Source organism: Ostrinia furnacalis, unplaced genomic scaffold (assembly GCF_004193835.3).
Source record: "Ostrinia furnacalis isolate ACB-3 unplaced genomic scaffold, ASM419383v2 OfSCF2824, whole genome shotgun sequence".
Taxonomy (NCBI): domain Eukaryota; kingdom Metazoa; phylum Arthropoda; class Insecta; order Lepidoptera; family Crambidae; genus Ostrinia; species Ostrinia furnacalis.
In genome coordinates this window covers 1-224,139 of record NW_021133063.1, presented here as the reverse complement: position 1 = coordinate 224,139, position 224,139 = coordinate 1, and the positions used below count along the sequence as shown (strand labels likewise).

At 37.0% G+C, this 224,139-nt stretch overlaps 11 protein-coding genes and 18 non-coding genes across 42 annotated transcripts; 19 read left to right on the top strand and 10 right to left on the bottom strand.

Annotated features, from left to right (window-relative positions):
* The first annotated feature begins 3,035 nt into the window (after positions 1 to 3,035).
* On the top strand, positions 3,036 to 3,107 carry TRNAP-UGG (transfer RNA proline (anticodon UGG)). The gene has a single exon. It is a non-coding gene; the product is annotated as a tRNA-Pro (tRNA).
* Positions 3,108 to 7,438: 4,331 nt separating this feature from the next.
* On the bottom strand, positions 7,439 to 7,510 carry TRNAP-UGG (transfer RNA proline (anticodon UGG)). The gene has a single exon. It is a non-coding gene; the product is annotated as a tRNA-Pro (tRNA).
* Positions 7,511 to 8,168: 658 nt separating this feature from the next.
* TRNAP-UGG (transfer RNA proline (anticodon UGG)) lies at positions 8,169 to 8,240 on the top strand. The gene has a single exon. It is a non-coding gene; the product is annotated as a tRNA-Pro (tRNA).
* Positions 8,241 to 9,027: 787 nt separating this feature from the next.
* On the top strand, positions 9,028 to 9,099 carry TRNAP-UGG (transfer RNA proline (anticodon UGG)). The gene has a single exon. It is a non-coding gene; the product is annotated as a tRNA-Pro (tRNA).
* Positions 9,100 to 9,697: 598 nt separating this feature from the next.
* Positions 9,698 to 9,769, bottom strand: TRNAP-UGG (transfer RNA proline (anticodon UGG)). The gene has a single exon. It is a non-coding gene; the product is annotated as a tRNA-Pro (tRNA).
* A 115-nt stretch (positions 9,770 to 9,884) lies between these two features.
* On the top strand, positions 9,885 to 9,956 carry TRNAP-UGG (transfer RNA proline (anticodon UGG)). Its single transcript has one exon. It is a non-coding gene; the product is annotated as a tRNA-Pro (tRNA).
* A 517-nt stretch (positions 9,957 to 10,473) lies between these two features.
* On the top strand, positions 10,474 to 10,545 carry TRNAP-UGG (transfer RNA proline (anticodon UGG)). Its single transcript has one exon. It is a non-coding gene; the product is annotated as a tRNA-Pro (tRNA).
* A 787-nt stretch (positions 10,546 to 11,332) lies between these two features.
* Positions 11,333 to 11,404, top strand: TRNAP-UGG (transfer RNA proline (anticodon UGG)). Its single transcript has one exon. It is a non-coding gene; the product is annotated as a tRNA-Pro (tRNA).
* Positions 11,405 to 12,497: 1,093 nt separating this feature from the next.
* On the bottom strand, positions 12,498 to 12,569 carry TRNAP-UGG (transfer RNA proline (anticodon UGG)). Its single transcript has one exon. It is a non-coding gene; the product is annotated as a tRNA-Pro (tRNA).
* Positions 12,570 to 13,120: 551 nt separating this feature from the next.
* Positions 13,121 to 13,192, bottom strand: TRNAP-UGG (transfer RNA proline (anticodon UGG)). Its single transcript has one exon. It is a non-coding gene; the product is annotated as a tRNA-Pro (tRNA).
* A 162-nt stretch (positions 13,193 to 13,354) lies between these two features.
* On the top strand, positions 13,355 to 13,426 carry TRNAP-UGG (transfer RNA proline (anticodon UGG)). Its single transcript has one exon. It is a non-coding gene; the product is annotated as a tRNA-Pro (tRNA).
* A 442-nt stretch (positions 13,427 to 13,868) lies between these two features.
* TRNAP-UGG (transfer RNA proline (anticodon UGG)) lies at positions 13,869 to 13,940 on the bottom strand. The gene has a single exon. It is a non-coding gene; the product is annotated as a tRNA-Pro (tRNA).
* A 142-nt stretch (positions 13,941 to 14,082) lies between these two features.
* On the top strand, positions 14,083 to 14,154 carry TRNAP-UGG (transfer RNA proline (anticodon UGG)). The gene has a single exon. It is a non-coding gene; the product is annotated as a tRNA-Pro (tRNA).
* Positions 14,155 to 14,613: 459 nt separating this feature from the next.
* On the top strand, positions 14,614 to 14,685 carry TRNAP-UGG (transfer RNA proline (anticodon UGG)). Its single transcript has one exon. It is a non-coding gene; the product is annotated as a tRNA-Pro (tRNA).
* Positions 14,686 to 19,971: 5,286 nt separating this feature from the next.
* On the bottom strand, positions 19,972 to 20,043 carry TRNAP-UGG (transfer RNA proline (anticodon UGG)). Its single transcript has one exon. It is a non-coding gene; the product is annotated as a tRNA-Pro (tRNA).
* A 604-nt stretch (positions 20,044 to 20,647) lies between these two features.
* TRNAP-UGG (transfer RNA proline (anticodon UGG)) lies at positions 20,648 to 20,719 on the top strand. The gene has a single exon. It is a non-coding gene; the product is annotated as a tRNA-Pro (tRNA).
* A 21,321-nt stretch (positions 20,720 to 42,040) lies between these two features.
* On the top strand, positions 42,041 to 44,470 carry LOC114356517 (uncharacterized). The gene is made up of 3 exons (XM_028309742.1): positions 42,041 to 42,086; positions 43,209 to 43,476; positions 44,205 to 44,470. Exons 1-3 carry the CDS (start codon positions 42,071 to 42,073, stop codon positions 44,281 to 44,283), a joined length of 363 nt encoding a protein of 120 aa, XP_028165543.1. The 5' UTR covers positions 42,041 to 42,070; the 3' UTR covers positions 44,284 to 44,470.
* Positions 44,471 to 49,755: 5,285 nt separating this feature from the next.
* Positions 49,756 to 51,939, top strand: LOC114356514 (leech-derived tryptase inhibitor C-like). The gene is made up of 3 exons (XM_028309734.1): positions 49,756 to 49,823; positions 50,171 to 50,285; positions 51,846 to 51,939. Exons 1-3 carry the CDS (start codon positions 49,808 to 49,810, stop codon positions 51,937 to 51,939), a joined length of 225 nt encoding a protein of 74 aa, XP_028165535.1. The 5' UTR covers positions 49,756 to 49,807.
* A 7,980-nt stretch (positions 51,940 to 59,919) lies between these two features.
* On the top strand, positions 59,920 to 61,582 carry LOC114356521 (leech-derived tryptase inhibitor C-like). Its single transcript, XM_028309746.1, has 3 exons — positions 59,920 to 59,941; positions 60,659 to 60,806; positions 61,505 to 61,582. Exons 1-3 carry the CDS (start codon positions 59,920 to 59,922, stop codon positions 61,572 to 61,574), a joined length of 240 nt encoding a protein of 79 aa, XP_028165547.1. The 3' UTR covers positions 61,575 to 61,582.
* Positions 61,583 to 62,539: 957 nt separating this feature from the next.
* LOC114356520 (leech-derived tryptase inhibitor C-like) lies at positions 62,540 to 64,413 on the top strand. 2 transcript variants are annotated; one of them, XM_028309745.1, is made up of 3 exons: positions 62,540 to 62,607; positions 62,937 to 63,051; positions 64,311 to 64,413. In XM_028309745.1, exons 1-3 carry the CDS (start codon positions 62,592 to 62,594, stop codon positions 64,381 to 64,383), a joined length of 204 nt encoding a protein of 67 aa, XP_028165546.1. In that variant the 5' UTR covers positions 62,540 to 62,591; the 3' UTR covers positions 64,384 to 64,413. The 2 variants fall into 2 exon arrangements, with proteins under 2 accessions (XP_028165546.1, XP_028165545.1); XM_028309744.1 differs by having other exon boundaries at positions 62,937 to 63,106.
* Positions 64,414 to 66,775: 2,362 nt separating this feature from the next.
* LOC114356516 (bdellin B-3-like) lies at positions 66,776 to 68,840 on the top strand. The gene is made up of 3 exons (XM_028309741.1): positions 66,776 to 66,806; positions 67,090 to 67,207; positions 68,404 to 68,840. Exons 1-3 carry the CDS (start codon positions 66,788 to 66,790, stop codon positions 68,486 to 68,488), a joined length of 222 nt encoding a protein of 73 aa, XP_028165542.1. The 5' UTR covers positions 66,776 to 66,787; the 3' UTR covers positions 68,489 to 68,840.
* A 5,660-nt stretch (positions 68,841 to 74,500) lies between these two features.
* Rchy1 (Ring finger and CHY zinc finger domain containing 1) lies at positions 74,501 to 90,920 on the top strand. 2 transcript variants are annotated; one of them, XM_028309723.1, is made up of 8 exons: positions 74,501 to 74,958; positions 75,380 to 75,541; positions 82,434 to 82,592; positions 84,836 to 85,018; positions 86,038 to 86,133; positions 86,695 to 86,780; positions 89,559 to 89,770; positions 90,553 to 90,920. In XM_028309723.1, the coding sequence occupies exons 1-7, from the start codon at positions 74,851 to 74,853 to the stop codon at positions 89,719 to 89,721; spliced, it is 957 nt and encodes a 318-aa protein (XP_028165524.1). In that variant the 5' UTR covers positions 74,501 to 74,850; the 3' UTR covers positions 89,722 to 89,770; positions 90,553 to 90,920. The 2 variants fall into 2 exon arrangements, with proteins under 2 accessions (XP_028165524.1, XP_028165525.1); XM_028309724.1 differs by lacking the exon at positions 90,553 to 90,920 and having other exon boundaries at positions 89,559 to 89,779.
* A 7,662-nt stretch (positions 90,921 to 98,582) lies between these two features.
* Positions 98,583 to 103,439, bottom strand: LOC114356518 (ceramide-1-phosphate transfer protein). Its single transcript, XM_028309743.1, has 4 exons — positions 103,254 to 103,439; positions 102,970 to 103,181; positions 102,596 to 102,771; positions 98,583 to 99,932 (listed from the first exon to the last, which is right to left on the bottom strand). Exons 1-4 carry the CDS (start codon positions 103,370 to 103,372, stop codon positions 99,804 to 99,806), a joined length of 636 nt encoding a protein of 211 aa, XP_028165544.1. The 5' UTR covers positions 103,373 to 103,439; the 3' UTR covers positions 98,583 to 99,803.
* Positions 103,440 to 103,639: 200 nt separating this feature from the next.
* On the top strand, positions 103,640 to 131,629 carry key (NF-kappa-B essential modulator kenny). Of its 6 annotated transcripts, none has more exons than XM_028309735.1 (15): positions 103,640 to 103,765; positions 105,270 to 105,481; positions 109,171 to 109,413; positions 110,571 to 110,768; positions 111,851 to 111,961; positions 112,649 to 112,750; positions 113,159 to 113,287; positions 114,197 to 114,298; positions 114,923 to 115,080; positions 116,613 to 116,762; positions 117,190 to 117,280; positions 117,923 to 118,068; positions 120,502 to 120,613; positions 121,671 to 121,877; positions 130,420 to 131,629. In XM_028309735.1, exons 2-15 carry the CDS (start codon positions 105,284 to 105,286, stop codon positions 130,528 to 130,530), a joined length of 2,058 nt encoding a protein of 685 aa, XP_028165536.1. In that variant the 5' UTR covers positions 103,640 to 103,765; positions 105,270 to 105,283; the 3' UTR covers positions 130,531 to 131,629. The 6 variants fall into 6 exon arrangements, with proteins under 6 accessions (XP_028165536.1, XP_028165539.1, XP_028165537.1 ...); XM_028309738.1 differs by lacking the exon at positions 103,640 to 103,765 and adding an exon at positions 103,930 to 103,948; XM_028309736.1 differs by lacking the exon at positions 103,640 to 103,765 and adding an exon at positions 104,103 to 104,251.
* Positions 131,630 to 137,352: 5,723 nt separating this feature from the next.
* Positions 137,353 to 207,891, bottom strand: ITP (ion transport peptide). Of its 6 annotated transcripts, none has more exons than XM_028309732.1 (4): positions 207,352 to 207,891; positions 140,852 to 141,075; positions 140,496 to 140,616; positions 137,353 to 139,048 (listed from the first exon to the last, which is right to left on the bottom strand). In XM_028309732.1, exons 2-3 carry the CDS (start codon positions 141,073 to 141,075, stop codon positions 140,496 to 140,498), a joined length of 345 nt encoding a protein of 114 aa, XP_028165533.1. In that variant the 5' UTR covers positions 207,352 to 207,891; the 3' UTR covers positions 137,353 to 139,048. The 6 variants fall into 6 exon arrangements, with proteins under 6 accessions (XP_028165533.1, XP_028165531.1, XP_028165529.1 ...); XM_028309730.1 differs by lacking the exon at positions 207,352 to 207,891 and adding an exon at positions 202,584 to 203,280; XM_028309728.1 differs by lacking the exon at positions 207,352 to 207,891 and adding an exon at positions 202,407 to 202,570.
* LOC114356511 (peroxisomal leader peptide-processing protease) lies at positions 201,626 to 221,724 on the top strand. 2 transcript variants are annotated; one of them, XM_028309725.1, is made up of 12 exons: positions 201,626 to 201,855; positions 209,996 to 210,171; positions 210,661 to 210,841; positions 211,338 to 211,501; positions 215,434 to 215,537; positions 215,914 to 216,041; positions 216,509 to 216,675; positions 218,504 to 218,610; positions 219,493 to 219,661; positions 220,223 to 220,364; positions 220,787 to 220,953; positions 221,438 to 221,724. In XM_028309725.1, the coding sequence occupies exons 2-12, from the start codon at positions 210,003 to 210,005 to the stop codon at positions 221,521 to 221,523; spliced, it is 1,584 nt and encodes a 527-aa protein (XP_028165526.1). In that variant the 5' UTR covers positions 201,626 to 201,855; positions 209,996 to 210,002; the 3' UTR covers positions 221,524 to 221,724. The 2 variants fall into 2 exon arrangements, with proteins under 2 accessions (XP_028165526.1, XP_028165527.1); XM_028309726.1 differs by lacking the exon at positions 201,626 to 201,855 and adding an exon at positions 206,040 to 206,104.
* On the top strand, positions 206,261 to 206,350 carry TRNAY-GUA (transfer RNA tyrosine (anticodon GUA)). Its single transcript is given in 2 exon segments — positions 206,261 to 206,297; positions 206,315 to 206,350. It is a non-coding gene; the product is annotated as a tRNA-Tyr (tRNA).
* TRNAV-CAC (transfer RNA valine (anticodon CAC)) lies at positions 206,800 to 206,872 on the bottom strand. Its single transcript has one exon. It is a non-coding gene; the product is annotated as a tRNA-Val (tRNA).
* Positions 212,045 to 215,152, bottom strand: LOC114356512 (NADH dehydrogenase [ubiquinone] 1 alpha subcomplex subunit 11). Its single transcript, XM_028309727.1, has 5 exons — positions 214,885 to 215,152; positions 214,311 to 214,414; positions 213,873 to 213,982; positions 213,197 to 213,403; positions 212,045 to 212,133 (listed from the first exon to the last, which is right to left on the bottom strand). Exons 1-5 carry the CDS (start codon positions 214,966 to 214,968, stop codon positions 212,099 to 212,101), a joined length of 540 nt encoding a protein of 179 aa, XP_028165528.1. The 5' UTR covers positions 214,969 to 215,152; the 3' UTR covers positions 212,045 to 212,098.
* Positions 221,725 to 224,139: the final 2,415 nt, after the last annotated feature.

Genomic DNA, 224,139 nt, shown 5'->3' with positions numbered 1-224,139 from the left:
GGCTGGTGCGTTGTGGTCACAGTTCTAACCTAACCTAAACCAATAATTATGAATAGGACCGATTCGTTTCTGGAACTTGACTGAATGACTGGAGCGGGACTCTGGCTTCGCTCATTCGGCTGGTGCGTTGTGGTCACAGTTCTAACCTAACCTAAACCAATAATTATGAATAGTAGGACCGATTCGTTTCTGGAACTTGACTGAATGACTGGAGCGGGACTCAAGTATACGTGCTAACGCCAACAAACTTGAACTTTATATATCGTCAAAGAAAGAAATCTAAACAAAAAAGATATGACTTTGAATAATAGTGTAAAATATGGTTATATTTAGAAAATCTAGGAGAACAAATAAAAGTATAATAGATGTTTATTGCTAATGACATTATGAAGTTGAATGATTCGGAATTATGAACATTAGAGACAGAGTAGTTAGGAATTGTGATCGTTAGGATGAAAAATTTTAGGAAGAACATTTTCGGACTTCCAATTTTCGGAGTTGAAAATTTAGGTGAACTTTGGCGCACCCGGTATCTGGACCTGGTGGTATGGCAGTTCTGTTTGAGCTGTGTTTAGGCTTGTACATTCGTAATGCGGATTATACGAATCACGGTGACGCGGCACAGTCGAGTAATCAGTGGTAATGATCAACTATTTCACTGCTTATACAAATGCTTTGAAAGCTAAGTGTATCCCAGTCAAAAGACATGACCTAATTACTACGTAATATCATATAAATTGGTACCTACATAAGACGAACGAATGTCATTTTATTTTTATTTTATTTTATTTTATTTTATTTATCGGCCGTTTGGTGTAGTGGTTCAGAGCGGACTACCATGCCGAGAGGTCCCGGGTTCGATTCCCGGCCGGGCAGAAATTGAAATGATGAATTTTAATTTCTGTGACGGGTCTGGGTGTTACTATGTANTAGGTATATTGGGTGGAATTTTGTATAACCTGAAAGGAAAGTACTCCTAATACTGTAGATACAAAATTTTACTCAAAAAAATCATTCCTTTATTTTTTAAAAGAAATGGAACTGCATTCAAAGTTTTCCAAAATTTTGCTTCGCACACCTGGGAATCGGCCCAACTAAAATCTGTTAGAAATTACACCCTGCATTTTTATTGCATCGATCGTTAGGGTTAAATATAAGGATGAAATCTCTCTAACAAACTTGAGAAATAAAATGAAAGGAAAACCATGATTTTTTACAGAAAATTGTATGGTGGTTAATTTTCGAAAAAAAAATGGAAATCTTTGAATGCAGTTCTCTTTCTTTTCAAAAATAAAGGAATGTTTTCTTTGAGTAAAATTTTCTCTCTACAGTATTAAGAGTACTTCCCCTCCAGGTGGCATTACAAAATTCCACCCTGTATAGAGTGGATAAAACGTGCATTTACAGGAATGATAACACCCACTTATTATTCTTACGACGTGTACGTGTCTGCGGCACGTTGTTGCAAAAACTCTGCAATAAGAGACGGTTTTGTTTTAAAGTTTTCCTTATGGAGGTGCTTGTAGCTTTGTAAGGGAGTGATGGGATTAACGCCCGTATTGACAAATATTAAACTGTGGACGCACAGAGTGACACACGAACCAATCACAGAGCTCTATTCAACGCTGTGCGTTCAATTTGTTGCTTCACTTAAGCAAGCAAGTGAATACGGACGTAAGCAACATAATTATTGTGTTAAGCAACCGTTGTGTATCTAAGTGGATGACCGTTACAAACAAAATGAGTATATTAATTAAACCATCCTTGGTTTTATTGTATACTCTGTTTCGACCGCTAGTTCGTTTTAAGCAAAATGATGTCCACTGCTGGACAAAGGCTTTCCCACTACGTTCGGTCCTTTAATTCATACCTTCACCAGATCGTCAGTATACCTAGTAAGAGGCCAGCCCTCATTACATCTTCCGGCCCGTGGTTGCTAGTAAAGAACTTTGACGAGTATATTTATTTATTTATAGAAACCAACAGCGATACATGAGCATATTCTGTTTAGGGATAAGGAATTACTTCATATAGTATCGATAAATCTGTAGTAAGACCCCACTACATTCTCAAAATAATATCCTTAATGGAAAGTATTTTCCCGCCCACGAAGATGTGTACTCAGCTAGTAATTTACAAAAAGAACATCTCCGTAAGCTTAACATAATCTTCAGTATTTTTTCAGTAAAATTTCCCAGGTTTTTTCCTCACAAAACTAGCAACTCCAGCTCCCTTGTCGGCTCTTTAGCTATTCCTCCGGGAACTCCCAAATCTTGGATACAACCCAAGTCTCGTGTTCGAGAACACGTTTTAAAAGCCAACAAAGTATGTAGAATTCTGTAAAGTTGCCGGGTTTTGATCTGGTATTTTATTTTGGAGTTCATTTAAAAAGGATTCTGTTTTCTTTTTAACAAGGGTTGCTTTTATTTTATTTAAAGGGTCAAAGGAACGTGGGTGAATATAAGGGATTATGTTCTTAACCTATTTTACTATTTTTAGCAGATATTTCCTTAAAAGTAGGCGATACCTTCCGAAAATTCCCGTAAACAGAAAAGAAGTAGGTACGAGTACTTATACTCGTATACTTTGAAAACAATTTGGAAGCCAAATATCACCCCTTTACATAATTTTTCCGGGAAAATGTGGGAAAATTTGCTTATTTTTGGATCACAAACATCGAAATTGATTCACTCACTTGTATAGCAAACGTAGCAACATGACATAGACAGTTACCTTTGGTATTGATTACGTTTGCTTTGTATGTAGGCATTATTTTTTTTGTGTTTCGACAGCTGGAGGTAAGATATCCAGTTCCTCTGTAGTTGAGGATTTTGGGTGAAGCTCTTTTTCACCTACAGCTTGATCTACTTTCAATAACTGAAGACATACTAAGAGCGTTGTGGTTAAAAAATGACCACTTTGAATAATTATATTTACCAAATTATAGCACGCAATGAACAACTGTTTCAGTATGGTGATGTTTAAACAGGTGTAATTGAAGATTATGTTGAATTCAGAAGCGATGGTGTTCAAGCGGCTCGTTGGTCTAGTGGTATGATACTCGCTTTGGGTGTGAGTGGTCCCGGGTTCAAATCCCGGGCGGGCCCTGTTTTGCTTCAACTATTTTTAAGATAGGAGAGTAAGGTATATCCAATAAGATCAAATTAGCAAATTGAAGGAAGAAAATAATTGTTAGGTTAAAGGGACTAACTTTTTCCGTCTGTTAATCTACATTGCGTCGTTCATATTATTATGCTCATATTCTATGTCAAAAATTACAAGTTTACAGGAGAGTAAAAAAACAGCGTACGGGAAAAAAATCTTTCAAGACACCAAAATGTTTTTTAACTAATGTTTCCTAAGCAGTTTGTTCTTTTTATTATAAATATAAAAGTCTCCATGAATAATTTATATTTTGTTAGATTTTTTTTTGAATTTTTTGTCATTGAACAAATTGCAATATAAACGACGATTGGTTATATGGTATATTTAAGGATATTTTCTTTTGGTTAGATATTTTGTACACAGATATCGTCAGCGTCAAATAGTTAGTAAAAAGAAGCTTAATTTCGCAACACGTCTTTGTTACAATTGGAATAAGGTGGTGTTGTCAATTTTTTGGCCACTGGGTGTCACGAACTACGCCCGTATTCACAAACGATACTTACTTAAGTGAAGCAGAAAATCGAACGCACAGCGTTGAATAGAGCTTTGTGATTGGTTTATTTGTCACCCTGTGCGTCCACGCGCACTGTGAGACCTCATAGTAATGTTTGTGAATACGGGCGTGACGCCCGTATTCACAATACAAGACTGACTATACTAATAAGAGATCTTTTAGAATATGTTAAGTTTCGAGGAAATTAAGTTTTAGACATTCTAATAAAGAGACAAAAACACTAAGCGCTCGTACGCGGTATGACTACAGAAACTTCTGGAATTTCAGCCAGCACTAATTGCAGCGTTGATTAAAAGTACGCAATTAAACGCTTGCTTTTATTGTATCTGGTCTAATGTGTTGTAACAACTGGGGTTAACATTTGTATCTCTTTTTAGACAATCTGGTTGATTCATTCACGTGAATCTTGTTGATTCAAAAGTGTGAATTTAATTCGAAGTGGACTAAAGTGAAAACTTTGAAGACGCATATCGAGAAATCAGAAATTAATCAAGGAATTGTCATGAGTTTTTAGCTGCTTGCTATGATAATCATCAAGTCATTTAGAAAAACATGACTCTCTTCAATTTACGAGAGGCAAATGGAAAAGGCCTGTACTGCCCACACTGGCCCGACGGCTTGGGGAGGCTAATGCCCGTTTTCACCATCAATTCCTAATTTATAAGTGACCTCTATGGTAACAAATAACAAGAGTTTTGTTGTCATAGGGGTCTGTAAAAATTAGGGATTGATGTTGAGAACGGGCATAAGTCTCTTTTTAAATAAAAGTCCATTTCTAGCTCTGAAGTAAAAATTCATTAGAAGTCCAGAAATCTACCAAAAAGGCAAAATCTACCTCTAAAATAAAAGCTGCAGACAACGCGAGCTAAGCGCGATTCAGAACTACTCACAATTTAATTTGGGCGAGAAAATAAAGTCACAACCATGACGCTTCATAGCGCTTGAGATAAAGGAATTTCGTGGAGCTCCAACATTTTGATCCTGACGACATTTTTCAGCTGAATTTCAAGCTCGTTGATGTTTGTGGGTAAAACGTTTGATATTTGCCGAGGAGAATATTATACGTGGAACATACGTAGTAGGTACTTAATATTTTTTCGTTAGCGTCGAATCTTTGTCGATATTTCTTTAAAATTGTGTGTTTAGCGCAGGAAGTATTTAATGTTGTGACAGAATTTTTGGTTACAGATTCGTTCGTTCGTTCGTTTCAGCCAAATGACGTCCACTGCTGGACAAAGGCCTCCTCCAAGGTTTTCCACAATGCACGGTCCTGCGTTGCCCGCATCCAGGCTCTTCCCGCGACCTTTACCAGATCGTCGGTCCACCTAGTAGGAGGCCTGCCCACGCTACGTCTTCCAGTAGGTTACAGATTATATGTATTTTTTTTTGGTAAATTAAAATCTAACTGAAGCAACGATTGCATAGTCGAACGGTGAAGGAGTTGGACTAGCCGACTCATGATCAGAGGAACGCGGGTTCGACCCCCGCCACCACCGCTCGACTATTAAGGCTTAGTTGCACCACATGTCTTTGAACGTAACTATAACGATAACCGGTGCTTTTTGTATAGATTTTGACAGATATTCGACGTTTGTCTAAGTTAAAGTAAGATGGTGCAACCCAGTCTTTAAAAATTAGAGCTTGAAAAATTATTGATCTTTATTAAAAACGATTCCTGAAAGATTGTAGGTAGATAATGAGTGAATCTACTTATCATTAGTGGACTGTGGGAGCTAGATAAGCGTAGTACAAGAGACATTACAGGCAGTGTTGCTAGTCGACAAATTAGGCCATAAATTAACAAACACAATTACTCGAGTCTGGCTCGATTAAAGACTAAACCACAGCCCGGATGAAACGGCCAGAACAGTTCGATCATACAGAAAAAAAAAGGCCAGATATCTCCTAATTACTGATTTATTTATTTAGGACAACCAACAAGACAGACACAAGTACAGGCAAAGGAGTTTACATACATATTCGATTCGATCATACAAGGAAATCTCGAGGATAGAGTATTGCATTGCACGCTCCATCACTTTTAGGGGGCCTGGACTCTGGAGGCTTTTAAGCTACTATGTTTCAGTTCCGTATGGGATCACAGGTAATATACACGGATCTAAGACCTAGTGACATCGGCGGTATTTTGGATAAGAAAATATCTCGAAGCTTCGCGATCGCTGCCGAGCTGAGTTGAGAATGATTGACCTCTTTCTCGATGTTAGATGTAGATCTAACATGTATGAAAGTTAATATGTGGGCTAACCGAGTATGTAGATACTGGACCATTTATTCCAGATATAAGTACCAACGTAATTGTCAACAGTATCGAGTGTAGTTCCCAACCTTCAGATGAGAGGGTGTGATGTGGACATTTTATTTTGGCATACTTATTTTTCGTCTTGTCCGTCCGTGTTCATTTTAAGAAAATATGACGTTTGGAAAACAGCCAAATGTACTGGTATCTGGACCTGGTGGTATGGCGGTTCTGTTTAAGCTGTGTTTAGGCTTGTACATTCGTAATGCGGATTATACGAATCACGGTGACGCGGCCCAGTCGAGTAATCAGTGGTAATGATGCTTTGGAAGCTAAGTGTATCACAGTCAAAAGACATGACCTAATTACTACGTAATGTCATATAAATTGGTACATAAGACGAACGAATTTCATAAGGCGTCATTAGCCGAACGGTGAAGGCGAAGGACTGGCCGACTCCAAGGAACACGAGTTCGAACCCAACCCCAGTTCGACTATTGTAGAGAACCCACTCGTAAAGCTTATTAGTACTTATTAGCTTACCATGAGGGGTAGGCTGGACTTTTCTTTCAATACGTAACCCTCCTTTTGACGCAGTTGGGTAAAGAAGAGGCATTATTTAACAGTTAATCCTAAAACTGACCAAAACATTTTAACAGCTGAAAAACTCAATGAAATACAACAACTGTTCACAATTTAGTAACTTGATTTGATTTCAACAAACTTGCCGCGCTTAAATCGCTTTTCGAAGTTAACTATTCTCTGGAGGCACGATTCCGTTCAGAAATATAACTTTGCTTGGGCAGAGTTTGAAATCAATTGAATTCAAAGTGAAATGGGACGTCTGGGGAGTTTGTTGTACTGGCGACATGATTATGTTTTTAAAGGGGTTCGTTTGCTTGTCAATTAGTTAAAAGTTAAACTTATTTGCCACTCTTTTTGTGGATGTCGTGAAGGTGGCCTATGGACATAATTATGCGAACATCAGGCCTCCTTAACCTATCGACCTATCTTGGCAGTACAGGGAGTGTGGCTTAATCCAATGCCTCTGATAAATTACACAGGGCTTTTACATTAGAGATTAAAGTGAACTGAAGAACCTTCATTGTTATCAAACAAAAAACTACAAAGGCTGAGTTGCACCACCTAACTTTAACAGTAACTATAACGATAACCGGTGTTTTTTGGATGGAGTTTGACAGACTTTTGATATTTGTCAAAGTTAAAGTAAGATGGTGTAACCCAGCCTTAGAAGACAAAGAATTTTGGCCAAGACTGTCTCTCAGCGATGCTCCCTACACGACACGCAAGACAATTTAGAAAAGATCGTTATGTTTCCGATTTTGAATTCAATATCGGATCCATCGTGCCACTATTGAAATGAATCATATTTATTAATCAAAAAATCGTTGTACATTATAATTTCAAAAAAGTAACTGCAAAAGTTGAGGTTCACTTGATGATGAGTAAACCACAGAGATAAGAGAATCTGGCAAAAAGAAGGGCCCGTCCGGGATTTGAACCCGGGACCACTCACACCCAAAGCGAGTATCATACCACTAGACCAACGAGCCGCTTGCAAATGGTCTTTTATACAACCACCAGAAGGTTTAACGTGTTTTAGAAACACTTGAATAAATAGTCAAGCACTTTATACTGAAACGTTAATTGAAATTATTTTTTCAGATTGCTGCCCAATCGAGAAAAAAATGAAGAAAGTGATGGTAACATTAATCTATCAATTCAACCCAGGGTTTGCTATAACCACTGAGCTAACTGAGCTATCAGTAATGAACAAGTCAGTCAGATTTAAAAACGGTTTTTCAGATCACTGCCCAATCGAGATGGTGAAATGAAGAAAATTATTATAGGATCTTCACTTGTTCATTAACTAACCATTGAGCTACTGAGCTAATGGAGTAAGAATGCTAGTTCGCCACAGTAAAAATACTCAAGAATTAGGGAGATAAGTAGTGTTTCAATATTTGAAAATTAATAAAGTAGTTATTATTGATGGGCCAAAACNAACATCATCATCATGTCACGTCATTGTGATTTCCACTGGAGGAGGACGACCCTTTCTTATTTACTGATGTCAAAAGGAAGGATTTGACCTACATTTCCCAATGGAAAACCAATTATTCATATAAATCGAACTACTAGGTTATTGTGTATTCAAGTGTAGTGAAACTGTAATGGTTCTGGTAGTGAAATAAAATGTACCATGTAAGCGGCTCGTTGGTCTAGTGGTATGATACTCGCTTTGGGTGTGAGTGGTCCCGGGTTCAAATCCCGGACGGGCCCTGTTTTTGGATAAAGTGAACAAACTTAATTAAGGCTCAAAGTACAAACATCCGACGTATCCCCACGATATTTCTTCCTTTTTATTATAATTCTTTTTAATCGCAGGAAAACGAGGAATTAAATACAGTTAGTGACGTTCAACGTATTAGAAGAGCTTTTTTTTCCATACACTTCACTTGACACTTGATGGCAATGGGCAGGGCACTTAGTACGCAGAACTGACGGCCGATGGGGCAGAAAGGTTCTGGAATGGAGGCCGCGTACCGGAAAACGCAGCGAGGGACGTCCACCTACAAGGTGGACCGACGACATCGTAAAGGTAGCAGGGAAGCGCTGGACGCAGGCTGCTACCAATCGATCAACATGGAAAGCATTGGGGGAGGCCTATGTTCAGCAGTGGACGTCCTATGGCTGAAATGATGATGATGATGATGATGATGACTTGATTGCATACAATCAGGATGCAAGTTTTATGTTTGCGGGCCTTGTAAACGGAAAAGTTACTTTGATTTTAGTGACTATTCTGGTTTGCTTTGAATCGGACTATTATTCAAAACTTGCAGAGAATCATCATAATCATCATCAACATCATCATCATGTCATGTCATTGTGATTTCCACCGGAGGAGGACGACCCTTTCTTATTAACTGAAGTCAAAAGGAAGGATTTGAACTACATTTCCCAACGGAAAACCAATTCATACCAATCGAACTACTAGGTTATTGTGTATTCAAGTGTGTTGAAAATGTAATGGTTCTGGTAGTGAAATAAAATGTACCATGTAAGCGGCTCGTTGGTCTAGTGGTATGATACTCGCTTTGGGTGTGAGTGGTCCCGGGTTCAAATCCCGGACGGGCCCTGTTTTTGGAAAAAGCCATTGAACAATGTGGTTTAGTCATTCGTAATGTATAAACTTTGTCCAAAATATCGCCCCACATTATTCTTAAGAGTCAGTACATTCTGATGAAAATATTACTGTTGCTATTTCTATTTTTATTTTCAAGTAACAAGGTTTTATACTGTTTTTCTTTAACTCATTAAATTCACTGAGTAGTACAGATAGTATACTTAAAATAAGATAAAAATGACTGAGTTTGTTGCGGCGCTTTTTCTCAGCACTTGCCAAATGTTAATCTCAAAGCGCTGGTAGGGCAATGAGATTATAAGACATGTAGAAGCTCCATATGAGCTTTTTTTAATTTAATTTTTATTTTAATTTAATATTTGACGATTTGTAGCACTATTTAATAGTCCATGTAAATAAAAAGAAATTTTGACTTTGACTTTAAAACCTTTATCACAAGGTTTCAAGCTTAAACAAGATTCACTCCCTAAGACCAAACCAAGTCTGGTAAATCCATTTTGATTCACCTACATTTCTTATCCCATTGTAATATTTGTTTGAGCAATCTATTTCACGGAGTTCGCTCCTGCTTTGTATTCATGAGATCCTTATAGGGCCCGTCCGGGATTTGAACCCGGGACCACTCACACCCAAAGCGAGTATCATACCACTAGACCAACGAGCCGCTTGTAGACGGTCTTTTATAAAACCACCAGAAGTTTTAACGTGTTTTAGAAAACAACATTATGGCAGTTTAGCAACATTGTAATGGATTGTTTTTAGGCAACTTAACGCCATGCGGCTCGTTGGTCTAGTGGTATGATACTCGCTTTGGGTGTGAGTGGTCCCGGGTTCAAATCCCGGACGGGCCCTATTTTTAGATAAAGTGAACAAACTTAATTAAGGCTCAATATACTAACATCCGACGTATCCCCCACGATATTTCTTCCTTTTTATTCTAATTCCTTTCTTTCGCAGGAAAACGTGGAATTAAATACATTTAGCGACGTTCAACGTAATTAAGAAAAGCTTTTGCCTTTTTTTATTCCATACACTTGTTTGCACAAAAGATTGCAAGTTTCATCTTTGCGGGCCTTTTAAAAGGAAAAAGTTACTTTGATTTTAGTGACTATTCTGGTTTGCTTTGCATTGGACTATTATTCAAGACTTGCAGAGAATCATCAACATCATCATCATGTCACGTCATTGTGATTTCCACTGGAGGAGGACGACCCTTTCTTATTTACTGATGTCAAAAGGAAGGATTTGACCTACATTTCCCAATGGAAAACCAATTATTCATATAAATCGAACTACTAGGTTATTGTGTATTCAAGTGTAGTGAAACTGTAATGGTTCTGGTAGTGAAATAAAATGTACCATGTAAGCGGCTCGTTGGTCTAGTGGTATGATACTCGCTTTGGGTGTGAGTGGTCCCGGGTTCAAATCCCGGACGGGCCCTGTTTTTGGATAAAGTGAACAAACTTAATTAAGGCTCAAAGTACAAACATCCGACGTATCCCCACGATATTTCTTCCTTTTTATTATAATTCTTTTTAATCGCAGGAAAACGAGGAATTAAATACAGTTAGTGACGTTCAACGTATTAGAAGAGCTTTTTTTTCCATACACTTCACTTGACACTTGATGGCAATGGGCAGGGCACTTAGTACGCAGAACTGACGGCCGATGGGGCAGAAAGGTTCTGGAATGGAGGCCGCGTACCGGAAAACGCAGCGAGGGACGTCCACCTACAAGGTGGACCGACGACATCGTAAAGGTAGCAGGGAAGCGCTGGACGCAGGCTGCTACCAATCGATCAACATGGAAAGCATTGGGGGAGGCCTATGTTCAGCAGTGGACGTCCTATGGCTGAAATGATGATGATGATGATGATGATGACTTGATTGCATACAATCAGGATGCAAGTTTTATGTTTGCGGGCCTTGTAAACGGAAAAGTTACTTTGATTTTAGTGACTATTCTGGTTTGCTTTGAATCGGACTATTATTCAAAACTTGCAGAGAATCATCATAATCATCATCAACATCATCATCATGTCATGTCATTGTGATTTCCACCGGAGGAGGACGACCCTTTCTTATTAACTGAAGTCAAAAGGAAGGATTTGAACTACATTTCCCAACGGAAAACCAATTCATACCAATCGAACTACTAGGTTATTGTGTATTCAAGTGTGTTGAAAATGTAATGGTTCTGGTAGTGAAATAAAATGTACCATGTAAGCGGCTCGTTGGTCTAGTGGTATGATACTCGCTTTGGGTGTGAGTGGTCCCGGGTTCAAATCCCGGACGGGCCCTGTTTTTGGAAAAAGCCATTGAACAATGTGGTTTAGTCATTCGTAATGTATAAACTTTGTCCAAAATATCGCCCCACATTATTCTTAAGAGTCAGTACATTCTGATGAAAATATTACTGTTGCTATTTCTATTTTTATTTTCAAGTAACAAGGTTTTATACTGTTTTTCTTTAACTCATTAAATTCACTGAGTAGTACAGATAGTATACTTAAAATAAGATAAAAATGACTGAGTTTGTTGCGGCGCTACTTCTCAGCACTTGCCAAATGTTAATCTCAAAGCGCTGGTAGGGCAATGAGATTATAAGACATGTAGAGGCTCCATATGAGCTTTTTTTTAATTTAATTTTTATTTTAATTTAATATTTGACGATTTGTAGCACTATTTAATAGTCCATGTAAATAAAAAGAAATTTGTGACTTTGACTTTGAAACCTTTATCACAAGGTTTCAAGTTTAAACAAGATTTACTCCCTAAGACCAAACCAAGTCTGGTAAATCCATTTTGATTCACCTCCATTTCTTATCCCATTGTAATATTTGTTTGAGCAATCTATTTCACGGAGTTCGCTCCTGCTTTGTATTCATGAGATCCTTATGTTTAGTAATAATGTACTTATTTGTGTTGTAACCGAATGAATAACGTTATGGGGATGTTTGGATTGCTCTGTTTAAGTTACGTTAGGCTTTGATATTGAAGTTTATATTTTGAAAAGAAGTTGAATTTTATATCACCGATAGTTCAAATTGGCAATGCTTGTAGGTGGCTGTGGGAAAGTTTCGAAAGAACATGATGGGCTGAAATGCAGTATGGGTAAGCTTCCCACTCAGTGGACCGATGACCTGGAAGTAATTTTTCAGAACAGTAAACGTAAGCAAATGAGCGTGAAATTTTAATTATATTTGGTGGTATCCCTCTATGGACTAACCGGGGCTAAAAATTAGAGTTAGGAAAATGTATAGAAACGTTTCTAAATAGTAAATAGTTTTTTTTTACTTATATAAAAACTCATAAAACTCATTTATTTCTGTAAATAAGCTTAAAAAAAGCACTTTTACTATGACCATTATAAAGTCGTTTACTCCAAAAACAGGGCCCGTCCGGGATTTGAACCCGGGACCACTCACACCCAAAGCGAGTATCATACCACTAGACCAACGAGCCGCTTGTATGAACCTTTTTAGAGCACCACCAGTAATTTCAACTAATTTCAACAACATTTGAATAAATAAAGAAAATCTTATATTCATTGGTNTTGAATTTGAAAATTTCGAAAAGAAGTTGAATCACCTATAGTTCAATTGGTGGGCGGGAGTTTGCATCGTGCGGTCCACACAGCTTATGACCGCAGTCTGGGAGGAACACTATCTGTGATCGCGATCCTCATTAGTGAGGGACCGAGGAAGAAGAAGAAGAATAGTTCAATTGGCAATGCTTGTAGGTGGCTGTGGGAAAGTTTCGAAAGAACATGATAGACTGAAAGATGCAGTGTGGGTAAGCTTCCCACTCAGTGGACCGATGACCTGGAAGTAATTTTTCAGAATAGTAAACGTAAACGAATGAGCGTGACATTTATGTACCTATTTGGTGGTATCGAAATGGTGGTATCAATAAAAATTAAGGTAAAGAAAACGTATACAAACGTTTTGAACATACTAAATAGTTTTTTTTTTTACTTTTGTGATCTTTTAACAAAGCCGTTTACTCCAAAAACAGGGCCCGTCCGGGATTTGAACCCGGGACCACTCACACCCAAAGCGAGTATCATACCACTAGACCAACGAGCCGCTTGAGAAGTAATTTTTACAAAACCACTAGTAGCTTCTATTAATTTTGACACCACTTGAAAAAACAAAAAAATTACAAACTGGAGTCTACTAGTCTATTATACCAAGTGTTTAAAAATTAGCCTAAACTACTGTTGGTGTCACGAAAACGACAACACAAGCGGCTCGTTGGTCTAGTGGTATGATACTCGCTTTGGGTGTGAGTGGTCCCGGGTTCAAATCCCGGACGGGCCCTATTTTTGGAAGAAGCGGCAAACAAAAGACATAAAAGACTCAATGAACGTGTTTTGTCTTCCGGCGAACAATGACATATTATTATGTTTTGACTTTTTATCATTTTATTTTTACTCACTCACATCTGGAGTAATTCCTTATTTCATTGATCTCCACTGTTTTATCAAAGGCACAAAGAGAATATTATGTTTAAAGTTACATTTTCCAGACGGGTTAGGGAGGCCGGATTTCAGTTGTGTAGTACCGAAAGATTAGAATAGGAATTAATTAAATATTACTTGTTACTTTTCCCATGGATATTGTAAAATTAAGGCAAAGTAACGGACTAAAAATTAATTTATTACGAAAAAATATTGAACACATAAAGTTCAGATTAACTTCATCATCATTAGTTAGCCTGTTACAGACGGACTGCATTATTATGGTAAGTTATGCCAAAACAGGGCCCGTCCGGGATTTGAACCCGGGACCACTCACACCCAAAGCGAGTATCATACCACTAGACCAACGAGCCGCATGGCAATAAGTTGCCTAAAAACAATCCATTACAATGCTGCTATAATGTTACCAATGAATATAAGATTTTCTTTATTTATTCAAATGTTGTTGAAATTAGTTGAAATTACTGGTGGTGCTCTAAAAAGATTCATACAAGCGGCTCGTTGGTCTAGTGGTATGATACTCGCTTTGGGTGTGAGTGGTCCCGGGTTCAAATCCCGGACGGGCCCTTCTTTTTGCGTTATTTATCTCTCTAATTCCTGGGCTACACACACCGCGCTTGTGATGCGTTTAGTCAAATATTCGCGTATAGTTCGGTGCTTTTTTGCGCAGTTATAGTCGCAAGTCTTCGCTCAGCTGTCACCCGAATGTTATCGCTATGTGTGTGGCCCCACTTTAATTGCCTGAATTGTGGCGAACTGTCATGTTTTCATAAACAATGTAAATGGTGCTCTGCTCAATTATGGTAAGAGCAGTCGGCTGAAAAGAACGAGTTGAATGCTAGTTCAGATTCCATACGAGATATTATGAGACAGTTCATTTCTTCATTCAAAACTACTTGATGAGAAGCCGTTTGAAAGTTAAAATTTTACCCATCAATGCCTACGTAACGTATATGGTTGTTTATTCAAGTGTTTCAAAACTTAGTTTCAACTACTCATGGTTGTATTCACAACCTGTTTACAAGCGGCTCGTTGGTCTAGTGGTATGATACTCGCTTTGGGTGTGAGTGGTCCCGGGTTCAAATCCCGGACGGGCCCTGTTTTGGTTCTCACAGCTACCAATCATGATTCGTATGTAAGTTTAGTATCCGTTACTTATTAAGTTTCTTCCGCCACAACTCTTCTCAGGTTTGTAGTTCCGAAGTGGTAGTAGGGCAAGTTAAGACATCAACTGTACTGTGGCAATACTACAATACGTTTACACTGCGGCACCATCGAGCTACGCGGATCGCTCGCTTATCATGTCGGATAGCCTACTGATGGAAGCCACGTAAAGTAGGTAGTGTAAATAGGTATTTTTCTTTGACTAACTAAAGTTCAGGTTCGTTTTAATTTTTTTTCGAAGTCAATTCTTTTACTGATTCGTGATCAGAATAAGCTACTTAATCAAATCCTTAAATATGGCGAGGATTGAAACCAACAGCCTGTATATTGCCTTGAAAATGTCCTATAATAAAGATTTTTTGAATTATTCGCCAGATTAGCCCTCTCTTTTTCATACTAAGTACCGTGATTTATCCTGATTTATTGCTAGTTTAGATTAAAGCTAAAGTACTATTCATACATTCAGGCCAAACTTGGTGCCAAGCTTAGATGTTATCAGTTCCACAAATACATAGTTTGTAGTAGCAGCGTGAATAAGACCCTGGCTCCATAGCCAAGAGCTTGGCTTGGTCACGCTTGACATTTTAACCTTAGTAATAATACTGTGTACTACCGTAAACGAACTAAAGTCGCTGACATAGCCCGACGGATTAGCAAGCTGAAGTGGCAATGGGCAGGGCACATAGTACGCAGAACTGACGGCCGATGGGGCAGCAAAGTTCTGGAATGGAGGCCGCGTACCGGAAAACGCAGCGTGGGACGTCCACCTACAAGGTGGACCGAGAACATCGTAAAGGTAGCTGGGAAGCGCTGGATGCAGGCCGCTACCAATCGATCAACGTGGAAAGCATTAGAGGAGGCCGTTCAGCAGTGGACGTCCTATGGCTGAAATGAAGATGATGATTAATAATACTGCTGGAAAATCGATTGCTAGTTTTTCTTTTTTTGAGGCAAAATGTTTTCAAATATCTCCTGCCACATATCCACATATCCCGTTTGCCTCCTGTCACATAAAAAAAATCTTGGATGGTAAAGATGATGAAAATATTTTTTGTTAATTGATCTTGATATGACTGCTGGGGCAGCAAAGTTCTCGTAGACGAGTGGACATAGTGTGGCAGGATCCCCACTAGATGGACCGATGATCTGGTGAGGGTCGCGGGAGATGCTTGTATGCGGGCGCCGCGCAGGACCGGTCATTGTGGAAATCCTTAGGAGAGGTCTTTCTTTAGTGGACGTCATTTGGCTCAAACGAACGATCTTGATATTGATCGGGACATTATAATATGCATTTCGAAACACAGGACAATATTGTTTTATCGCAATGGATTACGAAAACTGTGAAAAATGCGCAACGGAGCTTCTTAATAAACACTGCGCCATTTATGGTGTTAATTTAGTTATAGCAATTCTAAAACTATTTTTTACCCGTTTTCACCATCAATCCTTAATTTGTTAAGTGACCCCTAACCCTATGGTAACACATGACAGGAATTTTGTTATCATAGGGGTCACTTAAAAGTTAGGGATTGATGGTGAAAACGGGAATTAGTTGACTATAGTGTATGAGTACCAGCGTGCCTAGTTATAGCAATACTAAAACTATTTCTTGTGTACTATAGCGTGTGAGTACCAGCGTACCTCTATGCTATATGGCTTGGCCCTTACAAACACATACAGCATGTAAATCTCAATGCATTAAGCGGATTGCTTCTGTGCTTCACGTTGTTAGTAAACTAGTTTGTTGTTTCAACAAAACGAGCTATTTTACTTTGTAATATTACTTTGAGACTGTAATATTTGCTATTGTAGAGTTACCTTTAACCTTCGGCAGGCAACACTTTTTTTGTATACGTAAAAGGCAACAGGGGTGACCAGTCACCCCACAAATATAATTTGAAATAAAATAGCTTTGTAATGAAAAATCAAACTTATTAATGATTAGATCTATTACTTTGTTTCATTATAAAACTAAAAATGCTTTCATTTAACAGTTTATATATTTTTAATAAATTAATTTTTGACATAAAACACAGTTAAAGCAAATACCTTTTCGATTTTCAGGGCATGAGGGTAGTTGACATTTTATACGAGATGTCATAACTTTTTTGTTCAGTTTTCTTTGACACAGCACTCACCTTGCCTGCTTCTATAACTTTGCTGAAGGTGCACCCTCAGGAGGTCCCTAGTTCATATTTAGAATGCCATGTGTAATTGCTCTATAATTCTCGCATCTCTTGCAAGAGTTACTATTTTCGTCGAGGTGTTTGACTTCAAGGTGATGAAACCAAGAAGACTAAACATGTATGTTCTTACATAGTAGCACATTTTGTTTGAATTGTGCTAGTAAAACGTCATCGTCGTAACAATTTTCGCTATTGGAAATAAAGTATTCCTCCTCCGACTGAACTGAGATTATAGTCTTCAATTTTAGAAATCTTATTATCATCTAAGCAGCGTTTATCATAGGAATTGACATCAGCAAGTCCATGAAAGTATTTTTCGATTTGATCATCCGAAAACAAAGCCATTTTTACTCCAAAACCAACCATTTACTTTAGCAACACGAAAAAATAAAGTATACGTAAAAGGCAACAGGGGTGATGAGTCACCCCAGCAGTGTCAAAATATCAAAAACATGAACCTAACGTGATATATTGACGTATGCGACTGATAGCTCTCCCTCCAATTAGAGAATAGACCAAACGACAGAAAGACACAACAACTGCAACTAAACGTATCAAGACTTTTTTGAACTAGTGGGGTGACTGGTCACCCCTGTTGCCTTCCGAAGGTTAATTATTTAAACTCCAGTAAAATCTATATTTAAATAGTTTCTTTCTAACACAGTGGTGACTGAGTTTGTTTATTTATTTATTTATTTATTTTTGGGAAACATACAGTCACAATATAATTTAACTTAGGTGCAGTAAGACAACACGTAAACCAATTAAGTTTCCACAGTTAACTATACACATAAAGTTGGGCAAACCATTATTTTCTTATGGAAATTATAAACATACATAAAAAAAGTAAATAAAGTGACAAAGAAAAATTATCGACTATTATTAATAAAGGAGCGAACTGCAAACACCACCTGACGCACGCAATTTAGTTGCCACAAAACAATTATTGCGGCGCTTCTTCTCAGCACTTACCAAATGTTGGTCTTGAAGCGCTGGTAGGGTAAAAAGATTATTTTATTAACTAAGTAGGTACATAGATATTACAATATTTAACTTGTGTGCCGTTGTCGGTACGTTAGGTACAAAAAAAAACAAATGAATACTTCAACCCTTGAATTTTGGTCCCTCGTTCCAAACAAATGACTGTGGTATCATCATCATCAACAGCCCTTTACAGTCCACTGCTGGACTATGAGCCTCCTCCACTATGGTGGAGGGATTTGCCATACTGTGGTATAGTTAGGACAAAAAGGTGACGTTTTCTAAAGTTCAAAATTAACATCGACACTCACAATTTTTTGTTGCCTGTACCTACGGAAGTAGGAATGTTAAACTGTTTTATTACAAAATGAAAAAGCTTACATGAAGCTTACAGAAATAAAATGCTGCAATTTAATAAAGCTTTTACGCTTTAAAATATGAAAATTTAATTTGGAAACGCTGTATGTTTCAAATTATGATGATATGAATGTTAGTGATTCATAAACAGCGTATTACGTAAACGAAGCACATATTTTTCATGCCGGAATTCCATTTGGTAGAGTGTGGGTTAATTGTTATTTTGTTGTAACTCATAAAATGTTTACGGAACTAATGCAATATAGCTAGTGCTCGTAGCACCGTAAGAAAGCTTTAAAGAAAGGCTTTTATTTTGCTTATTTGCCAGCCTTAAGTAAATACACATTACTAATTAAATAAGTAGCTTTTGACCGCGTAATTTTTTTTTCTCACAGGCAAATATTATCAAATGCGTCCCTGTTTCAATATCTGGGATGAAAACTATCCTATGTCCTGTCCTGGGACTCAAACTATCTCTATACATGTTCCACCTTATAATATTCCTGCCATTCAAACATTGTCATCCATAATATTTCCATATTCAAACGAAGCATTTACCATCTGCATTGCGCCGCCCAGGATGTGAGGCTGTGGCGAACGGAACCGGAAGGAGGTAACCGAGCGTCGAAGCCTCTCTTACTTATGTATGGTAATGGATAGGTACCTGCGCTTCTGTGAGCTACACAGGCTGTGATATTCAATGTCAATTTTCTACTACTCCATTGTTAGTGTGAGATTGAAGGATATTTGACACAATTTTATTCTGAAGAGTAGTTAGGCTAACTATAACCATAACCAGTGTTTTTTAAGGAGTTTGATAGACTTTTCACGTTTGTCAAAGTTAAAGATGGTGGAATCCAACCTTCGTCTTTGTAACTAATATTTGAACATTGTGTCTTGACGTGATTGGTTTACAAAAATGATACGTTTCACGCTTTCATCAGACAGGGATCTCTGTGTATTTTTTATTCGTCAATCATTTTGACTTAAGTTTTTTACTCCTTTGTGTGCTTTATTAACTTCATTATACAGTGGAGCTTTTAAAAATAATGAACATTCGTTTTCGACTGATTCAAAAAACTTCCAAACCACATAAGGAATTGTTTTAGAGTGACTCCAGTTTTTGTCTTGATATTGACAGTTCTGTGTTACGATAAAAAGTACCTAACTTACAAAATAATTTATTATACCAACTATTACTTATTCTGTGATTATACCCTCCGGTGTTGGGAGGGCCAGCAATATGTGTTCAAACAGACGCATCGGGGTCGGAAGCGTGGGTTCCGGAGTGACAGAGCCTCACGGCTGCATTGCAGATACAGTTAAATTGTTATTGCTACTATAATAATGTGGATATGTACGTTTAAGGGTGACTTTTAACCGCCAGTATAATTCCAAAATACTGAACTGTCCTATGTATGACATTGACAGTGGGGCGCCACCGTCAATACCGGATCGCTGGTTCCGATTTTTGCCATGTTGGAAACATGGTTGGAAACCATAATTATAGTTGAACGATGGTAGCGCCGCCCTGTCATTGAGTTTGGTGGGACAGTTCTGCGTGGGTCATCTATAAAAGTAAGTATTGAAAGAAAAATGTTTTAAAAATAATGAAATCACAATGATAAAAATCAGGTAGCATTCGATGAGGAACCTGAAGTTTACACAATTTCAATTTCTGTTTGTAACAAAAACAGGGCCCGTCCGGGATTTGAACCCGGGACCACTCACACCCAAAGCGAGTATCATACCACTAGACCAACGAGCCGCTTGTAAGTACCTTTTCAGAGCACCACCAGTAGTTTTGAATAGTTTAAAAACACTTGAATAAACAGTCAGATTTAGATTTTTAGCTTAGAATGCTCATGTTTTACTTTAGTGTGAACTTCTCCTCCTATGTTCTTCTGATTAATTTCGTTGCGGATCCAATGATATATAAACGTTCCCCCGCGCAATGGTTGGGTTTTTATTGGCGGTCAAGCTGTAGATCCCACTTACACAGCCTAGGAGTTGCAGCGGTGGGAACGAGAGGTGGGAATAGTCTTTTTTTTACTATTAACTTTCATGGTCTCAATTAGGAACCAGGCCGGAGTAAATATATATAAACTCTAAGTGGTCACATAAGACCACGGTACTTAGAGCTACCCAACAGCAACTGTTGGCGAAATTTTCGGACATTGTGTATAAAGAATGCTTTAAAACATCGGTAAAATGATATAATAAATAAAATGTGTTGGGCATTTTAAATGCTAGCAAAGGCAAGTAATTATGTTCACCATTTTTATTTTTAATCGAAACGGTTGTATGTTTAATCAAGTGTTTATAAAATTAGTCGAAAATACTGGTGGTGCTCCAAAAAGTTTTACACAAGCGGCTCGTTGGTCTAGTGGTATGATACTCGCTTTGGGTGTGAGTGGTCCCGGGTTCAAATCCCGGACGGGCCCTTTTTTTGTTTAAAAAGCATAAAGATCAATTATTACCTCCAGCAATACATGAACATTTGGTATTTACAACTCGATATTAATTGTGTCCAACTTTTCATTATTTTTATTTAATAACTAGCGGTCGCCCGCGACTTCGTACGCGTGGATCCCGTTTTACCCCCTTTTCCCGAATTTTCTTTGCTATAAACCTCACGGAGCCCGAGACCTTTCCAACGAATGCAAAACCATGGAAATCGGTTCGTGCGTTCTGGAGTTATAGCGTCAGGGAGGAAAACCCGACTTATTTTTATATAGTAGATGTAATTTTATTTCATCTGGGCTAAGGTCACCCTCTGACGTCCCTTAACACCCTTAAAGCGCTTTCACATTTAGGCGATTTAGCAGCGCGACAAACGCGCGACAGACGTGCTGCCGAGAATTTCAAACAAGTGACAGCGGATGCATGCATTATAAAAACATTATAAAAACGCCGCGTTACTAACGCCCTAATGTGAAAGCGCTCGCGATAATTTCTCTACTATTTATGGGGTCTGTATTCCATTAAAATAGAATTACAAACTTATTGTTTACTAGCGGCCGCTCGCGACTTCGTACGCGTGGATCCCGTTTTACCCCCTTAGGAGTCGAATTTTGCAAAATCCCGACTTAGTGAGCACCTACGTTCTAATAGGAACCCCCGTGCAAAATTTGAGACTAGTGCCCGTTTTCACCATCAATCCCTAATTTTTAAGTGACCCCTATAACAACAAATTTCATATTATGTGTTACCATAGGGGCCACTTAAAATTTAGGGGTTGATGGTGAAAACGGGCATATGAGTCACTGGTAGTTTCTGAGATTAGATTCCGTCTGCTCGTTTGCCTCCTGTCACATAAAAAAAAATTCGTGATGAGTGAGTGAGTCAGTCAGTGACCTAAAATTATATGTATTTATTGTCCGTGGTGCAATGGAGGGAAGTCGAACCTTAATTTCGAACTTCTCCTATGTTCTTCTGATTAAATTTCGTTGCGGGTCCAATGACAGTTTAACTTTCTCCCGGGACAAACTTGACCTTCATTGGTTGGGTTTTTATGGCGGTCAAACTGTAGATCCTGGCTACACAGGCGTTGCAGTGGTGGGAACGAGAGGTGGGAATAGTCCCGTTTTTTACCTTAAAACAGACTACACACGAAGACATTTCACTCGTTGTAATATTACTCGTTTATCCATCGAAAACCATTTTAATTTATTCTTACTAAAGATCGTTCGGACAATTTCAATCGCCGTTATATTAAACTGGATTTAACCCCTCGATGCTCACGTCAGCCTGTCGGCGTTTAACTCAGCCCGGTTGTCGTGTCAGCAAACTGCGTGTGTTGTGTTAGCAGGGTTTGTTGCTGCGGGGCGGATATTAACACCGTTTTCAACTTCAACTTGTCCGTGTTTCTATGCGGTCTCAGATGGGTTAAATAACAAGGAATTCTCTTATTAATGGGTAGGTTCTTCCCTCAGAAGGGATTTTCATAAAATATAGAATAGGTACTACTTTTTATGCAATTGTTAACAAAAACTAAGTAGTTTAAACTATGTTTTAAGATCAAAATGAACGGACTTTTTTTCCGAAAAAAAGTTGAGTGTTTTAAAGAAAATTCGAATACGAACATTATTTTTCATGGCTGACTAACCATACGCGCTCGCAGAAGAAAACTGTGAATGTAAATTCATTCCCTTAAAATTCAATTAGGTATCACACGAAAACTAAGTCATTAGTGGCCAAAAAGTTGAAAACACAACCATATTCCAATTTTTATTGTAACAAAGACGTGTTGCGAACTTTTTGGCTGCTTTTGGTGTCACAAACTATTTGACGCTGACTGTATAAATAAGTGCACTCTTTGTACAGACGAAGATGACGATTGCCATAAAATAAGATGTTTGTCTTGAAGCGCTGGTAGGGCCCAAAAGATAAGGAGACTGTTAAGGAGGCTACCTTTTTAGGGTTCCGTAGCCAAATGGCAAAAAACGGAACCCTTATAGATTCGTCATGTCTGTCTGTCTGTCTGTCTGTCCGTCCGTCTGTCCGTCCGTATGTCATAGCCATTTTTTTCCGAAACTATAAGAGCTATACTGTTGAAACTTGTTTACTGTATTTTGACGTTCATAAGTGAATAAAATATTTTTGAATTTTGATTTTATAAAGTACGATTTTGCAGTAAAATTTTATAGTCCGATGTCCTGACTGTACCTACTCTTTACTGCACATCGACGTCAGATGCATGTCTGAACTGTGTCAGCAAACAGCGAGTGTTGTCTGTGACAACATCAACAGCAGCTGCCGTTTTAAACTGCATCCATAATGAGGCATTATGCTCCTAGCAATAAGAATCAAAGTCGTTCATCATTTAGAGAGATTGCTCCGGGCAGTTTTAATATGCGTGTGTTTTTATAGAAGAAAATGTTTGGTAAAATTTTTCTCTCGTGGTCGAAAATGACTGAGCAGTTTTCTAAGGCTGGGTTGCACCATCTTACTTTAAAGTTGACAAACGTCAAAAATCTGTCAAAATCTATGCAAAAAGCACCGGTTATCGTTATAGTTTATAGTTGTTCGTCACTTACCATCAGGTGAGATACAGGCCAAGAGCTTCCTCGTTGTGGATTTAAAAAAAAAATAGTTACGGTCAAAGTTAGGTGGTGCAATTCATAAAACTCATTTATTTTTGCAAATAGGCTTTTAAAAAGCACTTTTACACGTCCCAGTATTAACCCTACCACTGCTTCGGGACAATAAATGGGCCAGTGCTGAGAAGAAGCAGCGCAAGAAACTCAGTCACTATTCTATTAACTCAGCCTAAAACTATACTTAACATCAAATAAACCGCACCTTCCGCGATGTGAACTTTAAATATTTTCTTCTGATACAATCATGGTGCCCCAACAATATTGGTGTTATTTTAAAGCCCAATAAATACCCTTAAAGAAAAACACATTTAATTTCTAAATACATTATTAACATATATACCATAAATGTGACTTGAAAAAAGACCTCACTTTGGGCTCACCTCTGGAATCAACTAGACCAAATTTTATGGTTATAAAACCAAATAATGATCACACGTGTCTTCTTTAACAGATGGATTGTGATTAATCCCAACTTAACAGTTTTATAGCCATAAAAGTTGGCTCAAGCGTAACTACCTATTTTCTGAAGAAGTGAGTCTTTATCCTTCTAAAAACACATTTTTGGGGTAAATAAAAACCTTTTCTTTAATGAATAGAAGTTTAGAAGTGGGTGAGGTGCGATTTATTTGATGTCGAGTGTAGTATTTTGCTATGGGTGAAATAGAAGGAAGGAAAGATCGGACAAATTAATGACGAATAAAAAATAAGTGTTTCATCATAAAAGGCATTTTGTACTTATATTTGTCAATCTACTCGTCCGTATCAACCTTGGTGTATTTCAGCTTGAAAAAGAAAAAGCGAACTAAGTTTACATTGCAGAATTTCATGGCAAAAATAAACATATCCTGCAAGATTTACCACACAAAACATAGCTACCAAAACACACTTTTTGCCTCTTAAAATTAGCATTGCTAAATATATTGTACGATATCAGCAAAAAATTAGTATATAAACGACCCGCGACCACGTCCGTCAGTTGTTTCTTTAGTCAGTTGTTTCTTTAACAAAGTCTTGGCACTTGGCGCACTGCCAAGAGTTCCTTTAGCGGACATTACAATTTAGCACTTTGCAGGCCTCGTGAATAATTTACTGAGGACTTGTAGGCATATTCGTTAACAAGTTAGTAGCAGTTCAAAGGACATCAGGTTGTTTTTGAAAAATTGCAGGAGGTGTCATTATCTAACTAAACAGTTCTTAATACGGAAAATTAAATTATCGCGCGTATTCACAAAGATTACTATGGGGTCTCACAGTGCGCGTAGATGCACAGGGTGAAACACGAACCAATCACAGAGCTCTATTCAACGCTGTGCGTTCGATTTGCTGTTCTGTTTGTTAAGCTTAATAATTGCGAGCGTTTTATAGACGTTTTTTTTCGTGTGGTAAAAATTAAAGGATTATTGTGGTTTTCAACTCAGAAGCTTCGTCAATTTTTTTTTATGTTAAACCCCTTCTAATGTGACATGGTAGACATACCTACTTGTACCTAATGATATGGAATTTATTATGTACCTAATGAGAGCAAAAAACTGCGTTCGCAACTGACAGTACAAAATTCCAAAAGTATTGATTTTGATTTAATTTCAGACGCAAAAAGCCACGTCATATGCACCATGCGGAAAATGATCATTTTCCATCCATATTATTAACACGGTTAACGTAAAATTTAATTCTTCTGATTCTTCTAACGTACCATACTTCATTGTGAATCCGCCAGGGGCAAGTGTTAATGTCACTAGGTTTTACATCGACGTTAGTGTCAAGTTTTTTTTGAACATAAGTTAATTATTTGCCTCATTGTTAATTTTAATGAATTAAACATCCAAATTTTCTCAATACACTTTCTTCTTCAGGGTATGCTTATTCTAATGAATACATTTTATCTTCTTACTTATAGCCTGACCAGGAACATAAAAACCCTGGCATAGAGGCGCTTCAATTGCATTTGATAGTGCAACACTGGGTACAGTCGTACCTGTATTAAATTAATAGGCTAACTTTATGTATCAGGATTCAGGATTATAAGCTTATTTAATATTTTCATAAATTAACAAAAACGTATTATATTATAGGTAAACTGGTTTAAATAAATTAAATGAAACCATCAATCGAGCAAGTAGGATTTTATTATTATTCATCAATAATCAAATTCTGAACTTGAATATTTAACTACAATGTCTGCTCATGAGCGCTTCAAGCTCGGTACTTCTTTCCCAATTCCATAAAATTCAATACTTACAAAGTGACAAAAAACTTTAAAATAGGTAGTTGAAACAAACCACAGCTAATTTTCATAGTTGACTGTACTATACGATAAACATGTCAGTCAATTTGACAACCTTTGTCGGAAACATTATTCAATGAAAATATTGTCCGAACCCTTAGTATTTCTCTTCGACAAATACTTTAACACATTGTGAACCACTTTTTATCTTCTTACTTAGAAATAAATTTGTTGTAATATTAGTTCAAAGTTGTGCCTTCGCGAGTTACCTGGAAATCGGGCTTTCGAAATTCGCTGTTTTCGTAGGCAAAAATCCAATTTGAACGAGATTTTGTCAATAGACATTCCGTAAAAACGTATGATAATTACGATGATATAAGTCAAAAGAAGCTATAACAATAAATTATATGACTAAAATCATTTCGAAATCTGCCAAATTCTCGATTTCTGCATGAAAAATGTGACAACGCTCTTAAGTTGCCGATACAAACAAAAAAACAGAAATATTTGAATAATGGTGGTCGTGGTAATGTAAAATATCATAAGGGGTGTCAATATTCGAAGAATTTCGTAATTTATTCAAAAATCAAAATCAAAAAATATTTATTCAGTTTAGACCACAAGTGGCACTTATGAACGTCAATAGAAAATAATAAAAAAAGAAAAGGTAGCCCTTATGGGGCACTTTACATGTCTCCTTATCTTTTGGGCCCTACCAGCGCTTCGAGACAAACATATGGCAAGTGCTGAGAAGAAACGCCGGAACAAACTCAGTCACCACTTATTGCCAGGAATTATCTAACGGTAAGAATAGTCAAATTAAGTACATCAAATATGTGCAGACTGAACTGACCACGCATCCTTGTCATCAATATATGTAGTCTCGAACCTTGTAGTACCCTTTGGACATAAGGGTATTTTTTATATATAAGTCGGTATAGTTGATATAACAGGTGGATTTGATGAGTGCTGTTGACAACGTCACTCTTGTGGTGGAGTTTTGGGCTGACACTGTGTAGGTTTGTTGTCGACACGAAAAGAAGAAGAAGAATAACAGACACTACCTACAATAAACAATTAAAACAATGTTAATAACTTCACAATCCCGGTTTTTGTCCACTAAGAAAATTAAAGAGCGATTGATAAGGCCAAATAAAATTGTTCCCTGCCATTTATAATGTTGAAAATTTGATGTCATGTCAGCTGAACTGGGCTTTAAAGGGCTTGTCAATTTCATATCAGGCAGTGAAATAGTGAAAATAGTCTGTACATTGAATGAATAACNTACTCAACATCATACTAAGTTCACTTTACGAAACGTTCACAAGGGCGCAGTTGTAGTTTTCGTACTAAATCTTTTGATGGCGATTCGAACTCGAAAGTTTTTCGTGCTAGCCGTACTATAGTTGTTGCAATTCACGAAGGCGAGTGAGCTTCATGTGTGGTGGCTCGCTACTGTTCGTTTTTTTAAAGTTTTGATAGACATTCCACTATCGTTATGTGCATGTACACGTACACATACAAGTAATGCTCACTCGCCTTCGTGAGTTGCAAGAACTACTGGTAGAGTCAGCATTGTGGTGGTTGATTTGAGTTTCAGTGAGGAATTTCTTTACTACGCTCTACATTTGCTTCTCACAAGTTATAACATTATTAACTGACCATGCTTTGGTCCTTTTTCACCTTTTAGTTTTTCTGTTTCGTTCGTTTCAGCCAAATGACGTCCACTGCTGGACAAAGGCCTCCCCCAAGGTTTTCCACAATGAACGGTCCTGCGCTTTTCCTGTAGTTTTTCTGTTTAGTTATGGATAATTCACACACCTGAAAATAATATACCTAGTTAAAAACTGAAATACATCAAAGTTTAAAGGAGAAATATAGAAAGAAAGAAAGAAAGAAACATTTATTGCCATGGACATCACAGAAGACAAAAGATGTAAATAATAGAAAAAAAAGTAAATAAGACATAGGTGACATAAAATAAAACATACAATGAAAGTGAAAGTAAAACTGAGCAGTGCCACCCTGTCGCACAGCGATGTCCATCGCAATGGGACCCCACTCAGCATATGCCATGGCCCCCGGTGAGGGAGGCCACGACGCTGGTTTTCAGTGTGCCCCATGCCGAGTGGGAGTCACGGACACTAACCTATACTGCATAAAATATACATACATAAATAATAATAATAGTGCGCGTATAAATTTTAAGTGTAAGTACAGTATAATATTATTATAAAGAAAAGATGTAATAAGATATTATAAATAAAACGATAATATTTGAAAAACAAAACTGTGTGGGTGTACATAATAAATAAATTGTAATGTAATAAAGTGTTTGTGTATACAGTGATTGTGTGTGTCTAACTGTCGACGACCACAAAACCGTCACGTGCGATCGAACCATTTTGCGTGGTTGTGTCTATTCATAGCGTCAGGTAGGTGAATCAGATTGGCCCATAATCCTGAGCGCGTTAGTCGCATCGCCTACCCACAATAATTTCTAGGTTAATTGTTGCGTTTTGATACATATATTTTATGTCAGGTATATCTTTCCTTGACCAGTCCCCGAAGGCAGCGCCTGTTCACAGACATGACGTGTGAACCAGCCATCGCTTCACTCGACCATATTGTAGGGAATGTAGCGACCCGCCTCACACGCCACTACCCCAAAGACATTTTAGTGAGCATGACAAGTCCAAGATACCCTTCTGACTAAGTGCCAGATATAATTCATTTCATTAGATTCATTTTTGTGTTTAATTCTACTGGCCTAATAAATATTTATTCGTTTATAAACATTTTTGTGCCTGACTGTACATTTGATTAAAAATTGCTTCCAATCGAATTTAACTGACCGGGGGCGTCGACCACGGGTGCGTCGAAAACTGGGGGACTCGGCCCTGACCCAAAAAAATGTCTTAAAGCTACCTCACGTAACCTAAATAGGTACAAAGACATGAACTATAGCTATAAACATGAATACTGCACTCATCACACTACCATTTATTGTCCCTAGCAGGATTCGAATGTGCCATTACAACTAGCATTGTAATCCATGCCCTAACTAACTTTCAACCTTGCTTACTGGTAACATTAATGTATTTGCCAGGGTTTCAAAACAAAGATCAAAGGGCAAATTCTAACATCCCAAGCTAGGCTTCGTTAGAGCACTAATTAGCCTGCATTCTAGCCTTGCTTTTGTCTGAAAGAGACGGCAGACTTCCGCACACTCTGTCTCGCTCTAACTCTTTGTCATTGAGATGAATGGTTTCCATCAGCTAAATAAATACCTTTTGTGCTATTGTTTAGATGTATCTCAAAGGTGATTACTGAGAGCACTATTGGAGTATCTTAAAAAGGATTATGGTTTGAGGAAAACATGTTCTTTATAAGTAACATTGAAAGAGAAATATTTCATAACATAAACTCAGTTGGCACAAAACTATACTCGTATATTTATTATGTCTACTATTATAAGTAGAAATGATTTTTTACAACAGTAAAAATAACTGGACACAAAGAATAATATGGCTTGAAAACTCTACATTATTTAAAAAAATGAAATGTCTGTTTATCTAAGTTAATTAAGGTGTGTGTACCTGGATTAAATATTAATTTGGGAATCATAATTTGCATAATTATTGTTTTAACGTGTTACTTAAACCACAATTATTATTTTTATTTGAATTTCCTTTAACTAAGGAAAGGCAGCGCAAGACCGGTCGTTATAGAAAACCTTGGGGAAGGCCTTTGTCCAGCAGTGGACGTCAATTGGCTGAACGAACGAAGGTATTTTCAGAGATTTTTGGAAATGAAAAGTCCTGGATGATTTCATAATACCATGGTTAAAAATAATCATCCATACTTACTTACATTTTATCTTACTACCTGGGCTAAAAGAGGGTTATAATGTATTTTTCATGGGTTTCAGAAAATATCCTACTAATATTATAAATGCTAAAGTTTGGATGTCTGAATGTTTGTTACTCTTTCACGCAAAAACTACTGAACGGATTTTGATGAAACTTTACAGTAATAATAATAAATAATAAATACTCTTTATTGCACACCAGAAAAAAAACAGTATCATTGTTTATAACCCAGAATAACATAATATAGGCTATAATTAATGACGATCTGTGACAAACGAAATTCCACGCGGGTGAAGCCGCGGGCAAAAGCTAGTATTTAAATAAAAAGAACCTCATATCGATGNAAACATACATGTTGATGGTGAAAACGGGCATATGAGTCACTGGTAGTTTCTGAGATTAGATTCCGTCTGCTCGTTTGCCTCCTGTCACATAAAAAAAAATTCGTGATGAGTGAGTGAGTCAGTCAGTGACCTTAAAACCTTCCTATACCCGCGCGTTGGTCTCTCAGACCGACGAACTAATAATTCGGAGTTTTTTCAAAAAGTATTAACTCTATGACTTTGCGGTTTTTAGTAGCTTCATGATTTGTGGCCTGCCATTGTTTAGTGTTGTTCAATCGCTGCTGCCAAGTGTACGTGTGTCACTTTTTACTGTTATTCGGTCTGTGAGACCGACGCGGGTATACGTGTTTCTACTTCAGGTATGTTACTATTGTTTTATTTCACAATATTACTCAATAAAATGTATCGTCATATTTTAGTGGCGTTTCATATCAATTAAGTATTACTGTATTTTATTATTATTAATTTGTTTTAGCCATTTCTGTCGTCATAATGAACGAAGCAAGGATAAGGGCGCTGTTAGAATGTGAAGATTCGAACTCCAAATATGATGACCAGAGTGACAGTGATGAGGCTGTTTTGTTCTTTTATATTACTAAGGATACTTCCATTTATTATATTTTATAGTAATTTTTTAGGCTTCAAAAGAAAAAAAGTTTATTTTTGTTATTAAAGGCTGATGTAAAATTTTGTTGAAATTTTAAGTCTGATTTAAAGGCTGATTAAATCAAAATATCTATAAATATAAAATTTATTTTAATTTTTTTATGCAATTATAACCTTAACGTATAATTTAAAGAAAATTATAGTACAATACAGTACACAATTATACTATAAAACACGAGCTCAACTTTCGGTCTGAGAGACCGTGCGCGGGTATATGTGTAATGCTTTTTGGCGCGGGTATACGAAGGTTAAAACAGACTACACACGAAGAGATTTCACGGATGATATTACTCATATCAATCGAAAACCAATTTATTTTTATTCTTACTAAAGATCGTTCGGACAATTTCAATCGCCGTTATATTAAACTGGATTTAACCTCTCGATGCTCACGTCAGCCTGTCGGCGTTTAACTCAGCCCGGTTGTTGTGTCAGCAAACTGCGTGTGTTGTGTTAGCAGGGTTTGTTGCTGCGGGGCGGATATTAACACCGTTTTCAACTTCAACTTGTCCGTGTTTCTATGCGGTCGCAGATGGGTTAAATAACATGAAACTCTTGTTAAATGGGTACTCCCCTCAGAAGCGATGTTCATAAAATATAGAATAGGTACTACTTTTTATGCAATTGTTAACACTATGTTTTAAGTTCAAAATGAACGGATTTTTTCCGAAAAAAAAGAGTGTTTTAAAGAAAATTCGAACACGAACATTATTTTTCATGGCTGACTAACCATAGGTACGCACTGGTAGAAGAAAACAGTGAATGTAAATTCATTCCCTTAAAATTCAATTAGGTATCACACGAAAACTAAGTCATTAGTGGCCAAAAAGTTGAAAACACAACCATATTCCAATTTTTATTGTAACAAAGACGTGTTGCGAACTTTTTGGCTGCTTTTGGTGTCACAAACTATTTGACGCTGACTGTATAAAGAAGTGCACTCTTTGTACAGACGAAGATGACGATTGCCATAAAATAAGATGTTTGTCTTGAAGCGCTGGTAGGGCCCAAAAGATAAGGAGACTGTTAAGTGTCCCTTATGGGCTACCTTTTTTGGGTTCCGTAGCCAAATGGCAAAAAACGGAACCCTTATAGATTCGTCATGTCTGTCTGTCTGTCTGTCTGTCTGTCCGTCCGTCTGTCCGTCCGTCTGTCCGTCCGTATGTCATAGCCATTTTTTTCCGAAACTATAAGAGCTATACTGTTGAAACTTGTTTACTGTATTTTGACGTTCATAAGTGAATAAAATATTTTTGAATTTTGATTTTATAAAGTACGATTTTGCAGTAAAATTTTATAGTCCGATGTCCTGACTGTAAACTTTAGACTGCACATCGACGTCAGATCCATGTCTGAACTGTGTCAGCAAACAGCGAGTGTTGTCTGTGACAACATCAACAGCAGCTGCCGTTTTAAACTGCATCCATAATGAGGCATTATGCTTCTAGCAATAAGAAACAAAATCGTTTATCATGGCGAGCTTTAGAGAGACTGCTCCGGGCAGTTTTAATATGCGTGTGTTTTTATAGAAGAAAATGTTTGGTAAAATTTTTCTCTCGTGGTCGAAAATGACTGAGCAGTTTTCTAAGGCTGGGTTGCACCGTATTACTTTAACGTTGACAAACGTCAAAAATCTGTGAAACTCCATACAAAAAGCACCGGTTTTCGTTATAGTAACGGTCAAAGTTAGGTGGTGCAACTCAGTCCAAAATTGGTATAATATTATTGCTATGAGTGAAATACGAGTAGAAGGAAGGAAGGAAAGTTCGGACAAATGACGATTAAAAAAATAAGTGTTTCATCATAAAAGGATAGATTCTATTTGTCAATCTTACTCGTCCATATCAACGTTGGAATATTTCAGCTCAAAAAAAGAAAAACAAACTATGTTTACATTGCGGAATTTCATGGCAAAAATAAATATATTATTATCCTGTACATCCACACAAAACGTAGCTACCAAAACTCACTTTTTCCCTCTTAAAATTAGCATTGCTAAATATATTGTACGATATCAGCAAAAAATTAGTATATAAACGACCCGCGACCACGTCCGTCAGTTGTTTCTTTAGTCAGTTGTTTCTTTAACAAAGTCTTGGCACTTGGCGCACTGCCAAGAGCTCCTTAGCGGACATTACTCTACGATTTAGCACTTTGCAGGCCTCGTGAATAATTTACTGAGGACTTGTAGGCATATTCGTTAACAAGTTAGATGCAGTTGAAAGGACATCTGATTGAAGTTCGTTTTCTTCTAAATCTCTCTTACAAACATGATACATCAGATGAAAGGAAAACCATGAAATCTTAAATTATTTCAATTATGTTACAGTAAATTGTATGGTATGGTAGTGAAATGTCGAAAATTTTTCGAAAATCTTTGATTGCAGTTCTCTTTTTTCTCAAAAATAAAGGAATGTTTTCTTTCAGTAAAATTTTCTATCTACAGTATTAAGAGTACTTTCCCTCCAGGTGGCATTACAAAATTCCACCCTGTATACTATCTTTAATTCTATACTATAATATTACGAGGTTTTGCATCAACGTTAATACAAATGTTTTCTAACCATAGTTCGTTAAATATTTGCCTCATTGTTTATAAACCGTTATAGGAGATAGCAAAAACTACCTGAAATAAAGAAGTAAAACAAGGTATAACTTTATAAGCACGGTTTTGCGTCGAGTAAGAAAATTAAAGAGCGATTGAAAAGGCCTGACATTAAAATGATGTTCTCTGCCATTTACAATCTTGAAAATTTTATGAAACGTCAGCTGAACTGGGCTTTAAAGGGCTTGTCAATCTCATGCCTGGCAGTAATAAAACTTTAGCGTGTAAGTGAAAATAGAATTAAAATTAGGTTACTTAGATTATAAACTAAACTGCAGTGTGCCATCTATTAATCTTCCATTGATATCTGGTAAATAATGTCTAATAAGGTCGTTCAAAAATAACTTAGTCTTCAGATAAGCTTAAAATATAAAGGATTTCAAATTAATGTAATAATTAATTTCTCTTACTAGGAATGAGAAATTTAAGATCGGAAAAATGTGTTTTATTTTGGAAAAATATAAAATACAAAGACATTAACTATAGCTATAAATATGAATACTGCACTCATCACACTACCATTTGTCCCTAGCAGGATTCGAATGTGCAACAACTAGCATTAATCCATCCTCTAATTAAATTTCAACCTTGCTTACTAGTAACATTAATGTATTTGCCAGGGTTTCAAAACAAAGATCAAAGGGCAAATTCTACATCCCAAGCTAGGCTTCGTTAGAGCACTAATTAGCCTGCATTCTAGCCTTGCTTTTTGTCTGAAAGAGACGGCCGACTTCCGCACATTCTGTCTCGCTCTAACTCTTTGTCAGTGAGATGAATGGTTTCCATCAGCTAAATAAATACCTTTTGTGCTATTGTTTAGATGTATCTCAAAGGTGATTACTGAGAGCACTATTGGAATATCTTATAAAGGATTATGGTTTGAGGAAAACATATTCTTTATAAGTAACACTGAAAGAGAAATATTTCATAACATAAACTCAGTTTGCACAAAAAATCCTTTATTTGTCTGACATTTAAATGTAGAAATGAATCTTTACAACAGTAAAAATAACTGGACACAAAGAAAAATATCGCTCGAAAACTCTACATTAAATAAAAAATATGATGTCTGTTTGACTAAGTTAATTAGGGTGTGTGTACATTACATGGATTAAATATTTACTCGTATTTGGGAATCATAATTTGCATAATTATTGTTTTAACGTGTTACTTAAACCACGAAATTTGAATTTCCTGTGTCTAAGGAAAGGCAGCGCAAGACCGGTCGTTATAGAAAACCTTGGGGAAGGCCTTTGTCCAGCAATGGACGTCAATTGGCTGAACGAACGAAGGTATTTTCAGAAGTTTTTGAAAATGAAAAGTCCTAGATGATTCATAATGATCATCCATATTTACATTTATCTTACTACCTGGGCTAAAGGATAATGTATTTTTCATGGGTTTCAGAAAATATCATACTAATATTATAAATAAATGCGAAAATTTGGATGTCTGGATGTTTGGATGCCTGGATGTCTGAATGTTTGTTACTCTTTCACGCAAAAACTACTGAACGGATTTTGATGAAACTTTACAGTATTATTGTCTATAACCCAGAATAACAGGCTATAATTTATGACGATCTGTGACAAACGAAATTTCACGCGGGAGAAGCCGCGGGCAAAAGCTAGTATTTAAATAAAAAGAACCTCATATCGATTTAAAAACAACTTACAAGGAAAAACCCTGGAATATTTTTGTTAAATAACGTTATACAAAATATTTCCCTGAGTTCATAATAGCGGAACAGGATCCATATAATCCGGTCTTCAAACAAAACCCTGAGGACTCACGGGTGGGTGGATTCTTTATTTTATTCCTCATGCTCGGCTTCAAGGGTATTTGCTTCTTTGAGTATTAGGAAATATTACGTAGGTGTAAAAGTTGAGGAAAATTAACAAGTATTGTTTTAAGGAGATTTCATGCATATTTTATATTAAGATGACTAAGCCCATGTAAAAATAAAGTACATAATATGGCATTACTTGGATATTTATTTTTACCCAAGGTATTTCGTCTCAAAGTAGGCAAAACTNCTCAAACTAGGCAAAACTTGCCTAATCAAGGAATGGGTTCAAACGTAGCTTAAAACTTGTTTTTAATAGGTACTGATAAACATCAAGATAGTTCCAATTCTTATACAAACCTTCATGAAACAAATAAAAAAATAAAATTAAATGTATTTATTGCCTTCGAATCTAAATAATACAGGAAGCTAATGCCTGTTTTCACCATCAATCCCTAATTTTTAAGTGACCCCTATGGTAACAAATAACAGGAATTTTGTTTACATATAGGTCACTTAAAAATTAGGAATTGATGGTGAAAACGGACATAAGTCTTGCAATTGCTTAAGGTATACCGAAGGCATGATAATACTGTGCAGGAATCACTCTAAGAATCCACGCAATGTATTATCTATCATTCGTACTGATTGGCTGCTGCAACGTCAAAACATAGAAACGGAAAACGAAAAAAAAAAGTATTAAGCAGATAATCCACAATCTTTTAATCTGACCTACCCTGTAGTAAATGTCACAAAATATTCCCCATCTCCCCACTACTTACATAGAACCCCTGTCAGACAAATTAATCTTTTTTCACCCCTTCAACCCTCTAATACGACCTCGTTAGTAGTAGGGAATTGGGTTCTCTGGCTCACGGTCGTTCAACATAATCGGAGTTTTAGTTTTCAGTCTAAGTGAATCGTTCAACTATAGAGCGCTCTCGAGAGGCGCTTTACAGCGCCTCTTAAGCGCGCAACGAGTTGACTGATTCACCTAGACTGAAAACTAAAACTTCGATTATGTTGAACGACCGCGNAAGTTGACGCGGGCCGCCCCGCGCTCCCCTCCCGGCTCCTTGCTCGTATACAACTTCAGACGTATTATGTGCGCTGATGCGCCGATAGATGGCGTTAACAATAGGTTACAGGTTTACAAATAAAATTTTACTGCCTTCTATGAATTTTTAATTGGTCTCGGTTAAATTGAAGAGGATCATGCTCCTGTAGTAGAGACCAATGACCGGATGATGATGATGATGATGATAATGATGTACTATCTATAGGGTAATAGGAATAACATACTTCAAAAGTAACATAATTTGGAAATTAAATCATTTCTATGCTTAAACCATTGAACAATATTTACATGTTTTTAGGAAAAGAGATCTTAGAAATGTATCTAATTTGGTTTTGGCAAAAAAAATGGGTCCGTGGCCGAGTCCCCCAGTATTTGACGCACCCGTGGTGGACGCCCCCGATTTAAATAAATTTAATATCATATTTTTTTCGGCTTTTGCACTAAGTACAGTCAACGAAAAAAGTTTCACAAGCTAATTATTATACTAAACTATGCATGTTTGACGCTATTTATACAATCTGGGAGCAAAATTTTAACCCAAAACCAGCAGTAGTAAGAAACAAAAAACTTTTGTAGGAATTATTTTCAAAATCAAAATAAAAAAAAAATCAAAATTATCTTTATTTGTTTAGANGTAGGAAGTACACGCTATTTTGTGTTTACGTGTTTCAGACGATTAATTATGTTATTAAGGTTGCATATGTATGAGGGAGAAAATATTAGGTTTTTACGGAAGGTCAGTGTGAAACGGTTAATTTTGGGGCAGTAAGGAAATGTATTATACATTGGCCAAAAGAACAACCTACCTTTATGACGTCATTAAATATAATGGAGCATAGATTGTAATACACTGTGAATAATATACAGTAAGCTGAAATCTAAGTTAGAATTATAACCATTAAAAACCATGCAAAATACTCACAAATTTTCGCCATAATGGAGAGATACATCGAAGGCACCATTCATTTAGGTACTTACCTGAAATACAAATAAAAATTGATTAGAATAGGTACATAATAGGTACATCACGATAATAATGTTCTTCGTACACATTGAGATATAATGTACTACGTACTAGAGAAGACATGNCAAAGACAAATGTTTCCAGTAGGCGTGCTTCAAGTCTTCCGCGACATTTTGTTTCTGGGATAAAGCCTTTTTGTACATATTTTTAAAATATTGACCGCAGATAACTCACAATCTTTTAATCTGACCTAGTTACCCTGTATTAAAATGTCACAAAATATTCCCCATCTCCCCACTACTTACATAGAACCCGTGTCAGACAAATTAATCTTTTTTCACCCCTTCAACCCTCTAATACGACCTCGTTCGCTTACACACTAAAATTTGTACCCTAACCGTAATATATTGCAATCAGCCTATCTCAGCCTTTACAGCGAAAGCTGAATGCACGGTGTTGCCATAAATCAACCGAGTTTGTGTACATTCCACGTCAAAAATGTTTGAAAATAAAGATGGGGAGAGTAGCTAGTAGTAGAGTAGGAGGGCAGTTTTATGTATCCGAAAATGCTGGTAACATTTTTTTAAACAGTGTGTTGCAAATTTTGGCAGATGAAGGATTAAAAGGGCTTGGTTTGAAAATTTAAAAGCATTAATCCCGTCTTAGTGAGTACCTGCGTTCTAAAAGGAACCCCCATGCAAAATTTGAGACTCCTAGCACTTGTAGTTTCTGAGATTTCATGATGAGTGAGTCAGTCAGTGACCTTCGTTTTAAATAATTTATTATCGTAAGAAATATTAAACTCGTGTATTTTTTTTAGTCGCTCGTGTGCGTTCTGTTTCAACATACAAACAATGCCAGCTGCACAAATATAAATATTTCTTCATTATACTTGTATGAATTCAAGTACTCGTATAAGTAGGAAAACTGAAAATTTACCTTAGTTATTTCTACGTTGCTCAGCGTTGCTCGCGAAACTGCTCCAGGCGTTTCACTTTGTTCCTCTTTACAATAATCTCTTTTGTGAAATATTAAAATTCTTTATCATTAAGAGGACAATTAAAATATTTAGATTACAGCTAATGGGAATTCTTTTACATTAATGAAGAAAGTAGGTAACTTTTTTATTACCTTGGCCTATTTTGGCGATCTTATTTCAGTGTAATTGTACTCGTATTAGCCATGAATTTATACATCTAATTCTAAACTAATATTATAAATCTGAAGAGTTTGTTTATTTACTTGAACGCACTAATCTCAAAAACNTCAAAAAGTACAGGTCCGATTGAATAAAATATTTTTGTATTGAATAGCCCACTTATCAAGGAAGGCTTTAGGCTATATCACATCACCCCACAGCCAATAGGGGCGGAGCAGTAAAGAAAAATGTTCAAAAACGGGAAATTTTATTCAAGCTATTTTCACGCTTCGAAGTCGCGGGAACAGCTAGTTCATAATAACACATTGACCTTGCGTGATACAAAGTATTTTAGCATTTTTCTTTACACCAAGATGGCAACATTAAGTCTTAATACATCTGATAAGCCCATTTCATTACAATAATCCTTGCAGTGTTGCCATAATTTAATAGTTTGTTCTATAATTAGTTTGTATGTAGGAAGTACACGCTATTTTGTGTTTACGTGTTTCAGACGATTAATTATGTTATTAAGGTTGCATATGTATGAGGGAGAAAATATTAGGTTTTTACGNTTTTTACGAAAGGTCAGAGTGAAATGGTTAATTTTTGGAGCAGTAAGGAAATGTTTTATACATTCGCAAAAAGAACAACCTACTTTTATGGCGTCATTAAATATAATGGAGCGTAGATTGTAGATACACTGTGAATAATATACAGTAAGCTGAAATCTAAGTTAAGATTATAACCATTTAAAAACCATGCAATAATACTCACAAATTTTCACCATAATGGAGAGATACATCGGAGGCACCATTCATTTAGGTACTTACCTGAAATACAAATAAAAAGCGATTAGAATAGGTATATCATAATAATAATGTTCTCTTACAGAGTACAATATCGATGCGCATCGCATTTAATTTTGCCACTTAACTTTGTGAATAAATGAACTTATTTAAAGTCTATCTCTACATTAGTCCTTAAAAACATACAGGGTGTCTAGAAAATAGTTTTTCTAGCTGTCCTATCCGCTCGACCTATTCTACTAATGTTACAAAAGTGGAAGTTTATAAGAATGGATGGATGTTGTTACACTTTCACGCAAATAATACAGAACGGAATTTCATGATATTAAGTCCAGGAAAATGAAAAGATAGTTTTTATACCACTTTTTAAAATGGGAACAGATGCGCGAATAAGTTTTTCTGTGACAAGACCGAAATTTTATTCACGCGGGCGATGCCGCGGGCAAAAGTAGCCAATCTTTTCCCAAATAGCCCACCAAAAACGGCCGACGTGCACAAATGTGGGCCATCATTCATGACAACAGATTACAAAGTCCAAACATGGCCGAATGAGTGATAGAACAATTACACTTGACACTTCAAACATTTGTTTAAACAAAATGTTTAAGACATAGAGATCCTACCAAAACATTTTTATGTAAAATGTTGACAAGATATACCGTATGGCCTGTGAAAAAGTTATGAAATCTCATGTAGAGCCAAGCTTGTAACTGTACACGCCCTGACTCTACAACTTAGTGGAATTTTTGAGAAAAAAACAACATAGAGACCGTAATGCAGTCTAACGGCGCGGTAGCGGCGTCGTGTGCAGGAGCGCTTAGAGATACTTATTGCACAATTAATTAAATTAAACAAAACGATAAGGTCATAATTATGCTGATAATCTTTATTTATAATTATATTATTATTCAAATGAAATACTTTTATCTTAATCGTTAATAAGTATCTTTCAAACTGTAGGCTCACCTGAAACGGCTTAAATACTTATTATTTAATACCTTTATTTCCTTTCAATGTCTTTGTTCAACTCACTCAACTTGTTGAAGTTGAGTTTTTTGGTGTATTGAATACACAATGCAGGTCTCCCACTCCCATATTTTTTAGGGATAGTAGACATTAGTAGAGCTACCTCCCCTAGCAGTTTGTTCACCCATTCTGGGACACCCTGCATAAAGTGAAGACTCGCTGACTTCCTTAAAAAGACACCCTGTATAATGTAATGCTCCTTATCAAATCAACATCTTAATTTCATCAGAGTTTATTGAGCAATCTTACAAACAAAACAATGGACAATACAACACCTATTTTCTTTTATCCTTAACATTGATCCGTCATTTCGTATCTTCGNCTATACGTAGTAATATTACTTCAATGTTCGTACATACGTTCTTTCAGAGTACAATATCGATGCGCATCGAATTTAATTTTGCCACTTTACTTTGTGAATAAATGAGCTTATTTAAAGTCTATCTCTACATTAGTCCTTAAAAACATACAGGGTGTCTAGAAAATAGTTTTTCTAGCTGTCCTGTCCGCTCTAACTATTCTACTAATGTTACAAAAGTGGAAGTTTATAAGGATGGATGGATGTCACACTTTCACGCAAAAAATACAGAACGGATTTTGATGAAATTAAGTCCAGGAAAATGAAAAGATAGTTTTTATACCACTTTTTAAAATGGGGACAGATTTTCTGTGAAAAGACCGAAATTTTGTTCACGCGGGCGATGCCGCGGGCAAAAGTAGCCAATCTTTTCCCAAATAGCCCGCCAAAAACGGCCGTCGTGCACAAATGTGGGCCATCGTTCATGACAACAGATTACAAAGTCCAAACATGGCCGAATGAGTGATAGAACAATTACACTTGACACTTCAAACATTTGTTTAAACAAAATGTTTGAGACATAGAGATCCTACCAAAACATTTTTATGTAAAATGTTGACAAGATATACCGTATGGCCTGTGAAAAAGTTATGAAATCTCATGTAGAGCCAAGCTTGTAAGTCTTGTAACTGTACACGCCCTGACTCTACACCTTAGTGGAATTTTTGAGAAAATAATTGACTTTAAAAAAAAACCGACTTCAAATGCGTGTTGGTTCATAATCGGCGGAGATATTGCGTATAAAAAAGTTCATCCCCAATTTTCCACCCCTGGGGGTGAAATATTTTCTTCAATTTCGCATGAAACCACCCTTTTGATAATACTTATTCAACAAAAAAATAATCGTTCAAATTGATTTATAATCGGCGGAGATATTGCGTATAAAAAAGTTCATCCCCAATTTTCTACCCTTGGGGGTTGTTTTTTCTATTATTAAATTTAAATGGGACCACCCTTGAGGTATTACCTATATGCCGAAAAAATATTTGTTCAAATCGGTTCATAGTTTGCGGAGTTATCGCGTAACAAACATAGAAAAAAAAACATACGGGTCGAATTGTAACCTCCTCCTTTTTTGAAGTCGGTTGAAAACAACAACATAGAGACCGTAATGCAGTCTAAAATTATGCTGATAATCTTTATTTATAATTACACTAGCTGACCCGGCGAACTTCGTACCGCCTTAGCGTAGAGATTTTCTTAATATTTTTTTCCGTAAGAACCATCCTTGGACTTCCACAAACATTTAAAAAAAAGAATTATCGAAATCGGTTCAGCCGTTCACACGTGATGCCGTGACAACGCGAAACGGGTTTCATTTTTATATATATAGATATATTCAAATGAAACACTTTTATCTTAAACGTTAATAACTATCTTTCAAACTGTAGGCTCACCTGAAACGGCTTAAATACTTATTATATAATACCTTTACTTCCTTTCAATGTCTTTGTTCAACTCACTCAAAACTCAATACAGTGTATTGAGTTTTGAGTGAGTTTCAGTTTGTTCACCCATTCTGGGACACCCTGTATAAAGTGAAGTCAGCGACTTCCTTAAAAAGACACCCTGTATAATGTAATGCTCCTTATCAAATCAACATCTTAATTTCATCATAGTTTATTGAGCAATCTTACAAACAAAACAATGGACAATACAACACCTATTTTCTTTTATCCTTAACATTGATCCGTCATTTCGTATCTTCCAATAGAAAATTTATTATTGTCTAGGAAACGTAAGGTTTTCCTGTAAGTTCTAGTATAAAACTAGCTGTTACAGGAAATGTTTAATATTCTTTTAATAACACTTCAAAGTACAACATGAAATACTACTTGGGTGAGTAAAATAGTAAATAATATTGTTTACTTTTACATCTCTTCATTTAAAAAACCACTATAACCATAAACTTTTCATAATATCTACGAGTATTCGGACAAAAAAGTTTTAGAATAAAAAAAATATAGCCTTGAAGAAGCCCGGATTATAGTGTTTGGTAAAGAGCACAGGCAACGAATTCCAGCCCCTAGCTGTTCGCATTATGAAAGAGTTAGCGAGAAGATAATTTAAAATCCAGCTCCAAGTTTACACCGTAAAGAAGGCAATACTCGTGTAAACACAATTTAAAAATATTTGCACCTAATAAATTATATTCAGACACCGCCCCATTACACCGTTCCATCATCTTTCAACATAATAACATCCAAATAATTTGTCACTTTCCTGACACGTTCCTGTGCTAACATTTTCATAATACGGTTTTTGGCCTTGGTTTGATTCCCGCACAATATCCCAAACATTTTATATCTGCAATTATATACCCAGTAAAACCTTCAGCCTGAAAAAATCGAACTGCCTAAGGCGGGAATTGTACCCACGACCTTCCGCTTGCCGGGCGACTGCTCTTCCAACTGAGCTACTTAGACACTGGACGAACTCGTCGAAATTTTTCAAGTGTAATACGCTGTTACGGCCATCGTTTGTTTCATCAATGTTGGGTATACCTACATTCCTAAAATAACTAAATCCCTTCTTAAAATCATTGGAGGCGACATATTTTTCAGCAGTGAATGTACCTAAGTATGTTTGAAATACTGATTATTATTTATTTGCAAAGAAAATCCCATTTTTGTTTTTTTTTCATATCCCTGACGGATACCCACCATGGGTATCCGTATCCACAAGCTATTTTGGGATTACACACTCATAGCGTTGTGAAGAATTACCAGTGGTAGTGTTTTAATTAACGGTCGTTTGGACATTGGAAAGTTTAATATACCTACTTTAATTGGACATTGGCCTTTTAAGTGTCAAATGACAAAGTTTACCCTAATATTTATTTATTTATTTATACTTTTGCACAAAAATTGTACAGTGGCGGACTTAATGCCAGGTGGCATTCTCTGCCAGTCAACCACAGGTCGAGTTGTGAGACTAAGACTATTTAAGATTTTGTTCCAGTTCTTTCCATCTTCCTGGCTCTATCAGCCACGGCTGTCCAAGCGGTCGAAGAAGAAGAATCTCACGGAGAACCGGTCGACGATGCTGTGGTCGTCGAGCCAGAAATAGAAGACGCAGTCATCCGGGTCACCATCGTCGACCCGGTTGCTGACGAGGCCCTCGTGGAGGATACTGTGGACTGCTTGTACCAGAAACCGGACTGCGTCTGTCCGGAGGTCGAGGAGCCGGTCTGCGCGGCGAATAACTGCACTTACGGGAATGATTGCAAGTGAGTTGTTTCGTCATTCTTGGTTATCATTACCAGTGGGCCGAGTGTGAGTTTACAAATGAGCGCATTTAAAAATGTATGAAAATTGTAGTCTTTGAACGTTTCCCGTTAGGGGCTCTGTACAATCAGTCATACATTAAATGTCATTTTTTGACGCGCTCAGTGAGCGCGTTTATTAAAAACTCACACTTAGCCCTCTGGTCATTTATTGTCCACTCCAGGAGCACGACCCATATTAATTAGGATTTGTAGTTTAAAAAGCAACATTAGTCGAACGGTGAAGGTTGGACTGGCCGACTGAGCCGAGGAACGCGGGTTCGATCCCCGTTTCCACTAGACTATTGTGGTGAACCCACTCGTAACACAAGCGTATTTACCACGACGGGTTAACAAATTATCTTCTTAATATATTTTTTTAAATAAAATTAAAATAATTCCGGCCAACCAGGAAATCATAAGGGGAGGCCTATATTAAGCAGTGGACGTCCTGTGCATTTTTTTATGTGACAGGAGGCAAACGAGCAAATGGATAACCTGATGGTAAGTGATTACCGTCGCCTATAGACACCCTTATAATGATAATTTTCATGATGGTGATGACAAAAATCATTTTGACCTATAATTCCTACGCTTGTCAGACGCGTTTAGGAGTTCAGATGTTCGCATGTTTTGTCCCTTATTTACTCTTATTAATTATTGTATAAATTAATCATTACTGTTTGTTTTAGACGTCTCTGCGCCGACGCAGAATTCGCATACGACGGTGCTTGCCAGGAGGTCATTGACCATGAGGAGGTTGAAGAATGAAGTTGACCAGTACCTACACAATCTAGCCTTTTTTAACTATCTTACTTAGTGCATATGCTCCTAAATATTTTCTTTTGTTCTTTGAATGAAGTTTAATGAAGATTATCTTCAAATAACGCCCGTATTCACAAACATTACTATGAGGTCTCACAGGGCGCGTGAATGCACAGGGTGACACACGAACCAATCACAAAGCTCTAATCAATGCTGTGCGTTCGATTTGATGCTTCCCTTAAGCAATTACGGTTTGTGAATACGAGCGCGTTAGCCTCTTCTTAGACTAGGCGCAGACCATTGATTTTTCGTCGGCCGATAGTTTAGTCGGGCAGTTGATCAGTATGGGCATGTATGGAAGTGCGCACATTACACCGATTTCATTTGGCCGATTCTTCATACAATTTAAAATCGGGCACAACTATCGGCCAACTAAAAATTGATGGTTTGCACCTACTCTGAGAGATTTCCATAAAGTATGATATTGTGCCTTTTTTCTCCATGACGTGATGCCTGATGTACTTTTTACATCCTTGTCCTCCCTACGACCCTGTCTCTCTTTCTTTTGTTTTCTTGGACACTCGGTTACGTTCTTGACTCATTTGTCTTTTGTTACTCAGTATGTTGTCTGTCCTCTTCTACTTTAGTATTTTAATGCTATACGTCACTAATTATTATAGTTATTTATTTATTGTAAAGACTAAATGATATTAAATCAATCATATACACGATACAGTTTTTCTTTTTATCTCTAATTTTTCCTCCCCGCAAAGATAGTCACCGGAACCAGCAATCAACACGAATTTAAATCGTCAAACGTAAAATCCAGTTGGATTACATTATTATCATTCACTCAGTATGATTGACATTATTAATATAATTATACTTAATTCTTAAATGAGTGATTTACACTTTGACCCTTTTGTAAACTGTCCTTCATTGTTTTGTTTATAACATTTGTCTTCAATATTGTAATTTAAATTCCTTTCTTTGAGGTAAACCTTGTGAGAATTTACCAACGTGTGCAGATCACGGCGGCGATGGCGATGGCGATCACTGTGCGTGCGTAGATCGCTGCGACCAATGACAGGAAGCGTAGATGTGAACTCATCGCTACAAATTCATACACGGTATCTGATCGCCAAAACATCGCGCACGCAGGCTGCACGCGTTAGTTTGGCCGAACCTTAAGAGTAGTAGAATGATTTGCTATAACTTAGTGCAACTTGCACGAGTCTGGAAAATTATGAAACCCAAATAGTCAAATCTACCTTAGATTTGACACTAACTTTTACCAGCAGCTTCGTCTACAACGATCCGACGGTCAAAAAAAAGTCTTTGCATCTATGATATTGAAACTATTGAGAGTAAATACTCATACAACAGGTAGTAAACACCCGTATTCACAAACGATGCTTGCTTAAGTGATGCTTCACAAATGCAAATCGAACGCACAGCGTTGAATAGAGCTCTGTGATTGGTTCGTTCCTGTGCGTCCACGTGCACTGTGAGACCTCATAGTAATGTTTGTGAATACGGGCGATAGTTTTGTATGAGTATTTACTAACCCGATTGCGCCAGAAGGAGGGTCATTTTATAAGTACCTACTTCANGTATGATATTGTGCCTTTTTTCTCCATGACGTGATGCCTGATGTACTTTTTACATTCTTGTCCTCCCTACGACCCTGTCTCTCTTTCTTTTGTTTTCTCTCTCCACTCGGTTACGTTCTTCACTCATTTGTCTATTGTTCCTTATCATGTTTCCTGTTCTCTTCTACTTTAGTATGTTAATGCTATACGTCACTGATTATTATAGTTATTTATTTATTGTAAAGAATAAGTATGATATTAAATCAATCATAGAACGATATAGTTTGTTTTCTTATCTCTAATTTTCCACCCCGCAAAGATAGTCACCGGAACCAGCAATCAATACGTATTTAAATCGTCAAACGTAAAATCCAGTTGGATTAGATTATTATCATTCACTCAGTATTATTGACATTATTAATATAATTATACTTAATTCTTAAATGAGTGATTTACACTTTGACCCTTTTGTAAACTGTCCTTCATTGTTTTGTTTACAACATTTGTCTTCAATAAATGAATTACCAATCATTAAATTTTGTAATTTAAATTCCGTTCTTTGAGGTAAACCTTGTGAGAATTTACCAACGTGTGCAGATCACGGCGGCGATGGCGATGGCGATCACTGTGCGTGCGTAGATCGCTGCGACCCATGACAGGAAGCGTTGATGTGAACTCATCGCTACAAATTCATACACGGTATCTGATCGCCAAAACATCGCGCACGCAGGCTGCACGCGTTGGTTTGGCCGAACCTTAAGAATAGTAGATCATTGCTGTAACTTAAAAAATAGTCTGGAAAATTATGAAACCCAAATAGTTTTAAAGTTAGATTTGACACTAACTTTTACCAGCAGCTTCGACTGCAACGATCCGACGGTCAAAAAAAGTTTTTCATGCATCTATTATATTGAAACTTTTGAGAGTAAATACTCATACAATAATAAACACTCGTATTCACAAACGATGCTTGCTTAAGTGATGCTTCACAAATGCAAATCGAACGCACAGCGTTGAATACAGCTCTGTGATTGGTTCGTTCCTGTGCGTCCACGTGCACTGTGAGACCTCATAGTAATGTTTGTGAATACGGGCGATAGTTTTGTATGAGTATTTACGTACCCGATTGCGCCAGAAGGAGGGTTATTTTATAAGTACCTACTTCTNCTACTTCAGAAATATTTGCTTGAAATATCAATTAGCCGGTAAGATTTTTCACAGCATATCTAATTATTGATTGACAATTAGAAACGCGGCATAATAAAGTTGTAATTAAAATTCCAATTATGTTGTTTCATTTCACGAATTTTCACTTTACAAAGTTAGGTAAATTAAGTCTGTGAGTATATAACGCATAACGGAAATTATAAGGTAGATTGTTGTAGAGAGAGCAAAATGAAGGTCATATTAGGTGAGTATTGTCATCATTATACGAGTACTTATGTAAATATTACGGGACTATACCCACCTCTCGTTCCCACCGCTGCACCTCCTGTGTAGCGGATCTACAGCTTGACCGCCNTCATGCATCTGTAATACCTGCTGAAACTAAAATACTTAAATAACACCATAGTAAGCTACTTTAGAATAAGTATCACCTTGAAATATCAATTTGCCGGTAACATTTTTCACAGTATATCTGATGATTGACAATTTGAAACGCGTCGGAATAAAGTAGCACTTAAATTGAATTGTGTTATTTTATTTCATGAATTATATAATCAAATTAAGTCCATGAGTATATATCGCAGAGCGGAGATTAAAAGGTGGTAGATTGTTGTGGAGAGAGCAAAATGAAGGTCATATTAGGTGAGTTAATGTCATCTCTAGGTACGAGTAGGTACTACATACCTACATAAAATATAGGAATATTGTCGCCGTTCGATCTCACCGCTACAACTCCTGTATGCAAGAACCAGTATTCAGCTTGACCGCCAGCATCCAACAACTTCTGAAAACCCACTTCATCATCATCATCATTACAGCCATAGGACGTCCACTGCTGAACATAGGCCTACCCCAGTGATTTCCACAAAGGCCTGCATTCAGCACCTGGTAGCAGAAAATTTTTGTGAGTTCGTCGGTCTACCTTGGACGTCCTACGCTTTCCGATACTTGACCTCCACTCCAGAACCTTGCTACCCCATCGGCCGTCAGCTCTACATACTATGTGCCCTTTCCATTGCCACTTCAGCTTGCTAGTCCGTCGGGCTGTCAGGGACTTTAGTTCGTTTACGGATCTCCTCATTTCTGAAAACCAACTTACTGTCTTAGAAAGGTGAATATTCACCGTTTTCCAATTGGTGTAAAGCTGAAACCTATTTTTATATTGCAGCATTATCAATCTTGATGATAGCTGCAGCCATGGGCAACAGCAATGACCGCGAGTATTGCTACCGCAACGCAGTACACGTCTGCCCTTGCCACAAAATTTTGGATCCAGTTTGTGGAGTAAACGGCTGCACCTATCCGAATCCTTGCGAGTAAGTCACACACTTTACGGAAAAATATCCTAGAATATCGATGGGGCAACAAAGTTCTGCCGCAAAGGACGTAGGCCGCTAATAATCGATCAACGTGGAAAGCATTGGGGGCCTATGTTCAGCAGTGGACGTCCTATGGCTGAAATGATGATGATGATGATGAACAAAGTTCTGAAGTAGAGGCCGCGTACCAGAAAACGCAGCGTGGGACGTCCACCCACAAGGTAGACCGACAACATCATAAGAAGGCGCTGGACGCATGCAGGTCAATGTGGAAATAATTGGGGGAGGCTTATGTTCAGTGTTCCATGGCTGAAAACATGATGATGAATGATGATTCTAGAAGGACAAAGATGATAAATAGCCCAGTTTGCAGATTAAATAGCTCAAAGCCCTTTCCTTGTCAACCCCTCCAAGTAAGATCCCCTTCAAATATGCTTGAGTAAAAGTGGGTTGACCACAATAGTAGTCCGATACCAGAATCTTGGGCTATTTATCCGACTGCGCTAAAAGGAAGGTTATGTTTTTTATTGTTTAATAGTTACATTTTTGTTTATGTTGCAGGTTGAAATGTGCTAGAGTTAAAATGTGGCATGAAGGAGAATGTTTGACAAAAGATGCGAGTTTTCTGTAATAAAAAACATTAGGTACCTATGTATAAAATAAATGTTAAAACAAAAGTTAAACTGATTTTTTATTATTGTTCCCATCTGCTACTATTCCCTATACATACTTTAGAGACCTTAGAGAGAGGGAAAGAGATACACAGTCCTTGATACGTTCAGCTTAAATTATTTTGATAATTAATGATAACTTGAAGCCACGATAGCCGAAAGGTGAAGGGGTCGGACTGGCCGACTCGTGATCCGGGGAACGCGGGTTCGGTCCCCGCCGCCGCTCGACTATAATTGTGGTGAGCTCACTCGTGATACAGGCATATTTAGCTTAGTACGAGGGGCTAACGGGAGTTAACGGGAGTAAGAGTAATTTGTGTAATAACAAATTACTAATAATCATTAAAAAAAAATCTTTCAGACAATTTACCGTACTAAAATATAGACGTGGCATCAACCCAGAAAGGGATCGTAACCGTATCAACTCGAGGCGATAAGTATTATTTGTATGAAACCACTTCTGCAACGCACTTATTTCGCACCGTAACGTAAACGCCTCGCCTCGCAGTTGACAGCGCGCGAAAGACGATGACAGTTCGCTAAAGGCGATACGGTTTTGATCCCTTTCCGAGTTGATAAGTATGCTATGACCTTAAAATTTAGACTTGACTTTGAATTTATTTTAATACATAAAACCTCTTCGGTTGATTACCAACACCTGTGCCTATTTACTTTGTTGTACATTGTTCGTTGCTTTAATTACTTTTGCGGTACAAACAATGCTCGGCACTGTTTGTTTGTCTGTCGCAGAATATACTGGTTTTGTTTTTGTGCTGTTAATATGAGTTATTTTATTCGTGAGTATTTAAATTTTTATTACGCTTAGGCACGCCTGTTAAACTGTACTGTGATTATTAGATTCGTTCTTTAAACCTTATGTAAAATCTTGATTTATATTAGGTCCTTTACTTATGAAAATAGTGTTTTTTTTCTTCAATATTCATTAGTAGATGATTCCTTTCTTAATATAGATCAGTTTCTTCATTCTTTTTTTATTTGAAATTAGATTTCAATGATTTACTTTCACGCATAAAATGTTTAACTATTTTTTTTTTTCAATTAGGTACAGTTAAATCTTCAAAAACAGCTCGTCCATAGTGGCGTCCGTTTCCGTTACAAAAACAAAAATATTTTTGTTTTCTAGTTTTCCTCGCACTAATGCTGCTGCTCTGCCAGTCAAGTGCGAAAGTGTGCGACTGCCCGGATTACTTCAGATGCGCGTGCGCAACCAACGGGCTCACTTATCGGAACACTTGTGTGTACGTAACCAAATCATTATAATATTTTCAAAATATTAAGAAAAAGTTTTTACAGTTGTTTATTCATTGGAATTTTTTTTCTTTCTTAATATAAAATTATTGAAATTTGAAATTATTGACTTTATTGAATATTATTTAATTTTGACTTCGCTGTATTGACTTATAAAAACAGTCTAAGTAATTATATTTTTTACACGCCGAATATCGGTAAGACATGTTGATACTAACAAAACCTACTAACACCAAAAATATATTTCTGTATTGTCACACATGTTCTGATAAATAAAAATATCTTTATCTTTAAAAAAAATAAGTTGACGGTGTTAACCCATCAAATCCTAAGCGCTCGCCATAAAACCGCGTAAAAATTATTTCTATTGTGTCTCAAATTGCGGCTTGAAGGACTACAATGAACTTAGAGTCAACATCATTTGTGAAAGAAATAGGTAATCAAAGATATTTTAATTCGAAAATGTATCCACCTTCGACTATGTCTTTTCGGAACCATAAGGGTAGACTTATCTGCACATAACCCACGAAAAAGTAATTAAACAAACACTTAGTTATATTTTTTTCTACGTAATAACAGTAAAGTAATAATTGGACATTACGAGTATTTTCCCTTACCAAGAAAAAATTGTAAGTACAATGATCACGGAGTACCCAATCATAAGGTACCTATCATTCATTATTTGGTAGTTAATTTTTCCTGTTATTATTAAATAATCTCGATAAATTTTATCGAGTGGTTTTCCGTTAAGTATTTCTAGAATCTAAAACTCAGGAGAATCATGATAGATAGGTTTAGGTACTAGTCAGCAGTTAGTACGGCTAGCATGAAAAATTTTCGAGTTCAAATCGTTTGCGTACTCGAATCGACATCAAAAGATTTAGTAAGAAAACTACAACAGCGCCCTTGTGAACGTGTCGTAAAGTGAACTTAGTATAAGATGTGGTAGCACGAAACTTATTTTGAGAATCAATACTCAATACTCAATACTCAAATCTTTATTGCATTTCACGTTGTCGTCGTATCAAAATTGTCACGTTATCGTTTAATTCAAAGATTGAGTATCGAATTTTATCGAATACGCAAACGATTCGAAGACGAAAGTTGTTCATGCTGGAGGTACAGAACAAGAATATGTGACGAGAAACATTTTAGTTGTTTGTTATAAGTATTTATTCTATATGTAATATATAAAAGCGAAAGGTCACTGACTGACTCACTCATTCATCACGAAATTTCAGAAACTACAAGTGCTAGGAGTCTCAAATTTTGCATAGGGGTTGGTTCCTTTAGGTGCTCACTAAGATGGGATTTTCCAAAATTCAACCCCTAAGGGGGTAAAACGGGGTTCACGCGTACGAAGTCGCGGGCAGCCGCTAGTATTGTATATTTCTAATACTTTTCTAGTTCTGTATAGATTAAAACAAAATAAATCCAGATGTTTCCTCAAGTTGCTGCGGGAATCTGACGTTTATGTGATTTATACTGAAAGTTTGGCAATTTGTGTTTGTTTTCGTTTTGTTTGATGTTTTGTCCATTTTTCTTTGCAGAATGAGCTGTGCAGGCGCTACCTACTACCACGGCGGCACTTGCAGCGATCCAAATAATTACATTGATTGNATCATTATACGAGTACTTATGTAAATATTACGGGACTATACCCACCTCTCGTTCCCACCGCTGCACCTCCTGTGTAGCGGATCTACAGCTTGACCGCCAATAAAAACCCAACCAGTGAAGGTCAAGTTTGTCCCGGGGGAAAGTTTAACTGTCATTGGCCCCGCAACGAAATTAGTCAGAAGAACATAGGAGTTCGAAGTTATGGTATAGGAATATTGTCCCCGCTCGATCCCTCTGTAACTCCTGTTTGCAAGAACCAGGATATAGCTTGACCTTAGGCATCCAACTAAAGCTAAGACTTGGCCGCCATGTTTCATTAAAGATGCTCCCATAATTATGATAGTTCTTATCTAATACACTCAACATCAAATAAACCGCACCTTCCGCGACGCGAACTTTAAAGATTTTCTTCTGACACAATTATGGTACCCCAACAATATTGGTGTTATTTGAAAGCCCAATAAATATCCTTAAAGAAAAATACATTTAATTTCTAAATAAATGATTAACATATACCATAAATGTGACTTGAAAATAGACCTCACTTTGGGCTCGCCTCAGGGATCAATTAGACCAATTTTTATGGTTATAAAACCAAATAAAGATCTCACGTGTCCTCTTTAACAGATGGATAGCGATTAATCCCAAATTAACAGTTTTATAGTCATAAAAAATGGCTATAGCGTAAATACCTATTTTTTGAAGAAGTGACTCTGGATCCTTGTACAGACACATTTTTGGGGTAAAAACCTTTCCGTTAATGAAATGAAGTTTAGAACTAGGCTTTCAAATGGTACCAATGTTGGTGGGAAGTGGGGATGCATACGTTTGATAAGTGCTTGTCGCGGGAGGTGCGATTTATTTGATGCCGAGTGTAGTATAATAATTCGGAAAGTAGGTAACTAGTGTAGTGGCGACCACGAGCTGGAAGACATAGTGTGAGCAGACCTTGCACTAGGTGGACAGGCAATCTGGTGAAGGTCTGGAGAGCGTATCTTCACCTTAAAGGCCGGCAACCTGTAACGCCCCTGGGTCTGCGGGTGTCTATGGGCGACGGTAATCACTTACCATCAGGTGATCCGTCTGCTCGTTTGCCTTCTGTCACATAAAAAAAAGGTCGTGACGAGTACCTGGATGCGGGCAACTCGGGAGATCGTCGTGGAAATCCATGTTGAAGGCATCTGTCCACTCAGCAGTGGAAGTAATATAGCTGAAGAACGATCATTAGGACGCCGGGTCACAGATTTTTAGAAATTCTATTTCGAAGATTTTTTTGCCTACCCTCACTATTTTATTGCTCAAAACGAAATAGCCGAGAGGTGAATGGGTCGGACTGGCCGACTCGACATCCGAGGAACGCGGGTTCGAATCCCACCGCCGCTCGACTATTGTGGTGAGCCCACTCGTAACACAAGCTTATTTTGCTTAACACGAGGGGCTAACGGGACTTGCCAAAAAAAAATTATAGCTCCCTGCTTCGGCAGACACGTCAAGTCACCGTAATTTCCAAGTGGTGTAAAGCTGAACACTCTTATTTATATTACAGCATTAACAATACTGATGATAGCTTTAACTGTGGTGACTTCCCTGGGCAAAAATCCCGTTTGCAAACGCAAAAGAAGCTGCGTATGCCCCAAAAATCTGAGTCCAGTCTGTGGAGTAAATGGCTGCACCTATGGTAACCCCTGCTGGTAAGCACTTTATAGAAGAAGCCCAGTTGGCATATTAGATAGCTGACCGGCATTGGGCGGGGTAAAGCAAATTAGGCTGGGTTGTACCATCTTACTTTAATTTTGACGAACGTCAAAAATCTCTCAAACTCCATACAAAAACACCGGTTATCGTTATCGTTAAAGTTAGGTATTGCAACTCAGCCTAAAGATGTAATGGAGTTTTAAAATAGTTTCTCCTTGTTAACCCCACCGAGTATCAAATAGGTATGTATTCAGGCTGGAAAGGGAAAGTGACCTCACTTGATATTTCTAAACTATTGAAGGAAGATATCGAAAAAACTGGTAACTGATCCTGAAAATTCAGCAGGAGTTCTATCTCTATCAAACGGTATTAGTTATGGAAAACATTGGTTTCCGGCTTTACTTGCTGACGAGTGCCATGTGGATGTATTAGATTTATGGAAGCTGGAAACATTGAGTTTTCGGATATATCCAGTTTATAGGAAACTCGGAAAGGGATCAACATCGTATCGCCTTTCGAACCGAGACGAGGCGTTTACGTTACGGTGCGGATAAGTGTGCGTTGCAGTCGTTACGATCCGTTTCCGGGTTGATAAGTGTGCTTCGTCCTTATTTTGTAACCTATTATTGTTACCGTTTGATAGAGCTCGTGAAGCACTTTCAGGGTCAGTAAGCATTTTTCAAGATACAGGGTGTGGTTTTTTAAAACAACGCCAATACCAAGGGTGGTATAATTATATGCACGACAGTAATGCCAAAAAAATATTTTAAAAAACGATGGAAAAATCCATGAAATTAGGAAAATGGTATTATTATGCAGGGAAACTATCGGACAGTCTCCCCGTATTCCTGAGGCGGCGGTCGCATGTGGTCGGTGGTGTGGGGGCGGTAACAAGCGCCGTCTTGAAAGTTTTAGGAGACGTTTGAACAAGGTTTTTTACTAATAAAATAATAGTTAAAATTTTATTTATATTTATCTTGTAATTACTTTCATGTGTACTACTACCCCTGAGATGGGCTTTGTTTTACAAAACCACACTCTGTATAGTATAAGTGAGATCCCTTATCGTATAGAAGTAACTTCCTCACATCTAGAAGTTAGCCTGAGAACGACACTGTTGGGTTTTATTTCAATATTTTTTACAATTAAAAATATTACGTTTTGTTTTATTTCAGGTTAAAATGTGCTAGAGTTAAAATGTTGCACAAAGGATATTGTGGAGATCCCTATAATGACGATGATGATTATGAGTAACCACGGAAAACCTCGGCGCACTTGTTGGGATACCTATTTAGGTTTAAATGGATTGAAATAAAGAAGTCAATATGATTGAAAATCGAAGTATTATTATAAGAATTCCATTTATCTTTCCTTTTGATTTTTTTATTTATAAATAAAAATTCAACAGATACCTAATATTGTATGCTATTAAACTAATCTAGAAACTGTTCCAAATACACCGTGTTACTTTGCATTCTTGCCATATTCACAGAGATAAAAGTAGGNCATTATACGAGTACTTATGTAAATATTACGGGACTATACCCACCTCTCGTTCCCACCGCTGCAACTCCTGTGTAGCCAGGATCTACAGCTTGACCGCCATTAAAAACCCAACCAGTGAAAGTCAAGTTTGTCCCGGGGGAAAGTTAAACTGTCATTGGCCCGCAACGAAATTAGTCAGAAGAACATAGGGGTTCGAAGTTATGGTATAGGAATATTGTCCCAGTTCGATCCCTCTGTAACTCCTGTTTGCAAGAACCAGGATATAGCTTGACCTTAGGCATCCAACTAAAGCTAAGATTTGGCCGCCATGTTTCATTAAAGATGCTCCCATATTATTATGATAGATCTTATCTAATAGTATAATAATTCGGAAAGCAGGTAACTAAAGCCCGGTCCGTGAGCACGTAGAATTTTGTCCAATGACCCCTAGCTACCCATCCTTATCGCTCGCGCGTAATTATATTGCTGTCGCAAAATGTACGACTGGCACCCGCAGTGAGTGTGCGAGCGCGAGCTAGGGGTCATTGGACAAAATTCTACGTGCTCACGGACCTGACTATAGTGTAGTGGCGACCACGAGCCGGAAGACGTAGTGTGGGCAGACCTCACACTAGGTGGCCAGGCAATCTGGTGAAGGTCCGGACGGATACGACCTGCAAGCTTTCAAGAGGAGAGCGTATCTTCACCTTAAAGGCCGGCAACCTGTGACGCCCCTGGGTCTGCGGGTGTCTATGGGCGACGGTAATCACTTAACAACAGGTGGTCCGTCTGCTCGTTTGCCTCCTGTCACATAAAAAAAGGTCGTGACGAGCACCTGGATGCGGGCAACTCGGGAGGTTGTTGTGGAAATCCATGGGGAAGGCCTCTGTCCAGCATTAGAAGTAATATGGCTGAAGAACGATCATTAGGGCGCCGGGTCACAGTTTTTTAGAAATTCTATTTCGAGGATTTTTTAGCCTACTCTCACTATTTTATTGCTCAAAACGAAAATATATCACAGCCACGATAGCCGAGTGGTAAATGGGTCGGACTGGCCGACTCCGGATCCGAGGAACGCGGGTTCGAATCCCACCGCCGCTCGACTATTGTGGTGAGCCCACTCGTAACACAAGCTTATTTTGCTTAACACGAGGGGCTAACGGGACTTGCCAAAAAAAAATGTATAGCTCCCTGCTTCGGCAGACACGTCAAGTCACCGTAATTTCCAAGTGGTGTAAAGCTGAACACTCTTATTTATTACAGCATTAACAATACTGATGATAGCTTTTACTGTGGTGACTTCCCTGGGTAAAAATCCCGTTTGCAAACGCAAAAGAAGCTGCGTATGCCCCAAAAATCTGAGCCCAGTATGTGGAGTAAATGGCTGCACCTATGGTAACCCCTGCTGGTAAGCACTTTATAGAAGAAACCCAGTTGGCATATTAGATAGCTGACCGGCATTGGGCGGGGTAAAGCAAATTAGGCTGGGTTGCACCATCTTACTTTAACTTTGACGAACGTCAAAAATCTCTCAAACTCCATACAAAAACACCGGTTATCGTTAAAGTTAGGTGTTGCAACTCAGCCTAAAAATGTAATGGAGTAAGGTTTAAGGGTTAAGGTTAACCCCACCGAGTATCAAATAGGTATGTATTCAGGCTGGAAAGGGAAATTGATCTCACTCGATTATTTCTAAACTATTGAAGGAAGATATCGGAAAAACTGGTAACTGATCCTGAAAATGAAGCAAGAGCTCTAGCTCTATCAAACGGTATTAGTTATGGAAAACATAGGTTTTAGGCTTTACTTGCTGACAAGTGCCATGTGGATGTACTATATTTATGGAAGCTGGAAACATTGAATTTCCGGATATATCCTGTTTATAGGAAACTCGGAAAGGGATCAACATCGTATCGCCTTTCGAACAGAGGCGAGGCGTTTACGTTACGATTGGGATATGAGTGCGTTGCAGTCGTTACGGTCCGTTTCCGGGTTGATAAGTGTGCTTCGTCCTTATTCTGTAACCTATTATTGTTACCGTTTGATAGAGCTCGTGAAGCACTTTCAGGGTCAGTAAGCAGATTTTCGATATACAGGGTGTGGTTTTTTAAAACAACGCCCATCTCAGGGTTGGTAATATACACGACACAGATACCAAAAAAAAAACATGGAAAAGTCCATGAAATCAGAAAAATGGTATTATTACGCAGGCAAACTATCGGACAGTCTCCCAGCTCTCCCGGGGGCGGTTGCATGTGGTCGGTGGTGTGGGGGCGGTAACAAGCGCCGTCTTGAAAGTTTTAGGAGACGTTTGAACAAGGTTTTTTACTAATAAAATAATAGTTAACATTTTATTTATATTTTTCTTGTAATTACTTTCATGTGTACCATCCCTGAGATGGGCGTTGTTTTACAAAACCACACCCTGTATAGTATAAGTGAGATCACTTATCGCATCGAACTAACTTCCTCACATCTAGAAGTTAGCCTGAGGACAACACTGTTGGGATTATTTAAATATATTTTACAATTAAAAATATTACGTTTTGTTTTATTTCAGGTTAAAATGTGCTAGAGTTAAAATGTTGCACAAAGGATATTGTGGAGATCCCTATAATGACGATGATGATTATGAGTAACCACGGAATACCTCGGCGCACTTGTTGGGATACCTATTTAGGTTTAAATGGATTGAAATAAAGAAGTCAATATGAATGAAAATCGAAGTATTATTATAAGAATTCCATTTATCTTTCCTTTTGATTTTTATATTTATAAATAAAAATTCAACAGATACCTAATATTGTATGCTATTAAACTCATCTTCAAACTGTTCCAAATATAAATTACTAAAGTGCCAAAGAGCCAATCTTGAAACGCAGCAAAAGGACTGACTGTTCGTAAATTCAATGTTTATTAATATGTACAAAATTACCAAGTAGCGATACCAAGTATTTTGCCGTGGACTATTTCCTACACATAATGGCACATCAATCTAAACAACGAGGTATCTTAAGTTGTTTAAATAGTGGTATCTACACTAATATTATAAAGAGGAAAACTTTATTTGTTTGTTTGTTTGATTGTAATGAATAGGTAGGCTCAAAAACTACTGCACCGTTTTTAAAAATTCTTTCACCATTTGAAAGCTACATTATCCATGAGTAACATAGGCTAAATTTTATTTTGGAAAAAAATAGGATTTCGTAAAATATGTAGATAATGTAGTCCAAGCGCGCGAAGCCGCGTGCGGAAAGCTAGTTCTTCAATAAAAAGGATATGTAGTGTAGTGTGATGTGCTATCAGATGTAGGGAAGTGTGTCTATCACATACAAGGTATGCATTTAACACACTTAGGCTGGGTTGCACCATCTTATTTTAAATTTGACAAACGTCAAAAATCTGTCAAACTCCATACACACCGGTTATCGTTAAAGTTACGGTCAAAGTTAGGTGGTGCTACTAAGCCTTAGCGTAACAGCGTATGTTTGTAAAACTTAAAAAAATAATTTGATATACACGTCCAATATTAGAACTTAGAAGTTCAGAGGGGGCAGTAGTGAGAGAGCGCGCAGCCCTAGTTCAGAGAAACAGCGCAGCCCTAGTTCAGATAAACAGCGAGGCCCTAGTACAAATAAACAGCGCGGCCCTAACGCGTTGCTCTATTCTGCATGAATTTTAGCTATAAACTTTGCACACAAGCATATTATACATACACACTTAATTTGATAGACCCTTCTATACGTCCAGTTTTAGAAGTCTAAAGGGGGCGTTAGTGAGAAAGAGAGCGCGGCAGTAGTTCAGAGAGAAAATGTGGCGCTTGTTCAGAGAAACAGCGCGGCCATGATAGATTTAAGCCATGTATTCATTAGGCAACATTTGTTGATAAACACTGTTTATAAACTGTTCATAAACAATGTTTCATAATGTTTCATCATCTCTGTACACAGTTTATAAACAGTCCATAAACATAGGCGATGAAACATTGTTTATGATACATATTGCCGTGCTCCCCGCTATGAGTGGAGAGCAATTGTGGACGGCCAAGTTTCAGAAACCTGTGTTTATGGTAAACTTGTCTCACACTAGTCATAAACATTTATCAACAAATGTTGCCTAATGAATACATGGCTTTACACTTTGCTCTTTTCTACATGAGAATATCTATCTTTAAACTTCGTGCAGGTTATTTGAAAAATATGTAAGTACCCCAATGGTTTTAAATTAGGAAACCAATGGTCCGCAGGAGTTTTGGTCCGCAACGATTTAAAATTTCAAGAGTGATTAGACATTCCGCGTGTCATGAGAGAGTTTAAGCAGTAAGTTCTAGGATTATAGATTTTCTAAATAATTCCTTAAGTAATGCTTATTTTGGATAAACTTGAATTTTATTTACGAAATGGTAACTGCGAATAATGATAAAATTAAAGTGGTCCCTGGTCAAAAAAAAGGTTGGGAGCCACTGTTTTAAAGTTACACAATATTTTTTACACGTAGCTTCGCCTGCTAAGGAGGTATCTACGATCCGTCTGTCACAAATAAATTGTCTTTCGTGCATCTGTGATACCTGCTGAAACTAAAATACTTAAATAACACCATAGTTCTAGCTACTTTAGAATAAGTATCACCTTGAAATATCAATTTGCCGGTAAAATTTTTCACAGTATATCTGGTGATTGACAATTTGAAACGCGTCGGAATAAAGTAGCACTTAAATTGAATTGTGTTATTTTATTTCATGAATTTATATAATCAAATTAAGTCCATGAGTATATATCGCAGAACGGAGATTAAAAGGTGGTAGATTGTTGTGGAGAGAGCAAAATGAAGGTCATATTATTATTAGGTGAGTTAATGTCGTGTCCAGGTACGAGTACCACATACCTACATAAAATATAGGAATATTGTCGCCGTTCGATCCCACCGCTACAACTCCTGTTTGCAAGAACCAGTAATCAGCTTGGCCGCCAGCATCTGACAAGTTATGAAAACCAACTTCATCATCATCATCATTACAGCCATAGGACGTCCACTGCTGAACATAGGCCTCCCCCAATGATTTCTATAATGATCGGTTCATAGCGGCCTGCATTCAGCACCTGGTGCAAAGCAAAATTTTTATGAGGTCGTCGGTCCACCTTGGACGTCCTACGCTTTCCGATACTTGACCTCCACTTCATAACCTTGCTGCCCCATCGGCCGACAGTTCTACGTACTATGTGCCCTGTCCATTGCCACTTCAGCTTGCTAGTCCGTCGGGCTGTCAGGGACTTTAGTTCGTTTACGGATCTCCTCATTTCTGAAAACTAACTTAGAGTAGGCGCACACCGTTGATTTTTCGTCGGCCGATAGTTTAGTCGGGCAGTTGATCAGTATGGGCATGTATGGGAGTGCGCACACTACGCCGATTCGATTTGGCCGGTTCTTCATACAAATTAAAATCGGGCACAACTATCGGCCAACTAAAAATCAACGGTGTGCGCATACTCTTACTGTCTTAGAAAGGTGAATATTCACCGTGTTTTCAATTGGTGTAAAGCTGAAACCTATTTTTATATTGCAGCATTATCAATCTTGATGATAGCTGCAGCCATGGGCAATAGCAATGACCGCGAGTATTGCTACCGCAACGCAGTACACGTCTGCCCTTGCCACAAAATTTTGGATCCAGTTTGTGGAGTAAACGGCTGCACCTATCCGAATCCTTGCGAGTAAGTCACACACTTTACGGAAAAATATCCTAGAATATCGATGGGGCAACAAAGTTCTGGAGCTGGTCGCGTACCGGAAAACGCAGCGTGGGATGTCCACCCACAAGGTGGACCGAGGACATCTTAAAGGTAGTAGGATAGGAAGGCATTAAACGCATGCAGGACGCTAACCAACCGGCCAACATGGAAATCACTGGGAGAGGCCTATGTTCAGCAGTGGACGTCCTAAGTATGGTTGAAAATATGATGATGAATGATGATCCAAGAAGAACAATGTTTTTTTTTTTAAGATTATTAGCAATTTGTATTGCAAAAATTACTTATAGTCCCGTTAGCCTCGCATGGTAAGCTAAATAAGCTTGTGTTACGAGAGGCTCACCAAAATAGTCGAGCGGCGGTGGGATTCGAACCCGTGTTCCTCGGATCTCGAGTCGGCCAGTCTGACCCCTTCACCGTTCGGCTATCGTGGCTACAAAATAGCCCAAGGATATAATATAGCCCAGTTTTTAGATTAACTAGCTCAAGGCCCTTTCCTTGTTAATCCCTCCAAGTAAGATCCCCCTTCGAGTTTGCGTGAGTAAAAGTGGGTTGACCACAATAGTAGTCCGATACCAGAATCTTGGGCTATTTATCCGACTGCGCTAAAAGGAAGGTTATGTTTTTATTGTTTAATATTTAAATTTTTGTTTATGTTGCAGGTTGAAATGTGCTAGGGTTAAAATGTGGCATGAAGGAGAATGCTTGACGAAAGATGCGAGTTTTCTGTAATAAAAAACATTAGGTATGTATAAAATAAATATTAAAACAAAAGTTAAACTGATTTTTTATTATTGTTCCCATCTGCTACTATTCCCTATACATACTTTAGAGACCTTAGAGAGAGGGAAAGAGATACACAGTCCTTGATACGTTCAGCTTAAATTATTTTGATAATTAACGATAACTTGAAGCCACGATAGCCGAACGGTGAAGGGGTCGGACTGGCCGACTCGTGATCCGGGGAACGCGGGTCCGGTCCCCGCCGCCGCTCGACTATTGTGGTGAGCTCACTCGTGATACAAGCATATTTAGCTTAGTACGAGGGGCTAACGGGAGTATTAGTAACTTGTGTAATAACAAATTACTAATAATCATTTAAAAAAAATACTTTCAAACAATTTACCGTACTAAAATATAGACGTAGCACACTTATCAACCCAGAAAGGTATCGTAACCGTATCAACTCGAGGCGGTCAGTATTATTTGTATGAAACCACTGCTGCAACGCACTTATCCGCACCGTAACGTAAACGCCTCGCCTCGCAGTTGACAGCGCGCGAAAGACGACGACAGTTCGCTAAAGGCGATACGGTGTCGATCCCTTTCCGAGTTGATAAGTATGCTATGACCTTAAAATGTAGACTTGACTTTGAATTCATTTTAATACATAAAACTCATAAAAACTCTCATAAAACTCATTTATTTCTGCAATTAGGCTTTAAAAAAGCACTCTTACACGTCTCAGTATTAACCCTACCACTGCTTTAGGACAATAAATAGGCCAGTGCTGAGAAGAAACAGCGCAAGAAACTCAGTCACTATTGTCAGCCTCTTTTTCAAAGGTTTACAGACTTTAAAATAAATATTTATGCGAGCTAAAACCTCTTCGGTTGATTACCAGCACCTGTGCTTATTTACTTTGTTGTAATTGTTCGTTGCTTTAATTACTTTTGCGGTACAAACAATGCTCGGCACTGTTTGTTTGTCTGTCGCAGAATATACTGGTTTTGTTTTTGTGCTGTTAATATGAGTTATTTTATTCGTGAGTATTAACATTTTTATTACACTTAGGCACGCCTGTTAAACTGTACTGTGATTATTAGATTCGTTCTTTAAACCTAATGTAAAATCTTGATTTATATTAGGTCCTTTACTCATGAAAATAGTGTTTTTTTCTTCAATATTCATTAGTAGATGATTCCTTTCTTAATATAGATAATTTTCATCTTTCTTTTTTATTTGAAGTTAGATTTCAATGACTTACTTTCACGCATAAAATGTTTAATTTTTTTTCAATTAATTCTTCAAAGACAGCTCGTCCTTAATGGCGTCCGTTTCCGTTACAAAAACAAAAATATTTTTGTTTTCTAGTTTTCCTCGCACTAATGCTGCTGCTCTGCCAGTCAAGTGCGAAAGTGTGCGACTGCCCGGATTACTTCAGATGCGCGTGCGCAACCAACGGGCTCACTTATCGGAACACTTGTGTGTACGTAACCAAATCATTGGTGGGGATTCTTGGATGGCTTAAACATGGAGTGCAGGTGCGGTTTTGTTCCCCAGTCGATGAAGCACCTGATGTCATGCCCTGAGTGCCCAAGCAACTGCACTCAGAAGGATTTGATGAGTGCTACTGACAACGCCACTCTTGTGGCTAGTTTTGGGCTGACACTGTATAGGTTTGTTGTCGACACGAAAAGAAGAAGAAGAACCAAATCATTATAATATTTTCAAAATATAAAAAAAATAAGTTGAAGGTGTTAAACCCATCAAATCCCAAACGATCGCATAAAATCGCGTAAAAAAATTTTCTATTGTGTCTCAAATCGCGGATTGAAGGACTAAAATGAACTTAGTTTCAATATCATTTGTGAAAGAAATAGGTAATCAAAGACATTTTTATTCGAACCATAAGGGTAGACATATCTGCACATAACCCACGAAAAAGTAATTAAACAAACAGGTAGGTATATTTTATTCTACGTACCTAATAACAGTAAAGTAATAATTGGACATTACAAGCATTTTCCCTTACCAAGAAAAAAATTGTAAGTACAATGATCACGGAGTACCTAATCATAAGGTACCTATCATTCATTATTTGGTAGTTAATTTTTCCTGTTATTATTAAATAATCTCGATAAATTTTATCTCGTGGTTTTCCTTTAAGTATTTTTAGTATTTTTTAGAATCTAAAACTAAGGAGAATCATGATTGATAGGGTTAGGTATTAATCAGCAGAACAAGAATATGTGACGAGAAACATTTTAGTTGTTTGTTATAAGTAGGTATTTATCTATATGTATAAAAGCGAAAGGTCACTGACTTTTCATGGGGGTCAAATTTTGCATGGGGGTTCCTTTTAGAACGTAGGTGCTCACTAAGACGGGATTTTCCAAAATTCAACCCCTAAAGGGTTAAAACGGGGTTCACGCGTACGTAGTCGCGGGCAGCCGCTAGTATTGTATATTTCTAATACTTTTCTAGTTCTGTATAGATTAAAATAAAATAAATCCAGATGTTTCCCTAACTTATTGCGGGAATCTGACGTTTATGTGATTTATACTGAAAGTTTGGCGATACAATTAGTGTTTGTTTTCGTTTGGATAAGGGTTACCTTCTCTTTTTTTATTATTTACTATATTTTGACATAAGTGCCACTTGTGGTCTAAACTGAAAAAATATTTTTGAATTTGATTTTTTGAATTTGATTTTTTGATTTTGATTTTTGTCCATTTTTCTTTTCAGAATGAGCTGTGCAGGCGCTACGTACTACCACGGCGGCACTTGCAGCGATCCAAATAATTACATAGATTGTTAATTAAGTTTAATAAAGTTTTTTAATACTGTTAAAAGCTATTTTCTTAAATAAAACACTAGATACTTGCACGTCATATTGCCTCATTTTAAATTACTATTATTAATCACTTAGCACAATAGCGCGCGGAGGAGTCCGCGCGCGTCCCTCTATTCCAGTGTTTTTCAACCTGTGGGTCGCGGCCCCTGGGGGGTCGCGAAGCCTCTATAGGGGGGTCGTGAGAGGTCGTAAAAACTACCTCAGTAAAAAAACAGTAAATTTTTAAAGCTAGATTTACTAAATTATTTTTATTAAATTATTAAATTATTACCTATAATACCTACTCATGAAAAAGTAATATATATTAATCAATGATATTATATAAAAACAAAAGCAGATATGTTATAAGCGCTCGCGCTGTGAATACTCAAATACGTCGCAATTGGGACGTCTTGTGTTTAGTCTTCGTGTGGCCTGCGTCGTGCGCAATCGCGTGCGTACCACACCGTAAGTTCCTGTGTTCTTACCAAAATAAATAAAAATNTTATTCAATGAAAATATTGTCCGAACTCCGAACCCTTGGTATTTCTCTTCGACAAATACTTTAACACATAGTGAACCACTTTTCTTTCACGACTATAAAAATATTTTAGCAATTTCATTCACAAAATCAATTGCGCACATTTAAAATAAAGTTTGTTTACACTTTGACAGCAATAGACTGACATGCAAGGTGACATGTCACTGAAGTTTTTAGTTAATATTGCCATTAAAAGAAATTAGTACCATTAGATTTCCGCAACATGGCGAGGGTTTTTATGTTCCTGGTCAGGCTATAATTAAGTTTAATAAAGTTTTTTAAATATACTTATAAGGCCAGTAGATCTATTTTCTCAAATAAAACACTGGATACTTGCACATTATATTGCCTCGGAGTGGTCCGCGCGCGTCCCTCTATTCTGACGTTTCTAAACTGACATTGAATTTGACATTACTTACGTCAATGTCAGTTTGGCAGCAGCTCATTGGCTTTACAGCAGATATTTTAACGCTTAATTTTTTCACAATTACCAATACATACTTAATTTAATCTAAGTCAATAGCTCGTGCGCTTATTTATTAAATTGTTATCTACGTGTAATTCATCACGATCTAGAAGATAAATTAAAATCATAAGCTGATACTTTCCGGATTATTATCTACTTTATTAGCTGAGTTTAGAGTTTATAGATAGGGAAACTGATACCATATCCGATTTGGTATTGCCGGGATGATAAGTAGGTTAAATTGGGTATTTAATTCTAAGATATTGTTCATCAAATCTTACAATATTACCCATAGTGATTACATTTATTAAATTATTACCTATAATACCTACTCATGAAAAAGTAATAATATATAATAATTAATTATTTTTCAAAAGTGACAACGCGTTTGAAATTGGAAAGTTGTTTTGGGGATATTTTAGGCCTGACACCGTCGTGTCCTGAGGGAAATTATGTCCTCCTGTATCCTGATCATGAATTTTTACCTCCAATAAACAAAAAGTATAATATTTGATATATAAACATACAACTGGTTTTTAAGAATGAAGCCACGATAGCCGAACGGTGAAGGGGTCGGACTGGCCGATTCGTGATCAGGGGAACGTGGGTTCGGTCCCCGCCGCCGCTCGACTATTAATTGTGGTGAGCTCACTCGTGACACAGGCATATTCAGCTTAGTACGAGGAGCTAACGGGAGTATTAGTAATTTGTTATTACACAAATACCAAGATACATTAAAATGACATTAATGGTAAACGATATGGATATTATAAAAATTAAAATAAACAAATTTATTTGAAAACTAGTATAAGCCTGCAGTTTTGCCCGTGTCTATTACCTACAATAAAATGCTTATTTTACTTCGAAATCTTTTGTTTTTATTTGAAATCTAACTTGTTCTTATCCATTCCAATCTAGAGCCACTTTCAGCTTCGTTATTAACGAAGCGTTGAACGGCGCGCCCAGAGCAACTTAGTTCAAACGCTTATTGCAAACGTTGTGATAGGGATAGAGACATGAGATTTTTGGTTTTACAAAGGTATTATGATAGAAAATAACAACAAGTAATAAAAACTACCTGTTATGGGGGCATTATTTGGAGAAATTTTTCAAATAACCAAAAAAACCCGAATTTAAAAGCAGAATTTCTAGAATTTCTATTCTAAATGTATCATTTTTTGTTATTTGTTGCCATTTTCTGGGTATTTTATGTATTTTTTTAGTATCACCTGTTAGGTATTTAGCTTTATTACTCTTTTTATTTTATGATGTTAAAATCGATTAAGCTAATGATTTAATTATGGAATCTCAAAGGTTTAAAAGCAAATCAACTAAGAAGACGCGGTCAGTTCAATTTTATTGTTCGCTTTGCAATTAATAAAATGAAGTTATTTTATTACGGTAAGTTCCTTTTATTCCATACAAACTGTACCGGCGAACTTCGTACCGGCAATGAAAAGTTGACTTAACTTATTTAGAAAATCGCAATATTTGTTTCTGAATATATCCTGTTTGACAATAATATTTTGACAGTAGCTGGCTCGGCGAAATTCGGTAAATGTGACGTGAAGTATGAGCGCGGGTGAGAATCGCGCCATGAGTTCTTACTTAGCCTTACGATCCCTTTTCGAGTTGATAACTTTACTTCGAACCCGTATCATCAGGTGTGATTATTTGCTTCCAGCCCTAACTGTATTGCTGCTCATCGTAAATCTAATGGCAGTGAACGCATGCGTCTGTGTTTATCTGGAGTATGACCCCGTATGCGCCACCAATGGAGTAACATATGACAGCGACTGCTAGTGAGTATATCCTACTATAGTCTGGTCGCTGAGCACGTAGAATTTTGTCCAATGACCCCAAACTACCCATCCTTATTGCTCGCGCGTAATTATATTGCTGTCGCGCTCGCACACTCACGCATCACGCACACACACATTGGACAAAATTCTACGTACTCAGCGACCAGACTATAATATTACTTATAAATGCGAAAGTTTGTGTGGATGTCTGGATGTCTGTTACTGTTTCACGCAAGAACGGATTTTGATGAAACTTTGCAGTATTATTGTTTATAACCCAGAATAACATGGGCTATATTTATGACGATCTGTGACAAACTAAATTTCACGCGGGTGAAGCCGCGGATGAAGCCGCGGGAAAAAGCTAGTACGTATATAAACTTAGTAGATTTGCCCGCAAGTTCGTACTTACGCGTGAAAAGAGTTTTAATATTTTTTCCTCGTTATAGCAATTTTTATTGATGCTCTGCTCATATTGGTCGTAGCGTGATGGGCTAATAGATAGACTATCGTTCTAATCTAACACAAAAATATTTTTTCAAATCGGACCAGTAGTTTCTAAGATTAGTATTCGACCAGACAAAGAACTTTTCAGCCATAGAATAAGTATTATAGTTTACATTTTAATCAGCTCTTTTGCTTTTGTACTAGTAAGTAATTGTCAAAAACCATTGCATCATTAATTGGTAAATTAGGTAAGTATACTAATTATTTAAAGGATACTTGAGCCCTTAGAATAATTACCATTCTAAGCTTGAACTTTTGTTTTGTCTCCTGCCATCCGCTTTGTGCTGGATATGAAGTCGAACCTTAATTTCGAACTCCTCCTATGTTCTTCTGATTCATTTCGTTGCGGGTCCAATTACAGCTTTCCCCCGGGACAAACTAGACCTTCACTGGTTGGGTTTTTATGGCGATCAAGCTGTAGATCCTGGCTACACAGGAGTTGCAGCGGTGGGAACGAGTGGTGGGAATAGTCCCGTCCTCAGTTGAAACGATTGTTTATTTAATGTTAATAATAATAATCATCATCATCATCTCAGCCATAGGACGTCAACTGCTGAACATAGGCCTCCCCCAATGCTTGCCATGTTACCCGGTTGGTAGCGGCCTGCGTCCAGCGCTTTTCTGCTACCTTTATGATGTCGTCGGTCCACCTTGTGGATTATGTTAATAATGTCATTTCTCATTTACAGTTTGGACTGCGCAGCGACAGAACTGAAGCACCGCGGCCCTTGCGAGGGCCACACGGTGTTTTCAGCCGAGGATTTCTATGGTTAGGCCTAAAATCGTTTCCCAAAATATCACATTGCAAACAACGTTTCTCAAATTTTCTTGTACGTGCCTTATGCTTTGATTTGAATAAGTATGTGAATTACCAATTTGACTGAACAATATTTTAATTAGGTACATAATATTTAGCAAAATAAAACATTTTCCAAAATAAAACTTGACCAAGTAAAATTTTGCCAAATGAATTATGTGCGAAAAGTACAGTTGCTAAAAGTTCATTTGGGAAATGAAACTTAGGCGATAAGTTTTTTGCGTAGTGAAATTTGGCGAAAAATAATTTAGCCATACGGAAGGATACCTATACAAATGCTAAATAAATACATGAATTGACTAAGAAAAAGGACTTTTTTATTTATTTTCATCTCGGTTTAATAATAAAGGAAAAGTTATTTCATTTATTTTAAAAGAAAAACTGAAGGTAATATAATAGTAGGATACTGACATTAAAAAGATTAAATAATACCAAATAACCGTACCAAAAATGTAGTTTATACTAAATAAAGAACTATAATAAATATAAAGATTCTAATACTTACCTANCCTATATATAAGATTTCACAAGCTCCTATTAAAATACAACACAAAATCAATACAGTGTTTGTTCGATTATTCAACATGCCGTCAACCTACCTACTTAATACTTTAAAACAATTATATTATGGACAAAATATAGCTCAAATTAATATCAGTGAGTATAAACTACCAAAACACAAGATTGGGGTGGCGGAGAGAGGGTTATCGGCCCCGACATCCGACAAATCCGACACGATTTTTTTCCGAACGTAGAGAAACACCCGACTCTTGTCGGCGCCGACACAAAATCGGTTTCCGATAAGTGTGAATAGCTTCATACATAATGTTCTGCCACTGGAACCTCCGATTAATATACGGCTCCGATAACCGACAATTAGTGGGAACGAGCTGTAAGATTTTTAAAGCGAGCGGTGGTTCTCAATTCGAGTGTATGTTTTTTGTATGTAACATAACCGCAGAACTCCGTCAATTACGAAGCTATTTCCAAATTATTTTTTTTGTTTGATAGAGTATACTCCCGAGGTGTCCCATTGTCACCAAGTCAGGGTCTGATGATGGGATCCTAGGGAAATCGCGGGCAACGCTCATATTGATGAGCTGATGATAGAAGGTAAAACTCCTCAATGCTTAGGAGTTGGAGGATAATTCTTTTAATTTTATAGGCAAATTTTTATACAGTGTGAGTCACGATAAAATGCACATATGAAAATAGGTGAAACTAAACCTATTTTTATCGACAAAAAAGGAGATATAAAAGGAGAAACTGACTGACTTAGTGACATAATTATCAACGCACAGCCTAAACGGCTAAACGTAGGCACTTGAAAAGACAATGCCGGAAATTGGCGTCTTTTTTTTTTCGCGCGGCCATCGACCAAACCTTGTTTTTTGATTACAAAATAGTGTAATAAACCAAACTTACTATGACATGTACACCTCTAAACTCAGTCTGAACTGAGTTACGAGCATTAGAAGTTTGATGATTTTCATACTAGATTTGCTTTTTGCGCGCAAGTTTTGTAAGAAATTGCAACAAAATATTGACATTGTATGTGACAACAAACAATACCATCCATTAAAGGCTCCAGACATCAGTATGCAGCAGAATCAGCGCAATAAAAAAATAACGCAATATTTTGTTGCAATTTCTTACAAATTTATTTATGCATGTAATTATTTTAATTGTTATCATGTGCTATATCAATAATAAATCAGTTAGAAAAAGTCGTTTAATGTACCGTTTTACGTTTTAACGCAAATACGCCCATATACTGTGCTCGAGATTTAGTTAGGTCTTTTAACATAATGTGTCATATTTTAAAAAAATATAAATAACTTGAAAAAATCGAATTGCCTAAGGCGGGAATTGAACCCACGATGCCTTAGGCAGTTCGATTTTTTCAAGTTATTTATAATTTTCAAATTAGTTTGAGATGCGACTCTTAACGCTAAAAATTAAATAACTATATAATGTGTCATAATTTATAAATAAAACAATTTGCTAAATATTTTCATGGCTTTATTTAAGATTTGGATTATAAAAAATATATGTTTATGTAAGCAACTACTCGTATAGATTGACGAATCGTATGATTGGGCTTTATACGTGGCGTAGTTTTGCACATACGCCTATTTGCCTAAAATTTTATTTTGTATCTAATGGAAAAAAAAATTTTTTTTCTTACTGATGTTATAGATTAGAGCAAAGTGAAATCATTGCTTAAATAATTGGAAAAAGCCGTAAGCGGCAGTTTCGCCCTTATACGTAGGAGCCATCGCAATTCGAGTGTATGTTTTTTGTATGTAACATAACCGCAGAACTCCGTCAATTATGAAGCTATTTCCATTTTGTTTTTTGTTTGATAGGGTATACTCCCGATTTGGTCCTATTGTCACCAAGTTAGGGTCTGATGATGGGATCCTAGGGAAATCGCGGGCAACGCTCATATTGATGAGCTGATGATAGAAGGTGAAACTCCTTAATGCTTAGGAGTTGGAGGATAATTATTTTAATTTTATAGGCAAATTTTTATACAGTGTGAGTCACGATAAAATGCACATATGAAAATAGGTGAAACTAAACCTATTTTTATCGACAAAAAAGGAGATATAAAAGGAGAAACGGCTAAACGTAGGCACTTGAAATTTGGAAGGGACGTAACTTAGGTACTGTAGAGGTGCACTAAGAAAAGAATTCTTGAAATTCCCACGGGAACGGGAATTAGCGGGAAAATCCTAATGTATGAAAAATCTAAACCGCTTAAGTTTGACGCTTTAAATTTGGCATGCAGGTACCTTAGTAAACTTAAAGCTTATTTACAACAGGATATTGCAAAATTTCCACGGGAACGGGAGTTAGCGGGAAAATCCTTTTCTACGAAAAAATCTAAACCACGTAGGATAGATGAAGGGGATTAAACGGGATCCACGCGTACGAAGTCGCGGGCGGCCGCTAGTAATATAGATTTCAAAATCACTGACTCCAAAGACAATTTGACTGATTCCGTCTCCTTAATTGATTTGCTTTGATACCTTAGAGCACCCATTATCATTAGCCTAATCGATTTTAACATTACTTTAATTAGTGGTCAATTGGACAATTTTACTCACTAAATTGTACAAAACAAAGGCGCTTTCCTGGCTGTCGGTCCCTCTGTATGCTTAGAGCTTTAAAACTACGCAACCGATTTTGATGAGATTTTTTTAAAAGATAACAAGATACTTAATGATTCAAGAGGAAGGTTTTTAAGTACAGTATTGTTCCTGTGCGAAGCAGGGGCGGGTCGCTAGTATTATACAAGTAAAATTCTTCAAAATCTGTCTGTCTCACGTGAACCATTGAACCGTCCTCAGTCCTCACCAAATTTAAATAGGAGGAGGTTATATGGCTGTATGTATTTTTTTTTCTATGTATGTTCACCGAGTACTCCGTCAATAATTGTAGAACGATTTCCAATTTTTTTTTTGTTCGATAAAGTACACTTCTGAGGTGGTCCCATTCTCACTAAGTCAGGATCTGATAATGGGATCCTAGGGAAATCAAGAGCAAACCTTAAATTTTGTAGGCACGTAGGTATTACGGTTTTCATATTTATTCTTAAGTAATTCGTAATATTCTTATGCGTCTGGTAGTCATCATCTAATGTTGATGAGGTGATGATGGAAGGTAAAACTCCTTAACGGTTAGGAGTTGGAGAATAATTCTTTAAATATTTTAGGTACGTTGTAAGTACATACAGTTGTATTATTTGAGGTTGTTTATGTTAGCTGATGATGAAAGGTCAAACTTCGTAAGTTAGGAGTTAGATGATACTTTTTGTTTGCCGATATTTAAAGTATTAGCAGACCTGTTCATCTCCGCGAGTTTACATCGAAAACAAAACAAGCACGATGGCACCCTACACGATTACTATTCGACAAAGTTTACCGAAGTCAGCCCTATGGCTTCGGCCGATTTCGGCGCAGTACCGATCACTGACGTTTGTCAACAAAATGATGCTTGACTCTAGAGACAAGCTAAATTACACCATATTGCTTATGACATTGAGCATACATTTTTTAAATACCTTCGTAAACCTTCTGTACGTAGTACTTATTATTATTATTCTGTGGTATTAGCCTGTATTTTGTAGGGAAGATTATTTACCCTTTAAATGGAAAACTATAGTCTCAAAATCTCATTAAACATAGGCACTGTCCATCTTCAGTGAGAATAACAAGAACTAATCAACTAAAAAGCATGAACGAAATTAATTTTAACAAAAAAATTTAAACCGACTCCAAAAAACCTGTTTATCAAACATGGTTACATTTGTCCTAATAAATTGATTTGTATTGTATTATCTTTGATACTAAATAAATTATGTTTTTTCTTTCTTTCTTTCTTAAATAAATAATGTAATTATTTTCTACTTTTTAGTGCAGGTTTTTTGGAGTCGGTTTTATATTTATACCTACTAAGTATGTAGTGATTAGTATAGTTGTCCAATTGACCACTAATTAAAGTAATGTTTTAATTGATTAAGCTAATGATAATGGGTGCTCTAAGGTATAAAAGTGAATCAACTAAGGAGGCGGGATCAGTCAAGTTGTCTGTCCTGAAGTTGAATTATATTATCAACATGAAGTTATTTTATTACGGTAAGTTCCTTTTATTTAAAACTAGCATTTGCCCGCGGCTTCACCCGCGTGAAATTTTGTGTCATAGATCGTCATAAATTATAACCTATATGTTAATCTGGGTTACAAACTATAATACTGTAAAGTTTCAACAAAATCCGTTCCGTAGTTTTTGCATGAAAGAGTAACAAACATCTAGACACTCAGACATCCAGACATCTAAACTTTCGCATTTATAATATTAGTAGAACTTACTAAGCTGTCCCGGCGAACTTCATACCTACAGTAAATTGTAAATGCGAAAGTAACTTTGTCTGTCTGTCTGTCTGTCTCTCTTTCACGCCTAAATCACTGAACCGATTTTGATGAAATTTGGCATAGAGATACAGAGACGCGCGCTATAAAGTTTTTCTGTGACAGACCAAATTCCACGCGGGTGAAGCCGCGGGCGGAAAGCTAGTTTACTATAAAGTCGCAATATTAATTCAAAATCAAAATCAAAAGTATTTATTCAGTTTAGACCACAAGTGGCACTTATGAACGTCAAAATTATTATAGATATATAACGCAAGTTTGCTCGCTGGCTGTATAAAAAGAGATACGGATATTACCCCTATTTGTACCCGTCCTTGTTTGTCTCCGGCATGGTTGATTTGGAAACCCTTAAGTTTAGGAGGATAATGTCAAGTATAATATACTATTTGTCGATTATACATGGCAAAATTGATAGTCCACAAATATTAGCGAAAGTAGGCTTATCAGTGCCCACGCGCATACCACGGGATGTTACCGGGATGGTTGAACCGCGTCGCCGCCCTAGGCTGCTACGCCGGCCGGTCACGCGCACCACTCGCGCAGCGAGCGCGCCTTCTACCCGCGCATTACGTTTAATCGGGGACTTAGTTGCTCAGCACGATATCGACATATTTGCCGACCGCTTAGGTACAATAATGGTATTAATTCATAGATTTTTGTGTAAGTAATAACTTTGAATAACTTTGACATTGATCTCTGGACATAAATGTATTTATCTCTTATTCTTATTAGTAGTCTTAGGTATGACATTCTATTTTGGACTTAATTATTTTATGTATTTAATTTTAATGTTATTTGACTATTATTTAATTTATCGTTTTAATTATTTGACAATTTTACATATTGAAATTGATATTATAAATTATCTGTATTGTATAACTTCCGCTCCCAGTATGAAGGTTACTTTTTATTCAAAAAGGTTACTTTTTTTATATTTCTGGTGATTTCTGACTAGACCCGACTGGCAACACTGCTGTCAGTTCCACTCCTGTTATTTCTGCTCTCTGGGTCTAGTCAGAGAGCGTTATTTCTGCTCTCTGACTCTGGGTCTAGTAGACAAAGTGCACATTGTATGGAGATAAGTCGAAATTAGTTTTTCGAATCGATCAAAAAGTGCAACTTGTCTAGTGAGGCACTAAGAAAGTAATTTAAATTGAACACTCGACTGTTAATCGATTTACTAAATCGAGAATGAATGACTCATGTCATTCACGTATGTCGATTGTCGACTGTCAAATCTTTCAAAATCGACCAGCTGTCACGCTAATTTGTTATTCATTCCTTTAAAACATGTGAAAAAATTGGAAATTTCCATTCAAAGCCAATTTTGTTGCACTGTTTTGTTATTTGCAACAACCGCATTCAATTTTGAAGTCTAAAACATGTCTAATGGTGAAGCAGAGCCGAATGGAGACTGCGCGATGCAGACGGAGCAGGCCGCTGAAAAACGCGTTGGTTGTGCCCACTACAAGCGCCGAGCTAAGTTTGTAGTAAGTTAAAACTACAATTTCAATACTCCCCATTGATGTTAATCTATAACATGCGTGGAGATTGTTCAGCAGGGTTCACAACACCCGGGTCTATATTTAAACTCGCGACGTAGAAATTATTATGATTTGATGAAACGCGACTTTACAAAACAAAGACATGTCAACGAACTGCGTATTTTATGAGTTCATGGATTCTGGATTCTCGAGGATTTTCAGCCAATTTCTTTACATATTTAAATCCTTTGTTTAAAAATGACATCAATGGCAGTACTTTGTTAGAATAAATGAATTCCCACTTTTTTCATGTTTCATTGAGTGTTACTACTAAATAATAACGTAGAATGTTAACAGTCACTGGCATTGCTGGTAAATTGAGAACTTAATTTTTGTTGTCTCCATTAAAATCAATAATTTATTTCAGACGCCATGCTGCAACAAGTTGTACATGTGCCGATACTGTCACGATGAAAACGAAGAGCACTACTTCAACCGCAAGTCGGTCACCGAGCTCATCTGTACGGAGTGTGACACTCGGCAGAAAGTGCAGGCTGAGTGTGAGAACTGTGGTGTCCGGTTTGGAAAGGTATGTGTAATATAGCCTGACCAGGAACATAAAAACCCTCGCCATGTTGCGGAAAACTAATGGTACTAATTTCTTTTAATGGCAACAGTAACTGAAAACTTCATTGACATGTCACCTTGCATGTCAGTCTATTGCTGTCAAAGTGTAAACAAACTTTATTTTAAATGTGCGCAATTGATTTTGTGAATTAAATTGCTAAAATCTTTTTATAGTCGTGAAAGAAAAGTGGTTCACAATGTGTTAAAGTATTTGTCGAAGAGAAATACTAAGGGTTCGGACAATATTTTCATTGAATAATGTTTCCGACAAAGGTTGTCAAATTTTTTTTTTATTTTAAAGTCCAAAATGACAATGTTCCGAAGATTTCCGAAATGCGACACTTGGTGATAACATAGCTTATATGTTGCATTACATAATACAAAAGTTAATTTCTTAAGAAAGCTTGAGAATAACGAATAAAATTACAATAAATGTTGAGCTCCATACAAAAAAAAAAGGAAATTGTCAATAACTTATTAAATAATAACTTTATCAAGAAACGTTACATAACATAAAATATTCCTTTTTGGTAAAGGAACACATTGGCATATTTATTTTTTCAAAATTCGGCACTTGATTTTTGAGCGACGCTAAGTCTATGAAGCTCTAATATCAGCCCACCGTGCGACCTGCACAGAATCAGAACCATAAACAAAGCGCTCGATTTACGCGCGACTTTCCCGCCGAAAATGGTCTAATTTGACAGGCTGCGCCCGCGCACGTGCCGACGCTGCGCAATATTGGTTGCGAGCATTTGGAGTGGCGATTGTTTTATTTAATTAGAAAAGAGCGCAAATGTTTCTATTGAGTTGGGTTTGGCAATCAGTCTGAGAATTTTAGGGCGTTGCTTAAGCGTAAGGTTCCGAGTTTAATCCCCAAGTACCTATGGTATGTTAGGAATAATAACTTCAAAATTACGCTGTTTTAAACCTATCGCAATAAAAGCAATCCCTAGATACTTCTACGTGTCGGAATCTGGTAACCCATCTCATGTTAACACGAATAATGGGGTTCCATAATAAGTCACTATCATAATAATAAATTGGAGTTCTTCAATTAATACACCATGATAAATAAATGGCGTTTATCCTTTCAACAACTCTTTCAAAAACATACCGTAAGTTACAAGTTACAACCAAAACGGGACATCGCTTGAAGTTGCAGTCAATATTATCAACAGTTTAAGTAGCATGCGCAAGCGCATGGTAAGTTGCATTCGCATTTGAATACACTTTCAACAGCTGACAGTTCCCATGGCGTCGTATTAGTGCGGACATAATTTCGGTCGGCGTCTGCGCTCAACGACGCTCAATGGGCGGATTCCTAACAGTAGTATTGCTATATCAGGACCATAAGCTCGCTTGCCGATAGGGTTGTAGGGAAGTTCAGAAGATTTACCGGTTTAATTGTGTACAACCGGTCCTGGTTTTTACTAGCAGAAAATCGGTTTAGTACCTTTGCTACAAAAAATAAGGGGTCACAATTTGAACAGGAGATGAAAGCTTGTATGACGACAATTTTCAGGATTAATAACGCAAGAGAATTAGCGGGGACAAGCTAGTTTTTAATACACAATCCTACTAATATCCTACTAATATTATAAATGCGAAAGTTTGTATGGATGTCTGGATGTTTGTTACTCTTTCACGCAAAAACCACTGAACGGATTTTTAGGACACTTTACAGTATTATTGTTTATAACCCAGAATAACTTATGACAATAATACTTATGGCTACATTTTATGACGATCTGTGACAAACTGAATTTCACGCGGTCGAAGTTGCGGGCAAAAGCTAGTTTATTAAGCAACAGTCGATATATCAACAATGTCACCAGAAGTGTAGATCCTGTCTAGACTGATACTTGTCTTAGGTCTTTCATATCTAGCAATAATCTAGTTATCAGAATCTACTTTGATAAACAACAAAGTAAGCGAGTTATATCGAGTTCTACCGATTACGCCTTTCATAGATACAGCACTAGAGCAACCGATTTATGCCCTGTCCCCGGTTGTAAGTATAACTGCACTTAATGTACCGGTCAGGTTTGAAGTTTATTACGTATTTCTATGATAATTTTGTTCTGCCCGATGGATAATTGATTTAAGGAAGGAAGAAGACGAATCGTTATTTGCTTTGTACAATGTTTGCGAGGTTAATTGGGAGGTTAGGGCTTCTCCAAAAGAGGATTAGATGTAACCTGTATAAGGCTTAGAAAGTATAAGCAAAGTAAAGACGATAACAAATAAGTAAATACAGTTTGACGGAGTTGATATCTTCCGGCTTTCTACAAGTGTCGCACTAAAATCACTTAAAGGAAATTTTATGATTCTGTGCTTGACGGTAGCCATTTAGATGACTTTAGTAATATAAATAAACTAATAAACATTACACATAATACAGTCTGAAACTAGAGTTGGGCGGTTACTCTATTTTGGCCTACAGAAGAATAATTGGGATAGTAAAAAGATATGGAGCGATGGCATACATTAGGTAAAGACTTAATAGAGAGTGGGGATTTTGGAAGGTGTCATAAAATACTCTTTACCGAACAAAGTGGAGTTGGAGCGTCTTTCCTTCTGTCTTTTTTTTTTATCCACAACGAGGAAGGTCTTGGCTTGTATCTCACCTGATGTTAGTGATGATCAAGCCGAAGGTGGAAGTGAGCTCACTCAGGAGTCTCAGGTAAATGTTCCTATACAATCAACATCTGTCAAAAGAGATAGCTGTAATTTACAGCAAAACTAACGAGGTGGGTAGCGAATGCCTACCTAAAACCGATGTCAGGTTAAATGCTAATAGGTGCTAACTGTGACCAGTTAAAGAGAAATCTTTCGCAAATGAAGATTCCACACCTAGAGTTATGGCGGCCCTTTGTTTATGGTACGACAGAAACTCGTCGGTGCATCGAGTGCAAACTTCCGTGTTTGTGGTTAGTTGTAACCGTTTAATGGCTAATTTGTGAATGCCTGATTGATTTATGGACGATTGGACCTTTAGGCAATTTCTTACGTGACATAACCTTAACTTTATGGGAGATAAGAATGCATACCCACTTTTTGATTTATTGCTCACCTCAGGCATGGATTGAGGCAGAAGTATCCATAAGATTTAATAACAAGTCAACTATTGCAATTATAATATTTATAATGCATGGACAATAAGTTTATATTTTTGGTATGAATTTACGACTTAAATCACATGCTCATTGCTCATATACGAGTAAAGAGGTAAGATTTGTACTTACTTTTGTATCTTTGTCCTCCTTACAATTAACTCAAAAATTACTGAACCGATTTCAAAACTTCTTTCACCGTAGAATGCAATATCATCTCTGAGCGACGCTATAGCAGACCAAAATTCACGAGACGAAATTTTTTTCCCGGGCAAAAGTTATTTGGTAACTAATAAAGAAGTAATGATGTAATATGGGTCAGGAAGTCACAGTTAACAAAAAAACATAAGCAACAATGTTAACAACAACCTCGTGAAACCTCCTTAACCAAACCAGTCCCTAACTGGACATTGTCCTTACATCTATCAGCCTTAACCCGTTCATCACCGCGCCCTACAGAGGGGTGTCCCGCCCACGGGATAACGGCGCGCGCGCACGCACCGCCCAAGATTACCTATCGCGTGGATCTTGATTGGACGGATGATAAATTCAATGTTTACACGATTCTAGATGGGATTGAGATAAACTGGTTTTGAGAACTGATTTATTTGTGGACTAAGTAACAGTTTCATTCGATTCTCGAATCACATTTTAGGTTCTAAATAGATTCAAAATCAAAAATCAAAATCAAAAGTATTTATTCAGTTTAGACCACAAGTGGCACTTATGAACGTCAAAATATTATTATAGAAAATAATAAAAAAAGAAAAGTTAGCCCTTATGGAGCACTTTACATGTCTCCTTCATTGGGATGATATCTTTTATGACCACAGCACTAGAGGCACAAATACACAATACGTTATTGTCACCTCCATTTGACCTTATCTTCCTACATATTGTTGCTTTAGTAGGTCAATAAGTATAGAAAATGACATTTGTCAAAAATCAATTTTATGGTCTTTTGTCAATTTTCCACGGTGCGAAGAATGGGAATTATAATAGCGATGGGGGCGTTAAAAATGCTTCATTATTGTAGCTCATTAGGCCAAGAACATTTCCAAAAGACATGAGCTACCAATTGAAAGATACCTTAAAATAGGTGTTCACAATAAATACATTTTTGTTATAACAGGAAATCCATCCAACAAAGTATTTCCCACCTCCGTTGCATAGCACAAACCTGTGAACCCACACTTAATGGGCAACACTTACTTGCACAAATCATTATTCATCTCCAACATCCCATCAGCAAGCTGAGCCACAGCGAAGAAAGATTTAGTAAGTCCATTTGTTTGAAAATATTTTAGAAATAAGCGAGGCTGAAGAAAAGACTGTTAAAACGTTTTTCGCGATGACTCTTACAGTGCAGATTACCCAAAGCTTTCTAATTGAAAAGTAATATTTCATAGAAAAATGTGTGGAATTGAAAAGGTCTAGGATTATTAAGTATCTTGTAGCGTGCGGGGATCGAACCTGCAATCTCTACCGAGTAATTCAGTACGCGAAGCTGCACCAGGCCTTGTGGCTATCTGAAGAGTCTTATAAGTAGATATTCGTGTTGTGTTAAAAACTAGAATTAACCAGTATTTAGAACGCAATATTAGTCAGAAACGTCGTCATCATTGTACCTACACAAGCTAGCTTTTGTAACGTTAGAGCAAAAATTTTTCTCAGATAAAAGTTTTGTGATTCTACTGAGTAGTAAGTGTACTATGGTGGAACGGTTCGTCGCTTTGCGTTTCCGTGACAAATTCGTAATGTGCAAACTGCTCACAGAACCAGACATCCTGACCTCCCGCTTCCTCATCAAGACCTCGCATTTTACTCCCAAAAGGGAAACCTTAATACCAGGTGAGGGATCTACGTAGCCTGGTCATGGTTCCTCGAGGGTGTACGCCTAATTGTTTTTGCGGCAACTCCAGATTTATGACGTCACGCTTATGACGGCCTCTCACGATCTCCTGAGAAACCGTTCTTCCTCTTCGTTAGCATAGTAAGTGAGGATTTTCAGAATGACTGGCGAATTCGAAAGATGCAACCTTTAATCAGATATGGTCGAAAATTACTAAACTATTGTAAATCTGTTAAATAAATATTGTAGGTTAAATTTTTATTATGATTGTATAGTGCTACTAATATTATAAATGCAAAAGTTTGGGGGATGGATGGTTGTTTGATTTGCGCAGATAACATGGAAATAAAAATTTATAATGCATCAAAAAATCAAAAGAAGTTTGATAAAATAACCCTGAAATCACCCACAACTTTAAGACACAGTTATTTCTTTTTTATGCATGACAAGACAAGGCAGGTATTTGACCGCAATCGTACCTGGTGTTAAGAGAGATGCAGTCTAGGATGTTATTAAGTATGCATTTATTTACCACAACCAGGTTCGTCAGTACGTGAGGCACCAGAATTAACTAGAAACGGACTGGTCAAGATCCTGTTACTCCAGACGTCAATAATTTCTTCGTAAGTCATAAATTATCAATAGAGGGTAATGACTTTTCAAAGTAATCATTGACAAGAAGCAAACTTGTAATTAGTTAAGCTGACCCCATACTGGTACTCAGTTAAGCAGTGCTAATAACATGACTGCTGGGCAGATCATGGTCTACCTGTCAGGTGACCTGGTGCATGCAAAACGTTGTATGTTGGTCACCACTGGGGGTGCCCCGATTCGATTAGGTTTTTCCGCGATGCAGCGCTTTTTGATCGATTTCAAGACATGAAATATTATCCACAGGAGTAGAAAATCTATAGGTAGGATTGATTCAATGTCGGAGATCTTAAGATCTTAAGGATAAGTAGGTATACATACTATTGAAATTAACTATCATTTTTCAGATAGTCGTATATGCTATGAACGGTCGCTTTTATGTTATTGAATACAAACGATCATCAGGTGATCGGTCTGCTCGTTTGCCTCCTGTCACATAAAAAAAAACGAGTACATTTCCACTATAATTGAGCTTTTTATTTTGATTTAAACAAAATATGGCGTCGTTTATATGCCATAGATGTCATGCTCTATAATAACTGTCTTCTCCATTCCATATTTCGAGGATCATTCCTAAAAATGTGATCAATTACCAACATCTGACATCCCTATCAGTGGTAATAAGCTGTANGCTATACATGTAATTTTATCCATCAAATACTTAAATAGTTACAATTTAATAGTAATAGCTAAGTTGTTCTGAGAAAGTTTTAACATGGAGTACCATGCTAGAGGGTTCGATCCTAGCACAATACAAAAATTTTGTATAGATCTGGGTGTCTGCATAGCTTAGGACTGGAGAGCATAGTGTATAATGTCCAACGTCCAAAAATATTTATTATAATTGTTTTGTATCCGTTCACATGAGCTTGGTGTGTTCTCTAGCTAGAGCTGAAAATCGGTGTTCTGCCCTTTTGAAGGCAGTGTTTACACTGAGCTCCTTGCGTTTTGCTTCGCTGCAGCACACATCACTCTGACGCAGGAAACTATTTTATGAGCTAATTTTGTTTCATGAAACGTGCTTATCATCTCTGTCTCCTGCTGTTTTGTTGTCACTTTTGTCTTGTTGCAACTATACATAATGTGTGTTAGGCGATTGTCACACTACACCGCGCTCCGCCGCGGTACGCGGGACGACAGATTTAATGTCGCCACGCGCACCGCAGCGGAGCGCGGTGCAGTGTGATAATCGCCTTAGTGTTTGCAAATAAACGATTTATCTATCTATCCCACAGTACACATGTCTGATCTGCAACCTGTTCGACGACGAGGATAAGCGTCAGTACCACTGCGATGGCTGTGGAATATGCCGCGTGGGCGGTCGCGACCGTTTTTTCCATTGCGAGCGGTGCAATATGTGTCTGCCGGTGCAGTTACAACGCGTCGGCCACAGGGTGAGTGCTGCTTGACTTCTTATATTGCTCAGAAGTCCACAGAGGCACAGACTTTGATTCTATTGTAAATAAGCCTGGTTCTTCCACTGCGAGCGATGCAATATGTGTCTGCCGGTGCAGTTACAACGCGTCGGCCACAGGGTGAGTGTTGCTTGACTTCTTATATTGCTCAGAAGTCCACAGAGGCACAGACTTTGATTCTATTGTAAATAAGCCTGGTTCTTCCACTGCGAGCGATGCAACATGTGTCTGCCGGTGCAGTTACAACGCGTCGGCCACAGGGTGAGTGTTGCTTGACTTCTGATATTGCTCAGAAGTCCACAGACTTTGATTCTAATTGTAAATAAGCCTGGTTCTTCCACTGCGAGCGATGCAATATGTGTCTGCCGGTTCAGTTACAACGCGTCGGCCACAGGGTGAGTGTTTCTTGACTTCTGATATTGCTCATAACTCCACAGAGGCACAGACTTTGATTCTAATTGTAAATATGCCTGGTTCTTCCACTGCGAGCGGTGCAACATGTGTCTGCCGGTGCAGTTACAACGCGTCGGCCACAGGGTGAGTGTTGCTTGACTTCTTATATTGCTTAGAAGTCCACAGAGGCACAGACTTTGATTCTAATTGTAAATAAGCATGGTTATTCCACTGCGAGCGATGCAATATGTGTCTGCCGGTGCAGTTACAACGCGTCGGCCACAGGGTGAGTGTTGCTTGACTTCTTATATTGCTCGGAAGTCCACAGAGGCACAGACTTTGATTCTAATTGTAAATAAGCATGGTTCTTTCACTGCGAGCGGTGCAATATGTGTCTGCCGGTTCAGTTACAACGCGTCGGCCATAGGGTGAGTGTTGTATCTCGCAGTACACGTGACGCTGATTTGCAACCTGTTAAGGTGGCAGTTTGTGCTGCGAGACCGCGACCGTTACTTGACTTAATGTTGTAAGACTTAAGGCAAATAAATAATGGATGATGGATTTCAGGGAAGAGCTCTTTGCAGTAATTCAACATTCAAGTAGTTATTCTGCAGTGTAAACTGCAGAATAACTGCAGTGCAAAATTTGAATTTTTATTGTTTTTGAACCATAAAGGATAGATATCCTTCTAGATAGATAGTAAAGCAGATGCTTTTATGGACCTTTTTAAAGCCTACTTGCATAAATAAATGAGTTTTATGAGTTTGTACATAATAGGGATNATCTTTACAATGTAACAAATTTTGCCTAGCATCTTGTTGAGCTTTTTGTAAACGATATTTAAGTTCCTTGGGATAGTCATCAAAATTGTATAATGGATCTACATGCTCTGATAAGTTACTTGGTAAATTACAAACTTTGCCAAAAACAAGTTCATATGGAGTATATTTTGTTTGTGAATGTACACTAGTGTTAAAAGAAAAACACCAAAATGGAATCCAATCACTCCAATCAGACTTATTATTTTCGCATTGAATTCTGAGATACGCACCGAGATGCTTGTGTGTGTTTTCTAAACCACCTATAGTCTCATGATGATACGGGGTTGAATGGATTTTTACTATATTTAGTAATTTGCAAACTTCAGACATAACGGAAGATGTAAACTCAGTTCCCTTATCACTAATAAACTGTTTCGGTACTCCATAGCGTAATATAAAGTTGTTTACAAAACTCCTAGCTACTGTTTCACTATCTTTCCTTGGCAGAGGATAAGCCTCAACGAATTTGCTTAAATCGCATTGAATAGTTAAAATATATTTGTTATTATAATTATCTATNCTTCTAGATAGATAGTAAAGCAGATGCTTTTATGGACCTTTTTAAAGCCTACTTGCATAAATAAATGAGTTTTATGAGTTTGTACATAATAGGGATGTTTCCTGGGTCAAAAAGCAAGAGTTTTAATTAGTCCGTCAGTTAACTTATCAAAAAATACTCTACACGTATTTTTCACTTTTACAAACTAATGAAAATTTAAAGAGACAAAGCGCGCCAAAGTTCATAAGAAGAGGCCCGTGACGTCAATGCTTGCATAAAAGTGCCGCACGTTGTGACGTCGTGCGGAACTTCAACGCACCATAATGTAATTATTTGTTAGACTAACAAATAAAAATATATGTGTCCAATATTTTTTGATATTAAACATGACGGACTAAAAAAATTTTTTTAGGAAACTAGCCTATTCCGTTTATAATCCAGATTCCAGATGCTTCCCACATTAGCCTGTTCTGCTACGGTGTCTAAAACAACTAATTTTCCCCTTGCAGTGTGTAGAGAACGTGTCCCGCTCCAACTGCCCGGTGTGCTTAGAAGACATCCACACGTCCCGGATCCCGTGCCACATCCCGGACTGCGGGCACTTGCTGCACCGGCCCTGCTTCGAGCAGCTGCTGCATTCGGGACACTACGCTTGCCCTACCTGCCAGACTAGCATGATTGATATGTCCAATGTAAGTAATCTACTGTAGAATAAGAGTAGGCGCACACCGTTGATTTTTAGTTGGCCGATAGTTGTGCCCGATTTTAATTTGTATGAAGAATCGGCCAAATCGTATCGGCGTAGTGTGCGCACTCCCATACATGCCCATACTGATCAACTGCCCGACTAAACTATCGGCCGACGAAAAATCAACGGTGTGCGCCTACTCTAACTCAACAGTAGCCGTATTCACGTAACAAAACTTCAACGACATGCAAACGATTTGATCGCTGGAGTCACTTTTCGTATTCACGTGTTTATCGCCCGATTTTGTTTCGATTTCGTTTTTATGCGTATTCAGTCGTAGCCTCCGCGGTATTCACGTATTACCTATTTTGAAGTTTGGTTCAAGTGATTAAACGTCAAATGACTAATCGCTGAACTGCGATCCTATCGAGTAATCGTTCTATCGATTTAGAACTGTTTTTCAATAGGACGACTTCTAAACGTCAACGAGATTGAATTAAGCCAAAGGTTATTTGTATACTGACCACTGCAGAAGGGTCTTGCCCTTCCAATTTCCTTTGTCGTTTTCAACCATAAGACGTCTCTTCTGGAGAAATCTTTGTTGTGCCGGTAGGGTTAAAGTAATACTGGGACTTATAAGAGCTTTTTAAAAGCCTACTTGCAAAATAAATGAAATTTAATTTGAAAGGCCACCTCGCAGTGATGCCGAAACAATACTGGGATACAAGTGTGTTTTTCGATATTTGTGCTACTTAGGAAATAATAAATAAATAAAAGTTTATTTAACAACTTTAACATATTACATTGCATTGTTGTACATACTTTTCCTTAAAGACCCGTTTAATGCTAAGGTTGTATCGACATACGCTTCAGTTCATAAAGTAACTGAGATTTCTACGCTAGGCTAAGCCTGTCACAAGTTAACAAAAATATTTATATCATACGCGACCTTTTTCAATGCACCCTAAAAACACGGTTCAAGAAAGGCATTATTTATTTATTGATTGTATTATTCTCTTCCAGTTATGGAACTACCTGGACTCAGAAGTAGCAGCGACGCCCATGCCTCCAGAATATGCGGACTACAAAGCAACGATATTGTGCAAAGACTGTCATAAGGTAAGTGATAGCAAAACTCTGTTTATAGATGACCCACGCTGAACTGTCCCACCAAACTCAATGACAGGGGGGCGCTACCATCGTTCAACTGTATGGTTTCCAGCATGGCAATAATCGGAACCAGCGCTGTCAATGTCATGGATAGGACAGTTCAGTATTTTGGAACTATCTATATGTTTCAACCATAACACGTCCAATGTTGGACAAAAACCTCCCAAAAGTATTTGCACAACGAACGGTACTAAGCAGCCATCATGGAAACCTTTAGTAGGCGCACACCGTTGATTTTTAGTTGGCCGATAGTTGTGCCCGATTTTAAATTGTATGAAGAATCGGCCAAATCGAATCGGCGTAGTGTGCGCACTCCCATACATGCCCATACTGATCAACTGCCCGACTAAACTATCGGCCGACGAAAAATCAACGGTGTGCGCCTACTCTTAGCATTGTCGGTACATCGAGAGGGAGGCCTGTCCACAAAGTCCACACACAACTATTTGTTTTTTTTTACCATTTTGTAAGGTCCAAAAAAATACTTACAAATTGTTATTTTTCTTTCAGTTGTCCACTGTCAAGTTCCACGTGGTAGGACTAAAGTGCCAACATTGCGGGGCTTACAACACGTGCCAAACCAATGGATTCCACAAGTAAGTTTCATTTGATTCTATGAACCTTTTATAATTAATTTTCGCCAGTCTACTTTGAACCTTATGGCTTTGTCTTCACGTCTATAATTGCAAATTGTTTTGAGTATCACACATTATCGCAATATACATAGCTGAATAGACAACTAGTTTTTCTAAATAGACCTACCTAACCTTATGTTAGAGCTAGATATGTAATGCTAATGTCGTTTAGCTAATTAATATTATATTTAATTTAATTATTCGATATCAATTTTTTTAATCGATTTGTAATTTGAAAATTATAAATAACTTGAAAAAATCCCTTAGTATTTTTTTTTATGCACAACGAGGAAGCTCTTGGCCTGTATCTCACCTGATGGTAAGTGACGATCAGGCCGAAGGTGGAAGCGAGCTTCACCCGGAATCCTCAACCACGGAGGAACTGGCTATCTTACCTCTAACTGCCGGAGTAGCCTTAGGCAGTTCGATTTTTTCAAGTTATTTATAATTTTCAAATTAGTTTGAGATGCGAGTCTTAACGCTAAAAATTAAATAATCGATTTTGTACTCGTCAATNAGTTACAACGCGTCGGCCACAGGGTGAGTGTTGCTTGACTTCTTATATTGCTCAGAAGTCCACAGAGGCACAGACTTTGATTCTATTGTAAATAAGCCTGGTTCTTCCACTGCGAGCGATGCAACATGTGTCTGCCGGTGCAGTTACAACGCGTCGGCCACAGGGTGAGTGTTGCTTGACTTCTTATATTGCTCAGAAGTCCACAGAGGCACAGACTTTGATTCTATTGTAAATAAGCCTGGTTCTTCCACTGCGAGCGATGCAACATGTGTCTGCCGGTGCAGTTACAACGCGTCGGCCACAGGGTGAGTGTTGCTTGACTTCTGATATTGCTCAGAAGTCCACAGACTTTGATTCTAATTGTAAATAAGCCTGGTTCTTCCACTGCGAGCGATGCAATATGTGTCTGCCGGTTCAGTTACAACGCGTCGGCCACAGGGTGAGTGTTTCTTGACTTCTGATATTGCTCATAACTCCACAGAGGCACAGACTTTGATTCTAATTGTAAATATGCCTGGTTCTTCCACTGCGAGCGGTGCAACATGTGTCTGCCGGTGCAGTTACAACGCGTCGGCCACCGGGTGAGTGTTGCTTGACTTCTTATATTGCTTAGAAGTCCACAGAGGCACAGACTTTGATTCTAATTGTAAATAAGCATGGTTATTCCACTGCGAGCGATGCAATATGTGTCTGCCGGTGCAGTTACAACGCGTCGGCCACAGGGTGAGTGTTGCTTGACTTCTTATATTGCTCGGAAGTCCACANTTATGACTTGACCCCTCCACCCCCCCTCTCCCCAAGCCAGAAACTGGGTAAGGCTAGCCCCTTCCTCCAAACTGGGTATTAGCATCATATTATGTATTATTATGTTCAATACAAACAATCATTAAGTTACACTCACCCCAACCGCGTCTCCGCATTGCATCGAATCCTATGAAAATGTGGTTTTTGGACATAGCAATACTTATTTTTCACAATTTTTATTTTTTTAAATTACTGGTCGATAGGTTACTTTATTTTGAAGAATAAATGTTATTAAAAGTTTTTTTCTAAAACTGACAGTTTAGCCGGAAAAAAATATTTTCAATCCCATTAGTACGCCGGCAGCGCTCGATTCGGATATAATGACGTCACGCGGCCTTGCGTACGTTGACTTTTAGCGGCAAAAACGGCCTATGTTTATTACTTAATATCTTCGTAAGTAATGGTCCGATTTGGATAATTCAAAAAGATATGTCTTTCTTATGTCTTAAAGATTAACGTAGATACTAGTTTTATTGAATTTTCTACAACAGTACTGATCCTCATTCAACTGATAGATAAAAAGGTTTGATATAATATGTTTGTTTGTCCCGTATGCTAAACCATTCACCCGATTGCTATGAAACTTTGGTGAGTTTGTTGTCAATGTTAGATTTTGTTGTAATAATGCAACAACAAAATTGTAGTAGTTTTTGTGATTTGCATGTCGTCTGTACCCTTATTGTTCTTCTTCAAAACTCCGTCAATCGCTGGACAATCTTATTAAAAAAACTAAAACATAGATTATGTAACCTTAAAAATTTATTTTGATCTGTGTTTTACTGTGTTTACCATGAGTTAACGTGATGAATGAAGATTTTAGTTCTTAAAAGTAGCCGCTAGGGGGGCTGTACAATCTGTCATACATTTAATGTCATTTTTTACGCAGTCGCTAGCCTGCACACAAAATGTATACTCATAGTAAGCACAGTATTTTGACGGATTTCGATTGGACTTAGTGCTAAATCGCTTAGTCGCTTCTTACGACATACCCAGGAAGAGTGGGGGTGGTCCTATTCTAAAGTCTGGTCGTCGAGCGATAAGGATGGGTAGCTTGGGGTCATTGGACGAAATTCTACGTGTTTGGCGACCAGACTATACAACAGTCTCACCTTTCACCTTCAGTCGGCCGTTTGGTGTAGTGGTTCAGAACGGACCACTATGCCTAGAGGTCCCGGGTTCGATTCCCGGCCGGGCAGAAATTGAAATGATGAATTTTAATTTCTGTGACGGGTCTGGGTGTGACTATGTATAATATTTATGTATTTAAAAAAAAAGTATATAAGTAGTATATCCGTTAAGCTAGCACCCATAACACAAGCATTAAGTTGCTTACTTTGGGGCTAGCTGGCGCTGTGTGAAATTGTCCAAAGATTTATTTATTTATTTATTTCTAACTTCTAGTAACTTTTTTTTACTAGAGAGAGCAGCAGCAGCAGTTCCGAAGCCGACTCCTCCACATCGACATCGGGCGCGTCCCGCAGCCGGTCCGGGTCGGCGGGCGCCATAGAAAACGCCGCGGGGCCCGCGGGGACCGCGGAGCTTCCGCGCGCCAACCCCATGGACGAGCCGCCGCAGGCCTGACCAATACGCAGGTACCGCCGCCACCCGCCGCGCCCGCGCCGATAGCAAGGCGGTAGGACGAAAGTTACTACGGTAGATTAAAAATACTAGTTGACGCCGTAAACCAATTTCAAGATTTCAAACTCCATTGTGTCTATTTGAATACTCGATACTAGCAAAAGCAGCGGTACCGCCGCTACCCGCCGCGCCAGCAGACGAAAGTTTGCTAGTTGATGGGTAGATTGAAAGTGGTAAAGTCTGGTCGTCGAGCACGTAGAATTTCTTCCAATGACCCCAAGCTACCTATCCTTATCACTCGCGCGTAATTATATCGCTGTCGCGACTGTGCGACGGGCGGCAGCAATGAGTGTGCGAGCGCGACAGCAATATAATTACGCGCGAACGATAAGGATGGGTAGCTAGGGGTCATTGGACAAAATCCTACGTGCTCACGGACCAGACTATAGTTGATGGGTAGATTGAAAGTACTAGTTGACGCCATTAATCAGTTTCAAGATTTCAAACTCCATTATTGTGTCTATTTGAATACTCACTCCACAGTGTCTCTTTAAATAGTCGACATTGGCAGGTAACGATGCTACCCGCAGGCGATAGCAAGACGGTAGGACGAAAGTTTGCTAGTTGATGGGTAGAGTGAAAGTGGTAAAGTCTGGTCGTCGAGCACGTAGAATCCCGTCCAATGACCCCAAGCTGCCCATCCTTATCGCTCGCGCGTAATTATGTTGCTATCGCGCTCGGAGCTTCCGCGCGCCAACCCCATGGACGAGCCGCCGCAGGCCTGACCAATACGCAGGTACCGCCGCTACCCGCCGCGCCCGAGGCGATAGCAAGGCGGTAGGAAAGAATAAAGATTGCTAGTAGATTAAAAAATAATAGTTGAGCGACGGCAGAACGAAAGGTTACTACGGTAGATTAAAAATTCTAGTTGACGCCATAAACCAATTTCAAGATTTCAAACTCCATTGCGTTTATTTGAATACTCGATACTAGCGAAAGCAGCGGTACCGCCGCTACCCGCCGCGCGCAAGGCGATAGCAAGACGGTAGAAAGATGCTACTTGATGGGTAGATTGAAGATAGTTGACGCCGTTAACCAATTCATGACTTCAAATTTCACTGTGTCTAATATAAGATTTTAAACTTTCGCGTTCCATTTCAACCAAAATATTAAGACACGGGTCTTAACGCTACGTTTATTAATGAGTTACATTATGTACTCACGGCTTGACGTTTCGGCTGCGATGCTGCAGCCGTGGTCACAAGCAGACTGGCGGCTCGCGGCGTCGTCCGTTCGGGCGGGCTTCACTGTGTCTATTTGAATACTCGACATTGGCGAATAAGCAGGTACCGACGCTACCCGCCGCACCCGCGGCGATAGCACGACGGTAGAACAAAAGTTTTCTAGTTGATGGGTAGATTAAAAAAGTACTAGTTGACGTTATTAACCAATTTCAAGACTTTTGAAGTCCATCGTGTCTCTTTACCATTAACTAATTTCAAGATAAACTCCATTGTGAGAGATAGTGATAAATAAATAACTCGACATTGGCTCGTTTTCATTTATTCAATGGAGAATCAGCATTGAATAAGCTCATAAAAGAAAACAGATTTGGTTTGTGGAGTCAACTATCAACTAACTAAATAATGAAGTGACTGAACGCTTAAATTCGTAGCTTACCAAGGTGTATTTGGTACGCAATTTATATTGTAATATATTACTTATAAAATAAAATATGTATAAAATTAAACGTAGGCATCCAAAATATGCCAAAAAGGCTACCAATTCAGCATTATACTGTTTACATTTGGATGTTAAATAGATTTCTTGTATAAAAAGTTGAAATAATATGTATAATTATTATTAATGGTTAAAGTTTAAATTAGGTATTATCCAAAAGTTTGCCAAAAGGCATCACACTTGATCAACCTTACGGCGCTGGTATTAGAAAGTAAGCTACTTTGATGAGTTTACGTCATATTTCCAAGTCAAATAACTGTAAAAATATGTATTTCAAACACTTGTAGAAAGAGTCAAGAGAAGTCTATTCGATAAAAATAATAACAAATGTATAAAGATGGTATTTTTGTAATTAATAGAGATAATTGTAATTAATAAAAACATATTTTGTTCCTTATTTGTCATCAAATATCTATATCCCTTCATTTGGCAAGACACAAATTGTTTGATTTTTTCAATAAAATCTATTTAGACCTAATTGTTACTATCAAATAAAGTTAAGAAAAATAGTAAAAAAAATATTTGGTTGGTATTTTCGCGAAAAACGATTGTTGCTTATTTACCACATTGCCAAATAGGGGTACTTAAATAAAACATTGAGATATATTATAGAATTATTTTTTTTATATGAAAATCCTAAAAAAATCAATCGTATTTCACATTTTATGCATTAAACTTTTTTTTGGCCATTTTCGCAAAGTCGACAATAACCTTTTTCTTAAACATTTGATAGATGACGTATGTCATCATGCTTCACGATCAATATGCCGAGCCAAGGTTGGCTTTTTATTTTTTCTTTAGCTTCTGAAACTGGTATGTTACCGTTATCTGCTATAGTTGTTGACTTCAACGCAAGAAAAATGTGTTTATCATTTAAATTAGTTCAGTGGTATAAGCGTGAAGACAGACAACACAGAGACAGACGGCAAATTCTTCCTCTCTCCTAAAATGCTGTGCCCGACAGGGTCCATAATTGCATCCAAAGTAATTACCATACCATCTCTGTAACATTATTCATGTAATACATGATTGATTTATTGGGTATTGACACTCTTTTGTATTGACAAAAAGCTAAACCTATTTTGTTAGATGTTTGGCACTGATGCTTCTAGGCAACATCGAGGTTCGGAAGCATGTCATGTATTAGAAAACACAGTTTCTACGCCAAATATTGCTTTATATGATTAGTTTGATTTATTATGAATAAAATTTAGACAAAACAAAAACAATTAGAGATCATAAAATAGTACAAAATCATAAAACTTCCGTCTTTGTTATTCTCATTGCGCGTCATCTTGGCGTCTGACAGAAATATGGATATGAAATCACTTAAAACTCAGTCGACGACCGATTTACTAGTGTTTTGCTGAACTAAGCTTCGTAACAAAATCGAATGATTTGCACAAAACTTATTATATGGTGCTGTAGAAATATTCAAAGTGGTTGTTGCTTAAAAGCATCACTGCCAAATGAAGGGCTATAGTTACCACTTTTTTTTTTACTGTCGTAAATTAGATATTTTGTGACGGCATAAAAAACATTCAATTTCAAACTCAAAATTATAAAATTACGGAGCAGGAGACTCTAAAATGAAGTTGTTAAATAAGTTAGTTCTTATATCATTGTTATAATATCGCCAACTATATTTTTGCTCACGTATAAAATTAATAGTTTCGCTAACCTATGTGATTATGAAGCTTAATATAGCTAATATAATGTAGTTATATTTTATGTTTATTATTGTAAATATAACGAAAAAACGCAGCAAACTATCTGCCTATTAATATTGGTATGTAAATAACAGTTTAGATTTAATTAACATATTATTATAAATAGTTTATGTTAAATATAGTTAGTTGTAATTAACACTCAAAGATTTCAATGAAGGAAGTGCCCAAGTATGATTTAATAAGCTCAATAGCTTAGATGAGACATCGTAAATATAACCAACACATAATTAACGAAATTACACAATGTGCCAACAATCACTCCTTAAAATGTAACGTAACAGCCTAAAATGACGTGTTTACTGTCAAACAGAGTCAAGAGAAGTGATGGTCCTTCGAGCCGGATGAAAGTAAGTGACTTGATTATGAGCTAAAATTAAAACTAGTCATTTCTTGCATTGAAGCAGTTGTCCATCTGTTCATTTCTAATCGCAATGTAATACAGGGTGTTAGGTAAATGGGTATATGAGCCGACACTAGCCCATGTTAACACATGCACATAAATGGTATGGTGAAGTCAGAAAATTGATATAAAATAAGAATATTGTAGTCTAATCTAAAGTTATAGTTAGAGCTAGTTATGATAACATACAATTTCGAAACTTCTCAATAAATTCTTCTAAAAAAAATGACACGCGCAGAAAGTCGTATTGCTGCAAACAATAATAATAATGCATTATTATTTTGTGTTCGTTCGTTCAGCAATTTATATTTTGATAAAAAGTGGAAGACGTAGCGTGGGACCCTGGAGGTACTGACTTACATAACCAATAGCTTAATTAAATCGGATGATTTAATCTTTATTAATTAAAATTAACGCTGTGAAGTTACATTAAAATACTTATGATATTAATTGTATCGATAAAATTAAGCTTTGGATTAAGAAAATAAAGTTATTTTGAATGTATTTTTGTATCTTATGCACTACTTACGTTCCTATGTGTTTTAACTTTTCTTACTCCACTTTTATGTATAGTGAGTGTGAGATAGTTTGATTTTTTATTATATCGAATATAAAAACACTATTTGGTTAAATTTATTTTGTTGATATTAAATTTATTTTGTGTAAAATAAAGCGCAAGTCAGTTTTCTTTAGCGACAATACAGTGCAGCTTAAATCCATATAATTTCCTTATTATCAGGTTTCAAAGTGAACTTAAATTTTCTTGTCCTACTCGATTTGAATTTGATTGCTAAAATTGAGCTTTGTGTAGTTCTGAAATATCTCTCTCGTTTTGAAGCTCGATGAACTGTGAAGAATTAGCTAAACAACAAAGTAATATTTTTGTGGAAGTCATTTTCATACAAAATATAATATTTAACTAATAAACTTGGCATAATAAAAATCGTACTTTGTACATATTTAAATAAGCTGTTGGTAATTTTGAACTAGATTTCGTAATTTAGGATAAGCTGTTATGTAATACCTTGTAAAATAAAATGTGTACTATGTATTTGTAATTTAACATTACTATAATGATACATTATTATGTGTTAAATGTAATATTAATTTCATTAAGAATCTTAAACTACTACAACACGTAATGTAAGTCTTAGGCCCAGAACAGACGGTGAAACGCAACTGCAACGAAACTGAAACTTTCTGATGAATGAAACTGAAACTGAAAGTTTCAAACTGGTCGTGTCATGTGTGGTCTCTCAACGGACGCTATGGCAGAAACTTAGATGCAACTCAAAAGTAACTAGCAGTTGCAGTTTCGTTGCAGTTGCGTTTCACCGTCTGTTCTGGGCCTTACGTTGCGACCAACTTATCTGTGAAGCAGTTCAAAATGGAACTAAATATCTAATGCTCGTTTTCACCATCAATCCCAAATTTTTAAGTGACCCCTATGGTAACACAAAGAATTTTGATTTCATAGGGGTCACTTAATAATTAGGGATTGATGATGAAAACGGGCATAAATATTTATATTGCCATCTTAAACATTTATTGGTGAGTATAACTTGAGAACGGCTGGACCGATTTGGAAATACCGTGTGAGCCTTTGACTCGCAGATACGTTGGTAGAGTAAATAATAATTTCCATATAAACATTATTATTACCTTTTTATTCAATGCTGAATATATTGAGGTATTGATTTTTTTTATTGTCCTAGAGCAATAGATAAGCCTGTTTCTTTACGTTGTGTATCAACGTACATATTGTATTTGTGTTTGTTGATTTATAACAAAGTTGTCGGAGATGTTGTTCCCTTCTATTATTTTATGCGTTGAATACAAGCAAATTAAACGATATATCGTTGTTTCATTTGGTTAAGTGTAATAGAAAACTAGACTAACTGAATTTCCTTATACAAAAAAAGAAATCTAGAAATTTTAAAGTAGGTTAATAGAATCCAATTTGTTTACAAGTTCGAATCCTTGTTAGATTTTTATACGCATTACCAATAGGTTAAAAATGAGCTCTATCCATATTGGCAAGATACAATAAAACTACAACATGCTTGGCAAAATAATTTATTATAATACAAAAATCTCATTTTACTATACAAATAATAATAAAGTTACTTTTCCCAAAGTTGTTCAGGAATGATTTGGGAATGTATATTTAAGCAAGCACACAATTATCATAATATACATATTACGTAATACAATTTTATGTACAAAGGAACTTGAAATTAATATTTTACAAGCTATTACAAATTAATACAATATGGATATTTTTTTAAAGGATAATACTTAAATAATAACACATGTAAATGATCATACACGCTTGATATTGTACTGGATATCTTATTAATATTATACGAAAGCTTGTTTTCGCTACACGGTTATCAAAAGCTACAATTTTAAACGTTCAAAAGTCCTGAGCAAAAGTTACGATTGAGCTCAAGATGTTATACAAAAGTACGTAAGTATTCAAACATCAGATATGAAACAATTATTTATTACGGACCTACTGAGATCATAGTTGTAGCACTACAATACAATGACAACGTAAGGGCTGTTTTCCACCAAAGCGTATAGTCCAACGATTCTGAAACGTCAAGTGGGAAAATAACTATCCAGTATTGATAGTAGCGCCCTCCGTATCATAATAATTATAAAGTCCAACGTGGCAAAAATCGGAACTAATAATCTAGTACCTATAGATAGTAGCGCCCTCCTAAAAATTTCATAGCTAGGACGGTCCATTGTTGGACATCTATAAACGAGTGTGTTAAGCAACTAATAGAATTTACTTATTAAGTCGTACCAGTTGAGCTTCACTGGAAATGGTTAAACAGAGCTCCGCTCCGCTTTGGTTCATGTTGCCTGCTCGCCATTCGTCTGAGCTTTGGTGGGACACAGCCCTAACTTACAATACATCTCTGCGTAAATTTTAAGCTAATTTTAGGCAACAATCTGAAATCAATAGGTCAATTTTATTCTCAAAAATTCGCTATAAGTTCTCAGTAGGGTATTTCTATAAGCTGTAAAAATTGACTGATGATTTATTTATCTGGAATTCATACATTATAAGCACTCGTAGTTAAACCAATATTTCTAAAACCTAGTATTGTAATGAACACGTTTAATTACAAGCATTTATTTATTAAAGATATTACATGATTTACAACTTTGTAAGTAATATGGCTCTTCTCATAAAAGGATTCCTAAAAATGAGATCAGTTGATCAGCACTCGTGTTGTTCACATTAAAATTATTTATTTTACAAATAAAGTAAGCCTGCTTATGTTTAAACAAACATTCGTTTATCAAATACTCGAATAAGTAAATAACGTATTTCTCAATGTAAAAACATTTAGGAAATGCTACGCTACGTATAGGCAGCAGTGGTCTTATACTTACCTACTCATATTTTACTAATTTATAAGCTTAAAAAAGCACCAATGATTAATAGTGCCGTGGCAATAAACAATAGTAAAAGTGATTTAGATACAACAACAAGAATAAAATAATCTCTGTATAGCTTAAAGATAAATTAAAACGCACAATTATATTATTATGATATCTAATTTACGTTAACGATGAGCAATAGCTCAGTTCTGATATCGACAGACAGATGGCGTTTCATAACTTCATATTAATAAAGACAAAGTTTCCACCGCCTAGGCAAACCCAAGACAATCGCAAATAGTCGGTTGAAAATCTTCTACATGTTTTTGTAAAATTTGAATTACCTAAATCTGATTTCAGCAGAGCGATTTGCGTTAGCTGGGAAATTGGTTTTTAACAGCTAGGCTAGAATTAACGGAAAATATCGTTCACATTAGTAGGGCTTTAAGGTACAGTGAGCGTCAAATAGTTCGTGACACCCAAAGTGACCAAAAATGACACAATCTTATTCCAATAGGCTAGATGACAAAATTTCAATTAGCTACACCGGTCAACAAAAAAAAATTTTTTTTTGCGCATGGATTTTACTTATTATATTCTGATTAAATAAGCAAATGTATATAAAAAAGTGCGATTACAAATCGAAAATATTTGCTTTTTAAGAAGTTACAGCGATTTTAATTTTCCATCTTCATAGTAGAATGTCTCTCGAGATGCACGTCACATTCTCATTGGGATATATTTATAAATAATTATGGGGGCTTATTCGCAAGAACAAGGGGCACGCTTTCATCAAAATATAGTTTGACAAACGACGTTACCAAGGCCAGTATACTAAAAGCATGATAGGGTTAGATTTTTATGAAAAAAAAAAACTTCTATGGAACATGACAGGAAATTAGAACTTTTCATTTTTAATAAATATTTGGACTCTATTTTAATTTTTCTCTTGTGAGAATGAATCTTAAATGGATGTTTGTTATGTTTTAATAATTAGAAAGAAAGAAAGAAAAAAAAATATTTGGCAACAAATTACATCATCTCTATGTTCATGTTTCATACATTCATTGATATGAATTTTTCTATTTTTTGCACATAAAAGCAAATTCAGAACAATTTTTTGTTGTTATTCTTGTTTCTAGGTTATAAAGCAATAAAAATAAGCTATGCATAACCCGTGCGCAAAAATACTGTAGACAGTTGTTATTTGTCTGTCAGACAGATAATTAGAAAATATTAGACTCACATTTTTTATTTTCTTTCATAATTACATAATAACAGTGCTACATCGAGTTGAAATGGCGCGATACGTCACGCTTGAATAGAATTTTTACTCAAAAGTGACGTCACGCGACATTTCAACTCAATATAATACTGTAATTATTCGATTATGAAAAAAATTTAAAAATATGAGTCTAATATTTTCTAATTATCTGTCTGACGGACTAAATAGAATTTCGATTGCATTACCCAGGCATCATCCCTATTGTAACAAAGACGTGTTGCGAACTTATTGGCTACTTTGGGTGTCACGACATTGGCTGTACAAGACAATCGATACGCTAAAGAGCATGACTGTCTCTCCGCGACATTTATTTGCGCCTGCGCCGTTCGCGGTCGTATTCTAACTCCTTTAGCTAAATACATTTTAATAGCAAGCAATCAGCTGGACAAAGTCGATTAAAAGCGGCACCAAAGTTAATCCCTTCGTTGATAAGGGCCACGTCAAACTTACGTCATCAATTTTACAACACCGATAAAATGAAATTACTGTTATCAGTAGATAGTGTTCAATAGAAGTATCTTTAATTGATAATCTCTTTATTTCTTATTATATGGAAAGAATCAAATAAGAACTATAAAAATAACGTCAGTGGAAAGGAAATTAAGCTAAAGCGCCAAATTCAAAACAACATTCTAGCCAAATATCTTTCAAAAAGTAGGATTAAAAACTGCACAGTGTTTTAAAACACGAGCAAAACATTAATAAGCGACCTTGGTTGTAGTTATAGCAAACGTGATAGCAAAACAAGATTACGTGACTTCAAAAACAATTACCTACAATTAAATTGTATCGTAAATTATCAGTTTCTATTGATATAAACATTTCGCAGTCTCCTTCCATTTAATAAGGAATAAAAGATATTTACTGACTTAGGAATCGAAGTTTTCCTTTCCTTATACTGCACTATCGAATACGGAGTGTCGGAAATACTTATAAAGGGCGAAAAAATTCGTGTCTAAATGGAATGGAATTCGTGTACAAAGGCGTAATATCCTTTGTCTGAGTAGTGTAGTGTCGAAGTTATGTCGATATTCAGTAGTGTCGGAGTAACATGTCGAAGTAAAGTTTGTCGGAGTTTGTTTAGGTAGCCCTTGAAAACAATCAAGTTGATATTCAATAGTGTAAGATGTTATGATCAGACCTGCTTTAGTTTTGTACCATCATCTTATTTTTAACTTTAACTTATCTGATACAGGGTATTCCAAGCAAAGTTGTTCTTATAACAAGTACATATCTATCAATCGATTCAATATTAGGTACGTTTCTATTCAGTATGCATACGCATGGAAGTATTTCTTTGTTCATTCTGCAATATCAGCATTTATTGTGAACTGGTTTTATACTGCTTACTTCAGATTATTATAATTTTAAAATTTTAAGTTTTTTAGCTTAAACATTTTACTTAGTAGGCGTCCAAAAAGACAACCAGCCTCATAAAATTATTACTTAACAGGCAACACTGAAAGCGCGATTACCTCTTACACTGGCAACATTAGCTGGAATCGTCTGGAACACTGGTGGTCTGTTTTGTCTATGGCAACTCATGGAACTCAAAGTCTGTGTACAACTGCTCGACTCGCCTGTATACCTCGTCGCACGACATCAGTGTCTGAGGAAGGATGGCCATAGCTGCGGTCAGGCTCTCTTCAGACCCGAATATCTGGAATTTAGAAATTATACTCCGTTAAATACGATCATAAAGAAATGCGGTATAATGACATTATAGTGCAGTTTCCAAATATTCCAGTTAAACTGCGTAAATAAATGTCAATTTCCGAAACACCCTGTCACCGTCACTTTAGCTATCGCTACGCTTTGCGTGAGAGGAATGGTAATATTCGAAACTCTTCGAATAACGTTTTTCGGTTCGGAGTAACCCCGCTAATTTTGTAATATTTTATGATTCAATATTAATAGAGATTTTTTACTATGGTAGCTAAATGCAGAAAATTAGACGGTACACACGTGTATTGAGACATTATTAAATTGCTCTATTATTGTCTTCAGTCGCCTTTAATTGAAAAGCGTGTAGGGAATTTAATATGGCTTGTGCTAAGTGTTTTGACATTGAAAAGAGTGAACTTCATGGCTACAACCAATATTCATTAATACTTTATTGATACCTAAATGAACACTACAATATATTAAATCGATAAAAATATCTATACTTTTTTTACATGAACATCCTTACTATACAGGGTGTTAGGTAAATGGGTATATGAGCCGACACTAGCCCATGTTAACATGGTCATATAAATGGTATGGTGAAGTCAGAAAATTGATATCTTCATTTTTATTATTTTATTTTTCATACAAATTATTAAGTATTTTATAAAATTTATTTTGTATGAAAATTAAAAATTGATCATATTTTTGAATAACACCAACTTGAAAAATGTATCATTATCAAGTGATTACAGTGATGTAATTGAGATAAGTAAACATAGGAAATTGGTAAATCCTTATCAGTGGGGGAGGACAATACCTCTGTGATAAATAGTGGGCTAAACGAAACTAAATATCAAGAATTGTTGGTCTTTAAAGAAAAAAAACATTTGAGTAGACCATACCATGAAAATTTCATACATAATTATGGATTATTTTATGTCAGTATCTCAGTACTATTATGCAGCACTGGACACGCGTCCATCTTACTAAAGACACCAAATTGTCGTTCTTTAATTACACTGGTCAACAGTGGTTTTGGTGCCAAGGAACTGTATATATTTTTTGATTGAGGACCTTATGCTGGTTGCTTTAGTAGCAAATTTTTCGATTTCCTACGTGTGGTTTTCTAGATTTTGACGTGTATAGAAAAATACAAAATTTCACCAAAATCAGCGTTTATAATATTTTGAAATGCTTAAAAACTTTATTTTCCACGACTTTTGTGAATGAGGTGTAATGGAACTATCACGTTACATCCTCCAGCAGTAATCAGCCATCATATAACGATCCCATTTGCTTTGGTACCTCTCTTCCAATGGTTTTTAGGTCTTGATAGCATCGCTCTCCCTATTCTTAGCTATAGCATGCTATAGTGACCCAAGATTCTCTGGGAATTGGTCTAGATGACTGTGGAGGTAGTGCTCTTTGATGAAAGTTATGACATCCTGAGTTTTTAAGGCATGTCTCACAATTTCAGAGTAGTTACTGGACTAGAGATTTCGGAAAAAAAATTGTAATTTCAATTAACAAAATCTATGCAAATCGTTCCAAATAGTCCATCGAACTTAAGAAATCAGTATCTTTTATTAATATTGTTATTTATGGACCATTAAAAATTACTTAATAAATTAATTTAAAAAAAATTATGCTCAAACTAGGATTTTTTTTTTTGTTCTTTCCTCACTTTCTCCACTCTGAACTTCATGTTCGGCTTCTTTGACCATTGTAACATTGCCTTAAGTGTTCACAGCAGATTATACAAACAATTTTGGGTATCCACGACTTGAATATAACTACAATTTCCGACTTAAAGTAAGAAAAATAAGCACTTTTAATGAAATATTGCCTGAATTTTTGAACTTTTTAACTGTGTACACACCACAAATGTAACAAAAATACATTCTGATTATTGAGACAACTTCTTGGCAATGTAGACATGATATTAAAATAAATGCATTTATAAAAATGTACCGATAACACTACAAACTGTGCAACCAAAATACCGAATAAAGCTAAATTTTAAAACTGAGGGTAGATCCAAAACTACACGTAGGAAAAAAAAAAGAAAAATATTTTTATTATTACTAATACACACCTAATAATAAACTATCAACAGAATCTCGGCACCATTTTCATTTTGATTTTTTGTTGACCAGTGTTATGTGTAGGTTATTGTGTGATTTACTAACATAGTTTCTAAGATCTTTGTTACTAACACTTTTATGGGCTATGCCTGAATTTTATTTTATTTTTATTTTACTATTATTAAATAGGAAAATCTCAATGTACACATTGGTATTTTGTCATAATTTAGAGTAATAAGATATTAAAAGTAATAACCTAATGATAATAAAAGTCATAAGTCACACATTCAATAGAATAACAATGTTTCTATTACTTAGAAGAGCAAACAAAAAACATTGATAACATTGTAATATTAAGATAAAATAATATTACAGCTAATTCAAAACATATCTATTACAAGCCTGAAATAATAAATGATACTTTAAGGACTTTTGATAAAAGTAGCAGGTGCAGAGTAGATATTTAAAATAATCTTTAGAGTTTATTTCTTAATATTAAAAAGTAAACAATTTGTCCTTTTTGCCCTTACTGTTTATTGAGGAATCTTTAGAAGTAAAATGATAACTTTACCTTTTTTAATAAATCTGGTCTAGATGGCAGTGCGTGCATGGCAAGAGTGGCGGCTTTACGGATGTACCACGGGTGGAACTCGGCTAGCGTTTCATTGTACGAGCCCTGGCACGTGTAGCAGGTGCTCATAGTCTCGTCACCTTCACTCAGCCGCTTCAAGAATAATCGGATGAAATCTGGACAAAGAAAATTGGTTAGTAAAAATCATAACTTAAAATGATGTGACTGGGATTCAAAATTAGGAGCTTTTGGGTCTAAAGTGATGTACCATGGTATAGCACTGTCGAGAAATACATTAGTAAAAGAAAAGCTTTACAAATAAGAATTTTATTTGAACAGGAAAACTTTAAGTAAACTCAATGATTCACACCTACCCAAGCCTCTATGCAATCGCAACATTGTCCGCGAGCCCGACACAAACCCGCTCTTGTCGTGGAGACTCGTTTCTTTCTCATACTTCATCATTTTCTTAAAAGACTCATAGTACACAGCAGTCTCCCCTTCCCTATGTTTCTCCATCACCTTAATCTTACTCTTTACGTCGCTACTCACGAACGAAAACACCGATCCAATCAGATTTAAGAACCTAAAACACCATTCAAGTTAGATCTTAAAATAATTAACATACGGAATTAGGAATTAGCTTAGTTTAACATACTTTACGAGTTCGTTGTATCCATCAATGTAAGCCTCAATGACGACATCGTCGTCTTCTTTGAGACTTCGCTGAAAACTCTGTTGCACATAGTGCAAATCTAAAGTGTTATCGTTCGACATAATTCTCTAAAATTAATCTAAATTATTTTTTAAAAATGCACAAAGAATACAACAGCAGATTCAGCTGCTTTCGATCAACTGACATCTGTTGTCAACGTCATATTTCATAAGCTTTTAATTGTCGTACATAGCTAAGACATCACATTATAAAGCTTACAAAATTTCAATTGAAAAATCTATTTTCAATTGAATGATTTGTGACCGGACTGACTGCATAGGTACATCACTAGTGACATTCATCAGCTGACATATCTTGGTTGTCAATTTCATAAAAAAAATGTACAAGGTCGTAAACAATGTGTGCTTTTTTGTTAAAATAAATAAATTCCGATAAATTTGCAATTGATTCAGTTCTGTACTTTTTGCTGGCGTGCTAATCTGGCGGTGTTTACAGTAAGTGCTTCGTATTTTACAATTCTTTCGCAATAATATGATGTATCACCGAACTTTTCGAGAGTTCTCAGAAATGGGGACTTTTTTACTATTTTTAGGTAGATGATAGTATTCTTAGCTTCATAAATTTGGTTCGTTTGCCGGTTTAGACTTGCTGAAAGTATTACATTGCTGTGTTTAGAGGTAAAATTGCGGAGAAAATATGCCGGGATATCGTCATAAATTACGGCGTATTCGGGGAAGCCCGACAAATTTGGCATGCCTTTGCGTCACAGTTGTTTTCATTAGCATTATCTCGACTGCTGTTTTTATCGACATCCTTTTTATTTTGCGCTGATAGCATTTGCATTCAACATGAAGTATATGTATGATGTACTTGCTTGTAAGAGTTCGGAAAAAAGATACGCCTATCTATGTAGTGAAGTGAACAGAGAACGCATTATCAGAAACTTTGGATTGTTAAATATTTGTGCAATAAATAAACAGGTTTGTTGTGGGCTAGTTTGTGACAAAGCTATTAATCAATAGACAGTGTGATATTTCTATTCATACAGTGTACTTCTTATTGTCTTTCCTTTTGTCACTTTTTTTTTGGTGAGTGGTTTGATTAAATGATACTTACTAACTATCCAGTCTCAAGGTTTTCCTAATGGTTTAGTAAAATAAAATGATAGCTAGGTATTTGAGCTGTATTGATACAGCTGAATAAAATATTTATTAATGTTAACTTCAATATGGTTTAAATTACACAGTTTAATGTAGGTAGGTAAAGTAGGTTTTCATTATAAATATCATTAGACATTATAATTATTATGAAAAAACTAGTAATTTAACACCATGTTGATTGTTATACTAATTGCCTATTGATTTCCAGATCAAAGCAACCTATTCTCTTATAATATAAATAAGCATTGGTATTTTTCTATCTGAATAGTCATGTTATTTGTTATAGCTTTTTCAGTATTATACAATATAGGAAAATATATACACACAAGATGCACAAATAGGAGCCAATAATTATTCCATTTTAAAATGCAGATTTTTAGAAACCAACGAAAAAACAGCCAGATGACTTAAATCTGACTCTTTCGTTGGATCATTGCCAGTTATTTGTTGGTTCGGTACATATTATGTGAATTGGCTTATGGATAAGCTTTCTTTATTGTAAATTAGGTACTTGTAATTAGTTAAGCTTTAAAATGTTCAGTCGCACAGATTTTTTTTATATTAAATTGAACACCAAATGGTTTATTGTTTTCTTTCAAGGTCACTAACATGAACTAACATTATATGGTAGCAATCTTATAAATAATAATTACACCAAATGCTTCAATAGGCAATTTATTATCTTCTCAAACTACAAAGCTGTAACATATTTATAAATTAGTTTCCTGACAACAAAACGATGTTGCGTTTCATCCACCTACAATATTTATTTATTTGAACACCAACAAGGTTACATTTTATGATCATATTAATATTGTAACCATCTCATTGTGTGCAGGTTGATGTACAAACATGGCTACCAATGTGGATAACAACGATGATGACTCCTTCATCATCCTCGGGACGTCTGCGGCCTCAAGTCTGGACGTGAAGTGTGGTCCAGTCAACGGAGATGTGCAGATGGACAAGTCTCACTTGGAGGATGCCTTGAAAGATCTCTCTGACGAAGCCAACATGGCATACAAGGCACATTTCCAGCTGGGTGATTGCGTGAGTAATTTTGAAGTATTTTATTCTGTAGAGTTACTTATTTTATTGCTTCATTCTGCATTGAATGTCATGTTCCGTTTGTGACAAAAACGTTTAATTTGGATTATGTAACTTTTTGTTATCTTACACTTCAAACCAATGAATACTTTGACATGGTATGCAAATGAACTAAGTATGTAATGTGAATAATTATTTAATCAATAAAATAAGAAATAACAAGACTAACAAACTCTGTAACAGGCCAATGAATTCATTGCGAAAGTAATTTAATTGCTGGTTTCATATTCATAGCAATTGAGACAAGTTTAAAACCAACTTAATTGCTTTTACAAGTTGTTAGTCTCTCATTTGTGGTTGAGAGACTTGTCCATTATAAGTTAATAGTTTAGAGATAATGCTGTTTAATCTTTTAGTAAGTGGCACCAGTGTGATACTCTGGAGACATAGGGTAGAAGTACCAGTTTCGGCCACTATAATTTTTTTTTGTGCCGGTTCTTTCTGCAATCAGTTGTCAGACTATGAACATATGTGCTGTCTTCCGTGCATAATTCCGTGGTTTCTTTTTAACCACGTAAATTTAAAATTTTTATAAGTAGTTACCTAATAATTTCACCTCATGTGGCCAATACAAACAGGTACAGTGGCTACAAAGGGGGGTACCTTATATTATTTATTCAAAATTTTTAAGATGTACGATTCTCTTGCTGTAACATTACGTGGTTCCGGACTTTACGTAACGATAACCCGTGACCCGTGACTCCCGTCCCGTGAGTCATTTCAAAGAATTTAAAATACATAATATTTTAATGACACACTTACCTATTTACCTACTTAAGTTATTTCAATAGATGATGTCCATACTTTGGAGATCCATTACTAACTTATTAAAAAAAATTGGTATTTGGAATAATTTAAAATGGTATGGTTTCAGTTAAGTTTCAACATAAATGCAGTTGCTGGTTACCAGTTTCATTATCTCCCACAGAAAGTTCATAATTGACTATCACAGCAAGTAGTCAAACATGCCTAAAGCCCGGTCGCCGAGCACGTAGAATTCCGCCCAATGACCTCAAGCTACCCATCCTTATCGCTCGCGACAGCAATATAATTACGTGCGAGTACGGCGACCGGACTTTAGTTTGTATTAAGAGCTGAAAGCTGGTTATTAATTTTAATAAAATTTGCTTTTACAGTTGACACTCGATAGTTAAATCAAACATTGTTAGGAATTTAGAGCGAGATTGACACGCGAGTATAGGTACACATGTCCAATCTAATAGAAACGAAAATGCATGAAAATGGATTTTGATTAGATTTGTAGCTTCATGTATGATTGCCTCATGTATGTACTTTTTTATACTAGTTATCAATGTTATGCTTAAACTAATAAGTATAGCTTGTATGGGGCTATTCTACTCTAGAAGACCGTATTTTCGGACATAACTATCTCTCTCACGCACAGCTAAAAGTAAGCTCTAGCGATAGTGACAGGTAGATTTGAAAATACTGAAAAGAAGATAATAAACAACCGTTATAAATACATCACACTTATTCCTAGCTAGGTTTCCTCAAAGTACTAAACAGGGATTTAAAAATAAATCATTATTCAAATAACTAATCTATTTGCCAAACTTTAAAAAAAAAGGTGTTTCTAAACGTAATGAGATTCCAAATACGCAGATGCTAAATAATTCATTGTATCGTATTTCTCTATTTGATTATAGCATACGATACAGGTTTAATAATCACTGTTTAGCCTTAAAAGGTCGATTTATACGATCAGATTTTCTTATTACCTATTAAAAAAAATATCATGAATCCGATTCAATTTAGCTGTTCTCTTCGTTTATGTGAAATCATTATTTGAAAAAAAAAATCCGTCATACATTACTGTTTTAGTATCGTTTTTAAAAAAAAAAAATGTTTCATAAGTAGGCACTGGGCTGTATTAAAAGATAAAAATAAATCAACGTCAGACACTGTAATATTAGATAAGTAATACAATCGATACATATTGATAGATTAGGATTGAGTCACATCACTCGGCCTGTTCAGGGGTATTCCTATAATCTACATAGAATTGTTCGGGGCAGGTGATGTGCGGATAGATAAAAGAATTTATTATATGTATATTATTAAGGCCGGTGGTAGTGATTCGGCATATCGGTGTTTACTTTGGACTAGTGATGTCGTTAATTTAGTAACCAGTAAGTTTTTTTATTATTTTTTTTGCCGTTTTGTGACACAATCAATATTTACAAAATTACTTGTACTGCTAGTAACGCAAAAGTTACCCCTTTGATTGTTCCGTTTATTTTATAGCGTGCGTGATTTTTTTTTAAATGTTTATCAGTGAAATAAGTTGAACAAAACAGTGTTTTTAGCTACAGAAAAAATCTATCAGTACTACAGTAATAATTTATTTATTTATTTATTTACTTTAAAATGTAAATGCAAGTGAAGTTACAGATAGATCCAAAGCGCCCACATTGCTAATTTGAAATTACATTTAATTTTAGTAAGTACTTATATTCTATTTATGGTTAGTAGACGACAAATACATGTCTATCTATTATTGCCTTTTGGCTTTTTTTGCAAGTCAATTCGAAACCTACTTCCGGTTAACTGTCTCTGTGAATCACCGTACGGTGTAAAGGCGCCTCGTAGGGAATTCACCGGGGCATCGTATTGCGGACCTTGTGGAATGAATCGCATTTCTTAACTGCACTGTGTGAGTTTCCGCTAAGAAGAGCACTCTGCTGACGTCTGTAACACGTAAATATTTGTATTAAAGTACCGAAGTTTAATATTAACAGCACATACAACATCATTTTAGTAAGTAGTGTAGCATGACAAAATTTTCTGTTGCAAAATTTCTCTTAATTTGCATGTGTAAGTGCTTAAAAATCCTAATTGCATAAAAATTACCTCATTATAACCATTGTATAGTTTACTGTATTTACCTTAATGTATTCAAACGCCAACTTTTATCTTATCTGTAGGTATTTTTATCTTAAAAAAGTATGTGAACAATTTTTTTAGAATCATATTTTAAACTTAATATAAGTACCTAATTCTTTTGTTTACGAAAAAAATCGCTTCGAGATAATGATATTTAAATTTTTGACGTGCAACATTCGAATGGAAAAAGGCAAAATTATGCACATCATCTACTCGACATCGTTTTGCATTCAGTCCATTGTATTTTTTGTACCTTTGTTTTTCCTTTTGTGTGCGGTAAAAAGATTTCAACGGTTGAATAAATGTTTTTCTAAAGAATATAATCTGAAATGCAATTTATTCAGGCAGGGGTTGACTAAGTATAATGAAGGTTGAAGAATGATCTTCGCCCCCACTTAAAGTTCAGTGCAAGTGTCATTACTATCTTAAAATGATAGGGTACTAATTTTTATGTGCTATGAACACAATCTAAGTCATGTAAAAAAATCATAGCGACGGTGCTTCAAAAAATGGATAAATAACTCATTACATATGTATTTAATTTCTAAATAATGTCATAACGTTAAAAAAGCTCAAGCTAAACTTAGTTTTAAAACTATGCTATTTTGCAATAAAACATTCTATTCTATTTTCCCCCCAATTTCGGCAATAAATGTCAAATTCCCGCCAAAAAACAAAAGAGCATTTTTTTCCAATTCGACATATAAAAACTTTTTATTTCTCTCCAGCCGTCACCAGCCAGTATGATGGCAGCAAGCACAATCGTGACCGACGACTCAAGCACAGAAGAACTACAGAAACGTTTCGGCGAACTGCTCGACGAAAACGTGATCTTGAAGGAGACTTTGAAGCAAAACAACGATTCTATGAAGGAACAGTTCCTGCTTATAGCTTCGTGTCAGGAAGACATGCTGAGGACACAAGAACTTCATAAGGAGAAGTTTGAAGAGACCAAGGAATTAGTTGAGAGGGTATGTGACTTGTAATATTTTTTACGTTTTAACAATAATATTTAGCCTAGGCGCAGACAATCGATTTTTCGTCGGCCGATAGTTTAGTCGGTTAATCAGTATGGACATGTGTATGGAATTACGCCGATTCGATTTGGCCGATTCTTCATACAAATTAAAATCGGGCCCAACTATCGGCCGACTAAAAATCGGTGGTCTGCGCCTAGTCTAAGCGTATGCTAGTGAAAAAGTTTTAACTTTTCAAACCCCGCGAATCGAGATACAATAGAAATAAATTGTTACGCGGTCTTATGCGACTGCTTGAGGTTTGATGGGTTGAATATAATGTACCCTACATTCTCATAAACAACTGTCATTTCACTGGGTTATCTTCCTAAAGATAAGACCGCCTAAATTGTGCCGTTTCGGTCTTGTAAATATTTCTTTTGTCTGTTTTCTCATTCGTATGACAACAAAAGATATTGACAGGGGCCCATTAGAGATAGTTATTTTAGGTGACGAATAATAATGCAATTTATAGTTTTAACTCTAAGGTTGAAATTGCAATGTTAATGGTGTTAGAATTCTTAGGAAATGCTTAGGAATGTCACAGGCCACAGCGGCATTAACATCCCGAGTTCCGATAATGTGCGCAATCTTACGCCCGTTTCCTATATTCAATCCTTGTCCAAATCCGGATTGCAACTGTCAAAATTGAATCTGTTTTCGATTACATACATAATTTTTGATGCGTTTACACTTTAATATTGTTTAAATAGTCTTTTAAACAGTATGAAAATGTAAAAACATCGAAAACCGCAGATATTTTGACCAAAAACATATTCAAATTTGACAGCTGATAGACGGATTTGGATAGGGATTGAATATAGAAAACCAGCATTAGTGGCCATGGATAGCCGGTAATATTTATATTTTTGTATTTTACACTACAATAAATACATCTATTTCTGTCTATTTCTCAACTTTAGGTTGTACAGTCAAAGTTGAGAAATAGACAGAAATAGATGTATTTATTGTAGTGTAAAATACAAAAATATAAATATTACCCCTTAGAAACTTTAAAGGCCAATGTGTAACCCACTTAATTTTCAGCTGCATGTATCAAGGCTGTATGTTTCTTTAATAAAGATAAATAAAGATATAAAAATATCTTCCAGCTCCGCTTAGAGAACAAGAAGCTTAAAGCGGACCTTCTCCGCAAGGTGGAGGTGGAGGTGCAGACGTCCGACTCCGTCGTCGCGTCCGGCCCGTCGTCCGGCCCGTCGTCCGGGCTGGAGTTCGTGTCGTCGCCGGACGACGATACGATATACAAGCTGACGGCGCAGTTGGAGCTGGTTGAGAAGCAGCGGCGACAGGTAGGGTATACTCGTACATAAAGTCTTTTTTTATTAAGGATTATTAGTAACTAGCTTTCCGCCCGCGGCTTCGCCCTGGTGGAACTGGTGTAACAGAAAAACTTTAACAAGCGCGTTTCTGTTTCAAAAACCAGGATAAAAACTATCCTATGTCCTTTCCCGGGACTCAAACTATCTCTATGCCAAATTTCATCAAAATCGGTTCGTCGATCATTTCACGCCTAAACCACTGTTAGGCGTGAAAGAGAGACAGACAGACAGATAGAGTTACTTTCGCATTTATAATATTATAGTATAGAGGTATAGATTTATTATTGCACAAATTACTAACACTCCCGTTAGCCCCTCGTACTAAGCTAAAATGCTTGTGTCACAAGTGAGCTCACCACAATTATAGTCGAGCGGCGGCGGGGACCGAACCCGCGTTCCCCGGATCACGAGTCGGCCAGTCACCGTTCGGTTATCGTGGCTTTACGATGATGATACGATATACTAGCTCACAGCCCAGCTGGAGCTGGTTGAGAAACAGCGGCGACAGGTAGGGTCTACATGAAGTTTCCGCAAAATCATTCGTTCGTTTCAGCCAAATGACGTCCTCTGCTGGACAAAGGCCTCCCCCAAGGTTTTCCACAATGAACGCTCTTGCGCTGCCCGTATCCAGGCTCTTCCCGCGACCTTTACCAGATCGTCGGTCCACCTAGTAGGAGGCCTGTCCACGTTACGTCCTCAAGCCAGGTCGCCACGGAATCTGGATGCGGGCAGCGCAGGACCGGTCGTTATAGATTTCCTTGGGGGAGGCCTTTGTCCAGCAGTAGACGTAATTTGACGACGACGAGAAAATAGTCAATAGATTTTCAACTTTATGTCCTGAATATATGGTTCAATATCAATTAGATAATTAGAAGATCGGTTGGAGCATATAATGTTGAAGAGTCATAGTAGATTTTCAACTTTATGTCCTGAGTATATGGTTCAATATCAACTTTGCAGTTTGCACACAACTATGTAAAACTGCGTGCTCAGCTAAACTCACATAGCTTAGCTCTTACATTACAATACAAATTACTTTTATCTGTTTTCAGGTGCTAGTTGAAAACGAGAAGTTGACCTGGCAGAAGGAATCTCTGGAACATATAGTCGACGCAACTTCAAAAGAGAGGGATGAGCTCAAAGAGAAACTACAGAATTTAGAGGTAAGTTATTATAATCTGGTCATACACGCCCATATTCACAAACAATGTATTAAGAAATTAAAAAAAAAAACAAAATCAAAATCAAAAATATTTATTCAGTTTATTAGACCACAAGTGGCACTTATGAACGTCAAAATATAGTAAATAATAAAAAAAGGAAAGGTAGCCCTTATTATGGGCCACTTTACATGTCTCCTTATCTTTTGGATCCTACCAAGTGAACGCACAGCGTTGAATAGAGCTCTGTGATTGGTTCGTGTGTCACCCTGTGCGTCCACGCGCGTTATGGGCGTTAGTCTCCACTTTAAGAGACATATTTTCTCTTATTTACAAGAGGTAAAAGGAAGAATTTGGATTAATACTACACTCCCCATTCTGGCCAGACGGATAGAGGAAGCCTAATGTTCGTATATTACTATAGATCGTTTCATCCACGAAGACGCGCCCCACCAATTTTTGGTCTCGGTCGCGCGGGGTGCGGGGAGTTTGATCCGAGCAATCCGAGCGTCATTATTGTAGTGTGCGTGTGCACTCATGGATAATTTAGCATGTACCGATAACACAAACATTAGCGGAGGAATGGTGGGGCGCGTCTTCGTGGATGAAACGATCTATAAAAGGCTTTAATACTACATATATTGAATTTGCTTCAATTTAGCTAAAGCGAAATATATTTTTGGATTTCAGCTCAAACTGTCCAGTAAAGATAGTGATTATGGCAGCCAGATAATCAGCCTTAAGTCCACCGTGCAAGATTTGCACGGGAAACTGCAGTCCGCTAACAGTGTTGTAAGTTCTAACTATTGTAGAACAGTGTGTCTGTTTATGCTAGATATTTTGTATCTACTAAAGTCCGGTCGCCGAGCAGATAGAATTTCGTCCAATGACCCCAAGCTACCCATCTTTATCGCTCGCGACAGCAATATAATTACGTGCGAGTGATAAGAATGAGCTTGGGGTCATTGGACGAAATTCTATCTGCTCCGCGACTGGACTTAAGTTTGTATTAAGAGATGAAAGTTGTTAGCTTACCGTGTGATATCGCAGGAACCAACTTAATATACACTATGCCTATAAAATCTGAGTAGTTTTTGTGACAATTCTCCATCCTCACATATACATTCTTAGATTTAGATTTCGACTCTTTTTCAAGTGATAATGCACCTTATTTTCTAAGTGTTTGTATCCATTTTTCAGTCCAGCATATCATCAGATGAGCTGACCAAGCGTGATTCCCACATCCAGCAGTTGGAGGCGAAGGTATCTCGGCTTCAAACCGAGCTCAAGGAGTCCCAGCTCAGGGTATGGGACTTGGAGAATATTAGGGTGAGCGTTCATTCAATCATTCATTCATTCATTCATTGGGGCTATTGCCATCTCTCGTTCCCACCGCTACAACTTCTGTGTCTCTAGAATCTACAGCTTAACCACCAATACAAACCTAACCTATGAAAGCTAAGTTTGATCCTGGGAAAAAATATTATCGTATCGAGGCCCTTGAGGGGTTTCTTTAGCGCTCATCAGTTGGTGCTACTGCCGAGTCAAGTCTGATCACTTACTTGTGGCTAAGACAGTGGCGCCAGCTTGTGAGCGCTGAAGCTTCGTGAAGCTTTTGTTCGAAGATTTTCAAATTCTGAGGTGGAATTGTGTAAAGCAATCGTAATCATTTGACAGTTCATAACGTACGATAAAGTCAGTTAAACAAAGCGTTTGACAGAATAATCGTACGTTATGAACTGTCAAATGATAACGATTGCTTTTCACAATTCCACCTCTGATTATTTATTAGTACGTGTATAGGCCCTATTTAGAGAACTTATACCCACACTTTCCAAATATAGCATACCCATCACCACTTCAAGACAAATTATCAGCTGGTATTGAGAAGGTAGCGGAAGAAACGGTCACTTTTTTCGGCCGAACCTTGCCGAGATTCCTTCGAAAAAAACTATTAGAACATCGCGTGAACTCGCTTACAACATATCCGTGTAACTTATAGATGACCCACGCTGAACTGTCCCACCAAACTCAATGACAGGGGGGCGCTAACATCGTTCAACTATATGGTTTCCAACATGGCAAAAATCGGAACCAGCGATCCGGTATTGACGGTGGCGCCCCACTGTTAATGTCATGGATAGGACAGTTCAGTATTTTGGAACTATACCTATTTTACGAATCGAAATGCCGCATCTTCGAACATCAGGTGAAACTTACTGAAACTATTCATTTCAGCTGGAGTTCTCAAAGCACAAGTCTGAGCAGTCGGAAGCTGCGCGGCTGTACAAGGAACAGCTACAGGAGCTGCAGACCAAACTCAAGGACGCACAGATCACTGTAAGCTGACGGTTTTTTTGCATTAATAAAAAGAATATCATCATCATCATCATCATCATCATCATTTCAGCCATAGGACGTCCACTGCTGAACATAGGCCTCCCCCAATGCTTTCCATGTTGATCGATTGGTAGCGGCCTGCGTCCAGCGCTTCCCTGCTAGCTTTAAAAAAAAAAGAGTAATAGTCAAAAAGAATATATACCCACCAAAATACTCAATAGGTTAAGATACTATTAAATAAAAAAATGTAAGTTTATAAATATAAATGTAATAAAATAAATAAATAAATAGCTCGGCAGCTTCCTCATTGCTTAAGTCGCTTTTTCAAATTGATCTTCTGGTCAATTTGAAAAGCGATTTGCTTCTGCAAATAGAAGATTTGACTTACACGCCCCACGCTGGCCAGACGAGTTGAGAAACCCTGATGTTCGTACGACATTAACGAAAAAAAGTGAGGGTAGTCGGAATCACACTACTAACTTTAACACATGCACGTCACTCGCTTTAAGTGGGAGTAAATAGCCTAAGTTTAAATTCATTGTACACTGTGTTTATGTCAGTTCAGTTGATCATTTTAACTGACTGTAAATGTCCATCTTAACTTTAATAAATCATTGTATTCAGGTGTTCCAACCGGTCCGCCTGTCCCTAAGTGCCGAACGGGACGCGTCCCGAGAATCCGATTCTCCGTCCCGCGAGTGCAACGGGCTCATGGCCAACGTCAGGCTCTACGATCGCACGCTTAAGCATTTGGCGGATCTCATGAACGCGCTTACACACGGGTAAGTAGTGCTCACTCATCAGGAGGCATTGCTCACTTGTCAGCAGGTATTGATCACTTGTCAGCAGCTAAATTACTGCACGCTCAAGCTTCTGGTGGATCTTATGAACACGCCCACACACGGGTAAGTAGTGCTCACTCGTCAGGAGGTATTGCTCACTTGTCAGCAGGTATTGCTCACATGTCAGAAGCTACATGACCGCACGCTCAAGCTTCTGGTGGATCTTATGAACGCGCTCACACACGGGTATGTAGTGCTCACTCGTCAGCAGGTATTGCTCACTTGTCAGCAGGTATTGCTCACATGTCAGAAGCTACATGACCGCACGCTCAAGCTTCTGGTGGATCTTATGAACGCGCTCACACACGGGTATGTAGTGCTCACTCGTCAGCAGGTATTGCTCACTTGTCAGTAGCTACATGATCGCACGCTCAAGCATTTGGCGGATCTCATGAACGTGCTTACACACGGGTAAGTAGTGCTCACTCGTCAGGAGGTATTGCTCACTTGTCAGCAGGTATTGATAACTTGTCAGAAACTATATGATCGCACGCTCAAGCATTTGGCGGATCTCATGAACGCGCTTACACACGGGTAAGTAGTGCTCTCTCGTCAGGAGGTATTGCTCACTTGTCAGCAGGTATTGATCACTTGTCAGCAGCTAAATGAACGCACGCGCAAGCATCTGGCGGGGCTCATGAACGCGCTTACACACGGGTATGTAGTGCTCAATCGTCAGGAGGTATTGTTCACTCGTCAGCAGGTATAACTCACGTGTCAGCAAGTATAGCTCAATTGTCAGCGGGCATTGCTCACTTGTCAGCAGGTATTGCTCACTTGTCAGCAGGTATTGCTCACTTGTCAGCAGGTATTGCTCACTTGTCAGCAGGTATTGATCACTTGTCAGCAGCTACATTACTGCACGCTCAAGCTTCTGGTGGATCTTATGAACACGCCCACACACGGGTAAGTAGTGCTCACTCGTCAGGAGGTATTGCTCACTTGTCAGCAGGTATTGATCACTTGTCAGAAGCTACATGACCACACGCTCAAGCTTCTGGTGGATCTTATGAACGCGCTTACACACGGGTAAGTAGTGCTCACTCGTCAGCAGGTATTGATCACTTGTCAGAAGCTACATGACCGCACGCTCAAGCTTCTGGTGGATCTTATGAACGCGCTTACACACGGGTAAGTATTGCTCACTTGTCAGGAGGTATTGCTCACTTGTCAGCATTTATTGTACACTTTTCAGCGGGTAGTGCTCACCCGAAGGCAGGGTTGCTCACTCGTCAGTAGTTATTGCACACTGGTCAGTAGGTACTGCTAATTGATCAGGAGTTACTGCTAACTAGTCAGCAGGTATTTCTCACTGGTTAGCAGGTATTGGTAATTAATTAGAAGAAATTGCTAACTGGTCAGCAGTGTCTTGAAATTATTGGCTAACACCAACTACCATATTGCCCCTGAGCAGTTAAATAAGAAAATTCGTAAACAAATTTTGGTTCACTAAAATGTCTTATGTTTCACAGGTTAACGGACAGCATCGTAGGGACGCTAGGACTAGTGGCGAGCCTTCAAGACTTCAAGCTGGAGAAGACTACCGTCGACCAGTTCAAAGCGAGCCTGAGCGAAGTGAAGCAACAGCTGGACAAACTACACAACAATTCGTTGGGTTACGTGTATGTATACAGATTTTATCAACAAATTAAAACAGCATTATGCCCGTTTTCACCATCAATCCCTAATTTTTAAGTGACCCATATACCAGGAACTTTGTTTTCATAAGGGTCACTTAAAATTAGAAATTGATGAAAACGGGCATTAGATTATTAACACCTGGTTAGATAGTGTCCATGATTTGTCTTAAGTGGGGCAAAAATCAATTATTATTATTTGATTTTATTTTCGGTACTTTGAAAAACTAAGCTAGTGCTCTAGTAAAGTGCCTCACTTTTCTTGCGGTTACTCGGTTTCTAGGCATTATAATTATATGTTTAAAGTATTGAAATTTAATCAATCATAAACTTGAATCTGTACATAAGTTTGTATCTAGTTTTGAGTGGTATTTCATAGTCATGGGCCTTAAGTTTCGTGTGTTGTTTCCAGTGTACAAGTCAGAAGCACATTGTCGATATTTGAAGGGATATTCAAAGACTACAATGAACTTCTGAAGAAGTCGTTGACTCAACAGGAACAAGTAAGTGCTATTTTTCTGCATTTTCGTTTTGTCAACTCAGTTACTCTAGAAAATCTCCCTGTGTCAGATTGTTACTTAAATATTCAAAAATGTGCCAAAAGGTTTGGTTGGCATATTTTAAATGACGTAAAATTCGTAATATCAAAAATGTTCAATAACATTTCATTGTATTCAGCGGCATACTTACATTATATTTTAATCCTTTCCTTTTTATTTCTCCATTTTGAAATTATTTTCTAACCTTGGCGCAATTGCTCTAAATCTTTCCCCTAGTGTATCCGAAGCTTTACAAGCATAAATGAAGCGATGATAGTGATGGACTGGCCGACTCGTGATCCGAGGAACGCGGGTTCGATCCCCGCCACCGTTCGACTGTTGTAGTGAACCCACTCTTATCAAAGCATATTAAATTTAGCTTACTACGAGTGGTTAACGGAATTATTAGTAATTTGTATTTACAAATTGCTGAAATTCTTTAAATAAACGCCATTCCCAACTCTCTTAAAAAAATCCCTAATGTAGTCAAATATATTAGTAATATTTGACTAAACAATCATGAATTTATATTTTTTTGACAGAAACTCCCCAACTTCCCCGTAATGTATTTGGTGTTACAAACACAAATTTATGTTTTTTCCACAGAAACCCGCTACCCCCAACGTGGAAGCGTTAACCAATGCGTTACTCGCGCGAGCCGAGGAGATAGCGAACCTCCAAACCGAAGTGAGGAGGCTTCGCAATGTGACGGACGACACCGATGTGTTGAAAGCACAGCTGGACTTGTATAGGTGAGTATTCAACAAAAAAACTTTTTTCTGTGGGCTTAGTGTGAGTTTACATTAAACGTCCTTATAGTTCCAAAATACTGAACTGTCCTATCCATGACATTGACAGCGGGGCGCCACCGTCAATACCGGATCGCTGGTTCCGATGCCATGTTGGAAACTATATAGTTGAACGATGGTAGCGCCCCCTTGTCATTGAGTTTGGTGGGACAGTTCAGCGTGGGTCATCTATAGTAAGCGCGTTAAAAAATATATTATAAAAATTTTAGTTCTTGAAAGTTTCCGCTAGGGGCGCTGTACAATCCGTCATACATTTAATGTAACTTTTTTACGCGCTCACTAGTGACGATGTTTGATGTAAACTCATTATCATAAAATAATACCAGATTTATAGAGGTTTTGAAATTGTGAGAAATTAGATAAAATAAAATAGAGGCTCACCAATGAGATCGGTTTCGTTCAACGTATTTATTTATTTATCGTACTTCCCTCCACAAAATGTGTCGGTTGATTAGTAGGCTACTTTAGCCCGCGTGAATTTTGTAGCCTATGCCTTTTTACTGAAAAAAGAAATACACAATCGGTATAATAGCTTCCTTTAGAGTAGGCGCACACCGTTGATTTTTCGTCGGCCGATAGTTTAGTCGGGCAGTTGATCAGTATGGGCATGTATGAGTGCGCACACTACGCCGATTCGATTTGGCCGATTCTTCATCTATACTTATAATAAATCTGTAGAGAGGTCAATTCTGTACATGAAATNATAAGACCGTTACACTAAAAACCAAGTTTTATGGCATATTATGTAGCTTTTTCTATTTACTCCCTCAGTCAAAACACCAAATCGAACTATTGCACGATAAAAATCAAAATACATAGAAATACCCAGAAATACTTTAATAATCGTAGGTACTCGTACCTACAGAGTACTATATTTCAAGGGCAGATCCCAAGACAAAATTCTTTGAAACAAAATACGAGGCTGTTTTCAGGCGAAAGGAAATATTTTCAGGAGGCCGTTGTTAGACATCCAGTTTTCAGATCAGCTTCGAATTACTGAAAATTGTTGTACATTTTGATCTTTGTGATGTTGTTGGGAACAAAAATGCTTTAGCAGTTTTAACGCTAGCCTGTCAAATATTTGCGGAATCTGCTATTATAGTGTTTTTACATTAGCGAGCTCGGCGGTGGAATAGTCGCGATACTTCAGCAAATGCGTTTAGTGCCAGGGATACATTAGGGGACAAATGTGGGACATGACTGTGTCACTAGCAATGTCGTTGCGACGCCAGAGTGGTATCGCTGCGTCATCTTACATAGAAATACATAGAAACTGTGAAATGCAATAAAGATTTGAGTATTGAGTATTAAATATCTGTGGCGTGCACACAAGCGGTGCGGAGCCGCGAGTGCGAAATTTTTGCGGTGGGGCGCCTCAGCGCAACACATCGTGCTCTTTGGCTCTAAAGCGGCGTGATGTTGCCGGTCTTCGATTCTCATGTGTCATGTGGTAGGTGTAATGATTCAAAATGACTCTTGATTATTTAGAACACAATGTGTTCTCGTGTCACAATGTTCAAAAATTCGCAAAGCAGCAGAACTTCGTCTGACGTCGTTCCTAACATATGGCGCGTGATGTTGCCAGATATCTCAAGCACAACCGCTCGACTTTGCTTGACATATCGCCAACGTGTCGAGGCTCATTTGTCCCTAGTGTATCCCTGGTTTCAAATGACTGCGGTTTAGCGCGGCTAAGCTGCCTAATGGGAAGGCACGCTTATCTATACTTATAATAAATCTGTAGAGAGGTCAATTCTGTACATGAAATATATTTTCAAAATAACTATCAGGGGGTGATTAGTGATCGATACTGATGCCAAAAATGCAATCAGTAAAATTTTTGTCTGTCTGTCTGTCTGTATGTTCCTTATAGAAACAAAAACTACTCGATGGATTTTAACGAAACTTGGTACAATTATTCTTCATACTCCTGGGCAGGTTATAGGATACTTAGGAATTCCCACGGGAACGGGCATTAGCGGGAAAATCCTTTTGTATGAAAAATCTAAACCGCTTAAGTTAGACGCTTGAAATTTGGCAAGCAGGTACCTTAGTAAACTTAAAGCGTAGTTATAACAGGATATTGCAAAATTCCTACGGGAACGGAAGTTAGCGGGAAAAAACATTTGTATGAAAACATCTAAACCGCGTAAGATAGATGAAGGGGGTAAAACGGGATCCACGCGTACGAAGTCGCGGGCGGCCGCTAGTACAAATTAAAATCGGGCCGAACTATCGGCCGACGAAAAATCAACGGTGTGCGCCTACTCTTAAACTTACAAACTTTTCTTAATATTTGAATGATAACGATAACACACCTTGTTTTCTTGACTTGTCATATTTCTGAATATCATAAACAAATGACTGTAATGACAGGAGTGACTTCGACGCGGAGCGTGAAGCGAGAGAGAAGATGGCGTGCGAGAAAGAGAACATCATGGTCGACCTCCGCACGGCGCAGCGCAGGATACAGGAGCTGGTGCTGCAGGTCAGTGTAGACCTTATGTGCTTGTGATAGGGGCGATATTGCAACAATAATAATGTATGGTCAGATGTGCTGGCATTTGTATAGACTTGACTTATGGTCCTATGTCCCCTAGATGGGGCAGAGGGCGTCCACAACAGTCCTCCATCGCGTTCGGTCTCGAGCTATGTGTTTGATCTCGCTCCAAGTCTTGCCGATCTTCTTCGCCTCGTCTGCCACAGTGCGCCGCCAAGTTTGCTTAGGGCGACCACGTTTCCGTTTTCCTTGGACATTTGTATAGACAGCGGTACATTAATCTGAATGTTATACCATAGTTCCTTATGTGCTTGTGATAGGGGCGATATTGCAATGTAGTCGGAACATGAGCGAGAGAGATGGCGTGCGAGAGAGATGGCGTGCTAGAAAAAGAACATCATGGTCGACTTCCGCACGGCGCAGCGCATTCATAGACCTTATGTGCTTGTGATAGGGGCGATATTGCAACGAGAATGTATAGTCAGATGTGCTGGCATTTGTATAGACAGCGGTACATTAATCTGAATGTTATACCATAGTTCCTTGTGTGCTTGTGATAGGGGCGATATTGCAACAAGAATGTATGTAGTCAGTGATGAGAAGATAGGTACGTGCGAAAAGGCGAACATCATGGTCGACCTCCGCTGGTGCTGCAGGTCAGTCGTAGACCTTATGTGCTTGTGATAGGGCCGATATTGCAACGAGAATGTATAGTCGGGTGTGCTGGCATTTGTATAGACAGCGGTACATTAATCTGGATATTATACCATAGTTCCTTATGTGCTTGTGATAGGGGCGATATTGCAACTACTAAATGCTCTCTGATGTGCGGTTGACTGTACAGACGAAGTAAACACTGTGGCAACTTACGTAGTTGTGATAAGGTCGGTTTTGCAACAAAAATATGTAGTGTGGTGTGGTGTGCCGTCGACCCCCGTATCAATCGGACATAACGTATCAGGGGGCCAAGCCTTAGTAGTAGTAGTGTTGATTATTTAATCAACACTCGCAAGAATTTTTTTTAAAAGTCTATAAATTGTTACAGCTTGACGAAGTCAGAAAGATCAACCCAGACGTGTTCTGGACAGCGACCACCAGTAGGAACCCTCAGCCTACCGCACCTTCTGCTCCGTCAACGAGGCAGGCTGGCTCCAGGCCTACCAGTAGTACTAGTAGACCTGGTACCACTGGCAGACCGGCTGGTAGCGCCGGCACTACTAGACCGGCTGGCAATGGCGCTACTAAAAAGACGGTAAGTTGGATTAGACTAGGCGCAGACCACCGATTTTTAGTTGGACACGATTTTAATTTGTATGAAGAATCGGCCAAATCAAATCGGTGTAATGTGCGGTTATGTTCGTCTGCCGTTTGGTGTAGTGGTTCGAAACTGACTACTATTCCGGAGGTAGCGGGTTCGATTCCCGCACAGTACAAACATTTGTGTGCATGAACATATTTGTTTGTATTGGACTGGGTGTTTTCTATGTATAGTACGTATGTATTTACAAAAAAAAAGTATTTAAGTATGTTAATATCCGTTGTCTAGTACCCATAGAACAAGCTTAATTTGCTTAGTTTGGGACTAGAAGCGCAGTGTAAAATGTCTAAGGATATTTATTTATTTATTATGTGCGCACTTCCATACATGCCCATACTGATCAACTGCCCGACTAAACTATTGGCCGACGAAAAATCGATGGTCTGCGCATAGGCTTAGGGATCGACAAATGACGATTGCGATATGTAGCTATGATAGAAAGTGCTAATTTATCTTGTCTATGCCGTATGGTGGTCTGGTTCGTCTAATGAAATTATTATAGTTCCAAAATACTGAACTGTCCTATCGATGACATTGACAGCGGGGCGCCACCGTCAATACCGGATCGCTGGTTCCGATTTTTGCCATGTTGGAAACCATATAGTTGAACGATGGTAGCGCCCCCCTGTCATTGAGTTTGGCGGGACAGTTCAGCGTGGGTCATCTATATTGGCCAATGCAAAGAGTTGTCTTTGGTTCGCCTATCAGTTTGCAGTCCGCGCCAAAATATTATGATTATCTATGGTTCTTATGTCGGTTTATAAATCTTAAATACTTATCTATTTGATTAATTTCTTGGACTTGGAGACAGTGTTTTAAAAATAATTAAAATTACACTTTGAAATCAAAGACAACTTTATACGCACCGGCATAGACAATTCAGTAATAATATTGTAGAACTTATTAGTCTAACTCTATTGGCGCAAACTCTACTGATTCGAATTACAAACTGGCCCAAAATAACGCCATTAACCCTACAAAGAAGAGAAGTCATCGTGCATTAACCCTACGAAGAAGATAACATCATTAATCTGCTAAGTATTTAAGCGCGACGACTAACAAACTAAAAACAACTCAAGTATCATACATTTAAGTCTCAATATCCTTGACAAGGGCATCAAGAAGAAAAAAATATCAGAAGAAGAAAGCATGGAGATGGACAAAGAAGGAACGCCGCCGCCGCTGCGTTTCGACTGTCCGGTGTGCGACAAGCCTTTCAAGACTCTTGTGTTGTTACAACAACACGTCGACAGTTGCTTATTGTAGGGGCGTTTACCCTAAACAGGCCAACTGTTGTAGCTGGCACTATTAACCAATTATTTATTTATTTATTTAAACTTGCTTGAATGCCATATAAATTGACTTAACGACACAGGCCATCCTGTGCCAGTTAAAAAAAATATATTCAATTCCAAAGGATGTATCAAAGTTAACTTCATTTTAGGTTTGAAAACTAAGAATGTTTACTTAAAACTGGTTTTCATTTTAGTTTTTAGTAGTATTTGTGCTCACTAGTTGGCGACACTGGCAAGTAACAGAACCTTACTCTTATCATTTTAAAACTTAAGGAAAGAGGAAATATCAACTGTCATTCATCAATTTTCATTAACCCATTTAGACCTACCGTACCCTATGTGGTACAGTATCTTTTTGAAAATATTTTGAAATACCAAACTGTCGTTAAGTTTTAAAAATGATGGTGACAGTAAGCTTAAAGTGATTATTTTACATAAAAATATTTAAAAATATGTTTTAATAAGTGGTTTTGGAAATATTTATGAAATCCCTCGACAGAAAATAAAAAATATATTTACAATGTATTCAAGAAGGTATATTTCTTATTATTTATGGTAAATTATATTATTTATCAATTTTATTTAAAAAATAGAGTACAATAGATATCATGAATACTAATAAAATATTATTGAGATTATTTTTATACGGTTTATTCCAGTCTAAAATAGGTGTACCGTATAAGGTACAGTAGGTCTATGCATGAGCAAAATGCGAGAAAATATAATTTATTTTATATTATTATTATTTGTTTTAGGCTATTGATGCTTCACTATGTTGCCACAACTCATGAAAAATTTGGCAATTTCAGCAAACATAAAGCAATTTTGGTATTTTTCTACTGCTGTCTAGTCAGATGACCGCTAATGATGATCAAACTGACGAAGATTCAGGCGATAAAGACAGTTTCAATGTAATTAATTACCCTCAGAGTTTTCTTCGATGGATTTGCTGAATTTCCATCGTCGTGTTGCTAAATGCGATTACAAATAGCACTAAACGTAACAAGTCAGAAGAAGCCAAGTCTTCTTCAGCTATCCTCACTAACTTCGGAGATAGTAGGAAAAAAGAACCAAACGTGGTTAGTATCACAGAAAACGTCTTACAAGATATGTCAAATATGATACTGGTTATTATGTGATTTTTTTTTAATTTATATCATACAAAAATCAATAAAAACTTTGTTTGAACAACGAGTATGTTTTGCATACTTATAGACCTACTGTACCCTATATGGTACGGGCTCCCCACGGCCCCCTATTTATGGATTATTTTTTTTAATATTTTTTTCATGACTTTTATGTTTCCCTTTGAAAGTTTTTGCTGAAATATCAAAGGATGATGGGCACAAATGTATGGAAAGTGGTACCCGCTCCAATAGCCATAACCAATATATATTTTAAAAGGCCTTTAGATGTAGGAAAATGTCTGCTATGGGGCCAGATCTAATTCACGTTTTGAAAGCAGTAATTCCACTAAGTATTATAATGAAAGTATAACACAATCATCCATGTATACGAGTATGTATTACGAGGGGCGGCTGAAAAGTTTTGAGCCTAAGGTATTAAAAATGCCGATAGAAAAGTATAAAAAATATATTTTTCTATTTAATCTTCCTCTACTACAACGCACTTCTTACATTTGTGTAAAAGAGCTTTTATTCCACTGAAAAAAAATTCGCAAACTTTGCCTTCGAAATGATCCTCTAACGACGCCTTCATTTCTTTGTCACTCAAAAATCTTCGTTCCTGGAGGTCCTTTTTCCAAATTGAGAATTAGGAAAAAAAGCTAAGGATTTGGACTAAACTGTGTGGTAGGTGATTAATTTCTTGAAATCCAGTTTTACCCGGGGCAAGCCTTGCAACATGCGCGGTGAGCACGGGCGAATTGTCTGGCAATAACAGATTTTATTTCGCCAGTTTACCTCTTATTATTTCGACAACCACTTGACGCACTCTTATCAACAGTACAGTAAAATAATCCCCGTTTATTTTAGTTTTTTTTAAGTAGGTAGTCAAGGAATAAAATTCCTCCACAATCCCAAAAATAGTGGCTATGAGCTTGGGCGTCGATCGCTCCACTTTGAATTTCCGCGGCGGTGTTTTCCCTTTTCAATCCATTGCATTGACTCTTGTTTTGACTCTAAATCGTACTGCTGAATTTATTATTTATCAATAGTGACAATGTGAGAAAAAAAATTGTTAGGATTATGGCCAAAGATGTCCTAAAACTCCTGCGAAGTTGTGACTCGACGCGGTTTGTCGAGTGGCATGAGCATTTTTGACACCCATCGCGCACACCCCTTTTTCATGTGCAAATGAGTATGAAAAATATTGCCGATACGTTCCTTGCTAATGCCTATGGCTTCAGCTATCTGCCACAGCTTAATTCGCGGATCTCTAGAGCAAGATTCTTTAACTTTTCATTATTTTATTCGTTAATGGCGAAATCTGGCCGCCCTGACTTGCGGTCATCTTTTAGCGGCTCCCTGCCATGATCGAATTATCGGATTCAATCTTTCATGGTGGCAAATGAAGGCCCAAACTCCCCATAAACTGTTGACATCTCTTCAAATATTACCGTCAGCTTTTTGTTCTTCTTTGTGAGGCATTTTATGACAACAGTGTACTTCAATTTCGTACATTGCGCGGATGACTGAGACATGATGATGTTTACGGATTAATTACTAAAAGCGCGATGGTGCTAATAAAATGAAACTTTGTACATATACTAAGGAGGTTATTGGCAAATTAATAAAATTTAGTGCGAGTCAATAATAACACTTGAAGATACTTAGGCTCAAAACTTTTCAGCCGCCCCTCGTATGACTACAATCTATTAATATAACGAAAAGAAGCATTAAAAAGGAAAGGATTATACCTACGATGAACTACCCAAGCTATTAGACCTTTATTCGCTTTCATCATCATCATCGTGATCATTTTAGCCAAAGGACGTCCAGTTGAACATAGGCCTCCCCCAATGATTTCCACAATGGTCGGTTGGTGGCGGCCTGCATCCAGCGCCTTCCCGCTACCTTTGTGAGGTCATCGGTCCATCTTGTGGGTGGACTTGTTGGGTCTTGTGGGTTTATTCGCTTTAGCAACCCATATAGTCCAGTCAATGAATGCCTTAACGACGGTGTAGAGAGAAATCCGTGGAACACAATTTCTGACCTCGGGACTTTATTTAGCCTAGTTAGGTGGTGAACATAGCAAAAGTCCCCGCCCTTAGCCCTTGAGCCGGCGGGGAGAGGGGGGTTTAAAGGTATCACTTTTCGGTTTTTCGCTTAATCCTCGGAAACTATGCGTCCTAGTGACATGACTACTATGAACCAAAAAAAGCTTGTTTAATTTGCTACAGGTGAGACCGTCAAGTTTTTCTATATCTTGTATAGTTTTTACGGCATCTGCTCTAGAAGGTCTGTAAAATTGGAAATTTTATTGTTGTCTTACATGTTACTTTCAGGAGAAAATCGACTAAATCAACATTGAGCAAACACTACAGACATGCGGGAGCATGTTAAGCCTAGTTCCAGGGAGGGGACTGCACCGTGTATATATTTAGACGAACCAATTAGAGCCACTTTTGACTCTTCATCATTCAAAAACTACTGTGCATTAACACTTCAAATTTGGCTCATGTATTGAGACTTGCAAGATATACATCAGCTTCAAATTTCATAAATATACCTCAAACTGTTATTTAGGTATTTACGTTCAAAAATTGACATTTAGAACACTAAAATCTATCTATCACATGTGAAATGTTAAAATTTACTGATTTTTTATTTGTTCCTTTGTATTTACATAACTACCTTTCTGGATGTCAAATTTGAACCTTCGAGGTCATCTGGAAGTGGTTAGAATTTGGTCTATAGGTCAGACATGTAGATTTTTGGACGTCAATACCTAAAGAATCGTTTGAGGCATATTTATGAAATTTGAAACTGATGTAGATCTTGCAAGTCTCAACACATGAACCAAATTTGAAGTGTTAATGCACAGTAGTTTTTGAGTGATGCGGAGTCAAAAGTGGCTCAAAGTGGTTCGTCTAAATATCCGCACGGTGCAGTCCCCTCCCTGAAACTAGGCTTAACATGCTCCCGCATGTCTAGAATGATTGCTCAATGTTGATTTAGTCGCTTTTCTCCTGATGGGAACATGTAAGACAAAAATAAAATTTCCAATATTACAGTCCTTCTAGAGCAGATGCCGCGAAAACTATACAATTTATAGAAAAACTTGTCTATCTCACCTGTAGCAAATTCAAAAAGCTTTTTTTGGTTCAAAGTAGTCATGTCACTAGGACGCATAGTTTCCGAGGGTTAAGCGAAAAATCGAAAAGTGGCACCTTTAAGCCCCCCTCTCCCCGCCGGCTTAAGGGCTAAGGGCGGGGACTTTTGCTATGTTCACCTCCTAACTAGTCTAAATAAAGTCCTGAAGTCAGAAATTGTGTTCTACAGTTTTCCATCTATAATGCTTTATTGACTGGACTAATAATAAAACCCTTAAGAAGTAATAAAACTTTAACCCCTTTATTAATAAAAGTTACACCCTAGTTGAACTCTGGCTTAAATTGTCATTTGGTATGGAAATGTCATTTTAATCCAAGGTTCTTCCTAGGTGTAACTTTTTATTAATAAGGGGGTAGTACTTCTTTAAATAAAAATATATATTTCACAATCATCTCCATCAATAATTATAGAGTTAAGGAAGGATGCTGGAACAGTAAACCCTTCCTGACTCGCATAACCTAAGTACCATACGATGGACACGTATGATACTTCTTCTTTTTCTTCCTCGGTCTCTTCCTCCCTCACTGATGAGGATCGCGACCACAGATAGTGTTCCTCCACAGACTGCGGTCATAAGCTGTGTGGACCGCACGATGCAAACTCCCGCCCACCGTCTTCCTCACCGCGTCCGACCATCTCGTCGGTGCCCTGCCCCGAGCGCGTCCCCCTTCATACTGTATGATACTTAGGTTACACAAAAAGTATCTTTATCTTCGAACGCAACCAGATCTGAGGCTGGTGGCCATAGTAAATGTTGTTCGTCTTGGTAAGACCTTTCAAATGACACTACAAACATTACTATTGGAGCCGGGTACCATTCTGCAAAAAAATATGTATATCTTCGTACACAACCAGATCTGAGGCTGGTGGTCATAGTAAAAGTTGTTCATCTTGGTAAGACCTTTCAAACGATACTAGACTCATATCTATTGGAGCCGGGTACCATTTTGCCCATTGTCCTTTTATTTACAAAAATAATTATCGGTCTAAATGGGTTAATAATATCAATTTATGAACATAAATAACATGAATTTTATGCACTTTTGTGGTTTTTTAATCATTTATTTATGAATCAAATTATGTATTTAGTACAAAAATATAATGTAGTGAAAGATACGCTTATTTTGCATTTACAACTTATGTATTTATTTATTTATTGTTTTAGCTTACTGATATGCATTTTATTTATATTGTAGTATTTTTAAGAAGCTTATAAATATTGTATGTATTATTTATTACACACATTTTCAGGCAAATCCAGTTTATATTATTTACTTCCCAAAATGATTACACAATTTATTACAGTTCACACATACTTACGATATTTATAGGTAAGCACATCTGACATTTATTATGTGTGTCTTTTTAGTTTAACAAGTGTTTTAATATTGTTTAATTTGATTACATAAAAATAACTGTCACTTGTGCATGGATACTATGCAGAATTTACATGGGTGTTGTATATTTTTAGAGTAAAGATTTTAAACTTTAGCGTTCCATTTCAAATAAAATAGTAAGACACGGGTCTTAACGCGACGTTTATTAATGAGTTACATTATGTACTCACGGCTTGTGACTAGTGGTAGTGTAACAAATGACAATATGAGGGTAGTTGAAAATTATCAAGCCCGCCCGAACGGACGACGCCGCGAGCCGCCAGTCTGCTTGTGACCACGGCTGCAGCATCGCAGCCGAAACGTCAATTTGGTCACAAGCCGGGAGAACATAATGTTACTCATTAATAAACGTCGCGTTAAGACCCGTGTCTTACTATTTTATTTTTATAGTACTCATAAGTTGAGTTCATACAAGTATACCTACCTGAAAATGATTCCGTACGTATCCCGAATCACGTTTTCCGTAAGAATTTAAAATTGTTTATTATTTAACTACAGTGACCCCTGTGAATTCCGCATTAGAGTGAATTATCTTGTTTTAGCTATGTAGTTTAAAGGTTTGTTCACACTTGTCCATGAGCAATGTGAATATACCTCTATTATTCTGCATGTTTGTATTAACAAAATTTCCTGTAGGTACTTCTTAAAAATTGTAGTGATATTTCATCAATTTATTTTGAATTATCAAATTGATTTTGAACCTTGTTATAAAGACATAAGATTGTTTTCCAAGAATCCAATCCAATTTTTTTATATTTATTCTTTTATATTAAAATTCAAGTTTGTTATTTAAGAGATATTCATACCTCACTATCCATCTCATTTATTAGAGCGGATTGCCAGTGTTGTCTTTGTTTTTCTAGTTTGTGTATTTTCTTCGAAACGTTCAGTGATTTAACGACTCATAACTAACAATATTAATATTTTTTTCGGTGTCTGTATTAAAAAAACAAGTATATAAGTTTATATCTTTCTTTTTTCTAAAGTACGGCCAACTAGCAGCGATACAAAAGGTCGATATTACGACTGTCGAGTTGACAATATATTCTGTCTCTTCCCATCTTGTGTATTTGTCGTAATGTCTCGTTCTCCCGCCAAAATATGTCAAAGTCAGACGGGTTCAACCATGGCATTGGGTTTGTTTACATTTAGTATCGCTTCTTGTTGGCCCTACTATAGATGGGTGTTAAGTTTGAAGCGAGATGCCTTTCTTTCGATTAGACATTAGATTTTTTGTTGAATACAGAAATAAGACAAAAAATTGTAGATTAGTGTGTTTTCGGCTCGTTTTTGTACCGTTTTCGTATAATTGTAGACGCGCGACAAACTTGTCAAGTTAATTTGTACGCGTGTGCACGTTATTCTATTTATTTGAGGGCTAAACTTAACCCAAAGCCATAAAACGCCAAAAAAAAAAAACACTAATCTACAACTACCACACATTACTTTTCACCAAACTGAACATAACTGAGCTCTATGTTATTTTCAGGTCTACCAATGCCCCAAATGCATGCGATTCAAGAGCGAGAGCTATGCTGTGATGGATGACCACCTCGACTACTGTCTCGACTCGAATAACGATCCCTGCAGTCCTGTGTAGAGCTGAGGTGTAAAGGTAGGCCCTGTTAAGAGTCCCACGTAGAATTGGAGCAAATAAATTTTCAATTTCCATGCCAAAATCAAGGTCAAACTCAAAAAGCAATTTATTTGGTGGCGTTTTATTTTAAATTGTTTTAAATTTATTTCGTTTCATTTTTGTCAAGGACAAAAGCAAATTCTCAGGAGTACGTGAAAAATACCTACCTAGATTTATCCTTTGTATGGTTAAATTTGAATGAGTCGTCCTAGCCCGTCTCAAAATGTAGCCGTCCTAATATGTAGTAAAATTCTAAATTCGCCGCTATTAAAAACGTATGATAATCACGTATACGAAGAGCCTTGACGTGGGACCCTTAAGCGAGGTATTCACATAAATTAAAATAAAGTTAACTTGAATACATAGTTTTGTATTAATTTAGAGGAACTTTATCTACTAGGTCGTGTAGATACCCCCTATCTAGGTGTTCCTTGTTATACACGAATTAGTGTAGTTTCCGTCTAAAATATTTTTAGATCTTCTGCTAATAGAAATTAAGGGCAGGTCACAACCCAAAACAATATTAAAAGCGATTGTCAAACTAAGTATAGTAAATACTTTTGTATGTATACTAAAAAAATAAAAAGTTGAAGAAATCACCAGTTCTAAATAGGTGTATGTTACCAATAACTTTTATTCATTAACAAAAAACGTGAAAGTATGGAATGATAGCATTTTAAAAATGTTAAAAAATGCGATGAAATATAGCTCTTATTTACTTAATCTCATGAAAAGTTTTTGTTTAAAATACGTTGTGACCTTAACTCCTGTAAATAGCCAAAGTGACCTCGAAGTAATTCAAACCGACTTGTTTTTTTAACGTGAACTAAAAACCACAATAATGCCTTAAATAGTTAAATGTAAGGTGCTTTGTTAACTGTTTTAGTTCGGTTGTCCTACAATGTTGTTAATTTACCGATAGATTGGGTGCGCTTGGCGGAAAAAAGTGCTCGAAAACGCTTGTGAGAAAAATAGGTAAGCGCTGTCACTGCTAAACAATTAATGAAACACGTCACTATTGAAGTTAGTTACGCCCGTATTCACAAACGATGCTTGCTTAAATGAAAGAAGCAAATCGAACGCACAGCGTTGAATAGAGCTACGTGATTAGTTCGTGTATCACCCTGTGCGTTTACGCGCACCGTGAGACCTCATAGTAATGTTTGTGAATACGGGCGTCACCGTTATAGTCTTTTTCACCTAAGATGATTCGTATGACGTTTCGAGTTTGAAAGATATAGAGATGTCACATAACTAAACCATAGCGATTTATCTATCGATTTTTTTCTAAGAGTTAGTAAAACCTACTTTTAGAGAAATATTTTGTATAGGTGTTATTTAACAAAAACATGTTTTTTTATTACAAATATTATTGTAAGAATTTTTTCAAAAATATTCTGCATTATGCGTAATATGGATAACCTTGAAGTGTCATACGAATCATCTTAGGTGAAAAAGACCATAGTGTCCTAGCCGAAAACTGCCGTAGCGATCGCCATTTCGCTTACAAGCGCTTCCAAGCGTTTTTTTCCCGCCAAACGCACCCAATATTACTTATTCTAAAGGTTTGAGATAAAATGCAACGTTGTATTTAATGTACGAGTATACGTTTTGTTTTGTGTGGACTTGTTAATAAGATTTTTGACAGCGCATACAGATGTCAACATCTGAAGCATATAGATGACCCACGCTGAACTGTCCCGCCAAACTCAATGACAGGGGGGCGCTACCATCGTTCAACTTTATGGTTTCCAACATGGCAAAAATCGGAACCAGCGATTCGGTATTGACGGTGGCGCCCCGCTGTCAATGTCATCGATGGGACAGTTCAGTATTTTGGAACTATAGCTGAATTCTTGCTGACGTTTGACGTCACTCCGCTCCTATATAGTTCCAAAATACTGGACTGTCCTGTCGATGACATTGACAGTGGGGCGCCACTGTCAATACCGGATCGCTGGTTCAGATTTTTGCCATGTTGGAAACCATATAGTTGAACGATGGTAGCGCCCCCCTGTCATTGAGTTTGGCGGGACAGTTCAGCGTGGGTCATCTATAACTCAGTTATCGTAGTATTTTTTTATTTACATGAATAATATATTTTTTTGGTAGCACAATGTTTAATGATCGAACAATTGGCCCATTTATTATATTTTTTCCATAAATAAAGTCTTATTAACAAAAGCCAGCTATGATGTGATATGAAATATGAAACTTGTGTGATCTTTATTTAGAAACTAACTACCTTAAAGTATCTTCCATTAGTTTGATGTAGACAAACCATTTTAGTGTAACGTAGACCATAGGAGAAGTAGTTTTTAAATATTTTTATATTAAAAATCTTAATTGTTAGTACTACACACACCGGCAGATTTAGCGGAACGCAAAAAAAAGTATGAAAATAAGGAAAATTACTACTGATCTATGAAATATTTATTATACAAAATAAAGAGATAATTAAAATAAAATAAAATAACATATATTTTTTAAATATTTAGTCGTTTTTATTTAATAAAAAATCATCGAAACGAAATTTCAATTTTTCAGTTTTGAACAAAAATTAGAAATTGTGGCCAGATTAAAAATTAGGGTAGCTTATCACTATCCAAATGAATGAATTAATGATGGGTATTTCCCCCTCTTGCTCTGATGATGGTTTCCATTCATCTGAGCATGCTGCAGTTAATGATATGAAGGGTATTTTGGGGCAATGTCTGCCATTCCTCTAGTAACGCGTTTCTCAACACCACCGGTGGTATTCTGAGTTTAACACATCTTTTAAGAAAGTCCAAGACATGCTCTATAGGATTCTTGTCTAGGGATCTTGCCAGCCACTGCATCATGGGTATATCCAAATGGTTTAGATGTGCCTGTACTGAGCGAGCACTGTGAAAACGAACATTATCGTGAATTAAACTAAAGGAGTCCACAATAAATGGAGTAAATGGCACATCATGTTCTTCTAAAATGTTCCTAGTGTACCATTCAGAAGTCGTATTTCCTCCATCACCCACCACTAACTCCGTGCGAGCTCCCAAAAAAATCCTTCCCCACACCAGAATTAAGCTACCTCCATAAACCACGATATTTTCAAAATTAAGACTAAATGTTACGTTCTCTTTGTGTCTCCATATTCGCTATCTTCCATCGATCTGGTTTAAGAGAACTCTGCACTCATAAGTGAAGAGATCATGCCTCCAGTCGTTCAAGACCCAATCACGATATTCACGTGAAAAGTTCAATATGTTTTTTCGGTGCTGTGTCACAAGTTGGAGCTTTCTCGGGTATGCACGACCCTATACCAACTTCAGTAAATCTCCTGTGAACTGTGGGCTCAGTCACTCTTACTCCTCGAGTGTCTTTAAGGTTATTTCTGGCTTGAACAGCAGGTAACCGCGACTTTCTGAAAACTCGAAGTTGTAAAAAACGGTCATCCCGTCGCGAAGTACGCCTTTTTCTGACTTGAACCCTCCTCCTAACGACAGAAATGATCAATCTGTACCGTTGGTTACTGCCATGGGTGGTCGATACTGATCAACGACGTCTTACGGCAGCCGATTTGTATGCATGGCCGTTACTTCTCATTTCATCTGCCTTAATGATTTCTGACGGTGCTAAGCTGGGCATAATAAACCCTTATAAGTAACTGAATGCTTACACAACAAAATTCTCAGAAAAAAACATCTTTCACGTAAAAGAAATCCAAATTAGCAAAAGCTTCATTCAATTCAAAACACTCAACGAAACTGTTGATGGGGTAATTTAAACAAAATAATTAAAAAAATATACTGTTGGCAATTATTTTTTTCATATTTAGAATTAAATTAAAAAATATTGTCATAATTAGGCATTTTTTTCCTAAAATAATGATGATATTGATGCTTTTTTTTCCGTTCCTCTAAATCTGCCGGTGTGTGTACATCGCACTATTATTGATTCTGTTCACCATTCTCAAAGGACAAAATATCATAAAATACATTTTAGCTTAAAAGCTGTAGGTTGTCCTTTTCAATTAGAATCTGTTAGAAAGAAAGAAAATGTATGTTTCATTTAGTTTCAAAAATGGTAAAACGGTATCAGTTGTTATTTTAATTCACTTTAATTTAATTTGTTAATCATTATCATCATAGGTAATTGAAAATCATACATTTCTACTATCAACTCAATAAATTATCGAATCAAAAATTGCAAAAATTCTGGTTTTCGCGAGGCTATTCTTTACGACATATTTTTTGGATACATCCATCCCTTTCTCTCAAAGCAAGATGCTGATATGAGTGACTGCGATAGATAGTACCGATAAAGATAGAAAATACGAAAATGGCTTTAAAAAGTCGCCCGTATTACCTTATTTTTGAATTAAAGATGATAAAATCAATGCTTAGTGGTAAAGTTATAACGATAGTTTATAGTGCCATTCATTTTTATTATTAACATTTATTATTACATATTTTTAACAATATATTATATTATTAATTTAATTTGAATGTTAAGAATTTTGTATGTGACTGATGATGTTATTTCAATTATTTTTATTCTTGACTTTCTTTTAGAAATTGCCAAAACTATTTTAGACCCTATGACCATACAAAAACTGTCCCGTATTGTAGACTCATTTATTTTTTGCAATTAGGCTGTTAAAAAGCACTTTTACACGTCCCAGTATTAACCCTACCACTGCTTCGGGACAATAAATGGGCCAGTGCTGAGAAGAAGCAGCGCAAGAAACTTAAATATATTTTCACAATCGCATAGAGATGCTTTGTTGAAAGATGAGTTGAAAAAATAGGTACATACATTATTGTATAATTTCCAGGCTTTATTTAATTTAAGCCTAATTTAATAAGTTTTGGCATCTTCTAAAAAGTTAAAACCTATAATTTGAACTTACTTCAAATATTATTTAAACTTTATATGGTCCTGTGTGGATGTTTCAAGACTGTTTAGATGCGTATAAATTAAACCAAACGAAATTAATTCTATAACAAATTGATTTATGCAAAGAATGCAAAATTGTATTATTATTTTTATTTTTATGGTTGTTTGTTTCACAGAACAATTACCATAATAATTGCGTAAAATCTTCCAAAGATTCCACAAAACTCTATGATCTTTAAAAGGATTGAGTTTTTTTAAATTTTGTTGTTTTAATGTTTATAGCGAAAGATATTTTTCTATGATTCCGAAAGAATTAATGCATTTATGAAGGTGATAAGAGACCTATGCATTTATTTTTAATATATAAAATTTATCTTTATGCTCAATTTAGATGTAGGGCAAGACGTAAAGCCGTGTATCCACTTGAGCATGCTCAGGCGAATGAGCGGCTTATTTGGCCGAGCCACTCGAGTCGAGACGCCTGACACTTAGGCATCAGCCTCGAATTTAGCGGGCAGCGGGCGGCGGCGGTAGCGGCGCGGGAGCGGCAGGATCTTATGCGTAAAATCAAATAGACCAGTTCTCGAAAACAGCGGCGCGGCAGCGGGGCGGCAGCGGGCAACGAGCGGGCAGCGCACTCCTTTTGCCCATAATAAATCAGGCGTTAGGAATAAATTTGAATCGAAATAAAATTGTCGCCGTTGTTCAGACATTTCGTTTGCGAATAAAAACAAATATCTCGACAACACAACCCCGAAGCCGAACACAACACTTCGCCGCTAAAGTGCCGCGCGAGCTGCCCGCTTGTTTGGAGAACGGGTCTGCGTTGCCCGCCCCGCTAAATTCGAGGCTGAGGCCTTAGGTTCAGGCTTGGTTCTCATTCGCCAGAGCATGCTCAAGTGAATACAATGCTTTACGAATTGATTCCACTAAATGGCAAAGCCCTAAAATAAATTACTTGTACCTTTATGATTAAATTATAATGGGTAGTTGTACTGTGAAATTAAAATTAAATGCGTGTTTATTTTGTTATTTTACCAAATCGTAATTATTTATGTGCGAATGACCTCTAAAAGTATGTTGAATTTGTTGCACGCACAACATCTTCGCCATTGTATGTATCATCACTGTCATACTGTGCTCTGAAATATACATTAAGCAATCAATATTCTTTGTTTTATATTATAATGTAAATTCGTATTTGTAAATCCTATTTGTATTCTAACGCCCGTATTCACAAACATTACTATGAGGTCTCACAGTGCGCGTGTACGCACAGGGTCCCAAAAACCTATTCATAGACAATACTAGAGTGGCGGAGTGACACATAATCAATCACAGAGCTCTATTTAACGCCGGTCGACTTCGCTTAGCGTTGCTGCTTCACTTAAGCAAGCATCGTTTGTGAATAAGGGTGTAAGTCCCCTAAGGTAGAGTTGAACAACACTGAAGTGTCCCGGATATGACATTGACAGATGGCGCTACTATCAATGCTGTGTCATTGACGTTCTAGAATCGTTGCACTAAAGTACGAAAGTTGCTAAAGCCCGGTCCGTGAGCACGTAGAATTTTGTCCAATGACCCCTAGCTACCCATCCTTATCGCTCGCGCGTAATTATATTGCTGTTGCGACTGTGCGACTGGCACCCGCAGTGAGTGTGCGAGCGCGATAGCAACATAATTACGCGCGAGCGATAAGGATGGGAAGCTTGGGGTCATTGGTCAAAATTGTACGTGCTCACGGACCAGAATATAGTATGATCGTGTTGTGGAAAAAATAAAAATACAATAGACTTTCAAAATGAAATATATTTTACGGAACCCGTAGCGTTTCTTAGCTGTTTTTATAAAATTTATACAAATTGATTAATAATTTTGCTAATTGATTTTTTTACAATATTTTTCGAAATGTTCTTAGTATAAATATTTTTCGATAAACATCTTTTATTAATTACCTAATTTTAACCTAGTGTCTCGGGACTTTATTGGCACCATTTTTCTATAAAATACGTGTTATTTAACAGACTTGTAAGTGTTGTATTAGGATGTTTGTTACAATGTTTCGAAAGAGGAAAGTAATATCAAAAAGTGTTAAAAGAAACGCTAATATCACTAAAACAGATGAGATTCAAACAGAGAAGACATTCAGTTGAACTAAACAATGTTATAAGTATAAACCGCAACTTATATGTACATAAATCAGAAATCAGTGAGTAGTTAAAAAATATCTTAGACTATATCCACTGGTACCCTCGATCGATGCTCAATAGAAACTGCTAAAAATAAATAAAACGTTCGTAGTAACAAATAATAAATAGGTCGGAAGTATATAAAAATAAATCTCTATTAAATACTTAAAACTAATTAATTAAAACTCGCACTATACAACTGAATCCTGGTTAAAGCGAAAAATAGCTCACGACCGCTTGCACGGGTTTGAAATAAGTATTTATTAAAAAGTCGATTGTACAATGAATAAGCTGAATAAAACTATAAGCTATTACTAAAATTATCAAACGTGAATACTTCTTTCTGAATAATTACTTCGGTTTCTTTGCGAGATTTAAGTAGTATTTGTTGACCTTCAAATGTATGCTGCCATTTCTTACTATTTGTACTGTACACAAACAAATTATTATTCTCAATCTCTCATTTTGAATACACAACTGATGAATAATATTTTGATTTAACTTACATAATTTTATTTTCTTAAAAATAAGTAGTTTGAATTAAGTAGAACTATCTATTAGTTTTAATACTGCGAAAATGTGATGTTATGACAAAATTCTGTAGAATTTAGTGCAAGACGGTCGTGTTTCATAAAACAATGTAAAATGAATTAAAAAGTCCAAATTAAACTATAATATTACTCTAACATAGGCGTATGTATGATATAAACTAAACAGTCGGAAAATGAATAAATGTATAAGCCACTTGTGTGATTATAAGAATACCATTATTTTAACCTTATTTAGATATTTATACATAATACTCGATAATACAAACGAAATGTTGTCAGATAATTTCAATAAAAAAGCGTTTTAAATACTGTGATTGGAATGCGTTACCATTAAATTAAATATTTCAATCTCAGTCGGAGATAGCGAGACAGTTTGAACGAAAGGCGACCGGCGACCTCTGCCTCTGATGGGGAAACTAACCTAGGAGGTGATCTAATATAAACAATCAATGTACTTTACACTCCCACAGCTATCAAGCATTAACACTTAATAACATTAACACTATAGATGTCCTTAATACACATTATCTAAATTATGATAACATTACAATTAGTTGCAAACATAATAATATGTCGCGTTATAGACTAGAATACGTTGAGGATAGCAAGCAAACGTCAATTGGAGGAACTTGACTTTTGTATGCTTTTGATGGCAAAGCGGTGGAGTTCGGCCTTAGTTTGTACGTTGTCTGTGGTGGCGGGCCAAGATGGCGGCCCGTCAAAAGTTGGCGCGAAGTGGTGGGCGGCTGGTGGCGTTAGCGTTTCCCGACGTAGTCGATCATTTGATCTATCTGTTCCTCCTCGTCGTAGAGGTACAAAGACTCCATGCAGCCCTTGAAGTAGGGCGTTGTGAAGCATTTTTCCCTGTAAAGGTTAAATTTTGAAATTAGATCTTTGTCTATGGATCAGTCAAAAGTCGGCTGTCGTAGAGTTCGAAACAAATAGAGCAAAGTAACGTGCTGTCTTTATAATACAATTATCTTGTTATTGTATACTTTGTAACTATGTGAACAGATAAATAAAATCATGTGAAATCTCATAATTTACTTAAGAAGTCATATTACGCAGCACGTGTTCAAATATTTATTGTTGCTAGTTTATCATTTACTGTTTTATAACAATAGAATTAGACACAGCAGGGACAGTTAGGTGGAATTCCCTGTTATAATTTTATCAGGCCTATTCTTATAGGAAAGCAGACGTGGAATTGTTTAAAGCAATCGTAATCATTTGACAGTTCATAACGTACGATAAAGTCAGTTAAACAAAGCGTTTGGCAGAATAATCGTACGTTATGAACTGTGAAATGATTACGATTGCTTTACACAATTCCACCTCAGATTTGAATTGTGCTCTGTGTCTAATTCTATACTGGATTTCAAAATACTGTAGGTATCATAAAATAAATCATGCTATTATTTTTAAATGTTAGTTAAATTCAATAAGAACTACGCTGTTAGTAACTACAAGTAAATTATTATCGTGCATCTTAAAAATAAAGAAATACTTAGGCCCGTATTCTGAAACGAATCTCAACTGAATCCAAACTCAACTCTGAACAAATGTCTGTGATTATTTGACATTTGATAAATTAAACTAATCGGAGGCTTGAGTCTAGGAACAGTTGAGTGTTAATTCATACTTGAGTCACGTTTCATAATAGAGATCACACACATAGGTGTGATAAGAAATTAAAGATTTGCAAAGATAAAAAAGTTAAGGAAGAAAGATGAAGAAATATGCCCCAGTTGTATTGTAACGGTAATACTGAACGTACCTACTTATGATATTACATTATGTTGATTTTACTGTAAATTATCTTATAGATAGGGTAAATAATGCAATGACAATATGAAACATGATGTCTCATTCTAAGGAATCTACTGGCATTTAAGTAAATATAAAATACAAGAAAATATCGTTCAGGTATTTGAGCAAATTCACGTTCTAAGAGCTGCAGGTGTTAATAAAAGCCAAAATTGTATTTCTACGTCGCATGCTGAAAGTAGAAAGAAGAAAAATTCGACCTTCTACAAAATAAATAAAAAGAAAAAGCTCCAAATACTAAATCTGGATGGAAACAATTTTTTTTTATCTAGTTTGTTGACGGTGCATTGCTAGAGTGTTAGTCAAAAATTGCTGGCCAAGTGCTGCGTGCTGTCATTCACCCCAAAAGAAGAAAAAGAAGTCCAGATTGTCTTTGAAGAGCAGACCAAAGACAAGTTTTAGTAAGGAAGCTTTAGATATCCCATAGAGAAGGATGCATAGCTTGCATTAGATACAGTAGGTGCTTAAAAATCCTCTTTGGTACCTAAATCCCTGGATCGGCCCCGTGTAACTGTTTTATATAGGTCTTGAAGAGCTCGAGCTGGTCGTTCTCTTGGAGCACCTCGACGCATCCCTTGAAGTAATCTGTCGTGAAACAGTCTTGCCTGCCCCAACAAGCAATTGTGTCATTATTTTGGTAAAAGGTATGTAAAGTATCCTAATATTGTTGTTTTGTAATAAATAAAATAAATAGGCAAAACTTATTGCCTGTCAATCTTTTGTTATTAATTCATAATTCTTACTGGCTGGTTGATTTGAAACAAAAAAAAACAACAACATTAATTATCTGTGGCACAAAGCGCGCCAAAGTTTGACGTTACAACTTTTTAAAACACACACCTGCACAGAGTATAAAGCTGCGGTTCCCTAAAGAGGTTGTAGCAGTCGTCGCAGATCCTGTCCAGGCGGGCAAAGATGGCCGCGTCGTAGACTCCTTTGCATTGGAGGTTGAAGAAGGAGCGGCGGGCTACGTGGTGGGGCGTAGCCGCCTGTGGCGCGGCCGCCGCTCCCAGAGCCAGCGTCACCAGAGCCGCGCACACCACTTGCACTGAGCTTAGATGCATCTGAAAACAAGGAAAAGTCTGGCTCAAATATTGCATAAGCTACAAAATGACAGTCCAAGGGCAGTGCCGGATTAGCCCATAAGCAAATTATGCAACTGCTTAGGGCAACACACCACAAGGGCACCAAAAATGTTAGCTGGCACATAAAAATATTATCCGCGAAGACCCGTTAAAGTCGTAAGTATTTTTTTTTTCAAAAGATCGATACTAGCTTCGTGCACACAGTGGATTGTGGATGCACAGTGGAGTGTGCACTTGTAGATTGCTTAGGGCATCAAGTAGTCTTAAACCAGCACTGTCCATGGGTGTTGGGGTCTGATGGCCCGATGTTTTACCAGAATACAGTCAAGTATTATTGTCGTCAGAAACTCAAGAAAAATAAAGATAAAAAACTTGAATTTAAATCATTAACTACTTAGATATTAATTTGATAAATGCGATGGTTATTGGTTATGCAGCAGGATATCCTTGTAAGGATTTTTGTTGCTTAAAAGCGGCTTTATAAAAAAAAGATCGATGAATGTCGTTCAAAAATAGAAGATCATAATAAAATAAAACGCAATGGCTTGGACCAACTGAATGTCAGGAGGCATGAGGAAATCATCATGCATTGCACAGCATGAGATAATTGACTTCTCGAACAATTCACATAGGTACATAAAGGTTGCAGGAACACTTGAAATGTAGGCCACTATCAAGTATCAACCGTTCCTACCATTCAGTACTCAATAAATGAAAACCGGTCCATAAGTTTGATGCAATTGCAATATACAATAATCTAGTTATTTTACGGCGTTCGCATATAAAAGCCCGACGACTGGTTTGTTGAAACCGTATAACTTTGTCAATTTCCAACTTAACTACGAGTAAATGAAATATTACATTTAACGATCCCCGTTTACGTTTCACTTAGCAAGTTATGTTCGAGAATTGTCCACCGCACAGTGGGTCGGAACATTCAGCTGTCATTCAAAAAATATCTTGTTAAAATATAAAAATGTAAACCGGCAATTATTAAGTATTTCAACCAATTGAAACCATAAAAAACGTACAGGAAAACTTATCGTAGAGCGGTAGAGTTGGTTAACAAGTATTTAGGTGTCATTTAGGTCGGTGGGTTATTACCTTTTACCTACATAAGTAAATGTAATCTAACTTAAATTCAACTTTTCAAGGCTACAAGTGGTTTTATTGCTTGTAGGTACATAGGTTTACGAATTAAAGCTTTGGAGACATGGTTCAATTTGTTTTGGGGTGTAGAAAAATAACACATCATGATGTGTTGTTTATAAAACAAGCGTTTTGTATTGATTGCATCAAAATCTTGTGGCACTAATGCGTCGGATAAATGGGATGAACTAAGCATTAACTTTTAATTTTATTTAATCATGCCAGGTTTCGAGGCCAGCTGCCAGTGTGCGGGCAATATCAATGCACCGCCGATCGGTGCCATTTAGTCTGATGCACTCGACCATCCACAGCAGACCCCCCAATCGTGGCACAAACTATCCAGAACTGGAGAAAGGGAGGTCTAACAAACTGGTCATGGGTCTATAAGCCTTCTCAGTTTTTGTAGACTTAATAAAATCGGCATGTTTATGAATGTGCGGCTCGACGCAAATGGTTTGTCGAAATGTTACTGATAATTCGATGTCGGGTTGTTTGTATGAGGCTTGTCGGCTTCATTATCGGTGTCCTATCGGGGAAGTGGTTCACAGTGTTGTTTACGACGTACTTAGTCGATGTAGCCCGCGAGAAACTTTTGTGATCTCCTCAAAGAGATTTGATAGTCGGACTGAAAAGCGACTAAAAGTAACTGATTCCATGTGATTTGAAGATTGAATTCTGGAATTTCTGGAACTTTGTTTCTTTGGGGTCTAAACATGTTCAGGTGCAAATAACATGGCTATTATTCGGCTAAAATTACATTTATGTTTTAATTGACGTGGAAGCTATATTTCATCATACATCATGCAAATCGGAACTGAATCTCCACAACTAACATCATTGAAAGAAAGAAAAAAAAAACATTGAACCTGATCCATCGAGGTCTGGAAAACGAGCCCGCGTTGTTTCAAGCTGGGTGGCTGCCGTTCAGTCTAGTGCGCCAGCGCATACTAACTACTTAAGTATGTGCCTTGCGCGCGAGTGCACAAACTGCAAGACACGCACGTAGTGCGTTCACTCGTTAAACGTTGACATCTGCTTCTTTTAGCATTTTATGTCCTTAAAATCCAGAAAATTATTGTGGTTATTGCCAGATTTAGTGACATCGATTGACTGTTTGGACTTATCGTCAGGTCATTTTCGCCCGTATTCACAAACGATGCTTGCTTAAGTGAAGCAGCAAATCGAACGCACGGCGGTGAATAGAGCTCTCTGATTGGTTCGTGTTTCACCCTGTGCGTCCACGCGCACTGTAAGACCTCATAGTAATGTTTGTGAATACGGGCGTTAGTATCTACTGGCAACTTGACCTGGCAAGGAAGATCCTAAATCAGAGGTAATTAATGGAGTATTGTCCTACGGCCATGTTCTCGTTTAGATAACTGCTTTTGGACAAAGATTACAGAAATATAAATTGACAGCAGTTAAATTTTGCAGATGTAATAGCTTCGCGATTCGTGATGCTCTATTTTTAACACGCTTGTAACAACATGCATATAAGTACCTACTAGCGTACTTATAACCTTAGTATGCGTGAAGTCTTATGTTTAATTGATGAAGTCAACTTTACTGGAACGCGCTTTCTTGGAGACGTCGAATGTTTCCAGCATTGCGAAAGGGGAGCGTAATAACTTCATTAAAAGACAACTGATGAGTCTGGGACTCGTTCAAAGAGTGGTTTTTCATCGGGAAGCTTGTCATTGTTTATCCCTTTCATTTATCTACCGCTGCGTTTAAGAGCAGTTAAGTTAGTAAGACCAGATTACATTTTAATACGCGTAATTGCGGGCTAACCTAAAAGTGGAGGTGGTCGAGTCATAGGCGCACTATATTTACACTTTACGGCCCTCCACTTAAGTTAATCGTCGTCCACTCACTTTACACTCATGGAGGGATAAGGGCAGGCGCAGACTGGCGGTGAAACGGAGTAACATTGCGTCTTGCACGCATTGCAAATGAGGTTTCATCTAGGTTGGCTAGCTCTACCATCAAAAGTTTCTGCACCCTTCGGTTGAAGGTTCAAGGATCAACCTAATCAATGTAAATAGAACTTTTATTTTCGACAGTACTTGGACTTGAAAAGATGCTTGTCGAAATTTTGAAATAAGGTTGTGAGTTTTATAAACTGAAGTGAGAGTGAGAGTCAAAGCCGAAGACTCGATAACAGCAAAAAATACTTGTTCAGCCGCTTGCCTCTCGTACCGGGCGCCATTTTTCAATCAGCCAGTGTGGAGCCGCCCTTAATCCGGTCAAGCAACGTCGTTTTGTCGTTAAGCACCTGGCGGCTTCCCGCGGCCGCTGCGTTCGCGCTGCGTAATCGTTGCGACATCGTTCGATTGGGCTAAGGATACGTGATGTAGAGATACAGCATGAGCTATGAAGCCTGATTGCAAGTTTCTACAAGCTTTGAGTCTTCCAGTGACTTGGCCCACTTCTAGCTTGGTCCACGGGCCAAGTCGCTAGTGTGAATTTTTATTTTAAATAGTTTTCCTTCCAGTGACTGGGCCCACCTTCAATGTTTTATTAATAAATTAAACACCAAATCAACAGAAATCTACTCTAGAATCTTAGAGGTGGGCCAGAGTCACTGGAAGAAAAACTATTTAAAAATTCAAATCAGAGACTTGGCCCGTGGCCCAAGCATAAAGTGGGCCAAGTCTCTGGAAGACTCCTAGCTTTGTGCTCGCCGCCGATACTGGTTCCAGTAATAACACTTTTTTGTGGATGTAGTTGTTAAGTGATGCGTAGGGATTATTCTAGGCTCTAAGAATAATCTCAGTCATTCCATAATAGCTGGGATTACTTCAAACGTGGCGCAGTTTATTACATCACCTTATGATCTTGCAGGTAGCTTAGGGTTTCTTATTCATATTTAGCTTCTTAAAATACTAACTAACTTCTAAATAAAACACTATTAGTTAACCGAATGTTTACATAGTAAGTATCTTTCTTTCACAGCAACGTTTTTGATAAAGCAGTAGTTTTCTTCTTTCGCTTGTTTTTTTTATTGCTCTCTTAAAAATTAGTGTTATTTAACTTAGAAAAATTTCGTAGGTAAATAAATATTGCTCTTAAATGAAATCCGAATAATAATGATTATCCGGGGTTTATTACCTTATGTGGCAATTTTATATCCTGTACACGACTAAAATCCTATTAAAAAGCAAAAGCGTTGATTTAGTCTCTGTCTACACTAAATTTATGGTGATTTCCTGTTGCAAAATGGTCGGTAACTGTAAAACGTATTTGTATTCGTCGTGAGAACCTGCAAACGTTAATTTACATGTTAGAATTGTACAAGTCCTTTTCAGTAAAAGGTACGGTAAATTGACAGTAAGTTGGGTCAAACGTACTAATTTAATGTCGAATTGACTACTAAGTTTACTTTTGTAGAGCAAATTTGGTGGGCGACTTACCTACTGAAGTTGCTTACTGTCTCACTTTTATAATAAAGAGAGTAAGATCATACTGTCTGTGTACTACTGATTTGTACCCGAATTTATCTTAAAAAAAACACAAAATGAAGTACCTATGTACCTAAAGAAAACTGAGTAAGTTTAATCTCTGTTTGATCCTTTCAAAGGCTTATTAGAAGAAGAAAAATTTTTCATTGGTTTTGGATCTTAGGATAAGGTAAGGTGGCACTTTATTTCCACTGCCTTATTTGGATAAAATTTTTCGCACACTTAGATTTGCAAAATTGCCAGTTTTTATTTTCGCGACTATAGTATAAAGTAGATAAAAGCTAGCCCACTCCCTGATTAAGTGTAAAATTTTTCGCATCTGATATTTGCAAAATTGACAGTTTGTATTTGCGCGAACTAAAGTACAAAGTAGATTTAGCTAGAAGTGGATGCCACAAGGCGCACAATAGGCCCGCGTTCCGGTGGCGGCTATCGCTCGATCGGCGCGCGCGCAGCCTTCGCGTCGACCTCCGCGCACTCCAATCTCACGCTTCCTAGTTTCTCTCGGATGTTTGGATGATCGTCATTATGTTATGAGATCAACGCCTCCGTCGTTTATTACACTTGACCTGGGAGGTCATAGGTTCGGTTTCCAAGTGGGGCACAAAAAGTGGTGGCATATTTAATAATAGTAGAGTTGTTCTCGAGCCCTCAATATCCGTCAAAATAAGGGTAACTTTTTAGTCTTTAAATACATCGAGCCAACATTCGACAAAATAAGTAACAAGTTTTGAAATTCAATCATAGACTTAAGAGTGTTTTCTTGCCAACGACCATCAGTGAGTAACAGAGTCCTTGGCATTATCTGCGCAGGATATCAAACTTGTCGGAAATGACAAAAAGTATATCAATATCCGGATAGGTTACTTATCCATTTTTCAAATGATTTTTAACCTTCAAGAAAATGCAAAACCTGTGGAAAGTTTTGTTGGTCGAGCTTTTCCTCGGACAAACACGTCGGCACAACCTTTGGAATGGCGGCGAGTCAACACTCTTTAACGACAAGTGGTTACTAATAAAAGTGAACGCGCCACGAGCAATCGGCTTATTATAATAATATGCCAATGACACAGCACGGCGCACAGCGTGTGGGTAATCAGCCAGTTAACTTTTGCTGGCTCTATGTGGTCGCTTTACAACTATTTTACTCGTAAGTATCAAATAGTGGGCTTGGAACAGACCTAAGTTCGATAAAGTTCACTTGTGTCGGCTCTACATGATCGCTATACCTAATCTAAGTATCAAATCATAAGCTTGAAGCGAGCTTAACTTCGACATAGGTGGCTTGAAGTCTCTGTGGAAACGGATATAACGAAAATTCGGAGCACGTACCTAATATTATCGCAAAAACTTGGGTACATTTCCGATAAAAGTTACATATGGGAAATCACATAAATGCTAATGGGAAAACTTTAATAACTTTATATACAAGCTTAAGATCATATTAAATTGTAATACTGTTTACATTTCACATCCTGTGGTTCAGGATTTAAGTTAGAAAGCGACTAGCGGATATTAAACCAAAGTCTTGGTGCTTCTCTCTTCACTACAGGCTGGGCGCTGCGCGAGCGCAGATACATATCTAGCTGGTCACGCTTGACGTCAGTAGCGACATCATTTTTGTATGTATGTTGTGCACAAGGATTTCTGCGTCAGAACTAGATCAAATTACTTTCAAACGGTTGGGAAAAAGTTGATAGCTGAACGGTTAATTTGTACATCTATGTGTACCTATGCTTTTTAACGGAACCGCTAGAGACAATTCCATATTTTGTTTTCTATATTAAGTACCTATATTATAATCCAACCTTCAAAAGGTATCAAGCTTGTGTTAGATCAAATTAAATTTAAATGAACCATACAGACAAAAGTAACTCGGTTTGTCGCGTAGGTACCTATCAGAAGTGTGTCTACTTACATTCTACAAGGTGCAAGTTTTTATGTAGGTACTTACATAGTCACATATGTAGAATGATTGTCGCCCAGTAATCTGACAAGTATCCTTTTATAAATCCAGCACTTCTAGATACCTGTGGTTGGATTTTCATCAATTAAGTTACTTTAACAACCCTTCTTATTCTTTTACGCGATCTAAGGAGAATTAATGATGTAAATTGTCTGACAAATTGCAGTATCACCACTAGCCAATCGTAACTAGATACTAGTGAGAGTGACCATTGATTCGCGATCATTGCCAAGCTATTTGGCATCGACGACCTACACAATTGAAGTGTACAGACAACACCATCGGAATGTCGAGCAAATCGTCATACCACGTCACAGATCTTACTAATATGCGACTATCGCTTCAATTAGCGGCTAGGTCGCTGCCACGCCACCACCAATGAGGGGCAATTATACGTGCGCGAACGCAACTAGGTCAACCTAGAACTACGTCGCTGAAAATGACAATTTCAATTGTAGAGACGACTCAATTGTGCCTTTAAACTTGGATGAGTTTCAAGAGCTGGACAAAAAGCAACGTTTCATTCAGAAAAATCAACAGCTTTTGTGTCTACTCGGCCAATTTAAGTTCCAAACGTAAGGTCAAGGTATGTGGCAACTTCAAGCGTGGTTTTAAATCAAAACACAAACCGCTTCCGGACTGGAAACTTGTTAAAATCGACGTCATCATTCCCATCACCTTGTCGCATCGTAGATAGAGGTCATAGGCCTTCCAAAATCGTCTGGCTGTCTATACTTAGCGCGATTAAAGTCGCTTCCAGTATTTTATTTGTGCCTTTGATGTCTAATCGCCGACTCGACGACCGATGCCAATTGATCGCACGCGTCTATTTTTGCTACTTTATTTTCATGTTGATTAACATGTGTAGAGAGAGACGAGTAAATCAGTCAGAGAAGTCCGATTTGAAAATGAAAATGGCTTTCTTTTGTTGAAGCCTTTTTACGCTCTAGTTTTTTGCAGAGCTTCATGTAAATGCCGTGACCTTCATCAAGTCTCCACAAATGTCACTCTGATGTGATTATCTTCGCTTTTAAGATTCTTAGAGTTCATTGGGTCTGATCTTCACCATCCTAAAATACAATATTTTTTAAACGCACTAGCCTTAAAGCGTTGTTAATATTAAAGCAAGCATACTAAATACTTCGCAGAACAACTGATATGTCGGTAGCTGGATATAACCGGGCTGCAGTCGCGTTGGTAACCAGCGCCTCGCAGTCTGCCTGCTCACGCACACAGAGGCAACCTGCGCGCGCGCCTACGCGGCACGCACACGCGTGTCAACCGGCTAGGGTTGACGACACCTCAGTTATGGCCATGATTATGCATTTTGTGGTAATAAAGTTGCATTTATACGGGAATGGAAATGTTATGCTAAATAACATTATGTGATAACCTGCAGATGCCGTGTGGATTTTGATTTATCACTGAAATTATCGGTGTGTGAACGCGCTAATGCACAATCAGGTCTTCTAACATGGGGATTGAGTTTAGGTATACTGTTTATTTTCTTACTAACCTTCCGCCTGCGGCTTCGCCCGCGTGTAATTTTGTCTGTCACAGAAAAACTTTATCGCGCGCGTCCTTGTTTCAAAAACCGGGGTAAAAACTATGTCCTTTTCCCGGGACTCAAACTATCTCTATGCCAAATTTCATCAAAATCGGTTCAGTGATTTAAGTGTGAGAGCAAGACAGACGTCTGTCTGACAGAGTTACTTTCGCATTTATAATATTAGTATAAATTTCCAATTGCCACAGCACTTGGTGCGACGGAAAAGGTTTTGTAGAGTCAAATGCAGGTGACAATTATCCCACATAACAATTTAAATTGTTGTTACTTCATTATCATTCTTGTAAAATAATTTTATCTCGGTAGCCCTAATAACTGTGCAGGTGCAACTACGAGGCAGGTATCATGGTAATAAGCAAAAACGTAAGAGCTAAAAATGAGGGCGCGGTCCTTGCGCCCAGTACTAGCTGTCAATTTGTGCACTGACTCAATCCAGTACGTATTTATCGAGATTAACTTAGAATACTAAAGTTTAGACAAAAGTTTTTTCATGTAAAATATTGTAGTTTTCAGTATTTGAAGATCTTTTTATAGCTTTGGATACGGATACCTACACTGCCGTGCTAGCAATATCAGCAGTAACTCCAGTTATTAAATTTTTAGCGTTAAGAGTTCATCCAGTGTCTAAGTAGCTCAGTTGGAAGAGCAGTCGCCCGGCAAGCGGAAGGTCGTGGGTTCAATTCCCGCCTTAGGCAATTCGATTTTTTCAAGTTATTTATAATTTTCAAAGTAACTCCAGTTTTTTGGCAAAACTATAATGAGCTCTATTTCAGATGAGCTAACAGGAGTTTTTTTAACAGCAAAATTTTGGTTACTGCTGATATCGCTAGCACGGCAGTTCAGAAGTACCTACATGTTGTTAAATTTTAAGACTAACATTAGTGCAGGTGTAACAATTACCAAAACGAGGGTAATGTGATGTTATTTTTGGGAGGTTCATCCTATTAAAATATCAATAACTAATTGTTTAAGTAATTTACATTACAGACTGCTTGGCGCTGCTAAAAGTAGAGTTCTTTGGTGTGTACCTACAACAGTAGAGAATGAACTTCAGTTTCTGAAACTTTTTTGGACGCGAAATGGAATAGCATCTGTGGCATCTGGCATTTGTCATTAATTGTTCGGTTCTTCGTTTTAATTTTAATACTTTTTATGGACACTATCTTTCTGTTGAGCACGATTTTAGTTCTGCACACGACTTCGGTGGATTTGTGTCTTTGTAAGTCTTTCATCTATACTTATAATAAATCTGTAGAGAGGTCAATTCTGTACATGAAATATATTTTCAAAATAACTATCAGGGGGTGATTAGTGATCGATACTGATGCCAAAAATGCAATCAGTAAAATTTCTGTCTGTCTGTCTGTCTGTCTGTCTGTCTGTCTGTCTGTCTGTCTGTCTGTATGTTCCTTATAGAAACAAAAACTACTCGACGGATTTTAACGAAACTTGGTACAATTATTCTTCATACTCCTGGGCAGGTTATAGGATACTTAGGAATTCCCACGGGAACGGGAATTAGCGGGAAAATCCTTTTGTATGTAAAATCTAAACCGCTTAAGTTAGACGCTTGAAATTTGGCATGTAGGTACCTTAGTAAACTTAGAACTTAGTTACAACAAGGAATTCCCGAAATTCCCACGGAAACGGTAACAAGAGGGAAAATCCTTTTGTATGAAAAATCTAAACCGCTTAAGTTAGACGCTTGAAATTTGGCATGCAGGTACCTTAGTAAACTTAAAGCTTAGTTATAACAGGATATTGCAAAATTCTTACGGGAACGGGAGTTAGCGGGAAAAAACATTTGTATGAAAAAATCTAAGCCACGTAAGATAGACGCTTGAAATTTGGCATGCAGGTACCTTAGTAAATTTAAAGCTTAGTTACAACAGGATATTGGAAAATTCTCACGGAAACGGGAGTTAGCGGGAAAAAACATTTGTATGAAAAAACCTAAACTGCGTAAGATAGATGAGGGGGGTAAAACGGGATCCACGCGTACGAAGTCGCGGGCGGCCGCTAGTAAAAAATAAGACACTATTTTTTTATGCAAAGACATGCAACCATGTTCAGCCTTGGATTGTAGATAGAAAACGAACGCATGTCATGCGACCACCAATGCATTTAGTTATACGATTTGCATTGTCCAAGATTCGTGCTTGGAATAGACCAATGCAGCCAACTTGTCTTGAATCGATTCGGCATATCATTTGGCCCGTGAGTAACTACGCAAGAATGCTTTAAATATACAAGTGCGGGTATAATTTAAATTCTTTGATAGTCATTTTCCGTTGAGGATAATGATCCATCGAGCTATCGGAATATCTGGGGCAAAATAGATGACTATCAATAAATTAAGATAAATAAATAAATAAATAAATATTTTTTTAAATAAATAGATTTTGCGGTGATGCGAGATTATTTATTTAGTTTGAGTCAAGGTAAATTGGCAAAATTAAAACAATTTCGCGTCTTCTTTGTTTTTTTGCGCATGCATAATACCTTAATCATTAGAATACTCGTTTTTTTAATCTACAAAAGCGCTCTACATTTTTTTATTCAATCACGGTGTTCTCAACAATTATCGCAATTACCAGCCAGTGCATTCCGATACAGTTTATTTGTGTACCAACCTGACGGACTGGACCAGACTCTATGGCCATAAGAAATTGAAGAAACCGTCATGTTGCCAGCACTGCAGGAAAGCGCGGAACAGTCTAGAGTCTTACGTAAACGTCAGTTGACGGCGAAGTTTTAAATCGTGTACAGGATAGTGTTAATTTGCATCGAAAGCCTTAAATGGACTGCGTAATTACTAATGACTACAAATATTTGCTAATAATCATCCATCTATAATAATGTTATGACTGCGAAAGTGAGGCTGTTACGTTTTAACACCTAAACTGTTGATTGGATTTTGAAATAGTTTTTGTGTATTTGTAGTTAAGATTTTTGGAGAATTATAGTCAATAAATTGTTGCAAAAATAAATGTTGTAGGGGCAGATGTAGGATATGAAATGTCACCCCTCAGGGGTTGATAAACAGGCACCTCCACACAATCCGTTGTCTACTAGTAGTCTTAGTAGAGAACTCTACACGCTTCAGTCTTTTTTTTTGCTAAGACACTAGTGTTAAGTTGGCGCATTCAAGTTATTTATCTTTATCGTCTAAGTTTTTAATTTTATAATTAGGCTTCAGAATAATAAAAGATCTTTCTTTCAACCTACTTCTGAAGTAACGAAATAACATCACCAAGATTGACTTTTCGAATGTCTCATAAAATCTACCTACAACGTTCCTTAAAAACGTTAATGAGTTTATTCTGTACATTCAACATTAAATGCAATAACTTTTATTATTTCAGCGTAATTAATTGATATTAACGAGCGCTTCATAAAAAGTTAGCCCACCCGAATGGAGGCGGAGCAAGAAAAAATTAAGACCACTTGCACTGCGAACATCAAGTCGAGTTACAGTTAAAAAAATTAAGTAAATAAATTCAGCTTTGTCGGCACTCTCGTATCTGTCCACTTTCACATAAAGAGCTCTATGTATTTGGTGTAGAGTTTACAGTTGTTTGCGAACGCGTGCACAGGTGCAAATGTATATTTGCCATGCGACCAGGTGGACTGGTCAGCTAGAGGCGATGAACCATGGAGTCGGACCTTGGACCACTAGAGATAAATTTTATGCGTTTTAATAATAGAATCTGACTGAAATTAAGAGTACCGGTTGTATGATTAGACCGAAAGGGAACTTGCAGCTTTCTTGGGAAGAACCGTGTAACACATGATGGTAGTAATCAAGGTTACGCTGTAATGGCGACTTTGTAACCATAAAGAAGCCTCTGAGATGTAGAGGCTAGAGGCGCTCAGTTGTTTGGGAGCACCGCTTAGTTTGTCTCTGCATTGAAAATAATAGGTAAAAACAGTTTTTTATTCTTGTGATTTTTTTCTATATTATGGGTAAATGCTTATGATTTGAATATTATTTGTAACTTCATCAAATTATGTAAAAAAATAATACTTAGTTTAGTTTAGTTTTGCCAATACAATGCAATATCAGAAATTGTATAAGAAGTTGCTTTCCATCTCCACTCTTGCGTTAAATCGCATAATATTATTATCGAATGTTGCAATTAACGAGTTCTAATTGCGTCTCAATATATCCCTATTTGTATATAACAATATCTACATATGTATACACACAGATATACAATCTTATACAACCCGGAACAGAGAAGGAAGCGGATATGTTATTACAAAAATAGCAACATGTGACAAGTTAATTAATATTGTCCACACTTCTCAGAAAATGAAAAGGCGTTGACAGCCGGCCATTTTATTTTTCCATCACACTTCATGTTTGATATTAATAGTGAGGTAATAAATAGTCTGGCTAAATTAGTAACTACATTATTTTGTTGCAAATAATATAAACCTAGTTGGGTGATGACGAATATTAATAACCGATTTTAAAGTGTATATTTGTTTCATAGATAAATTTATTGAAAATAGTAGATAACTTTTTTTTAAAACTAGATTATGAATAAGAATATTATCTTGCTTGTTTAAAGCTGTTCATGTGTGAAGTTTTAGTTGAAATTATTTATTTTAATGTACCTACGTCACTTTAATTGTTTTGTACGGTCAAGAGATAGGTAACTCTACATTTATACGTTTTAGTAATTTAGCTACGTAATTTTAGTGCTACTTGCACAAATACTGTAAATTTCCTGTTTCGGTTGATGTAATTAACGTAATTTTATTGTTCTTTGTTGAACATTATTTACCTACTGGAAAACCACTAAAATTACTTTAGTCACTTTAAACACGTAGGTATAAGTTACATACTGATGTAGAAAATCGACAGTTCAAACTCACTCAAGCATATTTACCAGCATGTTAAATGTTTAACTTGTAAATAGATTGTGAATTATTATTGTTGCATGTTTGTTTTTTTTAGAATTTGGTTCGTTCTTCTTTTTCCACCATTACTTGGCCAGACGAGTTTTTTAACTGTAGCTTATACTCTTATAGTAAATGAAATGATTCTCCACCATCATATTGTGTCGGTAGGCAAAAATAGGCGACAGGTTTCATAAATTGTCAGACTCTGGTCTCTACACTTGTTTTTTTAACAAGTTCTAGAAAATTTGCTTGACAAACACTGTTTCATTGATGAAAATCGTAATATTTGTAAGAAGCTAAACCTCTATTTGCAAAAGGGTTGATAAGTAAGAAAGACGATTTCATTAAAAAAAAATTTATGCATGACAAGGCAGGTATTTGTAGATGTATTGCAAAACACGGTCACTTCAAAAACTAAGACAAGTGTTTGCTGAAATCGTGAGAAACCTTTGTGACCTGCGCTTGGGCATCTTTCTGGTGAAAAACACGTTCACCTTTGAAGCACGCACGTCAATATGACCCCAATGACCTCTCGCACATTTCGGTGCAAAAAGCAGTGCGTTACCAAGTGCCCCCTGAACGGTTGACATTACGTAAACTAGTCGGAACCAGTTCAGTTCAATGACACATCGGTTTATGACAATAAATTAAAATAGAAGTTTATTCTTAGATTTTCGCACGATAGTTGCGTAACATCCACTTAATCACCTTAATAGGACCGTTTTAGTGCCAATTTACAACATTTTACATGATATTTTCTGTCACACTTGTGTATCATGGGTTTAACGAACATGTTATGTTACCTAGTTTTTAACGAAGCTAGTATGGTCGTGCTAAAAATAATAATGAGATTAGGAGAGTCAAATCCATTGATCTAAAACAAGCAGCAGTAGTTCTATCTAGATAATAATATAGATAATTTTACACATAAGTCATTTCCACGGCTAATATTTAACTATTCGTTCGTTTCAGCCAATTGACGTCCACTGCTGGACAAAGGCCTCCTCCAAGGTTTTCCACAATGCACGGTCCTGCGTTGCCCACATCCAGGCTCTTCCCAGGCATTCAGGTTCTTCTTCTTGATTTAACTATTAATATAATATATAAATAATGTGTAAAAAACTTAGACAAGTGGTTGCTGAAATCGTGAGAAACCTTTGTCACTTGCGCTTGGGCATCTTTCTGTACCTCTAGTAGGAAAAACTTTCGAGTTCGTTTCGTTGCGTATTCAAAGTGTCATCGAAAAATTTTGTATGAAAAATTAAACAGCGCCCCCTAGGGCGGCTATAATATAGGGGGCGCTGTTTAATTTTTCATACAAAATTTTTCGATGACACTTTGAATACGCAACGAAACGAACTCGAAAGTTTTTCCTACTAGAGGTACTGGTGAAAAACGCACCTTTAAAGCACGCATGCAGGACTTGAGTCCTTGATTTGGCTAAAATAAGAGCGACATTGCAACAGTTAAAAAACTTTCGTCGCCAATTTAACTTTGAACTTTGTCCTTTACTGTTTGTTGCCTTAGCCTATGTACCTAATTAAAAATAGAATTGCACGTTCCGTTTCACGCGGTAGCGTTTTATTTTCCCGCGTTGCCGGTGAGTAAACTTGTCAACGCCGTCAGGCGATTAGAGTCCTCAATCCGCGCCAAATGGGCATTTTGTAAAGCCTACTCCTCTTTTACTGCTGGACAGAAATAGTTGAAAAAAATATATGTTATACAACAGTTCAAGGACTACATTTGTGACGTTTGAATTTTCGCTACGTCTCTTTGTTTTGGATTAAAAAAATAAATACGGGAAATCGATTTTTTACTTAAATTCCCTACTCCTCCAAAACGGCTATGTTAATTTAAAAGATTTTTGCACGAATAGATTAGGAATTCTTTAATCTTTAAATGACACGTTGCGTTTTTCAATCGAACATTACTTTCATTCATAAATTTTACTTTTTGGTATTGAATTGTTCTATGGAGCTTATTAAAAAAATTGAATACTGATTACAAAATTAGCCATTTTCGGAGTCGGTGGCAGCCTACCCTTTGGTGATTCGTTTTGGAGTTGGTTTTAATTTTTAGTGAAATTAATCTATTTCATGCCTTTAGTAGACTATAGGTACTCAGTAGACCTTGTTGTTGCCACTGAAGGTGCATAGGTACACAGTACATTGATACCATATTTTTCATGTTAAGTGCAAATAAACTTCCCTAAATTACCAAACCATGAAACGTACCTATATTATTAAAAAGTTTCGCAGATAAAAACTGAAATCCTCTTATAAGGTGATGAATTTTAGGAGCATGTCATGAAACCAAAATTATTAGCATACAAGAGCTTGTTTTTAAAAAAAATCTTTTTTTTTTACTGCGGCGTAGTAGCAGAGATTTTCCGTTTGTAGATCGTAATAATTTCGAAGAATAGGGATGTTTCGTGGATAAAGTAGCAAGAGTTTGAATTAGTCCGTCGGTGAACTTACAAAAAAAAAACTCTAAATGTATTTTTCACTTTTTTAACTTATGAAAATTTAAAAAGATGAAGCGCACCAAAGTTCAAAAGATGAGGCACATGACGTCAAGGCCTGCTTAAAAATGGGGCGATTTGTGTCGTCACGTGGAATTTCATCGCATCATATCTTCGTAATTACTTGTTTCGTTCGTTCGTTCGTTTCAGCCAAATGACGTCCACTGCTGGACAAAGGCCTCCTCTTGTTTAATTGACAAATAAAAATATCCTGTGTCCAATATTTTTTGATAATGTAAAATTGATGGACCAAAAGTCTTTTTTTAAGAAACTAGCCTATTCCTAGGGTACATTCCAGCTCCATCATCAGACCCTGCATAAAAAAAAAAAAACTCATTTATTTCTGTAAATAGGCTTAAAAAAAGCACTTTTACACGTCCCAGTATTAACCCTACCACTGCTTCAGGACANTCGTTCGATTGAGAGTGAAACAATGTCTTTTCTTTCCTTGTATTTAAATTGATTATTTATTATTATGAGTGACCCCCCTCTAATAGCAGACTCCCTGGTGAACGAACTACAAACTTTATAATTACCTACATAAAACATTAATTCATAATTTTTAAGCCAATGTTCTGTTAAGCATAATACATGAACATTGTATTTTTTTAAAAACAATTCTAGTTCTAATTCTTTGCCAGCCAGGCCTTGTAAATTTTGATGAACAATATTAAATCCTTTAATAGACCTGTCTGTTGTCGTCCCTCTCAGTTTAAATCAGAGGTTGTCACAGAAATATTAGTATTTCTACTAATAATATCAAAAGTTGAATTTACTTGTTTTGTGTTAATAACACAGTTAATATTATAAGCTAACAATGTAGCAACTTTTAATTTTATACTTTGAGGCAGGTGTAAAGAGCTGCCTGTCAATAAGAATTTATTATTAATAAATTTATTTGTGTCGAAAAACACAAACTTGTCGCTATGACGAACAGTCAAGTTACATAATAGAGTATTCAGTAAGTGAATACTTTTGTTATTATCTGAGGAGCCATTTTGACAGTATGGCAGGGCACACATAATTATCTTTTCAACATTAAGGCTGGCCAGCATGGAAAAATTATGCAAAATATTTTTCCTACTAATATTCTGACTGTTTCCTAACATTAAAATTAAAATGGATTTGCTATGTAATTGTTTACATTTTTTTATGCCATTTATTATTTGACTAATGGATGCATCAGGCATACAATTATTTATTATTTTACAATCTAATTTTTTATTCAATATGGGGCCATAACCAACTCCTAGCCTATCTGAGAATAACACTACATTGTTTGATTTAATATAGTCGGGTTTGTTCAAATTTCGAGAACGACTGAACCGACAAAAGCATTAGAAAATTTACGAAAAATAAAATAAAATTTTATCCCGTACAAAATGTTCATGGATTTTGTTATTTTTATTAAATACCTTTACGCCTGAGTTAAATGACACCGACATCAAGGTTCATCAATTTAAGTTTAAAATAATAGGCAGTAATGTATGAAGAAAGAGCTTCTATTCTGTATCTACCTATGCCCGTGTATTTTTGATCGGTGTCAAATCGGAGTTTTTGGTGCGGGGTGCGCGGGTGTTGCTCGCGGCGTGAAGGTCAAACGCCCAAGGTCATTGAGGACTCTAATCGCCTTAAAGTTGTTTATTGTCCACGGAACCCTGAATTTACACAACTCGTTGAAACACGACATTTAGTCTGGCGGGCGGCCAGTCGACTTTTTACTAAGGTGTTTTCACATCGGAAATTATTCTGACATAATTCTCTTTGACATTAATTTTTGGTTCATCACACATCAGTGTTATTTCTTCAAAACCTCAGAGCTCAGATATTATTTAATTTACTTATTTTGTTGTAATATTATTGCAGTTTTCAAAATTGTCTGTCTAATGGATTCTGTGCAGATTTTCCTCTTGAAATAAAAGTTACAGCCGTGTTTTAAAAAGTTCTGAATAATTGCTGCATATTCTGAAAAACATGTTCACCTTCATGCTTCATGAAATGCAGTAAGCATTGAAATGGATAACTCAACATAAAGGCGTACAAAGAAATTACGATATTCTATGTCCCAAAACTTTAGTATACCTTACTCATTAAAAAAGCAGAGACTGCAAATCATAATTGGTATGAACGCAGCTTTACAACGGTTATCATTTAAGTTTTCATTCACACGGCGCGTGGGACTCCCATTCAGCTTACTAGAAATGAAAACGAAGACAGAACAAATCGTAAACAATGGCTCTGTAATCGTGGCTTACGCACACTGTGGCCACGACGTGGGACATCGGTAGGTTACGACGAGTAAATTGGTCTCGGATTTGGAAATCCCTGATGTAAGGTGAACGAGCAATTTTCATTAGGAAGGAAAAGGTTTTGTTACCTAACTAAGAATATAACTCCTTGAATTTCTAGACTTAGATGTGAGAAGATAGTAGAAATAGGTTTTATTTTGGGTACACATCGTTAATTATAAATTAATTCACCATAAACAATAGCTTGACTTCAAGGTTTACAGCCTTGAGAAACTATGGTGATAGACGTACGATGTATAGTTGCTAACGCCGCTGCTAAAAAAAAGCTATCTGTCAAATGTTTTTTTTTAATCGGCGCCATATTGATATAAACGTCTCGTTCGCCGAATAAAATGAAAAACATAAAAGCTCGTCTGGTCTGAATGAAGATGTGGTTTAAATATAGTGCTTGTGTTGTTGGTAATATTTATAATACTCGTCTGGAGACAGAGTTCGGCGTCGGTCACCTCCGAGGTTGCCCGTATTTATGTTATGGCGGTCGGCTGCCGATGTAATAAATTATCGATAATAAAATCAGCCGATTATAAAATCGTTTCTATTCGCGTTTTAATTTCCTCCGATAACTTCTATAAAGATATCAGAAATGAGACTGTTCTTTTTTAAAAGTGAAATTCTCTTAATGACGTCAATAACTCTACCAATTTTGTTTTATTACCTTGTTTGAAGTGTGCACTGTCACGTGCTCTTGTTAAAGTACTTGTGTCGGAAGTAGAATGTTTTTAAGTCGACCATGAATAAGGATTGTAGACCACAGGCAAGTGTCGTGGTTTCCGACCGATAGAGTCACGCCAGAGCGCCGTGTTACATTATGCAACTCTATACATACATGTATAATTATGTAGAGACAGCTTGAAAAAACTTAAGATACTACCTACCTACTAGCTACCTACCCAACCCCCATACTAATAAAAAGTTACACAGTTGTTGAACACTGTTTTAAAGTGACATTTCCGTACAAAACGTCACTTTAAAACACTGTTCAACGAGCGTATAAGTTTTATTAGTAAGGGGGTAAGTCATTAATTAAAACCCGTGGAAGTTTTTCCCGGAAAAGTCTCATCTTTTGCATATTTATTGAGTTTTACTTTTGCAGTATTATGAAGAAAGCTAATTCATATAATGCTGCTGCTATACAACTGTAAAACTAAGTTAAGAGTTAGTTACTGTGTCAATCTAATATAGCTGAAACTATATTCAGGACTTTTAGGAGTGTGAAATATCGTTCAATTTTCTATTTATGGGAAAAAGGAATATTTACATACAGTAAGTAATTTGAGTTTCAAGGTTTTGCCTACTCGCACTCATACCGTTTATAACACAGAGAGTATATAAATGATTTGGGTTTTCCTACTTAACCACAGTGACTGGCCAAAACACAATCTTAAAAACTTCATAAGTAAACGAAATTCAACCGTGATTATGTGATAACTAAAACACCTAAACTGTGAGCACATTATTAGGTACTTTAACCAAAATCGAAAAAGTGCCGAAGAAAAAAAAAACTAAAACCTAAAAATATTTAATTAGAGTTAAAATTCACGTTTTCCCACGTCATTTCTAACTGCTGTAAAGGCTGTCAACTTATAAACATTTATCAATGCTGTGACTAACTGTTCTTTTTATGATATGACTGGTTGGCAAGAATCTGCCGAGTTAAATTGTTAACTGATAAAAAAGTACCTAATCGACTAGTTCAGAAAGAAAGCATTTGGCGTTTCGACACCACAAAAGTGGCACTATATGGAAATTGAATGAATTTCCACGCTGTGTATGAGTAACTCCGCTACATTTGGTCGGCAAGATAAAAAGGCAGTAAATGTAATATTTTCGTGGACATGTTTGTATTTAGTCTGGAAGCAGGTTATTTTGCGTCGTTATTGTCGCGCCCCGACTGCTATAATGTTACAAAACAAACCGTTGGCAACTCACGCGCAGATGCATTATCTCAAACTTTTTGGTCTCGTCGTAAATCTTGCTAAATTACGGCATATTCAGTGTTGTCTGGATCAACCGCTACTGAGGCTAAGCTACCAAAATAAATGAACACGTAAGTAACTTATTACTAATATGTACTGTTAGGCCCAGAACAGACGGTGAAACGCAACTGCAACGAAACTGCAACTGCTAGTTACTTTTGAGTTGCATCTAAGTTTCTGCCATAGCGTCCGTTTAGATACCACACATGACGCGACATTCAGTTTCAGTTTCATTCATCAGAATCATCAGAAAGTTGCAGTTTCGTTGCAGTTGCGTTTCACCGTCTGTTCTGGGCCTTACTGTTACTACTATGGCTTTCAAAGATGCCTGAACAATTAGAATTACTAAACTATCTTATTATTGAGGTAGGACTTCTATTCGCAATGTCACAACTCATTTTCCACCGACTGAAAACATCCTGGTGACACACTTATTGCCATTGTTTTAAAAACAATTGACTATACGAAGCAATCATCTCTCGTATCTCTACACCAATTATGAAATATCTCCCACTCACATAAACTGAAGTTCTCGACATAAATAAACGCCAAGTCGTGAGTAAGTCTAGTTACATCTATAAAATAAGCCGGAATCTATTTTAAGAATATCCGATTACGATTTACTATCACCAACGGGATTGCTTGGATGTGGGGTCCCCGATATCACTGGCTTTGATATTAATGTTCTGGTCATACTTAAAATACATATCCACCCTTTTACGTTATTCTAGAATAGCCTTGCGTTAAATAAAGAATCGACCTTTACGTTCAGATTTGACCGTAGTTTTTCCTGTTCGCTGTATTTACAAACAACGCTCTATATTTGCTACTACGACTTTGGACGAGTTTTCAGCAGTATTATAGAGCAAAACATGACAGTTGTTGAGCAGAGGTCAATGGTAATACAGTCGCCGACGCATCGTAAATGTTTGTTGGAAAGTGGCACCTATTATAAGTAAATAAGACACAGGGTTTATCTTGATGTGCGTGCGTAGAACGAAATGCTGTTAGTAGACACCACGTCGCCAAACCGCGTAACTCGAGCCCGGCAATTAGGTCACACTGCGAATTTGTTACGACACGAATCGTATGATCGGTGTCGCTCTGAGCGGTATGTCGGAGCTATGTTTGCCCTTTGCATGTGCAGTATGATTTAATTGCGATAATGTTGGACTATATTGGCCCAAAAGTAAGATATCGAGGAATCAGTATCGTTTTAAAAAACGGGGACAACGGTTTCAAGCTACGAGTACTTCTCTATTTTCTTTCGACTTAAAAAAAATCTTGAATAATACACGATATGGGCTTATTTCCTTCTCCTTTCTTTCTTTATCGATTACAGTTAAAACTGTGTCCAAATTCAATGCCCAGTTTAAAGAATTAGGTACGTAAACAGACATCAATAGAGCCTTGGTTAATTTATCGACTTTACACTCTAACATCTCTATTTTGTCTTCGGAGATTAAATAGAGAAAACTGTGATTATTTTATTTGGCAAAAACACTCAATTCAAACTCTCCAGCTTCAAAATCTTAATAAATTCATAAACAATTCTAAACGACACCATTTGCTCACCCGCTCTTTTGATGTTAATTAAACGATAATTTCCCAAGGAGATGCGCACGCGTCACTTCCTCGACATCTATTTAAAACAGCTAACGGCTTGAGCTTGTAATGTAAGATTTTATACGAATCACTGGATCAAAGTAAGTTGTAGCTTAACCTTTAAGTAGCAATGTACTTCCGGCTCAAGGTGGATTCGACCAAACAAGAGTAAATATTAATCTCAGAATAAATCGTCAGTTTTGACATATTTCCCATACTGAAACTGTCAATGTGCCAGTTATACCAGGAGTTATTCTCGGATAAAATTTTGGTCGAATCGGGCCTTAGTAGAGTAGGATCACCCCCACACTTCTCGTGGATGTCGTAAAAAGCCACTAAGGGAGAAATGCTAACTGGTCTGGGATCAAGTCAGTGATCAGGATCAATACAGTTTCCCTCCCTTTTGTCTGTGGATAATCACGAAGGGAAGTAGAGACTGATGAACTGATGATGAACCTATTTATCACTTTAATATTTAAATACACAATGATTCTTTTTGGAGGAAGGAGGAAATTGAGCGTTAATTAAAAACGTGATGTGTAATTTATTACAATAAACAATAAATTGAATGTATAACAATAAAAAGTTTTAATCGCTTCACTCGACATAAAGTTTAAATACGTATAACTGTGATGCAGTTAAATTACGTCGGCAATATTATTTTATTTTCATAAAGGCTTACGATGCCGAAGATTTTGAAAGTTAAACATCAACTTTATGCTCTACATTTACTGTTAATGACACAGTCAAAAGAAGCAGTAATTCATATTTGTCTCCTGCTTTCAAAGCTTAAGCTTTTAGTATTGCTTTTTTCTAGATAATTTCTCAGGACAATACTTAAACAAAGTAGCTAATTTATTTTAACGTAAACATAAGTATTGCTTTCAATACTACGACTTCCCTTATTAAACTAAACGCTATTTCGTAATATAAGGAAAAATAAATATTAATCAGCCAAATAGTATGAAGCCTTGACTGAAATAGTCTCTGATGAGTAATTTAGAATGTACTGTCATAATTGTTATTGATACAAATACGCAACCATTCATAAGTAGGACAATACTATACGCCAGTGGAGTAACCACAGACGTATTGATAGTCAGTTGTTAGTACCGACGACTATACTAAGATAAACACTGTGGCATTTTATAATAGGGGCGATTTTTCAGTAAAAAGTGCTGCCGATTGTATTTCAGATGTGAATCATAACGATAAATTAAATATGAAATAGATCATTTACAATATCAAGGATAAAAACAGTTTTTGATTCATGGACAAAACAGGTCTGTCATTAATAAATTTAGAAACACTACTTACTAATATTTAACCACCTAGAGGGCTCATAAGTTGTACTTTACAAATACAAATATCTTTATTGTGAATCATAAGTGAAATTTTAATGGTGATATGTTACAGTAGGTAGTATCACTATGTTCCGCTCAAAGAGCATACAATTTGTTAGACAACAATAAGAATTGGCAGATACATACACTAGTTAGATTTATCGTCAAATAATTCAGATATATTATAATAGCATTTATTAATTAGCTTTAGGTTTTCAAGCCCTTTTCAGCACACATGTATAAACACATGATATACGATGTTGATTTAAAACTGCATTTATAGCATTCTCAAATTAATTGCATTATTTTTGTACAAGTCAAAATTTTAATATTCATGAGATTAGTAGATTGTCAATAACATTTTTAATCTAATATTGAGTATTTGTTTCAAAACAAGCAACAGGTGCGTCATCGTCGTTTTGAGTTTCTATTTGTTTGTAATAATAAAATGGATTCGAACAAGCGTCATCGTCGTTTTGAGTTTCCATTTTTTGTTTCTAAAAACAAAATGGATTCGAACAGAAACTGAAACCATTAGTTATTTTACCATTCAGAATAACTGTTACAAAAATGGAAAGTAGGCAAGATGCTGTAAAATTATTAGGTCTACTTGAGTAACAATATTGCTGAAAAAATCTGTGTTTCAGGGTATTGACTGAAGAAAAAAGACCAAGAAGTGCTAACATTTATCCATTCCTCGAAAGGTAGGATTTATTGAATGATTGATTTAAGTAAGCGCGTTAAAAGTTATACTTTGATGTGTATTAGGTGCCCTGAAAGGGGCCTATGTACTATTAATTTGATTTTGAAAGAATTCAAATAGCTTATGTTTGTGTACCTCCTTCACATTCACACCGAACAGCCTCGGATCTGTTCTGAATAAGTGACATCTTCCTTTTGGCTCGGCTCCTCATGACTCTAGAATCCCTAGATCAGTATTCCGTGCACTCTATCATTTGTATGTAGAGACCATCAGGCATGTGACAAGCGATAATGCCCTACCAATGTTGGTGATTCGCTGAATTGATCATTTATCGAGTAAAATATTTCTCCGTCGACAAATATTCAGCTCGATTTTATTGGAATACATTATTATTCCAATATATTTATTACATACGTATCGAGAGTTACAACTTGGAACATCAGTTTTATTGGTGTAAACGGCATTTTAAAGGAATCACTAAAACGTTTTATGTGTGGTAATTTAGAACCTTCGACTATTCTTATTGAATCGTGTGAATACGAAATCGTCTTTCGTACAAGCAAATTGATGCAATGCTTTTGCTAGCACAGATTTAATCGCTGATTTTGAGATAGGTACAATGACATTCGAATATCATTAATCTCGTAAATGCATATTCTAGCTTATTATTAAAGCTTTATATTTATACAAGAAATTCAGGACATGAAGTTATTGCAATAATTCCAAACTACATCGAATTAATCTATGTAGAGCTCAGAGCAATTTCAACATTGCAAGTACTACATCGATTTTCCCCTGCACTAGTGTAAGCGTGTGTTAGTGTGCGTGAACGCAGTAGACTCTCTGGCTCGGCGCACGCGCAACGAGCTTAGGCTTCTTAAAGAAAGTACCGCGGCTTTTGTGATTTTAAAGTAATCTGTATTTGAATACGTGCGTACTTTCAGAATCTTTGGAAAAAATCCAGAAAATACAAGTGTTTAATAAATATGCCATTGCGTTATGAGTCAGTATAATCTGAGTCATGCATTTGTAAAAAATAGGAAACTGAAATGAAACGGAAACTGTAGAAAATATTATGTATTTCGAGATTTCACTTTTTTCAAAGGATTATAAAATTGATAAGTAGGTAGTGATACATTTATAAGTAACATCTAGTGCCAATTTGAAAAAGGTTTTGGACTTAATCCAAGCTTTTCTTTCGCATATCTTTTCAGAAAGTTATCACATCACTTGTGCATGCAGTGTGTTGCTCGTATGCCTGTGAGACAACGTGACGCCTTCTACGGCTACTGCTCAGGCGCAGGTCCACAGTTTTACTGGATTTCCAACATTATTCACACAGGATTAAGCTCAGAATTCTCTGGCCAATTATTCCAGATGTTTCAGCCACATTTTGAACTCTATCTCGACGACGTAAAATCTTGTGTTTCTGAGTCTAAATATACTCAACAAGTTATACGTCGCACTTGCCGTTATTGCAGCGTTGAGAGCATTAAACACACATTTACTTTGTATAAATAAATTGTAAAGATTCGCTAACTTTTACGACGAAGATTTCATTCGACTACACACTGTGAATTCTAATTAATAAATACATTTTATTGTTTTGTTTTTATATAAAACAACATAACAGGCGGATATACCTAAAACAAAATATTACTCGTTTAGATAAAGATTTATGAAATGAAACTGTTGCGTATTCAGTCTAATATTATTAATTACTTAAAGCTTAAATTGTGGTAGAGACAGAAACCTATCGCTTAATAGCGATAAGACCGCCTTAATTGTGCCATATCTTTTGTATATTTCTTTCTTTTTCTTTTCTTTTCTTGTGTGGTGTTTAATAAATTATGTTCTCTTTATCTTTCTATTTATGTACAAACATAACTCCACAAAATGTATAATTTAATGCAGATTTCCAAATGTAATCACACCCCCAACGTCAAAGCTTATTTCTTAAGCGCAGATATTTATCTAGTTAACTGATAGCGGATTTAATACGTGATAACTACAACTTATAACTGGTATTAGGCCAGAGGTTCTCAACCTTTTCTGGACCATGGACCACTTCGATTTATCAATGTTCGCAGGGACCATTAAAAAATCCGCAAACTTAAAAAAAATCTGTATCTAAAATACTGTATTATTTAAAAGGAAGTCATCTTTATTTAGAAAAGCAAGGAAGTACTAATATCAATGTTTTTTTAGCTTACTTTTTTCTATACAAGTTACATATAAGTTCGCTAATCTTAGTAGGTCTGTTTACGTATTACTTAAACCCTCTCATGATACGCATAAGTTGGATTGCGAACCATATTTTAACTCCTGCGTACCACTTGGTACTTGGATCACTTGGTCCGTGGACCACTTGATCCGTAAACCGCTTGATCCGTGGCCCACTTGATCTGTGGACCACTGGTTGGGAACCCCTGTGCTAGGCAGACCCCGCCCGCTTGTATCAGATTGGGCCAGTGCAAATTGATCGTACCTACGTACCTAGGAAATCAATATTGGACGATGTTATTAAGATATGGCACCTTTCACTGCACTTATTAATACCTCTGTCGGCTGTTGAGCTGAAATATTGTGGTTGAAAGTGGGCAACATAGTTGCAGATTGTAATACTGTTTCAGAATATTCGATTTGGATGTAGTCATGGAAGCAATCAAAATGCAAGGCAATATTAGTTCATTCTAAATTATGTTTCGATTAAACTTAAACAAGCAATTGAACTTTTGATTTGCAGAATATTCTAAGATTATTCAGCGAAGAAATAAGTTGTACATAAACCTTTTTTGATGGAAAAAAACTAAACCAGTTTAAACAAAAAAATTAACTCAGACCAAGCATCCAAAATCCTACGTATGAGAGGTATAAACTCAAAATTTTTTGTTATGACTTTACAACAAGACAATTTTCAAGTGACATAAACAGCTTTTTCTCCGATAATAATAAATAACGATGTGCTAGAATCTTACGTAGGTATTTCGCTTAACCGTCCCTTTGATTATCGCAGCCGCATTTATAATCGAATGAAATTAAAATCCAAGCAAAGAGTGAACTGGCAGCACTACTGGAATTAGGTATAACTAGACTAGCAAGGAGATTGGCACTTGTAATGGCTGGTGTCGGCTGCCATTTTCCTGCGACCCGTTTGCGCTGAAGTCGCCACGGTGTCTCGATCAACGAGACTTCATGTCTCGATTTGAGATATATTTATTTAGCTATGCCTATTACTGTAAAGAAATATTTTCTCCACATAGGTAGTTAATTAGTGTATTAAAAATTTAACTTCAATTTTAACTTCTACCCTTCTACCTCTACCTTTGCACTCACAGCTTTCTGCATAACCCATGCATAAATAGCATTAAGTCCACCTTTTGTACTATTTTATTGTGCAATAAAGTTTTATAATAATAATAATTAAATGAATACTCTTTTAGGTAATGATTTCGTGATATTGTGCTGTGCACTATAAATAAATAAATAGAAATAAAATAAATATTGCCTTTATTACACCAGACAAGTGATAACCATAAGAAAAAGTTTCGGCAGTGTTTTCACCAGGATGTAACAGGGAAAAGCACATTTGTTTGGAAGAGGAAAGGTGATTAACAGTAGTTTTCTAAAATACCTCGGATAAAATAAAATTTCTAGACCGATTGCAATCACAATTTCCTTGTGCGGATAGTAGTATAATTGTATACTTATTTGGGTCCTTTTAATGGATTTCTTTCGGAAAGCAACATTTTACAAAATATCCGAGCCATTTATCTTTAAGAGCGACTGTACGTGTATCGCTATAGCACACGGCGAGGCATGTGTAAGCCGATCGCCGCCGGTTCGCAGAACCTCGCCCGTAGCGCGACCAGCCTTGCATATCAGACATTATACTAACTATACTCTTCAACCATACACAAAATACTGTCAAACATGATACAAGGGTTAAGTTGACAGATTAACGCTTAGCGAATTAAACAATTGGTTTACACAAATGACCTCAGCCCCGATTACGGTAATTTATAACGTCAACAATCCAGACACGCTTCTCGATTCTGCGATACGATTGGTCGTTCAACAGCGTACGTCAGCTGTTTTGACCAATCGTATCGCAGAATCAGAAACGCGTCTGGATTGTAGACGTTATAAAAGTTACCGTAATCGGGGCTCAGGTCTCCCTCAGGAAATGGCGAAATTTTTTGCATAGACATAAACGCGCGCTACATCACCTGTCGTTAATTTGTCTATGGATTAATGTAAACGGCTATCTAAATTATATTTTTCCTCAGAACGAACACTAAAAAAGTGAAAAATAAATCGGCAGTTTAAGATGCAGTCACGAAAACTGTGGTTGGATTGGACTGTGTGTCCATTACAAATCCCTGACCAAGCATCCTATAGTGTTTTATAAGAAAAAATAGTATTAGATTAGGTACCTATATCTACCTCTTTTGAATATTAAGCTATCCTAATGAAAGTCCACAGGCAAGTGTTTTGTTTGAGTGTTGCATGATACTGATTATATTATCAGTTCTATTTTGACAGAATTGTCTTTATCAATAGCAATATCATTGATACGTACCTAGAAGGCTCTAATATAATACTCGTTTTTTCAATTGGTTTCTTACACTTATTGATAATTCTGAGAAACCAAGGCTTCATATGCCAGGTTATCTAACTTTGAACAACGTTACAAAGTACACGTAAGAACTATAATGGAATAATTCCGAGCAGATACAATCCGTAGCGCATGATATTTAATTTATATCATCCAGATTTAATTAAGATTGCCAATGAGTAACTTATTTCAAGTAAGTGGATCAGATCATGCTAGAAGTGGTGGCATTGATTGTACTCATAGCGAGGACTTGTAACAAGGACTGAAGTTCATATAATATTCATCTTAAGTTTTGCGACCTCGTCAGTGTAAAAAAGCCTACTTTCTAATTTAGGTACTATACTGATGTATAAAAGCTCATTTGTAAAGTTTATAGACAGTTTATAGTAGAAAAACTAAAACTTATTTAGGTATTACGTGTAGACTGATAATACGCTGTTATAAGTGATTTACCCCAGGGTGTTTTGAAGTTATTTTAGGTAACCAGTGCACACCGTACCAGATAGCTCGTCTTGTTACTTAAAAGCCTTTGCTGATGGAGATTTCAGTCTACAATGACAAACCTAATAATGTTCAAACCTATAGACATTGTATAAAACAGTCGACTTCCAAGTCCGCTTCTACAACATGTCTCTACCAAATTCTCTTCTAAAACACAGACAACGAGACGACAGAAAAAAAACGGTCCGTGGCACCTGATACTCACAGGCCAGTTACAGCCAAATTTATGGCCAATTATAGCTTATATTCTGCCCAGGGCGCCGCACATATCGGCTTACGGCCAGGTGGCCCGACGTATTCAAATATCGATTGAGAGATGTCTATAAATTAGTAATAATGATATTTTTGTGGACGATCATATCGATTACTAATTCTACGACGACTTAATTGATAATAAAGTGTTATGTTTCTTTGGATGTTACGGCTGATTTGCATTAATTTATTGAAAAGTGTATTAATTATAATTAAATGCTTGGGCAGACGATAGAAAATTTACAAGTTACACGTCTTTATCTCAAAACATTGAGTCATCTATTTAGATGACTCAATTAATCAAGTTTATTTAAACTAAGATTATGTTTATTTTATTCGGATATTTAATTATACGCTATTTGTTTTCAAAACCGAATCCGAAACCACTAGAAATCTTTGCCCTGAGTCTCTACACCATATTGACTACCAAGATCATTTTCGAACTCCTCCTATGTTCTTCTGATTAATTTCGTTGCGGGTCCAATGACAGTTTAACTTTCCCCCGGGACAAACTTGACCTTCATTGGTTGGGTTTTTGTGGCGGTCAAGCTGTAGATCCTGGCTACACAGGAGTTGCAGTGGTGGGAACGAGAGGTGGGAATAGTCCCGTTACCAAGATCATTTGTATTTTGTCATTAGACAAACTCTTTCATGTTAAATTGACGAAATATCATAATGATTTGGATCTCAATTTAAATGTACAAAGCAATTTAAGAATTCAGATCTATTAAACTTAATTAAATATGAATTAAAATTGATATTCAGGCTAACGAACGGCACGGGACAATCTTAATTCGATATTAATCGATTCTAATTATTTATCGATTCATGTTATAAAAGGAGGAAAATGCATACCTATTTGTTGAAAAGGATATGTCACCGTAAAATTGTGAATTCCGTCAGATTATAATCTGACGTAGTTAAATTACAAACTAACCTAACCTAACCCACTGTTAGTTTACAATCTAACGCGTTATATTATAAACTGACAGAGTTCACGTTGACAGATACATGACATTATTCAATGGAAATACTTTTATGATACGGCTCATAAACACTATTCTAACATGGGTACTGTATAATCATCTGGTTTGGATCCTGCGAGGGGCAAATATTTATGAACAGTAGCTTAGTTATGAATAATAGTGAATTAGCACAATCGTTGGCTAGCTAAAGAATTCAATTAGATTGAATGTGTATTCTACAGGGTGGAAACGATAAGTGATCTCAATCGATTATTTCTAATATCAAAAAACTGGTTACGGATCCTGGAAGTGCTTCATGAGCTTTATCCAACGGTACCAGTAATAGGTTACAGAATTAATTGTTTAATTAAATGTGAATTAAAAGTTTTCAGCCTTTCAGTTTTTGGATATCTTGTATAGTTTAGAAATAATCCAGTAAGATCCCTTATCGTTTCCACCCTGTATATTTTAGAATCATCCTGAGGCATTCGTGTGAATCACACCAAACAAAAAAGTTACCAAAAGCGGTTATCATTAATTCCGAATATTAGTCAAATCTCCGACACAACTTCCGAGAAAATAAGGCTATGAATAATCGAGCTCTAAAGCCTTACCGCCAGACTAGGGCGGACGAACCGATTCCAGGAAGGTCGCAGGTTCGAACCCCAGCGAGCCGGAGCGTTGATGTCTTTTGTACGGGGCCCTCGGGCGGTATTTTTGACCCTGAGGCCCTGTGCGAAACGGTCTTGTTCTGCAATATCGTTGGTTCTTTCACTCTTATTGCGGTTCTGATAAGAGTGACAGGAACGGATATATTGATAAGTTGTATATTGATTAGTGGCAAAGCCATTTTGCGAATTTTTTAGGCCATAAAGATTGGTGTAATGGTTCTCTTTAGTATTGCGTTAACTATTTGTTTAGCTACTATTTATCTTAGCATAAGGGTTTTGTATTGACACTTTTAGAAGAATAAAAGGTGACTTCGAGGTTTCTTTTTTTAAATCGTTGTCTCTTAAAGCCATCACACGCTTGTGCTAATGCTTTTTTCTTCGAGTAAATAATTAATGTTCCGTTTATGTTTTTAAGTTTGCTCTTGTTAAAAATAAATATTTTTGTGAATAACCTTTAACTATAAAATTCATAGTTTTGTTATTAGAAGTGAGAGCATTAGTACCTTCTGAGTAATCATGTATCACTTGACACCTTCAAAGTGGCACTTAAACCCGCTTGTTTACTGATCGTTACAACTGACGATTACTATTGGAAAGATTTACGTTCACAGTAAATGGTTAGCACCACAGGCACATCCAGCTTTACACTGTGACATCTTGTGTCATCGTAATAGGTGTCATATTGCTTCAAACATGTGTAGTTTGATGTGACATCGACTAAATAAATTGTTAAGTGACTAAATGCTGACAAATGGACTCAATTTTCTCTCGTACTTTGATTTATAATTGACAATTTGATAAAAGAAAACAAAACACTATCTTTAAGGTTGAAAAACATTTTTTAGAACAAGGCTGAAATAATGCTTGAAATATTTTTACAAGAATTATAATTGACTGAACTAAATTTGCGATGCCTGAAAGAAAATCATTTCATTACAGTTACAAGAATTCAATAGTTTTTTGTAATTTATAGACTTTATTTCAATGATTATCTTCACAATAAACGCTGTCAACAGTAGGTTTATCCAATAATTGATGATTGATCATCTAAATAGTTACTCATTTAAATTTTGTTAGATTCTTATTTGTCTTGTTTATTCCTCCGTGTTAGCCCAATCATTATGTTATTTGTAATTATATTCTGATAGGTAGTAGTATCACTTGGATCTTGATGGAAAACTAATCGGACAAGTGTTTCAAAATCCACTTTCTGCGCCCATAATATGAAGGACACCATCATGAGCGTCCCATTTAAAATATTTCATTCCGAGATAATTTTCCTATATCGTAAGAAAATTAATCTGAAATCACTTTAAAGTGATCTTATTAAGCACGTCACTTATCCGTGGAATGGTCTTTTCGAGTAAAAATAGCACGTATAAATAATGTATTATGTAGTATACGTCACTTGCGTAGAGTGACGAAGGACATGATTCCTTGACAGGTAAGTATAATTATTATTGTTTATTCTTAGTGACACGCGTTCTCACGGTGGCAATTGAGCTGTAGACTGACGATTGTGTTTATAGCTTAGTCATTTATACAAGACATTGTTACCTAATAAAATACCTAAATTTTAGGCATATTTTTGTTAATAAGTTTGGAAAACCTTCTAAAATTAAGCAAGGCTCTATAATCATAAGGAAGCGAAAACATAACCCTCCTTCTGGCGCAGTCGGGTAAAAATAGCCTACAAAATAGGATCTTTAAACTGCTATTTGTATTAGAATAGAGAGATTTAATCAATCTTCATAAATCTTAAAAAACAGTCTTTTTAAAACTAACATCGGAACAAACTCTCGCGTCTTGATTAGTGCTTTATACAAAATTGCATGCAAATAAATACATAAACGGTAATGTTTTTATGTTACTTTTACCATGTTTTATGTTGTAAGGTAAGCATATCAGCTGTTTAGACACCATTTGAGTATACTTTTAGAATGACACATTGAGTGCATTGTGATATGTCAATATAACATAAACTGCTTGAAAAGCCTATTTCCCAACGAAAATCTAGTTATCAGTCGTTTGTTACAGTTTACATTTGTTTACATGCCTTTATCTAACATCCAAATAAGAAAATAGGAACTGTTACAAATGCTTCATTCAGATACTATTTGGATAACATGTTTTTGTAGACAAATAATATGTTATTGCATGAAAAGTTTTTCTCTGTTAGGCTCAGTCAATGGTGTTTTTTATTATTGTTTTTGTTCCATTGCGTCTTTGCCTCATGAGTGTAGGTATCACGTCAAAATTATCACCTGAATACAAAAATTATATTCAAACTTACTGTAGAATTATAAAATATCTTAACGACATGCAAGATGCAAGTTTAAATATTCTACATCTACTTTCCATAATGAAAACAAAAATACAGTCGTGACTTTAACTTCTCATCAATATACTGTCTCATGTCAATTATCTTAGGCTGGGTTGCACCATCTTACTTAAACTTTGACAAACGTCAATAATCTGTCAAACTCCATACAAAATACACCGGTTATCGTTATAGTAACTGTCAAAGTTAGGTGGTGCAACTCAGCCTTAGCTTACAGATTGCAAACGTAATAGATAACGCATTTCCCATTTAACTGGACCGTTATAATTCAGAGAATTCGCTATCTCTATCTTAATCGGGAGATATTCAAACTCGATGCCCACGCGATAGCGAGAGCCTCCGCTTAATCTCCCGAGTAACTTAGCTTATGTAATGTACGCGATTGGCGGTTTTTTTACACCATCTTTGATGTACCGCGCGATTACAGCACAGATAACTTACGCTGTCAATTTAAAATCGAACGGCCAGTATCTTTTTTGCGTCAATCAAGGAGGTTTTATTTCATTATACTTTTTAATTTCGCAAATGAGGTTATTGTGTTGCGATATAGGAGGAAAGATGTACGAGTAATTACCGCACAAGTTCTCAGAGTGAATAGGCAAACAGAATATTCTGGTGTAATCCATAACGGTGTATTTTAACACTTTAAACTTTGCAAAGCTTACGACGTAAACTGCTCGCTTAGTATCTAATTTGTGAGTATTTAACAGCATTCACCGTAGCATTGGAAAACCGTGAAAAGTTGCATGACACACTTAGCTTAGTTTCGGATGAAAGTTTTTTAATTAAAGATTAATATAATTAACAGATTAAGGGTGTATTCACCAAGGCGTCCACTAGGAACCATTTTCATAATAAAACTGTTCTGCTTACTTGGCTACTTTAAAATGTCGTCGGACAGTGCTGCATCCGCATCAGGTGGGTACCGAGCGGACGTTGGGCGATTGCGTTAAGAATGTTACTAGTGTGTTCTACTCACTGTTATTATCCGAAAAGGCACGGGAGTCTGGAATCACAAACACTCGCGAACGTATCGAACGTGGGGTCGCGTGGTAGCGTGCGGTCGTCGCAGCAGGCGTTAGGAGTTTGCGTGGTGTGGTCGCCGGTAGAAGTATTTAAGGTGCGAGCAGGCTCCTGATTGGCCGCAGCGGCGTCGCGCCCGCTTTGACTCACGGCTACGTCACTCGGTGGAAAGCCTGTGTAACTTTTTAGGGTTCCGCGGGCACGAACGGTTCGCGTATCGGTGTGGTCGTGACGCAAAATCACTTGGCGGTTTTAAATCAGCTGGCTTTTGGTGAACTTTTGGAGGAGGTGGAGCAAAACTTTTTTCGTAGCTTTTACTGAATCTTTACCGCCTTGGTAAATTCTATTTAGTGAGATATTATGTTTTACTTTTATTTTTGTAATATAAAAACTGAAAGTTTAGCTTAAATAGGTTCTAATGTATTCTAAGACTTCTTAGATGTACTATAATAACCGTCGGTTGTAGAAAATACAAGTATCTATACTATTCCGAGTGTACTTGCTATGTCTATAGATACTTTTAAGTTATATCAAATATGGCCACAGTAATTGTTGTGCCAAAATGGACCAATTAACACCTCAAATGACATAAGGGTGTGCTCTATATATTAGCATCGTTAACGTATCGTTATCGATAAAGATACAATTCTATATAACTCTTGTAGAGCTAATGACATAACCAAATAATATGTATTTGTGAACTATGACTGTATGTAGGTACCTACATTCAAATACGAAAATGCTTCCAGAAATACATTTAAAAGGTTAAAACTTTGACGAGCATAACTTTTGATAGAATACTCTGGTAAGCTCATGCTCACCATTTGACAGTTACAACTTTATAAACGTATGGTCAGTCTCACCAGTCTCACGTCTTTTGTTTGCTAAATCTGTGATTCCAGGCTCAAGGTGCTGAAAACTCGATTTAAACTCAAGTTTGTTTGGACAATTTCAATATTTAGTTAAAACACATTGTCGGTTCTATTCTTGGGTAGTAATAAAGACATGACGATGACAAAAGAATGTGTGAAAAGTATGAATTAAAATATCGATTTGGATCCTTGCAACGGAGAGCGGGAGACAGATCTGCTGAAAGAATGAAATATGCACCAGTGCAGTCTTTTACGGGACTATTCCCATCTCTCATTCCCACCGCTGCAACTCCTGTGATCTACAACTCTACAGCTTGACCACCAATAAAAACCCACCCAGTGAAGGCTAAATTTGTCCCGAGGGAAAGTTATTTAAACTGTCATTGGATCCGCAACGAAATTATTAGAAGAACATAGGAGGAGTTCGAAGTGCAGTCGATCAGTTTGAAGTTGACTAAGTACTTGTAAAATAGGAGTGTTCAATTCTTATCGACGAATCATTTCATCAAGATAACCGCATGTAAACTTCCGAGCGGATTACGCGGAATTACGAAGCAGTATGTTTTATAGCGCGTTTTGTCGTAATTTTCCTAATAATTATGTAGGTAGCTTAATGACGACGATGGCACAGTAAAGACACACATAGTAAGCCTAATTTTAGCTACATAAACAACCTCAACTTTTTGTAATATATCATGAATGAATAAACTTAGGCCCGATTCGACCAAATTATCCGAGACTCCTGGTATAACTGGCACAATGACAGTTTCAGTATGGGAAATATGTCAAAATGTCGAATTTATTCTGAGATTAATATTTACTCTTGTTTGGTTGAATCCACCCTTAGATACCTAAGTACAAGATGTCCATTCACAAACTGAAGAAAGATTGTAGGGATTCAGGAATAACATTAGGTCTACATCTACTAGAATCGTCATCTTAAATGAATGGATAATTTATAATAGGCATAATGGGAGTAGAAAAAAACTTTAATTTTATATTTAAATCTTTTTACTACATAAACGTGAATCTTTCAGTGTTACAATACATGGGTGTAAAGCTACTGTATTTATTTGTATTATGGAACCATTCCATTGAAACGCTGTCTCATAAGTCTCACCCATTGGTTTGAATTTAATGGAAATAAACATAATTAGATTGTTTCTAAATATAGTTTAGTTTAATAAGGGGATTTTGCATTTTTTCAGACTTTACACTGAGTCACTTTAACCCATTCTAATTATTAAATCATCGATGTACAGTCGGAAGCACTTAAAACAAGATGCTATAGTGATTAAAATACAACAACCTAGCTTCATTAATACTGTGCGGGATTTAATAGGAAATATAGAGATCCGTAGTAGAACTATGGTCATTGTCATTTGTCGCAGTCCTTTGGATTTGTATTGTTTGCAAGCTGAAGTGGTAGCGAGCAGAGCTGGTAGCGAGACGAATTATTAGTCAATGGGACAGAGAAGTCTTAAAAAAGAGACTAAGTATACTTAATACACTACGTGGTGAGACGCCCAGCCGGGCCAGGATGCAAGGCGTGATAAATTCTTGTCGATGATTAGACGACAAATGTATGGGCTTATCGCGTAAAATCGGTAAACGATTATCGCGGCGCGCATCCTAGACCTACAGTACACCACAGAATAAAGGTAGCAGGACTTTGAATGGGTGAAGTCAATTTGTGACCGCCTGTACCAGTAGATATTCTTATGAAGATGATTATGTGACGTGTTTTTAAGATAGTATCAGGAGTGATAGAACGCAAGAACGTGTAATAATAAATAATAAATAAATCTTTAGACAATTTCACACATCGCCAGCTAGCCCCAAAGTAAGCAACATAATGCTTGTGTTATGGGTGCTAGCTTAACGGATATACTACTTATATACTTTTTTTTTTAAATACATACATATTATACATAGTAACACCCAGACCCGTCACAGAAATTAAAATTCATCATTTCAATTTCTGCCCGGCCGGGAATCGAACCCGGGACCTCTTGGCATAGTAGCACGTTCTGAACCACTACACCAAACGGCCGACAAAGAAGGTCTTACAACGGAATTCAAAGAAGGTCTTACAACGGAATTCAGTAATTTAAATACATAGTGCGAAAGGCTATTTACTCCAATCGTGGATTTCGACTGATAATAAGTTGAATGTCATCTCTCTCAGAGTGAAGAACAGCCTCTAGCTGTCAAACAAAACGACTCTACAGATAATTTTTAAAAAGAATGTACCTATTTATCGGTCATGATTAAGATAATATTGAAAAGACACTGATAAATATCTACACGTGTGCTGAAATGGTCAGAGAGAAATTAAAAATTTATGCCCGTTTTCACCACCTAATTTTTAAGTGACCCATATGGTAACACATAACATGACGTTGGTTTTCATAGGGGTCACTTAAAATAGCGATTGATGGTGAAAATGGGCATTAGTCTTTCATATTTAGTTAGATCAAGTGCAGCATAGTTGTCTATGAACTGGATTTTGCCTACTATTAATTTTTACATAGGTAAGTACTTTTAATTTCAGATCAATATTGGTAGACTTTTTAAACCAAATTGACAAACAAAATTGCTTCCTATTATTGCAATTATTTGTACATTGTTTTAGTATTAATGCAAGCTATACTATTAGGTACACACCTCTTACTAGTAGGGAATGGAATGATAAAAATGCTACGTGTACTTTTATATTTGCAATTAATCGCAGGCACAATTGATTCGAGCAATGAATTGAAACTTTAGTGATGAATTGCATCAACCGAGGCCGCCACGAATACGTTCCTTCGTAAGGTTTCCAAACTCGATATTACGCTACCTGCAAATTAATATCTAGCTCTATTAAGTATGTAGTGGGAATACTCTACGGTATTTTACTCTGGCCTTAATGTAGGATTGATTTTATTGAAACCAAGTTTTTATGGTTTCACTAAGTTTGGTTATGTCACCGGAAAATAACAAGAACTTACTAACTTACGCGTGAGTTCGGTAAGTTAGCCAAACGTTTATCAATTTGCGAAAGTGGGGGTGTAAAATAATACTATTATCTCCTGTATAGAATCCTACGAAAGTTTATAAGGTTTTTAAGTTTCATTATTTCAAGCAATAATTAGAAGTGCTTAGTGTTATTATCTTTTAAATTTTGCATGCGGCCTTATAGATTGATCTAAAGCACGCACGTTGCCGATTTAAAATTACATTTTTCAAATTGTTGTTGTTACAAGTAGCGTTTGTATCTTTCTGGTAAGTCTTGTATGAGTGAGTTGTTAACACAGTGTACAATATGCTTTACAATTTATTCTGATTTACATAATCTTATCGACTGTTGAACTCTTATCCAATACGCCTTGAGACCGATCTTCGACTATGGTTTTCTAGAAGGTAGGAAAGAACGATGGCTACGCTCTAGATTCTAAACACGAGTGCTGTTAAAACCTGGGCTGATTTTTAATCGTCAGATATCTTTATCTGAAGAATCTTTTATAATGCGAACAGCTAGGGACTGGAATTCGTTGCCTGTTGCTGTCTTTCCCGAAAACTATAATCCGGGCCTCTTCAAGGCGAGAGTGAATACTTAGGCACTTACAGGGCAGATATGTACCATCCAAGACTGCATCCCACTTAACATCAAGTGCGATTGTGGTCAAATACCTGCCTTGTTATGCATTAAAAAAAAACTAGTCATTTTGACATATTTCTCATACTGAAACTAATTCTTCAATAAAAGTCATCCAACGATTGATAAATCAGCCCTTAGAAGATTCGAACTTGAGTTCAATAGACCAATAACTTCAAAATGAAACTGACAGTGATTGAATGAAAAAGCTTTGACGTGCTTTTCGCGGCAAGCGCCTGATTGTGGGCGGCGCAGGACCGGTCTTTATGGAAATCCTTGGGGGGATACCTTTGTCCAGCAATGGACGTCATTCGCCTGAAACGACCGAACTAATGTGCTCTTCAGCGATCATTGAGAGAGGCCTACTTCTAGCAGTGGATTGGCACTGGCTGTAAGATTATGATGCAGAGTTTTAAGATAAGATTTAAGATTTAAGACTGACGTGACGTGAATGCGTGGCAGTGACAATATACATAATACTTATGGATATATCTTTTAATGGCGCCTTCAGCACTTAAGAGTACATCGATAAGATATTATAGAAAGACATTTTTATCGATCACTTAAGTAGCTATACATTGAAATTTGTTGTCTTGAAAGATTTCATAGATGCATATTGATAAACATTTTAAGTACGTAAGTACCTGAGAAGTACGTAGGTTAGAATTTAACGTTTAAAAGATCACGATGATATCGTAAAATGACGTTAATCATAGTTGTTTCAGTCAAGGATACCTAAAAAGAAACTACTTAAAAGTGTTTATTCGTAGGTGTGGTAGACTGGTTACGGTTGTAACAGGGTACAGTTGTAACAGGGTACGGTTGTAACAACTCCAATGCTATCGAACAATGCTCTGTAGGTAAGACAAGTAAGGCTGTATGGACTTGTCGCCATCATGCCCTTCCTTGTACCCCTCACCTATTGAGCAACAGTCGAGTTATTACAACCGTACCCAATCACTCCTACAATAATAGGTACTAATATACAATTTATTTTGGTAATTATATTTCTTTAATGCTCCTAATGACAAAAGAAGAGCACTATACCTAATTTAGACAAAGAAATGAATCTGAACAAATGGACTATGAACTTTAAACATGCACTATGTATAGCCTGACCGGGAACATAAAAACCCTGGCATAGAGGCGCATCAATTGCATTTGATAGTGCAACACTGAGTACAGTCGTCGTACCTGTGTTAAATTAATAGGCTAACTTTATGTATCAGGATTCAGGATTACGGGCTAATTTAATATTTTCATAAATTAACGAAAACATATTACTATAGGTAACCTGGTTTAAATAAATTAAATGAAACCATCAATCGAGTTAGTAAGATTTATTTTATTATTCATCAATAATCAAATTCAGAACTTAAATATTCAACTGCAATGTCTGCTCATGAACGCTTCAAACTCGGTACTTCTTTCCCAATTACATAAAATTCAACACTTAGAAAGTGACAAAATACTTTAAAATAGGTAGTTGAAACAAACCACAGCTAATTTTCATAGTGGACTGTACTATACGATAAACATGTCAGTCAATTTGACAACCTTTGTTGGAAACATTATTCAATGAAAATATTGTCCGAACCCTTGGTATTTCTCTTCGACAAATACTTTAACACATAGTGAACCACTTTTCTTTCACGACTATAAAAAGATTTCAGCAATTTCATTCACAAAATCAATTGCGCACATTTAAAATAAAGTTTGTTTATACTTTGACAGCAATAGACTGACATGCAATGTGACATATCAATGAAGTTTTTAGTTATTGTTGCCATTAAAAGAAATTAGTTTCATTAGATTTCCGCAACATGGCGAGGGTTTTTATGTTCCTGGTCAGGCTATAGTGAAAATTGCAAAGATTGCTGTCATTTAATCAAAGCTTACCAAAGTAATTATTGTACCAAAACATATTTATTTAATAAAAGCCTTAGATAACACAAAATTTTCAGAATCCCTGAATATGTTACATCGTTGGGATGAACGAGATTAAACGTTATCAACGATAGATATAATGTGACGTCACACCGTGTGACAGCTCGACAAATATTTATTTTTAAATGACTAAAGTTATGGATACTGGCCTGAACCTTTCGGCCTTGCCAGTAGAAATGAGGAAATGCTCTACCAAACCTTGTTATAAAGAAAAAAAGTCATTTGGACCTTTCCAATAAATGTAATTAATCTTTATTAGTTTTATTGCTGACGTAAAATTATTGAAAATGAATCCTGAAAGTCATGAAAGAGTTGCACGGGCTGATTCTTTTATCCGGTACAGTAGTAGAGTTTAAAAGGTTTTAGTGAGATGCTAAAAGCTTATTAAAAGCTACTCGTATGTGACTGACAACCAATTTATTATAAACTAGCGGCCGCCCGCGACTTCGTACGCGTGGATCCCGTTTTACCCCCTTCATCTATCTTACGCGGTTTAGATTTTTTCATACAAATGTTTTTTCCCGCTAACTCCCGTTCCCGTTGGAATTTCGCAATATCCTGTTGTGACTAAGCTTTAAGTTTACTAAGGTACCTGCATGCCAAATTTCAAGCGTCTATCTTACGTGGCTTAGATTTTTTCATACAAATGTTTTTTCTCGCTAATTCCCGTTCCCGTAGGAATTTTGCAATATCCTGTTATAACTAAGCTTTAAGTTTACTAAGGTACCTGCTTGCCAAATTTCAAGCGTCTAACTTAAGCGGTTTAGATTTTTCATACAATAGGATTTTCCCGCTAATGCCCGTTCCCGTGGGAATTCCTAAGTATCCTATAACCTGCCCAGGAGTATGAAGAATAATTGTACCAAGTTTCGTTAAAATCCGTCGAGTAGTTTTTGTTTCTATAAGGAACATACAGACAGACAGACAGACAGACAGACAGACAAAAATTTTACTGATTGCATTTTTGGCATCAGTATCGATCACTAATCACCCCCTGATAGTTATTTTGAAAATATATTTCATGTACAGAATTGACCTCTCTACAGATTTATTATAAGTATAGATTAAACTTTTTTATTTCTCCCTGACTGTTTTGAATTTATCACTTTCATCCAACGCTTGTGACGTCAGTGACCGTGCTAGAGATACTGAAATGGAATATAAGCCATTTTTAACTCCTTCAAACAACTTTGTGACGTCATTAGCTGTGGGAAAATGCGGTAAACTATAGAGAAGATTGAACTACGAGCATTTCAACTAGAAATACGCTATAGTTTTTTTAGACCACATCGAAGGAACTTTGGGCCTGCATCTCATTCTCATCTAATTTATTTGAGATTGTGCGTAGTCCCCTCTAGCATTAATCTTGTACTTATTACGTATACAAGATATTACGATAAAACCCCACTGAATCAAAGACTGATGATCTGGTAAAGGTCGCGGGAAGAGCCTGGATGCGGGCAGCGCAGGACCGTGCATTGTGGAAAACCTTGGGGGAGGCCTTTGTCCAGCAGTGGACGTCATTTGGCTGAAACGAACGAACGAACCAAAGATTAATTTATCTGTCTTTGTGATCTTCAGTTTGCAATCAAAATTAGGTTATTCACATTGATGTGGTGGCGATATTAGTCAGCCTTGTGGATTTTCTCAATAGGATATTGGGAAAATGTTTGGGGCAAAACATTTCTCGTTCATAAATGACGCATATTTTAAAATTGGGTGGTACCTAATAAGCCGAATTGTTCCCTTGGTCAGGTCAGAAACCCTAGATTAGTTTTCCATGAATCATGGTGGAAAATGGAAACTTTAATAATAAGTCTGTTTCATCGTAAAAACACTATTTAGTCGATATGTAGAGAGAAAGGTAAAATACTTATTCACGAATTTAATACTGCTCTTATTTTAAGAAGCACATTAATAAATCGTGAAGTTAAATGTTTTCAGTGTGAAAGCCCTAAAATACAATTATATTAAAGATTAACAGTCTCTCTTATACCTTATGTTAATTTGTCTGTATTTTATATTTTTTAGGTCTTGAGACTTACATTCTAATTCTCAATTCGTCGGCCGTTTGGTGTAGTGGTTCAGAACGGACTACTATGCCGAGAGGTCCCGGGTTCGATTCCCGGCCGGGCAGAAATTGAAATGATGAATTTTAATTTCTGTGACGGGTCTGGGTGTTTTCTATGTATAATATGTATGTATTTACAAAAAAAAAGTATATAAGTATGTTTATCCCGTCGTCTAGTACCCATAGTACAAGCTTTGCTTAGTTTGGGACTAGAGGCGCAGTGTAAAATGTCCAAGGGTTTTATTTATTATTTATGATTTATTAATTAGCCATAGATCTGATGGGGACAAAATCTTTTATGCCTTTAACTGGTGGTGGAAGAATTGATGCCACCATATTTTGAACTTTAATGAGAAGAGAAAAAGTTCAACCAGCCCTTCTAACGTGGTAGAAAAAAGGGGTTAACCCAAGGGGTAGAGTAGTAGCTGTGGTAGAGAAGGCTTTGTCCGGAAACCCAGTTTCCTCCCACTTATGGCGAGTGACGGAGCACCGGGGTCTTTTTAGTGGGTATGCCTCGTCCTTCTGACTTGGTGAGCCCCACATAACCTACCCTGTCCCCGCAGGGTAGGTATGCGATTCAACGCATTTTAACCGTAAAAAAAAGGGGGTAGAGTAGTAAAAATTGATTGTTAATAGTGTAATAAGAGTGGCCTAGAATGCCAGTTGGCTAAAGGTAGCATGATGCAACTGCGGCGCGTGTGGCATGATGCGCTCGCGCAGTTGCGCCTAGCGTAGCACGCACGGTCAAGCGCGAGTCGGCCTTAGACGTAGAGTTCTGTTGGAAATTACAAAAGGAAGTGCAGCCCTCCCTAAATATAGTTATAATTACATATTGTAATCAAAGTTAAGTCCCCAAAAGACTACCTAGTTATATTTATTTTGTCCATCTAATGTTGTAAAATGTATTTTAATAAAGGTACTTACTTTATGGTTACTTAAATTAATAAAGAACTCGTATTTTAAAACTGCGTTTAAAAGTCAATTCAATTTAGCTAATCAAAGTTGGGCCCTGTTGCTAGTAGTATTGTAATTTAAATTAAAAACACTAGGAAAAATTACTCCAAAAATGTTGTCAAGTGTATGAATTTATGTATACCTACCTACTTATCTACACTAATATTATAAAGAGGAAAACTTTGTTTGTTTGTTTGGTTGTAATGAATAGGCTCAAAAACTACTGGACCGTTTTAAAAAATTCTTTCACCATTCGAAGGCTACATTATCCACGAGTAACATAGGCTAAATTTTATTTTGGAAAAAATAGGGTTCCGTAAAATATGTAAATAATGTAGTCCACGCGCGCGAAGCCGCGGGCGGAAAGCTAGTTCATGATAAAATCAGAGATACTTTGCCTGATAATCACAACAAACACAATAAGTTGGAATGGCACAAGTTAAGCCGTGTTATCGCTACGCCATTGCTGCTAGAAAGGATTCAATTATTTAGGTACTTTGAATACAAATGGCTAAAGCATGATTACATAAAAAATGAGCAAAACTTTCATAATTTTAAGTATTTCCTTATTATCAAACATATTTCACGCAATTCTATAATGCATACCGACTCTAATAGGTACTCTATCTAAATACATTACCAATAATACTAAATTGCAAATGATACGATGATACGACTAACAAAATAAAATTAAAATCATCACTCAACCGTGAAACAGTTTTTCATCGAGACCATAGACAAAACTATCATGAAAAGCACGTTCGGTTGTCCCAAATTAGCAAAAGAGGTAAGTTTTCAACCATTTTCCTTTTCATTTTCCTAATTAATTTAAAGTACATAGTATCTTATTTAAAATAATAGATAACATATCAGTTTGTTAAGTGATAAGATTATCAAAAAATGCCTGTCATATTAATTTATATAGATGACTTTTTAATTGCGCCCTTTTGAACTGCCTTAAAGTCAATCTCCCATAAAACTACAAGCATCTCATTTGGATGTCAAGGCGAAAATTGGTTGATTACAAAAAAAAATTACAAGGGCAATGAACCGGGAAAATTATTGTACAAAAGGTGAAAAGTCTTCCGGTCAATGCACCGGTAGGGTTATACAAGTAAATTGAACTTTGCCAATAACATACTACGAGTATAGCGACTGCTGACCTCTATTCGTTACTTGGTGAAACACGTGAATTTTGTATTGCTAGAGATTCAATTAACTTAATATTAGATCTGGTATAAACTTCACACTTTTTGTAAGACCTAAGAGTTTTCACTTCTTGAGGCTTCTTCTTACTTCAAGAGGCTAAGTGCGGTATTCGATTGCCTTGCAAAACTAACTATTGTTTTATACTTGACATCATCATCAACAGCCCTTTACAGTCCACTGCTGGACTACGAGCCTCCTCCACTACAGTGGAGGGTTTTGCCATAATCCCCACGCTTGGCAGGCGGGTTGGAGATCGCAGTTTAAAAGATTTATGTTTTTCAGAGAGCGCTGCTGACTGTTCTCTGTTTGAGGTGTAGTCCCTAAGTCGCCTCTTACGACTCCCGTGGAAAAAGAAGGGGGTAGGGGTAGGGGAACTATTTTTTATACTTGACACTCGTTCATAAATTATGAAAGTATTTAGCTTCAAATTAGAACTTTTATTTATACTTTAGTTAGATCTATGCCCCCTTATTATAAAAAAAAAAGTTAAAATTGCGTTGATCACTAATTTCAATTCATATTTAGTACCTCCTACTTGGGAATGTCATTTAAACCAGTGTTCATCGTGCGTTTAACTTTTTTGTAATAAGCCTAAAAAGTTAAACTTGCGTTGCTCACTAGTTTAAATTCACATTTAGTGCCTCCTACTCAGGAATGTCATTTTAAGTCCGTATTCATCGTGCGTTTAACGTTTTTAAAATAAGCCACATACAATTCTGATTTACAGCCGTCTTTTAAACTTCTCAAATGTTTCATTAAAGACACTGTAGGTATCAGCGTAAAACCGCTTCCGAAAAGGGCTGTCTACGTGCGCAGTGACACGCGTGCGGTCACTTGACTTTAATGACAGCGCTCAACACACGCTCCAATATCTTCATTAAGATCTGTGACAAAACAACGCACAGACGTCAGCATATCAGGCTAACACAGTGATCTTATCTCGTTGTAACACAGGCTATTTTGCAATATATATTTATAAGTTTGATGTCCTGTCGACTATACAAAACAAAGCTCAACTAAACTATTGAATCTGTCATAAATACTGTCCTTTGAAGCCAATAGGCCACGTACCGGAAATCACAGTGTGGGACGTCCACCCACAAGGTGGACCGACGACCTGATAAAGGTAGCAGGAAGGCGCTGGATGCAGGCCGCTACCAACTGTGCGATGTGGAAGTCATTGTAAGGCCTGTGTTCAGCAGTGGACGTCCTAGGCTGAAATGATGATGATGATGAAGCCTATTAAAAGCTTCAATTTACGCTTAAAATTGTATCAAGCTTTGATCTGCCATCGAATCAATTATCATCAATTAAAACCAAAGAGACAGAAAATGAAAATATTACAGTCCTTTTTGTAAAAATACCTAATACCCAACTGCAAACGCCAAGGGTTTAACTTACCTATTCTCTGAAACATGAAACTTAATCTTTCTTATCTAAAAGTGTAAAAAACGTCATAAAACTATTTAAATATTGTTCATCTCGTAACTTTCATTAGTCAGTTTATTTAATTACTATTTACTTTTAATATGACGAGTTATGTACAGCACGAGGATCATGATCATATGACTGAATCATGTGTCAACTGTGTGGTGTTGCTGCGAAAATAGAATTTTCGACAATCTTATGCTGCAGTGCTGACGATTTGCAAAGTCGTCGTCCTTAGTAAACAAAAACTAATCTGGAAGATGGTTGAATTAGATAAGAAGAACGACTCTTAGCCTAGGCGCAGACAATCGATTTTTCGTCGGCCGATAGTTTAGTCGGGCAGTTGATCAGTACGGGCATATATGGAAGTGCGCAATAACGCCGATATGATTTGGCCGATTCTTCATACAAATTAAAATCGGGCCCAACTATCGGCCAACTAAAAATCGATGATCTGCGCCTAGTCTTAAATTATTGAACTGGTTCTACCTTTGATCTCAATTCTTTGCTGCCATGAGCAATTTCTTTAGTAGGTAGGTATAATTATTCCTGAAGAATTTCCAACCTCAAAAAAGGTATTTAATTTTTGTAAAAAAAAACCCCGAATACTAGGAAATGGCGGAATTATTTGATAAGGACAGGATATTTGGACTTCCTGGTTATTATTTCTTTTCCAACGATAAAAATTACAATAATTTTAAATTAAACAAGCCTACTGCTGAAAAAGATAAAATAATGTCGAAAAACCAACTGTGTTAATTATTGTAATTAGGTATAATTTCAGGGCATGGGCAGGGCACATAGTACGCAGAGGCTGACGGCCGATGGGGTAGCAAGGTTCTGGAATGGACGCCGCATACCGGAAAACGCAGCGTGAGACGTCCACCTACAAGGTGGACCGACGACATCGTAAAGGTAGCAGGGAAGCGCTGGACGCAGGCCGCTACCAATCGATCAACATGGAAAGCATTGGGGGTGGCCTATGTTCAGCAGTGGACGTCCTATGGCTGAAATGATGATGATGATGATTATTTCACAATCGATTCGCGTACCATCGACTCGCATGGGACGTCCAACGACACCATAAAGGTAGAAGGAAGGCGCTGCTGGATGCAGGCCGCTACCAACCGGTCAATATGGGAATCATTGTGGGAGGCTTATTTTCAGCAGTGGACGGTTGATGAATCGACTCACAGACATTGGTCTCTAAATAGAGCGCCACAAAGGAACAAACGTACGTAAGTAGGCAGATCCATATACAGGGTGTCCCAAAAAGTAGTGTCAAGCCGAAGCCCAGAGGTGGACATCACAAGGGCTATCCAAATTGCCCCATGTATATTTTAAATTTCTGTGCTTAGGCCATTTTTTTGGTCACTGTGCAGCTGTGGCGCGAATAGTCAAGTTACATGCCTGATTTTTTTTATTATAAATATCCTAGCTGATTACATCCATAACACGAATATAAACTAAAAACGTTCAAAAGCCTGTATGTTGTAGAAAAAAATCATAACTCGAAACTATCAAAATTCGCGGTGATTCGGGTAGCGCTAGTGATGCTCTACCTCTGGGCTTCGGCTTGACACTTCTTTTTGGGACACCCTGTATAATCCTCCCTTGCGTCACGCAGTCGGGTAAAAAACAGACCGTTACAATATTAGTAAAGGATCGAGAAAAGTCTGCTACTTTATAAATAGCTCCTCGATCAGTTGATACCTCTTCTAATATACCTACTTGATCTAACTTGAAAATGCGTCATAGAATAACGGTGTCCATTAACATAATGTTATTTTGGATCCACTATCTATTTATACCTGGAGAAACCAAGTTATTAACTGCCTTCATAACTAATTAAATCGGATTTGTTTTTACGGTTTTTCCTCATGTGGTTACTTTAGTTAAAAAATACAGGTACTTTTTTGTGTGAACTTCTAGGGCTGTGGATGCAAATAAAAGTTACGGTGATAATTTTGTCACGTAAATGGTAATTAATGTCAGTACATTTTGGCGATTTTGTAGGTGGTCTAAAAAATGTGAAAAAGCGATGCAAGTGAACAGAAACCAAACTGACTCTACATTATTGACATAATATTTTGTTTCTATTTGGGTAGAGGTATCTTTTTGACTTACGAAAATGAAACATAACCCTTAGGTAGTAAAAACGGTCTCAAGATGTAGCATTTAATGCAAGTTACATTTTCAGGATATTTATCCAAGATTTCATGAAATTATTTTAAATTTCCAAACCGCGTCAAGGTTTAGATAGTTAGCTTCATTAATGACTCAACTGATTGAGTTAATTTTAAAACGCAAATGAGGCTCGTTTCATAATAAAAAGTAGCACATATTAACTATATGAAGGCGTGGAATCCAACTACCCTCCTTAGAAGTAGTAGAGACTTAAGATTCCGTTATTAAAGCTTCCAAAGTATATTCACCTAGCAGTGGGCAACCCCGACAATTTCAGATAATTTTAAATGGACATCATAATCATTTTAAAGTTACACGAATTAAAACATTTTTGATCTTGTTGCATACAAATATGGTAAGATAAGCGCCATTTGCCTGCACTTTATTCGTGTTTTGAGGTAACCTGCCGCCTGTAGATTAGGTAGTTTGTCCCTTTTTAACTACCGACGTCACTGGGGAATTACCCTGAATCACCGGACAAAGTCAATATTTTTATTCTACGTATTGGACTGTAATTATAAAGTGTGCCAACCTGCTGTAGGTTCAAAATAATACGTACGTTGTACTGCCAATAGAAGTGTATAAATACTTGTTATAATGTAACTTGGAAGTATTTAGATTTTTGTATTAATATCATAAATATGTCTCGTTTAGAAGTTTTATTCTACATCTTTCTAGATATTTTGACTAAAAAGTAGAGCTTTTAATCGCTAAAGAAGAATCACTAAACTGCCATCAAAAATGCATGATTTTTTTAAATAAAAAAAAAATCTGGCGTGTAGGTGTACCTAACAAAATATTTTCCAAAAAATGTAATAAAAAGACTGATAAAATTTTCAAACTTGTTTTATTTCAAATCTCTATAATGTCGTATAGGCCTCAAAAAGCTGACAATACAATTTTACCGAATTCCTTCGAACAAAAACTGACTATGATGCAATTTTTCTAGGCGGCCTCTCATCCCAGCTATTTCAAACGAAAGTGCACTTACGCAACATACATTTAAGGTCACGAACGCTTTGGCTGATGCAACTTTAGCTGCGTTTGGCCGCACCTGGGGGCGCGCCGCGCTAATTGGTGACGTAGTTTGTATGGAAAAATTAACACTTGTGTGTGTACAGGAAAAAATAGAAAAACTTACAAATTAAATTTAAGGAAAAATACGGGTTTGTACGCAATTTCATTACCTACAATAACTTGAGTCATAAATGAAAATAAACTTAAAAATATAGTTACGAGGTTGAGGAACGAAGTCAACCTTCATTTACGAATGTCTAAAGAAAGAGAAGAAAACATAGTAATATCTATTAACTATTTTATTACTTTGGTAACGTCAGAATGTAGAGCACTATTCGAGACAATATCAAACAACATATTTCGATAGCTGACACACCCCTAGCTAATTGACATACGTTTAATGAACTGTCAAAAGTGATTCCCAAACGTAGATTTTGAATAGCAGAACCTATGGCTATGGCGTCACTAAATCAATGATTAATGAAACATCTAACGTTACAGAACTGAATTATCAAAGTTTTCTGGGCTTATTGAAGTGTTATAAAGATGTTCTACTTTGGAATTAGTTAGATAGCCATTTTTAACCGACTGTTTTCACGTCAATGTCGGTGGTCTCCTTTTAAGATAAGACTAATACTGCTTTGACTGACCAATCACGGTCGTTAACGATGAAGCGAAAAGCCGTTATACTATCGGCCTCTTCAGAATCGGGTGAAAGCCTTATCAACCGAACATTACCTTCTACACAATTAGTCAAATGTGCAACCACGCAGCATAATACAAACTTTAAAGAACACATGGCAACAGCATGGTAATCTTTATTATTAAAGAGTTTGGGCGCACGTTTGGTTGGAAATTTCAATTTGGACGGCATCTAAAGTTTGTTTTTTGCAGGTGATCAGTCAAAATTTGTTTTTAGAGGTTTTTTTGCAGCATCAGTACGGCCAGGCTTGACGTCATCGTCTGCGCGCGCGCCTTACCCAGGCGGCTTGCGCTCGGTGATTCGGAAGAAATTATAAAAGTATTAAATTCTGAGTTTGGCACGTCAGTTGTTAGCACGCAAGTATTAGTCATCAACCGCAGACCGAACTTTGAAGAAATGAATGCGGAATCTGAAGTAAATGCTTTATTTGTAGACTATAGCTGAAGCTTTTCGACTCTACTTTTAATTTCAAATAACGAAAAAGACCAGACTGACCAATCTGACCATTAGGCCATGAAAATAGAACTGCTGCAAAAATGATATTAACTACGTAGCTTAACCATAGAAGTACGAAGTAGATTATTTGCCAGAGGAATATAAAGCATCCAATAGTAGTATGATTTAATGGGTTTTCTAAATTGAAAATTTTAATTACAATCATAAGTAGTCGTCTAAAACGAGATAAAATAAAATGAGGGGGTAAATATAACTAGTAAAGAGTTGTTATCCTACGCTGAGTCTAGAAAATTCGTCATGGGCGTATAATATGCGTAATGTTTTACCGCGTCGTCTCTAGTCGCTAGTATCAATGGAATTCCTCGCACGCCTACCACGGACACTCCAAAACAAACATTGTAGCACTTCTGTGACGGCAAACACAAAATTATGTTCTTTTCAACACCGACACCGACCATCGGAACCAAAATCGACTCTACGCGTGAAAACATAAGGTTACAGCTACATTTGTTTTTAAACACGTCGACTCGTCGACGCGCTGTCTACCGTATTTAACACCAATTCCGCGTCACTTTACAGTTGTTTACCTCACATTACTTTCTCGTTTAGTGCGACTCTCTAGAGTTGTAAAGAAAGTGGTCGATGGATATGTGATACGAGGTATTTGACGTGGCGTATTCGAGCATAGTACCTAAATACTACTGAAGGATTCCGATAAAGTGTGAAAATGTAAACAGTAGCGGCGGGGTCGGACAAAAGGTTGTTAGTGCTCTCAAAACAAATAGTAGGGGCCATAACCTGCTCATTAGCTGTGCAAAGAAAGTTTACCATGTTGGTGAAGAGAAGTATCCTATACTTAGAGAGAATTATCAACATAGATACTCAGAGGGAATCAGGGAAACTTGGTAGAGCTATCAATTCTTAAAGAGTTCGGCAATTCAGAATCATTGAAATTTATTGCTAGACTCTACCGATATCCTAGTCCTGGGTTTGATGTTCAGATGGGGCATAGAAATTGAAATAATAATGTTAGGTTGGAGCATCGCAGATTTTATTCAACTTGTTTATTTAAGGTAGCAGAGCAGTAATTACGTATTTGGGGTAATTAATTTCAAGATAATTACAATCAGCGAACTTTTTAGACCATAGTCGTCTACTGCCGAAAATTTAACAAATCAACAAATTAAACTTTTGTGTTTGCACTCAACATTAGACCCTACCTGAGACTGATATGTATCACTATCGCGTATATTCTAGAACATTGTTATCGTTTAGATCGACCAATTAAAAGTCAATCAATAAATAATGAATACCTATAAAGTTTCCGGTATAAAAAGTTGGCGCCACCAGCAAAAAATAGTTTTCGTGTTTGCCGGCAACCTTCAAAATAAGTTTTTTACTATTTGTTGAACACAAAGGTCATGCACACACGTGGAGATCGAAAACTCTTCTATTTAGGTACTAAAATCCCTACTAACTAATATTATAAATGTGCAAGTTTGTGAGATTGGGTAGATGTTTGTTACTCTATCATGCAAAAACTACGAACAAATTTTAATGAAACTTTACAGTACTTTGAGATTATTGCCCAAATGACATCGATAACTTTTATGTAGTCGGTATTTCTGTGACAAACTGAATTTCATGAGGGAAAGACACGGAGAAGCTAGTCAATGATAAATTCTAAAACTACTGATGCAAATATTAGGTACCTCTATCTAAATAAAATCAAGATTATAAATTATTCCTAACTGATTGCGTTTGCGAAGAAATGAAACTCTTTACTAGTTAATACTTTGAAAAACAAACCACTCTACTTTTAGTCGAAAAGAGTTATTCTCTACGAATTATTGATATGTAATGACGATGTTTGTTAGTTTTATGCGATAACCAGCTTTTCGCCCGCGGCTTCGCCCGCGTGGAATTTTGTCTGCCACAGAAAAACATTAACGCGCGCTTCCCTGTTTCAAAAACCGAGATAAAAACTACCCTATGTCCTTTCCCGGGACTCAAACTATCTCTATGCCAAATTTCATCAAAATCAATTCAGTGGTTTAGGCGTGAAAGCAAGACAGACAGTCCAGAGTTACTTTCGCATTTATAATATTATTGTATTGATTAGGTTTCATCGTCTTCTAGGTTAAGAGCGTTTACGTCTAGCGTGGCATGTCAAGTTTAGGTAATTTCGATGCTATTTTTATTCACACTAAAATAATTATGACTGTGTGCGTGTTCTCACGCTCTATAGTCAAACCAAAATACTTTGATCCACCATCGTAAAAGTGTGCCAGGCTGTCAAGTGACAGCCCAAAGAAACTATAAAATCTTCAAATCTTCCAACACCGACTCCATACTTGTAAATAATGGTATACATTAGTCCTAATCAATAATAAATACGTAAATTCTTTATCAAATAGTAAATTATCAAAGGTTTTTTACTATTTTGAGAATATTTTATACAGCCTATGTTCAGCAGAAAAAAAATTGAATTTTATTAATGGTGAGAGATTTTTTCAAATCGGTTCTATTTAAAACAAACTTTTCCTGTTTACTATTCTTTTTTTATCCGGCTTTGATTTTTGGGTATTTCACGTTTTTTTAATTTGTGATTTCTTATTGTAAAATGCTTAAATCTAAAAATTTTCTCAGATAACTATTTGCCCAAGGATCTATGCTATAGGATATAAATGTTTGTTAAATCGTTTTCACAGTATTTTTATAAAAATTTCAGCTTGGAAACTGACGCTAAAGTGGAAATTTACAAAACCTGTGTGGACTTATCTTGATAGAATTCTTGAATACTAAACTAATCGCAATATTTTCTCAATTAACTATTTAGACGACGAAATTGCCTAACTATTTATGCCTATAACATATTTGTAGTATTACTGGTTAATGATTGTAACGAGTTGAAAAAGTACTGTTTTTGCGCCAAACGGCGTAAACGCTCTTAACACAAAATTTCAAGCTTCGTCTTAATTATTCTGACGATAATTCATCAAAGTCCCGTAACAGCCGAATCATTTTAAGGCATCGTAGGTGGGTCACCAGTTGTAAAAAATATGACATGACATTGACATGTGCTGACAGTCTGTGGCTGAAAAAACTACCTACATCAGACAGACAGATTAGTTTTGGGTGTAGAGATTACATTTTTTTAAGTTAGCGGCAGACTACTAGAGAAGTAAGTTATCAACTTTTTTAGATAGGCTCGAATGCAGCTTTTTTGGTAAAAAAAAATATTTAACTGATAAATAACTTCTAACTTAATAGATACAAAAAATCGTATGTGTTTTGCTTTAGCATGTTCGCGAGTACGTGATAAATGCAAATTTTGTTATCTTTTATTTGCAAGATTTTCATGATAATGTATTGATATGTCATTTAATCAGATCATTCTAGGGTCATTCCACCGGCCAAGAAAATCACGTGTCCGGGGCCAAAAAGTACCCGAATATCATAATATTTTAGTAACAAATATTTTTATCTAATAGTATAACTTTGGTTCTTGTTGTTAAACCACAGAGATAGTTAATAATAGTTAATTAAGTAATTTAAAAAAAATCGTAAGTCGTCAAAAATTGATTACCACGACGTGTCCGCGCTCCCGATTTCAGAACAAATTTGCTCGTATAAATTAATCCGTTATTATTACCGCTTTCAATGCTTATGTAATCGATTACTGATTAAATAAACATTGATAAATTAAATACGATATAACTATATGACTAAAAGGTTTTGTAAAATAACTATTTGAAGTTGTGTCCGGGCGTTAACCGTGATTACCCCGACACGTCACTAATGTGCGCCTACGTCCCTAGCTACGCAATTTAGAAACGAGCTCTATCCTCCCCCGTGAACCTTTAGTGGTGGCCTGCGTGCCGAGGTGATCGGTAATGCAACTCGTCGCAGGATTTCGGAGTTATCGAGATAAGAATATGATTACCCCGACCTTGGTTCAGTGCACGATTGATTTACTCTATCCTGTTTTTTTAGGTTTCTTTACATGGAAAGTTCTTGAGAATGTACAGGAATAATGGTCCATGTAACCGCATTTTTGTGTATTAAAACATATGGGATTCAACTTACAGATTGGGCAGGGCTCAGGATAAACCTTAATTTTTTGACTACCCCGACCTTGATTACCCCGACTTTTGTCACCGAGTAATCAATAATACTGTAATTTTACTAATGAATGATTAACTAAATAACGTTTAATAAGCAAAATTACCCTTTACTAAAATGAAATCCTATCTCCTATTAATACATAATATTATCCCTCAAAATTGGCAAGACCCCTGGACTCGACCTTATCACCGCTGAAATGCTGTAAGCCGATGTAAACTCCGCCGTTAACGTCCTGACACCTGTCTTCGAAAACATCTGGATGGAAGAGGAACTCCCAGACGACTGGCATAAGGGGCTTCTAATTATTGTGCCGAAAAAAGGGTAAAGCAAGGGTATCAGTACCGGAAGACCCAAGAGATGCGATCTGGAGTGAGGAATTGCACACCGTTGGTGCAGAGGATGTCCAACGAGTCCACAATTACACTTACCTCGGGAGCATCGTTTCAGAGCCTGGAGGTACCGAAGAGGACATCACTTCGCGCATTGCCAAGGCCAGAGCTACCTTCGCACAACTTCGAGCCGTATGGCAGTCACGGAAATTGACCCAAGCAAGATCAAAATATTCGGGTCCAACGTCAAACCAGTTCTGCTCTATGGGCGTGAAACGTGGAAGGTCACTAAGGTTATCTCGCACCAGCTGCAGATCTTCTTCAGCCGCTGTCTTCGCCGAATTCTCCAAAATCTTCAAACAACGAACTTTTGGAACGCTGCCACGAAATACCGATCTTTCAGCAGAATAAACGCTGCAAGTGGAACTGGATAGGCCACACTCTCCGAAGGGACCCCGATCACATCCCCAAGCAGGCTCTAGATTGGAACCCCCAGGGAAAATGCAAACGTGGTCGCGCCAAAAAAACATAGCGGCGCACTGTTAAGACTTGGAGCGAGATCAAACACGAAGCTCAAGACCGAATGCGATGGAGGACTGTTGTGGACGCCTTTTGTCCCATATAGGAGACATAGGACATTGAGTCACTAATATTATATGTATAATGTATATGTATGTTTTTTACTCTTTTACGCAACAACTACTTAACAGATTTCTTTGAAAATTACAATATTGTCGTTTATACATCAAAATAACAAATGACTAGTTATAATAACATTTATTTTACCATAACTTAAAAAAAACCTTAGAAAATAAAATATTTTGTTTTATTTTTGATTACTCTGACTCCCAACTTTGATTACCCCGACCATGAAAATTTTGATGTCGCATAACTTTTTATTCCTGCTTGCTACAGATGGGCCAATATAAAAAATATGCTCGTAATAATGTCTATTTTGAAATGTTTTACCTAAACTTACTCTAAATTCAAAAATAAAAAAGGTCGGGGTAATCAACAAAATAATCCAGATCCGGAGAATGACCATCTACTGTAATACTGTATAATAAATTTGGAAATAAAATTGCTTAGGTACGCAAGTCAAAGATAAGGAGTTTTTAATCAGTTTTGTATAATTTTATATTAGATTTTTTCATCTACCTACTAGTATTTTGACAGCCGTCGCTTAACACTGCACACATGCTCATAAACTGTCAAAGTTACCACGTTAACGCTTCTTCCTCACGCACCACAAAATGTGTATCAAAGCCATATTTCTCTGCGTAAGCAACTGCTCTGTGCAAAATAATGATGTCACAAAGTGTTACTGACAGCGTAACGGTTACTAGTGCAGACTTCTTCACGTATGGCCTACACGTTATATTAGTTGGTTATACAGTCATCCGCAGATGACCACATTTTTGTATCTTAGCCCAATAGTCATAAGAAAAGATTAAATTGTTACATTTGCGGTGGTTTGTAAGCGTGTGAGGTCGTTGAAGAATGCCCTCACGTGGCATGGCACGTGCATTAAGGTCAGTTATATTCTAAATCTGAATTTATGGCACGCCAGTAAAAAGTGCACTCGTTTTTGAGCACCTGAAGTAGCCTACATTTACTTGGCAACAGTGGTAACCGCCAAAAACTCAATGGAACAAAATGGCGCGCGTTCCTCATTACCAAGATGGCGCTATTTGGCGCGAAAAGTGACGTGACAATGACAATAATGCCCGTTTTCACCATCAATCCCTAATTTTTAAGTGACCTCTATGAAAACAAAATGCCTGTTATGTGTTACCATAGGGGTCACGTAAAAATTAGGGATTGATGGTGAAAACGGGCATTAGACCATCATTATTAAAAAAAAATATAAGTCTAGGCGCAGACCACCGATTTTTTGTCGGCCGATAATTTAGTCGGGCTGTTGATCAGTATGGAGATGTATGAAACTGCGCATATTACGCCGATTTGGTATCGGCCGATTCTTCATACAAATTACAATAGGGCCCAACTATTGGCGAACTAAAAGTCGGTGATCTGCGCCTAGCCTAGGCTTATAAGAATAGTAATTTCATAAAGCGAATCTTATTTTCATAAAAATATACCTATTCTTCTACAGAATGATGATCAGACCTACGCTAACAATGACATGAACTGTCATCAGTTCATCACTAAGGCTAAGCATAGATAATTATTTATACCACTTAATATCTATTTTTCTCAGAAAATAATAAAGATACCTAGTTATTCCCCTAAATACTAGCATAGTTCTGTTATGCATGACTTTAAATGGGTTTATAATTAGACCTAGACACTTCAATACTTAGTAACTAGAAAAAACGCATTCTCAGGCTCTTTTAACCGGAAGTTGGAAGATATCTTAAGACTTCCAGGAATCTAATTAACGCCTTTTGGTACGGATGTGACGTGTAACTAGAAATTCCAGAAGCATTAGTTGCATTTTTTATTAAATCCGGGTCAACACTGTTCTTAGAAATTAATCTATGGACACATTATTAATCAAGCTACTAATCTCTAATATTGTCTATTCGTGGATTAGAACAAGATTATAGATTTAATGTGTTATAAGTCGTATGACGCGAAACTACATAATCTATACCAATATTAAAAAACGCGAATGTTGCGGGGAGGGATATAGCTTAATGGATGTCTATACCTTAGTTCTAAACTGATTTTGATGAAATATAATGTTATAGCTTAGATAATCAGAATAGCATAAGTAAAAAGGAAAGCTAAAAGTAAATTAAACCGGCACAAACACCAACACTGGCCACGAAATCCAATATATTGAAATAAATTAAAAAAAAAAAACATTGATTTGCTAGAATGCAATGTACAGTCGCGGAATGAAAAGGTTCGTCACCTTAGTGTCGTTTTTCGAAAACTGACGAACCTTTTCATTCCGTGACTGTACAATACTAACGCCCGTATTCACAAACGATACTTGCATAAGTGAAGCAGCAAGTCGAACACACAGCGTTGAATAGAGGTCTATGATTGGTTCGTGTGTCACCCTGTGCGTCCACGTGCACTGTGAGACCTCATAGTAATGTTTGTGAATACGGGCGTTAGTATTTCACAACCGGCTCCATGAATTACGAATGCCTACAGCATTCATAAAACACAAACAAAACATTTAAAAGTCCATACTAAACGCTCGTATATCAAGAGTCGGTCTTCCTGCAACCGTGGTTTTCCACCACGCCTCTTAATTACATCTTACATGGTAATTACAGTGGCCATTTCCATCAGACCATGTGATGTGTGGTCATATATCACCCCGAGTCGTTGAGATTGAGAATGGAGCCGTCATAAGTGACATGAAGCGAGGAGCGACATGCTCGCTGGACGGACGACCTATTTGAAAACTGATTAATTTTATCTTAGGGTCTGCTTTAGTAGGATCCGCTAGATATTAAAATTTAGGAACTTTTTTACGCCTTTTGATCGCCAACTTAATTGATTAGATTGATTTTTCAGGAATGGACTGAAAGAGGATTTTAGAGAATTTTAATATTGGTGTCAACTAACTACCCAGTAAAATTTTAAAACGCTTTTTATAATCCAAAGTTTACCTACTCATGTTTACATCCAGAAAATTTTCAAATTCACGAAATTACACCTAAAACTGAAAATGTTTATCAAACCTTTGAAAACAATGTACGGGGGAAGTTAAGAAAATGTTGCATCATGTTATTTAATATAATTACTTTGTATGTACGTAGGTATTGTTCAAAGAAAATAGGGTCTAATTGCTTCGACTGAATAGCCTCCATGAGTCACTGTCGCCTGATCTCCAACAAATTAAACAAATGCATGTCATGGTGAATGAGCGACGTACTCGGTGTAATGGGAATCGGAACTACTGCAAGGAAAATACCAATTTGCGAGAAAATCAAGGGTAAAGTGTTGTATTTTTTTTCCTAGCATCATTGCAGCTGTATTACGACATAAGATCTGATATTTAGGTCTGATCTAGCCAAGACCAGTCAAGCGAAGTGCAAGGGCTTGGCCGTTTATTTACTTCAAGAACTATTGTAAGAATTAACGGTGATTACATTTTTCAGCTGACACCTATCTCCCATGTGACGATAGCAAAACGGCCAAGAGATATATTTTGACTAAGGTAAGGTACCTAGAGCTTTTGAAGTTGGGGCGAGTAGAGTTATAAGCTTTGATCTACATACATGAGATCTGAAAACTTTTTCACGATGCGCGAACTATAATTATTATGGTTTCTTCATGGCAAAATTTTACATGAAAAGGTTTTTGATGGAATAGGTATTGAATTAAAGATACCTTACCTTACTTTACCTTAATTAAAATAAACATTGCCTTTTACATTTACCCAAACTCTGTATTAGCTACAATAAATAGGTTCGTTATGTTTCTATCAAACTACGAAGTATTTCGTGAATATTTTCATGAATGAATTATGCTTTGAAGGTGTTATTACTTCAGTATAGTTAGCAAGTCACGTCTAGGTAAACTTGTCCTATTAAAAACTTATAAGACACTTTCATTGAAAAATATCACGTTATACAGTCAGCTGGAGAAAATTCACGACCTTGCAAACAAAAAGACCGACTAAGATTGTATGTGTGCATTTTGTAGAGTGAGTTTTAAAACCCTTTTTTAGATTCGTGTATGATATTTTGTTTACTTATTCCAAAAACAGGTACTTATCTCTTCCTGTCTAAATAAAGGTAAACCATAGAAACTTCTAATGGTCAACACTGCCTTATACAAACTTGCGCCTAAAAAAACCTATTACATAATACCTCACCAACGAAAATAGCCACGTAACTGAAATTTTCCCAATAACTTCAAAGTTTGCCATCAGCATTATGTTCACACTTAGCAGTCTTCGGCAATATCGAAGAGAAAAGAAAAATGTACCATTTATCAAACTAATTAAAAGCATTTCTTCCAGAAATTATGATGTTACGTAAAATTCTTACAATGCAACGGGCGGGAAAATTGAAGGATATTGGAAAAGCCACCTGAAAGGGTTATAGCAGGCATTAATTAAAATACTCTTTTAAAGTGTTCTCACTTTTGTATAACAGTAAAAATAACAAAAACGAAACGATGGGATATTCTGACGTGAATATTTTTTGGTAATAAGTATGAGGAAAATAATTATAATTTTACATGGCTACAATAGTTAGTAAAAATTTAGTAAATTAATGAAAAACATCCTATGTACCTGTGGTTCACAATAAACGTATTTTGAATTTGAATTTGAATCATTTCAGAGTTTCAAACTGAACCAAAAATCTTTTTACAGCCCTTCTTTTTAAATTATATTTTGAAAAAATATTTAAAAACAATGTGCTATGTCTCTTGGTATGTAAATTACAAAATTACAATCCTAAAAAATCATTATTTTTATTAGGATCATTCTCAAAGTGAGTAGGGAGACAATGCTTGCTGATTTTGGTGGACAATTTCGTGGACAGTCAAAATGCGTAACATTAAAAAAATGTATTAATTTAAATCTGCAAGTAGATCGTATAAATGTTTGTGTAGTAAAATTTTAGTTTTCTCCTTCAATATACTGAATTAGCGCCATCTAACGTGCGTCTTTAGAACTACATTCTACGAAGCGGCATCGAATTAGCAATGGTTTTCATTGAGCTCATTGATGCCTTCTAAAAGTAGGTACGTACGATACGGCTACAACCGTAGGATACACACAGCTCAACAACAAGACAATGAAGTAGCTAAACTAAACAAGTGATAACTTTAGAATGAGTTTAATTAATAATAAAGTATTTATATTACAAAATGGTGTTGTGAGGATTTGTGTTGTGATTTTTGACTAAAATTAAGTGAAGTGATAGGCTATCCACGTCAATAGGAAAAATTGAGACTGATATAACCTCAAACGTAGACATAAACAAATAAGACCAAAGGTAAGGTTAATGTTTTATTATCAAATTGAGCTGTTGTTATGTCTGAGGGGAGATTTCGCACTGAACCTTCACTTCTTTAGTTGATTTTAAGTTGTTTTGGTCCAGTATTTTTACTTTTGTGCATTATATTTACTTGCATTTCTTATTTACTGAGTCTTCTTATTTTCTTATTAATTAAAATTAATCGTCATCATTTTGTACAGTAATATATTCCTTAGAATATTTTTTAGATTTTTTATGACAAGGCTCAATGTTTCATAATTATGAAAAGTTGACATAACTAATATCAAAATGATAATCGTTACAACATAATTTGAAATATGGACTAAATGAAAATAATTTCATTTATCATTATTTTTATCTTTTTTAGTAAATATTTTTTTTATCTAATTCTAAAGAACATGATAACAGCGCGATTTATTGCTTTACAGTTGAATCATTAGACACATGTGTCTGTTATCAGCCTTAATAAGATATTACGTTGACAACAAATCGTTTGTAGAGATGGAAGGGACTTTCCACTAGCACTTAACTAGTAAACATTAGCTTACCTTCACAGGTGGCCCACGAATCGCCAACGCATTAAAACACATTTTAACTCCAAAAAGTAAACAATTTATAAAAGTTAACACACCTGCTTTCGGTAACTGAGCTAAGTATCTAAATGCTCATTAACGTAAAGGATACCCGGCACCACTTTGCACTAATGACTTTTAAAACGGACTCACCTAAAATGTTATCGCATCAAGCAAATGGAACTGCTCAAGTGACTCAACAACCGAGTCGGCCGAAGTGACTTCTTTTTTTTCACACTAGAAGCCAGACCTCGACACTCAGGCATGTCCGTCACCACGCACCGCACACGTACAATGTTACAGGCACTATTTCATCCTCAACACTGCATCCCAGACACTAGGTTCGTAAGCTTTTGGTTATCGTTTTCGAAAACGTGCGTCCATCGTTCGTGACCGACGTTGTCCGCCGATTGCTCCTAGCGCTGCTACTCCGAGACTCGGGTCCTCAACCCACGCGAGGATGTCGACAATCACCGGCAACGTGATCCCAGACAATCACATGAAACACGAAAGCTTAAAATTTAGTCGGCCCAAGACAACGCATCCAATGAGACGTAGATGAGCGAGGGAATCGGACTGTTAGCATTGACTGGACTGCGCTTGGACCGTGCAGGATGCCAGCCATTAGGCGAAGAGCGTCCATTATCGTATTGTCGTGGGCTTATCGTAGTGCCAGTGTCTCCTTAAATTGCCGACTGGGAACAATAAACGTGTGAGTCGGAGTAAGAATTTGGGAGTTCGGAAACGTCCTCTGTTACGTGATAAACATGGGTGTGTCTTCAAGAATTGTAGTAACGAGCGACTTCCGGAGCTATGCGTACCTTTGTCATACTATGCTGAATGTAAGTAAAGGTACTTAAAGTAAGGAAGTTATTGCATTTTTTTAAAGTTAACAAATGCACCATGACTTAGTCATTAGTGATAATGAATAACCGTTATTTAGGAGTAAAGACATTAAGATGCCTGCCGAAGGGAATGATCAAGTCACGGGACCGGATCCAGGGTTACTCACGCTCGTTAGTTCAATTGCTCAGTTAAGTACCTACCGGCGAAGCTCTAAAGCCGGCCGCTTCCGTTTAAATGTTTCACATAGGAACCGATATTTGTTTCATCCACACTATGATACGTACTGCCCACATAACGTGCTATAGAACCCTAGAATTACGAGATCTACTTGGGTGTTCCTGGCACTTCATCACTTTATCGCTGGAATATCTAGGAAGATCTTGAACATCCTTGTTCTGACTCATCTTATTTATTACATCTTTATTAATGACAGGTTATCTTTGTAATCTAAACTTAGGGAAGGCAATGAAGAACAGTCATTAAATCACTACAAAAAACTAGTTTAATCTGGAAATGCAAATTATGTAGAGTGGTCTAAATTAACAAATGCGTTTGCTTCGGGTGGGTGAGGTCGGCCTGGTTCTTTGCTCGGATTCGATCAAGGATGCTTGCAATAACTCAGTAAGGTCAACAAATTTTATTGATCATTTGTCACAATATTCTAGACATGTATCCCACATTCGATGCTAAAAATATGTTTGACCACAATCAATTTACAATCTGTAACTCGTAACACGGTTAACTCTTTTGGTGTGGGATTGCAATAATTAGGTAAAATATAGAAATCACAAACTGAAGAGCTAGTAGTTTTTTAAAGGAGAATAGCGTTTTGGCAAATGGCGGGAACCATTGAATGTTACTGGTGATAAAAAATACTTGTTTCTGAATATGCATTTAGTTTACCTAAGAGTAAAATGGTTTGATTTCGTAACTAAGGCTCAAAGACACAATAGGTAATTACCAAAGAAGACGAATGAAGATTGTGAAGCGAATGTGACTAAGTTCGGGAACACACTTTTGATCTCGCCAACAATTTTTATTAACTCTGAGACAGGTTAGAAGTGCGTAATGAATCGAAGGCGAGTGGGGCGCGGCAGTCACACCACCTCTCTCGGCCAATCAAAGCTAGGCCTTTTAGTTCACGAGCTATTAGTATATCTTGGCATCATTAAGACAATTGATACGGTTAATTAATGACAGCTAAATTAAGACAATCAAAATATCATTTCGTAATGATTAGGTAGGTACCTACTCTAAAAACAAGTCAGCGTTAATTGGAAACATGTGAGAACCAGGTCACTCCTTCATATGAATTTCTTGGGGTTTCCTGCTAAACATTTCTTTATACATAGCTAATTAAGATGGTAATAAAATTGTAATTGTATAAAATTGTATAGTTGAAAAACTACAAAACTACCAGAAAATACGAAACCAAATCATCTAAAAGTTGTTGAACGACCCATTCCATTCCGTTGGGCTTGCAGAACCGCGGACGTTGCGTAACCAGGGACTCGACGCGATAAAAACCCATTTAATTACCCAACAGGCTTCATTATGATTATTTTTATTGGTTTAAAGACCCTTCTCTTCACACTTTATAACAGAAAGAAAATATCACGAAAATTGAATGTAAGTATAGCTACAAACGAAGCTTACGAAATTGAAAATTGCTTTGAACCTCAATCCAAGAAGATTAGCAATTTTATTGACTAATGTCACTATCCAAGACTACATAAATAAGAAGGCAAAGAGTAGGTTAAATGATACGTAAATAGGTATTAATTAGTTTAAACTAGTTTTGCAATTGTATAACATACTGAGCATATAAACAACTGGATTAGTTGAAATATATAAGTACAGGTCAACATAAAGAGCTTCTGAGTAATGAAAGTAAATTATGTTGCAAATTTGTAACTTAAAAAGACATTTATTGATAAATAATTGAAATGACGCTATCATGAGATGAATATAATAACAAAAACAATACTTATTTGAGCAGCACAAAACGATCCAACCGAATCAACTTTTTCTTTTTGATAAAGAAAACTATAAAGCATGCAATGTCATAATATTTGCTATGGTTTGTTATGATGATGCATTCAAAATAAGTATAACATCCACTAGTTTACTAGGTAAAGATAAACCTATTATTGAACGGTTGCCAGATAAACACTTGGGTACGCAGTTAATCATCGTATTTCAGAGGTCACGGTGAACCAAAGCAAATTAAATTAAATACACCGTGTCAAATTGATGAAACTAAGTAGGTACTTAATTATCTACAAAAGTGTAAGAGTTACGAAACTTACGGGGCAGTTTATGGTATAAAGGATATCTAAAATCCATAGGAAATAAAAACGATTGGTTGTAAATGAGATAAACATTAACCAACCCTACAATAACTTTGTAATTTTAAGGTGCTGTGTTAAAACACGTTTGACTGATATTTAAACATTATAATTGACCCTGGTCGAGTTAACTACGGAAGAAAAAGCTTTCTGGCCCTTAAAAAGCCACGTTAGTTAGGTATTTAGTGAGATTGTGACCATAACCAGCCACATGAAACTGCATTGTATTGTTTTTATTTTTGGTACCAAATAAATATTTTTTCTTTATTTCTTTGTTATGTAGTTGGAATGCGCAATTAAACACAGGCGTACTGCACTCTATAGTTCGATTTAGCTGGACACCGGTCACAGTTCGCTCACCTCATGACATCAGTGGCTTTTGCCATTTTATTTACGTTAAACTATTAAATACATAACATATTTGCATCCATTTAGTCTTTATTTATGTTTCGTGGGACGAGCTCGTGTTATTATTTAAATGTGAGTGACATTTTATATTTATTTTTATTGCAATATTTTTTTCCGTTATAGTAAATTCCTTGATCGTCTAAAAATAATAGGCACCCCAATTTTCGGATTACTGGCCTAATTTTTTGCCGTGCTGGGTGATTCGCAATTTCGGCACCACAGTCATCACCTTCGATAGCTCAGTTGGTAGAGCGGTGGACTGTAGAGGTTATAAACATGGCTATCCATAGGTCGCTGGTTCAAATCCGGCTCGAAGGAATTATTTTGACATTTTTTGTGAAAATATTAGTTTGAAATGACTTCGGTTTGCAAAAATGTTTTTTTTTACAAGAAAAGTCTTAAAAATTATAAAGTGCATATTTTATTGCTTGTTTATTTTTGCATTGTATAAATTAAATGCGCATGTTTTTGTGTGTAACTGATATTTATTTATGGGAGATAAGAAATTAAATTAAACTTTCGTAATCTATTTTTTTCTGATTTAGGTTAAACCAGTTAAACCTAAAATTAACTAGTAACCACCATTATTATTTACATGAACTATTTGATATACTTTGGCCGTAAAAAAATCGGATTTTCATAATGTTGTGTACTTGTGACATTAGATTTAGGAAAAATATTATTATTTTTTGTGAATTAACACATAGAAAAATACAAAGAAATAAAAATATTTATATAATGAGAAAAAAAAAAGGAAAAATAATTAATGTTTCCGCCCGGGATCGAACCGGGGACCTTGTGCGTGTGAAGCACACGTGATAACCGCTACACTACGGAAACTTGAATATCAGCGACGAAATTTTGTATCAGTTACTTGCGATGACTTTTACCATCCATACTTTCAAAAAAGTCAACTTATTATTTTTTAATGCATGAACTATTCCCCTGAAATGCCATGCCTGTACATGAAACACTCTAAGATGTCTTGAATTTACCAATACAAGTTAGCAACTGAAATTATTCATTGAAGTAGGTTTCCATGGCGGTATTATGGAAATGAAAACAGCCTGTAGTTTTTTGACAATCTAGTGGTGTAAAGTTCATTAGATGCACTCGTTTGTTACACCTACCTACTTTCAAAATCATTAAAATTACCTACTTAATAATTTAAAAGCGATCCCGTTTTAATTTTTACCCAAAATTAAAAAAAAAACTGCTTTGTGTATTTTGTCTCTGTAGCCTCAATCTCGAATTTGTGTTTAAGTATTGCATACCTACTTGGAATTTAAAAAAATAAAAGCTTTATGATATAAACATACCTTCAAAGATGCACTGGCACAAAACAGTAAAAAAAACAAAAGCACGAGAAAAAATATTTCGAAAATAGAACGCGAGCGCCTTCTTCGACGGCGCAAAAAAAGCGGTTGGACGTTCAGGGTGCCAGCATCTTTTATACCAGATCAAATTGTGTCGTTACCACCCGCTGAATGTGTTCATTACTTTCATCCTATCATTGTATGGGAGTGGTTTATGTCGCGCAAATTTGTAATATGCCACCCCTTTTTCATGGTATCATTTTCGCCTGTACCACGATACCGCCGATTGCGACGGAAAAGCGACCGTATCGCAACAGCAGGGTTGTGTCACTGCTTTTGTTGGACCATTTTTTTAAAGTTACCAAGAAAAACAGTACGGGTGTTTGTTTTTTCTTATTGTGACAACCAAAGGCATATTCGAGTATACAGCCTCAAGGAGACGACCCACGTCAATGGACTGATCATTTCTATGCATTCATTGAAAATTACTTTCTGTCTGCTATCACAATCTGGTGAATTACGGAGTTAGTTGTGTGAAAAGTTTTATGAAGGTTGCTGAATTTCAACAATATTTTTGTGCTCACTATTTTTTATTATCTGAACCAAGTAGATAGGTATTATTATAGACATAAGTACTTAGTTGCTTTAATTACCTATCTCAAAACTAAGCAGAGCTTAGAGACTCGAGGGCGACTCTACAATTAAGTTTCTCTTAAAATTTAACCCCTAGGGAGGTTCATAAGAAAAGACATAATAAGTAATTTAAGTAAGTATAAGTATTACGAAACTTAAACCTAGTACTAAAAACATTTTAAATAGCTATTTGCGTAAAAATATTAATAATTAAGATTGGCGTTTTTCCTTTGTTTGATTTGTTTTAAATAGCTTTGGTATCCTCTTGTTCCTGTAAGATACCTGAACACTTCGAGTGCGAGTTTAAATAAAAAACTTTTATTTATAAACAAAGCATTAAACTGATTGTATGTATACTTTAATAAACACGTGCACTCAAGTGATAAAAATAAAGTAGGAAGTGGTTAAAACTCGAATCAGTATTGACACGGCGATAGCGGCAGAGATAACACAGAATAACCGGATAACACTGGATTTCTTGAATTCCAACAAATTGACCGTATTAAGAGCCACTTGAGTCATTAAACGCGGATTTGTTACTAAATGTTATTATACATTACTAAATAACAAATGAAATGAAATGAAATTATTTATTTACAGAATGTAACAAACTAGGATATAGCGACCCGCCCTGTCTTTACTTGGGATTAGGAACCCTCGAAATCAATTTTTTACTTTATTTTTTAGACTAATGCCCGTTTTCACCATCAATCCCTATTTATTTTTTAAGTGACCCCTATGTAAACAAAATTCCTGTTATAAATTTCCATAGGCATAGGGGTCACTTAAAAATTAGGGATTGATGGTGAAAACGGGCATAAGGCTGAGTTTAACTGAAAAAACGTAAAAAATCTGTCAAACTCCATACAAAAAGCACCAGTTATAGTTATGGTTACAGATAAGTTACTGTTAAAGTAACATGGTGCAAATCAGTCTAAGTAAGCTTAATAAAATCTCATCTTTTGTAGTAATTTAAAAATAAAAAGTAATTTATCAGATCTAACTGTCACACTAATTACAAAATCCCGATTTAAACAAATTCTATTAATGAGTGCATTCTAGTAAATCAAGGTTTTTCAAATTTATTTTATTCTGCGATATGACTGTGACCTACTTTGATTTGATCATTATCTTACTTGTCTGTTACTATGCAATAATTAAACTAACTTTAGCGACTTCTAGTTACATAGTAGCGCTAATAAATCAGATAGCAATGTCAGTTTTAACTGATGGATGTAACCCTGGACCATCGAATCATCAATTTGTATTTATTTCATTGTTATTAGGTCTAGTGCCAGCCTTGATCTACAAACGGTCGCGGTCGAAACACACGAGGATCTTTAAATTCGCCTAATTTAATCTAATTAGTCTAATTTATTAAGTCTAATGTAAATTAATTCTTATAAAAATTAGAACAGCTCATCTAAACCACAGTAGCTACATTCATCATCATCATCATTTCAGCCATAGGACGTCCACTGCTGAACATAGGCCTCCCCTAATGCTTTCCACGTTAATCGATTGGTAGCAGCCTGCATCCAGCGCTTCCCTGCTACCTTTACGATGTCGTCAGTCCACCTTGTAGGTGGTGTCCCACGCTGCGTTTTCCGGTACGCGGCCTCCATTCCAGAACCTTGCTGCCCCATCGGCCGTCAGTAGCTACATTATTTAGCTTTGAATTTACAAATTCCGATGTGTTAGTTGCTTCCATTTAGTCGCAAGATATTATTGTCTTTCGGAGATTTTTATAATGTGAATCATAATAATTTCTTGGAACTGCCTAAGGCGGGAATCGAACCCACGACCTTTCGCTTGGCGGGCGACTTCGACGCTCTTCCTTCTTAATTTCTTGGGTTAATTGTTTGGCTATGGTCAATAAGTATTAGCAGTATATTATCACCAGGATTGATTAATGATATTAATTTATGCAGTCACAATTTGGATGGACAGAAACTATTCTAAACTAAGTTCAAAAGACCTCATCAAATACTTATTATTTATCCCATTTTTTTAGATAAAACATGTCGGTCGAAGGCGTAATGGTATCTTACAACTACTCCGAAGACGAGGAGCACGCGAACATTCTCACAGTCTCCGCATCAGGCATCAGGTTCTCCAAGCGCTGGGTCCTCACCCACGGGTCCATCCTCTCGCCTCTACAGCAGGCCAGCATCATACAGAAGACCAAAGGTACATGACACAATGGAATTAAAATAATTACGTAAGATACTAACCCTGCGAACTAACTGCGATCTCCAACCCGCCTGCCATAGGTATAGGAGGCTCATAGTCCAGCTGTCGACTGTAAAGGGCTTTTGATTATGCTGGAGGGTCATCAATAAATTACGTCACACGAATTTGATTTTTAACCCCCTCCCTCCTCCTTGTCACTGATAGTGACATTGTGTGAGACAACCTGCTCCCTAGTGTGACGTGTCATATTTTACATATTAAAATGGTTGTTCAATTAAAACAGCAGTTCCTTATTTTGTTTTGTTAAATGTGACGTCACGAAATTTGGCACCCCTCCCACTCAATTGTCACACAATGCCACACTTCGTCAACCACCTCCCTTATGTTGTGACGTAAATGGATGGCCCTTGTCGTAAGTTTTATATTTTTATTGCTAACCCATGGACCAATTGTAGTCTGATCAACAAACCATTTTTAATTTGAAAGGGAAACCGATTCTGAATGAGGAGTTCTACAACAACCTGCCAGAAATCTACGTCACGTGTGAGAAAAGGACGAATAGCAGTGGCCTGTACGGAGGAGTCGAGAGGCTGAGCAGAGAGAGGAACTTGGACAATGATGTCGACTTCGAACACAGCAGTTATAATATGCGAGTGCTGACTGGCAGGTGAGAATATTATTATCCAAGTTTTTTTTTTATCCATTTCAAGGCAGGTATTCGACCACAATCGCACCTGGTGTTAAGTGGGATGCAGTCTAGGATGGTACACATCTGCCCTGTATGTGCCTATTCACTTTCGCCTTGAAAAGGTCCGGATTCAGTTCAGCAGTTTCGACTTGCTGACATACAAATTAGAGAAATTCAAAAATACATAGTAATAAGAAGAAATAAAAATAATGTCGTAAGTTATTCATTACGCATTCATGGCATTTCCTCAATTCCTACTACATTTTTGGAGTCGGTGCTAGCCTGCCGCATTTGCTGGCACCAATCAATCATGGTATTTACCTTATTGCCGTAATTTTTCTACCTTTTTACCGAATTCAAAAAAGTCATTTGTCGTATTTTAAAGGATATAGGCACCACTTTAGTTATTTTACACACAGATTAATATTATTGTTAGTCCCTTAATGGTAACTATATTACTTTTCCTAACTTGCAGGATATGCCACGTCTGGCAGTGCCCTATCCTGGACAGGTGTGTGGACGAAATCCTGTACTCCTGGACCATCGGCCACAGGGACGGGGACGTAGAGAAGCAGACGCAGCTTGGGAAGGCTCTGCTATCAGTCTTCGTGCTGGTTGACCTCGAGAGCGATGACAGAGGTAAGGGAAACCCGAAGAATCCCCGCTACAGATTTTTTCTCGGCCGATAGTTTGGTCGGGCTGTTAATCAGTATGGGCATGTATTGAAGTGCGCACATAGCACCGATTTTGTATCGGCCGATTCTTCATACTTCATCGTGATTTTCAAAAGAACTCGAAGAAGAAGGCTGGCCAGCCAAGATTGTTTGGTTTTTGAGTTTTTCAACTGTGAATTATTTTTATTTTGAGCAAGACAGTTTGAAATTGCAATAGGGCTCTTACAAAGAATATGCGTCGTTGTTCAATTATTTTTGTAAGGTCAGATGGCCACTTGACCCTGCCATCAAATTGCACATAGCGATTTTTCCATCCTGTGATATGGTAACGTCAACTTCAGGTGTATACGGGATTTGATTTATTTTTGCCTATAAAAATATGAGAGGTCCGTGAGTGCGAAATACATACCTACATTCATGTTAAGAAAGACGTCAAAAAGGTAGATTAGCATCAACAAGTCGAATTTAAAAATTATTAAAACCATCTGTTTATCAAAAAACCGATTTATTACCATAATAATCACAACACTATCATCTCAATTCGATGGAAGATTCCGGAAGGTTACTTTTTGGTTTGGCCGCAGGTGTGCATCATGTCTGTGGACAGTTGCGTAAATTAATACGGTCTCACATGACGGGATGTGCCGTCAGTCTAGTACTAGTTCCACTTAAATTAAATTTACATGAGCTGCTATAGTGAAGCCACATTTTAGGCCAGAGCTGCCACCACAAGTTCTTGTAGGAAAAAACCACTTGTGTGAAAAATTTCGTATTGAAGAGACTACGCCCGTATTCACAAACGATGCTTGCTTAAGTCGAAAATCGAACGCACAACGTTGAATAGAGCTCTGTGATTGGTTCGTATGTCACCCTGTGCGTCCACGTGCACTATGAGACTTCATAATGCTTGTGAATACGGGCGTAAAATCGTAATCGTACCGAAAGTTTTGAAAATTGGTATTTTAAAGATAAGAATTTAGAATTTTAACAAAGGAGATAATATCGTCAAAAGGTCGATTAGCAAAATGGAAATACAAAGGAGCACGTCGCAATAAGAAGAAGAACAAACAAGTTTTGAAATTCCGCGAAAACTTCCAAATAACTTTGGTGCGCTATTTTAGGAAAGCATTGTTTTTTGATTATGAAATTCTTTTGGAAACTGACTTGAGGTTAAATATAACTTCCATCAGGAATTTGTTCAACTTGATAAATAACTTTGTAAAACTTTAGTACAATCTTGGTTCCAACTAGACTTTATGAGCCATATGGCCATGTTTCTTGACCGTCATAGGATCTTCCATTTAATATACTCTACATGCGTAATCCCAGACTACGACAATTTGAACACTATTAAATTACGTTAGGGTCGACTATTAAGCTTAATCAGTCGTTTTATAAGCTCTAATTACTGTCGTTTATGACTGGAAACGTTCCGAATTCAAGGTACCTATTGCATTCTGTATCATTCCGATCATCAAAATACCATTTTACTCATTGCATATTGAGGTAGCAGGGAGGCGCTGTACGCAGGCCGCTACCAATCGATCAACATGGAAATCATTGGGGGAGGCCTATGTTCAGCAGTGGACGTCCTATGGCTGAAATGATGATGATGATATTGAGGTGCTAGGAAGAATAAAAGTTAGCAAAAGCTACTCACCGTCTCTAGGATCGACGGCCAGACTCCAATCGTTCCTCCAGCTCCGCACCGTGTTCATGTGACCTGGTATTTGGGGAATGAAGGTCCATCCACGGTCCACACCGAGCTTCTTCACCATCGCCGCTGTCCCCATCAGGATTCCGCCTACGAAGAGCGCGTGTTTCGACCCCACGTACCAGGCCAGGAACGGGCTGCAGGCGTATCCACCTGATGATGTGAGATGTTTTTAGAAGTTGGCCCATTTTAGACGCTTAATTATCGCCTCATGAAGTCTGAATAGCAGGCCGCAGGATTGCTAAAATCAAGTGGCAGTGGGCGGGCACATAGCTTGCACTCTTGCAGAGCTGATGGCCGCTGGGGCAGAAAAGTTGTAGAGTGGTGACCACGGGCCGAAAAACGTAGTTTGAGCAGGACCTCCACTAGGTGAACCGACGATCTGGTGAAGGACGATCGATCGGGTGGCGCGGGACCTGTCTTGTGAAGATCCTTGCGGGAGGCCTTTGTCCAGCAGTGAATGTCATTTGGCCGAAACGACGACTGACTGCATGGTTAAAATCTTAATGATATAACGTATTGGGAGATTTTGCGTCTGGAAAGGTAGGGGCGGTGGACTGACTTTCAAAGGGAAGTCAGAAAGAAAGTTAGAAAATTCGTATCTAAAAATGAATCTTCTTACCAATAAAATAGTTTAGAATATCGTCCTTTTGCCTGAGGTTCTGAACTCCATTGGCAACAAAAGCGAACGTAGCGCCCATCAGCCCCAGGGGGACGGTATGAACCATGTACCTGAGTAAATGAATAAATTAAAATTTAGATACTTACTTAAACACACCGCGACAGAAGATCTTGGAGTCGAAATCTTAGAAGGTGGGACAAAAAGTAGTGAAAAGGATAATCTCTTTGTATGGTGAAAAAGCTTTTTTGAAGGTGCATTATATTTTATTACATTACATTAAATTAGAGTACAACAAAGGCGAACTTAATATTATTCGACATTCACCTCCACTCATCCTTTGTTATTATTGATAAGTAGGTAAATCAAAGTTGCGTGAGTCACAGAGAGAGAAATACTTGTGTAACTTTTCTTTAATCTATTTTAAAGGATTCAGTATACCTTTTCAGCACGTTGACAAGGCCTAAAGGCTGCGAGTATATCATCACGTCGTACGTGGACAGAATTACGCCGGCCACGACCCCGTATCTGGTGGTCACCATCGCCTGTAAAACAGTTCATAAGAACTATCTATTAAATAAAGTTTGAAATTACTCCTAGTACAACACGTCTCTATAATTAACATCTTAATACAAAAAATCTGGTAACTAAATTGACTCTATCTACTGATGAAGATGGTACATTGTTCGTCAACCATCGTTGATGACGCGGATACACGCGTTAACCGTAGGACAAGCTTTATTTGGGAAATGCAAGTGCTCTAAAAAGCATGCGTTACCTTACTAATATGAATGAATTTAAGTTTGGCTAGAAGAATCATGCATATAATTTTTTATTTGTAAAGATCGGTGTGTAGATTTGATAGCAAAGGACGGACCACAAGACGTAAAGCTTTTGGCAATAGCTAAGAAGCTATTGCTAGAAATCATGTTCATTTCTGTAGCTTTAGAAAAAGAACATTTCTTCTCCATTCTTCTCCAGGTATGTTACATGGGATCTATAGAATTTGTCTAACCTTCTTCATCACATCACATCCATCAGGCGTGTCGTAGTACCTGTAGTAATTGCGGGTAGGGGGACATTCACATGCCGAAGACATAATGAAAAAAAATACTAAAATCCACTAAAATTCAATTATTTACTAAATAATTCGTGTCGCGTGCACAACAAATATTGACAGTCATGCCAAATTTGACACTTCAGTCATAATGTTGTGATTTGGTTTTTTACATGGAAATTAACAATGAGTTAACCTGTAGTAGGTTATATACAAAGCAATAGAAATCATGCAGCAAAAGTTGAGTCGATCAACACAAGTATAAGGGCTATATTTCACCGGGACACCATGGCGGCGCAACCAGTCGCCGGCTACCAACAAAATGTATACAGCTCTATAGAGAGTTACTCACCTGGTGTCCGTTTGGTTGCGCAAAGCTGCATACATTTTGTTGGTAGCCGGCGACTGGTTGCGCCGCCATGGTATCCCGGTGAAATATAGCCCTAAGTGTGGCATATCATAGGTCCCGAACAGCTGAACAGATTATGACAAGGTTTTTTGTTACAGCTCTGAAAACGCTAAGGCCTCTATCAGAGTTACTGGATATGGTGCGGCCGCCTCCAGAGCGGGGGTCATCGGTGGAGGTTCACTCTACACCTTTCGGTTGTGAGGTATGAAGTTTCCACCGAAAAAAATAGATTTAAAGTTGCATGAGCCCTTACAAGTTAAAACAATGATTTGAAATTATAATTTTACTGAAATAAAAATGCATAGAATAAAAGTTACCTACATGTTTTTCAGTAGGTAAAACTTGTGGTTTAAGATCTTTATTTCTCACATAAAGTTGTAAAAGTTAAGAAATAAAAAAAAAAAAACAATATTTTGTAACAATAGCTTTGGATAACGTACAAACTTAAGTGGAAAGTAGGTATACAGTAAAAAGAAAAGGATTCACAGACAAGCTTATTCTAGCGGCTGCTGGACTGAGCTGTGCTTGTGTCACGGCAGCCTTACAACTGGCTTTATTAAATTATTATCTTGTTACAGGTATTTCTAAACGCGGTAACGAGGGGCTCCATCTGTGGTATTGTGGGTAAGAAGCCTTCGCTTCTGCTCACCGACGCGGGAACAGCGCTGGGCTCTGAAGGCGGGCCTATCTTTACTGAAGGGCCTACGTAAGTGATGATTGTAGCATACGATTACAATCAAACTACTAATACAAGGACTACTCTTAAGATAATTAGGATGGCTAATTTTGAACTACTAATCGTACCTATAAGGGTCATAAGTTACTCCAAAAAAAAGTTTTCATGTATACTCATTGCAGCCAGTCTTTCTCACACATGACTCTGCTATGGGATTGGGACAGATAGACAGAAGGTAGATTCCTGGCGGAATATTTGCATATAGATATTATTATGTTTTTGCACAGCTCTTCTCTTTTATAGATCTCTGCAGGAAGGTAAGTCGAATCACCAATAAGAATATTTTAATCTAAGGGCTTTGTAACGGTATATCTATCACACAGCCTACTACAGTTATATCGAGCCATTTATGATGGCTTGTAGTTTCCAGTGTTGTTCTAACTCACATGATTGAAACATTTTCTCCCGATAGTTAAACCCTTTATTTTTCTCCTTAGCAAGGAGCTGATCGGCTGCATAGTATGCAGCGTATCATGGTGGCGTGGCGAGTGGGTGGGACTGACGCTGGCCGCGCCGCTGGTGTCCGTGCTGTCTGCCAAGCTGAGGGTCCCGCCGCCGAAGGTCATGAGGGCGCTGCCCTCGCATCCACACGCTGAGATACTTGGTGAGATTAAGAATAAGAATAAGAAAAACTTTATCGACACAAAAATAAAATAAAAAACAGAACAAAGGGACTTAAAACTATACACGCATATTTTGTGCCAAAAAGGCGCCCGCTCAGCATTATTCGAGCCACGCGTGCATGCACGCGTGCCCCGACGCTGGTTTTCAGCGGGAGCCTCTCTAACCAACATCTGGGGGCACGGCAGTGCCCCCACCAAGTCGAGCAAAAAAGCGGCACGGCCGTACCATCCTTTTCTCGAAGCAATTCAGGCCATTTTCGACTGCCTGTAACTTCGTTGTGGATAAAACTAGAAGGCTGAATTTTCATTAGCTATGCAGGCATTGTAAAGACACGGTATATTTAAAATTTCATTCAATTTGAACCAGTAGTTTAAGAATTATAACGGGTCAAAGTTACTTATTTTTGTCACTCACTGACTCACCGATCATCAAAACTCTAAGGCACTTCTAGCAGACCTAGAAGCTTCAAATTTGGAATATAAGTAGTGTTTGGTGTATGAATCAAGGAAAAACTAAAATATTTGGGGGCACGGTAGTGCAACCGCCAAGTCGAGTAAAATTTTTCAATTTCGGTCCAGTTTTCTAGATACATAACTGCTGTCTACAAAATACAAAAAGAAATGAGATCCCATCAAAAACAATACTTGTCAAAAAAACCAAGTCTCGCAACTCAGTTGTTCTACGGTAAAAAGTTGTGAGATCCATGTAATACCAAGTCCAGGCCAGGAAATCTTTAACGTTTTACATAAATAAATTGACTTGGCCATCGCATGAAAACACGTGTAAATTAAATTATTTAGTGCGATGGCCAAGTCAATATATTTATGTAAAACGTTAAAGATTTCCTGGCCTGGACTTGGTATTACATGGATCTCACAACTTTTTACCGTAGAACAACTGAGTTGCGAGACTTGTTTTTTTTTGTCAAGTATTGTTTTTGATGGGATTTTAAATTACAGAAGAAAACAATAATAATCAAAATATTGACAAGAGGACGCCACTATCTCACCACTCCAATTTTTTGCCATGTTGAGCAAATATGATTAAAGCTTCAACTACACCAACGCATGCAGATCGCCATCAAATTCAAATAGTTTATTCAGTACATACGCCCTTTTTAGGGCACTTAAATACGTCCCTAATATACATAGCTTGCAACTGCTTGCAAGCGCGATCAGACCAATGACAGGTCACGCGAAATGTCATTGGCCTATGATCGCGCCGGCGATGGCGATCTGCACGCGTTGGTGTGGTCGAAGCTTAACAGAAAAGATAGGTGTACAGGAATACATCCCGTATTCCCACTAACTGTAATCATCATCATCGGGCCATTTCCTTTCCATTGCTAGAGCACTACAGCACACGCTCTCTTATGTCCAGCAGAAAAAGATTTAGCCTACACTCCCCTTATCATATGTTTGCCTTCTCCATGGAACTTCTTATTCACCTATTTATTTATTAGGCACACAAAGAATTTCCTTAATCACATTGAAATCTAGCAACATTCGTAAAGGTTCAGGTTTACCACCAATGGAACAAAAAAATGTTGACTGTCGTGGTATTATCTTGAGACTAATTTTATTGGCACTGAATACCTACCTAAAAAGCTGATATCTGCTGGTAAAACTGCATGTCCTAAACACAGAAATGGATTTCGGAAAGATTTTTTTAACACAACGGAGACGCTCTAGTCAACCTGCTATGTGAATTGTGCACTTCAGACCAGCGATACACTCATTCAGATGTTTTTAAAGCAAATAGTGAACCATGGTTATGTATCGTTTCCTCACCATTTAACTGTTCCTCAGAGCGTATCGACAGCACGACGGTCCTGGTGAGGTGCGGCGGGGAGTGGGGCGCGGGGGTGTACGTGGGCTCCGGGTTCGTCCTCACCTGCGCACACGTCGTTAAGAAAGTAAGTCCAAGTCAATGTGATATTAGTTCCTGCCAGTGATGTTATAGAATCAGATATCCTTAACCGTAACCGAAACTTTCGGATATCCGAAATAAAAAAATATCCGAAACCGTAACCGTAACCGATTCAAATTTTCGGGTAGTTTCGGACGTAGGCAGTTTAAAAATTGTTTTTTTGTATAGCATTATAAATGTAAAGGCATAACAGCCTGATTTACCTTTATAATGCCATCTAGTACATTTTTATTTTTTTATTACTTTTTATTCGATGTAAAGTGTGCGGCCATGAATGAACCGTGTTGGAAAACTATTTCAAATTGCATTCTAAAGCACAGATATCCGTAACCGTATCCATAACCGAAACTACATATCCATAACATCCCTAGTTCCTGCTTTTACCTAAGTAAACTGCTGTTGCTAAAGTAGATATCTAACAAACATGACACACGTGATACAATGCTTTAAAGTAGCGTACTAACTTTCTTTCTTTACTATCAGAATGTAAGGCAGTTTTAAAAGGCTGATCGAAGGCGATGCCAAAAAGATCCAAATTGACAAAAATCAATTCTCTTTGAGTATCATCATCATCATCATCATCATCATCATCATCATTTCACAATACATCCACTGCTGAACATAGGCCTCCCCGAATGATTTCCACAATGGCCGGTTGGTAGCGGCTAAGTGGAAGGTTCTGGAGTGGAGGCCACGTACCGGAAAGCGCAGCGTAGAACGTCCACCTACAATGTGGCGGTCCACACTGTCCTTTATGAGGTCGTCGGTACGACCTCATAAAGGTAGAAGGAAGGCGCTGGATGCAAGCATAGATGCAGGCCGCTTTTGAGTATATCACATTATAAATCAATATTGGTCTATTCCACAGTACGCAAGTAACAAAGTGTCCCTCTACTGCCGCGGCGTGAAGGAGACGGCAATAGTCCGGTACAAGACGACAGACGACAAGGCTTATGACCTGGCGCTGCTCTACACCAACCCACAGCATTGGGGCCACCTCACACCAGCTGTGTTTGCTGACGATGCTGTGGAAAAAGGTGATTTGTCATATCATCAGTAAATAAATATAAATATCCCTGGACATTTTACACTACGCTTCTACTTCTCTAATAGTAATCCTGTAGGGCTGTAGGGGGCCATCGTGCGTGTTTTGTTTTCGATGTAAACTCGCGGAGATGAACAGGCCTGTACATACTTAATATATTATAGTAACACCCAGCCCCATCACAGAAATTAAAATTCATCATTTCAATTTCTGCCCGGCCGGGAATCGAACCCGGGACCTCTCGGAATAGTAGTCCGTTCCGAACCACTACACCAAACGGCCGACCACTTGAAGGACAATTCAAATTCTTTTTGACCCATTTCAGGGCACTTACGCACCACAGAATACTCCTGCATTTTACACGTTCCGTACTCTCGTATAAAGGGTCATGTATCATGTATTTTCCATCTCGTGAGATTTCTCTGTTTTGTTTCATTGACCTACACTCATGATTCACATAACGAAGATGACCATTTACGTTTTTTTCCAGATGTGTGAGGAAGGGCTTTTTTTACCCCGTTTGCAGAGAATAATTGACCTTTATATCTTTTAGGGGAGTCGGTGCTCGCAGCAGGCTACCCTTACTACAACGAGGGCAACCTCGACGACCTGAAGCCCACGGTGACGTCAGGCCACGTCAACAACGTGTCTCCTTCCATGCTGCAGACCTCGTGCTGCATACAGTCTGGCTTCAGGTACTTCTGGACAAGGACATGTCTGAAATCGAAATAACCAAGGACCTACTTAGCCTTTGAACAAAAAAAGGGCCATCCTTTGCCTCGCGGACACGTTTTTATTTTTGAGTAAACAACACGTTATTATTTTTTTGTTCAGTTAATTTTATGATTTAAACTACTAATTAATTCTTTATTTCTATTTTTTGCTTGTTAATGTTAAAATTCCAATACATTGACCAATCAAAAACTTGGATCTACTTTTCGGTTTCATTATTGTTTTGTTTTATTGTCAAAATGAGGATGTTATTTTAGACTCTTTTACTTAAAAAAGAAAATATAATACTTCCCAATTCCAACATGAATGAAATTTGAAGCCACGGTTATATTTATGATATTATTACCGTTTTAGTTGAAGAGTTTGTTTTCTTGATCACCCACAGTGGGGGGCCCATATACCGGCTGACCAAGAGCAGGTCCCTGATAGAGGTCCTCGGCATCATCGTCAGTAACACCAGAACGCAGACAGGAGCCTGCTACCCGTACATCAACATGGCTGTACCAGCCAAAGCTTTCAAGAGTTTACTTCATAACTTCTCCTTAGATAAAGGTAAGAACATTCTACGAGTGAACAACATTAAAGATATTTAATTTACCTTGTCAATATAGTATGTAAGGACATCTTCACTCAGTGGCGGCGGCGTAGCATGGTTTGGCACCCGGGGCGATACTTAAACAGTGGGGGGTCCCAGAATGGTCTGGTGCCACCCAGGATTTTTGGGTTACCCATTCGAAGATGAAAGCTGTTAGTACAAATGAGTATATGATACCAATCGCCCTNCCCCCCCCCCCCCCTCGTATCATGACATATCATGACCGTCATTGTTATGCAGATGCGCCAGTGAGTACTAATCTGCGCGACTGTTGTCACCCCCTGATGCTTGGCACCCTGGGCGGGCTAATCTCATCATCATCATCATCATTTCAGCCATAGGACGTCCACTGCTGAACATAGGCCTGCTTTCCACGTTGATGGATTGGTTGGTAGATTTGATCTACACTCTTATTAAACGCTCAACTTTTTTCGTCCACAGATATCTCCAAGCTGCGGTCGCTGGATAACAATAAAGAGATAGTCCAGTCACAATGGAGGCTCCTGCCGTATAGGTCGAAGATCTAGCTCATAATCTTCTTCAGGATCTATACTAATATTATAAATGCGAAAGTAACTGCCTTTATGTCTGTCTGTCTGTCTGTCTGTCTGTCTGTCTCTCTTTCACGCCTAAACCACTGAACCGATTTTGATCAAATTTGGCATAGAGATAGTTTGAGCCCCGAGAAAGGACATAGGATAGTTTTTATCCTGGTTTTTGAAACAGGGACGCGCGCGATAAAGTTTAGTTCTTCTGTGACAGACAAAAGACAATGCCGGAAATTGGCGTCTTTTTTTTTTCGCGCGGCCATCGACCAAACTTTGTTTTTTGATTACAAAATAGTGTAATAAACCAAACTTACTATGGCATGTATACCTCTAAACTCAGTCTGAACTGAGTTACGAGNAAACTCAGTCTAAACTGAGTTACGAGCATTAGAAGTTTGATGATTTTCATACTAGATTTGCTTTTTGCGCGCAAAGTTTTACTACGGCATGTATACCTCTAAACTCAGTCTAAACTGAGTTACGAGCATTAGAAGTTTGATGATTTTCATACTAGATTTGCTTTTTGCGCGCAAAGTTTTGTAAGAAATTGCAACAAAATAGTGAGATTGTATGTGTAAACAAACAATATCATCCATTAAAGGCACCAGACATCAGTATGGAGCAGAATCAGCGCAATAAAAAAATAGCGCAATATTTTGTTGCAATTTCTTACAAAACTTGCGCACAAAAAGCAAATCTAGTATGAAAATAATCAAACTTCTAATGCTCGTAACTCAGTTCAGACTGAGTTAAGAGGTATACATGCCATAGTAAGTTTGGTTTATTACACTATTTTGTAATCAAAAAACAAAGTTTGGTCGATGGCCACGCGAAAAAAAAAAGACGCCACTTTCCATACAAAATCTGGCATTGCCATTTCCACGCGGGCGAAGCCTCGGGCGAAAAGCTAGTAGGTATAGAATAAAATTGTTGACACGTTTTATCGACAGTGTGGCAACACCTTAAGCCCTGGTCTGCGTATATTTATGTCTGTCTACCTACACATTTGCGAGAGAAGACTGTAGTGCCATTATACATGTTGTCCCATAATTAAGCAACTCAGCCTGACGATGGAGCTAGTCGAACAAGCCTAGTATTTGGGATTTTGCGACACCCTGTACGAGTATAATCGCGGCCAAGCGGTGTTTGGTATTCTATTATGCTTTAAAATTGTATAAAAATAATCGTGGCAATGTTAAATTATACACGGATAGCTTTTTTAAAACTAAACGTTTGGTGATTTGTTTCTGTGATGTTTGAAGGTAAATATTATGGGTATTATTCGGTCATTAGATGCAAACTGCATCCATACATTATTGTTAATTGGTTTGTTAGTTTAATTGGTTCCTAGTGCGAATATTAATCATTGAGACTTGACTCTCTGTGTGTGTAAAGCGCTATACGGTGTGTGGTTTTAGATTAGACAATTATTACAAGGCGTACTTTGGAAGTTTAGAGACTAGTAAAATTCAAAATTTTCAGTCACTTGCTGTAGTCACAAATAATTTTAAATACATATATTCCTTTAAAAAATGTGCTTGATCTTCAAGTCAATTTTATTCATCATGACAAGATGCTGGCATCAAAACCTTATTATAGATGACCCACGCTGAACTGTCCCGCCAAACTCAATGACAGGGAGGCGCTACCATCGTTCAACTATATGGTTTCCAACATGGCAAAAATCTGAACCAGCGATCCGGTATTGACGGTGGCGCCCCACTGTCAATGTCATCGACAGGACAGTCCAGTATTTTGGAACTATAACTAATTATATGTTTAAGGCCACCTATTACAACAAATATGCCACATAATTCAGCTTGATGTGAGCCTCTGAAAGACACCAAATGAACTGCATTAGTTAGTGTTTAGTTATCATGGTTGTATTTATGTAGTCAAAGATGGTTATAAATTATGAAGACTGAAAATTATTAGTTAAAATATAAATCAATGTTTTTAACAGAAAATAAAAATATGTTTTGATTATAGTTGATTTGTTTAATTTCGTCAATCCAGGACATTGGTATTTTCCTATTTTCAACCGACTTCAAAAAAGGAGGAGGTTCTCAATTCGACCCGTATGTTTTTTTTTTTTTCTATGTTTGTTACGCGATAACTCCGCCAATTATGAACCGATTTGAACAAATCTTTTTTCGGCGTATAGGTAATACCTCAAGGGTGGTCCCATTTAAATTTAATAATAGAAAAAACAACCCCCAAGGGTGGAAAATTGGGGATGAACTTTTTTATACGCAATATCTCCGCCGATTATAAATCAATTTGAACGATTATTTTTTTGTTGAATAGGTATTATCAAAAGGGTGGTTTCATGCGAATTTGAAGAAAATATTTCACCCCTAAGGGTGGAAAATTGGGGATGAACTTTTTTATACGCAATATTTTTAATTTTTAGTTTTTTTTGTGTTCACGCATTTGAAGTCGGTTTTATTTTTTTAAAAAGGTAATTATGCTTATTAGCTGTGAATAGAGATAAAGAGGGAGAGAGTTTGAGAGAGAGTGACTGTGTGTGTGGGGAGAACTGATTTTTAATAAATAGCATCTTAAAGAATTGAGAATGTTACTAGGTACCTATGC

What these genes read in the sequence shown, in the direction of transcription:
- LOC114356520 (XM_028309744.1), top strand. An exon ending in GGCTTAAACATGGAGTGCAG is followed by an intron (nt 63,107 to 64,310) that starts GTGCGGTTTTGT and finishes TTTTCTTTTCAG; the next exon opens with AATGAGCTGTGCAGGCGCTA.
- LOC114356511 (XM_028309725.1), top strand. Translation starts at nt 210,003, where the DNA reads ATGTCGGTCGAAGGCGTAATGGTATCTTACAACTACTCCGAAGACGAG. An exon ending in GCGCACACGTCGTTAAGAAA is followed by an intron (nt 218,611 to 219,492) that starts GTAAGTCCAAGT and finishes TCTATTCCACAG; the next exon opens with TACGCAAGTAACAAAGTGTC. An exon ending in TAACTTCTCCTTAGATAAAG is followed by an intron (nt 220,954 to 221,437) that starts GTAAGAACATTC and finishes TTTCGTCCACAG; the next exon opens with ATATCTCCAAGCTGCGGTCG.
- LOC114356512 (XM_028309727.1), bottom strand. Translation starts at nt 214,968, where the DNA reads ATGTCTTCGGCATGTGAATGTCCCCCTACCCGCAATTACTACAGGTAC. An exon ending in GATGTGATGTGATGAAGAAG is followed by an intron (nt 214,415 to 214,884) that starts GTTAGACAAATT and finishes ACTGTTTTACAG; the next exon opens with GCGATGGTGACCACCAGATA. An exon ending in GGCCGTCGATCCTAGAGACG is followed by an intron (nt 212,134 to 213,196) that starts GTGAGTAGCTTT and finishes AACTGTCCACAG; the next exon opens with ACATGATGCACACCTGCGGC.
- LOC114356517 (XM_028309742.1), top strand. An exon ending in ACTTACGGGAATGATTGCAA is followed by an intron (nt 43,477 to 44,204) that starts GTGAGTTGTTTC and finishes TGTTTGTTTTAG; the next exon opens with ACGTCTCTGCGCCGACGCAG.
- key (XM_028309735.1), top strand. Translation starts at nt 105,284, where the DNA reads ATGGCTACCAATGTGGATAACAACGATGATGACTCCTTCATCATCCTC. An exon ending in TGCAGTCCGCTAACAGTGTT is followed by an intron (nt 112,751 to 113,158) that starts GTAAGTTCTAAC and finishes TCCATTTTTCAG; the next exon opens with TCCAGCATATCATCAGATGA. An exon ending in AACAATTCGTTGGGTTACGT is followed by an intron (nt 116,763 to 117,189) that starts GTATGTATACAG and finishes TGTTGTTTCCAG; the next exon opens with TGTACAAGTCAGAAGCACAT.
- LOC114356521 (XM_028309746.1), top strand. Translation starts at nt 59,920, where the DNA reads ATGAAGGTCATATTATTATTAG. An exon ending in GAAGGTCATATTATTATTAG is followed by an intron (nt 59,942 to 60,658) that starts GTGAGTTAATGT and finishes TTTATATTGCAG; the next exon opens with CATTATCAATCTTGATGATA. An exon ending in ACCTATCCGAATCCTTGCGA is followed by an intron (nt 60,807 to 61,504) that starts GTAAGTCACACA and finishes TTTATGTTGCAG; the next exon opens with GTTGAAATGTGCTAGGGTTA.
- Rchy1 (XM_028309723.1), top strand. Translation starts at nt 74,851, where the DNA reads ATGTCTAATGGTGAAGCAGAGCCGAATGGAGACTGCGCGATGCAGACG. An exon ending in GCATGATTGATATGTCCAAT is followed by an intron (nt 85,019 to 86,037) that starts GTAAGTAATCTA and finishes ATTCTCTTCCAG; the next exon opens with TTATGGAACTACCTGGACTC. An exon ending in TGTGCAAAGACTGTCATAAG is followed by an intron (nt 86,134 to 86,694) that starts GTAAGTGATAGC and finishes TTTTTCTTTCAG; the next exon opens with TTGTCCACTGTCAAGTTCCA.
- ITP (XM_028309728.1), bottom strand. Translation starts at nt 202,448, where the DNA reads ATGTGTTTTAATGCGTTGGCGATTCGTGGGCCACCTGTGAAG. An exon ending in TTCGTGGGCCACCTGTGAAG is followed by an intron (nt 141,076 to 202,406) that starts GTAAGCTAATGT and finishes CCTTGTTTTCAG; the next exon opens with ATGCATCTAAGCTCAGTGCA. An exon ending in CAGCTTTATACTCTGTGCAG is followed by an intron (nt 140,617 to 140,851) that starts GTGTGTGTTTTA and finishes TTGTTGGGGCAG; the next exon opens with GCAAGACTGTTTCACGACAG.
- LOC114356518 (XM_028309743.1), bottom strand. Translation starts at nt 103,372, where the DNA reads ATGTCGAACGATAACACTTTAGATTTGCACTATGTGCAACAGAGTTTT. An exon ending in GCGATTGCATAGAGGCTTGG is followed by an intron (nt 102,772 to 102,969) that starts GTAGGTGTGAAT and finishes TTCTTTGTCCAG; the next exon opens with ATTTCATCCGATTATTCTTG. An exon ending in GACCAGATTTATTAAAAAAG is followed by an intron (nt 99,933 to 102,595) that starts GTAAAGTTATCA and finishes TCTAAATTCCAG; the next exon opens with ATATTCGGGTCTGAAGAGAG.
- LOC114356516 (XM_028309741.1), top strand. An exon ending in ACATATGACAGCGACTGCTA is followed by an intron (nt 67,208 to 68,403) that starts GTGAGTATATCC and finishes TCTCATTTACAG; the next exon opens with TTTGGACTGCGCAGCGACAG.